The sequence below is a fragment of the Coloeus monedula genome (genome assembly GCF_965178545.1).
Source record: "Coloeus monedula genome assembly, chromosome: 1".
Classification (NCBI taxonomy): domain Eukaryota; kingdom Metazoa; phylum Chordata; class Aves; order Passeriformes; family Corvidae; genus Coloeus; species Coloeus monedula.
In genome coordinates, this window is record NC_138781.1 from 152631519 (window position 1) to 152919876 (window position 288358).

Genomic DNA, 288358 nt, shown 5'->3' on the forward strand with positions numbered 1-288358 from the left:
TCTCTGGACAACAGACTGTGATTAAACTTTAAAATCCATTTCATGACACAATCTTTTATACATTTTGAAGAGAAAACATGGTATTCCACTTAAAATTTAACAACAGAGCAGACCCTATCTTGCCAGTTTGCACAACATGACAAACTTTTTTGGGAGAAGAACAAAAAAGAGAGAGAACTTACATAATTGGAAGGGGTGGCAGGGCGGGGAGAGAAAAACTTTGCTGGTTGTGTTTAGGGTTTTATACAGAGGATTTTAAAAAGGGAGAAAGATCCAAAACATATTTTGGGGAAAAACTGCAGAATCTGTTCAGAACCCAGGTGTGCCACTCCAACCCCGCTCACTTATTAAACAGAGGTAGAAGCAACCAGGCCAGAGTGCTCCATCTTCTGATTAAAAAAAAAAAAGAGGAGAAGAAGGAATAGTTATCACTGTATTTGCAGCACAGCAGGCTGACTTTTTTCTTTTCTTTTTCTCCTAACTTACTTGTACAAGTGCACCATTAATAATTCATGCTGCTTCTAAACGGCAGGGCAGCCGCTGCTGCTTTGTCACCTCTCACAATGGCTGAGTGACAACGTGGCTCTGACTCCAGGCCACTATCTTTGACTATCTGCCGGGAGAGACACATCACTGTCCTTCCTTTGTCATTCAATCCCTGACACGGTTGTGACAAGTGCTGGCCTGGCCTGTCATTCCCTTCACCCTCCGATAACAGAATCTGCCACTTTTCAATACAGGGTCGGCACTCCTTTGCCCCAGAGAAGGAGCTGTATGTTAATGCTGCTGCTGCTGACGTGCTGGCCTGCTTCTGCTGGCTTTTTTTCCTCTGGATACAAATTTGGATTGACCATGCTTCAAAAAGCACGGAGTTTAAATACTGCCCTGGGACCAGCACCCAGCTAAAGCCTATAGGATAATGGTGTCCCCAGGGTAGTGAGAGGAGGAAAAAAAGGCTCTTTTTAGCAAAAAGTGTTAGGTGGCAATGCCAGATTTTAGGGCAGACAAGAGATCACACATGGAAAGAATTATATGTTTCCTATCTGTGCCAAGGAGCTTTTGGGCCTGAGCTAGCAGGGCACAGTGTTACCCTCCCAGAGCCCTCCCAAAACGTGTGCAGGGTAGTGCAGACAGGACGCACCACGTCCCTTCCCACCGTGCTGAAGCAACATAAGCTGCTTTGCAGAGGTTCCTAAAGAAAACAACTCTGCTCCCTTTTTCCGATGCTTGGAAGAGGTGGGGGTATTTGTGAGAGGCACCAGAAAACGTCTTGGGGCTCCCTCTGACTCTGCCAGCAACGTGCAGCCCCCTCCCTACCTGCCAGCAGCAGGGCAGCACACGCTCGATGTGTTCAGCCAAAATCGCTCTGTTCACTTAATGTGCAATATCCCTCACAGAGCAGCCAAGCACCTGTGCGGGTGGCTGACACCAGGAAAGGCTGCGAGCCTTGAAGAGTTTCCAAATTTCCAGCCCTTTGATCTTCCCAGATGCAGGGAGGCAGGCAAGTGCAAAACAAGGATTAAGTCGTCGGAGGCAGAGATGCCAATACCAGTCCTTTGTCTCCACCTACGTGCCCTCGGAGGAGGCTGCAGTGGGGCATTTCCAGCATCCAGCCAACACCCTCAGCGAAGGCTCACTGCTGTTAAAAACACAGGGAACAAGATATTACCCGAACATCCTCTTTCCCATGGAGACGCTCAGTGCTGCTTCCTTTACCCTTCTCTGCTGCAGCGCTGTTACCAATTACTGTCATTAAAGAAGAACAGCTGGCACTTGTTCGAGCAGAGAGCTCTCTCCAAAGCCCACAGAAGCCGATGAAAAAAAAGATATCCTTTCTTTCACTGGATTTTGGATCAGATTCAGAGAGACCTGACGGTTTAGAAAGTAGGAGGTTGTTATTTTTTTTTTCCCCCCATTCCTTTGTTACTTCTCCATCTCATGTTTGTGACTCGGGTCTATTTCTTTTTCCAATCTCTACAGCCAGGAGGTTGGGGCTGCTTGACCCCCTTCCATCCATTTTTAGAGATGTTAATTAAAAAACTGAACAGCAGGGCTGAAACTACTAGAAACTAGAAAGGGAGAAAGAATGAGGCAGAACAGCAAATTGTAGCAGACTTTGAATGTCCTTTGCTCATGATGCTTTTTCCCATTTAAGTACTTTCACGGCTGTTCAATGCACTGCTCAAAGCTCAATTTGTCTTGCACACAGATCTTACTGAAAGGTAATAAGCAAGTCCTAGGTAGAGAGTCAATTAACATGTAATCTTTTGACATTTTGTATCAGCAGCAGCTGCCAAATGAGTTCTTTTCTTTGTACAGAATGAAATCTATTGCATGAGTAAAAATCTGATTTTATGCTACATTTTTCCATATTCATCTAGGATGCTCTCCTCCAGTCCCATGGTGGGGAAGTGCACCAAGTTTTGCCTCCAAAATTATCAACAAAACTCTTCTTGAGCTCAGGGAGTAACAAACTAATCCAACAATGATCGTGTCAGTAGATCAAAGTTTGCTTTCCTTTCACCTTGTCCTTTTGGGGCCAAATTTTCATTTTCACACCTGTAAGGCTCTGACCAGTGAAGAGGTGGCATGTGTAGATGGCCACAGCAGCTGCTGACCCTGCCTTTCATGAAGGGTTCCCTCTCCTGCTGCGCAAACCGCTCATCTGCTCCTGAAACAAGTCCTGAACCCAACCCACAACAGCAGCTTGATCTGAGATTACCTGGTGTTATCAGAATGCAAATCAGGAGAAGTTCAGCTGCTGTTGCTTCACAAGGCAAAAAACACCAGGGGAGTGTAAAAGGCTGGGCAGCTGAGGCTGGTCCTCTCAATCCTCCCTGAGTTGCCAAGACACCAGGCCCCTTATTTGCAGTGCATTAACACCTTGAGCAGCTCTGGCAGAAAACATGACAGGTGAGGGACTTTATTGGACAATGCAGGTACCTCAGAATTCAACTTGCAGACTGGTTGGACAGGGACTGTAATTTCTCAGATAACTGTGAAAGATTCCAACTGCGGTTTCAATTGGTACAGCTACAGAAATATTTAATAATGGTAATTAAATTATTATCACTGCTCTGTAATTTCATAATGTGTAATAAAATGGTGTCTGTTAGTTTAAAATATGCATGCAACTAAATATAGCAATTGCAATAAGCTCCATCTTGCTCACCTGTCTGTGTCACTGTTGAATCCCTACCAGTCACAACATGTCTGAGATTCCACATCGGTTCAAAAAGCTGTAATTATCTGTCTTTGAGAGACTAACAAGTAAGCAGGATTATATAAAAGGATTAAGCACACACATAAAAATAACATACTAAAAACTGTGGGTGGACTAATCTCTGAATCACCCGAGAAGGCTGAAATTTCCCTGTTTTATAGAGCTGCACATTCTCTACATCTTGTTTAGCTCTGTAGAATGACTGAAATAAACTGCCACCTGTGCCCAACAGACAGGCTACAAGAATGTTGTCATGAGAGCTCCAGTTCTGGGCCACTTGCCTGAAACAGTCACAGCTCTGCAAGTGGTCCCGTCCATCTGAAGGTCATGCAAACATGGGTAAGTTTCACATCAAGGGATACCTTTGCTGTTTTCTCTTAATACATGTGAAACGCAGGCAAGATAACAGCAACACTCATGAGAGAGTGATTACCATCATTGTGATGTTCATGGAAGAAAGGCTTCGACTCAATGAGCTCTGACTTGGAAACAAATTTTGCAAAAAAGAAGAAAGGAATGAATGTGAGAAGCTGAAACCCAAATCCTCAAGGAAGACATTTATTGCAGTGCTGTGTGGACTGTGTAATCCTAAAGCAGAGTGGAGTTCAAGCCTGTAAAGAGAGATCTCTGCCACATGAGTATGTTTGGTGCATCACCAGCACGAAGCAGGTGTGCCCACCATACCTGCTGCCCTCCCATCAGTGGAATGGCCCCACCTCAGGTTCACTTCACAAGATGGTCAATTAAATCAAGCTGATGAAGCAGACAAATCCAGCCAAAGGACAAATTAAGCTGCACTGGATGTTCTGTTGCCAAGGCAGAAACGTAACACAGGGAACAGATGCAGAGGGGCGGCTGGACTCCCAGAACGCGGCGCCGGCCAGCGCCAGGAAACGCTACCAGGAATTAATGACAATATGGTCTCCATGGTGAACAGGAAAGCCATGCCATGAGATGCCTGAGCCAAACACTGAGGCTGATAAAAGCAAAAATTACAGAGAGAGAGATATTATTCAAAGAATGATCCAGCAGGTAGGAGTTTAGTAACCTTTTATGAAGAGTAGATCAATAAAAGAATGTTCTCAATGAGAGAAGAAATTAATTGCAGTCAGTGTTGCTGGTGTATGAGCAGAAAGGTCACCGAGGGTCTGGAGCAGGAGCTGAACAGATTGAAGTTTGTATTACACAGTGTTAGACGAAAATGCAGAATAATTGCTTTTGCGAGCTTGCAAAGGATTAAACTGATTTAAATGGGATGAATCTAGCTGCAGCCCACTGCATCAGCTGTGTGACAGTAATTAATATGCAGATTAAAAAAAAAGCCCAAAACCCAGATATTTACTCTGCACTAAGGCAACATCCTTCTTTCAAAACTTCAGTGACATCTCAGGCTTTAGCACAACAGTGGGCAGATGTCTTCCAATGCACAAGGATATTAATATACAGATGAATTAATTTTCCAGGGGTTTTTTTTTAATGCCAAACAACTTAATTTGGGACTATAAACTGAAGCTCTAGTTTCACACTACAAATTTAAAAAGTATTTAGGAAAACAATATTCAGTTTACTTACAAACATATATAATAAAGGTCATAGAATCATAGATTGGTTTGGGTTTGGAAGGGACCTTAAAGATCATCCAGTTCCACCCCCCCCTACCATGGGCAGGGACACCTTCCAGTAGACCAGGCTGCTCAGAGCCCCATCCAGCCTGGCCCTGAACACATCCAGGGATGGGGCAGCCACAGCTTCTCTAGGCAACCTGTGCCAGGGTCTCACCACCCTCACAGGGAAGAACTTTTTCCTATCATCTAATTGAAACTCCCCATCTTTCAGCTCAAGGTCATTCTCCCTTGTCCTATCACCCCGTGCTCTTGTGAAATGTCCCTCTCCAGCTTTCTTGTAGCACCTTTAGGAACATGAACATGCTATAAGGTCTCCACAGAACCTTCTCTTTTCCAGGCTGAACAATCCCAGTTCTCTGAGCCTGTCTTCACAGAAAAGGTGCTCCAGCTCATTGATCATCTTTGTGGACTTGCTCCAACAGGTCCATGAATGACAAAGAAGGATTACAAGAATAACTCAGGATTGTGACTCCATTTGGACTCAGCAGACAACCTTATCATAGAGAGCCTCACGAATTTTGTGTAGCCAGATGTAAGAGAGAGTTACAGCTAGGGAGAAATGCTTTATAAGGAGCTGTGAACTTCTGCTAGGATGAACTACATATTACAGGTGAATGTTTTAAACTGGTAAAAGTTTTACAACACCTGGATATGCCTCTTTTCTCTGGACTGACTTCTTCAATGCTCCCCTCCTGTCTGCAGCACCACAACCCCAAAGGCTCTTGGCTCAGACACACCACAGGAGCCTGGGACCTTTGTGGGCCATTACCTGTCCGGAGAGCTGTTGCAATGCTCTGGTTTATGCAAAAAGACTTGAACTTTGGATGCTGAGAAACAGCGATGCAGCTCTTCAGCAAGTCCTGAGCAACTCTTCTGTGTCTGTTTTCACAGCAGCTTCAGGTCTTGTTCCAGATATTGCAAGATTTCCCCAGCCACCTCTGTGTGAAGAGTGCTCCCCACCCAGCTCCCACCTCCATCCACATGCAGCTGGATGCTCATTTAGTGCCAATGAACTCCCAGCCACTGGCAGAGGAGAATTAGTTCTGTTGTTTGCCTGCTGATGCTTTATAATCTCTACATATGCACAGCTTATTTTGTTTTTAACCATACTTGCTGTTACTCTCAATCTCTAAAACCTCCTGAGAAGTGGTATAATCCCATTGGTTCCCATTCTCATGACACATGCTCCTAAGCACATTCAATTACTGCATGCATAATTGCCAGCTCACATAGGCTCAATTATTGGTTTCTAAATCAGGTATTTAACTAACCCCTCTAAATCACTGGGAGGATAATTTCGACACAAATTCATATACCCTTGTGGTGTCAGACTCAGTGAAATGGTTTGGGTTCACAGTAAATCACACAGTATCCAAGTCTTAGTGCCTTCTGTTTTATAGGCAGGATCTAGAACAAGCAAAATCCTCTAATACACAGAATCCTGTTACATTTCTGAGTATGTGGATAAGGAAAACTGCAGTAGAAAAATGGATCAACCAAAGCATTCAGCATAACAAAGGAGCACCAAGGGATCTGAAAGCAGAGCAAGAGAGGCAAGGCATTCTTCTGAATATAGAGCACAAGGGAATAAGTATGAATGTCCAATTCAGATGGATCTGGGCTCCATTGGGAAATATGCAATTAAACAACAATCTGGCTTCATGCTGAGCTATGATGTGGGACATCCTGACATCCAGCCTAGAAACTTTATTGATGCCTCACAGCACTCAGTGTCCTCAAGTCTTTGTCAACCAGCTTAAGCATAAAGTACAGACTCTAACAGCTGGTGAACAAGAGTGTGGAAAGAGAGAAGAAAGTCAAAACCACAGTTTGTAGCTGTAGCGGGTTGAGTTTGAAACCGGGCAGAAACACCAATTAAATGTAGTGGTTTTGGTTCAAAATATTCATTACTTACTTATTTTCCTTCTGTGAGATAAGAATTAGGAGAAAAGCAAAGCAGGCACAAACCTTAAACAGTTGCAGTACAATGAAAGAGTTTTATTACTAATAGAATTAAAAGTAAAGAGACAATAACAAAACAAAATTAGAGCAAATCCCCCCCCCTCCCCAGCACTTCTCTCCTTTTACCTAGCTCACACAAGGGATAACAGAACATGGGATGTTAGTCAGCGTTCCAGTTCTTGAAAAGTCTCTCTCTTATGCTTAAGGGAAAAAAGGGTTTTTCCTTCAGTTGCACGTGGTTCCCAAACTGCCACTAACAGCAGATCCGCCCGGAAACAAACAATCTGCTGTGTGTAGAACATCTCTCCCATGAAAAATCTCACAGTTCCTTCACACTGCAAAACATGGGCCATCACATGGGGTTATTCATCTTTTTAAGGATAAGTTCTTTTGGCCTGCACACAAAGGCTCTTCTTCGCCACAAGTCTCTAGCAGCCTCTTACTACTATAAAGCCTGGCATCGGCATTCTTCACAATCTTCACAGGCACACGAAGATACTCCATCCCCCCATGTTCTTCAAATGGATTAAAGAGACAAACAGTTTGTGGTATTACAGTTTCTTACCACGGCATGCAAGAAGGTTTCTTTTAAGCTGCGCGCCAGAATCGCGGCACCGCCCTCTTTTCTCCCGCCGCCATTTCCAGCTCCGTCCCACGTGACTCACTTCTCTTTCTCTCTGGCTCTGAAGCCGCCATGCTGAAGAGTGTTCTTGTTCAGGCTTTACGGTGGGGAAAGCCTCGCTCCCTTTGTGCTGCTGGCTGCGTGGTGTCTTCTTCAGTTCAGCACGAAGTGTGCTGGCTGCAGACAGGAGGCTCTGCCGGCTCCCGCTGACTCCGCCGGCTCCGCATGGAGAGGAGAGGGACCCGCCGGTCCCCAGAAGCCGCGCTGGATGGGTTTAGCTGTGAGCAGTCCATGGCTGGTTTTAGCTGCCTGTGGCTCTGAGGCAGTCCCCCCCAGCCACCCAGGGTCCGTGCTGCGGTGTTGGGAAAGGGGGAAAGGGGCAGTGGTCCCGGCCCGGCCCGGCGGGGCCGGGAGGCTCCGGAGCCCCCACCTCCCAGCAAGCGAGCGCCGACCAAAAGGGGAAGTCCCGCCTTTCTGTGCAGTTTAAATATGTAAATTGTGAGAAGCGTAATTGGTCTTAAAGACTGTCCATCAACTCAGAGTCAACCCAATACAGTAGCCTAAGACAAAACACTTTCTGCTTTTAGGTGTGGCCAGGAGGAAAGAAGTCCCAGTGGCTTCCCTATAGAAAATTACAAATTTTGCTACTAAACACATTAATATTGTTAATTCAAGACAGACAGACTTCTGGTTTGCAATACTACCAAATCAGACGTTTCAAGAATATCCCCTGTGCGTGGTTTTGCAAGCTGTGTTTATGATTGCCATGGTGTCACACTGCTCCCTTAGCATCCACTAAGTCTACCATTAGGGGCTGGACAGCAGTTACCTGACAAGATACTCTCATTTTAGGTATCTACAGTTGAAAGCTGGTCCCATGCAGAATCCCATGCTGAAAATACCAACCCAAACCATAACTGCTTGAAAACCAGTGTAACTGAAATCATGCTGCCATCACTCAGCCAGCGTCTGTCCTTTTGTGCTTCCACTCACCTGCCAAGGAAATATCAGTTTCTAGAACTTCTGGAACTTCCTTTTTTTTTTTTTTTTTTCCAAGTGGAAAGACAAAGACAAGGCTACACGGCTTCTCTTGGCTCTGCCACAGATTTACAGCTACCCGCTACTCTAATTCTGCACTTACACACATGAAAATACCCTGTATTTTAAGAACTCATATCAATCCCACCTATTTGGAGGCGAGAGTAAGACCTTTGGGGCAAGGATTTTTGTTGAGATTTTACAGCACCTACTACATCCACTGACTAAATTCTGAATTCTATTAAAAACTAATAGTAAAATAAAAAGGCCTATATTAACTTCAGAATATGACATAGTAAAGTATTTCCTTTTTTATTAATTATTGTCAGAACTTCTGTTACACTTGGCTTTCTTCTGTAACAGTTTTTAAGGTCATGGTTAAAACAACAAACCAAAACAACTAAACAAACAAAAACCCCAAAACAACAAAAAACCAAACCAAGCCAAACCAAACCAACGAAAAACCCCACAAACCCTCAAAATTCTAATAAACTTTACTCCTAGTGCATCCTCCATCCTCCTTAGTATAAAAGACAATTGAATGGATTCCATGCTGAGTTTATGTTTTAAGTAAGACTAAATAAATATTAGGGTCACTCAAAAGTAACAACAACTTTACACAAAAGTCTAAGGTTTACCTGCTTCCCTTGTTTTCCTCACTTCAGACGAAGCTGTGGAGAGGGTCTGTAGTTAAGGGCTTCACATGGAAAGCTGGAAGTTCTGGTGCAGCTTCAGGTAAAGTAAAACAAAAATAACATTAGACTAATCCCCAAAAAGCATAACACAATCATTGTGGCAGTTCCTTTATTTTCTGCTAAATTACATTGAAATTTACATTTACTAGCAGCTTGTTGGTTTGGTTATTTTTTTTCATTCTGACTCAGGAAAATAAAAGCATGAGAGTGGCTAAAGTACACCATCTACAGCTTTGTCCACATTTTCAGTTTAAACACACCTTAGGAGGCATAGGGAGAACTACGGAGAGCTACATTTTCAATGCAGATGCATTATGTTAGCAGGGACCTTTTGCCATAAAAAAAATAATATATTCAGGAAAGTAGGAAAATAATTTATTTTAAATAAATACATTCAAGTAATACAAAATTAAAACAGAGAATCATGATAGTCCCAGCATTAGCCATACCTGTGTAAGGAGTTTTATGCTGTCACCACTGTATTCTTTTCCAAAGCCATAAATTCCATATTGGTTGATATCAGTGAAATCCCCAAAATGCTCATGAGCAGCTGTCTCCTTGAGCTTGCCCAAGAGCTCTGAGAGCAGAAGGCTCAGGTGAAACTCCCCAGCGTGCTTCAAGGGAAGTGTAAGGGGTTAAGTTAATGTTCCAGTTCCCTTGGGGTATAATAAGAAGCTCCTACATGACCTCTTGTTCTGGTTTGATCCTGGCTGGACACCAGGTGCCCCCCAAAGCTGTTCTGTCAGTTCCCTTCCTAGATGGACAGGGGAGAGAAAATATAAAGAAAGGTCATTGAGTTGAAATAAAGGGAGGAAGAGATCACTCACCAGTCACAGGTAGAACAGATCCAGCTTGGGGAAATGAACTGAATTTATTACCAATCAAATCAGAGTAGGGTAATGAGAAGTAAAACAAACCTTAAAAACACCTTTCACACCACCTCACCCTCCTTGCTGGACTGTACCTCCTCAGGTGCAGGGGGACAGGGAATGGGGGTGAGGTCAGTTCATCACACTTTGTTTTGTCTCTGCTGCTGCTTCCTTCTCCAGCCCAGCTCCAGCACAAGGTTCCTCCCACAGGAAAGTCCTCCATGGACTTCTACAACCTGAGTCCCACCAATGGGCTGCAGCTCTGCACAGACTGCTCCAACTTTCCACAGGGACACAGGTCCTGCCAGGACCCTGCTAAGCATGGGCTTCCCATGAGGTCACAGCATCCTTCGCCCATGTCCCTGCTCTGGTGTGGGGTCCTGAAGGAGCTGCAGGTGGATCTCTGTTCCCCCATGGACCACCATGGGCTGCAGGGGCACAGCTGCCTCACCATGGGCTGCACCAGGGGAATCTCAGCTTCGGCTTCTGGAGCACCTTCTCCCCCTCCTTCTTCACTGACCTTGGTGCCTGCAGAGAGGTTGCTCTTACAGATTCTCACTCCTCCTGCCTGCGATTACTTCTGCACAATGACTTTTTTTTTCCTTTATTAAATATGTTACCCCAGAGGAGTTACTGCTGGGCTCAGCCTTGGCCAGTGGCAGGTGTGTCTTGGAGCCAGCTAGCACTAGATTTGGCAGATATGGGGAGAAGTTTCTGGCAGCTTCTCACAGAAGCCAAATTGTAGCCCCACTGCTGCCAAAACTTGGCCATGCAAACCCAACAGCTATTGAGGTGCTCTTCTGCTGGCAAAGCTATTGAGTCAATGCTGGCAAATGGAGAGAGCAGTTCCTGAGGACCACACAGTCCTGATGAACACTCCTGGGTTCAAAACCAGGCATTTCTCTAGCACTTCAGTAAATAATTTTTGTAGCTTCAAGTGTGCTGACCCCACAAAACGGCAATGGCATTATGCCATGAGAACTTGTAAGTACTACAATTGGTAGCAAAAAGCTCTTGTGCTGTGGCATGACCCAGGAGTTCAAGTCAACATCCAGCACACAGGAATCACCTGAACAGAAATGGAAAACATCTCTGCATGAGCAGGACTGCACTCTAAATAGACAAGACTCCACGTGCAATTCATTTAGGGTTTGAAAATGCAACCTGCATAGCTAAACCCAAACTCTAAACAGAATGTCACTGTCTAGGCAAATTCTGTGGCAAGCAAAGGGTGGTTGTTTCTGCTGGAGAAACTGACTGGCTTTTGACCAAGGGGTAAGAGGTATACAAAAAGCAACTCCATAGAGATTTTCTGATTTGGACCTTTTTTATCTTATCTTGGATTTGAACTCTCTCACTCATTCAGTCACCATTAGATGAAAGGAATATCTGACTGTCTGAACATGGATTTGAACAAGCTATCCATCACTAAAAGATTCTGTACTCTACTTTTAATACCAGAGGCCCATTCAGCTTTCAGCTCCCAGAAAGTATTTTCACTCCTAATGGCAGTAGCAAAATAAATGCTATAAAGGCTAATCAAAAAGGGGAACCATTTCCAAAGCAAAGTGTAAAAACATTGACTGGCTCTGTAATCCACTGTGATATTTTGTCCCTTATTTCACTGCTAGCCCATAAAGAGTATTACCAATGTGGAGCTCCTGTGGTCTCATTCTCATATATCTTAATGTGTTCCTGTAAAACACACTTGCACTGTTTTTCATTTGGGTGCACAACACAAAATGATCCCTTATTTTCCAGAAGATAGCATTCCTTGAACTGAAGAAAACCAATAACAAGGCTTGCTCTATAAATTCCCATTGTTTGTTTTCATTCCAGGACAGTGAAGACTTTTGATTCCTTTTAATTTACCTAGGCTGATAGTTATTTCCACTTCTTAGGAAAATTTGCAACATCTCAAAAACAAGGAAGAGCTCTGTGCAACGTATCAACTGTGATTTCTCTCTTTATCCCTCTTTCACAAACAAGCCTGTAGAAATACTTTTATAGTGAATAAAAAGGTCATTTATAGTGTTGTCAGAGACATTTATTTTGTTTTTCTACTCTGCTGGCAGCCACTACTCACTTCAAGCCATGCACTGAACTTTTTATGGAGAATATGTGACATAAGAATATGTAAGTGATGATTTTGCTCTTATTTAACATCCCATCAATGCCCATCCCATCAATTCCTTCAGAGTGAGCTCTGACAAGCATCCTTGTTAGATGTAGTTCTGAATATAAAAAAGGTCTTTTGTCACTTTGTTCTCTTTTGCTGTCATTAAATGCCCAGAAATTTGAGGTGTAAGAGAAACCTTTGAGGTCAGCTGCCCTGTTCTTCCCACCGGGCTCATTCCTAATGTCTGGCTGGATTTTACTCAGTGCAAAACCAGAGCAACTCAAGAGGAGCTTCTGCTGCTTTAGGGGTTGTAGTTGCTAGGTTTAGTTTAGCAGGCTGCAGCTTTCCTGAGAGCTCAGTGGGGCTGCTTAGGGCAGTGTGACCATGGTCGCCCTCCCGTAGTCCATTTCGGACGTTCCCGCGAACTTTCTCTGGTCAGCTATCAGCGTTACAAACAGTGATGGCGAAGGAGGCAGAGAAGGGTCTCCCGTGAGGGTTTGAGAAGACTTTGATCACATCTTATCCCACTGACCCTCAGAGGCAGAGAGACCTCGTGATCCAGGTGTGGGGGGCTTTTCTCAGGGGCTCAGGGGCGGTCCCTGGGTGGGTCTGGGGTACAGGAACCATAGGGAGGACCCGAGGGAGTGGCCAAGGCTAGGAGCAAGGGAAAGCGGGGGTGGGGGAAATATGGGATCAGAAAAGCAGTGGGTGAATAGATCACCATGTCAGGTACTATCTTCTAAGCTAACAGATCTCCCCAACAGGATGTTAATTCTGTTACTTGGCCTAATATTTCTTTTCCTTGATGACAATTTCATCATTCCATGGTTTTGTTTCACACTAAGCTCTAGTCCTTCCCCTCTGGTGAAATCTTTAAACATTGCTGATGAGGGTACACACAGGCACTTCATGGAATCCCAGAATGGGTCAGATTGGAAAGGACTACATTGGGTCACCTGGTCCAATCTCCCTGCTCCAGCAGGGTCATCCCAGAGCACATGGCGTGGAATTCTGTCCAGACAGTGTCCAGACTTGGTATCAGTCACAAACAGAGTATTTTTGTCCATTAGTATTTATCTACAGAGAAACATGCTGGTTTCCTTTCTCTGCTTCAACCATTTTGAAGGTTGACGGGGTGGGGAACACCATGGACTTGAACAGAATATTTTGTTAGGCAGATACGAGAGCTCAGTAATTTGCACTGTCCTTTGAAATGTGTGGCACTCTTTTTAATCACTTAAAGCACAATACAGGCAAGTTGAGAACAGGAACACATGAAAGATCACCTTAATCAATTACCTGACGGAACTATAGCAGGGATGGATATGATACTGCGTATTTATGTCCTAATAGCAAGTCTGATCCTCTCAGGATGAGCCAAAATACATCTCTGTGACTGAGTGAACATGAAAGTCTTCCCAGATTAAAAGTTGCCCTCATTTCAAGGAAGAAAAAAAGATAAATGGAGTAGTGATGCTATTGATGGAAATGATGTCTGCTGTGATGGGAAAGCTGGAAATGCAAATTGAGAAGCTGTCAAACCACATGCAGTTCCACGCAGTAACCTCACTGTCATCGTATTACAAAAGGGAACAGAACATCTGCAGTTCAGCATGTTATGAGTGAAGACTGCAGGACTAGCATTACCTAAACAAGCCACACTTTTGTTAATGATGCCATCTGCAAATGAGCTCATGTTTCTCATGAACTCCCTGTTCAAACTTTCAGATACAGCTCAAACATATCTACAAATAGCAAAAATTGTAATCTGGTGTAAAGAAATCCAACCATAAACCACAAACCCAAATACAAAAATCTATAAACTAGGACTTTGTGCACACCATCTGTTTCACTCAGCTCTGCTCTGTGAGCGCTGATAGCAATCATCCTTATTAAGAGATCAAAAGAATTACAAAATAAGAATCAGTATTATTTTTACTCAATACTAGTAGCAGAGTCCTCAGCTGAACCTCACTGCTCTTACATAAATACAACTCTATGTGTAAGCAAGACAAGACAGGCTTGCAGTCTTTTAGGGCATAAGATGGGTTGATAATTCTACCTCCATGAAAGATTAGGTGGGATTTAGGAAAGAAGTTCTCTGTGAGGGGTCATTCTCAAACATTCAGCATGCTTTTATCCCAAGTTTGATTTTCACAAGGGGCAGGAAAGTAAAACTTCCTCACTGGGTCCATTTTCACATTTATATTGTGTAGTGGTTTGGTTCGATATATCCATTACTTACTTATTTACCTTCTGTGAGGTAAGAATTAGGAGAAAGCCAAGCAGGCACAAAACTTAAAAGAGTATAAAGAAGTTTATTAACAGACCTAAAAGAAAGAAAAAAAACCAGACTAAACCTTCAGAGCACTTCTCCTCCCCCCACCTTTCTCCCTTCTCCCACTGACAATGTAAAAAGACAACCCATGAGATTTTCAGTCTGTTTACCACCTCTATAATAATCTCTTTTTCAGTTCACTTAGGGAGAGGAGTCTCTCTTGCTCATGCTATGGAGACATCTCCACAAGAAACAGTTCTCTCCATGGCTTCAATGTCACAAGACAGCCGCCCGGGTTGGTTCTCTGCTTGCATGTGAGAGTCCCTTCCCCCAATTTAGAGCTTTCCCCACAACTGCTTTCGAGGGTCCAGTCTTGAGCTACTGGGGTACCATTTTAAGGTTGAGCTGTTCAGAAGCAAAGGTTCTCTTCATCCATCTCTGGGAGCATCTTCATCTCTAGGAACAGATGTCTTCTTCTTCTTCCCTGGGAACAAGAGTCTTCATCATTTTCATCTCTCTCTGTTCAAGGTTCTCATCAAATTACAGCTACTTCAAGATCTGCTTATTTCAGCACAGATACTTTTGCTCACAATTGCAGTTTGAACTCTCCATCCCCCCATGCTTTCATGAAATTCCAACGGGTACCCTGATGTATCCTAGGCCATCACCATGGCTTTACAACAGAATTTCAGCTTCTAGGTTTGAAGCATCTCCTCTTTCTCCTCTCTCAGGGCTTCAGCTCCTCCTTCTTCACTGACTTGGGTGTCTTTATGGTGTTTTCTTCACGTGTCTTCACCTTTCCTCTTCCTCTGACTTGGGAGAGGGTTGACGTCTGCAGGCTTCATCTGCTCTGGAGAATCTTACAGCACTAAAAGGGTTAATCTCACCTGGCCCCACAGCTGGAATTCCCTTATCGCTGTTGGTCACATGATCTTTGCGGGGCAGCGGCCTCAGATGAATTTTGGCTGCACTTCGTGAGGGCTGGCCTGGCCGAGCCTCGCAGCTCCGGGGTGTCTGTCTCCCGGCCGGCCCGGCTCGCACGGAGGCGGCTGCGCTGGGTGTCCAGCGAGCAGAAGCGGCTGGAATCTCAGCCAAGCTGCGCCGTGGGCAACGTGGCCCCGCTGGGCTGTGCCGCAGGCCCCCAGTTACCTGTCTGAAAGCCGGCAGCAAGAGAGCTTTCCCGGGCTTTGTTCGTTCTTAAAGGTGGATCACAGAGGCGTGTCAAGCTTCTCAAGTGGCTTAAAAAAGTTGCCAATATTCAAACTGGCCAGTTGATTGGTTCTGTCAGGTCTAGAGGAAGCTGTAAGCACCTCTTGGCAAGAGAATCACTTCATGGCTGATGGAGCCCTCTTTAACTAAAAACCCAAACTATGCTAAACCATGACACACTGACATTTCACTGAAGCTTCTGTGATCACACTCCTCCACAGGCAGGAGCGAAGAGTTCAAGCCAAAAATCAAGTCCTGATCATGCCAGTTGAACATAGCTCTGAAAGATTCCCTCACAGGCCAGATTTTCTGACCACTTGGATCTTAAATCATTTGATTGAGTATCTTGCAATATGATTTCTGCTGCTTTCTTCCTTTCTCTACTAACAGTGCTAACAGTACTGCTCATTCTTGAGATGCAGGGGGTTTTCTTAGGTGTTTTGGGTTTGGCTTGTTTTTTTTTTTTTTTTTAAGTTTGTAAAGCACATGTCCATGTTGTGAGCAAATTTATTGGAATGTGAAACCATTTTCCTTTATTAATATGGAATGGATGCAGTTCATATTCTATACAGCAGTACTAAGATGCTGTGTGGACTAAGAAATTCTTTAGAAGAATTAAAAATATTAAAATGTTTTGAAAATCTGAATTGCATCAATATCACATCTGTAATTTGGTTAGAAAACATGCTATTAGAAGCAGCAACAGTTTCTGTTGTTTAGGTCATGGCAGAGCTGGGAAAAAAAAAAAGACCTGAACTGAAATGTATTTTTAAAATGATAATAAAAAAAAAAAGGAAGCAGAAAATTCACATTAAGTGTTTATGTGTTAATATAGGAAAATGTGATATAACTCATCAATTATAAATCAAGCCTTAAATTACATAGGTATGTAAGGCTGTGATAGACTGGAATTAAACAAAACTCCAAAACTCTTCATCCAAAGACAGCCACAGCTCTTCCAGACAGAAGTACTCAGTCTATCTGAAACAATGTACTTAGGAATTCCTGAGTGATGCATAGAAAAATATTTTTCTGTCCCCTTTTCAGAGAGGTTTTACACTAAGTTCATTACTGCATGGTGAACACATGATCATGAGGCTCTTCCAAATGGCTTTAACAGCAAATGGGCTGTTTCAACAAATTCTAAGTTTTTGAGACTGCTTTCTTCTCTTCTAGATAACAGAAAGGATTGTTCTTGTAAATCAACATTGAATTTCAAGCAGTAATTACAAAAACACAGTTTCTTATGCAGATTAATCATTCTGATACATTTGATGCATCAGTTTCTATCACATTACAAATGTTACTAAACATTTAATGGCTCATTCTTGCCAAGTTTACTGAGGATACAAAGAATCAACCCAGACACTTGTGACCAGCTCCAGTCAGTGACAAAAAATGGCAACAAGGTCTCCACCCTACAAACTCAACATCTCTGGGCTTCTCCTGCACTGTCAAGATGAAACCAGACGAACCAAGCTGCCACCAAAGTCAAACAATTCTCAGTCCTTTTCCATTACCAAATTTAAGTTCCCCATCGCCACAGCTAAGTGAGAAACTGCCACTAAAGGTTTGCACTCTGATTTTATCAACCATCAAGAGAACCCAGCAGACTCAGAGGGGCAGACAACCAACTCTCTACATTACATCCACTTAGTCAAAAGCTTTTTTCCACTTTTTTTATCCAGTACACCGATAAATGAGTTCAATCACACATAATGGTCCACCTGGATTTCATGGTGCTACTTTCTTGATTAGAGACTGCTAACTGGAGGAAGAAGTCGTCAGAGTCAATGCACACCAGCATTTTTTAATTAGCCGTGAAAAGGAAGCCAACACTTAAGAAATTAGAGCACTAGAATAAAACATGACAATTTTGCTATTTATTAATGATTTTTATAGCTCAAATTTAAAAATATTAAACCAGAAACAATTCAAGGTTCATGAAGAAAAATCTGGAACTATATACATGCATAATTAAGAATATCTTGATTCTTGTCAGTATTTACTTAAGCTTTTTGTACAAATCTTTTCACACAGTTGTATTTACAAGCATGTCTGTTTAAAACATATGAACATACATCTCTTATAGCATTTACAAATCTTTTGAATATATATTTTTTTCTTAGAAACAAAAGAGTATTTCCTTGATTCGACAGTTTTGGTTTCACCTTATGATACTGGACAGGTATTTATTTGGAGGGATGGAAAGAGTTAACATTATTCAAATAGCTAAATAACAGTCATCCTACTGATACCCAGAATTATCACATATGGCTTTAAATACCTTCCAAACTCGAAGGATCATCTCACAGGTATAAACTAAAGTCCATCTGTGGTGTGTTTCTAATCAAATCTCAAGCCTTTGTTTGGGTTAGATCCACAACTCAGCAGATAATTTCTAAGCATGTACTCAGAGCTAAGAGGCCCTTTTAGGTATAGAAAAAACAACTCTGCTTCCAGCCAAGTCAAGAGTATATGAAGTATGTATAAAATGGGATGTATGGGCTTTTCCAGACACTCTAGCTATCTTTACAGATGTTTTTTATCATGGGATACCACAGTTTTGAACAGACAATATTTGTGCGGATTTACAGGAATCAAGTGAGAGATCTTCTAAGAAGGGGAAGAATACTTTTTCCTCAAAAGCATTTTCTACAAAACAAAAGTCTGAGAAGGTTTTGCACATAATAAATTTAAGTTACTGATACAATCCAACCAGTTAGATCACTTCAAAAATTAACTGAAAATCCATCAGCTTGCTTGCTTTTGGTTGGGACAAAAAACCCCAAACCTCTGGCTTTGGCAAATCAAGAAGTCACCTCCTTTGAACACTGTTCTCTAGAGCTCCTGCACTGATTCTTCCACAGTTTGCTCCTCCACAGGCTGCACAGCCTCCTGAACATAAACAATGAATTCTGAAGCCTCTCCACCCTGGGTATAGACAGTCACTGTCTCGATGCCTTCCACCTCATCTGAGGACACCACCAGGTGATGCTGCTCCGACAGCTCCACTGAGGCCTGCTGCAGCGTCTCCTGGATCATCAGCGTGTGGTTGGCTGCCTGCTCCTCTTCCTTCACCTGAGGAGACATTGAAGAACTTACAGAAATTCCACCTTTCCAGTAAGTACCTGGTATTGTGATGATTATTGGAAATACAGCACACACAAATTACCAATCAAACAGTTCTGAAAGAAAATTTAAGTTCTACAGAAAACGTGAGCACTTTTGATTAATGAGGGTGTAGCTAGGCAGAATACTGAAAACAGCAACACAGCATCTCAATTCTGTGCACAGAGAGCTGCAAAGTTTCAGGTACACTGGTCTTTGGAGACAGCTTTAATCTCTCAGCAGTCACACATTCAAAACTGCTCTTATTTAAATACATCTGAACTCAAGCAATTCCTCTAGCAGCACTGAGATGAGAATCCATCCAAAACCATGTAAAAAAACACCTACTGTACCCGTGTCTTTCTTTTTTTCCCTAATCAATGACTGCTCATAGAACTGAAAATTTCATTGTAAACCTTAGGGGTTTTATTAGAAAAATGTGAAATATAAATATTACTGAAATAGATTCCTAAGGCCTACTGTTTGTGAGGCAGCAATGTTTACATTATTGAAAGGAGAGTGATAGAAACAAGTGAAAATAAAAGATTTTTTACTGAACAGTTTGCTTCTTGTCAAAATTTAAAAAAGCAACACAATCTGGTGTTGAATTCAAAATTCATACAGGTGCCTGTCAATTATTGAAACACAGTATGTACTAGAATTCAAAACCAAGTCTTAATCCTCTACCAATCCATATAAAATTCCCATGCAAAGTACTCCATGCAAGTATAAATAAATCAGAAAACTGTAAGTCATGTGGAAGAAATGCATTCTCTCAAGTGTTAGTGATAAAATAATCTACTTTTAAGGAGAGAATGGAACAGCAATTTTTCAGTATGCAAGACATATGCAACGGCATTTGTTAGTGGAAGGTGTCCCTGCCCATGGCAGGAAGGTTGGAATGAGATCATCTTTAAGGTCCTTTCCAATCCAAACAATTCTAGGAATCTATGATTCCATTTGCTGGAGCTCAGTGTGCTCTCGCAGCACGGAACTCTTAAGTGATCTTAAAAAGAAGAGGTCAGACAAGGTAGACTCTACGAAGTGTGGAATCTAAATTACAGAAGTTAGAAAGGGCTAATTTTTTTTAGTTAGAAGCTGGCTCAAAAGTAAACAGCATTAACACAATCAAATTCAAGTTAATATAATTAAGATCATAATGTTGTTTAAGACGGGAGTGGGAACAGAAGAGAAAAACTACAGCGAAGATTCCAAGGATCTGTCTGGTCCCTTAGAGACAAGCAAGGAGAAAAATAAGCCCTGTATGTTTGTTTTCCTGATGCTCTTTTCTCATTTAATTTTTTTTCCCTAAGCAAGCATTCCCTTTGTTATACAGTGACTTTGCTTCTGACTTTTTTATTTCATGTTTAAAATATCTGTCAGAAGACTTTAGAGATACACAAGCCCCTTAGGACTTCACAGCACTTTGAACTTTCACTCAATTAATAAGGCTATAGAAAGCTTTTTCTTGAACAATAACAAGTATGTCCAGGTGTTAAATTATTCAGAGGGCCCCAAGTCAGTATGGCTGCAATATACTGATAAAATATATGTGGATTTTATCTGGTGAAAGATTTAACATCTAAAGGGAATGTGGCCATTGTCATTGACTTTAATGCAACAGCACATTCATACCTGCTGATGCTCACTCTGGCTTTGTTGCACAGGATTCAGGTTATAGGGATAAAAATACAGGAATAGAATGAAGTCTTTTCCACATTCTGTTTCTTTTACCACACATATCTGAATGTTTTATCTGAAATATAGTTTAAACATCTCCTGCTGAAGTTCAAGCTCAACACTCTACAAAAGTAGGTGATGCTGGATGTTTTTCTTGACACAGTAAAATTTGCAACCACCCTCAGAAAGAACAATTTATGTTGTCTCAAGATACAAGTATCATAAAATCAAAGAGTCATAGACTCACAGAATGGTTTGGAGATTGACAAGGAACTTGGAGATGATCTAGTTCCAACCCCTCTGCCACGGGCAGGGACATCTTCCACCAGACCCATCCAGCCTGGCCTCAAACACTCCCCCAGGGTTGCGGCATCCACAACTCTTCTGGGCAAGCTGTTCCCACGTCTCACTACCCTCTGAGAAAAGAATTTCTTCCTAACATCTAATCTAAGTCTCTCCTCTTTGAGTTAATAAACAATCCTCCTCATCCTTTTCCCTATCTGATCATGTCACAAGTCACTCTCTTTTTATAAGCCCCTTTCACCAACATACCCCTCACTAATGAAAGCTTGAGCCTCTCTTTGAAAAGCAGGGAGCTAAATAATGAAAAATAACCATAGCACTGTTAACTTGTTTCTCTTGCTGCTCCTAATGCACCCTTTTTTTATTTTTTAATTAATAAAGAAACCCTAAATCCTACTGAGAGCAACAGAGCTTTAGTGAATTCATACACTGAACTCCCTTTTCATAATTGTCCTCTCCTCTCTCCTGAGGGTACCAGCTCCACTGTCAGCACCTGTGGGGAAGTTAAGCACATACACAAGATCCACCAATGAATATTGCTCCAGGCCAGGAAAAGTCTAATCACCAGTGAGTTCAGATAGGAAGCTGCAGTTAAGAATGTTAGATAATTAGAATCTCACAGCTTGTTATGAATCAGCTCACAATTACAGCCCTTGATGCTAGAGATGCTCAAACAAATACAGAAATAGGGGTGTCTAAAATGTGGCCCTATAATTACGCAATATACACTAATCCCTCTTGTTTTAGTGCACTACACATAACCCTAGGACAACATGCCTCAGGCCAGAGAAATTACACTATGTTTGCTAAGAGCTGCAAGAATGCACAACACAGTATGAGATGGATCTCACTGTTGTCACTCTAAATCAAAACCCATAAATAATTTTAAATATAGTTTTGTGAATGTACATAAATAATGAACAGAGGAAAATAAAGCACAGTTGCCACAAAAATGGAATGAAAGCAGAATCTCATTCAATTCAATAGCAGCAATCTAATACTTACTTGGTTTTTATATGCTTTTGAAATGAAAATGGCCAATAAAGAAAGTTAGTTTAACCTCCCTACCTGACTTTATCAGTGTGGGTTTATTACCCTTGTCATGCAGGGTATAAAAAACTAATGCCTTTATTTCTGGTGTTTCTAGCTTCCAAAATCTTTTTTGGACAGCTATCTGTAATCCTTTTAGTTTAGACAAATCAACACATTATCTGGGATATTTACATTTCAAATCAGTTCAATGTTTACATGCTTCTCCTTGGTTCCTATTAGATTGTTCCACAGGGAATAATCTCAAAATGTTAATTTACATCCCTCAAATTGAAGAAACAGTGGGACAGCTGTCATCTGAATGAACGATGTCACTACACTCAATTCTCTTTATTGGCTTCTGAAATCTTTTGAAGAGTAGCACCCAAGACCTCTTTTCTGTTTGAGAGTCAGCTGAAAAGCATCTGTCTGCTTATCCTTCATTAAAGAATGACAGCAAGGAGCTGAAGCCACACACAGCTGGCGCATTACATCAAGTCAGTACCTGCATAAATATTCTTTATTAACTAAATCTGTCTTGCGCAAAAGCCAATGGGACTTTTACCACCATGTTTTCATAAGAAGCTCAACATCTCTAAATTCCAAATGCTCTTAATTTACATATCCGAGAACCATCCAAATACACGGAAGCATTTGTTACAAATGGGTCTCTTAGAGGAATCTATTCCTCTCAAAATAAGAAAGTCTTTAAATTTGAAATAAATGAATTCAAGCCATTAAGGAAAATATAATTCTTCCCTTTCCTGAAAAGGAGTGAAAAAAAAGTAGTTGCGGTAAGATGCTAAAGCCTTTTCCTTACTCTAGAGCTCAACCTGTGAAATACTGAAATATCTCCAATTTTATTTGAAGTCAGCAGGAGCTGCAGGTCCATTGTGTTTAAAACAGTTTTGCTGGGCCTGTCCCCAAATCCTCAGTGGAATCTCTCCCTTGATTTCAGACTGAATGCTGCTTTTCAGTTTACCATGAAGCAGAAAAGTTAATCAGAGAGATCTTTCAGATTTTCAAAACCTTACACTAGGCTGCAGATGCTCTTATTTATATCATAAAATATCAGTAAGAAAATATACAAAATACCTGCCGAAAGGATTAAAATGAAAGCATTTTAGATCACAGAGAGCACCTGGATATGTGATGTGTCAGCTTACATTGGTGCCTACAAGTTTTGTTCAGTATCATTTGAATAATTTCAACTCTTTATCAGTTTTGGTTTACATACAGTTATATTGTGTGAAAAAGACACACAGAAAACACTAATTTGATCATCTGAATCTCCATAATGAGCTACAAAACAAAGACAATCTGGTGCACAATGGTTTGTGGCAATAGTAAGAGGCTTGAGTATGAAAGACTTGTTTTGCATAAAATAAAAACAAAAAGGAGACCAATCTTCATATTGGTGATGCAGATTTTTAAAAAGTTTTAGCAGTTGGCTGGTTGAATACATCCTAACAGAAGGACTGTGATTGGACATGGCACTCATCTGGCAAAATGCTGGATTCACCCCACTTCCTTTTGAGGCAGAATAGCAACACTGCCACTGTTGTAGGAGCTCTAACAGGACAGTGATCTTGACATGAGATTTTATCTGTACGTTACAGAGATAAGAACTCCTCAAAGGCTGAGGAAAGAGGGCCTCAGCGCCATTTAAAACATTCCATTGCTGTTACTGTGACAGGAAGCATCAAATTGCTCCATGTTCTAAAACAAGTACAGAATTGACAATCAACATATTTATAATTTCATATGCTGGCAAATTTTCTAGATTAACATCAGCACCCATCATCACGTCAGGACCAATTCAAGCCAGACTGAAATACAAGGTGTGTTGCTGAAGTACAATGTTCAGCAGCCTCTGATGTGACAGCCATGCTAATGTTAGGTATTTACTTTTGAAGATGTGCTTCGCAATAAAATTCTTTTCTGTGATCTGCTTTGAGCTGATGTATAATCTTTGCTCTGCCTTCCTATTGCTGTCACTTTGAAGAAAGTGACTTACCATGGCAGGATTTTACTGGAGCCTGAAGAGATCACAGAATAAAAGGATGAAAGGAACTAAAATAAAGGGTGAAACACATGGAAATCCAGTGTTTTCTGGTTATCTTCTGATAAAGATCTGTTTAGTTATTTTAACAGTTGATTTACTTATTCTCCAGAACACATTATGTCTAGGTTAAAAATAGGTTACTATGCTTTTGAGGGATAGATTTAACCCTTCACTTCAGCCTACAGAAGTAGTAAAAACATCCGTCCTGTCTCATCTTTCTGAATGGAAGGAAAAGAGAGAGAATTCAGCAGCCAGCTGCTGCTCTTTATTGTTAATATTAATGAAGTGCTTTGGATCAGGACCTGGACTGTATCAGCTATGCTACATGAAACGAGTAGTTCATGCCCCAAAGGCCTTATCATTTCAGTATCATTTCAGTATAAAACAAGAGACACTAAGCAGATACAGAAAAAGGGTGGTGAGAAAGTAAAACACAAATGAAACAGTGGTAGCTCTGTGTGACAGGCATTAGTACCAATATACAACAGTCTATCCACAGATAATTACTGTCATCATATTTTTGACAAGTAATTGAGAGAAAACAGTGAGGTACAAATTGCTCCTCATTAAAAATCCACATAACTAAGCACAATATGGAAGAAGACACTAAGAAACTTGTTTGAAAAAAGTAATGAGCATTTAAATCTTGGTGGACTGAGCAAAGGTAAGAGCCAAAATCTTTACAGCTAATGAGAAATGGGACTCTAAGTTGGAAAGGACTAAAAAAAAAAACCTAGGAAAGGAAAACCAGATTTTTTTTGATGTGGCAAAAAAAGGAACACCAAGTAAACAGGGTAAGAAAGAGGAGAGAAAGCAATCTTGGGGTTTTTTTCTGAAAGAATACAAGAGACAAAACATAAACTGTGAATGTCAGAAAAAAGATTATCAAAGTTAACTATAGCATAAAATAATGATGGCTTGGACAACCACTGTAGCTAAAAGGTTGAAATGGGAAACCATACAGGGGTCATCATTCAGAACAAAGTGGCACCATTTAGGTATTCACCTGCAGGCAAGGCCCAATAATGTTCCTGAGGAGGACATTGGCTCTCTGGCTTGAGGAGACATCCCATAGGGTTGAAAAATAAAGTGGACTACTGATGAACAGTGGTACAGAAAGGCTGATATAATCACCTCAGTGATTAATAATAATGACTAGTGATTAACACAAACTTCTCAGCCATCTTCAGAGTGTGCTCAAAGGGATGGCTCTAGAGCACAAAAACCCAATACAGTATCACAGGCTTAAAAATAGCCAATTACCAGCAAATTTGCTAATCACTATCTAAATGAAAAAAAAAAAAAAACAAACTGAAAAACAGATAACATGCAACCAAATTCAACTGGTTACTGTAGTGCATACCAATGTAAACCTTTGGTTTGGAATCCAAAATTCTACTGCTCTGGTTCAGTAATTTGATGCAAAAAGAAAAACTCATATTTGGACAAAGAACCATACATCAAAGAGATCTGATACAAATAATAAACTGCTTTTATGAAGAATAAATGAATTAAACAAGAAAGTATCTTGCTACCATTACACATTCCTGCTAACAAACACTGGAAATGGAAGAGCAACAACTTAAAGGTAAACACTTCTGATATTCTGGTCAGTGCAGTGAAGGATTCAGGAACTAAGCTTTCAAGGATGTTCTTCATATATTGTGAAACCAAGAATATGCACTTTGAATATTGTTTCCCTGGAGAATAATTTACAACACTACACACTCCAAGAGTCTCCTCTGCAAAAAATAAGGCATCAGGGGGCTCATTTCTGAGGGTAATGTTTCCTCACAAGAAACTCAGTTTAACTTGAAACAAACTTTTTATGGAACAATTAATATCCTTATTTGGTGTACATTCTACCTCAAAGAAACAACTATATATTAAGGCAGTTTCTAGATAAACACCATCTCTGCTCTAGTTAACACATAGATTTGGTGTGAGAAACAAGTCTCTGAACACAGGCCTGCAGATACTCTAAATTGAGGGTGTCTGTGACACTGGTCTGACTGCTCATCCTCCAATCCTGCCTTATGTTTGGCAGGTGAGCCAGGAAAACAGTACACATACACCCTTATAAATAATGTATTGAACAGCCTCTTCTAGCAAAATAAACAAAAAACCAAATGAATCAATCTCCACCCTATGGCACAAGGGCAAAAGTACATCTGTAACAGGACACAGAGAGTTGAATGTGCAGAAAGGAAAGTGTCTTGTTTTACCACCTTCCTGAGTGCTGCTCCCACAAAACTCCTTTCTCCCCAGTCTCTTGCCTGTATTTACCATCTACTATGAAGAGTATTTCATGGCTTTTCTAAGCATTTATTAGCCTCTTTCCTAGTTGTTCTTCAAACTTAGCACTCTTTGCTCTCTCCTTTTCCCCACTTTGTTACTTTTTTGGCGTTTAAGCAGAGCAGAACAACTCAAATGTCATGCCATGAAGAAATATCTTCATTAGCTCTTTTACAAAGAAATCCAGACTGGATCCCTAGAACTGAACAAAGATGGACTTCTCCTGCCATGTTGTGATCAAAGCTTTAAAGGGGATTTTTGCCAGTCTCAGATCATATTGGTAAAACTTCACATTATTAACTGTTTTTTCCTCAGGAATTTGGTGTATATTACATTCCTTAGCAGCTGCATATTTTCAGAGCTCACACAACTGGATTTATCCCAAATCAGAAAAAATTTAACTTTGATAACAGATTAGTATAGTGACTCACAGGAAAGATTAAGATAAAATCATTTCAGGCTCTAGACACAACCTTGGAAAGGTCCCATATATGTGACACTAACTGAGCCAACAATGATTCCTATTTACCAAGCAAAATACAAGCTAAGCAGGGTTAATTTTTGCATTTTTGGGGTTTAAAATCGTAAATTGAATCCCAATTCTGGCTGGAATTGGTTATTGCTATGTTGTCAAAGCCTTTTCTTTATATAATCATTCGTATAAACAAGAAATATGAGGTTTCCTAAGTCAGAACTGATATTTTGCTCTCAACATGCAATTCAGGAGCTGTGAACTGTGAAGAGACAATCTGATCCTCATTTCACCTCTATTATAATGTGTACTTATAATTCAGGATACTTGCACTAAGACTACAAGCAGAACAACAATTTAATAAAAGAACCCCTCAAACATGGTATCCTTTATGTCCTATGACTTAATAGAAAATTTTAGAATTTTATCAGTTATGCCTAATTAATACACCAGGTATCTTCCATGATGCTGAAAAGGACTTATGGATAAAGACAGAGTCTTGTTACTGGAGGTAAAAATTCTTGCATTAACCTGAAGCTCTACAAGCACAGCACACTGAAGGTATGTGAGCACCCAGGGTAGGGAAGCGCAAAGGCATGAGGATGGCAGCATTACTGATAGATACAGCTGGATTCATACATGATTTTAAGGATTAAGTGTAAAAGGCACTTTTATGAGTGAAAAGTAGGGATGAGGACAGCTGTGGGAGAAAGAAATTTCCAGGGAGGAAAGAGAAGACAAAAATAGGAACACTATAGTGTAAAACTTACAGCCAAAAAAAACCCCAACCTTTTTAAAACATACTAGTAATCTAGAATTTAGAAGAAATTTCTCAGTGCAAATAGAGAAATATGAAGGCAGCTTGCAAGGGTTAGCTAAAAACGAGATATGAAAGCAAGAACTGATATAAAAAATGGATAATGCATGTCCTTAGAGAAAAAGAAAAAAACCAAACAGCATAAAAATCAGGACAACTACAATAAATACTGTTAAGGGCAAAAAAAAGGACCCAAGCTGCTAAGCAAGGACTCAGTGAGGCCATTAAAGAAAAGGAGTGGAAATTCAGTGACAGATGATGTCGATATATTGCTGACACCCTGAATGAATTCTTTGTCTCACAATCCACAAGAGAAGCTGAAGGTCACAGAAGAAAGTGTGGAATACATTTTCCAATAGGAAAGTGAAATATAAACATGGCTAAAGGTCACTTCAAGGTTAACAATTAGGAACTTGCGATAATTAAAACTCGACCAAGTCATAGGTACAAATGAGGGATATCCCACCACCACCAACTCAGTATTGAAGAAAAAAAACAACAGTTTCTAATAGTGGATGATTAAAGTCAAATTAATAACATTTAAAGACTTCTTTCCTCAGATTAAAAATGGGAGTGCCTGTAACTCTGAAGCAATTTTCTGGTGAGAAGGCAAGAGCTGGAAAGTAACTACAGCTGTATAACAGACTGGACTACGATAAAACTGATTACTAAAGAAAATTAAAAGAAAAATAAAAGAGAAAAATGAAAAATTTTAGACAGGTAAAAGCTCCTATATAATAAAAGACTCTAAAGGGAGGGGAAAAAGGGGCATAAAAAGAAAAGCAGCAAAGAGATTCTGTGCTCTGAGAATTCAGTATTTCATTTGATACAGGAGTGGGGCTTGTAAGAGTTCGGTATCAGACCAGTGAGAGTCACTGATGTATACAAGCAAAAAGAAGTAACTAAGGCTTAGAAGTCTGCAAACTCAAAAGGCTATAAATATGGATTTAAAAGTGAAAAAGAAAACTAATTTGGAATATAAATATTTACTTAGAAAAAGCTACCAGTAAATTCAGAGGGTCCAACAAGGAAGTGAATGGATTTTATGATGACTCAGTCATTAATCAGAATTTTAACTCCTGTATATTTAAAATTTAACATTCAGATACCAAAACATTTTCTTGGCAGCTCTATTCCAGCAGCCATTTTCTCCTATACCTTTAGTACAACAGCCTCAAAAGATGAATTTCTTTAGGGAAGAACTAATTTCAGTAATATTGACAAACACCAATTGCTAATACTGCATTTGACCCCCAAAGAAGTCACCTCTATAGCACAGCATGCACGTTGGTAGTGGCTATGCTATAAAAGTTGCTTTGAAACTTGCACATAATTGGACCACAATGTCTCTTCTCTTTTATGACTCAATTTAGTTTTCAAATTTGGTATGTTATTCTACCAAAAACCCTGAACTCTTCCATAGTTTCTAGTCAAAATACCTGTTAAGTATTGCAAAAGAACATCTGAAAATGCTCTGTCTTCAAATTCTGCCTTGTCTTTGTGACATTTGGGTAGCAAGCTTAGGAATGATCCAAGTACTTCACAGACCATGAACTTCACACTTCTATGGAGCTCTCATGAACTCAATGTTCAAAACACTACAAAAAATGCTGAACTCAGAAGTTAGTTTTAGCACTCAGAATAATCAGTTTTGGTTCATTTAAATAAAAGGAGTTACTTAAACTCTTTGAAAAGTTAAAACTTCTAATGTACTTTCCTTGCCTCACCTGTCAACCACATTGAGTGCAGACACCCCAGTGAATCAGTGGGGAAAGGGATAAGCAAAGAGCTGTGATGAAACAGAAGAAACAAGCAGAGTCTGGAGAACACTGCAAGGACAATGAGAAATGGCAGCAACAAAGTTAGCAGACACCTGTGAGAAGCAAAAGTCTTCATGTTTGAAGCCAACAGGCACCTCAAATTGAAAATTATTTCCTTTCCTTTACTGCACCAAGGACCACCTGAATCTTTTAGATGAAAATGGCACTAAGTGTCTGCACAGAATACAAGTACGCTATTTTACAGAGCCTGAAAACACCTGCTAGAAAAAGCTGTATTTTCATGTAAATACGTGTATTTATTCATTCATATTCTATGTACATACAAAAATATATGCATTTTTAGATGTATAAAGATATATGTGTACACAAGTATAAACATGTACACGTGTGGGCATGTGAACACACATACACACAACACCCAGTGAAAAATTAGTTAAGGAAAAATTCTATATGTGTCTTGAATGATCATTTAAAATGTGTCCCTTGCAAAGTAACTCCATTTCACAATAAATATATGAAAATTAAATATAGCTGGTTTAGAGAAGAAAAGAGCTCTTACCTGCTTTACCACTGTCACTGTGCCAGGTGCCATGGTAACGACAGAAGCCACTGCAGTGGTATCGTGGGATTCCGAACCCAACTCGATGATCTGCTGCAAGATGTTTACAGCTGTTGGATCCAGTCTTTCACCTTATCAGAAAGACAGCAGCCATAAGATCATCACAGCAGAGCAGTTCTGAGGCTATGTGAATCTAAGTAGCACAGCCCTGACTCACAGCACTGTTGGTACAATTCAAAAGGCTCAACAATGTGACACTTTAATAACAGATCTGTGTCAGGAAAGTATTCACAGAACAAATTTGCCCAGGGAATGCATGAATCAGCAAGTGAAGCCACACGGATCATTTCTATGCCTATTTGAAAGAGATCTAAAAGAATACATTGAATAAAGAAACAGCCACAACTCATAGCAGTAACTGCAAAGTAGGAAGCTGCAAGGCTTTACAAATCCAAATGTGTATTTACTAGACATTCATCTTACACACAACCTACCTGTATACCTATAACCATAACACCCATTTGGTACTTTAGAAACCTGTGTTTACCATCCATCTGGTCCTTTGCAATACCCCTCAACCTAAAAGAAGTAGTTTTATTACTAACATGCTGAAGGGAAAAATTAATTGCTTGGGAAGGCTCATACTTATCATTTTATAAACACTGGATCAGAACGTCTGTCCTTTTTAAAAAATTCTCTGATGTGTGTAGCCCTGCCAGAGTAAAGGGAGGTTTACAAAAAAACAAAAAAACCCCTTTTATAGTTGTACTCTGATTTCTCACAAAGTGTGAAATACCTGAATGCAGAAAAATGTTTTCTGTTATGCAGGAATACAAATTCCCACCAATGGCCCACTATTCCCACATGCCCATTGTCAGCATGAGGGAGATGTCGGACAGAGAAAGAAACTGTTAGGGTCATGTAAAGCTGCCTTATATTTACTTTAATCACTGTGAGAGATAGAAAAGAGACAGCAATAAGAATAAATCTAATTTCTTAACTTAAATTGTTTCAAACTGAGGTTGATACTGTGATAGTAGTCTAGGTCAGATAATATAATTTCAAATAGAAGGTATTTATATTTTGTTATTTACATAAGAAAAATGTGTATCTGAGTACTGAAAAATGTTTGCTTGCTCTTTTTTGGTTTGTTTTTTTTTTTTTACTATAAAACTGCCTTTAGACAAGATATTACCTTTTTCATACTAAGAGGGAATATGCTGGAAGAGTATCTGAAGTTGGATGCTCTAAAAGCAAGATTACTCAGAAAACTATTGCCTCAAGCTGAAAATAAAAACTACTATCTACAGTGCATTCCATGACAATGTTTATTTTAATTTAGATATACAAAAGTTAAAGGGAAGTTCTCAAGAAGTTTTCACTTACTCAGAATTTCCACTCATTAAAATAATATACAGAAATTGGTAGCGATGTAATTAAATTGCAACATGCTTGGAAAATCTGTAAAAAGTGGGAGTTTTTGACATGTATCTGTATTGTGAACTATAAAGACCACAATGGTAAACAATTGTAAAATGTTGTCTTCTGATAACCAGGGCATTTATTTATATGCATTACAAAACACTCATAGGAATATCTACTCTAGTCTCTGTTTTAACACTCTCAGAAATCTGGGCATTTTTCCTTTTCTTCCAGTTTTTGTTATTTCCCACTTAGCAGACATTATCTAATGCTACTCTTTTCCTCCTCAACCTGATACAGAATAGCTCACTTAGTTTCGTGTACCATCAGAATTGAGATTGTTAGTGCTGCCTTGGGAACATGGTAAATGAGCTATTCCACCATGTCGCTCCTGCAGTCCTGCTGACTAAAGCCAGAGAGGGAGAAAAATAACAGCCAGTAGATTGCCATTAGATACACATCATCTACTCTGCCAAGATAGCTAATTTCACACTATATTTAATAATATAGGCAGGAAATTCCACACAGCTAATAATAAAGTACAAAACAGGCAGTGATAATTATTAATGACTTCAGGATATAGAAATTCATAATGAATTATAATTTCTCATTTATACTTGGAGAAAATATAACCCCCCCCAGAACTAAGTTCTGGATGACTAATTTCATAATTTTTAATAGGAGATCACAGGAGATCATATACTGCCCAGTACACTCAAAAGAATAAGGTATTTTGGAAAAAAAAGGTGTATTTCTGTTCCAACCTAGAAAAAGGTAACTTACTGTTCTCAGAAGTGTATCTAAGGTTCTGTAAGGCAGCTACAGCAGCTTGAGTGCCTTGAACATCTTCTCCAGCCTCTGTGATATGGAGATATTGAGTGGATGCTTCTTCAGCAACTTCAGCAGTTAACTTGGAAACAAAACCCAGCCAAGGCATGAACAATCTCATTTCAGTGATTTAAACAACAATAAGGAATGGGTTTGGACAACAAATACTGTAACAAGAGCTATACAATGTGAAACAGAATTCAAGAGTATTACATGGGAGGTGGGATGATCATCCCACGGTGTTCTTCTAGATTCTACTTCAAAAGTTGTTTTAAGGATGTTAAGTTATTGTCTGAATAATAATAATAAGCTGAATTTATTTTTGTTGCACAGTTATTTTAGAACTAACAACAGACTTCTACTACATCAGAGTTGAGAAAAGAACTTTTGAGCAAAATGAATTTATAATGCAGATCTGCTAAACACCTCAGAAGCTTGAAAAAATGGCATTTTGTTTCAGAAAAGTTATCCTTTCCATAAGCTATGTTTTTTTCAAGACAAGCTGTCAATATGTATTCCTGCTCTGATGTGACTTTCTTTACAGCCAGTTCAGCAACAGAGACATTCTTGCATCCAGGATATCCTCTTACTTTTTCAGCTTTGGGCATCTACTGGGAAAGTGTACAGATGATCACTTGGAATATGGATACAAGGCTTTGAAGGGCTACATTTTAAAATGCTTGTCCCACCTTCTTTGAACAGCTGTCCAAATAGAACCTACTCCAGTGTTTTCCAAGGACTTATCCTTCTGTGTGTGGATACTCAATAACTATTAGACAAGACCTGCAGGTCAGCTCTTCCAAATCAGGCATTAGATTTGTGATGGGGGCAGCCTGAAATTTAGCAGAAGAGGTCTGAAACTGTGGAGGTCAGCCAACTGCAGTTGGCTCCTGGCTTTTTCCTCTCATTGGACTTCAAAATCAGCCTGCTCAGGCAATGGAAGACACTCAGCTGGCCAATCATAATTTTTTAATAGAAGTGTCTAAATCTGTAGTTTTCCCATCGATTCTGCATCTGCAGGATTGAAGCTTAAAACACAGAACATATCATAGAAGACTTACTCTGCACAACATTATCATTTTTTCAGCTGATCAATTAAAAAATTCCATTTTCTAGATTCTAGCCTTCTCCAGACCAAGACATATGCTTTTCTCTGCAGCTTTGCTCATCTTACAGTTAACACCATACACTATTCAGTATATTACAAAATGCAGTGAGTTTTTCAATTTCATGGTTTTTGCTAAAGTTTTTACCCTTCCTGCTGCAAATAGAGGACTGGAAGCCTAAAATGCAAAAATAAACATTTACAAGGTTGTTAACCCTATCATATATTAAAATTTAACAGACATAGCAAGGTATGCATTCAAATGAAGATAAGATCCCATGACCTTCTGATCTTATTTATATAAGTCAGAACCACATTTTTGTATGCTTCTTATTTTTATCCTTACTTTTCTCCCCAGAATTTTAAAAAAACTAAGGGTCAAAGCTACTGATATTTTGCTTTACCTCCCATTTGGTCTCCCCATCATTCTCCACTAACTTCATTCCATGCTTGTTTTTAAGATGTCTGTTGAACTCCCATTTTGTACCATACACAAAGCTGCAAACAGGACATTTAATGCCACCTATAAGGAAACACAAATAAATTCCTTGGACTATTTTCATATAATTCTTTTTCAAGGCAGTAACAACCCGTTTAATTTGTCCCCATCTCAATCAAGCCATGTAACTGTATATTGTTTTCCTGTAGCCATTTGTCCAACATGAAGAATGTTAATATTTAACATATACATCAATGGCACGCTTTAATAATTTTTTTAAATGTATCTTCTCTAAGACAGCTGTTCCAGTTTTTTCAAACTTTGTTCTTTTTATTTGTACATTAGCAAAGTAAACTAGGAAGAGTTAACAAAGTAATATCCTCTTCACCCAGATATCTTTGCTCTTGAGTTTTATGTTAACATGCAAACTGTAAATAAAGTTTTCTGTCTACAAAACGACACATAACATGAAGCTAGCACAATGTTTACTGTGTGAGTGTGCAGCATTACAGGTAAAAAACTGAGCATGAAATCATGAGAATCCAATTTTCTACACCAGATTAAACAGCTTTTACTTCTTTTCTTATGAAAATCATTTGGTCAGATGTTAGATCTCAGCTGCTTGTAATTATGCAAATAAGTATTTCTCCTTTTTCCTCTCTATTGACTAAAGAGAACAAGAATAACCTGCCTGTGATAAATGATTGCATTAGGTGACCAGAACCCACTCTAACAAACCTAATGGCTCGGGAAGTGCCTTATGCCACTGCAGGAACTGTGCTACCATGTGGCTGACTCCACATCATTGTGGCCAAAGATGATGCTTACTCATGATGTTCAAATGCTTCAAACAGACTCACAGAAGCTGGTTATTAGCCAAGACCTGGGTGCACAGTCCTTTATGAACAAGATGATTAGAAAAAACAGACCATTTTTCATTAATGGAAACCTACCATATGGTATCCTACCAGGTGAAAAAAAGTAAACATTTTATTTTGATAAAACAGAATATAACTGCACCCAGTCTCTAGGGGATTCACCAACACTTGTTACTACACAAACCTCCCTCTTTGCTCTCTCAGTCTTTACCAAACTTCACTGTTAGAGTAGATGCTCAATATTTCATCTCTAAACAAATCTGAAATAGCTTCACTATTAAGGGAAACTCAAAAAGTTCAGATTAGAACAATGACATTATCAGTTACAGAAAATGAAATTACACATTAATTTCACACCAATCTGCAGCATGAGGAAAAACCCATTGCTGTGAAACAGTGAACACTTTTCTGCATTACTTTGCTATTGAAACTATTACAACAACACACCAGGTAAATTAAATCCGTAACTTTTGTCATTATGACTTCAATTAAATAACAAGCAATAGAAGCACAGAATTAAACTGGTAATATAGAACTCCATATCGGTGACTTGATATGAAAGCTCAGAAAAATTAATTTCTAGATGATTCTTTAAAATAATGGGTAACATACAGAGAAAGCCGATGAATTACATGCCTTTACTACTTTCAATAACAAAACTGATGTTTGTAACAAAATACTGCAGGCAGATCTTATATAGCTCCATAACTTTCTTCCATTGACATGTGCTCTCCAGTTTATTTATTGGCCTAAAATCTCCATAAGATAACTCTTATTTTCTGTCCAAAGAAAGCACGTGATGACAGCTGTATAACAGAACACTGAGGCCACAACTGGATCCTCATGTGTGCACAAGTAGCTGCACAAACACAAATGAAAATCTGTCTCTCAGATACATAAACAAAATATTTATGGATGGGAAGGAGGATTGGTGAGGAGAAAAGAAAAAACTGAGGAAAACTTTATGTGACTTGCCCAGCACAAAGCAAGTGGAACTAAAAAAATAAGTCATCAAATGAGCACACAGGCAGGGCCTTGCAGAAAAACTGGTGGGTAGTGCATAAGTACTCTTGTTGCCTTTGCAGAATACATCAGATTCTTATGGTATTTATTTTCCTTTATTACTTTTTAACACTAAAATAAATGCCAGATCATAGACTTCTACTTAAACAAAGAAGCATGCACAAACCCTGCAAAATCCCAAGCATTTCTCTGATCCTGGGTGATTCCAATTTCTACCACAACCCCAGAAATTAAATACTGCTGTCTATCCTTGGCAATGCAGTTGCTCAAATGAACACATTCCCTCTTCCATGAATCATTCATTTATTTATAAGCTCATTCTAGGAATCTTGAGTACAGTCCAGCAGTCTACATTCATATAAATATTTCCAATTAAGATTATTTGCAGTGCCTGCAAATGCCTCAAAAACCAATTGAGTAGAGGAGATGAGCAAGTGTGAGGCATTCACTCTGGGCTCAGTGGGTAACTTAGAACAAGCAGAATACAATACAAATAGATATAGACAGCTTTTACTGATATTAATCTTTGTTACTTTCCCCTCTCAATTTCTTTCCAAGCCTTTTTTGCCTGCTGATATTCTCTCCTTTTCCTTTTCATCTATAGTCCTTTCATTTCAAAGGGTTTGCTTAATATCAGGTCTGAAAGGTCTTCTTCCTTTATATGAATACATGAATAATTTTCCAAAATTGCTTTTCAGATCTATGAATATAGTAAATTGAAACTAAAGAGAAGCTAGTCAGACAGCAAGGTGCAACTTCTGGCCCAAGCAGCTCAGAAACACAGAGAATCATCAAAAGGTTTGGGTTGGAAGGAACCTTAAAGAGTATCCTGTTCCAAACCCCTTGCCAACTGGCAGGGACACCTTCCACTAGAACAGGTTGCTCAGGGCCCCTGAGCCTCAAGTGGGCTTGAACACTTCCAGGCATGGAGCATCCACAATTTCTATGGGCAACTTGTTTCAGTGCCTCACAGTGAAGAATTTCTATTACCTTGTATGACACTCAGGTGTCATATATGACAAATATGACTTGTCATACTGCATAATCTGTCCACAGCAATCTGCTTGTGTTGTGTGAACCAAATACAAAAGACCTGATTTGCAAATCAGGAAAACTTCTATTAACTTCAGTAGAATTCATGTTTATCACCTCAAAATGCAAATGTCTCTCACAAGGAACAATTCTTCCCTCAGTGAGATACCAAAACACTGAGAAAAATTCAGTGTTTCTATAGCATGATAAAGAATCTCTGGTCTTATTTGGAACCCAGGTGCAAGTTCCATCTGATGCATCACAGAGCAGGAATTTGAGTTGGCAAAGGAAGCTGCATGTGGGAAAATTGCACCTATTAATACAGCTTTCTTCATTACAGAGCCCTGAGAAGAGACACTGACTTCATAGCTCCTACACGGATTTGATGCCCCATTACTGCTCTAAAATGCCTGACTTTTTCACAGACGAATGTGAAAAGGTGTGAATTCCACAGATGAATGTGGAAAACAAACACAGCACTAATGTCAGCACAGGAAATATAAATGCTGTGTAAGGAGGGGAAGAGAAAGAAGGATGCAAAGTGAGAGATGCAAAGAACAGAACAGGCTCTTTCAGTTGGAGGGGATCTACAAGGACCATCTAGTCCAACTGCCTGACCAAATGATGGAGGACCAAAAGTTAAAGCTGTTGTTAAGGGGATTGCCCAAATGCCCCTCAAACACTGACAGCCTTGGAACACTGATCACCTCTCTGGGAAGGCTGTTCCAGTGTTAGGTCAACTTCTCTGTAGAGAAATGTCTCCTAATGCCTAGGCACAGTTTTGAACCATTCCAATGTTTCCTACCACTGCATCCCAGGGAGAAGAGCTCAGCACCTCTCTCTCCCCTTCCGCCCCTCAGGAAGCTGTTAGAGAGCAATGAGGTCACCCCTCAGCCCCCTCTTCTCCAAACGAGACAAAGCCCAGAGCCCTCAGCTGCTCCTCACAGGACATGACTTCCATCCCCGTCACCAGCTTTGTTTCCCTCTGGATACAGTCATGAACCTTCACATCCTGGGACCTGGTGGGTCCCAGCCCTGCACTCAGGGCTCCAACACTGAGCACAGCAGGATAATCCTCATTTTTCCTGGCTGGTCATGCTGCATTCAATGCACCCCAGGATGGGGTTTGCCCTCAGGCGTGCCAGGGCTCACTGCTGGCTCCTGGAGAGCTGCTGCCAACCTGCACTCCTGGATCCCCATCGGCAGGGCTGATCTCCCTACTTAGACCTGTGCCAGGCATTACTCCATCCTAAGGAGAATCTGACACTTGAACTTGTTAAATTTCATCCTGTTAATCACTGTCCAATGTTCAATGTGGTGGAAAAAGGATATCCACCACAGAAAAAGTTAAAGGCTCTTCTCTCGCATCTCACCCTAATGTCTCCATTTTAAGGCTACTCTTGCATCTCAACAAATTTACAGTTGTTTGTTTCAGTGGAAAAGAATTATTTTCAGAAGTGCATTTATCTGGCTCTCAAAGGGAAAGCCTAATCAGCTCATGATTAATTTTATTTGTTCAAGACATTGCAAGTATGATCCCTAATTTATACTAAGAGAATTCATTCTCTGATACCTATTCCTAAGAGTGGCTACAGACAAATAATTCCTTGCAGTGCTCAGATATTTGGGAAGTTAAACAAAGCTCCCTATAATGCACAGCTCTTCCTTCATCTGGGTGACCACAAAATAGAGGCTCTGAATACTGCCCAAGCAAATACTACTTCCTTAAAACAACTGCAGGTTCCCCATGGACTTACACTGTCTGTGAAAATAACTGTAGAATTATACTATATATTCCTACCCTGAAATTTATAGGTATTTACTTTTAAAATTATTTGGTTTTTTGACAAAAAGGAAACAACGAAATGTTATATAAAAACAACACAGACCCATTACTTATTGTAGTTACACTTTTACCCCTTACAGTGCAAGTTTAAAAGGAGAGTCTCAGATTGAGTTATCTTTCTCTGTGTCATGATTTCAGTATTTTAACATGAATTAATGCCTTCAATAGATAAATGTTATGTGTTAGATGAATGGTTTGGAAATCCCATTTAGAAATAATGTAACCTTAGAAGAATTATATTAATTCATTATCTAATACAACAGCATTACTTTGGTCCTGTTCCTCTTCAATGAAATCAGAAACTGAAGATTTCAAAAGATATTATTAAACTGTTCATAGTTTCTATTAAAAAATAGGGAAAACACTTTCTAAAATTATGAGTAACAGAGAAGGAAACTTACTTTTACCAAGAATTAAAGTATTTTCAACACACTTTAATACATAATCTGGCTTTCTCCTCTTCTTGCTCAATATTCCTCACACCAGGCACTAGAACTGAAGGAGCTTGACACCCAAAAATATACCTGACTGCATTATCAGTTGTTTTGCTTTGGTTCATCTACCCAGTGTGTAACAGCAAAGCTACTCATGTGAGTCAGACAAATCTTAAATTAGAATGTTAAGATTACTGTTATACTACTAATAAAGTCTTGGGTTATTTACACAGACATGCTTCCTTTGCCCATAAGCAAGACTGTGAGCACAACAATTCCTAACCTGTTTTACCTGTACTCTCCTTTTACCCCAGATTTTTCTAGTGGGGGAATGATTTGCTGCTATTTACTCTTCAGTCTCTTTCCTTATGTTTGCTCAACCTTACCTCAAGTTCAACCTTGCAGAATTGTCACAGAAATTTATCAGCAGAATGGTAGAAATTTATCATTCATTTCAACAGACAGTGATCCTTTACTTACAGAAAGAGACAAGTGTCAATGATAAATGTATGCAACAACAAATAGCACAGGCAAGGTCAAACAAAACTTTGGTTCACACACCCTTAAAAACCAGGAACAAAGGACTCTGAATGAAGGGTAAAAGGTGGCCATTTCCAAATTACTAAAAAGGAATAACGATTTATCATGAAACATCCAATAAACTGACGAACACATACTGCACAAAAGTTTATCTTCACACCAAGTTTGCTTCAGCAAAAAAAGATAACAAATCTTATATGGTGGAGATGTACCTTGTTGGATAAGGGCTTCAGCTGCAGGCTCCCCAGACCCTGCATTGACATATTCTTCATTAGGATGTTTCCTGTTGTAATGTCTCTTCAGGGAACCAGAGATATTGCAGGAATAGTGGCAGTGTGCACAGCGGAAGGGCTGGGAGCAAAAAGGAAAATGTTGGACTGTATTTCCTCACCTTTAACAGGAGATACAGGTCTAAGCTGCAATGTTTTGATCCCAAGAAACCATGTCCATTGCTGGCTTAGGCATCTTTCAAGGAGACCCTCCGAAGTTCACCATAAATGGAAAGTGTAACTAAACATTGCCTAAATTTGGTACTTTTTATTATGTGCAAGACAACAAGTAGTCTCAATATTGTAAGATTATTACACAGTTTCTGTAATTCAGTAAATTGTGTGCTTTCATAATTGATGATAACAGGTCTGACCATAAGGAGACTGTCTACTATGAAATTACTCAGCTGTTGTGGGCTTTGGACTGAAAGAGGGGAGCAAGACAACTAAAATAACTGAAACGACAACATGGTTGTACAGTCAATCTAATTTAACAGGTTTCCCTTTCTTTTAATTTTTTCTTTCCTTTCCCCTTTCCCTTTTCTTTCACCTTTCCCTGGCATTCGCAATTCTATGATCATTTGGTGAGCTAGTTTTGGCAACTAAATTAATTAATTTTTTAAGAACATGTCTCTCTTCAACTGACAGGGAGACAAATTCCTAAGGAAAAAAAATGAGGAAAACAAACATTTGAGCCTAAAGTTAACCTTTGAGAATAACTTTCTGACTGAGATATATCACAGTTATAGGAAGCTTGACACAACCATTAGGTCCTGGAAAAGCATGCAGACTTTGACCAAAGTCCTCAGGGAAAAGTTAAATACCTGAGAATGGGATGCAAAATGTCTCATGCACAGCAGCCCCACCTAAAGCTGCTCAGCAGAAAATGGTTGGTACAGAAATGTTCATCTAGGAGCTGAATTTAAAGCAGAGAAATATCTGCAGTCAGGGTCCATTAATTAGAACACTCTCCTAAGCTCATTGCTCTTGCTCTTCCTTCAGGCTCCAAACAGCAAAAATAAGGAAGAAAAGTGATGTTCAGACTCCCTTAACCTTACACTTCAGACAGTACTGTAACATTCAGCTACTCAATATTTCAGAGATGGGTACTGTCTTTCTATTGCTGAAACTGTCATTTTTAAAAGACAGTAATCCAGACAGACTGCTGTGTTCTTGTAGCACTCTCTTGTGCAAGTCACACATGTTACCTGCTATTGGACAGCAGGATTGCAAATTCATGGAGCTGGGAAATATGATGGATTAAAGGATAATTAGATCACCTAAGCAGTGACATTTCTCTGAGTCTCATAAGCATGAAAACAACTGTCCTAGAAGGAGGCAAACATTTTTTTAACTCCTTTACACAAATGCTCCTGATTGATCTGATCCAGTGGTCAGTACTCTTGACAATGCCTTAAATTGCCACACTTATGTGCAAGCAGATCCCGAGGTCAGAACCAGCTACATTTCAAGAACTGCACTGTGAGTACATTCACCACTTGAGCCATCAAAAAAGGAAAATTATGTATTTTCATTTACAAAAAATCCTTTAAAAATGTAAGTCTGGAGCAAAACCACATACTTAAGAAAGAAAAATTATTTGTTCAAAATGTATCATCTCTTTCGATGAGTTGTTTTGTCTTCCAAAACTTAAATCATATTGACAAGACTGCTTGCCTTTCTGCTTTATGGCTCTTGTTAAGAATGCCTGCAGTGTACTCTTTATAGAAGTACAATGATCTGTTAGATAATGAAAGATGTTACATATGAAAATAGTATGATGTTTTCAGTAAGAAATATGCTTATTGTCAAGATAAAGCCTCACATTAAAATGAACATTTTCATAAATACAAAATACTTTTTTTCTGGAAAAGAAGCTAGTATAATTCCTATTTACTGAATATAACAATTGACAATACATTAAGAGCTATCATGCTGAGAACCAATGTGAAATCTAGAAATAAAACCGTACTACCATTTATTAAAATAAACTGTATCTCTAATTTCAATACTTCATGGAAGTATTAACAATTTTCAAAACTCTTTCCAATGCATGTTTCAGATAAATGGGCTGTTTTAAAATTATTTCTCTTCAATTTTCTTCAAATATATGAACTCATTTACAGTACAACAGACTGGCAATCTTCAGGGAAAATTAAGGTGGGCAATGAACAGTGATATAGGGAATTTGCTTTCATGCCTCCCTAGGACATTTTAAGGTACATATTAAATCCACTCTCTCAAGGACAGACAATCAAACCCAATAATGCTTGTTTCATATTGCAACACACAGATATTTTTGTCAAGTAAAACTACTAATTACAAATTGGTCATGAACAAAATAACCCTATCTCAAAAGTCTGAATACAAAGTCAAAATTTCTAAAATATTAAAATGTTTATATACTGTTAATTGTCACCAAACAGGAAAATGTGCCAGTTTTAATATTGTTATCTGAAGTTCTCTGTATTTCCTAATAACTTTAAGCACGATTTATATGTTTTCTTACCTTGAAAGAGACGTGTTGTTCCATATGACGTAGGAGCTGTGGCTTCTGGGCAGCTGTATAGTCACACACTGTGCATTTAAACTGCTTTCCTGAAATGGGAATAGGAAATGGAATAACTTTTTCTATTTAAGTTTAGAAAACTACTGATTCTATTTCACCATAAATTCCAAAATGCTAAGAATGAACAATACGAGAAGTCTGGCACTTGCTCTGCAAAACTTTGGTTAAATAGAGCTAAGAGCAGAGTATGGGAGGAAAAAAGGCCCGAGTGCAATCTTTAAATTGTAAGCATTAAACACTCTGGATTCTCCTGGGATAGTCACTTGGGAAAGAAGAAAAAGAATTGTTATAGTGCACCCTAAATGAAAGGAGGAAATCCATTATTTACAGCTGCAGGCACAGCTACTTTGCTATTTGTAAAGCACACTTGGAATAAATAAATACCCATGTTTGATCATGCTCACATGGTTTTATTTATTTCTGTCCATAGCACTGAATTGGTATGATTCAAATACATTTTCCCTTCAAAGCAGTCTCTCTCACTAATTTATTTTTTCCCTTATGATTTAAATGCACACAATTTCCTTCTTTTTATTCTCTGGGTTTCATACTCCCTTTCTCCTTATTTTGCCTCTAAGATTCTATCAGGGCTGCTACCTCCAGCCAAATTACAAGGTGCATTAAATACAGAAGGACTTCATTCCTGAATTAAATAAGCACGGCTGGCAAATTGTATTTGACTGACGTGCAATAAGGATATGCTAGAAACTACTCCAAAAGCAAAAGAAGTAAAGTAGAATAGAGAATATTCTGTATTACCACAAAGAAATGGGGTTTCTTTAGATTCCAGATCCTGATGTAAAAAGTTACAAGCATTTTATACTAAGTGTGAAAGTTTCTATAAAACACGGCTAAGAAGAACCTTCTGGTATCTAAATAAAATAATGAAAACTAGGCTTTTTGGTTTGCTTCTACTCACAAACAGTAATGACCCTGGGCTACAGAATTGCTTTCTATCATGTTGCTCTTGAGAAGTCTGTCTTCTGGAAAAGAATAAATCAGACACAAAACTACTTTATATTCCACTGCTTAAACTGACCTTGCAGGGCTGTGATATTTGAACAAAAATTGCTTGGATTCATAAGTCAGTAAGACAAGACTCATGAACAGTGAGCCATCTTTCAGATTCACTTATTCATGAAATAACTGAAGAACACTAGGTGTGTGCTGGTAAGAACTTTTGCAGTGCTGTCACTACAGGAAGGGACCTTGAACAAAGAGAAGCTGTCGCTCAAGAGGCTGAAAGTCCCCTGACAAACCACATTCCTGGTGACAAATGTTCTCTTCTTCTTTCACAGCGGTTTGAAATGCATGAGAAGTTTGTTGGGGTGGACTTAGTGAGGAATATTACTTAAGACTCCACAGACAGTGAGATCCTGTTTCCACTGGAGCCAATGGCAAAACTCACCCTTCAAATGTATGAGGAATTTCCTGTAACAGTTTTGGAATTGTGAAAAGCAAGGCAAAAGAGCCTAAGTCTTGGATTTATTTGTACCAGCCAAAAAGGGAGCTTCATCAAAAAGGAACACAGTCATAGAATGGTTTGGGTTGGAAGGGACTTTAAAGGTCATCTTGTTCCAACCCCCCTGTGATGGGCTAGGACACCTTCCACTAGAAGTCACCACAGTTATTCCAGAAGATGATGAGTTTGAAGCCAGATAAAGAAGGCTCCTGGTAATAACAATGCCTCAAGAGTCAAGGTTTACAGCCTGACCTAGCAGTCATTTGTAAGAGAACACAGCTCTTCACCTGGATTTCAATATTTAAAGCTAATTTCACACTTTTAAACCCAACCCAGAGACGGCGAGATCCTGCTCAACTATGGCACTATTCTTAACAGTGCCAAAATTCAAAGCAGCCTCAGATGAATTGCAGTAATGACTTACACACACATAGATTTTGTTCAAGAAATGTAACTAACAGGTGAAAAAAATTCAACTTTCATTGCTGAATATTTGATCATGCCAGATGGTGAAAACAAAACAGAAAGGTTTTGAAATTAAACCCCACGTAGTGATTTACTTTACAGGGACATAGAAAGAGACCTTTTTATTTTTCTTTATAGACTAATCATGCTTGAAATTTCCTTTTCATTCAAACACAACAACCTGCCTCCTTCTCCCAGCCAGGAATCAGCTGAGGACTGCATTTGGTAAGTAAAATCTTGATTCTTGCATATGAAGTTTAGATGCATGTGCCACACCTACTTGTTACTGACCAAGTTATTTCAAAATACTGGAAAGTACTTTTTGAGTAACAAGTGATTTACTAACTCACAGTATTTCTGCAGTAACTTTGGTAATAAAACAGTAACTATAATCTTCCTGTAACATAGCATATTGATGCAAAGCGGATTCTCTCTCACTTGAACACACAGACATAAGCATTACTTAATATCTCTGACACAGAAAATGTATATGAATACATTCTAAAAATGTAACAGAGCATTATCTGCTTTCTGTGAAGATGTAATTTGAAGGAAAAAAAAAGAAAGAATGGAAATGAAATGGTCAACAAAAAGTGGAATGAGGTTTCACAGAGTTGCATGAGTAACAAAGATCAAGCTACTAAGTCATAGTGAAGGTCTGTACAACTTATCCTGCTAAATAATTTACTTCAGTTTGATAATCACAGAATAATAAAGTATTGTTGTGCTCTAACTTTTGATATAAAATGGGGTACTTTTCTGGATGTGCATCTTGCTTTTTACAGTTATCATCATAGAAATATTAAAACTGCAGGGCAAATAAGGTGCTGCATGTGAGACTGTAGAGAGTCAGTGCCCAGGTTTGCCACTGGCTGATTAGACATCAGGACAGGGCCTTGTGTCTGATGGGCTGCTGGATTTGCCAGCAAGGATCCTAACAATATTCTCATAGAACAAAACAGTAAGAGACTTAAACATAGAACTATCAGCAATTTCAAACTACCAATTATTTTTGATGTATTGAGATCAACAATTTTCTGTAAGAACAAGGAAGGCATGTAAATTTCAGAAAACACAAAATTTCAGAAAAACCTAGTATTTCAGAGACAGCTGTCTTTCACAGAAATTAGTTTTTGTCATGGATTAGCATAGCTACGGAAGTGATTCTCTTGCAAAGAGGGGCTTACAGCTTCCTCTATGACCTGACAGAACCTATCAACTGGCTAGTTTGAACATTGACAACTTTTTAAGCCACTTTAAAAGCCACTCTTTAGCTTGACACGCCTTTGTGGTCCACATTTAAGAATGGACAAACCCCGGGAAAGCTCTCTCTTGCTTCCGGCCTTGGGACAGGTAACTGGGGGGGGCCCATGCGGCCCAGAGGGGCCAGGCCCTGCTCAGCCCGGGCTGGGCCAGGACACAGCCATCCTGGAGCCGTGTGGCCCTGCTCCATCCACAACCCCTCACAGCCCTGCTCCATCCACGGGCCCCCACAGCCCTGTTCCACCCACGGGCCCCCACAGCCCTGTTCCATCCACGGGCCCCCACAGCCCTGTTCCATCCACGGGCCCCCACAGCCCTGCTCCATCCACAGCCCCCCACAGCCCTGTTCCATCCACGGGCCCCCCACAGCCCTGTTCCACCCACGGGCCCCCACAGCCCTGTTCCACCCACGGGCCCCCACAGCTCTGCTCCATCCACGGGCCCCCACAGCCCTGCTCCATCCACGGGCCCCCACAGCCCTGTTCCATCCACAGCCCCCCACAGCCCTGTTCCATCCAGGCAACCCCTGGTTCGGCGGGGCTCATCTGAGATCGATGCCCCGCTGTCCAGCAAAGATCATGTGACCAACAGTGATAAGCGAATTCCAGCTGCAAGGCCCAGCTGAGATTAACCCTTTTAGTGCTCTAAGTTTCCCCCAGAACAGATGAAGCCTGCAGACATCAATTCTCTCCCGAGTCAATGCCATAAAGACACCAAAGTCAGTGAAGAAGGAAGAGCTGAAACCCTGAGGGAAGAGAAAGAGGAGATGCTTAGAAGCTGAAATTCTGTTGTAAAGCTATGGTGGTGATGGACTATGATATATCAGAGTACCTTTTGTAATTTCATGAAAGCATGGGGGGTGGAGTGTTCAAACTGTAATTGTGAGCAGAAGTACTTGTGCTGAAATAAGCAAATGACAGTAGCTGTAATTTCATGAGGATCCTTTTGCTCCCAGGGAAGGGGGAGGGCCTCTATTCTTAGAGATGAAGATACTCCCAGAGATGGGTGAAGAGAACCTTTGTTCCTGAACAGCTCAACCTTAAAATGGTAGCCCAGTAGCTCAAGAGTGGACCCTCGAAAGCAGCTGTGGGAAAAGCTGCAAGTCGGGGGAAGGGACTCTCACATGATGCGAGCAGAGAACCAACCCGGGCGGCTGTCTTGCTGTGACATTGAAGCCATGAAGAGAACTTCTTGTGGAGATGTCTCCACAGCATGAGCAAGAGAGACTCCTCTCCCTAAGTGAACTGAACAAGGTTATTATAGAAGTGGTAAACTGACTGAACATCTCAAGGGTTATCTTTTTACATTGTCAGTGGGAGAAGGGAGAAAAGTGGGGGGAAGAGAAGTGTTCTGAAGGTTTAGTCTGATTTTTTTTTCTTTCTTTTAGGTCCATTAATAAAGTTCTTTATATTCTTTTAAGTTTTGTGCCTGCTTTGCTTTCTCCTAATTCTTACCTCACAGAAGGTAAATACTGAGTATTTTGGACCAAACCACTACATTCTAATTGGTGTTTCTGCCCAGTTTACGAACTGAACCCGCTGCAGTTTTTCAAAGTTTTGAATTGTTTTCCAAATGGTGTCTCCTGAGAATAAATAAAATCTGTAAATCACACTTAAGTGTTCAACTGTAAAACATTTGTTAATGAGGCCTGTTGTACAGCCAATATTTATTGTCCTAAAATAGATTTAATAAACATGCACTTACCATCAGCAGTATGAAGGAGTTTATGGCTCTTCAAAGTGCCCTTTGATTTGAACTTTTTCCCACACATATCACAAAGGTGCGTTTTCTCCGTGCTGTGACGATTCATGTGGGCTTTCAAGTTGCTCTTGCTGCGAGTGGCATACTCACAGAGGGAACATTTGAAGGGTTTGACACCTAAACATGAAAAATTATACCATGAAACAAGCAGGCTGTGCCTTTCCATGAGAGGCTGGACATTTGCTTGAAAGAAATTTCACATCATGTGAGCAACATGGTCAAAGAGAAACATTTCAAAATTTGGATCTCTACAAATAAAAAATTGCATCTATAGCTTCTGTGTAAATGATGCCAAGCTTGTGACAGCATCACTTAACTGTTAAGAGAAAGGAGGAGTCTTTTAGAATTGAATATTGCTCTACTGAAGCCAGGTACTGAGTTTAGCCAGGCAGTACTGATAATTGGGTCTTGCTATGCCTATCCTTCACTTAGAAGTAAACTCCAGACTGCCTGCAGCGATGCCTAGCTGGTGTAAGTATCTCCCTCTGAATAGCTTCAAATAACTACCATTCTCTGTTTACTACACTGTTTACAACACAGAAGCAACCTGTGGTAAGGAGGACTGCTTCATTAGGTAGTTAAAGCATAAGTTAAATGTGCAAGCTGTGTTTTATTGTTAACTAGTGTCAGATTTGCTAATGGGTCAGTCAGTGGTATTGCCTGGGCTCTCAGTAAGATACAAGCACTTAAAACTTCACTTCCCTCAAACTGTCCAAAGCACGTAGAGAGATATCCAGTGTGTCACATAACAAAAGGTCTGTAAGAACAAAGTAAATCCTTCAAAGAAAAGCTGAATAAATCTGAACTGGCAGAGTAGTTCAACAGTTGCATGAGGGTCTGCACATTTTAGATTGATACTCGTGACCTTAAAACTAGATTTACAAGCATGAGGAATTACAGTCTGCTTTAAGCAGACTTGATTGCACACTTTCATTTGGGAATAAATTTCTGTTCACCTCTTTCTCCTGCTAGTTACATGACATGGGTTCCCAGTTCCAGTCAGAATAAAAGAACTCTGTCTACGGAATACACAAGGAATTGCTCTAACCTGCACTCTGCCTTACCTAAATTCCTTAATGAAGGCCACTGGAGAGGACCCCTGCTATGCTACGCAGGCAGGAAAACTTAGAGCATTTAAACAAATTTGCTGAACTACCTATATGGGAACACTTTGAAAACAAGATACCAGCTTGAGAACACCAAATCCCATTATCCCCTTTATGCAGAGGGATGGCTAAAGAACCCAAAGGCATGGGCAGTCTGTCCCATAGATTATTAACGTGACCAAAGACCATGTAAGCAGTCTTCAACCTTTTATTAAAATACACAGACTTGATAGACACAAGATTTTACTGTCTAAAGATTTAAATTCTAGGCATTTTTAACCCATGTGTTGCCACATTACTGGAATTTCTCCCTTAAAAAGTCATGAATATGATGAGCATTATCTTAGGAGATTTTGATCACTGTCTGTGTCTGTGCAGCTAGCTGCCATGCTCTGCATGATTTAATTAAAATACTCACAGAATTTATATGTATACATCAAAGCAATTGGATTGCAGTTGGTTTACTAACAGATTTCCAGACCAAGGATTTTTGGACAAATGTGAAAGGAGCAGCAGTGACTCATAAGATGCTACAGAAAATTACTTGTTTTAAAATACTGAGCATGTTTTTAATTCACTCCTCCTTACTCCCATAGAATACTTTACAGAAGTTTATGAATGAGTTTTGGAAAAAAATTGCATCCGATTTTTATTAATTTTTATAAAACATTTAAATTGTCTCTTCATATTCTGAGTGTGCAGTTCCATATGTGATCCAGAATCCATTAAACTAATTAATTAATCTCCAATGTAGCTTATAGTTTGTAATTTGGGTATAGAAATAAACTTGAATCTGGTTTTTTTTATGTCAGCAAAGCTCCAGTGGAATATGAGACTCGTTATATGCCCAAAAGTGTAAAACCAGAGTTTTACCTTCATGAGCCCAAATATGACGTTGAAGGTCTGATCCATTCTTCATAAAATAAAAATCACAGTGGGGACATTTCACAGCTCGTTTTCCAATAAGTCCTTTCAGCTGAACTCTTCTGCCAAGAATCTCAGAAATAGTAGTCATTGAAACCTCTGAGAGAAATGCAAAAGACAGTAAGAAACAGAAGGACATGAGGGAATTTATTCTGTAAATAATATTGAAGAGCTAGATCCTGATTCAGTCCAGTTTTTTAAAAGCTCTATTTTCCCTACTCCCACTCAAAACTGACTTGAGCAAAGAGCACAAGGACCTTTTTTTCCTTTAGGCCTTCTAGGATGCTCTGTCCTTTCTCTCCTGATCTGTGAACTCACTGTCCTCACTGCCTGTTTAAAAAATATATATTTTTTAATATAAAAAAAAATTTGATTGTGCCACTGGCACAAAAGATCATTTTCTGACTATAAACATTTCCAATAAGATAAATTGGCACTTTTTTCTTCAATATTTTCAAAAGTTTTTTTCAAGATTTCACCCCAGATTTCGATGTCACGAATCTGACAATTCATTTCACCTACATCTACAATGGTCAGAATGCTGATAATCAGGCACTTTAAAGTCAAAACCAGACTCGTGGAATAAATGTGACTGGAATGGACCTCTGAAGTCACCTACTCCAAGCAGGGTCAACTTAACAGTTCCATTTTCAAAGTTTGATCAAGTTGCTTGAGGTCGTTTCCAGTCCTGTTCTGAACATATCCAAGGATGCAGATTCTACAGCCTCTCTTAGCCCATTCCAGTGTTTGACCACCTTAACAGTCAAAACTGTTTTCCTAGTTCTAATCAGAATCTCCTTGTTTCAACTCACATCCCTTCACTGTACAGCTCTGAAAGAGCTGTAGAGAAAAATCTGCCTCTGCCTTCTTTTTAATTAGATTGCTGAAGACAGCAATTAAGATTCCTCTCCTGGCCTTTTCTTATTCAAGTTAGACACACTCAATTCTGTGTATTTCCTTCATATGAGATAATGTTTTGGTTGTCACAGTGAAAAAAGTTCAAAATAATGAAGTTTAAATTAAAGCGGCCCAGACGCATAATGAAAACATTGCCAGATGCTTTTAAAAATAAATCAAATTGCTCAATGCACATCAGATGAATGAAATGCTATCTCTTGACTTAATGAAAGTAAAACACTCATGCAATCTAAACCTTAAGACATAAAAGCTGGTGATGTTTCATGCCCCACATCTTATAAATTTGAAAGTTCCTGTCTAAACTTAGATTTTTACCAAAATCACTTTGTCTCCTGATCATTGGTCCCAGAATGGAATCACAAAAATCCTGCCTGAACTCATATGCACAGGGAAAACAACCTCAAAAGGGAACTATAAAAGCCCATGAACTGAGCAGAGATAAGTTCTAAAGCACCCAAAAAAGAAAAATACAGCTGTAAGTCTGAACCCTCATCTGCCTTTCCTGGCTTAGATCCTTCAATCCTGACTGCAGGCTAGGATGTCTGCTCAGTGGGGAGCTATGGAAGCTGATGCCTCTCATGTCTCAGAACTATTAAGAAATATCACATTAAATCAGAACAGTGGATGAAAGGTAGATAATTCTAGAGAGCTGGGACCAGAACCCAGGACTCCTCCTTCACTGCTGCGTACTAAAATCATTGGGTAATAAAGCCAAGCTCTCTTATCTCTTTGGTTTGAAATACTGCTCTGCCAAAGCCTACAGAGATTTTTGTCTCACTATCTTCATGGGACCAAAATTCAACTCCTCTGCAAATACAGAAGAGGAAGGAGTACTTTATAATTTCATACTTTCTACTTGATGAAACAGAAGAGACAAGGAAGGAGGGGAATGCTGAATAATACTAAGAAAGGAAGGAGAGGGGGAGTTCTAAAAATAACATTTTAATGATAAATATGAACGTGTTTTTTTGAATTAATTTTTGATATGTCGTTTTAAAATTCAATTCCTCTTAACAGTACTCATTTTTCCTTTCATCTTTATTCATGTTCATTTACATTTTTGAAAATAACTGCACTCATGCCACTGCAGTATTTAATAGCTTACACCATCAGACCCCTCACATTTATTTGGCTCGTAATTAGGTATGGTGTACAAATAAAGGATTTTCTCCTGAATACAAGGAGAAAATTCACAGAAATAAAATAGATTTGTACATTAATTCTCCTCCATATATTAAGACAGGCTTGTTGCGTAACTATTGCACAGGCATATCTTAGATGTATTATTTTTTTTGTACCACAGAGATGTATCTAATAAATCTGCTATTCTGCCTTTAAGCTCTATTCGCCTGTGATACATGAATGAAAAACAAAACCCCAAAATAATAGTGCAGATTTTCTTTTTAAACCTTACATCTATTGTAAGAGCTTAAAAGACCCACTTGGATCAAAAAAAATATTACACTATACTTTTTTTAGAGGGATTCAGATACCAAATAAATTGTTCAGAAGTATTTAAATCCATGAGTTTTGTACTTCAGGGTTCCAGAGTTAACTGATATTTCTGGACCTCAGACACAGCATACACTGATAATTCAGCAGTCAGTGGACCACTTCAGGCTAATGGCAACATGTAAGGGCACAGAACTTAATGTCCTGCCAGTTCACAGAGCCTGCTATTCAGGGAGGTCTCCTGTGCTCCCTGGCTGAGGCAGCATGAAGGCTTTAAGGGCACAGTTCTTGAGATTCAATTTCTATGCTTACTGGTCTTATACCTCCTGACTACAGTATAGCTCAGAAGCCTTTTCTCATCTCAATTTCCTGCATCAGACATGTCCTCTGACGTACGACAAGCCCTCCAACCAGACTGCTCTGGAGTGGTCTGCAAATAAAGAGGTTCAGTAACTAAAGAGCTGAAGTGGGAGTTAAGTATGAAATTAAAGCAAAGGAAATTGTTTAAAACACAGGTCTAGCACTATCTAGTGGCAGTAAGAAGATAAACTACTGCTTTACCTATTATCCTGTACTATGACAAGAAAGACAAGAAAAGTCATTTTAATAGGATTTTTTTTTCCTCAGAATCAGTCTGAGCATGGCCAGTGTTTTCTTTCTTTGTATCCAATTATGTCAGGTGATAAGGAGCACTGTAGCTGAGTTAATGAAAATGTCACCTCTCCCTCCTCCACAGTAGCAGAGGGGCTTTCTATCCAACATAACACAGATCCTGAGGAGGAGGAAATTAGGGACACACCACTGCCGAATTCACATCAGCCAGGTTTAAATCAGCCCCCACACCAGCATTTTGGCATTGAATTCCCAAGATCTGAGAAGAGGTTGTTTACTCAGGCACAGCACACTGACTCACCACATTCATGGTATCTTGTACCTGCACTGATAAATCAGGGCACCAGAATGCAAGGTATAAACAGAACTTGGAGCAGTTTGCTGGATCCAGCCAAGCTTGCCAGCTCCAGATTACTACTGGCCACACCACATCCCAGCTGGTTCTAGCAGGAGCCCTGCTGCAGACTCCAGCTGGCCCTGGGGGTACAGCCCAGCCCTCAGGACCTGGGCACACACAGGGCCAGCTCTGCATTCCCATCAGTCACCTACAGACAAATAATGACCACTAATGCATTCCTGTCAAGTCATGTAAGGCCAGTGAGAATTTTACACCTCCTGGGTTGCTACAGGATGTCTACATGCCTGATCCCAAACCTCCTAATGCTTAATTTGAATTCACCCTTTGCCAGATGAAGACTGATTTCTTAGCACAATTACCTGACACTCCACAACACACGTGCTCAAACAGTAACATTTTTCACTCTAAATTCTAACACCTGCAAAACCAACACAATTCTTACCCTAAACCCGTTGAATTAAAAATAGACTCTTCTCTTTCTTAGGAATATAATCACATTACACTACTCATTCTAAACCCTTATCCATTCACTGCAATAGACTGAGAAATTTTCCTTGATTTTTTTTACCAGGGTGATTTGTCTTGATGTGAGATTTTATAAGTCGATCTTCAGAAAATGACTTCTCACACACAGGACAGGAATAACTCTTTTTATCCTTAAGTGAGAAAGAAAGAAAGAGATTGCATTATCAGTCTACTGGTATAATCACTATAGTCATTATTCAGTAATACATGGTTCTCAACAAAGTTATAATTCAAGGTTTGGTTTTTAAAGAAAAAATGAAGGCATTTATAGTGAAATAAGTGAAGGAGAAATATTAAAAGAATCTAAGCACATCATTAATCCTCATGAATACAGGGCTCCAAGTTACAGCAGATGAGAATATGCACAATAAATGCAAGCATTATCTTCTGACTAACTGTGTAGAAAATCAGGAGTCGAAAAATCAAGTCGCGTAATAGAAGAAAATGTACTTGATGTAAGCACTAATATTTAGGATTTTTCTCTTTTTTTTTTTTTTCCCCTCACAAGTTGACCCTTCTGAAACCTAAGGATCAGATCTTACCCTTCTGAAGACAGCCACCACCATGTGGATTTATAATATGGCCTGAAATTGAGCAGCAGAGTTAACAATGACAGATACCATTACTTATTCAGTGCCTACATTTCTAACTACTTTATAAATATTCAGCATTTTACAAATTACTGATAAAAGTCTTATTCTACCATTTTGATTTAAAGACTTACAGACTACTGTGGAATTTTCTCAGTGTTACTGATGTTATAACAGATTTAACACTATCAATCAAGTTCAACTGGAGAGTTTTGATAAAATTTCTTCCTATATGAAATTTTAGTCTAATTGCAGTTTTCATGCTTTTTACAAATGCATCTGACTCCACATAAAAATGTAGGACTTTTCTCTATTAATTGGTACATTATCCAATTCAAGTTAAACCTTGCCACTTATTATATAAATTGGAGAGGTTGATCTTTCCAGAAGCACCTGCTGACACTGGATGCTCAATCAAATGAGTGGCTCCTAGTCACCTCTGCACTGAGTGGATTAATTTATGAGTAAATTATCAAAACCACAGATGGAGGAAGTCGAGTCAGTCCTGGTGCCCAGGTAACACATTACCTGGTTGGAGAGGTGCAGCTACCCAACTACAGAGAACTCTGAAAAGCTGAGCTGAAGCCACAGAACAGACACTTCAGTACTTATTTCAGGAGGACAGAAATACTTCTTGAAGAGTGTGGAAGGAAGACTACTGATCAAAATGAGACAGAACCCTGTGTTATGAATGAGAAATTTGGAGGCAACAGGAGGCTAAGGGTCCTGGACTCTACCAGTTTCTGACCTTTGACCAAAGAGCACCTCTGAATAGCAAGGAGGACTGTACAAGGGGGTCATTATCGTCCAGATGCTGCTGTTGTGCAGCTGTAAATGGACACCTCCCTTGAAAGGAAAGCAAAAATTGATGGGTTTTCATGGCAGACAGGTTTTAGAATATGATGCAGCATCTGCAGTCAGTATCAGGTACCTCTGAGAAACAAATCCCTACGTTGAAGTATGTACAACTTAAAACCAGCAGTAGCCCTAGAGCTCTTGGGCTGAAATAGAAATAAATACTCCCACGACCGTAGGATATGGAGCTCTCACTGCCATTAATATGGCAGTGGCACAAGAAGGATTCTGCCTGAGCTGACAGGCATTTGCTCCTGCGAGAAAACCTGCACCAGGGACTGAGGATGGCAGCTACGAAAGGATTACCACCCTGAGGACTGGGCCTTGCTATGATGGAGTTGGGGCTGTCAACATTCTAAGCCCTAAGAATCTCAAGTGAAAAAAAATGGAACAACAGAGAATACTAGCCAAGTTTTGGAAGAGATTCAAGGAGCCTACAAAGCTGACAAAACCTTGAAAAAGAGCTGTTAATTTGTGGAATTAGGGTCTCTCAAATGATATAACCTACTACTAAATCTGCTACTGATGATTTTGGATTTCTACCCTAACACATTACTCCAATAAAGATTGGTAGATTAATCATAACAAAGCTCCGTAGCAATGTTTGCACCTTTTCAAAGATGGAGTTGCATTATCACATTCATAATTTGGCACACATAAAAAAAAACAGCACAGTATCATTTAGGGGCTCTTGAGCTAAAATTTGTTGACAGATGTCTGTTCCTCAAATGTGCTATGTATCTGATTTCAAAATATACAATAAATAAAGGAAAAAAAATAGTATAATTTTAATGTACAGTTGGGTGTTGCTGGTCTTTAATACTCACTGAATTAAGTATTTCTCAGTGTGACCAAAACACTGAGACAAATGTTAAATAAGAAAAAAATTCAGCACTCCACTACACACACACCACTTTAACTGAAGTGCTGTTAACTACAACTTTACATTCCTGATAATATTCTTGAGGAAGGAAAGGCTATAAACCTTAGAGGAAAAATCAAAATAATCAGTAAATGCATCAAGAGTTATAGAGCAACATGAATGGATAGGGGCTGAGAACACATCTTTTCACAAGACAATGGTTACAAAATTTTTCAATACCGAAATAACCCCAAGAGCTTTTTTCAAGCAGTTAAAAAGTTATCTACACCAAGTTCTGCAGAAGTCATCTTCAAAAGGGTTATCTTTTGTAGTGTAACAAACAGAGTGTGCCTACAAGCATTGAGTCCCTTCAAAGTGTCTCTGTCAAGCTCCAGAAAACCAAACCTTTCCTTGCTGGGTATCCAGGCCAGTGCCACAGAGCTCATGCTGTTAGCTTGGAATGTTGAAGTGTTCTTCTGTCACTGCCCTGAGAGCTTGTGCGAGTCATTCAGTGTAATCCCATCACTCTCAAAACAGCTTTTAAAAATCCTCTGTTGCAAATGGATATTTCAGAGCACCCAGACCACAACAGAGAGCCCTAGAGAAGGTCTCCTGCACCACAGCTCCACCTCTCAGGGGCCCTGGCCATAGGTGATGACAGAAGCCCTTTGAAGCCTGACGTTGCAGTAATACCTTAATCACATTCTCAGCATGCAAGTTTTCCTCTGGTAATAACGAAAGTCATTTATCCTATGCCTTACTGGAGTGCCTGCCTTTTAAATGCCTTTGAAGATTTTTCTGAAGGACATGAACAGAAGCAAAGCATGGAGAGAGCTGGATCTACCTTTGTTAGAGACCAGCTGCATATTCCAGTCAGCTATTTAAATTTCGAAGTCAATCACTTCCTGATATTTGCTCAACACCCCTATTAGCCAATTCGAGAAAATATAAGAAACTTAAAGTAATTCCTAAATAAAAGTAAGTTTTTGACTGAAAGTGTTGTTTACATTCCATAAAACAGGAATTTAATTAGGTACGTAAGTATCCTTAAACCTAGTGAAAATAAATTAGTCTAAAGCTATCACAAATTTTCTTGTTTATGCTGTTTTGTTATAAAATAAGATCACTTACATAACATCACAATGCATTTCTCTTTATAGAAATGAATTAAAATTGTGCTAAGAAAGCATCAGCTATATTGCATTACTCATTTATAATGCTCTGAAGAGAATTTTATTTCTCTGAGGCATGTGTTTCAAGATAATTCAAGGTGGAGGTGTACAAGTATACAGTCACAAAAAGAAAAATTAAAACCCTCTACTGAATATTGGCACTCACAGAGCATTTCCAGGAAAAGTTCACACAACTCAATTAACATATCTGATTGCATAATTTTGTAGAGGAATAGAGGGCCAAAGCTTACTCCCACATCTACTCAGATCAACAGAAATTTAATTCCTAACACCTATGGGATCAGAATTAGACCCGAGTTACACTTCTGAGGAGTGACCTCCAGAAATCTTCACTGCAGTTGTCATGATGTTCAAATTAAAATTTTCTTAAAAGATTCCTGAATTAAAGTGATTTCCTATTAAAATGCAACTCAGCTAAAAGGATGTGGATGTACCTAGGAGACAGCTGTGCACACGTGTGAGGGAGGCTACAGAAAAATGTGCAAATGCTTAGACAAACTTTTCTGAAGTCTGGCAAGCAGCAGAACTCTCAGCTCACAAAATGACAAGCACCTGCATACACTACTGAAGCATTTTTTCATGACATAATCACTAGTAAAAAGAAATGCCAAGCTGATATTCATTATGGAAGTGAGGACTAAGAGCAAAAACTGTTTTCCAATGGAGTCCCCGCTCATTAGATCAGAGATGTTTTTGTTAATTGCTTCCCTTTGCAGTACCTTGCATTCTTGACTGCACAGCAGCACTGCTCCAGAGGCAAAGGTAACACAGTCAGACCAGTGACCATGTGAAAATTTACTCTCCTCAGGAAGGGCAAACAAGCCATCAGAGCTCAAGCATCTCACATCCTACTGACAGCTACACTATTACCTGAAAGGTCAACAGCATAATGGAACTTCTAAGCATCCTTCCAAAGACAAGAATAATTTACATCCCAAAATGTGCATGAAAGCAGACGTAGGCACCTAATAACGAGTGGTGGTTCTGGGTCTGAACTACAGTTTTATTGAGGCGCTAATGTTGCAGTATCAATTACATACATAGACTTAAAATATTTTCAGAGACAAACCTCTCTGTGATTGTTTATCTGCTCAGCATACTGAGTATGGCAAAAGCCACTGGGGTTTGTAAACAAACTCTGGTACCTACATCAGCATTGTTTAGTTCCACATCCTGTCCTTAATACTACCATGAGCTCATTCATAATGTAAATTGTCCTAAAGCAATTTGAAACTGCCCAGCCACTTCCTAGCTCCCATGTCATTGAAGTGATTGGTCATGTCATGGTTTGAACTTTTGAAGAGCTCAATAAATGCCAATAAATGTCAAAACCCACTATAAAAGCTCTAGGAGCAAAAGATGAGTACTGAAAATCAGAGAATATATATAAAGTTTTGATTTTGAATCAAGCCAAGCCTCAATTCCCAGGCTTCAAAAGTAAAAATCTTCCCTGTAACAACAATGTACAGCAAATAGAGAAGGCAAGAGGCAGACACCCCATCATTATCTGTCAGGGAATAACCAATCCCAAATTCAGTGCAAGACTTGGGTGCTGCATAGAGAGTAAGATGGGTGGATATACAGTGAGTGACAAGGATGAAGGGAAAGCTGCTTTTCAATACCCATCATTTATCTTCTTCACCAAATAATGCAGGGATCCAGCTGAAATGCAGCCAGCAAGGAAGTGATGAAGGATACGCATGCATACAAGGAAATGAACTGAGATTTCAATACTGTCTGTCTCCAGGGAAGTTTTAATTTTAGTATTTATTAAGAACTGATTTTTCAAATTAAAATTAAAGTAGATTTCCACATTTAACTGTGCATAATTATATATCTGAAGAAGTGGCTCTTCTCAGTGACCTATGCATGCAGTAACTATACCATACCAAGCAGTGGTCATAAAGGCCAATATGAGAACTGCCAAATTTAGCTACTCAGTAAATTCTAATATATGAATTTTTGAATCCGTTTAAATAAATATATTTGACAGTAACCATCAGTAAGCATGCTTCTGAAAGATCCTGCTGTCACACTGGTTTTAATTATGACATAATTATGACATGGCATTTTCTCAGTTCTATTTAGTATTATGAAAATGATCCCTCTTGTGGGAGCTGTTGGACATTCATCATACTTGAAAAACAGGTACTTATGGAAGGATATAGGAGAGCTAATTGTAGACTCTTTTTTCTTCAGTGTTCTTAGACACCAATTACACAGATTTTTGCTATCAGATAGGCATTACAAACATCATGGATTCAAATGCATCCAAATAGAATGTCTACTATGTGAATGTTCTGCATATTTCATAACAAAGTCAGATTCTAATTAAAATAGTTACAGAAGGGGAGGACACAAGGAGGAAAAATGTTCCTTTTTGTGCCATCTCTTCTGTTTGGTTTTTGAAGTTCTCCTGAAGTAACTGAATAAGAAAAGTAGGAAGTGAAGTGTTGTTCTCTTCCAAATACCTTTGAAGTAACTTTAACTATTGAAAATAGTGACCAATAGTCTACCAAGACCTGGTTTTAGCACAAGGCACTCTGAGCTGGAGGGCTTTCTGAATAAGACAGGAACCTTTAAAATGTGATCTCTTTTGTCTTTGTAAACACAACAGAAAATGGTAGATGTTCAACTGCAACTAGTTGGAGATACTAGGAGAAAAAAATCCTTTTCAACAACTTAAATATCTTCAGTCTCTAGCAATTAAGAGGAACATATTTTCATTTTACCCACGTCATCTGGGTATGATTATTATGAAGGAAGGGAATTCAGGCTCATAAAATGAAGGAAAGTAACAACAGTACCAACTTTATTCTACTCTCTCAAACCCCAAAGGATCTGGCACTACTGGGAAAACCAAAGAGAAGAAATGGATATAGACGTACTCTCCTGGAAACAGCTGAGAAGGTCCAATTACCCAGTTGCTGTAAATCAAGTATTCCCAGAAGTGTGTAGAGAGCACACAGGCAAGAACCCTTAGCTATGTCTTCAAGTATTACCACACAACTCCAAACACTCTGAAGACACTGAATTCAGGCAAACACGGCATTCGGTTTGTTACTCACCAGATCTGTGTGAACTTTAAGGTGTGCTTGGAGCTTGTATTTATCTGGAGTGGAGTAGTCACAATGTTCTGTGGGACATTTCAGCAAAATATTACTGTGTTTCTGAATGACATGACGCTTAAGGCAGTTCTTGGTGATGGAAGAATAATTGCACTGGGAGCAGTAATATAAATGTTCTCGAGTGTGTGTACGGACGTGCATGTCATAGTGCACCTGGTACCAGAACAACTTGCCTGAAAATTAAATTAGACATGAAGAAAGTGATTCCTAAACAATTGTTAGTGAAAAATTCAAAAAAATAACCAATTTTCTTTCAGGGCAAAAACACCCTGTTTGAATTCCATCCCTTTTGTCTTTAATGAAAACTTGTCTAAAGACCCTTCGCTACTGAAAATATGTTTCCAAAACCAACCTTTGTCTAAAAAGATTATATGTCCTGAAACAGCCTAACAAGGGCAACTTTAATACATATCAATGTATTTATTTTCCTAAATAAAAAGTCCTTTTTATCTGCTCTCCTATGCAAAGAATCTGAATTCAACTGTACATAAAGAGACTGTCAAAATATTTTTTGTTACTTTCTTTCATGTTACTCCTTCTTAAAAGCCTTTGTGGCATAACGGCACCAAAAAGCCCAGAGAAATTCATCTAAAGTACATTGTTATAGTGCTTCAAAAAGTTGTTTTTTCAGACTTTGATTCTTTTCCCTTTTCAAGAATGAAAGCTACAAAATAAATCCCAAATTGCTTCCTTTCCAGTTATGTAAACACAAACATTTTCAGTTACAATAAGTGGGAATGGTGTGTTATTCCCACTTCCATAAATTAAAAAACCCGAACAATTACAATCAGGATAGTCTCGATTTGATACCATGTAATTAAAATTTTCATCTCAAAGAACTTGGTTCAAAACAAGACACAAAGTTATGCCTGTATATATGTACCTATTGTACAGAATGTATATTACCATGCATCCTCCTACACTATATGAAAAAAACTCTGAATTTTATACTAGGCTGATAATGAAGCTCAAGCATTAAAGCATGGGCTGAACTAATGCTGATCACATGCCTAAATCTGCTCTGCTTGGCCCCAGTGAAAGTTATGACTTGGGGAGAGGCATTTGTACAGAAATAATCTATCAAATTTCACATCAATAGAAAATTGAGCCTTGCAAAGCACTGCTTTGCTATATTCCACTAGTGGGGTTTTTTTGAGGAGATTTGACACATTTCACACTATTTGTACAGCAAAAAGCAAATCTCACTGGACCCCAGAATCCATACTGAACTACAAAGTTAATGCTGCTGCAAAGATACACAAATATATCAAACATTGTAAACCAGAGGAGCAGGAAAAAGATGGATCACTGCATAACACTTAAAAAATCCCAAACTCTACTAACTCTAATAACTCTACTGCTTCTTACCACAGTATTCACATTCCAAGTCTCCATAAACCTTTCTTATCCTCTCACGCAACTCTGTGTTCATTTGTCTCTTCTGCAAGCTGTCCAAGATCTGCATGAAGGCGACGGATCCAGTGCCCCCGTTGGCTGTAGCTGTGTTAGAAGAGGCTGCCTGTGGGCTGGTGGCTGCACCAGCTTCTGCTGCTGCCAAAGGGTCCGTGGGTTCTGCCAAATTTTGAATGGGTGGATTGCTTGTTTCTGATTCACTAGGAGGAGCAGACTGGATCCTCTCTTCAGGGACTGGAAGGTTCTCAGTCACTGTGTTGCTCTGACTCGAACTTTTGTCTTCAGACAGTAAAAGATGAATTTCTTCACCCTGCTCATTTACAGAGCTGCACTGATGAACTGCCTCTTCATTTGGAGGAGAACCTTTTAACTCCTCAGGGCCAGCAGTACCATTTTTCAGTAGGAAGCAGTCTGATGCTACACAGGGCTGAATGCCTGCGACTACTATATCTGTTGTCTGACACAGCGTCTCTGCTACATTCTTCACCACAGGATTTTCAAATTCTAAGGAAAGGACTGCATCAATTTTTACATCACCATTCTGTTGACCATTATGGTTTACATCTGCAGCTGCTAATTCACCTTTAGAAGCAGATGGCTGTGGAGTGTTAACAGCATCAGTACTCGTGACAGTCGATTCACCCGCAGTTTGTGTCTGCTGCTCACCAAGGGCTTCTGGCTGGATGTCACCTCCTGGCTCAAGCAGGCAGAAGCTTTGGTTGATAGAGCTGTTAAAAACAGAATCCTCCTGCAGATCTGCATGCACGTCTTTGATGTGAGCACGGAGCCTCACAGAACTGACAAACTTCTTCAGGCACACAGAACACACATATACAAAAGGGTGCTTCCGAACGTGAAGCTCAAGGGCTTGGTATTTAGTGGCTCCATGACCACAGAGTTCACAAGCAAAGGGTCTTTCATCACCATGAACGAGCATGTGACGGTCCCGATCCAGTTCATTTTTGAATTTGCGCTCACAAATATGGCAGTCATACAGAAGTTGTCTTTTGCCCTCCCGTGTCATCAAGCGAAGCTCATCAAAAACATCTTTCACCTTTTTATCTTGAAGGTCATGAGTTTCCTTCATATGCTTGATCAAATTTTTAACATCTGAGTATTTCTTTTTGCAGAAACGACAGTGCTGCTTAATTTTCTTATGAACCCTTTCGATATGGACTTTGAGATGGCCTTTGCTGAGACAAGTGAAGGTACAATAATCGCAGCTGAACTTCTCCCCAGTGTGCTTCCGCAGGTGAACATTCAGGTTGGCTTTGATTGCACTGGCATAACTGCAGTAGGAACACTTGTAAGGTTTCTCATTTGTATGAATCCTCAGATGTGCTTGGAGGGAGTGTTTAAATTTGAACACCTTGTTACAGTATTCACATGTAAAAATCTTCAGTTGAGTTGGACCCAACCTGAAAAAACCCAAACAAACAGTATATTTACAGTAGTGAACCTCGGTAACATAATGTGTCAGAATTTCCCTAGATACTCATAATGGACAGAAATGCTTAGTTTTTAAAAAAATGTATTTTCCAAAGGCATTTTAAATTATACAACTTACAGTTTATTGTTAGCTGTTCCTTTATTTAAAGGGCTCAGAAAAATACCCCAGTTTCATGAAAATGAATGGGGAAGCACTTCATTCATATTCTGCATGAACACAAATATAAGCACTTCAAAATTACCTGCTTGTTTTCATTGCCTGCTCATATGGGGTTTGCTGAATGGCATATTCTTGATATCCTTTTCGTTGTGATGGGTCTTGGACTGTTGTGTCTGGAGTTGTGGCTTCACTTTCATGAGGAGAAGCCTCAAGAGGAACAATTTTTCTGGCTCCTAAAGGAAGAATGATAAAAATGCTCATTAAAAATCACATACTAAAAACATGCATTGTCTATAATATACAAGTGTAAATTAAACAATAAACTCTGTAATCATTAGCTCATCTATTTGAGTTTCTGTTGCTATATTCCTTTGCATAGAATGATGGACACAGTTCCAGAAGCTATCAGTACTTACACCATAGTTCTGCTTAAGTAACATGCCAGGACCGATGGTTTGGAGCATTATTCATGGTGCTTGATGCCTGCTACTAAGAGATCCTACCTCCAAGTATTTCCACCTTTAAAAGATTGTAACTCTTCTAAATAAAACTTAAATTTTTCTGTTTCTGCTTCATCCTTTGAAAAATTACGCCAAGATTACAAATAAGGCTGGGGAAAAAAACAGTTTCACCTAAAAGACAGTTTAGTCTATACTTAAAAATCTGTACATAATTTCCTTAAACTCCTTCTATTTTGGGGCATATTGCCATCCCTCAGAATAAAAGAATATGTTTGGAACAGGCTCCCCAGGGCAGTGGTCACAGCTCCAAGCCTGACAGAGCTCAAAAAGCGTTTGGACAACGTTCTCAGGCACATGGTGTGACTCTTGGGGCTGTCCTATGCTGGGCCAGGAGCTGGACTTGATCTTTGTGGAGCCCTTCCAACTCACGATATTCTGATGCTACATTCCAAGTGCACTTCTCAGTCTCCACTGGGAGCAGAAGGAGATCTACTGAATGCACTAAGACTAGATTCCTGAAGATATAATTTATAAAATACAGGCAGTATTAACATAAAATCTCTGAAACCACAGTGGGGGTTACCCAACAAATGGTAGGAAAGACTTAGGGACATTACATGGAGGAAAGCAGTGCTGTAGACAACAAAGATGTCTACAGATGGAGATTCTGTGGGTCCTTCAGACTGATTTAAAGTGGGAAATTGAGATATTTTGAAAGGAGGCCATTTGGGAGTGTGTAAAGCCATTGAAGCTTTTCCTATCAGACTGGACATCAGCCAACTGTAACTAAACAGGGTAAGTAAACTGTAATAGCTCTGTTGCTCACTAAACTGGTTGCATCTAAACCCAGCTTTTTAGGACTACATTTTATTAAAAATGCTTTCAGTTCTGTGCTGAAGATTCTGCAGGTTCATCAGAACCGATCTTCCGAGTTTTCACCCTAAATGTTACCAGAACATTAAAACTTCTGTTCTTCCCGTTCCTCCCTCTCCCACAAATGTCAGGTTGTCCATAGGATTGCATCTCCCAAATTGCACTGTGGTAGGGCCAGTGAGATGGGACCTTGTCATTACAGCACAGGAGCCATGGTTCAGTGGGTTCAGTATAAAGGTGATAGAATAGACATTACACACCAGACAAGTGTTCCAATATTTCAATACTTAAAATAGAAGCAAATTCTATATTTAGAATGACTCAGTTAAAAGAAAATAGGTCTTAAACTGCTTTATATGCATGGTTGCCTCTTCTAGGCCTCCCATTTCCTGACTGTGAGACAAAGATCCTCATTAAATGCTCCACACTAACTCACCTCTGTGCCCTTCTGCATTTCAGGACGTTTGAGCATTTCCTGAAAGGACTGCTGAACTGTTTTAATAGACCTTCGTACTACCACTATAAAAATTTAATCATCTAAATTGGGTGAACTAAATATATACTCACTAGATAAATACTAACTCACCAGTATTTTGCATACTTTGAGTGGGCAGAATGCTCCAAGGTTATCCTCATGTTATTGCCTCTAAATTATCTATGCAGTTCACAGAGAGACAAATGTCTTTAAAAGCCTAAAGTGGGAGATCTAGATTTTCAGACATGCTGATGAAGCACCTGCTCACAAAAGGCAATCATGTCCCCTAGTGGGAGGTTGCTACTTCCCACCCTTAGAAGAGATAGGGAAGCATTAAGAAACATGAGATATCTCCATCCACTTGGGACGCTGACTGAGGGTACCAATGGACCAGCAGCCACAGCAATCACCACTAGATCACAAACTAATGACTACAGCATATGCCCAGGAAGTGAGAAAACCTCTAGGGCCTACCCAGCCTAGTCCCCACATGTCCCAAATCCCAAAAGAATGTCCTCAATATTCGGGCTAGGGAAATGCATAAGAACAAGGCCAACAAACACAAGGCCTTATTTTTCATTAAAATCATCATATGCCAGTAGGGAAGATAAAGGTTTTCCTAACCGTTTCCCTAGACAATCATTTCAAGAAGTGAAAGCATATAAATACTTGGGGGGGAAGGAAGTTAACTGTACTGATCATTTCTTTCAGAAAAATCCTTCCTCCAGCACTATCACATCTTTGTTTTAAAGGCAGAATCAGCTTTAGTTCACTAGAATTTATTTATGCCTTTTGCTTTCCTCTTTTCAGTCAATATTATCTAAGTAAATCTGCCTTCAGAAGAATAAGATTTGAGTTCCTCATGACATTCTAACAGCAGCTTCTACAGATAAGCATTACCCAGTGAGCCTCATCTCTGGCTCAAACTCAGAGATGCCTTCCAATCTCTCACAGTCTGTCCCTTGGCAAAGCAGCTTGTCCTTCACTACAGAGTTTTCCAATACTTATCAAGAGTCTAAAAGGTAACAGAATTATTAAGAATGGATCAGAGATACACCAGGAAAGAACATCAACCAAATTCCTACTAATTCAACTAAATTCTGCGAACCTCCTGAAGCTTCAAGTACGGATCACAAAAAAGGATAAAGAAGAACCAGAAAACAGTAACAAAGACAAAATCAGAGGTATTTTGTTTGAGAAAGGGATACAGAACTTGGCGGCCTTCAGCTTGGAAAAGACAGAACTGAAAGTGAAATATCAGAAAAACCTCTAAAATTAGCAATACTGTGAAAAAAAGGTGTGAGTAATCATTATCTCACAACCCACAAAAGAACAGTTCAGTAAGAAGTCAGCAGACTTAAAATAAAGAAATATGCCCTTTCATCCCACGTGTAATTAAATTATGGAACAATTACTGCATAATGTCACAGAGAATGAAAATATAAATGCATTCAAGATGGGATTTAGACAAATTAATTGATATATATTAAATATGATCATCTAGATGCAAACACCAGCTCAATAACTGTCAGAATCCATGAGACTTTACACAATAAGTGTCTTATTTCTTTCCTGTATAGATGCTGCAAGCTGACTTTAGAGACAACTGATCCAACTAGACCAACTATTTTTGTTTTAAAAAACGACTTTAGCTGAAGTTTAAAAAAAAAAAAATCTTCACAATGTAGGTACTCTGGTCTGTATAGTCAAAATAATGTGCTATGGGTATAAAGTGAGTATTTGTTTCTTACAATCTCTTTTTGAAGGAATGTATTTTTCCAGCTTCTACAGTATCCTAAGGAATGTGGTCCAAACGTGTAAGATCCATGGTAAGACAGCTCTGAAAGTCAAATCACCAGAAACCAACCCTACCCATAATCCCCAAAGGTCTCCATGTAAACCTATCCCTAACCCCCAAAACAAAGCTCAAAAAAAGCAAAAAGACCATTTAATAGGTTAGGTCACCATGATGTTGAACACATTTTAATTCAGACAAAAAAAAAAAGAAAAACTCAGACCTGTGTATGAGGGGATGAAGATTCCTAACCCCTTCAATAGCTGGACATTAGGTTGGCTGAGCTAAATCAATCTGTAAAACCATGATAACATAAACACCTGCTCACATTCAGAGGGGAAAGGTTTAATTTTCCTAACCTTGCCTAATTCAATATTCAGTCAGCAAAAGGACAGCATCTTTTCTCCAGCCTCCATTCAACTACATGTTGGTGATGCTTGAAAAGTACCAGCACAGGAGATCATGAAGATGAAGAGGATTAGAGAGGGGATCTGCCTAAACTCTAGACCGTATCTCTCCTTCGGCAAATACATTATGAGTTTTCTAGTATGTTTTATGACAAAAGTGCATCAACAAGTTGGCACAACGATCCAAAGGGCAGGAAACGGGTTGGAGAACAGCACTTGCTTGTGACAGCAGTCTGTACTTACTGACCAAGACTTGAAAGACTATGAAAAAGGAAAGTACCAATCCTCCTCCTTGCCCTGAGAGGCTCATTTTGTTTGACATTAAATCCATTCAGATGCGTCATAAACCCACAACCATCATTCCATGAGCTACAGAACAGAAATTATCTTAAACAAAAAAGACTTTTATCAGTTTAAAAGAAAAGACTGCCACCAGTTAAATTAAGTCAGTGCCAAAATAGTAAGCAAAATTACATTCTTCCACTTCTTCCCCACTGCGCAAAAATTTCAATGGAAGAAGGAGCCAAGTGTTCATAGATTACAGATAAAATCCTCTCACACAGTAAAGGGGAACTCAGCTGGACTTTTAAGGACAGTGGAAATCAGGGAGAGAAAAACCTTCACAGTGCTGTATAAAGAATTTGTAGTTGAAAAAAATCCAACTCCTTTAGGAAAGAAAAAAATAATTACCCTCAAGAAATTCAAGACTTCATGCTATTTTTGTATTTCTTGAAAAGAAAAAACAACAAAACCAAAACCAAAAACGGTTGATGAAAAAATGAAGTCTACCACTGGCCATCTTCACAGGCACTTAAAACAACTCTCCTAGTAACAAGCTGAGTCTTTAAAATACTACAGAATTTACATAAAACAATAATTTAAATGTTCAAATCTCTCTTGAATGAAACTAACTGAGCATGAATTATAAACTGGTTTTAAAAACCTCGATAATTTACAGAATTTAAACATGGGAAATAAAATACATTAAAAAAACCCAGAAGATGGAATATTTGGCTGAATTTACTCACTTGTTCTTAAAACCAGACTATGAAAAAAGTGTCTGCCACTCAAAACAATTTTCAGAAGTGCATATTGCATATTGTGATGCTTACAAAATACTGTCCTATGTTTGATCTGATACCTTGGTGTGCTCATGAACTCGGCATTCCTTCTCTTGAAGGTCTCCACATCCCTCCAGTTATAGAACCATGGAATGGTTTGGGTTGGAATGGGCTTTAAAGGTTGTCTAATTCCAACCTGTCTGCTGTGAGCAGAGACACCTTCCAGCAGACCAGGCTGCTCAAAGCCCCATCCAACCTGGCCTCAAACACTTCCAGGGATGGGGCATCCACAAATTCTCTAAGCAAACTCTTCCATGCCTCATCACCCTCACAGTGAAGAAATTCTTCCTACAATCTAATCTAAAACTACCCTTTTTCAGTTTGAAGTTATTTCCCCTTATCCTGGTGCAGGACCCTGCACTTGGCTTTGCACTGCAAAAGCTTTTCCCAGGCTCACCTCTCAAGCCTATCAAGGAACTTCAGCACCTGCAAAGAAAAAAAATCTACAACTTCTATTCAAACTGTATTTACTCTGTGGGTTAATACCAGCTTTCAGACTTCTAAAGCTGTAAATCTATTACCCTTCATATACCTCCCAAGGAAACATTACAGAAGAGGAACACTGGGGAAAAGCAATGTTGCCCAAATGTCCTTTCTGGGAAGCTAAAAACTGACTGATCCTGTTTGTTCAAAGGGATTTTGAAGACATCACTTTAGTCATAATCTACCAAACACATGATATAAAGCATTGTCCCAAACTTCATTAGTGCACAGCAAAATAACAGCAAAGTGTTAATACAATGCTTCTAAAGCATCTTTTATTTAAGAAAGGAAAAACACAGTCTAAGTAGTTCCTTATTACTGGGAATAAAATACAGCTAATTCTTAAAGCCTTCTCTATTTTACTGGGAATAAAATACAGCTAATTCTTAAAGCCTTCTCTATTTTTCTGATTGTCATCTGAAATCTTCAAACAGAATTTTACCATAGGGGACACAAAAAGTGATACTTCTATGCAGTTTTAAAACTGGGTAACAGGTGGGCACAGATTGTTAATGCTAGCAGAGAAATACTAAGTTTAGATAGTGCTTAAGCACCTTTAAACTTTATTTTCAACTTAATTTTACAGATGGTCTAGCACACAGAAAGCAGAAAAGAAGGGAGAATTGTTTTCTCTATTTATATTCGTCTACAGCAGTAACTCATCTCTTCAGCACATGATAAATCTCCAGAAAAATGACTATGAAAGACTGTGAAAGATCTTTATTAAAAATTCCAGACATTAAAGTATTACTGAGAAAGGGGAACTGTCTAAGAATTGCTAGTGACATTAAGATATAGTTAGATCATGGAAATTAATGGGAAAAAAATAGAAGGAAAAGCAATGAAAAATAAATTAAACCATAATTGCATTAAATAAATTATTTTTCTTTTGAATCTTCAGAGTTAACCACTTATATTGTATCTCTAGAATTTCCAAATTCTGAAAAGTTGGGTGACAATTCAAAACTTTTTGAAGAGTACTGACTTTTTTATTACACATAATTTAGCTGGGAACTTGAATGCAATAAGATTAATTGTCAGTCAAATGGATGAGAGGACCTTCAAGAACTCCTGCAGGTTCACACTTGACCATAAATCTTTTTGGTTCATTAAAGCCTTCTGAATGCTTGATGTACTATGCTCAAGTACCTCCAAAGTTGAAGTTGTTTTACTCTTTTGAGTACCTCAAAAAGCATATGTGCAAAGAAAACCCAAAATTTTGGTTGCACAAAGAAAAATTTTACTAGGTAGTACTTAAGGCACCAATTTCCTCTCCTGTATCACATGCTTCCTCCATTTGCTTCATTATCTGTATTTGCTATTATTTCATTTGCCTTTTTTGGCCAGTTTTATAAGGAAATGGATCTTTGATTGCACTATCCACCACGTCTTTCCTTCCCTTCTTGGAAATTCTTCTAGTTCTTGCTAGAAATGTAAAGGCCTAAGACAAAAACTCTCATAAGATGCATAAAATTTAGCACCAGGAGAGGGGAATCCTCAGTTATGGCTCTTTACAAAAGCCCTGAGGAAGAGAGGTTTGTATATATCCATAGTGTAACACCTATAGGAACCCACTTTCCAACATCTCCATGAGCCCCTAAACCAGCATATCACAGATCTCAATATCAAAAGATATTAACAACACAGAAAATCCTGCTAGCTTCCAACCCACAACAACGAAATAAAGACCTTAGAGTTGTTCTGATAGTAACAAGCAAAACAAATACTCAGAAATGTTGACAATAACAAAAAGGAGAACAATAAAACTACACAGCTGAAAATAATGCACAAAACTATTAACTGACAGTCAGAATAGTTAATGGTTTATAAGCAGCTAATGGTTTATAAAAACAGTCAAATGCAAGTCTACTTTTAAATAAATATTTGAAACATGTAATCATTATGTAGAACTTGATTTTCAAATATATATACACTTTTCTGTTCTCTGGTCAGTGTTTTATCATTTTCTTCTTTAAAACTATTCACAGACTAAACATAACTGATGCTAATGCAGCAGCTGATGTTAACTACAGCCAGGTCCAGCATTTCTTGTACCTATGAAGAAATGTGACAAGTTCTAAAATTATGTAGCTGCCAGATGGGGAGGCTCTGTATCAAGACAATCAAATAATGCTAAATATTTTTAACACAATAAATATCCTAAGCAATTTGGTCTTAAAGCAATGAATATTTTATACAGTGTCAGTACAATAAAAAAAATATATATATAATTGGTGATTTTGATTACCTGGAATAGTTTCATGGGCTGTCAAAACCACACTTATAATAGGATTTTTAGCTCCTGAAACCTGCTCAGTCTCCTTAGTTGATGCTGTTTTCTCTGTTTTCTGAACTCTGGGCCTCTTTGGAGTTTTTTCTCGCTCATCTTCCTTCCTGTCAAGGTCAACGTCAGAATCATTACCTAAAGAGCAAACATCAAAAAGAGGGTAACTATGTACAAAAGCAATGCAGGCACACAGTCACTAACACTGCACAAAAAAAAAGGGGGAAAATTAATGCTACTGTAGAAAGAAAGACATGTTATCTAAACAAGATCTGCTGCATGATCCCTAAAGGGGAACTTTTTTCCCCTCTGTTTAATAAAACTGGTATGATACTTAAACATACAAAGAAAATAAGAGAGAAAAAAAAAATCAAAATTTTCAAAATGAACTCACAGAAATGTGTTTCTAAATTCATTCACATTATTGTGGATTTCTGCGAAAATTCTAAAAACTTCGTCAAAGTTCTCATGATTTTGCAATTAATGAACAATTTATTTTTCTCTTTTCCATATTTAATTGTTCTAACAAACTTAGGATTATTTCCTTTAGTACTGGCTTAATTTTCAATCTTATTTAATGGAAAGTCTTTTGACAGTCTCTTTGGATTAGACCTTTTTCCTCTCCTGTTATTGTAAATCAACAGCCAGAAACATAATTATCATTTTAGTGTTGGTTCAAGAAGAATTAGGGTTCAAAACAGGTCTTTGGTTCAACCTAACTCTCAACATGTAACTCCTCATTTTGAAGGCTGCACTTCCAAATTATTCCCTGTTGCTACTCAGAATGTCTTCAGCCTCTTCAACTGGGTAAGTTTTGAACCTGTTAACTAGAAAGCCACACAATAGCTGTATACAAAACACTCTTCTGAAATAAAAGAGCCAGTAATCAGCTGAGTTACTCCTTGAAGCTACTTCTTTCTTAAAGCAAATGAGGAATTCCTTACTGAAATTCTAAAAAATAAAAAGTAAGCTTAAAACCAACCCCAAAGGTCCTTACATATAAGTAATTAGCAGCATAGATAAAAACAGAGAACTCTTAAGTTTATACCAGTCAAACTTCTTATATCAGATGAAGTGGTAGAAAATGCAGACAAGAGAAAACAAAGTCGGCAAATTAAGGCATTATGCAAATGTTCTAGAGGTAATAAACGAGGGAAGAAGAAACTAATGGAAGAAGATTATAAATAAACCCAGTGAATTTTTCTTTTTTTTTCCCTCTCTCAATCTACATCAGTTGATTCTATCTCCACACTAAGTAATTCCAAGTAAATTCAAAGTGTGCTGGAGCTGCTCTACTGAGATAGGGAAACAAAATATAAATAAAAAAACCAGTAAGAGCAAAGCTGTAGTGTGTTCAGACTTGTTTCCCACATGCAAACAGCAGAAGCAGTGAAAAGATACACAACATGGAAATGGCTGTTTTAATTCCAGTAATATTTTGTAAATACTCAGCTGAGACTGAAACAAAGTCTGTCTCTGTGGTCTGACCGTAATGAACAAAGGTTTGAAATGTGCTAGCTGTTCCTTACAAAACTGAAGGACAGAAGCAGAAGTTAAAACAGCAGGGTAGGGCTGATCATGTAACTACCACCTGTATAAACCACAATTTCTTTACTAGACACAGAACCAGAACGAAACAAGGAGTGCAGGAACAAGTTTAGCTTTCTCAGGCATACTGACACACAAACCTGTACACTGATCTAGTGTACAGACACAAATCTCTACAATGATCTAGTTCTGATACTTAAACAGTAAAAATTATTCCCCAATCCGATGCCTGTTGACAGCAGTAGCCCCATTCTACCCCTGTCTGAGAGGAACAAGCATCTTCCAGAAACAATTTGTTGGTAAGGAGCTGGGGTGCACACATTGCCAACACTTTTTGCTACAAACAGAACTATTTCCTAGTCTGTTAACCTAAGACTTAAAAATCCTTCAAACCAACACTACCTATCAAACCACCAAACCAACAAAAACCTTAACTTTCAATGGTAGCTGCTTTGCTCCTGAACTCACTCTACACCAAAAAAAACACCTGAGGTGGAAGGTGTGCTTTAGGAAAGGATTAAAAGGGAGACAAAAACATGTTTTAATGAAAAAGAGCTTCAACTTCGACCACAGGGCTCAAACAGCCTTTTTATAGTATAGGACCATCTCATCAGTATTTAGTTGCCTTCCTGGAAAACAACTCCTTCAGTGTTAGCATCATGGATTAGTGTCAAAATAAATGATTTTTCCATCACAACTAGGACAGTTCTGATGTATAAGAACTACCATGGGTTATAAAGGATCACCCTTGGATGATTTTAAGATTATTTATGAGAAAATGAAGTATATGCCACTTGAATAGCTAAGCTGAGTTTCTCCAGGCAGGAAAGGCCTTGGCTTGCCCCTGAACAGGTTTGTTTGGACAAACTGTCTCACTCTGCACCTCCCTCAGCTCAGCACTTTGTCAGCCGGCACCTGGATCCAACAGACAAAGTGACCTCCCCTCCCCAGTGTCAGGCGCTTCAAATGCCGGTTTGTCTGTGCAAGAAACACAATGCTGAGCTGTGCCTTCTACACAATTAAGAAATGCTCACGTCTGTTGATCAGCAAAGCTGCTGCCAGCTCTGAATTTATCAGTTCTTCCAGAGTCCCACTGAGGTGGATCATTCATCTGTCCCATGATTCTGTTGGAGTCACTGACTGAAGGGACTGCTCTCAACATTTGTAATTGGATGTACGACATTTCGCAGGCATAGCTACACCACCTGAATTGGCGTGTTTTTAAACTACTCTTCATTCAAAGTACTATTTTTTAACCTCTAAAAAGTGGTATTTCATAGCAGGAGGAGAGCAGCTTGGAAAAAAGAAAGTGAACTAGCCATATAAAATTAACACAGGCAATTGTTTCTCCTGCAGAGACTGAAATCCTACTTGCAGGAAGAATTAATTTAAATTAGAATCCAGCTGATGGCAAAACTATTTTAAACGAAGGCCAAAAATGATATCTTTAAGAATTATGCATGCTCCCACTTCAGTAGGATTGAATGGTTCACTCCAGAGAAGGGATGGTAATCTGCCTTCCACCCAAATGCCGTTCCCCAGCCATTAAATGACCTCTCTTGTATTTTGCCAGCCAGATCCAAATCATTAGCCAGAACTTTTAACTTGGTTTAACCAAAAAGAACAAAAATAGGTGTACACACAGTTTAGCTTACAAAACAGCAACTTGCTTTGGCAAACAAGCCCTCTATGAAAAAATATATTTACTAAGCATGTACATGGGGAAATTGGAAGTACAATGGACATTTTTTTAATCCCAAACTGAATTTGCTTTGTGTGGCCAGGTTTTGGTGGCAGGGGGGCTACAGTTTGGCTTCTCTGATGCAGATTTGGGTTTATTCCTCATTATCCTCCTCTGATTTGATTGGTAATAAACTAATTTCTCCAGGTTGTGTCTGTTTTGCCTGTGATGGTAACTGGTGAGTGATCTCTCCCCTCATGCTTTTTGTTATATTTTCTCTTTCCAGTCCATCTGAGGAGCTGCTTTCCAGGCACCCTGGAGCTCAGGCAGGGTCAACCTGCCAGATTTGAAAAAAAAGTCACTTATTTTTGCTGTTTTAGTGAATGGGCCCACAAGGCGAAGGCAATCATGATGCATCAAAGGATCAAATTAGATGCATAGAGGATGTCAGTAACCAGTAAGGCCTGGTGACTCTGGAAAGAGTAGAACTATCAATGAGTCAGTGATCTCAGAGATCAATGCAGGTCACTAATTACAGAAGCTAAGAACTGCAGAGGCCGATTGCATCTAGCAGTTATTCCTCTGACCAACATACGTGCAGTTTCAATAGAGTTTTCTAGTGATTTATTTAAACATCCATTATGTTAGGGATTTCAACACATTTCTTGTCAACATATAAAAGACAGCAAAACATTTCATTACTTGGAAACCTCTATGAATATTTGAGCTCCAGCTCAAAACTTTATTATGTTTTTCTCTATAAAGAATATCACATGGAATAACTATATATATATATATTCATATCTTTTCAATATTTACATGCTTAGCATATTTTAGCAATAGCCAAAACATTATTTTGGTCAAAAATACAAACCACTGCATCATACAAGCTGCGATTAAGAAAGTTAACTCCATTACAGCCAGACACAGTGCAAAGTGAAAACATCTGATTATTAACCAGAGCTCCAGAGTGCAAAGCTTTACAAGAAATTAAAAACATGAGAAAGTGGTAAAAAAAAAAAAGAAAACAACACCCAAACCACCAAACTACAGAAACATCTCAGAAGCATTAGAAAAACAGACAAAAGTAATTTCAAGTTGGAAAAGACATGGATAAAAGGAAAAAAAAACCCAGACTCCATGTACTAGGTGAAATGTCAAAGACTAAGTGAGAAGATCCTATAGCCAAAGCTCCTTGTAAATTTTAGCCATCTATTTTGAACTGTGTCTGAAATTAAGTAGATATTTTATTTCCAGAAGATTCAAAGACCTTCAATAAAATCTTCCATCCAGCTCTAAGAAAATTGGCAACAGAGGATTCAAGAAAAAATAATTGCTGATAAAATTATGGGTTCTAAATTGACTCTCAGAGTACAAAAAAGATCTGCCTGTATTTCTAAATACTTCCCTGAAAACATAAGTTTAATAGTAAGCAGGAGTCAGAAAAATCAACTATAATCTAAAGGAAACATTAAGAAACGAGCAGAACAGAAAAAAAGCCCCTCATGCCATGGCATGAACCAGGAAGGCCCTGCAGAGGGATCCAGACAGGCTGATCAATGGACTGCATGAGGTTCAATAAGGCAAAGTGCCAGGTCCTGCCCTTGGGTCACAACTGTTCCATGCAGTGCTCCAGGCTGGGGACAGAGCCTGGAAAACTGCCTGGCAGAGAAGGATCTGGGGGTGTGGGTCAATAACAGCTGAACATGAAGCCAGCATGTGCCAAGGTGGGCAAGAAGGCCAATGGCACATGGCTTGTATCAAATTAATGCGGCCAGCAGGACCAGGGCAGGGATTATCCCCCTGTGCTGGGCACTGGCAAGGCTGTACCCCAAATCCTCTGCTCAGTTTTGGGCCCTTCACTACAAGAAAGACATTAAGGTGATGGAATGTGTCCAGAGAAGGACAACAGAGCTGGGGAAGAGGCTGGAGCACAAGTCTGATGAGGAGCAGCTGAGGGAGCTGGGGGTGTTCAGCCTGGAGAAAAGGAGGCTCAGGGAGGACCTTATCACTCTCTACAACTCCTTGAGAGGAGGCTGTAACCAGGTGGGGGTCAGCCTCTTCTCCCAAGTAAAAAGTGACAGTATGAGAGGACATGGCTGCAAGTTGTGCCAGGGGAGGTTTAGATCAGATATTAGGAAACATTTCTTCATTGAAAAGGTGGTCAGCCATCAGAACAGGCTGTGCAAGGGAAGTGGTGGACTCAGCATCCCTGGAAGGGTTCACAAGGTCTGTGGATGTGACACTTGGGGGACATGCTTTAGTGGTGACCATGGCAGTGCTGAGTTAACAGTTGGACTCAATGATCTTGGATGTCTTTTCCATACTTAGTGATACTGTGATTATGCAAAAGGTTACAGGGAGTATTATAGAGACCCCTAGACAGAGAACACAACACAGAACATGACAGAGAACTGTTCTTGATCATTCCTCAAAGTTTTGAGCTACTGACTGTATTCACACTTTGAGGACAATAATAATGCACATGCTACTTTCATCTACATATTTAGAAACTGAAAAGTTGTCTCAAAGCAGTTCATATGTTTAAGCCAGAAGTGAAAAGTTTTCCTATGATGGGACAGTAACCAGTAGACAGCTGAAGACTGAGTTTCCCAGATGTATTCCAAGGAAGAATCATGTCTTCAGAACAAAACCAGCCCCCAATACCTTCACAGTTTGCAGTCAAGATAGAAAGCTTCCAAAAAACTGGAACCCCTTGTTATTTGTTTCTTATGATTGACTTTGCTTGATTGTTTTGCTTTTACCAGAGAATAAACAAAAAATGTTTCATCTGCCCAAAGCTGAGGCTATTTTCTTTACAAAGAAGGAAAAGGATGAGCAGTTTAGTTTGGAAAATTTGCCAGGGTGTTTTGCAGAGAAACAAACAAAGATAAGATTTAGGAGCTCTAATGAGCTAACAGGTCAAGAACAGGTAATCTGAGTTTATACTTTGACCTGAGAGTTTATTTTAAGAGGACATTAGAAAAGGTAACATTGCTAAAATAATGCAAATGTTGACACTGGACCTAGCACATACAAACAGCAAAGGGCATGGACACTTGGAATGTCAGAGGTAAGACAGCTGGAGTTACTGTCATTATGTGTAGTTGAAAAGTTGTACCACTGATGACAGTAAAATATAAGCAGGTACTTTATCAAAGCAAGGGTTTCTCTGCTCTGTCATTATATTCTAAGCTTACTTTCATTAAGCTTTGCCACAGAAGTTAAACTCTACATACTAGTGTAAGTAAAACAGTCATACTAATTTGTACAATAATGACAGACTGGACATAAAAGGGTAACAAAAAACTGGGAAAAAAAATCAATGGCAAATTTTGTCTACAAGCAGAATCCACAATATCATACTAAGTGACTGTAGCAAAAGCAAAACCTGAATTTTACCATCAACACAAAACTCACATAAAGCTAAGATAATATGGACTAAGTCATTGCTCTGTATGTTACGTGACATTCACCAGAGAAAAGTTAAATAGATAGGTAGACAAGATGATTACTGTATGTCCCTTCCACTTCTCTCTTCTGAATGAATATTCACTGTTGTCTTTTTAAACAGATTTGGGTTCGATGCCCCAGGCCTGTGAGTGTTTAAGAATCCATTTGGACAATGCCCTTAGCAACAGCTTTAACTGTTGGTCAGCCCTGAATTGGTCAGGCAGTTGGATGAGATGGCTGTTGCAGGTTCCTTACAACTGAAAGTAACTCCATCCTGCTCTGTTCTGTACTAAAAATTTGGGAGGTTGAATATATCCAAATCAATCCTAAAGCTAAATTTAAACACTGAAACCTCTTATGCCAATCATTCACATGAAGCTTTGTTAAAAAGAAGAGGGGAATTTTACATTATTTTTTATACAGTAAAAGAAGCCATCCTGAAAAGCAGACTCAAATCTATCAAAAGAAGAGAACAGAAGTCAGGTTTCCCAAGCCACAGGATAGAAGCACCTGTACAGGACCATCCATCCTCACCATTGTGTGATACTCACCTGCATGGCCTATACCACTTCTCACTGAAAATCTGCAATCCCCTTTATGACAAACAGAACAGTTGCTAATGCAAAACAAGCGTTTCAGGGAGTTTTAAGACAATCATTAGTGTAATAAACATTTTGACCACTTTGAAAGAAGGCTAAATACCTTGTCTAAGTTCAGTTTTGCTTCAACATGCTTTTTGTGCTACAAGAAACAGACAACTCCACTCCATTTAAAACCAGCACTGGGGATTCCGAGTCAGGCCTCACGGTGGGAACACACTGTTCCACAACCTGCTTCAAGTATTTTTGCTGCATGTTTTCTTACCTCCATCTCCTTCTTCTTCTCCTTCATTTAGGACAATAATGCAGATGTGCTTAGTCAGCTGACGCGTGTTGGAGAACTTCCGATTGCATTTCCTGCATTCCAGGCTGCCTGCTGAGACTTCAGGCAGTTCTGGGCCCTCTTCTGTCCCAGCAGGAGTTTCTTTGCTTGGAACGGGGTTATTTTCTGCCATGTCTTCATCCACACAAAACTTCTTAGTGGACCCTTTTGGTCTGCCCCTTTTCCTCTTTGCAATGAGAAGCTCTAGAAAAGAAAATTAAAGTTTACTTTAAACTATAATTAAATTCCACAGCTAATTAGCTAATATTCCCGATATTTGAAAAATAGGTGCCTTAAATGAGGTTTGAGAGGCGTTATCACAAAAGCTTAAAAAAGGTTGGCATCACACAAACTTATTTCAAGCAGTGGTATTTGCTGGCATTTCTGGTGGCTGCAAAGCAATAACATTTGTGTCATTGAGATCAGCAGATGTCCAAGTGCCACAATTTTACATAAATTACACTGCAAGCACTCTTCTAGGCTACTGTATAACTCTATCAGCACACGTATTCTACAAATTGCTCTACTGTGTTTCAACAGTCTACAAAAAGCTTTTTAATTTAAATCATTTTCAAAGAAATTATCCAAGTATTGAGATGTAATCAGAGAAAAGCAACTTATATTTTAGAACCAAAAGCTCATTGTCCTTTTAATATAGTGAACAATTACTCCTTAATATTTTCTGTGGTTCTTGATTGTTAGTACTTTCTAGACAAAAGCTGGCATAAAAGATTGTTGGTAACAAATAAATTGCAGAAGTCATCCAAAAAATGTTTCCTTAATTAAATCAGAAGTCATCCACAACTCCTAATAGGTACAATATAATTTTACATTTCCATATTTCTGTAGAGGAAATATTGATGAAATCCACGAGATGCAGGGCACAAAAATGCCCGACAACATAAACTGTATTTTCTGCTTAAGACTTCTCTCATCACTGCTGTAGGATCACAGACACTGATAAATTGAGATTGACAATGTAGAAGTCTGAAAAAACCACAAAAGAGAGAATATTAAAAAAAAATTCTAAACCACAAAAATTTTTCAAGCACAGGTGCCCAAAAACCTTACTGAATTCGTTATTTAGAGCATATGGAAAAATAAATTACTTAAGGAATCTTAAAGGAAGATGATTAAGAAGAACAGAAGAAGGTAGCATCATGTTATTCATAACCTATTCAGCACTCCCTTAAATATACCAGGCAAACACAACCCACATTCGGAGACCACAGCTTTGAGTTAATCATGTAATTACTATCAAATGAAAAAGAAAGCATTCTGTCTTCTTATAGAAGATAGTGAATACCTGCTTAAATAAATGTAATAAAACTGACAAAAACCTTACTATGAAGAAAAACAATTGTTTCCCATAACTTTTTGCAACCCTCCACCAGCATCCTGAACTTCTTTGCTACTCTAGCAAAAGTAGTCAATCATCAGCCAAAAATAAAGGGGTGATTTCAGTGCTCTCAAAACTTCTCTTTGCTACCATTCATGTTACTTTGATATCCATCCATCTGTGATGGATGTATTTGATGCCTTCAGCTGAAGGAACTAACACACAATTAAAATAAACCCAACAAGAATTATCTTTACATCAAGCCATCAAAAGGTCACAGTTTGCTGAAGTGTCAAACCTGAGGAATACAGATGTGGATGCTGGTCAGACTACTACAAAATAATTAAATCCAAGGGCTGGAAGAGTGAATGCAACCACCATATTCTCTGCATATTATATTCTTTTCATTCCTTTACAAAGCAATCATCACATTGCCCAATAAATGGAAATGAAGAAAAATCAGGTCAAAGAGATGCTTCTTCCTGACTGTTTAATGCAAGCTTAATGAAACCCAGAATAGCATTTTCACATTAAGACAGAAATTGAAACAAAATCTTGCATGCAAGTGGAAATAGGAAAACTGCTCCTTTAGATGGCTGGTGATAGAACCTCTGCTGTGGCTTACAAAAATGCAGTTCTTATCACTGTGACTGCTAATGGTGTGGCAAATACACAAAAAACATGCAAATTTTAGAAATGTTTGTAAATGTGTCCACCAGCAGGAGAATTTAAAGCAGTTCTCAAACATTTTAAAAGGTTTGGTGGCAAGACGCAGGCAGCAACAAACACAAGAACAGGAGTGCCCATGTGGGCAACTGACACATCACCAGAAGTTCTGAGGCTTATGACAGTCATTTCTTGGTTTCCTTTTCCCAGGACAGAACTTATCTCAAGCCACTTTGAGTTAACAGAATTAAATTTTTAATGAGGCACATAACCATAAATTCCAGCTGTCTCTCTACCCAGCTTGCCCCCAGGGAGCTCTTCACACTGCATTATACTAATTCCAGCTCAAAGCACCACCTAAGATCAACAACACACAGTAATTTAATAGTAGAACATTGTCATTCATCTGCCAGTACATAACCAACTTAATCAAACATTGCTTGTTAGAAAAAAGAATCTGTTTAACTGTTAAAAATAAAGTAGTATATTAAATAAAAAATAAAAAAAACCCCACCCTATCACTTATTTCAAGGATGCTTAGTCATAAATAGAAGTTTTAAATTGGTCATTAAGAAGACTTTTAATTAAGATTCTGTTCCCTCAAGAACAACTTAGTTGTTTCTGGGGATTTTGCACTCATTACAGACTGACTGAAACCAATCTTTATGCTGACTGCTACTGGATGAGCAATGGCAATATCCAGAAAAGACATTCTGTGCTATGCTGTATAATTATGTACTCCAAGACATAAAAAAAGATACTTCAAACAGAGAGTAATGAATAAACTATATGTCTATTTTGATACTGTTGCTTCACAAGAATTGTTCACATAAGTTTCTCCAATTCAATCAATTTAATATAAAAAGTTTGTCAGCAGTCACAAAACACTTCTGCAGTGTTCACTTAAACATCCTGACCAAATTTTAACAGGTTGAGGCATTATGCAACATGAATCTTTCCCCAAATGCCAGTACTAAAAGCTTACATTTCATCAGTTACAACAGCACATGGCCATATTCAGAATCTTCTGCACAAGGTGTCACACAAATGCATGCAAATAAATCTCATCCCCAGATGTATTTTGTTACTGTTCTGTGTTTGTATCACAGCACCTGCAACACCTCCTACCCCTCAGGTGTGAATGCAGGCTCTGGCTGCATCCTGTGTTCAGGCAAGGATGAGGCTGATGCACAGGCCATGGTTTTAAGTGACCTGAATAAACTAAAACTCCTTGGAGGAAATTATGATACTCAGACATTCTTCAAGGTTTCAGAACCAACAGTGCCATGTATCACATAATCCAGATATAGCCCAAAACAAACAAGAATCCATCGGGGAGTAACAGTATGAATAGATGAAGACAGGCCCATTGATGCTGCCCCTCAAATCCTCACCAATCTGACTAAGCAAAAGCAAAAGAGAGCTGAGTTTTTGCACTTTGAAGGAAATGGAGATCATTGTGAACAGTCACGAAAGGAAGCCCTAGGCTACACAGGAGTATGAATGATGACAGTTACCAGGTAAATACCTGCCATTTCCCAAACAATGATGTCACACTCCATTGCTGGAGAAAATGTGACCTGTGCATATATGTCCAACAGCAACATCTCCCTGGCATCCTTGGTCCCACTTAATAAAAAAATGTTAACATCATTGTGCCAAAATGTCTAGGACAAATCAACTCTAAATAGGTCATGGCTTAACGATGGGAAAGTGGAGTGGCTAAACAAAATTCAGCAGAAAGCACTGTAAATAAAGTAACATTAGAGTAATATACATGTATTACATGCCTAGCACTTTACTTGTCCCCAGTACTTATAAAATCATTAATTTATTAGTCAGGCAGAATAAAGAGCTCCATTAGCAAGTCAGCATTCACTCCTCTATCCCAACTCTGGGTCAGCTACAGCATTTACCAATACTTGGGAGAGAAATTACACTTTCAAAGGACAAAAATATGTTCATCTATTAGTCACTAAGTACTAAAAGTTGTAATTTCTCAGACTGTCATTCACCAATTACTTCTCCTTTCAGTGACAATACTGAATTACTAACAAAGACTGGTTCACTGACAAATAATTGTATACTATAAACTTTCTAAATTTCATCTGCTGCAGATGCCATAGCAGGAGGGTAAAATTGATGCTTTGAAAGAAGAACTCTTTCCAAATCCTATGTTCATCTGTAGAATGCCCCATTTTTTTTTTTTAAATAGAACACAGAAAATAATTGAATGGGACTTCAGAACCCTCTTCTCCAATCAATCTGTCTGATGGGAAAGGAGAATTGCTAAAGTATGCCTAGATTATGACTTGAAAACTATGCAAAAGTAATTTACCTTGACATTCTTACTGACAGCAGATGGCAAAGGGTTGAGCTACATAACCTGATAAAGGTGGCACCATATGAACACATCAGATGAATAAAATTATTCACCAAGAATAATGAGAAAGATAAATTATGCATATATAATTTAACATAAGAATGTCATGTTTTACATAAGATTTGCAGAGTTATTTTCTTAAAAGCTATTTATGTCTAATTTCTGTTGTTTCAGATCATAATGGTAATTACAAACTATCCTCATAAATGTATAATGCATGCTGAACACATACAATACAGAAAGTGAAGACACTCCTGACAAAAATGCAAAGAGAAGTTTACAGAAGAGCCTTTTTACTAAAACAAATAAGAATATGTTACACAGTACAAGTCTCACTGTGCTCAGAAACATACGTAGTGAAGGGATAACAAGAAAGAATGATTTGACAAAGGAAAATGCATCTTGCATGAGGAATTAATTCTGTGCAATTAAAATAAAATTAGAATGGCATTTTGAAACCTGTTTAGATATTTATTCATCATCTTCTGATACACTGGTAATTTTGAGCATTGTGTAAAATAATAATCTGGTGTGATTTTTCCTCACCAGCCACCTTAGGAGACAGCAGCTCTAGTGAAATACTGTACGACCATTATTAGAAATATCTTCTTACATTGATGAAGTTAGTATAACTACTGAATTACTCTGGTAAATAAGTGAAGAAACATTACATGCATACGTTAACACCAAAAAAATCTTTAAGATATGATATTAGAGTAGGTTTGATCCATAGGCACATAAGTTTTTAAAATCCAGAAGTCATAATGATTGAAAAATCCTAGTATTTGTGTTAAATAATAGGTTTGCCAACAATATAAATCCATTACTCAGTAAGGGCATAAAAGAGGATAAAAAGTCTGAATTATTTTGAACCCATTGCTAATATTCCAAAGGACTGCAATTATAACCAGTTAAAAATGGAATGGAATGAATGTTACTTCTTTCACTGCAGAGTGGAATTTTTATGTGTAACTAATTCAACCTCTGATTGCTTTATTTACCAGCGTCAATAACAAAAACACAGTTATAAATTACAAATCGTGCCACTACCTTTTTGGAATAGAAATACTAACACTACATGAATCACAACAAACAGGTTAGACAACTCAAAAAGGACATCTAAGCCTCAAGACACACTCTCACCCATGGTGTCCTGATTGCTTTCCACTGCTGTTAGACAATCTTCCCACAGCTACTACAGAACTCAAATTAAAGCTGTAGGAAGCAAACTTTGCTATACTTGACACTGAAAATTAATGAGCCAGTGCCACTGTTCCCTAAGACACATTCAGTTTATCCATATCTGTCACATGATCTATTCTGTGCTGAATGAAATTCAGGGTAGCAGTGTACAGTGATTATTATAAAAACAAACTATGTAAACCATTCTATGCACAGTGCAGAGTCACCACCACAGGTTTTATTAAAGAAATACATAACACTGAAAATTACATTCCTCTCAATTTATGAATGTACCTTCTCCATCTTTGCTTGTGTTTGTGGGGACTGTTAGAGGTTGGAGAGGAATAATGATGTCATCCACACTGGTCCCTTCTTCTGTGTGTTTCTCGGAGACATGAGACAAAAGTTCGGACTTATTTGGTGAAAATAAGTTACAAAGCTTACACATGAAGATGGAATTGATCCCTGAAAAGCAAGTTTAGAAACAAGGAGTTAATATAATATTTTCAAATGTAAGTTATTTATATTATCATGAGTTACTGGGAATTTGATTCAGTCAACATAATAACTATAATTTACTTAATACATTTAACAGACAGCAATGAGGTGAAATGACAAATGTTAAATCACTAAATGAACACATTCATAATACATCCCAAAATAAATTAATTTAAGAAATGGGTAAACTCCTAGATAGATCCCCACAGGACAAAAAATTTCTTCTGGCTGAAATATTAGAAATGTTCTAACATGACACAAAAGGAAGCAGAAAAGATTAAGACCTTTCTCCCCATACAGCCTCAAACATCATTATAATTTTATATATTTTCAAACACATGGTAAAATTATATGTAAGACAGGACATCCTCATCAAGTTCAGTTAAATGTTCCTGTTGATTTAAGAAAAACAAACATACAAAAAAAACAAAACAAAGCTAAAAACCTTCAAAGCAGCAGCAAATGAAGAACATCACTAAAACTCCCCGTGGTCAATGCTTTAAACAGAAATTTGACACAACTTTTTAGGCAAAACTTCATGGGTTTTTTTAATTCACAGGTACTTGAAGCATGATGTGAAAGCAAAGCCTCAATAAAGTAAATAACAATAAAGAAGGATTAATATAATCCCACATAAAAAAGCTCAAAAATTTTGGCCAGAGAAATTCAGAAAACTTTGTTTTCTAACACTTCAGTCTTGTGGCTTAATGGTTTGATTTTTCAAGAGTCCCTACACCCTTCAGGATCCAATGAAACCTAAGAACAACCAAGAACCAATTTTAACAGCACACTTGTTCTCCAGCTTCATGTAAAAAGCTCTGGCCCAGAGACCAGTTCCAATTACTACTCTCCCTCCACCTCCCTAAAAAATTAGGGACATACACCCACCTGAAATCAAACTGGAACAAGCAGCACTTTTGAGGTACAAGTCAAACCACAGATCACTGGATAAGTACAGAAATAAAGTGATAGTTTGTGAACTTTGGGATGAACCTGGGAATAAGAGAACAGGGAAGCTGTATTTTGGGACCTATTTTCAAAATAATCCTAAGCACTACCTTACTCAACATTATTCCATTTCCTTCATGACACACTAATTATACAGTTCACCCCACTCAAAAAAATCCTTCTTTAAGGTGTCCTGAAAGTTAAGAACAGCAGAGGTGTCTCTTTTGCAGGCATTTGAAATATAACAGAAGCACAGCTCAAAACTAAAAGGCAGATTATACCTTCATCTCTTTCAAAAGATCTCTGAAAAAACAACTCCAGTACTGCTCCTATTGTTTGAAATTTCCTCAGTATTACACACGAGCAGCTATGTAAGTGTACGGTACAATCAACGTGTTCTTAGGAGCTCGGCTGGGCTCCTTCTCAGGCATTCTACTGTCTTGAGCACACAGATATTTCTGTTTTGATTCCAGTATGTTGAAATGTTCCTTTGAACTAGTTCTGCTCTAGTTAGCATTAATCTTTTTTTTTTTTTTTTTTTTTTTTTTTAAGGGAATGAAGCCTGTTATTGACCCAGTGGATGACAGCTGCTCTCTTTAAATGTAAATGCACCATAAAACCTATGAACATTTATCTAAATGTTTAACTAACTGAAATTCCATGATTTAGCTGACATTTCTGTTTTGAGGTTTTCTTTGTCACTGTTCGTGCTTCCTGTCCTGCTGGCTGTTTTCCCTAGAAGTTCGGGCTCAGTGCTTTGTCTCCTGTCTCCTCCTTCAACAGCTGCAATGGGTACTCACACACCACTTTATCTCTCACTCCTCCCAGCGAGGACTTGAGGAGGGGCAGAAGAGCAAGAAGAATCCCCGGAAGCTTCTGTGGATGTTTAAAGTGTTTGATTACCAACATCACCAAACAGAAGTAAAGCTGGACAAAACCCAGAAATGGACAGCCCAGCAGGCAGAGGACAATGAGTGTCAGTGAAGGTGCAGGAAGCACCAGGAGAACACACAGAAGATGCATGAGCTTCACTCAGAGGTGAGATGGAAACCAAACAGAGTAAAGGAATTATTTTAGGAAGAATGACTTGAAAAGGAGGTCAGAGAGCAGAGAAAAAACTTTGCTGATCACCAGACTAAACAAGTATGGAATAAGCAAACAATAATTGATTACCCAGCTGCTAATTAGGCAGTGTAGCAATAAAGCAATGAATTATAGTCAATTAAGTGTAAAAATCAAATAAGGAGTAAGTTAATTAACTATGCATGGAATCAATGACTAATTAGTGAATAACTAATTATGTAGGAAATCAACAGAGCAATTAATTAGGCAGCAATTAAATATGTGGAGAAAGAAAGGAACAGTAATCAAGTATGCAGGTACACAAACATCAGGAAATTCAGCCAAAACCAATCTGGGACATTCTGTTCACTAAACATGCTTTGTGGTAATTCATTACCTTCAGTTTGCCCCTATAAACTGTGCTAAATATATATTGAAATAAATAATACCAATAATTTTCTTCTTAATTGACTATGTAGAAAATAAAGCTACAACATAAGCAAAGCCTTTTTTTTAATTCTTCCAAAACCCTCAGCATATTGCTTAATTAGTAGGGCTTTTTTTCTTCACACTAAGTATATCTACAGCAAAGGAAGTTTAACAAATGGATTACTAAAAACAAAGAACAAGCTGCAGACTAGGAAGCAGATTCCCTGATTCCCAATGCCCTTCAATAAGCATAAACCAGTATCTGTCCTGTTCTGCTTTAAAGCTGGAGTGGGGAAGAGGGAAGCGGGAAGAAAGAAACACTTATCTTGGAAAGATCACTGAAATTAACAGTACGTAAGTGAATCAAGGAATATATTATTGTCATGTATACTTTTAAACACTGTATGACAAAACCTAGTCCAGAGTCAATTTTAACTAACCAAAACCTTTCATTTTGCATAAAAGGAAGGCTCAGTGTTGGGTATTATTTTATTTTTAATAACTACTTTTACAAGACACACAGAGCAAGGACACAAATCTGTATTTATATGCCCTAAATCCTTCTAATAGATCCAAAACTTTTCTCCCCTCCTTTCAAAGCAGACAACAGTTAACGACTTCTGTAAGTGCCTTTGAAGTTCTGCAGCTGTTAAAAGGAACTAGAACTCCACAATTAAATACAAAATTTAAAAGTCACTGGATATTTGTTGGCCTGTGGAAAAAGTTGATAGGATGCATAACTACACATGTGGTCAACCTTTATAAAATAGACAGCAATGAAATTCAGAATATGAATAATTATTTCTTTCCTTCTAAACTTATTGCAGAGCTGAGACAAACTTTGTTGCCTCACCACCATCAAATTCTTAACAGGAACTTTCTGCAATTAAAAATCTTATTCATCAGACTAGGACTTGGTCTTGGGCTTTTTTTTTCCTCTTTCTGCTGTTTCCGTACAGATACCAAATACAATAAAAAGTGGGCACAACTATTCCAATCAAATTATTTGTTTGTGAAAGAACTTTTCACACACAAATGTTGAGCATGTAAGATATTGAAGTGTCTAAGAACAATAAACAAGACTTTTTCTATTTAGGTAGAAGCATTGAAATATGAGGTAGCAGTTAATATGAAAGCAGCATGCAAAACGCCAATAACTTGTTTAAGACAAGCAATACTATTTCTTAGTAATAAAACAGTTTGAACTGAACATAAAAGAATGGGAAAACACAGTAGAAGGAATTATGATATACTGTACTACTATCAAATACTTAAAAAATATTTTACTTATCAGATCTTACTCCTCTGAGCATGGTAGCGGCTTTTCATCTTCAAAGACATTTCAAACATCCAAAATTTTCCCAAACATATTACAATGCATCTCTGACTTTTATTGCTTCACCTCCAGGACACTTGTTTGTTGGTTTTGCAGTTTTTTGTAGGATTTTTTTGTTGTTGTTGCTGTTGTTTTACTTAAAATCTACTTTTTATGGACCTCATAACATTTTAATCATTATTTTAGTAAAGATGCTGGTATAAACTAATTTTATTTCTCTTCATTAAAGAAAAAGATTTAAAAAACCAATACTGGTTTCTGGCTATTTTCTCTATTTTGATTCATCAAGAAATTAATATCCAGTATTACAGGACATCTCTTGAATCAAAAGCATTATCCTTGGTAAGTGTTAAAAAAAAATAAGTATATGAAGTCTATAAAACAAACTATTTGCTAACCATATCAGAAGTGGCAGGTGGAGAATCAAAAGCTATTTTAGGGCTTCCTTCATCTGAATTTGGGCAATTCTAAACAGTAAGCAACAGTTTCCTAATTCACCAGCACAAAATGACTGCTGAGACAAAAGCAGCAGCGCCGAAAGCATTCAATCAAAGAAAAGGAGCCCCTGACCATGACTGTTCTCACTCTTAGTTGCTCAATCAAAACTCAGCACAATTTAATTATCTTTAGTTAAGTGCCACAACATTTATTTTAACGGAAAGGAAGAATGCTACAGCAATGTTGGTACAGGATGCATTCCTGCAAAAATGAAAAGATAATGGTAAAATCAACACCACTTAATATGGTTTTATGGAAAACCCAGTCATATACATTCACCATTTTTCCTAGCCAGGCCATAAGTGAAGTTTACTCAAACTACATCTGTAGAGGCTCTCAGACATTGCATACAAGACTAAATTACACTGAAGTTTGTGAACGTTCATGATTAAGAAATAATGTATTTTAAAATCCCTACCTTTCCTGTGAGGGTGGTGAGGCACTAGCACAGGCTGTCCAGAGAACTTGTGGATGCCCCGTCCCTGGAAGTGTTCGAGGCCAAGCTGGATGGGGCCCTGAGCAATCTGATCTAGTGGAAGGTGTCTCTGCCCATGGCAGGTGGGTGGAATTGGGTGATCTTTAAGGTCCCTCCCAACACAAACCATTCTGTGATTCTATGATCTAGACAATGCAAATATACCAAGACTGAAAGAAAGAAAGAAAAGTGCACTAGTTAAGGTGCCTGGGATATGAATTCATGATGGTGCTGTTGCAAGCAGAACTAAGTTAGCAGCTCTGTATATATCCAAGAGAAAATTACAATTTGAGAAATAAAAACAGAGGAGCATCAGGCTTTACCCAAGCAAAACTTCAAGGGAGTATGAAAGTGGTTTTAAATCAAGACTGAAGGGTAGGTGACAAGTGCAAAAGACCACAAAGATGAAGGAGATTCACCTTGCAGCAGCAAAAATCAGAGACTACTTTCAAATGAAGGATGATACAGAAATCAGTAAAATTTTTGCAGGAAAGAACAAAACAACTTCTTAGGTTTGTTTTTGTAGTTGCTTTTAAAAAAAAAAATAAACCTACATACTACTACAATAATGCAAGAAGCCTAATACAGTGGCAAAGTTGGAATGCCTGGTTGTAGACAAGGATTACTGACATTCATGCATTCAAATAAGCTTCTGATAAACATTGTTGTAATGCCAGTGGGTCACTACCACTACCAAAATATCGATGACAAAGTAGGATGTATTATTTTAAGGAAATAAGGCCTGTTAAAAGCAGCTTAGGGTCAAATCTGATTAACAGGCTATTTTAACAAGTAACAACTACTGAGAAATTTAAATACAGCGTACAGAAAAGCACAGTGTAAGGACTACACATGAGCAACAATCTGACCACAGGGGTACAAATGACTGTGGCACACTGGAGGGGATAGAAGAGGTTACAAAGACAGAAACAACATATTGTAGGTTTTAATTAGCCTTATGCAGAGTGGTTAAACCTCAGGTCAGGACAGGATGCCAAGGTTAAACGTTTAAATGCCATTACTGACTGTTTAACCCAGCGAGCAGTCAGGGAAACCACAAGAGGAGAAACAGTTCTTGACTTTATCAGAAGTAAAACACAGGACCCTTTTCAAAGTGATATTATTTGAGAGTTACTCTGTAACCATGAGTAAAATACTACTCAAAAGCCCTCTTACGAGAGTGATAAAGAGCCAAAGGTTTGCATTTCACTTCAACAATGCAAACTATATAAAGAAAAAAAGCATCTTTAACAGAACAAACCACAAAAAGGACTAAAAAAGTTCCAAGACAAGTTAAATCCTTGAAATCAGCATGAAGGCTATTTAAAAGCATCAGATTTGATGCTAATCATCAAAGAAGGTTTTAGAAACACGAAGGAAAAATCTAGCACAGCTAAATAGCAGTGAAATGAACTTTCAGTAGAAGAAAACATCTTTATAGAAGTTTTGTAAAATGAGGAAAGCAACGGAAGATTTAAATTGTGTCAAATTTAATGTAAAAACACAGTGAGGCAGGTCATTAAGGGCAATTCTATCAACTTAAAAAAGAAAAAGCAGAATGGAGCAACATTTTAAAAACATCTCAATAGTAACAGGCCTGCCCAAGAGCCTGTGCAATGAAAAGTAATCTGTATAGGAAAAAGACTCTTCAAAGAAAGTGAGCCCGTAGCAAACCAAGTGTTTCAATCTGCTGTCATTTTATAATGGCTTGGAGAGGTTTTCTGTAAAAGATCTCTCAATTATAGCAAACACAGCCTCAAAACAAGGCTAGGAACTGTACTCCTCAGAAACAAAACCTTACAGTTAAAACAGGCAGACCTATAAAACAGATGGTCCTATAATACAAAGACCTATTAAAAAAAAAAAAAAATCCATACTGGGCTTACAACTTTGGCTATTGCTCCTCTACCAGAATAATCATAATCATCATCCTTAAAAAGTGCAGAAATAAGGAAGATCAACAACACAGCATAGTAGGCAGTTAAATAAATTAGATTTTTTTTTGCCTGAGAAGGATGGAATCGAGGACTAGAGAAAAGGCAAAGTGTAAAATGAGGAACTACAAAACCATGTGTCATGAAGGACATGATCCCTCTGAAACTACTACCTGTGTTATAGCTGATCTCTCCCTGCTACTGCAACTCTAAGGCAGGTACACATCCACTTGGTGTCCACAATTCTTAGAAGTTGACCAGGAAGCATCAAGTTGAAAGAGAATGGTCAGGGCTCAGCAAAGCCCATAAGAACGTCTAAGACCATATTCTGGACAAGTATCACTGTGTGCATGCCCTGCTCTTACACTTTTCTATTTAAACATGCATCCTGAGTGGCTGTTAGGCACATGAAATATCAGGAGTGAAACAAAATTAAGATCCAAACCATTCAATACTTTCTGACACTGTATTTTGTACATCACAATAAGAACACTGCCTAACATAAACCTTAATGTAGCTCAGTTATTCCAGCATTCAAACAGGATCCTTTCTATGTTTGAGGTCCCAGAGGTGGACACAGCACTGCAGGTGGGGTCTCACAAGAGCAGAGCAGAGGGGCAGAATCCCCTCCCTCAAGCTGCTTTGGATGCAGCCCAGGACACATTTGGTTTCTAGGCTGCCAGAGCACACTGCTGGGTGATGTCTAGCTTCTCACCCACCAACACCCCAGTCCTTCTCCTCAGGGCTGCTCTCAATCCATTCCCTCCCCAGTCTATGTTTGTGCTTGGGACTGCCCCAAGCCAGGTGTAGGACCTTGCACTTGGCCTTGCTGAGCTCCACAAGGCTCACCCAGCCCTCTCACATTTTCATCTAAACCAAACACATTGTATTTAACCAGTCTGAAACTATTTTTGAAAAGAAACTTGCATTTGAAACTAGGAGTTTAACTGATGATGGTAAATAAAAGCACATGTATTTTTCTGTTTTACACACCCCATCTTTACATATGCTCCTGGAAAAAAGTTAAATAAAGTTCTCTAAAAGAAGACAACTGTCTCTACACATTTATGTTGGCTAAAATATACAAAATTCAGGACTTGGATATAACATGGATTTAATAGGATATTCAAATAACTAGGAAATTAAATTATTTTCAGTTTAGAATAATCGCTTTATCAAACATATAAACAAGACAGCTTTTCCATCATTAAGGGGAAAAAAAAAAGCCAGAGTAAATATGTTGATAGCAAGACATTTTTATTTTCGTGTTCTAAGATCTCCCTCATGTGGCTAAACACAACATTACTGAAGGTTCCACTGAAATACACTAATACACGATATCAAAATGTGTAAGGTGCACTATCAGACACCAAAACCACTCAGAACCCTTCAAAGAATAAGCACAAACTACGTGATCAGCCATCGACTTCAGGACGCACTTCAGGAAACACTCTGAACCTGATTTTTGAAAGCACCCATAATGGAAATGCATCTGAGGTCAGATACGCCTCAGCAGCAATATCAAAAATACTGAACACTCAGGACAGTTATGCATTCAACCACACTCAAAACACTTTTTATTAAGACAAATGTGCTTGAATAAATATGAATTTATTAGTAGTACTAGTAATAAGAGAATTATTTCTCACTGAAAGCTGGATCCCAGAATATAAAGCAGTCCTGGAATGCTTTTACAATAGTCCTTAAGTAACACAGCACCTGTTGGCTATTCTGCTACTCAGTTATTCTCCTGATAGTGCAATTCTCATTGGTATACAATACTGTTTCACAGAATCACAGAATAGATGGGGTTGGAAGGGACCTCTGGAGATCATCTAGTCCAACCCTCCTGCCAAAGCTGGATCACCTAGAGCAGGTGACACAGGAATGCATCCAGGTGGGTACTGAGTATCTCCAGAAAAGGAGACTCCATGACCCCCCTGGGCAGCCTGTTCCACTGCCGTCCTCAACATAAAGAGGTTCTTCTACATGTTGTAGTTGAAATTTCTGAGTTTTAGAATACGTCTGTTGCCCCTTAGTGGTGCTTTGAGTTGTAAACTATCCATCAATACTTTGTAGGACAGGTAGAAATAACGCAGGATTCCAAAAGTTAAGAAGTCAGCTCGGGGAATGACAACCAGAAGCCAAATTTGAATATACAGGGTAATTAGCAGGCATTCAATTATTGCGACATCACTTCACGAACTTGTACTGCAACAGCACATAGGGATTGTGAAATGCAGAAAGCACATACACAGCACTCCTAAGGCTGTTACCTCTGTGACACTTTTTTCACTGCTGGAATGAAACCCAGGCCAATACAAGGCACATAAAGGCATGAGATGACAGTGCACTGAAAACATCTTTAACACATCTTAAACATTTGCCTTCTGCAGATAAACTCTGGGGACCTTGAGCTGTTTACACTATTTACAGCGGCTGCCAGAGGAGCTCACGAGCGTTTCAAACCGAGGTGAGCACAGAACCATGGAATCACGGAATGGAAAGGGATTCGAACGGACCTCAAAGACCATCCAGTCGCAACCCCCCTGCCATGGCCAGGGACACCTCCCACCAGACCAGGCTGCTCAAGGCAACCTGGCCTTTGAACACTGCCAGGGTTGGGGCATCCACAACCTTCCTGGTCAACCTGTTCCAGAGTCTCACCACTCTCACAGTAAGGGATTTCTTCTTAACATCCAGCCTAAATTTCCCCTCTTTCAGTTTGTACCCATTATTCCCTGTCCTGTCACTACAGTTCCTCACGAAGAGAAACCTCTCCGCCTTCTCCGCAGGCCCCCGTCACATCCTGTAAGGTTGTTATGGGGTCTCCACGCATCAAATCGGCACCAGCAGCAGCTCCCAGTGCTTCCCGACTCGCTGCTAAGCGGCAGCCTCGGGACGGGCAGCCGGGGAACAGCAGGACTCCTAGGTTCGGCCTTCCCGAGTCCTCCGTCCGCTTCCCGAAGCCCCCACAGCCCCCCAGGTCCGCCAGCAGCGCCGGGCGACGGATTCTGGGGCGGCCGCCACACTGGGAACTACTTGTCGTGCGGAAGGAGCGTTACCGCAGCCCCGCCGGAACTACTTCTCCGAGCCCGCCGCGCGGGGATCCGTGCGCGCTCCCCCGCCCGCCCGGCCCGGCCCCGCTCACCTGCAGCCGCCGCCTCCATCGCCGCGGGGGCTCAGCGGGACAGCGCGCCGGGAGCCGAGCGCGGCCCGCTTGGAAAACAGAGTGAGGGAAAAGAGGGGAAAAAAAAAACCAACAACGAAAATCGGGTCCCCGTGCGGCGCCTTATGGCGAATCTGCCGCGGCCGACACGGCAGTGGCCGCTCGGCTCGGCTCCGCGGGGCGGAGCGGCGCCTGCGCAGTGGCGGCCGCGCGTGGCCGCGTCCCCTTGAGGCGCCGCCCGCGGGCTGAGGGAGCGGCGGGAGGAGGATGAGGGACGCGGGGACAGCCGCGACACCCCGCCGTCATCTCCCCGTACCCTTCTGAGCACCCGCCGCCCGCCCCAGGACCCTGGGAGGCCGGGGCTGCTCAGCTCAGGTTGACACAGCCCCGGCATACTAAAGGCGTTTTAATTCACCACCTGTGGGTAAAATGTGTTTTTATGAGCCTGGTACTTTAGCACGTACGAGGTAGTCATAGAATGTACTGGCTTTGTAGGGACCTTAAAGACCATGTCGTTCCAACCCTTCTGCTATGGGCAGGGAGACCTTCCACTAAACCAGGTTGTTCCAAGCCACATCCAGCCTGGCCTTGAACACTTCCGAGAGTGGGACATCCACAGCTTCCCTGGGCAATATTGAGTCTGATTGACTCAAGAATCTGCAGAGTCTTGCCATCCTCACAGTAAGGGATTTCTTCTTAATTTAAACCTACCTTCTTAGGTAAGAGCTGTGATCATGGGGACCCAGGGCATGTGTCCCTTGTCCTCTGTGCCACCACAGGTAACTCAGACAGGACTATATGAACAAACACCCTTGGTGTTTATGGGCATGAAAAGGCAAGTGTGAGGAAGCAGGGTCGTTTGTGTGTAAAAGTCGCCTCTCCTCGCTGGTGTCACACTTCTGCTAGCCCTGCACTGAGCTTTGCTCCATACAGGTACAGCATGGCAGGGCCAGGCTGGGTCTTAGCCCCCAGCAGACAGACGGGGCAGCTTTACTTTACCAGTGTTCACCCCATCAGTGCGTCTCTTACTCAGAGTGACTTGCATGAGACAACTCTTACAAAAACATGTTCTTTAGAATTTGTGTCAGAGATCCAACCAGAAGGCAGAAGGGAAAGACCAGACCTCTCCAGAGGCTGTCGTTGCTCCTCTGCAAAATTTGCCTCCTCTGACCAGATGCAAATAACAGAGCAATATTTTAGCAGAGTCATCAGTGGGTGTTCTGACCTCATGAGAAACAACATTGGGAACCTGTTTTAGCCTGCAGCCTTGACCTGCCCTCTTCACTTTCTAGACTCCTTGTGCCCCTTTCTGCCCCTCTTCCTACCCACTGCACATATCTTCTCGAGAATGTTTCATACTTCTAGGAGCAATAAAGATGAAAGCACACTTATGCTCAGGCACACACTGCCCATGAAAGGAAGGGACTGTGCTCTTTTTTGGACATGAATAATATTCATCCTTACCTTGGCATTGAAAGAACATTCTCTGGTCCTTGAGTCACTGAGCCTCACTACAGCAAGTGGGGTGGATTCTCCTGCCAAGAAAAACACTTGTCTTCACATAGAACCACTGGCTGAGCATCAGCATGCCACATGGTTTACTTTTTACATACAGATACTGCATACGGTTCTGCTTTGCACAACCACAAGCCTGTTTAAAAGGCTACATTAATGAAGGCTTGTTCTTTACCTAAGACAGCAAATCAGAGTTAGAATCTCTGAGCTGTACTGCCTGTCCCAGTCAAAATGTTTGGGAGGTCTGTCTGTTGGATGTCAGAGAAGAAAGAGGAAAGCTATCACTGTTGGGGTGCCTGGTCAGGTCACAGAGCCTCATGAAGCAAAGTTTTTGCAGCTCTGAATAAACAGTTTCACAGCTTAAACAAAAATGCCCTCAAGTTCTTCCAAGTGCCATCATATCAGAAGCCACATAACTCATCACCAGCAGAGTTCAGCTGCACCACACACAACACAGATCCAGGCACTGGGATAAGCAGCATCAGGTGTGAGGCCCTCTCAACACAGCAGTGATTCCTTGGGCTGTTCCATGCAGGACCTGGACTTCAATGATCCTTGATGGTCCCTTCCAACTCAGGATATTCTGTGATTCTATGAACAGTTCCTGTCTTAAGGGAGAACCTGATCCCCGTCTGTTCATCTCATTCTGTCACAGTTTCCTTATTGACAAAATTCAAGGCCCACACTTCCCATGCTTTCCCTGTCCCTCCTGCACATTCACTTGCCTGACCTCTTTTGTTGTTTTTCAGGTCCCAGTCCCAGTTTTCATTCACAGGAAAATCTTTCCTGTTTTTCTGAAGTGCTCTTTCCAGATGCTTTCAGCACTTTCTCTCTCACCCCTGATGTCTCTCTAGCCACTTGCAGATAAGCTCCTGCACACACAAGTGTTTATCAAATACAGCTCCTAGTTCCCTCTCTTCAGCCCACTGAGTAGCTCCTTCTCATAGCCTCCATGCTTGGCTGGTATGAGTTGACTTCTCCTGAATCAACTCTTGTAGAATAATAATAATAATAATAATCATCATCATCATCATCTCTGCCAAGTGCTAGAGAATGCAAAGTTCAAATATAGAGCAAGTTCAGTATTGCACAGGGCTTCAGCCTGCGTATGGAGCTGGAATCCATGAACAGAGTGTGGATGGCCTTACTGAGGACATACCAGATGCTGACTTCTCCTTTTCCCAGTTACATGGTTTGGCTTTATTCACAAATAGGAAAAGAACTTGACTGAAGATGTGTATTCCCAAGTGTGAAACGAGAGTGCAGCGTGCTTGGCTGTTCCATAACAGCCCTACAGAATTAAGGTGGTAAAATCAATCAAAAATTAGAATTAGTACTGCTTTGTACAGCTTTCATTTCCATTTGGTTCTGCATAAGCTATTTCTGGGAATCTTTTACATCCCACAGTCATACACTGCATTTGTTCAGAAACTCTGACTCATTCAGCGTTGCTGACGTACCTGACCTAGATATGAATGAGGGCTACACAGCACAGGGGCTCGTCTGTAACACAAGACTCTGCCTCATTTGTTACAGAAGCTGGAAAATGTTGAGAAGTAAACATGAGGTTTTATGAAGGGAAATTAGGAACAGATTTCTCTCACAGAGTTCATTCATTTATGATACAAAACCAGTGTTCATTAAATGCATCTTTCTCCTTTTCTGCTTCTTCACTGTGGCATTTGCAATGTGCTTTGAAAAGCTTTATGTATTTCTATAGTTGAAAATTTTAGCATTGGTGCTTAAATGTGATAATTACTTTTAAACCCCCTTATCCTGGATGACTTACATTGAAAATACCCAGTTAGGGAAACTTTACCCTAAACTTCAGTGCTTCACTTTCCCTTTTTTCCCCCGTGAGCATTTTGAGAAAATAAAGTCATTTCTGTTGAAATAGCAAATCAATAAATGTCCCATAAGCACCCAAAACAAAATGAGACAAAGCTCTGTTGAGGGAAGACACAATAATTGGCTAAATGAAGCAGTTGTCCTGTGAGAGAAAACAGTAAATTATGTGATTGTGACCTAAGGATCTGCAACAAAAAATACCAACAGAGGATAAAAACAGACATATGCTGACAACCTTGATTTAGATGCTTAATGACCTTCCAGTGCTTGAATTTCCAACCTGATTTTTATTACCAATATTTTAAGACAAAAATCCTTTAGCATTTTATGAAGTAGAGTGCATAAAGCATTCTAGCAGGAGAGCAGAACTCATAGATACAACAAGCTAAATATTGTAAGAAACAGTGTAAAATAAAAAATCTTCAACTTTGTGTGCACTTGCTGTAGAATGGAAAAAAACCAAAACATCTGTCTGGGTCTTTTATTAATTACACAGTACACAAACACTCTACTGCATTTCAGTTTCCTGTACTTGCTTGCGAACAATTCCCTGGGCAGCTTGTTCCAAGGCCTAACAACCCTTTCTGTGAATATCCAATAATACCTAACCTAAACTTTGCCTGGTACAACTTGAGGCCATTACCTCCTGTGGCTTGTTACTTGGGAGAAGAGGCCAATTCCCATCTGGATACGCCCTCCTTTCAGGTAGATGTAGAGAGCAATTAAGTGCCCCCTGAGCCTCCTTTTCTCCAGGCTGAACATCCCTGGCTCCCTCAGCTGCTCCTCATCAGACTTGTGCTCCAGACCCTTTCCAGCTCCACTGTTCTTCTCTGGACACACTCCAGCACCTCAATCTCTTTATTGTAGTGAGAGACCCAGAATTGAACACAGCACTTGGGGTGTGTCCTCACCAGTGCCAGGTACAGGGGGACAGTCAGTGCCCTGGTCCTGCTGACCACACTATTGCTGACACAGAAGGCCAGGAGGCCACCAGCCTCCTTGCCTACCTGGGCACATGCTGGCTCATGGTCAGCTGCTGTTGGCCAGCATCCCCAGAGCCTTTCCTGCTGGGAGCTTTCCAGCGCCTCTGCCCCTAGCCTGGAGCACTGCAGGGGGTTGCTGGGATCCAGCAGCAGGACCCAGCACTTGGCCTTACTGAACCTCATACAACTGGTCTGGGTCTGTCAATCCAGCCTGTCCAGAACCTTCCTACCCTCCAGCAGACCAACACTCCCTCTCAGTTTGGTGTCATCTGCAAATTTAACGAGAGTACATTCAATCCCCTCATCCAGGTCATCGATAAAGATCTTAATCAGGGCTGGACAGAGTACTGAGCACTGGGAAATGCCGCTAGTGACCAGCCACCATCTGGATGTGTCACCATTCACCACCACTCTCTGGGCTTGGCCATTCAGCCAGTTTTAAACCCAGCAAAGAGTGCACCTGCCCAAGCCATGGGAAGCGAGTTTCTCCAGGAGAATGCTGTGGGAAAAGGTGTCAAAGGCTTTGGTGAAGTCCAGGTAGACACATCCACAGCCTTCCCTCACCCACTACATTGTCACCTGATAATAAAAGGAGGTCAGGCTGGTCAAGCAGAACCTGCCTTTCATGACCCTGTGCTGGCTGGGACTGATCCCCTGGTTGTTCTGTATCTGGCGACACTCACGATGATTTGCACCATGACTTCCCCTGGCACCATGGTCAGGCTGTCATTCCCCACATCCTCCTTCCAGCCCTTTGTGTAGGTGGATGTTGCATTTGCGAACCTCCGGTCAACTGGGACCTCCCCAGTCAGCCAGGACTGCTGATAAATGATGGAGAGTGGCAGGGTGAGCTCTTCCTCCATTCCTGGGGTGGATCCCATCCGGCCCCATGGATGTGTTGCATTATTTTTAAAAGAAAAGGGACCATTGTTTCGTGAGAGCTAAGACTGAACTTCGCAAAGTAATTAAGCAGTTCTTCCTGGGTTTTGTAAACTCTTTTTCCACTAAGAAAAACTTGAGCCATATTTACAGCTGTGGAGGTAATCACCAGTATCCATTTAAAATACATTCTGGGGGAGGACACAGAAGAGAGCATTCGCAAAAGATACAAATGTTTAAGAGAATTTTTTAAAATTAATTAGCACATATATTTTTGTAACATTTTTATTTTCTCATTGATTTCAAAGGGAAAACAATTTGAGCTTATGGTCTGCACTTTTGAAAGTTCTACTTGAAAATGCAAAGATGAATGCTCAGAAATTATAGGGGGTTGTTTGGCAACCAGCTTTATGCTTAAGGAAGAAAAGTTGCCATTGCTTTACTGTAAATGCTACATTACTTTTTTTCCACATTATCTGTCTGCAGTAACTGTATCTGCTTGTTATTTTTATCTGCTATGTTTAATGTTGAGTTCTTGTTTAGGACTGCGTAATTGCTATTTTCTTGTTACAGAACATTAACTTTATGCTTCCAGTAACAACTTCATAATGAAAATGCTAATAAAAATGGGGCAAACTACAAATGCAAACTACACAGTTACAAATCTCTCCAGAGCTTAGTATGAGGCTTATCATAATTCTTGACATCTCAGGATTGTATAGTCTACTGATACTGATTACACTGCACAGTTAATTTAAAATTTATCTCCTGCAGGCCTGAGAGAAAGGCAACAATTATAAATAACTTCAGAAAAATATATACATACTGAAAATGCTTCTAATAAACAGATTCTGGTTTTCTCAGTGTAGCAATATAGTCACTGCAGGAGTCAGAAATACCCTGTATTAATCACATTTCTGCTTGCAGGTTTATACTGTTTAATCCTATTACAACTGTACAGCATGTTTTTCCTTTGGTAGGTGATGTCGGGCTAGCTGGAGACAGCAGCACAGCTGGAACACTGCAGGTTTAAATGGTGGTTCTCCTTGTTTTTTTAAGTAGTTTTGGATTGGGGATTGTTTTCTTACACAGGGACCTATAAGACAAGAAATTGTATTAGAGAAATGAAAGTTAAGAAATGCTGTTATGTGCTGTTTCTTCAGTCTAGTACAAAACGAACACTGTGCAGCTGGACTGAGATAGAAATGCATGTGAGAAAGCAAACTTTGCCTGAAGCTTTGCAAAATGTAGCACTGTCAAAATAGAAGATTATTTATATTTATGATTATGTATGAAAAGTGCAGCACAATATCCAAACAGCACCCTGATTTCATTCACTTCACTTTTACTGTAATTCAGAGCAAGAAGAAATGTATATACACACCTAATAGAAAAGGTAAATTCATAGTACAAACAGCATATTCTCCACACCACTAAGTGGTACTGAAAAAGGCACAAAGAGAGGTGTAGAAGATAGACATCTTTGTTATCGTATTCCTGCTGGGAAAGTTGCCACTGCTCTCATGGAACAGGGAGCTATTTATAGGATAGTGGAACAGAGAGAAAAAACAGCACCAATCATGCTGGGTTTAATTTATAAAATCTACAGTAGAAATTTGACAACCATGATATGCCCAAACTGTACAAATCTGACAGTTCCTCCATGACTTGTATGATGTTAATTTGATTAGACATTGCATCATATGTTTGACTTCAGCAGATTGCTGTACAATTCTCAATCTTCATCAAGTTTCTGCAAGATTATCATGTTATTAAATACTTAATACCTTAAGCTCCCTCCCAGGAAAATGAGAACCACCACCATTACCTACTGACATAATCTACCTGGACTTATGGAAAGCATGTGAGACAGTCCCACACAACATCCTTGTCTCCAAATTGGAGAGACATGGAAGGATGGATGGATGGATGGACGGACGGACGGACGGACGGACGGACGGATGGATGGATGGATGGATGGATGAAGAACTGGCTGGATGGTGCACATGAAGAGTTGTGGCCAACAGCGAATTGTCCACATGGAAACCAGTGATGAGTGGAGTCAGAGGGTCAGTACTGGGGCTGATGCTGTTCAACAGCTTTGTCAGCGACATGGACGGTGGGACCGAGGCACCCTCAGCAAATTCACTGACCACACCAAGCTGTGTGGTGCAGTCACAGACCGGAGGGAAGGGATGGATCCAGAGGGACCTGGACAGGCTGGAGAGGTGGGGCCAGTCAGACCTCATGAAGTTTGACAGAGCAAAGTGCAAGATCCTGCACCTGGGTCATGGTGATCCCAGACACACCAACAGATTGGGTGGAGAAGTGATTGAGACCAGCCCTGGGAGAAGGAGTTGGGGGTGATGGGTGATGGAAAACTCACCATGAGCTGGCAGTGAGCTCTTGCAGCCCAGAAAGCCAAATAAGTCCTGGGCTGCAGCAAAAGCACCAAGGGCAGCAGGCTTAGGGAGGTGATGCTCCCCCTCTACTCTGCTCTTGTGAGATCCCAAATGCATCCAGTTCTGGTGTCCCCAACATAAAAAGGACATGGAACCATGGAACAAGTCCAGAGGAGGTCATAAAGTTGATAAGAGGACTGGAGTTCCTCCCCCATGAAGACAGGCTGAGAAAGTTGGGGTTGTTCAGCCTTGAGCAGGTTCCAGGGAGAACTCACAGCAACCTTCCAGTATCTGAAGGGGCTACAGGGAAGCCAGAGAGGGACTCTTCATCAGGAACTGTAGTGATAGGACAGAGAGTAATGGGTACAAACTGAAAGAGGGGAAATTTAGGCTGGACATTAAGAAGGTCTTTACTGTGAGGGTGGTGAGACTCTGGACTGGGTTGCCTAGAGATGATGTGGATGCCCCAACCCTGGCAGTGTTCAAAGCCAGGCTGGATAAGGCCTTGAGCAACCTAGTCTAGTGGAAGGTGTCCCCATACATGGCAGTGGGCTTGGAACTATATGACCTTTAATGTCCCTTCTAACCCAAAACATTCTGTGATTCCATGATCTAGGCCTGTCTGCCTATAGCTTCCAGAGGGCCTCAGAAGCATCTAGAATTCCCCAGTGACTACAGAAGGAGATTGATGAGACCACTGTGACCATATAAAAAAGACTCTAAAGGAGCACATACCTACTTATGAAAAAAAAGCTGAGGGATCTAATCTGTGTAGTGTTGATACCATTGATTTGCTCATTAGTCTTTCCATCCTACGTTGCAACTTCCACAATTATCACAGCCCGACACTGCCCTCTTTGACATAATAAAGTGATGATAAATGAAAATCCATTAACAGGGAAAAGCTGTAAATAAGTCCTTTTTCAGAGTAATATTGCTTGACTGACAGAAAGTCTGATCACCACCTATTCGTTCTTTGCTCCTTACACGGAGGAAAACACGTGCACTGCACAGTGTTTGTGGGTATTTTAACCAACCCGTCTCTCTTACAGAGGAATTTTGAAAGTAGTATAGAGATTACACCACAAAATGTTTCAAGGAAAATTTACAGCTTTACAGTTTTCCTAAAAATCACTAATACTGTTCATCTTTTGAATACTCCAGCCACTGAAATGTGATGACACCACCACTGAATTGTACAGTCTACAGGCAGTCTGCGTGAGAACATGACTTCACTTCTCTAAACCTCATTTACTAGGGCTGACAGAGGCTCCAGTTTTACTCCTTAATTGGAATAAGCTGTTTGATTTTCTTTTTTTATTACTCCTCCAGTGTAAGCTCGCATCTTCAGGTTTCATTGGGCAGTATCTCAAACCCAAGCAACTCTGTGCTCTGTCTAGCATTGTTCTCTTGGCCATGCTACAAGGTTTTTCCTCATCCAAGAACAATTTATTATTCCTTTTCTCTTCCTCCTTGATAAAAACATGTTGAGTGTGCCTAATTTGTAACTCTGGTGCTCTATTGAGATAATTGCTCAGATTGGAGAGTAAAAGCAGGTAAGTTTTGTAGCTTGCACACTTGAATATTCTATTTGTGGACCTTTTGTCATTCATTTTCTGTGTTCTTTTAACGAGTGAAAATTTAAGCATTAAAGGTTTAGCTAGACTTCTTTCTGCCTCACTTCTCTTTCTCTGAAAGAACAGCACAGTTGCATAACACGTGCCGTGCAGTCCCTAAAAACCATCTGCTCAGTCTCCTTTCATTAGTACACCATGGCAAGGGTTTGGGTTTGGTTATTTTTGTAACACAGACACCACTACTTAAACATCCAATAAAACTACATGAGTTCTGCTTTTATGCTCATACAGGGAAGCTCTGCTAAGAAATTACTCATCCCTGTCACGGCTCAGCTGTCAATTTTGCAAAACTCATTTATGAATAAACCCAGGTATGTATTGTGGATACTTAATGTGCTTTAGGACTGTTTACATTTGCACATATTTATTATCTCCTGATATATTCTGAACCATAACTGAAGCCTGATTATAATCTCATTCATATTCATGAAAGCCAGAAAAAAACCACCTTAGACATCAGTGGAGTCAGTCAGATGTTATGGAATTTAATGGAGTCAGAATCTGGCCTTCAGTCACAACAACTTCAGATAGATTACATGCTCTTACATCTACTACTCTGCCATAAACACAATCACCAAATATAATTAACAGATGTGAGCTGTCACTGAGATCAAGCTCTTGGAAGTCATTAGTTTAGTGTGACCTTAGTATGACCTCACCTATTTTTCTAGCAGAAATGCTGCAGCTCAAACAAAAATTCATGGAAGTTTGGTACTGTAGGATTTCCCAATATCCCACCTGGACACACTGGAGGACATTCAGCCAAGGACCAGCAGAACCTTCACATCCCCTGTGGCTCCCAAGCATGCAGGCCTTGTCTGCAAGAGCTCCAGAACCGGAGCTGCCAGTGAAAGGTCAGAGCCTGGCACATTACAAACCTCCACAGGGTCACTGTCACACAGCAGCACACATGGATGTTTAATTGAAATGGTATCTACACCAAAAAGGATGTTTTTGATGGAAAGAACTGCAGCCTTCATTGTGCATCCCACAATATTAACTACTGCCTCATCAGTTAAAGCATTAATAAGCAAACATTCTTATCAGTATTGCCCTATGAAAACCTTCATTAGATCTTGACTTTCCTTATATATATATACACACATACACACACCAGTTTTATGGTACAGTACCTTAAATCTGCACTTTAAGCAGTCTAAATAAATAGAAAAAACAGTTTTAAGATGAGCATCTGTATGGAAATTATTTCTGATTGTTCAACATGCAATTGGTTTTTCTAGTATTAAAAAAAAAATTATGAAAAACTGTATCAAAACCTTTACTCTTACTGTGAAACACCATCCAAGATTATTTAAATATTTATTTTTTGCTGCTAAGCATGTGAAATGGCTAAAGTTTCCATTTCCTGAATTCACTGATTAAAAATAGGAAAAACTCTATATAGCAAAAACTCAAAAAAGTTCACAAAGGAACAAAAAATATACAAATATGGGAAATTTGTGCTTCAAAAACCTACAAAACACCTATGAATTTAGTTGACCAAGAAGCATCATAGCATAGATAGAAGAGATTCCTCACAACTTCTTAACTTAGTTTTCACTAAGTTTTCTAATGTGTGGAAGCCTGAGCTAAACATAGATATAAATATATTTACTAGTGGGAGATGGAACATCACTGTTCAAATTCCTGCAGAACAGAAAGAACCAACATACACGCTAGTGCCTCTGAGAATTCTACTAAATTATCTTCCCTCTCCTTTGCCCCTCAAAGATTCCATCTTCTGATAAGATCCAGTTTACTTCTTGCTTTCCTGCCTCTATCCCGTAACACCAACTTTTTTCTAAGACTGATTTAAGCAGGAAGGGGTCAGGGGTATTTCTTTGTTTAGTAGCAGAAGACAGATTTCATTAACACTTCTCTGAAGGTACAAAGTTTGTGTCTCCAGCTGACAGAGCCAGACCAATGTCAACCCCTTGGCGTGGGAGGCATCCAAGAAATGCCTCTGCCTGGAGAACCAGAGTAGCTGTGACAATGGAAATCCTGGGTGTGTTATGTCTCCATTACAGGCAGGAAGCAGCCTACAGTAACTATGGCAGACAGCTCATAGGATGAACGAGACTTTGTGTGTAGTGGGATATCACACGCAGTTAAAAAGCTTCTGTGGACTGTCAACATTGGACTGGAATCCAGGTTAAGAGATTTTCTATCTCATAAATTCCTTAGAGTAACATCTAAACATCTCCAAAAAAAGATTGTTAACAGATCACATTTTCCCCTAGATAGTAGTTAAGTCAATTCAACTAATTCAATAATATGTGGGGAAATGTGTTTATTAAAAAAATGCATTAAGCTATGCACCTAATGTATATGTTTTCAGCATGTTTTCCATAGCCTTAAGTAAACAGAGCTCAGTTCACAAAGCATCTTTCATCCCTGCCTCCCTTTTTCCTGTCAGACAAAGATACGACTTGTGTGAAGCTTGGAAAAATAATTTTTCACTTTATTAAAAAAGCAGGTTTTTGAGATAAAGCCATATTGTTTACAGGAAATTATTTCCCTGCTGAGACAGCGATGTTATCAGACCACAAACAATTCTGACTGACATAAACTGCATTTCCTTCGTTCCGCTTCCACGGCCCATGTACTGTTCCATGGATCAGGCTCTCCTTGCCTGCAGTGGTGGACAAGTGAGGGATCTGCTATTCCTTTACAGAGGAAACCCAAATGCCAAAGGTAAGACCCTCACTACGAATACTCACTGACTATAAAATCATGTTTTAAGCTCAAATTTTAAGCAGTTTTAACTTTGTACTCTCCCCAGACACAGGACCTCTATAAAACGTGAATTAAGCTGGTCAGAACTGGCATAGCTGGTTAAAAGGAAGTGAGCTGAATTTTGGAACAGTCTTAGTGAACACAACAGACAAGTAAACCAAGTATCAGTGACCATCTATTGAAATACTTGTTTTTTTAGCAGAAGACAAACCCAGGAAGAATCAAACATGAGTAAATGTGTATTTTCAAAATTGCTGTGAAAAAAATCCACATTAATGATGCCTCTGTGTTTTTCTAGAGAAATTTAATTTTTGACTAATGTTAAATGATTTACCATTGATGTCATAGCTATAAAAAACTTCCAGACAATCTTATAAATCATTCACACTATCTTTCCCCAAGATACTTATCCCATTTTGTTTTAGGCCATCACTGGCGCCATGGGATTATCACTGTTTATCTAAAAAGCACCAAAAGAATGGAAGAAAAAAGTGAACTACACTATTTAAAATAGATTTTCAAGTTCTGCAGGGTTATTTTATACTTGGAATCCTCAAAGACATATTCTAGAAGTTTAGTTTTAGTTTAACCCAAACCAGAATGCCAAAGATTACCTCAACAAGGAAGAACAGTACCAAAATTGGTCTGTCTGACTCTCAAATGAAGATTTTCACAGAAAGGAAAACAAGTCAGCACTTTCACAACACTCACAAGTGCAGCCAAGCCCATGGAAGGGTGCACACAAGCACAATACTCATTCTCCTACCAAATCCTCACCTAAAAAAACCAAAATCAAACAACCCCTACCCACCCCCCCCCCCCTCCAAATAGTGGTCCTGACGCTCTTCAGTGAATGTGTTTTCTCCCTTAAGAGGAGCCAAACTATTTGAAATCGTTTGACAGAGTATCATTATAACCTATTCTCCTGCCTATTTAACCACAGAGTAGCTAAACAAAACCCCCAAACCTGGAACCACAAAGAACTCAAACTCTTGCAAACCCCAACTATTCAAATACATTAATTAAAGCTTCAATAGGCTCACTGGTTTACTATTTTTACATTTCACTCCTAGTGAGTTTTCAAGAGCTGCATCAAAAGTGGTCAGAACTGTTCTTTCTGTAATAAAACAAGAGCAAGTCTCTAGTTTGATCACACCTGAGTTTCTGCAATATGAATTCTAAATTTCAAATGCATTTAAAAAAAACAAACTGCTGAAACACCAAGTATACCTCCACACCTGATCAGCTCAGATTGTTTACTCACTGTCCATGCTACCAACAAAATCAGCTCCACACAGAGGCACTGGCTAGAAAGATGAATCTTAGATTTTTTTGGTTGGCAGTAAATGTTGATTTGAGGATTCCTTCTTGCCATCAATTTTTTTTTTTTTTTTTTTTTTTTTTTTTTTTTTTTTTTTTGTCACTGCACAATTGCACGGCTCCATCAGCTTGTGGTGCATACAATACACCCAGTGAGGGCATGGATCCAGCCTGTGGAAGGACAGCGAGAGCATGTCACTACTCTCCCCGTGACACGAGAGAGCTGCATTTGTTACACTGTGTGTTCCTTCCCGTGAGCAAGGGCAGAAATCACAGTGGGATGGGTCAAAAGTGTGTGTCAGCATTCACCACCACACAAGTGACAGCAAAGCTGCAAAATGTTACAGCCTCACAGGGAAATCCTTCTGTCTTGGCACTTTCCTCGTGCTTCAGCACAGCTGTCAAAACCTGGCATTCCCTGAGCGTGGCAGCCCACAGCAGGATGGGTGAAGCAAAGACAGCAGAACTTGAGAGAAGTTCTCTCAGGCAGAGTCAGGGGTGCCATGAGGCATCTGATTCTGGGAAATGGAATAGAACAGACAGACATGCAGATTCTTTCTGGAGATAAGCTTTCAATGTTTTTAATTACATCATCTCTCCTGAGGAGAATTCGCATCCCTCATACTTCCCTAGTTCATCCCAACTGGAGAAATGTGTTTTGTACCAGTTAAACAGATGCACTGAATAAAAATCTAAGATAGTTCTGTACATGCAGAAGTGCACACACAGCAAACACATGGTTGCAGTGCAGTGTTCACACACATACTGAGAGATGATCTTCAAATACAGAATTTGATGTGGTCTCTTCCATGCAATAGCCTCTAGTGCCATATATTGCATAGAAACTGCCCATAAGGACTTACATATTAAAAAGACCACCTCCGTTTGTAAGCAAAAGTAAACCACAACAAAAAGCTTAACTATAGCAAAAAGGGGCTCATGTCTGTGAATTTAAATGAGGACAAACCCTCTTGATTATTTTTATAATGTATTTGGCCTTATAAGTAAAAAATGTTACATTTTAGATTCTGAGCCTTTCAAATATTAACAAGGATATCAGATTGTAAAAGTGATCCTCAAGAAGCCAGGTTACGCTTCACAAAGATGATGAATTCCATGTCCCCCATTCTTCTGTTCAAATAAAAAATATGTAAGTTTTTAAATTTCTTGGTACTTAATACTGTCCAAATCCTGAAGCCATACTTCATTTAACAACACATCCATCATCAGTGGGAATGTGATTCCGAGAGATAACACGTGATAGAAGAGGAGCTACTAGGAAAGCAAGAGATGCTTGTCTTCTTTTTTCTCCTATGCAAATTTCCCCTGTCAAAGATATTTCTCATTTTGTAAGATACAAAGGGCAATAGAAATGGTTAAATCTTAGTAGTTTTACTACTTTAATGATCTCTTGGTTTGGGAATTGTTTTTACAGTACCCTGTAAATCTATTCCTCCTTTGACAATGATCAAGTAGATAAGAAGCAATAAATCACTACTGCAACTGAGACCTGAACATTCAATATAAGGTTTTAGATTATTTCTCTGTCATCAGGATATCAGAAGTTGCTTTTCAAGCAAAGATATATTGTCACAGTTTATTAGCAATTAGAAAGATATAGATCCCATCAGTTAAACCCTGCTTCACAATAAACATGTATGCCTTTATACAGCCAGAATCATAATTTGAGTATTAAGAGATTTCTAGAAATACATACTGCTTCAAAAAAATTAGTGCTTACAATGTTATTTTAAATACTACTGAAAAATAGTATTCCCTGCTTGCCAATGTATCACTTGGTCATTGAGGAAAGCTGCCTTTCCAAGTCAGCTGAAGTTAACAACCACGCCCCAGCATCACCACTTGTTATAGCTGAGTGTAGGATGTTTACAGGAACTAAAAATTAGCTTAACTATATAAATACAGCAGTGCCTTTCAAGATATCTAAAAATAAATCTGCACAGACATACTTCAGTGTATTTACACAATTCATAAAGTACATGTGACTCTCATTAACCTTGACTAACATTACAAAGTCAAAATATGTATTTTAACATTTACTCTTCTGAATCTCAGAATACAATGATACCCATGTACAGTCCCTGATGCTGTAGAGATCCAAAAGCAAAAATAAGAAGTTTCTCACAGCCTGTGTAAGATGAGCATTCTATTGCATGTAGCTGCCAAGGCCCTTGATGCTCAGTACAGGCACCTTCTAGAAATCTCAAAATTTTTAAAACTGAAACTCAAGTCTAAAATATATATGGGAGATTAAAGAGGAGGTAGAGACTTGGAGTCCTCAAAAATGTCCATCTCAAATTCTATGCAAAAACAACCCTTTGTTTATATTTCAAGTTTCCTTAGCGTGCTAAATTTTACAACATTTGTTGCAACATTTGTACATCTTATTTTTATGTTCTTAAAATAATTCCAGTTTCTCCTCCAGAACTTTTACAAGGCACTTCTACTATTTCAACTGTTTTCATTCTTATTTTCTCCTCCACTTTCAGCTACTCAGAAATATAAGTCATTATAATAGCAAAAGAGCAGAACACTCTTCAGCATCTTATCTTGTATTTTACAGGTTAGTTTAATTTGATGGCCAGTCTTGAACAAACAGGACCTCAGCAGTGCAGGGAAAGAAAACTTCGATGAACCCAATCAGTCAAGACACTGAGCCTCAGCCTTCTCCAAGCTCTTCCCTGAACAGGTGTTTGCAGCTTTACTGGGTAAAAGAAATCACAGATGCAGATTATTTCATGCATAGAGGAGGCGGGGGGAAGCCCTCCAAATGTTTTAACAGTTGTTCTTTGTATGAAGGAAAACATGAGCTCAGGCATTTCTGCTGAACGCAGCTGCCGAGTTCCGAGCAAGGGAAGACAGAGCTTCACCAGGCCAGTCCAAAGGCACTGAGGACTTTGAGGTATTGCTCAAAAGCAACTCAGAGGAACACCACAGGCAGCCCCCAAACACTGGACTTCACAGACACTCCACTGGCTCAGCAAGGGACAACCTTTGTATTAATCACAAGCTTCCATCACCAAAGGCAGCTGTACCTTGCACCTGCACATATAGCTTATGAGAGCCACCCAAAAGCAATGGCTGTGTGGCCACTTTGTCACTCTGGATCCCCAGACTGGTTTTCATTCAGGTATTTTCCTCTGCTGCAAAACACCAGGAACTGATCCACGTCACACAAGCACTGGTCGCTGGCTTCACGTGAACAAGACGAGGTCATTTGCTTGCCGGCCACCAGGCTGATGTGTCAAATCTGCTTCTGTTCCCAAATTTCACTGCTGTGTTTGTGAGCCTGTCCTGCCACATTCTGCAACAGTTGCTTCAACTCCTCATCCCCAGCACCAGCAGAACTGCACAGACACCATGTCAAATCCCCATCATCCCTTCCCAAATCTCCCATTACCGCAAGCTCACCTGGGATCACGGCATAAATACGCATTTGGACAACACTAAGATGCCCACCTTCTTCAGCTGCAAACAAGAGCCACATTTGAGACATGTTAATACGTTCAGGACTTTGTATTTAATGAATAGAAAAAGCAGATCCCTGCATTTCAAACACTTGAAAAAAAAAACTCAAGCAAAAATACAGTGTGGATCTTTAAACCTATTTATTTCTTGCAGTTTCAAGCCACTTCAAATTATTTTCGTATGCTGATATGTGACAGCTGTGTTGGAGTACATGAATTAGACACCAGTACAATATGAAGGTAGGCACAAGTACAATTCCACAAGACTGGACAGACAAATTGCACGTGAACTAAGCTTATTAAAAAAAAAAAAAAGCAGCAGCACTTATCTGGCATGCGGAATGGCTAAGACAACACTAATCAATATGTCCACTAGATTAATTCTAAGACACTTACTTTGAACAAAGAAGTTTGTTAACGAAAAACATTTCCTTTCTTTTAAGCCCAAATACTATCTAGAACTAGGAAATGCTAAATATTTACAGCAAAGAAAGCTTGGAAAACAACTACCAGCATTTTTTTTAAAAAATCAAGCTCTGTAGTTTCTGCATCAAAGTCTTTTTTTACAAATATACCAACATCATTTTTCAAACCAAATAGAGTTATTTTTTAAAAAGCAATTTTAACTGAGGTTATATTAGGTGTGCAAGTTGCTTTAAAAATCTTTGTAGAGGTGCTAGCAATGAATTAGATCAATAAATAAGTTCACAACCTTCTATCACCACACATGTTCCTATGTCACCGGACAGAACACAGGGTAAGAAACAAAGTGGTTAGAGCAATAGGACCATCACAGAACAATGGCTGTCCTTGGTTCACTTTTGATCATTCCCAGACAGCTTCAATATCATCAGCTTTCCAATGCTTACTAGCTCAGCTTTCCCAAGACTAAGAAATCCTCCTAGTTTCAATTCTGGTAAGTTTAGGAGAAAATATTTCCCTTTTAAAAGTATCTGTATTTTTGGACATAATCATCTTTTGTAGAACCACTATAGTGAAGCTGAACAAATAAATACCTAGGTTTGGTATACTACCACTTTAATTAAACAAAGTCTTTAAGTGTTAGGGAATAAAAAAAAAAAACCCAAACATTTTGGGAGGTGAAAGAATGGAGAGCTAAATTATTGCAAGAATATTTTTTGTATTAACAGCAGTTACTCACAGAGGCCATCCCTTTAAAAATAGAAGACTAAAGTGAAACGAAGAAGGAAAGAAATCCCAGAGAAGATCCAGGCAACCGCATGTGCAGATCCCACTGGAGAAAAGTGGAAAGTGCAGAAGCTTTTCTGCAGATGCTGTTCCTGATGACAAGACTGTTTTAAGTTGTCCAGGAACTAAATCAGTGTAGACTTGCTTCTGAAGGAATACTTTCAAAAGCTGTTATTTCCATGAAAAGCAAACCCTTGCAGGGCCATGGTGGAGGCACCACAAACCAAACACACCACAGACAAGGTGTCATGGGTTAGCAAGCATAGCTCTGGATTTTCCTGCAAAGAGGTGCTTACAGCTTCCTCTGTGACCTAACAGAACCTATCAACTGGCTAGTTTGAATATTGACAATTTTTTAAGCCACTTAGAATTCTGACCACCTCTGTGGTCCACATTTAGGAATGGACAGACCCTGGGAAGCTCTCTCTCTTTCTTGCTTCTGGCCAGGGTACAGGTAACTGGGCTGCGTAGCGGGACCTGCTTGGGCTGGGCCTGGGTTGGGCTACAGCCATCCTGGGGCCAATGGGCCCTGTTCCACCTGTGCCCCCCAGCTCTGTTACGTGCACACGGCGTGGCCCGGCTCCCCCTCTCCAGTGCGGCCGAAGATGCGGCTGAAGATTCAGCTGAAGCTGCCCCGCTGTCCGGCAAAGATTATGTGACCAATAAGCGAAATTCCAGCTGCAAGGCCCAGCTGAGATTAACCCTTTTAGTGCTGTAAGTGCTGCAGATATTAAGTAAAGAAAGAAGAGCTGAAATTCTGAGGGAGGAGAAAGAGGAGATGCATAAAGCTGAAAATCTGTTGTAAAGCTATGGTGGTGATAGACTATGATATATCAGAGTACCTGTTGTAACTTCATGAAAGCATGGGGGGTGGAGGGTTCAACTTGTACTTGTGAGCAAAAGCACCTGTGCTGGAATAAGCAAATGCTGAAGCAGCTGTAATTTGATGAGACGCTTGAATAGGGAGAGATGGAAGCAATGTGGACTCTTGCTCCAAACTGGAAGGAGAAGACCTCAGTTCCTAGAGATGCTCCCAGAGATAGTCCTAGAGATGAAGATGATGAGGACCCTTGTCTCCCAGGAAAAAGGGAGGGCCTCTGTTCTTAGAGATGAAAATGCTCCCAGAGATGGGTGAAGAGAACTTTTGTTCCTGAACAGGTCAACCTTAAAACTGTACCCCAGTAGCTCAAGAGTGGACCCTCGAAAGCAGTTGTGGGAAAAGCTGCAAGTCGGGGGAAGGGACTCTCACATGATGCGAGCAGAGAACCAACCCGGGCAGCTGTCTCATTGTGATACTTGAAGCCATGAGAGAATTTCTTGTGGAGATGAGCAAGAGAGACTCCTCTCCCTAAATGAACTGAACAAGGTTATTATGGAAGTGGTAAACTGACTGAACATCTTAAGGGTTGTCTTTTTTACAGTGGGAGAGGGGGAAAGGTGGGGGGAGGAGAAGTGTTCTGAAGGTGTGGTATGATTTTATTTTTTCTTTCCCTTTTTTAGGTCTATTAATAAACTTCTTTATATTCTTTCAAGTTTTGTGCCTGCTTTGCTTTTCTCCTAATTCTAACAGAAGGTAAACAGTAATGAGTATTTTGGACCAAACCACTACACAAGGGTATATGCTATGCAAAAATACAGCAAAAATACACACTGGGCCATATGTTTTTAACCTTTATTTTGGTCTTGGGTTATGTCCAGCTTACAAACAATTAAGAGCATAACCTACTAACAAGGACACTTGGACTACAGAATTCCAGAAAAAACAACAAAAAGCAAAGCACAGCAGGTAAGGTGCCTGCTAAGTATTTGACAGCATTGATAGTAATTTGTCCTCAGAGCCCTAAGTAACAGAAGCTACTAAAACAGACAATTGATAAAGGAATGAAGGGTTCATGTGCAATTGTAGAAGTTCACCACCACTTGTCATTCCAGGGATGCCTAACCCTGTAGATAATACCACAAAGCAGCAAAGAGCTCAGCTTTGAGTGACCCATGCACCAGCTTTGGATCTCCATTTCAGACTAGATTTCAGGAAATTGCACCTACCAGCCAGGTTAATTCATGGGAAGGCAATTAATCTCTTTCTGTAGAAACACTGTTTGATAAATATAAATGCACATATGTATTCATGACAGCTTCTCCTTCTGCTGTTGTCCAAGCATAGCCAGGTGCAGCAAACATCTGACTGAAAGCTGGCACTGGTACAGCTTCCAGTCGGGGATGTTTACAGCAACAGACTACGATACATCACTGCAAGGGACTTGGTGCAGAGCAGCTGGTCACCTCTAGGAGAGGGAAATAAAAAAAGAAAGGATTTAAGATAAGCTTCTGTAGCATTCCAGCCAATTACTGTGCAGCTAATATCAAAGAAAACATATTTTTTACATTCAGTAGCAAAAGTACAGTTTTAGATTCACACACAACTTACATTAAATTAGTATTTCTAAATGCAACAACTAGATTACAAATTCTCAATTTTAATACACATTTTAAGACCTCTTTGGTTCAAATAGATTAATTCTTATTTCTATATTATTTTATACTTATTTATAAATATTTTCATTTATACATTTATAATAGACATAAAATAATTATTATTTTAAAGATACATTGACTTTACTTCCCTATAGGCTCATTCCTAGAGCGCTCTAAAACAGACTTCCACTTTGAACTTTCCCATGAATTTTGCAAATGGCTATCCTCTCATAAATACTTGTTTTTAGATACAGCTCTATGCAAAATTAAAGACAGAAGCAAAAACAGCCACATTCATAATGAAGAAAATATCAGAAACAGAAACTTGACAGAATTCTGAAAATATTTACCCTCAGTGTCAGAATCCTGCCTGATCAGTTTAAAACTCTATTACAACCAACTGATTAAAAAAACCCAACCCAAACCCACTCTCTTTGGGTAAGCATTAAAGGAGAGGGATGGGGTGAGAGGGAAAACAACAGCAACATCCGGATGGAACCACTTCACTCCCCATCTTCAACAAGTTCCTATCAAAACTCCCAAAAGACTTGCATTCAGTTCTGCAACAATACTTCCTCAAAGTTAAAAGAGCCTTTGTAACATTAAAATTTAGTATTTACACTGTGTAATACTCAAAAAGAAATAGTGTACATTTCCTAAATTTAGGTTTTTACTAGTTTTTAGTAATTTACTAAAAGCATTTCACCAAGTTAGTTGCCACATTTTCTCCTAATGCTCCATTTCACACCGTGGAATTGGGAGCATTCAACCATTCTGGCTTGATAATATTCACATACTTCTTAGAAGCCTGAATTTTGTAGTTTATAGCAGAATGCCTTCCTTTTACAAACAGAGCTGCAAGCAGAATGATATATTCCCCATTTAGCAGTCCTTATCACTTCCAAATGAAAGTAATTTTTCAAGTCACAAGTTTTCCAGTGCCAGATTATACACATACATCAGCAATTTAAGGTTGTTTGTTCTCTGTTTAGACCTCCACAGCAACTCATGCAACTAGAAATTGACAAGGAATTTAAAACTGAAGAAAAACTACAGTATTCAAGATTTCTCAAGTTACAGAAACCCAATCACATCCAGTTTTCAAATAAAGGTTTCCCTCTGCAACATGAGAAGTTCTTACTAGTAAGTGAATTTCGTTTTTACAGCAGCATGCCAAGATTAACAAGGAAGCTGCATGCAGTCACTATGGATACCATGCTGACCTTCATTATTTTTGAGAATAAATAACTAAAAAGCCAGTGGTCATTTGCAACAAAGGCCTCTTCAGGCTGTTCCGAAACTGAAAATTCCTATTTTACATTGGAAAGAAATAGCCTATTTCATGCAGAGGTAGGTACATGGTATTTGACTAATTAGGCTGCTGAGCATTAAGTTGCAATGAGCCATTTCTTACGCTGCTTTCCTTTAACAGTTCTTAAGGAATAATGAAGGTTACTACAATGTCACCTGCCCAAAGAGAACAAACTCTCCACAACCTCATTTTGGTTTACCATGTGCATCATCACAAAATTGCCAATCTACATGACAGTGAAATCTCTTGCTTTATTGGATTCACTATCGACTACAAATACTTACACAACATCTTACAAAGTAATTATATTTGTATAAAAGGAGTGTAAATTTGCATTTCCAAATGTGGTGTTAAAAAAGGCAGAGGCATTACAGGTCACAGTACAACTACATGCTTGAAAGACACCAATTTCTAGAAAAGTTCAATCAAAACTGAAGCCATACATTCATTAAGAACCATCTTCAGCTATTTTCCCAACCACTTTCTTCTTTTCAAACAAAAAAGTAGAGAGCATACTCTAATATTCCTTAATGGCACAGTCCTCTTTTTTTTGTAGACTAAAAGCTCTGAAAACAACCAGGATTTATTCTAACGTCATCACAAGATGAAGAATATTGGCTGCTGGCTTCCGTTAATGCCTTTAACTGATTTTATTGAGAACAGTAATAAAAGATACCATTCTTTCAAGTGTGAAGTCCCCTTCTAACTCCACATGTAGACAACACAAGGAACGATGCAGATCTTTAACACTACATTAAGTCCTTCTGACACTTGAAATCTACCTCTTTGTCATTAACAGTAATGTAAGATCACCTGCCTAGGAACTGTTCTTCAGCTGTCAATACTCCGGAATAACAAAAAAATTAAAATCCTTTTTCAACTACCAGAAAATTTGTGGATGCTGGCTGTTGACTTCCACTGTGATGTTCTTCCTACTGTATTTATATTTGTGTGCAGTTCAAGAATCCCTTTAATAGTTAGGATTTAATGTTTCATTCTCAATTCTCTTCTGGTCAATATGCATGACTTTAAAAAAACCTCATGGTAACAGTCAGGATTTAAAAGAGACACCATTAAAGAGACACCATACTGTTCGTGTTTATTCACCATTTCCAAATCAAAGTCATGCAGATCACCAAGACTTACTGCAATTTTCCTAAGCCTCCATCATTAATTTACCAGTCACTCTGAACTTCTACTGCACCTTTCATGAGCACCTTAAGCAAAAAGTCCAGCAAGACAGGGAGAAAGGAAGAGAGAAGAGAGTAAGGAGCCAAAGAGCTTCTTCCTTCTCTTCCACCACATCTTAATACTTCCTCACTCTACAACCAGCATCACCACTGAAAGTCATTGTATTTGGGGCCTCAGCTGCCACGTAAAAATAGTCAAATGTAAATGGAGCCAAGGAGCCTGTCTGTGTGTGTGTGTGTTTGGAGCCAAGGTCTTGTCAGTCAGTCCATCTGTCTGTCAAGGCAATTTACCCTCAGATTCCTGATGCAAGCACAGAGTGCTGAAAAATTACAAAGGCAGATAGATGCTCATTGTTGCTATGAGGTTTTCTTTACAGTCATGCATACTGACCAGAAGAGAATTGAGAATTAAACATTAAAATCTAATTATTAAAAGGGATCCTCGAACTGTACACAAATTTAAATACAGTAGGAAGACCTTCACAATGGAAATCAAGAGGTTCCACCGTGAACTGCAGCTAACTTCTGACACCAACAGAGAGTTCGCTACAAGTTAACAATACTCATCATGAGGAATTATGGTGAAGTAGGAAGTGTACACAAGTAGTTTTAACACTGCATTTCCTGTGTATTTTCAGAAAAACACACATGCAGCTTCTTTTGATCACTAATACTTACACAGTGCAACTAGCAAATTCAGCACAAGAGGGAGAAAGACCTTTTAAACTGGGACATGAATTCTAACACAATGAAAGAGATTGAATCTAACATTACCAATTGTAAAGAAAGAGGAAAAAAGTATCTTTGTATTTTAAAAATGTCTGGGAAAGCATGAAAGTAGAATGTTACTAGCACATCTCAGATGGAATTGCAGTGAGGGCTGGGTGCATACAGCATACGTAATTATTTTAGTAAAACAAACCACTAGAAGTCTGTGTGGTAATTATTTTTATCTGACAAAAGGAATTCTAAGGAGGACAAACAACTGAAAAAGGATAATGGTGTGAGCCGAAATAAGTTCAGGTTCTGATTCAAGACTGCCCCACATCTTAGTCTGAACAAAGTTAGAAAAAGTAATAAATTTAGTGTGCTCTGCCTAAGAATGATGGCAGCAGTCAGACATCCCTTTCTTTCCCACCAGAGTCTCATATTCCTCTGGCTGAGCAACAGCTCTGCCTAAAGAAACCATATGTTTATTTATAGAACACAATCTTGGCTCTCCATTGGGTGGAGTACTATACCCAAGATGTTATTCAGGCAAATTAAGTCTTTATTTCAGGGAAGTTCTGCAGTAACTGGTAATCTCCAGAGTCACCACAGGAGGTAGGAAGTGGCTAATTCAAGGTCATTTTGCTTTAAAAATGAACTAAAAAAAATTTAAAACTCATCTACCACACTAAGAAGTTATCATAATGAATTACCCTCATAAAGTCCCAACCAGTAGGTTAAGCTGCAATCAAGAACAGAAAAAAGAAGAAACCACCCTTACTTGTATTTCTCTTCCTCAGCATACAGACATCCAGCAGTTTACATTGGAATATAATATACAGCAACATGCACTGTTATTTTCACTTTGTAGATTTTAAACTTTTCTAGCAGGACAGCCTCATCCCAATGAACAAGAGAAACCTGAACAACCAGTACTACAACATTAGGAGAACTACGAATACTATGAATATATTATGCCAGATTTCACATAAAGATTTGATCCTTCCCTCATGTTTCCAATAAAGTATTCCTTCCCCACTGTCAGCAAGAAATTTTGACAACTTCAGTAGGTTTAACATTATAGCTCATTATTGCTGTCCATGGCACAGTTCTAATTTCATAGTTTCAGCTATTTACCTCTTTTGCTCCCTCTTACAGAAAAGGAATTTTTGCCTCATTCCTGGTAAAGACCTACAGGGAAACTAGATTGCTCAATCTGGGGCAGATTCTTGTAGATACTTAAAAACAAACTATTCAAACAAATCTCTAAGTGTTTCCAGCTACCTCTATGGGACATATCTCCATTTTATCCTGAAGACTCTTCCAACTCCTAATTTGGGCCCATAGTCTATCTTTTCTTCTTCCAAGGTAACCAATCTCTCTGATCTAAGATGACAAAGCTGCCTGTAGAAAATGGACTCTTTCATTTTAAAGGCATCTTTAAAGTATAAGATTCAGAAGATCCTCCAATCTGAAAAAAATACAAAGAAAGTTCATACCAGTGATCTGATTGCTCTAAGAGAGCTGAAGACAGAAGCACAAGGGAAAAAAATAACCTTAACACTTGACAAGAAAGAGAAATTAAGAATACACCTAATAGATGTTCATTGCAGTGCCCTCTAAAAATAACCGAAATACCGGGAATGGTAAAGATTGAATTATTTGTAATGAGTTCACTATTGAAGTCCTCCACACCTGCTGACTCAAACATGGCCGAGTATGGATGGAAAAACCTCCCTAAAAAGACTGAAACCAAAAAATCTATATAAGTATGTCATTTGTTAAGTAGGTTGTTGGTTGTTTGGGGGTTCTTTTGAGTGGATATCAATTGAGTCTGGTGTCGCAGACTCCAATCAATGACACATTTAGCACACTCCTTCACTTAATGACTGTTCACTCACATTTGAAATTATAATTCTCTGGTGATATCAGCTGCCAACAACAGCTCTCTGTAACACTGTGAGGGAACAAGTAGAGAATTGCAAGCAGACATTCAAAATCCCTTTGCTTACCTTGCTGAACAAGGGCACATTTGGACAGTCAACTGACGGCAGGGTCCAACAACTAAGTCTGCAGCAATTACTAAATTGCTGCAGAAACTGCTAAGAGCTAGGGCACCAAGCGGTCCAGAGACAATGTTCCCATTTTAAGGATAATCCTCTGTGCATGTATTCCAATCCTTCCAAATGAGTATAGTTGCAAATATGACAAGTCCTGGCATCATCACACTGAATTTTGAAAGCAGAGTCTGCAGCCTGTAGATTCTGCTGAAAGTACAGTGCCACAACCACCTATTTTCCCTGCTGTATAAAGAGGGCTCAACTGCTCCACTGCATTTAAATCCTGAAGAGTATCAGACTGAGAAGCAATCTATACACTGGTATCAATCCTAACCTTGCTCCCAGAGCATATACACTTTTTAAAATTACTTAAAAGAAAATAAGCTCAACCCAGCAAGCATGCAAGTCACAAACATCAAATAAGTGCACAGCACTTGGGTTTACACAGCATCTCTGTCCTTATGCACAAGGTTTTTTTTTAAAGAAAGTCAATTAGTTGTTTTGCAATAATACCCAGGAGATCCATTCTTTTAAGCACACTCATAATCTTGCTTCCACAGAGGAAACAGTGCACGCCAGAACAGCACAGTCATGGCATCCACTTCAGGATCAACAATCTCAAAGACAAAAGCGAAACCATACAGCATGAAGAAATACAAAACTCCTTTCAACTACTTTCAGACTGATTATCTCTATTTAAAATGCAGATTTCACCAAGTCCTTCTCAAAAAATAATTTTCAGGATTTACTGACAGTAATTGGAACCAGACACAGTGCACTGGCCAAGCAGCTCATTTTGAAAACATTAACTCCATATTATAGAATCAATCTTACATCGGATCTGACAAATAGACTTGGAAAATTACTGCTTTCAGAGCCTCTAAACACCATCTCCCCCAGAATCAAGCCATCTCCTTCAATAATTTATAACAAACAAGAATTAAAATGACTTTCCTAGTCTGCAAATTTGTCAGGAGTATAACTGATAAATTTGAGTTATCTGTCCCTACTTGGAACAACATAAGAGTTAAAATTTAGTTACTGGACTACAAGATGAGGCATACAACGTTTTGGAGGAGACAGAAGTAACTTTTAGTAGGAATTTTTTTTTTTTTCTAAATTATGAAAATAATTTTTGATTTTCCTACTGCCTGTTAAAAATTTTGCTTACCAACTTAAATTAGTTGGTTTTTTTCTGTGTTCTACACAGAATTACCCCAAGAATCAATGAATCACAGAATGTGCTGAGTTGGAAGGGGCCCATCTGGATCATGAGGTTCAGCTCCTGGCCCTGCACAGGACACCCCATGAATCACACCATGTGCCTGTGAGTGTTGTCACCTACTTAAGTGTCATGGCATTCACAGGAGGTTCCCACTGTAGTTGGGCCTGAGAACTCAAAAGTATAGAGTCCCATCAGCTTCTGGAAGGAACATGGAACAAATGCTGATGAGATTAGTTTTGATGATCTTAAGGAGTTAACAAATATTTATCAAGGGCAGAGTGTACCCAACTGCTGGGGGGCTCTGATGAAAGATGAATAGCCAAGAGAACATTCTCCGACTTCAGGACAGATCTCCCACCGCAGTCTTACCTGGGAGCCAAAGAGCCCCAAGCTCCATGAACAGAAGGAAAGCTGGCCTGGAAAACAAGCCAGATCTCTGGATCACACAGCTGCAACTTGGCCAGAGAGGACTCCAGGGGCCATCCCAGGGCTCCAAACACTCATCAGCACCCAGAAGACGGGGCAGAGTGCACCCTCAGCAAACTGGCAAGGGGATCGAAAAGAGAAGGGGGGCAGGGAAAAGAGGGCTCACAGAGGGAATGGCAGCACTTCCACAAACATAAACCAACCAGGATAAGCCCGAGGATGGGGCCAAAACAAACCTCATCAGGCTCAGGGCAGGAAAGTAAAGCTGTGCCCCCAGGGCAGAAGAGCCCCATGCCCCTGTACAAGCTGGGGAGGGCTGGCACAGCACCAGCCCTGTGGGACAGGGCCCAGGTGCTGGGGCAGACACCAGAGGGAACAGGAGCCAGCAGGAAGGGGGTGATCCCTGCCTGGCCAGATACTGGCAAAGCCACTCTGCACACACCTGGTGCCCAGGTGGGGACCCACTTCAGCAGGAGACTCAGGAACCAAGGAGGGTCCAGCCATAGGCTACCCAGCTGGTCAAGGGCCTCAGGGGTATCATCCATAGGGAGAGGCAGAGGGGCCTGTTCTCTCTGGCACAGACAAGGCTGGGACCATCTGAGAGCTGTCTACAGCTACACCAAGATGGGAGCTGTAAAGACAGTGTAGACACACTCTGAGCCCTGGCAGACAGGGCAAGGAAGAGCAATGGCCACAAAAGGCAGCATAGAAGATTCAGGTTGGACACAAAGACTATCTTTTTCATTCGGAGGGTGGTGAAGCCCAGGCACAGGTTTCACAGAGAGGTTGTGGATTTGCTGTTCTTGGGGGTTTTCATGGCTTCAGGGGTCAAAGCCATGACTTATCCCACCCAGTGCTAGTTCTACCCCTGCTTTGAATGAGAGACCCCCAGAAGTTTCTTCTGACCATTATACCTGCAGCTCCATAACCTCATTAATTCCTGTGATATGCTTCCAGCAACTAGAGCCTTGTTTATATAATTGTTCTCAGACATAGTGAAGTCAATATTGGATATAGAACTATCCACAGATTACATCAGTACAGTCTTTTCTATAAATAACCAGGTGTTATCAACAGATTCCACTGCCAGCAGGCCCAACAGTTCTGAAATCACAAATATTTGATGTTAAAACTATTTTAATGAGTTGATGCCAAATATTTAAAAAAATAAATTACAGGGAAGAGAAGTTGCATACCTAAGCCTACTGTATTTAAATATGCTGCCAAACACTATCCAATGGTCACCTCTGTAGATGACTCAGTGTTCTTCCAGAAAAAGAACTCTTCAAGATTAGAATTTTATGCCAGTATATTGAAGAACAAGCAATACAAAAGATATTTTTACTAGCTTGTATGCAGGAACTCCCTCAAATTTGAAAAAGGTAGCAGAATGTTTCCTACAATACACTATTTTGAACATGAAAACTTTAAAATGTTACTGTGAAGCAGTACTCAGGGATGCCTAACATTTAAGGATTGACTACTGATTTTCAGTGTCTATTTTTTTCCCAGCAAATCTCATTTTTGTTTTCTCCCAGTACTGAATAAGCTTTTCAAACCATCATAAACTAAACACTGAAGATGGACAGTATGACCCAAACTGTTTTTCAGTCACAAGTGCAGGGCTTCAGTAATAATCAAAATTAAACCATTTACAGTAAACAGATAGTTCAGAAGTAACGTAGAAGGACTGGTTCCTACAACTCACTCCCACAACAATGCAGTTTAAGCAACAATTAAATGCAAGAGTCAAAACAGCCTGGTGAAGGGGAAACCCAGATCATTACCTGACATTAAAACCCTGGGGTTTGGGTACTTCTGATCCAGCAAACCTGGAACTCCCACACTGTCACCAAGTTCCAAACCAACAATGAGAGCAACTCAATTTTATCAAGATTAGTAGCTAAAATGAACTTTCTTCCTTGCGTTGACTGATGCTTTTCACACCTTTTGGTTAACTAACTGAAGTCTTTTGGTTAACTAACTGAAGTATTCCTCTAAAATAAACAAACCCCAGCTCTCTGCCCACATTAGTGGGTAGTGTACTGCAGTGGGAGGAGATCTGCAAAACCTAACAGTTTGCGCTGAAGACAATATTTAAACTACACATATTCCAGGGGATCTCACTTCAAAATAGGCACTAATCCTGCCTAAGGTCCAAATACCCTTAAACCAAACCCATCAATGAAGTCTAGAAGCACATGCTTCAACTCTGTTTCTCCCAAAACATCACTTGCATGTTCAGCAGGATCAGCAACAAAGAATCCCAGTACCCAGCCTACAGTAACAGGCATTCTGGAGACAACAACACACAGTTGTTCTCAAGTTAATCTTGAAGCAATTTTTATTAGCTCTGCAAAATACAGAGTAATACATGAACACAACAACTACATGCAGCTGAATTCCGTGTCGTACCTCAAACAGAAAACAACTGCACAACATCATTTAATGCAACTCAATATAGCTTTATAATTATCTTAATGAGGGAGGCTGTTGCACAATGACTGTTTCAAAGACATGAAAAGAATACTCACACCACAGAGTCTGACTACTGGTATACTTTCAGGATGGTTTAAACTGAACATGGTAAAAGCATTGTGGCAGAAGGGTAGTTGTGTTCTCTGTCTTCCAGCTGAGGGATTCCTGCTTCCTCTACTGCTGCAGGAATTTTTGGACTTCATGATGCAAGTTACTTGGACAACCACTGTATTATCTGCAAACTAAACCTGGGAAAAAAAAGAGAGAAAAAAAGATGAGTTTTCTGCCACAGCAGACAGATGATCTCAATCACTGGAGAGCAGTTCAATCCTCAGCACTGACAGGAAGGTACCACATAGGCCAGGACTGCCTGTTTTGGTGGCAATATAGTGCTAAACCAAGGTAGGTGAATTGTTTAACCACAACAGAACTTTCCCTTCCCCTGCCCCCTAAAAAGACAGAAATACTTAAGACCTCTGGCATCAACCTTTTGAGTGGGGAACAGTAATGTGAGCAAGACGTAGATCTCAAGAGACAGAGTAAACAATAAAAAATTAATTTGGCAAGGCATGCTTCCTTAAAGGTAATATTAACTTTGCAACCATTTAGATGCAGCTTCAATACTTCCCTGCCTTGCAAGAGGAACCTGACATTGGGAGGTGTGGGGGGGGGGGGGAAATCATCAGAGGAACATCAAGTTGCTTTTTACTCTCTGCATTGAAGTTCACCCTCACTGCAAGTCTGAACACTGTCCTTCAGCCTCTTTTGTTAATGCTGCACGTTAACATGGAGCTCTTCCCACAGGCTTCTGTGCCAAACAGTCAGCAGACTCCACCTCCATGGAAATCAGCTGAGCAATCCCACAGCAATCACTTTTCCCAAATGCTGGAAGGAGTTCCAAGTCTGTTTTGTGTTCCCAGTGCTCCACTTGCCAGTACCTGGTACAGTGCAGGTTAGTCCCAAAAGCACCCAGCCCTTGGGGAGGCCAAGGCAAACTAAAAGAACGTAAGAATAAACAAAATCCTTTCTGAGTAGTCAGAAGCATTTAAAGCACCTCAAGCAAAAATTCCCCTGAAGACCTTGCTGGTACAACACATTTCTGAATACTAATATTCCCAAAAAATATCTGTGAAAACCTCTACCCAAGGATGTGGTTCCACCCTCCTTCAGTGACTGGAAATGACACATGTGTGGCTGACACATGAGTATCAGTTACTTCATTAGGTCAAGGATACAGCTCTGCAGAATTTGCATGAGTGATGCAAGCCAAGCCCAAGAGTAGAGCTCCCACACAAAAATGTCATTAAATGTGGAGTTTCTACACTACAGATTTTATGTTATATATAAGAGCCCAAAATAAAAGCTCATTAAAGTTAGGCATCAACCAAAAAAAAAAAGAGAAAAAAAATTAAAGCTGCCCGCCTCATTGCACCACTTTTGCCTAGAAAAATGTGTTTACAAAAACAGAAAAATAAGAAAACATATGGCTCTTCATAGGAATCCTGCCACACTCAGTTCATGAACCAGCTGATGGTCCCCAAGAGGTTTGAAGTGCAAGGATGCTGCAGTCCTTAAGACTTACTTCACCTGCTGAAAGAGCTAAAAAGTTCACTCAGCTTTCCACAACAGTTACCATTTGCTTCAACTGCTTTTTAAAAAGCCAAACAAACAAGAACAGGTAACTGAAGAAAACTCCCAAGGTGTTTGGACACTGACCAAACCCTAATCAGTTGTTTTCCACAGCCTCTTCCATGGTGTTTACCTGCAGGTGCGGGACAAGTTACTGAAAGCAATTTTTAGAGACACCTACTGCTCCTAGTCTTTATCTGAGTGACCAACTGCAAATTCTCAGTCAAGGAGGCTCAAAGTCAGGCTGGATGGGGCTTTGAGCAACCTGGTCTAGTGGAAGATGTCACTGCTCATGGCAAGGAGGTTAGAACAAGATGATCTTTAAGGTCCATTCCAACTCAAACCCTTCTGTGATTCTGTAACTGTAGCAGCTCAAGCAGAGGTCAATGAACATCATATTAGCTCAACAGAAATACTGTAAAAACATCCAAGAAATTACTCTAAGGAATCAATTCAATTAAAAAAAAAAATCAATTTCATGTGCAGTTTGTAATCTTATTTCAATGTGAAGAATTCAAATGTAACTGGTCCTAGAGTAAAAAGCATCAGGAATAGCATTTCTAGAACAAGTATGTTCTGCAAAAATTAAACTTGTACAATGGGACCAACAAAGGTACACTTAAGGAAATGCTGCAAACACAGGCTTCCAGTCATTTGTATACAATAAACTCAAGTACCAAAACTCACCACCCTTGCACAAAGCCACAGTCAGCTGCCTTAGGCTCCACTTAAATGCAAGAAACAGAGTATCATAGTTGGCAATATTTGTCAAGCTCTGTACGCAAGTGAAATCTAATATTTAATCTTGCAAAGACCAATTTAACTACAATACTACTTAAAAGTACAACACCTCGAACTAATTATATTTTACAACTTAAACCAGTAGCTTAAAAGACAGGAAATATCATAGAGTTAGCAATAGCCTGTACACCACAGTGCTTCAGTCTCCCAACGATCTGCAAGCCTCATCTGTGCAAAGATAAACCAGACAGCTAAAATAATTCTACAGAGGGGGAAGAAATGACTGAAGCAAACAGCCACATAGTTCAAGTTACCAGCAGATTATAAACTGTCTAAACTATGAAAAAATAGATTTGTAACATACCAGTAAAATGACAGAAAACTAGTAGTCACCACCTCATTTAAATGAGGCAACTTAAGAAAACATTAACCCTTCTGCCCCCCAAAAAATAAATTAATGATTAACAGTCTTTGAAAATTGCAGCAGAGGTTTGGTTTTACTAGGATGTCTGGTACTCTCAGAAGAAATTTAGAAGTAGTATTACACATTACAGCAATTCAAGCTGTGTAAATAAAGGTCTTGTGTCTTAATTTCTATAAAAGCAAGAAGTCAGGTATCATTAACTACAACAAGGAACTTCACACTGAAGTTTTTGTTGTGTAAGAAAGAGCAACAAATACACCAAACCTCTCCCTGATCTTGCAATATGCAACTTCACATTAACATACAGAAGCACAGTTTCTATCAGTTTGTTAGAACCAAGGAATATTTAAGTACACAGATTCATTAGACTTTGATGAGATTTTACCACTTCTGGTTAATATTTAGCATAACCTGACTCTTGAGTGAACCATCACCTTAGCAGATCCTGATCTAACTAGTGTGTTTATCTAGACAAGTCATTCAGCCACTATATTCAAAAAACTCATAATAAAATTTTAATTAGGTTTCTGAACTCAAAGCAATCATGCAAGCTGAAATCAAATGAAGAATGCAAGACCAAATAATCATGCCTAATCACATAATATCTGTAGCATAACTACTACATTTATTTTGCAATTAATAATATCAAAAGCATTGGATCAGATGTGACAACTCTTTTCAGTTAGAGTAATTGAAAAAAGAATCCAAAGAAAGGAAGAGTCAAAATAGACAGATGAATAGTTTAAGCAAGTATCACAGACTTCCTTGTTTAAGAATCCGTCTTGCAGCACACCTGAGTCAAGTTTGAACACTGGAAGTTGTGTTCAGCTAGAGATATATACACCAATCTTCATAAAGCCCTAGAAGTCACCTTTACCTTCCTTAGCATTTCCTTGAAATACTCCCTTGATATATTCAGAACAGATGAGGGGCAGGTTGCAGAAAAACTGGCTTCCCTGATACCAGAACATTCCCAGTGCTCCAGTGACCTGAAAGTACCTGATCCTGTCAGCAGACAGCTTAGTTATCCCACTGCAACGGGCTGTGTGAAACTTGTCCTTGACCTACAGCGAGATCCAAGGGTCATGCTCACAGAACCACCACCAAGAAAAACATTCCTGAACACTGCCTTTGTTGTACTGGGATAAAGTATACAGCTGTCAAACTAATATTAGAAATTAGTTAGCTGTAGTATTTTGTATCTTAACCTAATTTGATAGGAAAAAATGTGTTTACTTATCCTTCTAGAAGTGAGTGCAATACTGATTGCTCTTAGGTTAAAGTTTTACTGGTTAAGTTTACTGAACAATAACTTAAGCAAAACTCCAAAAGCAGCAGACTAAGGAGAAGATGAGAAAGAATATTTACTTACAAGCATGATCTGCATACAATCAGATCATTTAGTTAAAGTTTATCAGCAGGACTAAAAATATGTCCCATGAGGTCTCTATAAAATGCTCAAGATACTCTCAGGAAACATTGAGTTAACAAAACACACTGCACTAATCATATGAGCATGCTGCAAGCATGTTCATTACAATACTGATGCATATCAAATATGGACCAGTCAACCAGAAAAATGAATATGGATAGAATGAAAAAGCAACACTCTTTCAACACAAAGGTGCCCATCTTCAGTCAGAGCCCCAGTGAGGATGAGGTAAAAGAAACGAAGATGTGATGGAAAACTTAGCAATTTTAACTTTAAATACTTAAAGCTAACACTAATGAGAGACTATTGCTATGAGTAGTGACTCTCCAGGCCCAACAGCAGAGAGCTGCTTTAGAACTCTGGGTATGAACAGCCAGATGTGTCATCATGTGTTAAACCAGAACACAACTTTGCATCTGTTCTGCTTCTACCCTTTTGTTTCCCATTTCTATCTTATAAAACAAGTCTGCTTCCTGTTTTACTATTCTGTTTGCCTGGTATTGAGGATATGGGGAAAGGAGACAGTTTGGTGAAGGTTAAAAAACCTGCTCTGTGCCAGCAGTCCCAAGCAGTCTGTACCCTGGGAGAGATGTTTTGGAAGCTCATGCACTGAGAAATATTTTCTGCCAAGCTGCAGAGGGTCAGCAGGGCATCCTCTGCTGCCAAAAAGTACTTTCCAGAAGGTACAAATGTGAGCCTTTCCTGGGAGTGACCAACAGTACACAACATAGCTCCCCACTCACCCCAAACTGCGAACTCACGCTCTGATTCCTGTATGTAAAAGTGCCCATGAGAGTCAGAGCACGGCCACTCCGAGAGGTGAACTGAGCAGTTTGGATAAGGCAGACGCCAGCTCAGTCTTCAGAACACTGGGAAACACTCTGAACATCTGCAGAATGACAACCCTGCGTTTGGCTGAGCCCTGCTGTATCTGCAGAGAGAACAATGAAATGCATGAATAAAGCCCTCTGAGGCTCAGCTGGCAGTTTGATTTATTATACTCACGTTAAGCCTCCAACATTCATTCTCCGCATAGCTCGGATACAGCAAAAGATTTGGTTTGGATGAACTTCTTTTATTTCTTTATTCTTTACATAAAATGCCCATGTTCTTACAAATTTCACTAATACCACTTTGATATCTAACATGTTGATTCAGTGTGCGACATCGGAATTAAACGGCCTTTTAGCTTTCTCATTCCCACAGGATTCATCACACCCTCAGACATGAAACAGTCTTATCTAGGGCACTTCTTGTGAATATTTTAATCTCTTTCCCTTTATCTTTCTAACCTTCACTTCTGCAGAAATATAGACCAAATTTGCTCTACCTTGTTGTCCTGTTAAACTCTTTACTGCTGTTGTTCAGACTGAGGCATGCTAATACAGTGTACAAGGAGCAAACTGGTATTACTAAAGGATAACTTGAGACATGCAAAATTATCTGTTCTAAATAAATTTTAAACTGCCAAGGTGTGTGCTGCTCCTTTCATTCAGATGCCATCTCAGACAAAGCAAAGCCTCTTTCTTGGAAGTAGGACATTCTCCATTTGGACCAGTTCACTACCGTTTTAGCCTATGGAACTCGCTGAAAAAGAAAAAAGCAGGAATATTTTGAAACAAATATAAACAAGACCAAGTTGCTACAGATCAACTGCATCTCAATACACTCTCTTCCATGTGTATACCTTATTGCTGTTATAAATTGATATTATAACCTTTTTCAAGTAAGAATTGGTAGGGCAGGAGGGGGTTTTTTGTTCCATTTTTGGATTTATTTTTCTCTATAATCCTTAGCATTGTACTAGGGGTTATGGGATCAATCATTCACCAGTGCAGCCATCCCTTTGCTCTTCTTTCCATTCCACACTCCAGGAGTGCATCCAACCAACAATGTGGAAAAGACCACTGAGCCAGGCAATGAACAGTCAGGCCAGACAGATACCCAAGGAGTTTTCCAATAAATTAGACAAACTAAGTTATGTAAACAATTTATCACAAGTAAGTCTTACTACCTTCCAGACCTTTTCAGAGAAAGAAGTAAGTCTATCATCACACAGGTTCAGGCACTAAGATTTTGGATCATTTTAACATTATTCCACGTCATGCACACCAAAGATAGATCTGAATAAACTTGCAGATGAAGTCTATAATAAACTGAACAGATTTTTTTCTAATGTTTTCCAGTCGTGATAGTTCTGAAAGCACTGACCTTTCCCTCATCCCAGAAGTTCCCCTGACAATGGTAGGCATGCCTTCACCCTTATATATGCTTCTAATTTGAAGATTTACCTCTCTGGAGTATCAAACACTGATCAAAACAGAAAAAATCCCCAGCACATTCACCAAACCCAAAACGCAGCAGCATGCAACCAGCATACTGACAGTCTATTCAGCTTGTTCTCAATCTGATTATTCACGTGTTTTGTACTGACTGCCATCTGCCCACTCCTCCTCCTGTCTGTCTCTGACACAGACTTTGTGCCATCTCATATGCTTTTTTAGCACTTTTCTGCACACTTGCTTCAGGACACTGGTACATAGAGGGAATAAACTTCATTGTATGATTGTTTCCTGGGGATTCCCAGGCCTTACATTTCAAATCAACTCCTATTTAGAAAAGGTTTTGCCGTGTAACACCTGAAAAAGCCCTACATACTTATTGTCTGCTTTAAAAACATTTATATATATAAAATATGTATGCAGAAAAATTATACATATTGAATATATGTATAAATATATTTACATACATACTTAACACAGAAAATAGATTCAAGAAAAACTCAGTTACTACTCACACTCTTTTTTCTCCTGATTTGAACTGCAATTTGAGTACTAACCACCTGGAGATACATACCAGAGTAAGCACACAGGTATTTTTATTTTAGGCAAACAATCCACTGCTTCACAGGATGTGACAGTTGTCTCCATTAACTCCACGGCTGTTGTAGCCAAATCTTATCATGCATTGAAAAGGACGCTGGGATTAATTATGTAGCTCCAATCTGGCCCTTTTATTAGTATCAGGAATGTTCATTCCCCAAGTTGTACATGACAGTCCCTTAAAACTCCATCTGGCTTTTATGATTTACACCAAGAACTTCCGTGCTAAGAGTTCATGAATGTATTAACTGCATGGAGGGGTTTTTTTTTTCGCCTCTCTTTAAGAAAAAAAAGTTTGCAACAAACAGCTTAAGTATGAATGAACCTGCAAATGCCTGTTAGCAATTGGAATTTAGGAAGTAAGAAAGATTCTATGCTTCTTTACACAAGGTTTGTTTGAAAAATTTAGAGAAAAATAAATGCTGAAGAGCCTTTGCTTTACTGTGTCTGCTGCTGACCTTTAGACCTGACACCCACTGCATCCTGTGGGAAACTTTTTCCAAGAGCCAGCTTTCTTATAAATATTTTAGCGATTTAAGCATGCAGACTACATTTTATTTGCCCACATCTACTAAAAAAGCTATTGATTCATGATAACATATATGGGAACTTTTATATTCATATAAATATTTGTAATGCAATAAAATATAATTAACAGAATCTTGAATGTGCTAAATGAAGGAGCTTTTGATGTTTGGGATTTTTTTGGGGGGAGTTTGTTCGTTTTTGGTTTGTTTTTTTTTGTTTTTTTTTTTTTTTTTACAATGCTTATTCTTATAGCTGCTACAGGTCTCTAAAATGCACACAACTTCCTTGCTCCCTATTCTCCCGTACGTGGTTTCAAAACAGATTTGCATGTCCTCCATAAATAACAAAAGCACTAGGAAAAGCCCATGCATCCCTACCTTTGGTCAATAAAAGTAGTAGTGATAATTCAAGTTCCTTCTCAAAACAAAAATTTAAGTTTCTCTTATATGTTTTGGCAATAAGTGTCCTTAAACTTCCTAAGAACAGCTCACTTAAAGGCATCTGTTTAGCTTTTCAGAGTCTAAGGACTGCACCTGTTCCTTTTCAGATAATCAGTCCCCTTGTCAAGTCCTGCATTCCTCATTTCTCCACTACAATGAAAAACTGTTTCGTGCAGTATGAAGCAGAAAACTCAGGAAAGTCACAGGACAGACCTGGTTACTTCCACAAGGAACATCAGCACTCCTCTCCAGGTGCACTTCTCCATGTCAACCCTTCTTCCCTCTGTAGGTGGTTCCCTTGCAGAGCTATAAATCTCACAGTCCTGTACACAGCTGTGCCAGATCAGAGCTCCTAAGGAAACTTTCCAGCTGTTCTGAACAAGCCAAGGAGTCACACAAGGACAGCCATGTTCACCAAGACAGGTAATCAGGAATTTGGCTCCCTCACACTGCTACAGCACTAACAAAAGAGACTGAAGTATGAAACATCAGACACTATTTAAAGAAGGTGGTCCATTTACTTAGAACTAGATTATGTGCATTGAGTTACTGAAGGATTTTATGCCAGCAAGCTTCAGCTAGATTTAGCTGAAAAGAAAAGCAGAAGGAATGTTTGGGTTTGAGAGCTTATAATGGAGGGTTTGTTTCAATTTCACTCATCAAGTGGCAGTACTTTCATTACGCATGACTAAATGCTAACTGCAAGGACAAGTTTGAAGGATCAGTATCTGAAGACACAATTAATTCCTCCCAAACACCTTGTAACAGTGTGCAGTGACAACATAATAAAAGCCTTTATTTTCCAGTCTTAATATTATCGAGGGAAACTTAAGTCCTTTGAGTTTTATGGCTGTTTTATCACCAGCCATCAAAACTGCATTAGTGGCCCATCTACATATGATACAGATCAAGGCTTCAGTCCCCTAAAATCTCTGTCACAGCCACATGACTTCACAGTGGTTACAGCTCCATTACCAAAAGGAGCAGGGGACAAGCTGTGTCTCACTCCAAGTTATTCCTCAGATGTCTCCTAGGACACTGTTGTGCTCCTGGCTCATAGGAAACTTGCATGCAGACATTTGAGACAAGCAGCAGCTCTCAAACCCTCCCGTAAGATAACGCCAGTGAATTATCATGCATGAGAACAGCCGGACAGGATGTACAGTGTAGGCTTACATAAGACACAAGGCACTGCTGGGAACCAGCACAAGTGAACAGCATAAATGGCTCAGGAAAATGCTGATGTCACTCGTGTACATTCGGCTTGCGCTGGCCAAGTTTCTCTGAAACCAACACTGGCCTTTCTGGCTGTTTGTAAAACCTTGCAGTCTGCTCTGCTACAGCCACATCTTGAAAAGGAACTTGTTTTCAAAAACCAATGTTTCTTCCTAACGAGAGCTTTCTTTAAGATGAGCAAGAATCTAAAGAAAAAACAGAAATTTAATGGAGAACTGGAAAAAACATGTAATTGTGTACACAAATACATGCGCCTAATACTTACTGAGAAAATAGTTCAAGCACAACTTACCCACTTGAAAATATGACCTCTGCAAACCTACTAAGGTCAATGAGACTTATAGTAGTTACTCAGTGAGCCCTGCTTGCATAAATTAAAGATGCCTAAGGGTAGCTATGAAACTGGGTATTTGATTTTTCCAGGGCACCTACATATTATGAATTAACAATGAATTGCCATTCTACCAGAGCAGCTTTCAGGTTCATTAAAAAAAAACAAAACAAAACAAAACACAAAACCCAAACCCAACTGGGTTGTGCTTACCTCCTCCTCAACACAAAAGCTTTCCTATTTAACGTTAATCTGATTATGGAAGTTTCACATTAAATTGAATAGGTAAGTGAGAAACTATAGATCAAATTATTTTCAGAAAATCCCCAAGATATGAGGCAAACAGTGCTTCTTCCTGGTGTATCCTTCTACAATATATTTTAAAAAATTAGAAAAAAAGATGAGTAATCAAGCTACACAAGTTAGTATAAAGCAAAACTGTAAAGAGGGAAAACTTATTTCTCTCAGGTCAGGATTTGCAGCAGCAGCTCCCAGCTCTGTGCTTGGCTGCTTCCATCTGTTATTGCAGTGGCTGCACTTCAGAGCAGTGTGTGAACCACAACAGTCAACTCCTTCAGCTTCAGAACTCCTGTATTTAGGTTTTTGCCTATGAAATCCTTTAAAGTATTCTGATTTTACATAGAGAGCATCCTATAAGGTGAGGGGAAAAATACCGCTCCTAAAACTAAGTTTGCCTTTCATTACAGGTATAATGAACAATTTGTCACTCCCTTTAGTATTTCCTTGCAAAAACACCACGTAGCTCAGAGATTTCAACTATCGGGGATCATCTGCCACATTAGAAATTCACAAGGTTTCATTAGCAGTAGAAGAGGATACCACACCAGCTTTGTTCTAGGCTAACAGAAGGGGGGGAAAAAAAAAATCCATAAAGTATTTGCAGTGTGGAATGGCAGCTCTTTGAAAGCACACACTACATCAAAATATGAAATGCAAGATGACCACAGTGCAAATCATGCAATATCACAGGTTATTAAATGTCTTTTCAAGCAAGCTCCTATTTCCATCAAAGTGTGGCTACTACAGCTCACATCCTGGCTAGAGCCTCTCTGCTTCTATAATAGAAATACCACCACTATCTACCCATTATTACTACAGCAGATAAGCATTTCACAGTCATCGGTATGTTTATCCACAGGACATTTTTGGAAAGCACCGCTACTCCCGATTCATAAGCAAACAGAGGACTGATGGGTGCAGAAAAGACCGATCCAAGGTCACAGAGTAAGTCCGTGGTAAAGTAAGAAACTTCACCTGGTTTTGCCTTCCTGCAACTAATACTTTCTATTAATGAGTCACTGCTGCTCCTCTAAATTATTCTTTCAGCAGGAAGAGACAACAGACTGCTTGTGGCATTCAAACTCTACATGCTAATAGCAGCTCTGCTCCAGGGTTTGCTAAAAAATCACACCCAAGGGCCTTGTTCTGTACTGTCACAGAATCCTGCTTGTGCAACGGGCTGCTGTGGGGGGAAAAAAGGAATATACATATATATTATTAGGTAGCCTGCCTCATTTGTGACCCAGCTCTTTCCCTAGAGAAACAAAACCCAGTCCTTGAATAGTTTTACTCCCTCACGCCACAGACCACCGGGCAAGGGCGAAGTGCAGGGAGGAAGGGACAGTCAACTGGGAGTCAAGTTATGCAAAGCTGGGGGCCGGGCAGGGGACAGAACTCCCTGAGGCCCACAGAGAAAAAAAAAAAAAAAGCCCAACTTCTGTTCAAGGGTCATGGGGGTCACAGTGCCGGGGTCACAACCGCAGGGAAAAGGACCCCCGGCACGGGGGGTGGGGAGGGGGCACCGGGAAGGTGCAGGGCTCCCGTCCCACCCCGCACAGCGCAGGGAGCCCCCTCCCAGCTCCCCCACCGCCGGGAATGGCCGGCCGCGACCCCTCACACGAGGTCCTCCACAGGCGCTCCCCAACCCGGCCCCGACCCCCTCCTCGCCGCCTGTCCCCCAACCCAAGCCCGGCCCCGGAGCGCCGCTCCTCCCGTACCTGCGCGGGGAGGCGGCGGGAACCAAGGAGCTGCCCCGCCCGGCCGGTGCGTGCCGCGGAGCCTCCCGGAGCAGCCGTGCCGCCCGTGCCGCCCGTGCCGCCGCCGCGGCCCCACCGCGCTCGCTGCCCTCGCCTCCAGTTTGACCTTTCCGTGTCTCCGCCGCTCGTCCCCGGCACCCTCTGACGTCACCGCCATGGCAACCAATCCCCGCCCTCTCCCGGCCCCGCCCTCCAACCCCGCGCGCGCGCGCACGCGCTGCCGGCGGGAGGGGGCGGTGCCTCCAGCCCCCCCGCCAATGAGCGCGCGGCGGGGGCGGGCTCGCCCCGCCCCCCGGAGTCACCCTCAGGGAGCAGAGCCGATAATAAATATATAGTATTGATATTATGTGTATTTCTGTTATAGATGTGTGTATGTGTGTGTGTGTGTGTGCATATATACATGTGTGTATATATAGTATATTCCTTCTTTCCCCCCATGGCAGCCCATTGCACAAGCAGGATTCTGTGACAGTACACAACAAGGCCCTTGGTGATTGTTTTTAGCAAACCCTGGGGCAGAGCTGCTGTCGGCTATAGGGTTTGAATGCCAGGGCAGTCTGGTATGCCTCTGGGTGTGCCTTGGGAGTGTGAGATGTGCGAGCACGTGCGCAAAGGCCTTCATGGAGTCAGTCCTTCCATCCTCTCTATCAGGAGAGAGGCAATGTTGGGATCCTGGCTTATGGCAAGTTGAACATGAGTGCCCTGGCAGCCAGGAGGGACATCCTTGTCCTGGGGCATCTGGGGCAGCATTGCCAGCCAAGCAAGGGGATTGTCCCACTCTGCTCTGCACTGGGGGCCTCCCCTCGACTCGGGGGGGCAGTTGTGGGCACCACAATATAAAGACATTAAGCCGTTATAGAGTGTCCAAAGAAGAGCCATAAGGGTGGTGAAGGGTCTGGAGGGGAAGCCATATGAGGTGTGGCCAAGGTCACTTGCTCTGTTCAGCCTGGAGGAAACTGAAAGGAGACCTTATTGTGGTCTGCAGCTTCTTCACAAGGAGTAGCATCAATCTCTCCTCTCTGGTGACCAGTCACAGGTCCCAAAGGAATGACCTGATGCTGTGTCAGTGAAGGTTTAGGTTGGATATCAGGAAAGGTTCTTCCCCCAGGAGGTGTTTGGGCACTGGAACAGGGTCCCCAAGGAAGCAGTCATAGCACCAGCCTGACAGAGTTCAAGAAGAGTTTGGACAATACTCTCAGGCACATGGTATGATTCTTGGTGATCATGCTGTGCAGGGCCAGGAGTTGGGCTCAATGATCCTTCCACTGGAAGTGGTCATTTCCAGCTCAGGATGTTCTCTTTGATTCTATCCTGTTCTGTTCTGTGAATTTAAATACTGCCTTTTCTATGCACACATTTGCACAAGCTCAGCTTGTGCCGTCACAGTTTGCCTGCTCCTTTCCATCTCTAGTGTTCTTCCATATCCCATGACACTTAAATATTCCCTGAGGATCAAGCTGCTTTTCCAGTCCCACAACTTACAGCACGATCCTATTGTTTAGAGAGCATATGGGTAATTGCTTTTTCTTTTCCCAAAATACTTGGCATAGATATCATATATGTAATATGTATAGCATATGGAAGGCTGCATATTTCAATGCCTCAGTGCACAATGTGTGCATAAATGTTTTATGTGTAAATGCTTTGCTTCAAACACTTGTCAGCTGCGAGCACATGCAGCTTGCAACATGTGTAAGGTCAGCGTGTTTGACTCAGGGTTTGTACTTTGTTTCATGAAAGGTGTGTGCATGTTACATATTTCAGGCTTTATGTCAAGATAAGTATGCAGGCATGGTATTTAAATACACTATCAATTAGCAATTACACTGTCTTTCAGCTGCCCGACATGCAGAACACACTGAATACTTTATGTGTGCCACTTGCTGTCATTTTTGGAGCTGTGACAAATTTCAAACGATTTTAATCAAAATATTAATTCAGAAATACAATCCAATATTCGTCAAAAATGCAAGCTATGTTCAGCAAACCTTTCCTGAAGGTGGATAAAAGGGCATGGATACAGTTTTCCTGCCTTTGAAATGCACCATACCTTTATTCCAGAGTATTAACAAACCAGTTCAAATCCTATCACAGCAAGACCAGGATCTGCAGTGTGAATTCATGCATGGTTTGTGTCTTGTTCATTTGAAGGTAGAGATTTAATAAGGAAATAATTTTAAAGAGACATTTTTAGCTATCACTGACTTTGTGACATAGTTTATTTCTTATCAGCCCAAGTAGATTTAGTGTTGTGTTACTGACTGATAATGCCATGGTTGTGGGTTTGATACCTGTGCAGGCCATTCACTGAAGAGCTGGACTCAATGATCCTTGTGGGTCCCTTCCAACTCAGAATATTCTGTGATTCTGTGAAAATGCTGCAACTGGATGCTATTCAGAGAAGGAGTGTTTGGGTGGAAGGCAACTCTTGCATGGTGGGTGGTGAGGGTGACACCAGCCTGCATCGGCAGGCCATGTGTGGATCTGCTGGCTTTGCACAGTGGTTCTGGTAGGTGCCAGCTCTGCTGGAATTTCCTTTTTCATGGGTTCCTTTAATTCCAGTCTCCAAGCCATGAGTCTGACTGTGGCCAGCTCACAGGGCTGTGAAGGGGATGAGTTTGGCCAGTCAGGAGCAGCCAGGAGTGACCTTATTCTAAGGTACCAGAGAACCATCTGGGCTGGATGTGACTGTCAGCCAGGATAAACTGTGTATCAAGACACCAGGACTTGGACCTTCATATTTGTAACGCTGAAAAAGTGTGGTGTCCGTGTTACCAATCCCCACAAAAACTCTGTTGAGTCAAATCAGGAGGAATACTTTGAAAAGCAAACTCTAAGGAAGGGCATAAATAAATGAGCCAGCAGGAATATATCAGTATGAACTCAGTGTGTCTGCAGGGAAGTCATTTCCTTTCTGCACATCTCCTGTTGCTCCCCAGTTTAGCGAGGAGAGTCCTTTCTTTTCTCCCGGGGGTCAGGTGATGTAATCAGTGTTAGTTGGGGACATAAATACAGTCCTCAGCATGAGTAAATTCAAACCAAATACACTTCTTTGGCATTTTTATCCATGAAATCTTAAAAAAAGCCAAGATAAGCCCATAATGACTAATTGGACGTGATGAAAGGAGATGGCACAACAATGTAGGTGAGGGAGGAGATGGAGAAATCAGTCCTGAGGAAAGATCTGGCACCCACAAGGCATGAGAGAGCCAGAGCTCATCAGTTCAAATATAATCTTCCAGAAAGGGAGGGGGCAAAAAAACCAACCCACCAACGTCTCTCATTCTTGCACAGACAATGCCAAGCTCCTGCACCTGATTTCCATGAGAAAGGCCATTTCTGGCATTGACATTCTGCTGCATCGAGTCCTGCCACAGACCTCCTCCTCAATGCAAGGCTCAAAGAGGAGGGGAGGAATAAACTCTGCTTTCCGAAAGGGCTGGAGCTGCCAAAGAGGCCCATGGAAAGCGAATTGTGCAATGAGGGAAAACAGGGAGGGAGGATCCCTGCTCATAGACACAGTGAAACGCCTGTCGAAAATAAGTGGGAGAAGGGGTAAGAGGCATTTTGGTGAATTTATACAGATGTCAAGTGAGCGCTGGTTTAAAGCAAAGTCGTTGACGAGGACACTGATGTGGGGTTGATTTTGAATGCTGCAGCACTGCACTCAAGTCTTCCCTTCATATGCATAACATCCATAAGTGCTGCTTATTTCAAATCCCAGCTCACACAGAGGTTTTATGAGCACTTCTTATTCGTAGATCCTGGAGCGCTTTACAAAGACAGAGCTATAAATAAGATGGATGGGAAAGCGAGGAATTGAGTGGGGCTTTTAAAGGACACTGGATTGTTTCTTTAAGGGTTTCTGTGGATAAGAACTAGATAAGAACTGTCATTTTACTGAATATAAAATATTTTGCAATGGCACACTGTGTCAAATTACTTGTGCATAGATATTTATATTATTAAGGCAAAGTTTTGTCCTGCTGTGTCCAAATTGTCTCTAGCTAAGCTTTTGGAAAGTACAAAAAGAAAAGCACTTACTGTTAGATTTTAACATAGTGTATGGATGTTTTAGGCACTTTTAAATCGAACAGATCAAAGCCTTTTATTCCTAAATGCCAGAAATCCAGTGATATTTGTGTAATTATGTAATTTGCCCTGCCTGTTTTACATGTTCCCAAAGGTTTATTATAGGCAGCTTTCAAATTAAGTGGGCTGGAACGTTTGATGCTCTCTTCCCTGTTTTCAAAGCCTGTGCAGAACCCATACTGTGTGAGTGACACTGCTGTTAAAGGGGTAGCATTTTGGTTTTATCACAAGGTATGCGGAGAGGGAAAGGAGAGCACCCTGGTCCTGATTCCGGCTCTATGCTCCAAGGTAGCCATTTAATTTCTGCTTTCTTCATCTTCCCTCTCCCCGGAGCTGGGTACAATAGTTCCTTATGCTCCAAAGTGGCACAAAGCTTAATTAACCTTGAGAGAAGGAATGGGTTAATGGCCAACAACAGGGAGAGGGTGGGGAAAGCCCCAGCACTGTAAGCATGTCTGTGTTCATACTCACCTGTGTGGGACTGTTTTACCACTGATGTTCCACTGCACCACAAACTTGGCAATTTTGGGAAACCCCTCATCACTTCCAGTGCATTTGAAACAACATTATTATATAACCAGGAGGCAGCCACAGACTGATGGCTCAGCAATGTTTTATGCAGCAATCCTTTTACCCAAGGGTGACCTTGTAACTGAATAATCAAAGCCATATTCTACTCACAACTGCACCTGTGCTGCCACTATTTACATTGCATTAGCACCTGAAGGCCCCATTGTATAAGGCACAGCAAACCTGCTGCTGTTTGGAAGAGACTGGAAGTGGGAGGGGAAGCAATAACAGAAGCAAAATATTTGTCTCAAGGTCATATATCAGAAAAGTATCTCTGACGGGAGAAAAGATCAGGTCTCCCAAGTGCTATGTCCCATGAACAAGTGCTTTTAGGGATAAAAGCACTTTCTGGGGATATAAATATAAAATGCAAGAAGATCAAAATGTCTGCAGCAGGATTTGTTCTTTGTTTATTCTTCTTGCTGTCTGTAGAAGTCCTTGTTTGGTGATTTTGGGGTTTGGCTTTTTTTCTTAGACACTTTAATATTTAGGCAAATATTAAATTGTAATTTAATTGTCAATGCCCTTATGAGAAGTGTGATATTATATGAAGTACATTATGATTTTCCTAGTAACAGACCCAAAAGATCAACACTTTCATTTCAGATTTTTGTTGTTGTTGTTGTTGGAAAAGTTAATTGTTGCTGAAGTGATGCTGCTTTTGTAGTGCTCTTTTGTAGAGCATGAAACAATGAATCTTCAAGTCACAGCACCCCACTTTCTACCCAGTGTTTCTCTGTCACTATCAGCTCTACTTTGGTTTGATCTAACCAGATGGTATCTCACAAGATGCTAGACATGAATATTTCATATGGTTTAGAAACTGTTTTTCCTCACTCTTCAATGGTAAAATGTGTTGATTTAAGACTTTTCACAACTTGAGATACTTTCTGGCCTGCCGCCACAACTCAGGCCAAAGACAGCTGAGCATTGTTGTCATCTCACAATGTGGGAAGCAGAGGATGTTTTGGACTGCTGGAAAAATGGAGCTGAAATTTTCCATTAAAAGAAAAAAAAAAACATTGTTCAGACAGCAATCTTCCAGTTGAGCTGTACAAGTTACATTTTTTTGGACATAAGTGGAAAGTCAGAGGCATTAGATCAATGCAATTTTTGATCTATTGAATCAGCAGCCAAGTTAATTTCAAATCTCTGAGGCAGCAAACACTTTGTTTTCATTCAAAGTTGGTTTTATTTCAGTTTAGGCCATTTCTAAGGCTGCTTTCTTATTTACAGTATCAAAGTCTTCAGCCACTGTATCCTGTGATATTACTAAGTTAACAGTCTCCTGCCTTTCCCTCAGACTTTGCTTTTGCACCTCTTTGGAGATTTGAGTGATTCCTTTTGATTTAGGTCGGTGTTGGTTTTATTGGATGATCGATATCAAGTTGCAAGTGTTGCACTGAAGCTCTGGAGCTTGCAAAACCAGTTTTTTGGTTTCTTCAGCTGCACATGGAAATTTTTATTTTATCTTTCCAGCCACAATTCAGCTCCAGATTAACACACACAGCTTGATTCAGTTGCCCACACATAAAACTTCTGTGCCATTTAAGATATTGTAGATAACTGCAGCTCCTGCTTCAGAAGGTCACAAGTCCACTGTAGATCCTGTGTAATTTCTGACAGTCACATAAATACATCTGAGATACCCTGGCGCATCTCCAGTGACTCTTGGCACTTGCATTTCAACTGGTTAAATGTAACTGGGCTGTGTGCAGGCATTTCCCTCTGAGCTGGGTATCTATATTCCCACCAGAGCCAACAGAGACCCAGCCAGCAGAGCCTAGAGAGCACCCAGCTGACCAGGCCTCTAGTGTCCACTCTGGGGCGTGGGATCATCATGCTTTTCTGCTGGACATTCAGTTGACACATTTTTCTGAGCGGGCGGTGTTCTGCTCTTTCGTGTGCATGCTGGAATCTAATTTAAACAGTCTCTGCACACCAGACAGAGTACCACATAGGAGGAGCCAAGTTTCAAGGGACTGAGAATCCAGGACTTTCTTTTCAGCTAGAAGGCAGACACCGAAAAAAGGCAGGCAAATTCCCAAGCAAAAAATCCTCCTTAACCCAGCTGTGGTGCTTCTCTGTCCCACAACACAAGCCTTGCAATCTCCTGGTGGTGGATGGCCCATTCATAGAAATGAGCAGTTGTACTCCCTCAAGCCACACTTTATGTCAACGTACATCTGCTCTGGTTTACTTTATGTTCTACATCCTATGATACTGCTGTTAGGCACACATTCCACATGGAACATGTGAGGTGTAGATTCTGATGTATTATCAGTTGGAAGTAAGAAGTACAAATATCAACCCCACTTCAGGAAGATGTGGGATGCAAGCGGTGACAGTGGTGGAAGAAGAGCTGGGAATTGACATCAGAGATTCAGGATGATACAGAAGATCAAGCAGATGTAGCAAAGGGTAGAAGAAAAGAAATCAGGAGGAAGAATCAGATGGATTGGAGAACATCAAGTTAAAGGAGAAGAGGGAATGCATGCTAATTGAGAGGCAGTGTCAGACAATGCTGGAAAAAACAGAAGATAAAGCACAGAAGAAGGCGTTGGTCCTTTGGCTGGACTACAGTATCTCCCCGGGACACCAGCAGAACAAAGTGTTGAGATTCACAAGAAATCTGTGAAAGCAAAGGAAAACATTTAGGCTGCATTTACCAAAGCACTTTAAAGAGCAGTGTAATTCTGCCCTGATGGCAGAACAGCATGGAGATCACAGGATCTCTGCCCTCTGACACACCAGCCCTGCAGGGCCAGAGGCAGAACAACTCCTGAGTGACTGAGTCCCACTGTCTGCTACTACAAACAGCCTCATGAGCAGGTTCAAACCTGCCAAATTTTGTCACAAAAGTAGTTTGGATGCCCCCCACTCTCAACACATTGCAGCTATTAGACATTCCTGTTTGGTTGGTTACAAATCTGCACTAATTTTTTTCTGAGACAATTTATACCACCTGTTTCTGCACCAGAATTGGCTTTTCACTTAAATAGTTTTCCACAGTGTTTCCCTCCTTGTTGTATTTTTAGAAAGCAGTCATGTTCTCTTGCAGCCACTCTTCTGCCAGACTAAACAAGACTTCTTATGAAACAGGACTTTATAAAATAGGCCCTCCATTCCCATGGTCCTTCAAAAAGCCCTTCCTTTTACCTAGTCCACACTGAATTTGTCTTTTCTGAACTCATTCAGTCAGATGTGGGCAGAGTTTTTCAGAGAGGCCGGAGGGACAGCAGTGTTTACTTGTGATCACAGCTGCATTCCAAGTCCTGCATTCAGCCTTGCCAGTCATTCCATGTGTACAGGATCCATAGCGTCTCTCAGTCATGGTCCCTACAGGCCATTTCTATCCCTCCCAGTGGAGTACTTGAGGCAGCATGGTTTTCCAGGCTTAACCATTCCCCTCAACAGGGGAAGCATCCTTCAGATCCTCTGGCTGCAGTTAACTTGCCTCCAGGAAGGCTGTGATTCCCCCTTCTCATTCCCAGTAGTGCAGAAACCCTTTGCATAAGATGAGTTGGGTTCTTACCTGTATGTGAGATGGCAGCTCTCATCTTCAGCTTAGTTTTGGATCCTCCACCTGTGTCCAAGCCCAAATGCTTGTAATACAAGGGGGAGAGCTTCTGCCCCACAACACTTCTGCAGCTCTGGGAGGGATCCCAGTTCCACCAGCCCTCCAGTAAATGCAGGAACACAGCAATGGTTGCCCAGCTGTACTTTTCCTGCAAGGAGCATTGCCTGCTATGCTTCCCTTAAAAAGACAGCACAACACATTTTTTTTTCCCCCTAAAAATCAGAACAAAGCAAAATAAGTGTTGAAAATAAAGTGTTATTCCCCAAGGTCATCTATCTTTATGATCTCACCAACTTTCTTTATACTACCTTTATCTTTATTGCAGTTTTTCCCCAGGAGGATTTAACCTTCAGACTCCTTATTCTAAGTATGGGAGTTCTTTTGCAGTGGCTGCAAATATTCTTCCTGGGTTATATTACTTTCCTTACTTTTCAAAACTAGTCCACCACACTTTTGTTTTACAGCTGTTATAATCACAGTCATTGAAGTGCTGGTCCAAAGAGACTTCTGGAGGTCTCTGGTCCAACCACTCACTGAAAGCAGGTATTGTACTAGCAACTGCTGGGATAAGCCATGTCTTTGACATTTAAAAATCCCCAGGAACAGCAGATCCACAGCCTCGCTGTGGAAACCTGTGCCTGGACTTCATCACCCTTGAGTGAAAAAGATTGTCATTGTGTCCCACCTGAATTTTCCATGCTGCCTTTTGTGGCCATTGCTCTTCCTTACCCTGTCTGCCAGGACTGAGAGTGTTTGTCTGCGCTGTCTTTACAGCTCCCATCTTGGTGTAGCTGTAGACAGCTCTCAGATGATCCCAGACTTCTCTCTGCCAGAGAAAACAGGCCCCAAGAGTTGCAGTGGGTGGGAATGGGGGTTATGGTCACAGAATCATAGAATATCTCAAGTTGAAAAGGATCTTGGAGTCCAACTCCCTGCTCTGTGCAGGACATCCTACCACTGAACTTGATGAATAAGAGCATCATCTGGACACCCCTGCTTGGTTGAGGGGCTCAGATGTGCCCTGTGGTGGGGCCATTGGAGCCAACTGGGATCAGCTGTGTCCAGCACGGGGAGCCCCTACCTCTCTACCCTGCAGCCCCATGACCTGCCCCAGGCCAAACCCTGCCAAAGCACCAGGCTGACCAGTCCAGCTCCCATCAGACTTTCCCCTTGGCTCCTTGCTGAGGTGGCTGGAGCAAGATCTGCCCTTGAAAAGTTTTCACGGACTCTCATAAGTGGAGGGCATATGGAGGGAAACCTCCTTACAAAAACTTCAGTACTGAAGTCTCTCACCCAGAACATCCAATTTTCTGTATTTTAGAAATTGATTGTTCTAATTTGTCTTCTAATAAAAACAAACCCTTCCTCATCAACTCTTTTTTTGTGGCCTGGTGTGCTCACTCTGAGGACCATTCACAAGTGGGTTGGTTCTAAGGCTTTGTCTCTGCTCTGGTCCCATCACAGGGTGTCAAGCCTGTCATCACATCTCGCCCTTGTCACACCTTGGCTGTCCTACCAGAAGGACTTGGCTGGAGATGATTATGGTCTCTGCTCACTTCTGAGTCCCCTCCACAATACAGGGTAATCTGTCTCACTGAAAACTGTGGAAAAAAAGTTCTTTCTTGCTTCAGACTGTAATTAGATTATCTTTAGTTATTACTCCACTCTCTCTGCTGAATAGATATGCTTTTACCCTCTTCTCTTTTTAATTATATGGCTGGAAATCTTTTACTGTGATGTATCTTTTGCCTTGCTGTGTTAACTATTCTCTCTAATGTTTCCCTAGACCAGAACAACATCTGTGTACACCATGGAGGCCACGGTTCCCATCAGGTTTTGATGAATGGACCTCCACCAACCTTCAGTGTTCCTCGCAGAACGCCATGCACTGCTATTACCTAAAAATTAATTGGAAACATTATTGGAAACCTTGCTTAATGTAGCTCCAGAGACTGGCCGGGAATTAATGGCTAAAGCAAGCTCTACTCCATCCAAAATTTCTTCTGAAAAACGTCAAGTACTAAGGACAAACTGGATGGAGAGTGGAGGGAGTGATTCAACCCCAGCAACTAAGCTGCAGTCCTGAAGGGTGATGTGTGATACCCTCTTTTATTGTGTCAGACAACTGCTGATGGGAACATTTTAAACAGACAAAAGTTTTTGGCATCAGCCATTTTGCCAAAGTCCCTTTGTTTTGTAGGAAGTGGATCATATTCCTTCATTTACCTACTTGGTTAATTATTTCAGATATCTGAAATTATTCTGAAAATTGTGGGTTTTTTCTGCAGTGATTAGTGAGACAAAATTTCAAAAATAAACAAAATTGGAAAAATCTACAAAGTAAGCAACAGTGGGGCCCTTATTTTGCTCTGGACTGACTGACATAGCTGGCTATGGCTGTATTTTTAAATTTCTACCATTCGAAACAGGATGGGCTCATGCAGACAGCTCTTGCATGGTGTGCAGGAATTCTTTGGGAAGACACTAACTGGCTGAAATAACATCTCCTCTCACAGTGTAAGATAGGGAGAATTCAGTCCCAGTGCCCAGGAACTTTCCCTGCATTTTTCCATCTGTTCGTGTGGGTGTAACCTGCATGACAGCTCTGGTAATATATATTAAAATAAATTATGTACTTAAAAAACAGGGGAAGGGAGGATCCACAATTCTAAATCAAACATTGCAGTTCTGATATTTGTAAAGATACTGAAATGAATTATTTGCTCCATCCCTATGAGAAACTGCCAACATTGAGTTTTTAAGAATAAAGCATATCCCATGAAGCCAGTGTAGTTCTTAGCCCAGTGGGTAAAGGCAAAGCAGCTTTGCCTCAGCTGTAATAAAAATCTTGCCATATCCCTGTGGAAATGTCCTCTCTGACAGGCAAAGAGAGCTGATCTAGATGGGCACTGCTTAACCCAGGTGATACCCCACATCAGCACGTCAGATCCCCAAGGCCACTTTCTGTGAGGAGACATGAGGAACTGAATGGAGGAAGGCAGAGCTAAAATTTCTGACAAGGAGGAATATCCTCCTCCAGAGGACATTGCTATAAGGTGGAGAGTGCAACTGCCTGAAAAAGTCATGCTTTTCAAGAGAAATTATAAATTACTCACTTTACACCAGCAAGGTCATTTGGGGCTGACAGGTCTGCCCCAGCTCCAGAATGGTTGGATGTTCTTGTTGCCAAGTTTCCTGGTGATATAGAGCTCTCTCAGATATAATTTCCGTAAGATAATGTTCTGGGAAAAGATGCAAGTGTTTGGAAGAGTGTTAGAATTCAAGTAGTCGTGATAACTTTGAGAAATAGCCCAGAACTGATAAAGCAAAATTCAATAAAAGCAAGTGCAAAATGTTCTGCCTTTGAAAGAAAAACAAAATCAATAAAAATCCAAATTGGTCAATATTAGTCTATGCCCCAGTATGTTAAAAAAAGAATACAGAGCTGTATTAGACCAGGGGCTGAATATAAGCCAGCAGATAAGATGCTGTTGAGCCATTCTCGTGTATGTGACATGTAAGAGATAAAGGCTGTTATTCCACTCTATTTAGCAGGGGCAAGACCTTTCCTGGGATGTGTGTCCTGTTTTGGGCACACATACTTTAGGAAGTAGGGGATGTGCATGTGCACACAGACACCTCTGTGCACAGGGGAGGCTCAGCAAGAGCCACAGCAGAGCTCAGAGATTTGGACAGTGTGACCCTATCTAGAAAAGGTGACCAAAGCAGGGTTGTTGGTTTAATAAAAACAGCATAAAATGTGGATGTGGAAACAGGATTCCTACAGGGAGCAGTGCTGCAAAGGGAATAATAATGTTTGTTCCCAAGACCAGGACTAAAGAGGCACTTGTTGCACACTAAGAGCAACCTTACTTGGACATTAGGAAACAATTAGCAGTGAGGAGGGTGTGGATGTGTTTCTGGGAAGTGTGTGAAAGCCCAGGATGGGGGCAGCAGGCATCTTTGGAGGTCATCGGTACCTATCAGTCACCTTTGAGTGAGGAGATGGTGTGGTTTGAGTTCCCCTCTTGCACAGTGGTTCCTGAGAAAGGAGCCTGCCCATTTTCCTGCTTTCTTTCACCTCCAGAGCAGGGCAGGAGACAAATCCAGTGGCAACAAACAGGAGGTGGTTCTGCTTATTCTGTTGTCAGCTCTCTGTTCGTATCCCTTAGGATATTCTTAAACTTTCCATTGAATTCACATTGATAATGTTTTTGAAGCAAGAATTTTTACATTCTTTCACTTAGTACTATTAGAAAGTGTGGATATTTACAATATCACTTTTGAGAGAATATTCTGTCATTTCCAAGAGTTGGGAGAAATTGTGACTTCATGGTTGCACTGTGTTGCCCTTTAGTATCAGACACCAGCATCACAGTAGTTCCTTGCTGGTGCCCAGTGTAACAGTGTATCTTTGTCTTCCAAAGTCCTTCTGCTTTCCCTTATCACCCTATTCGCTCTCTGGAAGCTGGCCAGATCTACGTCCTCTGGCCAAGGGGATCAGACAGGGTGAGAGAACAGAAAAACAGTGTTCTCTTTGTAGTCCTACGCTCTCAGGCAGGAGCTGCCAGGTCAGCAGCAGTTTCTCTGAGGAAGGCTCACAATCACAAAACAACTTGTCAAGGCAGAGACGGGGCTGGAGAAGCAGGAAAAGGCCTGAAGGACAAATGCAGCTCACACCATTTCCCCATTCCAAAGAAAAGTCAGTAAGAAGTGAATGCACAGCCTCTCTCTCACTAGTTCTAGACCTCTTCTGGTAGATACATTATATTTTCAGGGTTTGCCTATTTCTGTGTTATATTTCTGAACATCTTTCATCGATAAGTGTGAAGAACATATGAGAGTTGTAGAAGCATAGAAAAGCTTGGGTTGGGAGGGACCTTAAAGATCACCTAATTCCAAGCCCCTCACCATGGTCAGGGACACCTTCCACTAGACCAGATTGCTCAAAGCCTCATCCAACCTGGCCTTGAGCACTTCCAGGGATGGGGCATCCACAGCTTCTCTGGGCAGCCTGTTCTAGTGCCTCACCACCATCATAGGAAACAATTTCCTTCTGACATCTAATCTAAATCTCTCCTCTTTTAGTTTAAAACCATCCCCTACCTCATCCTATCACTATCTGCCCATGTAAAATGTCACATGAGAACAAGAAAGCAATCACAACAATATACAGAAGGAAAGGCAGCAATTTCTTCCTTCAGAACATTCTTTCTTAAGATCTCTCAGCTCCTCCACCCTCCTACTTTGATGAGCTGTTCTCCCCCACCCCTGAAACTGCATTAATTTGCTGGCACGCTTTGGGCATGGTGAGTGTTGAAACTATGGTTTTAAAGCCGAGGAAAATCCTACCAAGTCATGCCCAGGAAGTCAGGTGTTGTCAAAACAAACTGCTGTTTTCTGAACTGCCTCAATTTGCACTTTCCTATGTTTGTTTTCTCCTTGCCCTGCAGGAGAGTAGACCTGTTCAGCAGGCACAAGACCTTCCCAACATGAGCTTTGTTTAACCCTGAGGGGAGGGGAATGTGACCTTTTCTAGTCATTTGTGGCACCTTGCAGTTGGCTTTAAGCTGTGCATTGGTTGTCCCCGTCCCAGTTTGTTCAGTCACAGCATGTTGTGCACTCTGGGCATGTGTGTGAGTGGCGTGTGTGCCAGTGCTGCTCCAGGAGTGCTGAGACAGAACACAAGCAGGCACAGATGCATCACACTGGCAGATTTCAGAGATATATTTTCATTGTGCCAGGGATCGAAAAGCCAGTCATCATCTCAGCCAGTACAAAACTCTTGCTGATGACAATGCACCCAAGATTTGTCTCATCTAAAAACCTTATGACAATTATTTCACCTGTGTTTTCCTTCCCATATAGATGTGGACCAGCTGTATTGTATTGCATTGTGCTCTTCTCTTGCAGCAAAGCTACTTTGTACACTTTATCTTATTAACGACTGGAGCTCATCAGGAGCAGAGAGGGAGGAATTCACACTCTTTGAGGCAATTATCCGAAACCTCTATGAGATATCTTAAGCTTTGTGCAATTCAGAAGCTAAGGGGGAGCCCTTGTGCATATTCCAAATTGGGAAATTTTCAACTCTAATGATTTTTTAAAATTATTTTTAAAAGTCAGCATATCTATGTCTTAGCAAAAGAGCTCATAAACTTTCTGGGAATGCCTGCAAAGGATCAGGCAGTACAGAAAGGGGTACTGAAGCTTGGAGGAGCCGGGGATGCTCATGCCAGGAATGTTCATAGAAACAATGTCATGGAGGATTCAGAAGTTTGACCACCTGGCACACGGGTTTGGATGTGGTGCCCATCTTGCTGACAGGTGGTTTTCTTCCTGAGCATTAGCTCTGTCAGCAGAAACCCATTAATCAGTTTTAAATAAATGTCACTGTAAGTACAGAACCTGGCCTGACTCCGACAAAGTGCTGAGAACCTCCATCCCTTTTTCCATGAAGCTGGAGTAGCAGGTGGTCTGTCCTTTCAAGAATTTGCTGCTGTTTGTGAAGAAGTAGAAAGAAAGTGTAAAAGGTTGTAAAAAGGCCCATGTATTCCCTAAAGAATATCTGACCTCATGAAAGAAAAGGTACAGTTTCTCTTCTCTTTTTTATCAGTGTTATAGAAGTGGTATTTAAATAGTATTTCCCCCCTCACAATTTGGGGGAAATAGCAAAACTTAAATGGTGCATATAAAAGAACCCCCATTTTCTCATAACCTCTGCTTCTCTGAAAAATCCCCAAACAAACTAACTGGATGAAAAACACAAACTAAGAAAACCAGGGCTGGTGGCTCATTGAATTAACAGTAAAAAAAATCAGACATACCAAGAAATTTCTTGTTATTTTCAGTGCTGCTCCATATGTCATTTTTGTGGGGCACTATGTTCTGGTGATGCCCTGCTGATGTGGTAACAGGAATGATCTATAAGTCCTGCCATTATAAACCTCATTTTTATAACCTGGATGTGCACATTTGCTGTTACTTGGTATCTGTTATAAAAAAATTCAATTTTCTTTTTAATGACTTGATAATTTTTCAAGTAGAAAAATATGAAAGGTTCCAAAAAGCAAAAAAGAGGCAGTTTTAAAAAAGAGAGGAGAATCAACAAATGATAGGTTTATTAATTATTTTTAGTAGTAATAGCTGTAAGTTGTATTTGTATTGCAGTGGTGCCTGTATACTCTGTAGAATTAGGTGCTGTACAAACACTTGGGGTTTTTTTAATGGATCAAGTGGTGGCAGAAAACATTGTACTGAAAGCCTTATGAATTCTTATTTATTGTTTTTTTGTCTTTGATAGTGCCCTAGTATCTGTCTGAGATTTGTCTTTTATTGTGATAGATGCTGTACATGTACTCAATTATCTCTGTGGTGAGAAGCACTTTAATGCATGCTCACTTTTAAGAGGGAGCTGAAACACCCTCTGTGGAAAAGAGCATATCTGTGGGGCAGGGAACAAGCCTCATCACATAAAGCACATAAAGCACATATTTCTTGCAAAGCTGCACTGTAGAGGTGCAACAGAGGTATCTCAGCAGCCTCTGCTGAATGTGCTGCTCTGTTTACATGGTGCTGAAGACCTGGGCTGTTGGCTGGGGTGCTGGAATTAGGGAGGCTGTGTTGGTGCAAAGGTCTTTCCACACTAATCCATAGGTATTCCACACTAATCCATTGCTTGACCTCCAAACTGGTGAAACCACAGAGCTGCCAGGGCCCACCTCAGTGAGGCCCTGAATGTCTCTGTCTCTCACAGGGAGGATGTACTCCTCTCTGTAACTACCTGAGAGGAGGCTGTGGAGAGGTCGAGGGTTACTCTCTTCTGCCAAGTCACAAGTGATAGGACGAGAGGAAGTGACCAGGGTGGTGTGAGGACTTAAAGAAGGCAGTTACATGTCTCAAAATACTGTGCCCATAAGATAAGCCACCACAATGGAACCTGAGATGAGCACAGATGGCAGAGAAGGAAGGAGCTAATTCTGAGCCTAACGGAGGTAGAGGTTTGGTTAGCATCCAGACAAAAATTCCCACCGTGGCAAACTGTGGGAAAGGAAGCAAGTGCTTATTCAGATGCCATCTCAAGTAATGGGAATGGCATCTACACCCAGGAATTGGATGGTATAAAAGTGGTCTCTCCAGAAGAAGGACTCTGGGACCTCTACCACCAAAGATGAGGGTGAAGAAGGACCACTGGGACGCTGCGGGGATCCACATGGTGGTGATATCTTTTGCTTAACCTCTCTGTCTCTCTCTCTCTTGTCATCCCCTTCCTATTATTTCTATCTCTCTACCTTAAATTTACTGTTAAATAAAATCCGTGCTATTGACTTGGCATATGGTCTCATTTTCACCTTAACTCAGGCAGAGGCATCTCTTATAATTGAATCATAACAGGTGGTTTAGATTAAATATTAGGAAAAAATTTTTCACTGAAAGGGTGGTTCAGGCTCTGAAGCAGGCTACAGAGGGAAGTGATGGAATCACCATCCCTGGAAAGTGTCTGAAAGGCATGTGGATGTGGCACTTGGGGATGTTTAGCCTTGAACACGGTGGTGCTGTGTTAAGGGATGGACTCAATGATCCTAGAGGTCTTTTCCAACCTTAATGATTCTATGAATTCCTACATATTGGGCTGCTACACCTGTGCAAAGCCCTCATGGAATTTACCATCTCTGTGCTGCCTAATGGAGGAGCAGGTGCCCAACTGATCATCCAAAAAAAGGCAGAAGGAAAAGGTAAAGAGGACTTTGCTCTCTATTTTTTGGAGACCGTAATTTGGGTATTGGTACCCCACTAAGTGACATGCCCAGAATCACAGAGGGTTATGGGACACAGACACAGCTGGATCCCAGGATCATACAGACAACCATGTTTCTGACACAGTTAGTAGATGATCCCAGACTCCTTCCTTTGTAATCCAGTGTCTTGCACAGGATTTGATTTGCCCAGAATCCCCCTTGGATGGGTGGCTTAATGCAGTGTAATTGCTTTTTCCTGCTCTCAACTAGGCTTGTCAGAAGAGTCAGCCTAGGTTGTGGTTGAACACAAAAGCAAAGGAATTGAGGCACTTCTAATTTTGGTAATATACAGTTTATCCCCTTCTCACTATCTAGTCTTGAGCACCATGATCTCAACTTTGCTTTAGTTTTTACTTCAGTTTTCTTAGATTAACCATTATGTTTCAGACCACATTTAATCAGACACATACTAACTTTTTGGTTGGGTGCAGAATGCCCAGACACAGCATATTGCACTCCTTTCTCATGGCAAGTCACACACACTGCTCAGGAAGATTCACATTTAAGCCTCCCTGTCTCATGATGCATTGTGCTGCCTCCAAAGACTAAGTGAGCAGTAACTTTCATTAAAAAAAAAAATCATAAATATATTTTACTGCTTGGACTTAGTGCAAATGCACAACTGACTCATTGGCTCGATAGATGTAATTGCTCTCAAGGAGCCTTTATGGTCTATTGTTTCAATTATAAGTGAATTACATAGTCCCCAAGTACTTACTCACTCTGCTTTCAAGGAGAGTGAAAAGACCAAGTCAAAGCAGGAAATTAGACAAAAAGGACATAATTTTATGGAAACTTTTCACGTTCTGAGTGAGGAAGGCAAACACATCAAGCACAGTCCAAGCCATTCCTGAATGACATATTTTATCTGCCTGAAACCATTACAAGCCCTAAATTGTATAAATTCAGATGCCGAGAGAGGAAAGCAAAAATCGAAGGTAATATACGCATGGAAAAGACAAAGTTCATGAGGGATGAGACAAGGACTAGAATGAAACAGTCTTCCTTCCAGTGATAAGTGATCAGGTAAAGGGAAAAGGAACAAAAAAAAAAGGATTGGAATTAGGTCTCTGAAAAGCTGAACTGTACTTTGAAGGACATCCTGCCCTTTTTCCTGAGTAGAAAACACTTCTGGGATCTGCAACTTCCAGTATCACATGCTTGCCATTGGAAATCACAACATTCTTCAAGAAACTGTGGAAAATGCTAAAATCAGGCAGGAGAATCACAGAACTGATAGTACTTTGTAAAATAAGACCTTTAGGTAACAGTCCTCACAAAACAAAGGGCAACATATGGCAATGCTTTAGTGACAACGTGGAATGAATTTATCGTAAATAAGGGAATGGAAATAGACCACAGGACCAGAACAATGCATGAGGAATAAGCAAAGATATTCTGCATATTTTCTCTATGAAGACTCTGAGAAGGGACAGCATTATAGTTGTTCCACAGTATTTCTACACAAAAAAATTATTGATGTTTTAACCTATATTTCATCAAGAACGTTTATAAGCAGGAATGTGAATGCTTAGGTGAATCCCTTAGGATTTTGGATTAAAAGATCTTCTCATGTTTCATTTTCTAGGAGAGTGTCATGTACAAAACCCTCTGAGAAACATTAGATTCAGCTGGGATTGAGAAGATAATGACAGTGGAACCAGTGTTCAAATATGGCAGAGCTGTGTAACAGTATCCCACAACCAATAAACAGAAAAAAAATATCAGGGTGATTTGGGGTGTTAATAAAAGGACATCCATAACTCCTGGAAAGGGGAAGGAAGTATTGGTTTTCCTGTAATTTGGTTGTGATTTGTGTCTGTATGCTTGAGATGTGGACATGATTCTTGAGGAAGTTCCTGGCAGAGGTTTTCTTTGCCCAGAGAGAGGACTGAGAGAACTCATGAAAAATATGACTGAAAAGCAAGTGGAGAAAACACTAGGTCCAGAGATGGATTCAAGACTCTACAGACAACTCAGAGTTTGCAGACTTCTGCTGAACAGTAGAGTCAGGAGTGCAGAGGTGCTCTGGACGACCAGCTACACAAGCTTTAAGTTCAGTCAGACACACCCAAGCAGGAAAACATGGATAGACAAACAGGCTTGGTGCCTGACATGTTGAAAAGAAGGAAATTGAACGGCAGGGAAGCACACCGTGCCCTGCCAAAAAAGAAAGAATATAATCTTTAATCAGACACTGAGACCTAGATTGGGACGGAAGGAAGGAAGGAAGGAAGGAAGGAAGGAAGGAAGGAAGGAAGGAAGGAAGGAAGGAAGGAAGGAAGGAAGGAAGGAAGGAAGGAAGGAAGGAAGGAAGGAAGGAAGGGAGGAAGGGAGGAAGGGAGGAAGGGAGGAAGGGAGGAAGGGAGGAAGGGAGGAAGGGAGGAAGGGAGGAAGGGAGGAAGGGAGGAAGGGAGGAAGGGAGGGAAAGCTACTGATCAGGCAACCATAAAATTATCCAACTGAGTTTGCTTTTGCTCACAACTGGTCAGCAGGAGAATGCTTAGGATAGGACAAGGCTTGCAAGGAAGCATCTCGATGGAGCTGGGTGCCACAGGGGTGGTCTTTCTCCTGTTTTTGAGGTCCCTTCTCTGTCACCCAGAGAATATGCAGGCAAGAGATCCTCTGGCAACATGTACTGGATTGCATCTGAGAGAAAATAGGTGAAAGAGGAATGTGTCCTTCTGGAAGGGTGCTCTGCTAAACCATACTGGGTCTGAGGAAGTTTTTGGCAGTATGGTAGTGTCACTGCAGCCTCCTGAAGTTTGGTAAAGTCAAACGGCAAGGCCTACCCAGCAGATTTAGTCATCTTTGGCACCTGGTTGTAACTCAGTAGGACTACTGGGAACCACACTATTCATTTCTCCAGCTGCTGGGTCACTGCCTGGGACTTTCTCATGCATAATGGCCAGCTGAGACTCTCTTTGCTAGCACCATACCACAACCTAGAGGTGATACTTCCAGAGTTACAGTGCCATGGGGACTTCGGGCTACATCTTGTGAAACCAACGCTGCTTGCAATCATCAGCACCTAGAACCCAGAGTGGTGCTGAGCTTTGCCTTTGCCTGTGTCTCTCTCCATGAATCCTTAAATCCCAAGGGACTTTGTTAGTGAGGTGCACCTTTGGTTTTTTGCTGGTCAAAACGCCTGCATATTACATTTATTTATCTCTGGGGCTGTACACAAATTTAAAAGTACTAAATACAACTCTGAGTTTGAGTCTTCTTTTTTTCTTTATAGCTGTATTAGTAATGATTATTTAATCCCATTCTTTGCTACCCATGGGACTAACAACGATGGAAACTAGATTTGATATATTTAAACCACACACGGTGCTAAAATTCAGAGACTTGTGATGTGCAGGACTTGGCCATGTCAGTTATACCTGGTTTAACAAACTGACTCAGTGTGCAAGGTCACCTCTTATCTGTAACATCTTCTGGTAGAATTAATTTAGGGAATTATCTAGGACCATGGATTGTTTCCTCTAGTCAATAGAAATCTGTGTTGCTGGGGACCTATGCTTGCTACAATACCAACACAGGCTCTTTGACCCGACTCTGCGGCAAGTGGCATCCCTCAAAGCCTTTGTTCATTGCTTTTCATTTGCCACTTCTGTGTCAGGTTTTTTGTCTTCTTTGAGCACTACATGATCTTTTTTCCTTTCAAAAGTTTTCTGTGGCCATAGCGGTTCCCATTCCTTCCCTCCTGTGAGAAATGAGACAACTCTTAAAATTAATTTATTGAAAACAGAAAAATTGAAAAATTACAGAAATGAGAAAAATAGAAAAATTTGGGATCCTATGGCTCAGTAGATGGTATGCCCCAGGAGCGCAGGGATGTGAGATCTTCTGGCTGAGACAGCACTGGACCTCAGGTAGAGAAAAAGAACTTGCAGTGCTGGGCTGACTTTTAAAAAGATTACTAAAAGCCCCTTAAAAGGGGTAAGGCTTTGAATGCCCCAGCACCGACGTCTCCCACAGCTGGTCTGGAGAGAGCAAGAGGGGAAAAGAGGCCCCGCCTCTCGGCTTCGTCCTTTTTATAGTTTTTGCTCCGCCCCCAGTCCGCCCACAGCCCGCCCCTTCGGTCCAAGGCGATTGGTGCTTTCCCTTTGATGGATCATCTCTGTCCACCAATGGCTCATCGTTGTCAAGGGGGGGGTGGTATCAGTTAGAGATAAGGGAATACAATGCCTTCATTAAAATTCAGGTATTCAGGTTGCCATGGAACTTGCCTGCAGAGTAATGGCTCTGTAGCTAAAAAAAGCTGCTGGCTATTAAGACTGGGTGGGGTTTTGGCCTTGGAATCAAAATGCAAGTGAAAACACCAAAAAAAGTATTAAAATACATCCAACACATCTCAAAACACTTGTAAAAGTATACAGTAAACACGGGAAAGGTAACTCTTATGGTGTATAGGTGGTTTGTAGTTTGAGAAGGGGCAAGTTTGTGATTTTTAACAGGGAAAATTTTAACTGAGAAGGGTGCAACTCTCTTAATAAACTACTTTAAACAAATGAAAACACTGATAATGGAACTGGATTTTTGTACCTGGGCTGATGGGTTAATTTTAAGATTCAATTTAAAAATATTTAACTCAAAATTAATTAATTAAAGCACTTAATATGCAAAGACCAAGCACAAATAGGGATTTCATGTATGACACCTCCCAGCTGGTGTATCCATAGTCCAGATCTGGACTCTATGCAGGTTTTGTGATAAGCTGTGCTGCCTGTGGAGGGATGGGGTCATTACTTCATCCCAGGAGAAAGAGCAATACTTCCTAAATTAAGGTATTTCTGTTTAATTATGGGAGGCATACTAAGGCACAGCACTTTCCATTTTATTTCCTGGTGATTTGGACAGGTATTTGTCTTACCCATGTATTAACATGCACGAGCTCCTTTCTCAGGTGTCCAACAGCCCCGTTTGGACCCTTCTCTCATGGCCCAGCCAGGCAACGATTATGAGGCACTAGAGAGCCTTTCCATGGCCTGTGTCTCAGGGCATCCTTAAACACATCCCATCTTCCTAATGGGATGAGAAACAGGCACACAACATCCTCCCAGCCCACCACCCCTCCTGCCTTGCCGAGATGAAAATGCTGCTACGAGGTCCCTCCCCAACCCTGACACAACCCCAGTTTCAGCCCAGACCCTGGCTGGTGCCCATGCAGCCACAACATCCCACTCCTTTCCTCTAGTCCGAGGCTAATTTGGGGATTTTGGTGTATTTTTTGTCCGACACCAACTATTTTACTACAACAAATAGGTGCACGTAGGCCAGTGTCAGTAGATTTCAGATGACTGCTTGGATATATGCAAAATATACATGAAAATAAAAGCAGATCCAAGCAAGGACAAAGAATAATTCTTTGAAACAATACAATTATAATAATAACATAATTTAGAGCATGAATTATTCTAAACAAAATTATTATTCTAAATACAGTTTTCAATAAGTGTCTTAAAGAATTTTACATAAAATGACATGAGTGAGACAATGTGCTTTGTAGCCAGCATAGCTGAAAGCACTTTTTCAGAATGATTTTGAATAAATAAAGGGGATTAGAATAAAGAATTGACTTCTATCTAACCCTAGAATAATTTCCCACTTTCACATTTCCCTGACTTTTTGATAAAATACATTAAATTGCCCAGATCAATAGATCCCTAAGTGGTGGTTTATTCCTTCACAAGCCACTGGGCTGTGCTATTACTCTACATTTTAATGTTTCATCTCTCATAGAACAGCTTCCAACGCATTGTTCAGAAGAATGACTACTGCTTGTGGCAGACGTAAATTGTTCAGAAACTGAAGAATCTGGTCAATAATTAATGCCACAATAGCAAATAATGAGCTGAATTTTAGCTCAGTCACAATTTTTGTTTTCTTTGTGTACCTGTAAATGTGTACAATAAACCAATTGCTCTTGGATCAAAATAGTTTCCAGGCACATTAGAAGTATCTAGTGATGCAGATTAGTTGTAATTGAATGCTGCAGTCCAGCTACCAGCTTCTTTGCAACCAGATGCTCTGTTCTAGATTGGCAAATGGAAAATTTAATCCAAAGTAAGGGAAAAAAAAAAAAAAAAAAGAATAAAAGGGAAGACTTAGCTTCAGTGCAGATTTTTGTCTATTTTTACAGGGCTGTCTTTTGCAGTTGATCTCAACCAGCCATCATCCAGCTTCATCTCTGTATTGCACAGCTTGGTTTTTAAAGGTGTTGCTCCAGAAAAGTAAGAAGGAGTCAATTGCTAAAATATTAATAATATTTTAGCCAGAGCAAAGATATCAAGCAGGTGGAAGTATCCCACTCTTCTCTGGCAGCCTGCTTGGTCCTTTTGATGCTCAAGGTTGCACTGTGTATTGCTTTTTCCTTTTTTTTTTTCCATTTTTTAAAATTTTATTTTTAGCCATCAAACTGCAGCTCAAGGTGATAAAGATTCCCTGTGTGCACTCACTGGGCTGTAACCTTTGTCAGCCACTCAGCCCTCAGATTCTGTCCCAGGATAAATTCCTGGAAATGCTATCTGTGATTTACATTAAAGTATGCTTTATTTATCAATATACTTTTTCTCTTTCTCAGGTTACCCACAATTTTAAAATACTCATGAAAACTTCTTATTAGACCTATGTAACACACCAAATCTGCTTGACTGTGGGAGCATTAAATCAGGAAACAAATTTCACACTCCTGAAATACAGCTTTGAGGACCAGAATGCCCATGCTGTTATTCTGTGTGTTTTATATTGTGGCAAGGCTAATCATGGACTGAGATCCCATCATGCACAAACTGTAAAACACAAAACCAGACAGCAATGGCCAAAACCTGCCAATATCTAAGTAGCTTACCCAGGCAATTTGTGTTGTGGTTAGTACATCTTCTATATGGTCTTCAGGTCAAGGAATTCAAGGAATGACCCATCCTAGGCAGCATTTCTATCTAGTCCCTCCATGACGTTCAAATAATGTTTGAAAACTTGTGTTTTGCACTGATCAAGCCGCAGAGGTTACACAGCCGCTTGAGGTTCCAAGACTGTTCAATCTAACATCTCTTGGGAACATTACATTTGCTGTAATATCTTGCAAATGGCTTTAATTTTAATGCACAGCTTGATCTATAATTAGTTAACAAGTCTCTCTTGAGCCAGCTATGACAATTGTTACTAATTTTTAGCAGCACATTTATAGAACTGGTCACTAAGATATATGCAGTCCCTCATCCTTTTACTGCTGTCCTGGAGCATGTAGTTATTTCATTGGCTCTAGGGACATAGCTGAAAATAACTCTCTAAATGCATTATTAATAACACAGTCACCATTTAAATAAATTTTAAAAATAACTCATTTACCTTTTTTCCATTAGGAACTTTTATTCAGTTTATATTACACAAGCTCTGAAGAGTGGAGTGTGATATTTGGAGCTTTCTTTATAGTTGCTTTCATATTTGGGTTCTCCAGGAGTATTACATTCATGCTGCAAACACACTTTTTAGAAGCAGACAAATGACTGCTCTCACTATGCTTTGGACTTTTCCCTGATATTGCTTAAGATTTTTACATAGGCCCGATTTTGATCCTTGGTGCCAAATGTGGCTGATAAAGTAGTGATTTGATGTCTTTTAGACACACGTGTTTTGACACATCTTTGGAGTTCTGGAAGAGAGAAGTTGCCTCTGGGAGCAGGTGAGGTGGACACAGTGGAGCATCTTTCTCCTGAGGGTGGAAGAATCCTAGAGCAAGACAGTTTGTGAAACATCTCTCCCTGCAGGGCCAGCTCCCTGCCCTCTGAAGGAGGCTTTAGTATCCTTCACTCACAGACATTCGATTTCACACTCTTAACAGGATTTTCAGAGGGTCAGCCACACTCGCCAAGGGTGTTGTCCCGAGGGACAGGGCTCTCGGAAGTACATCACCCCGAGCTGCCGACAGGAAAGCAGCTTATTATCAAACTGCCTCTCTCTCCCAGAAAAGCAAAAAGCCTGATTTCTTGCTTTTAATCCCTTTTTCACCCTTCCCTGAAAATAAATTAGATATTTCAGTTGCCACAGGGTCTTCCATCAAGCCCTGATCCTGCCACCAGAAGGACACTATCTACTTCTAGCCTTTGTTCCCCTTCCTTTCTGAACCAGGACACACACCCAGATGTGGCCTTGCCCTCCAGAAGGCATCTGTTCCCTCTATGATACCACATGGTGACATCCCAAATATCTCAGACAATTGACATTCCAGGTGATTACTAATTTCCTGGGAATAAATATCCTGGTCAATGGTGTAGCAGATGATCAAATAAACTTCTCTCGGATGCTGATTTCATGGATGACCTGAAACATTGCAGTGAGAGGCAAGAAAGGAGTTTCCAGGAACTTTTTTATGCAACACAGTCAGAGGTGTGCTACTTGCCTGCAACTTTTATCTCCAGTAAGTGCTTTCCAATGCCCTTGCCCAAGTGGAAACTTCTCCCCTCCTCATCTATCCACCTCCTCATAAAACATGAATTCTAACTTGGAAACAAGCTTGAGTAACTCTCATAAACAGAGCCTGTGACAGTGTATTTTGTGAAGAATACACAGTGTGAGTCAGACAAAGCTGGGAAAACAGGGGGTTTGCAGGAGGACCAAGTACGGGCATAGATGTTGGATGCTTGAAAGAGGACATCACTGTCAGAGATTCTCCACTTTAGAGTGCAGTTATCATCTGGAAAGTGTAAAAGTGACATCCTTGTATGCCACATTTATTCCTCCTCCGCAATTTCTATTCCAAATTCACTCAGTCTTCAAGTCAATACCATGTTTTTTGCTCTGACTGCCAGCACAGCTAGCTCAGCCTGTTACCTGAGAATCAAGCTGTGCTCTTTCTGCTTATTAAAACATTGCCAACTGCAAAGCTTCTGGAATCAGACATTAGCTGGCACTGCAGTGGGAGAGGCAGGACATCCGAGCACAAGATGATTAGCAAATCCCAGCTACAGGAGTGAGAGAGGAAGAAAAAACCCAATCGATCCTTAAACTCGGCACACATGCCTCAGGAGGCCCACAGAAAACACCTACTTACAGCACCTAGGTGCCATTTTTATGCAATTACTCATCTGACTATCACTACATTTCATGGTGGAGCAGCTAAACAGGGAGCCAAATAGCCCCTTACTCGAGTGCCAGCTGTGCCAGATTTCCAAAGGATTCACTATAGAGAAAAAAGGTGAAAAAAACATGCAGCCAGGATTTATTTACTATTGACTTGTCATCTCTAAACTGCCACACCTCCTGCAGTATGTAAACCTGGCCAAGGTGTGCTCACTCCTTTTTGTACATGGTTTAGTTGCCAAGAGATTTAAACAGTCTCTTAACAAAGGAATGAAGATTTATTTAAAAGGAGGAAATGAGAAATGACAAGTGAACAAAAGCCTTAAATAGCTCAGAACTTGTGCTGGATTCAGAAGTGCATCACTAAGTCCACGTGCTTATCTGGAGCTCAGCTGACATCTATGAAGTCCCAGGTCTGCAAAGCGGCAGGAGCTCTCAGGAGGGCTCTCCAGCACCAGTGCTGCTCCTCCCATCTGGAAACACTGCAGGCTGGAGTCATCACTGCTTTGCACCCTGTGCAACCACTTATCTCTGCAAAGACTGAAAGCAGAGAAGGTGCAAAATGCTGGAGGATTACAACATGTCAGCACCTTCTTTCACACACAGGCACAGAAATGGGTAATGAACTGTTGAGAGCTGCTCAGCCTGGTCCTCATCCCAGAAGCTTTACGGATGTCTAGAAAACACCTGCTTTCCTCAGGGGCAATATGGCTGCTGAAGGCAGCAGATGAGCTGCCTGAGAAAACTTCCTTGGGTTAAGCTTAAAATATATTGGACTAGTGAGTCTTTTGGGATCTTAATTTCTCCCAGCTGAAGACTGCTCAGCTAAAACAGGTCCAGTGCCTGGAAGATTGTAGTCTGATGATCCAATAGCTGTAAATTACCTGCTCTTCTGGTGGTCTCCAAGGGAAGGTCAGTTTGCACACAGAGGATGTGATCTCTGGCTGCTCATTGAGAGCCCATGAGCTGTGGCATCACACAGACTGTATCAGTCAGTTACTGGGGTGGCTGGTGCCTGAATCACAGACTCACAGAAGGGCTGAGCCTGGACAGGACCTCTGGAGGTTGTATGGTCTGACTCCTGAGCTCAAGCAGAGCCACTCAGAGCCACTTGCCCAAGACCATGACCAGGTGGCTTTTGAATATCTCCAAGGTTAGAGACTCCACAACCTCCCTGGGTAACCTGTGACAGTTCTCAGTCTCAGTAAAAAGTGTTTCCTGATGTTCAGAGGGAGCCTGATGCATTTTATTTTGTGCCCAGTGCCTCTGGTCCTGTCAATTACAGAGACTGCATGTAGCAGCCTGCAGTGAACCAAGCAGAATGGAACTAATTCCTGAATTTCACTCTAGGGTCCAGCTGAATATGTAGCACAGGACAGTCTCTGGCTAAATTCTCTGGTTTGTTTCAGGGAAAGAAAGATGTGAGCCTTGCAGTTCATGCTGATCTGTGCTCAGCACCATAAGCCACTTGTGGATGCATCATTTTGCACTGGACATGTCTTTAATTCTAAAAGTGTGAAATGTTGCCTTCAGTCAACTTGACAAGCATTTTTCAAGAATTTAGTCTTCAAACCCACAAATCTCAGCAGCAAGTACCACACAATTCTTTACACTTGGGCAGTGAGTAGGACTTGCTGCTTTTATTTTTTTTTTAACATTTTCCAAGGTCCTGTTCTTTAAATAGCTGCTGCAGCTACCTAATTTTCCACTGCAATATTGCCAGAGGTTGTTTATCTATTTTAATTAATTTATTTATGTATTTTTATTATTTAAGTGTTTCTTCTCGGCTGAATGGTGGATGATAATAGCCATGTCACAGTGATGCAGTGCTAATTCCAGGCACCAGCCCTGGTGATGTGTCACAGCAGGCAGAACATTGTCAGTGGCCATCTCCCAGAGTGTGTTGGTGATGGCCCCAGCCTATACCCTGTTTTGTTCTTACAGTTGCCTTCAATCTTACAGGGAGCTGGGAGCCCCCTCCAGCCATGGCAAACCCGCACATGTTTTTTCTCCAGGTAGACAGCCCTGGTGATGTGTCAGAGCAGGAAGAACATTGGCAGTGGCCATCTCTGGTGGTGGCCTTCATTACAGTGGGGTTGGTGACATGGTTGGGCTCGGACATTTTCTGTCCATCAGGGAGACATGGGTTGGACAGCCTTGACCTGAGGCTGGGAGAGCCCCAGTCATGGAGGCAGGGCTGCTGGGGGTTGCTGCATTCTTTGATATTCCTGTCTTTGACAGCTAAATCCCTGGACAGGAGCATGGCTGGTGCAAGGCACACACCCACCCTTTCCTTCCTCTACCACCCAGAGAATATGAAACTTTCTACAAGGAACTTCCTACAAGAACACTGACCTAAAGATAAGGAAACACACTTACCCCTGGTCTCTACCCCAGAATGGTCCTACAGGCTTCTGGAAGCTCTCTACAGCTGTGAACATAGGGAACTCCACGCCACCCACTGCCCCATCATGATCCTACAGGCAGCTGGAAGCCCTTCATAGCCATGGGCGAAGGGATCTCCACACTACCCACCATCCTTGTACCCCATCATGGTCCTACAGGCAGAGGGACACTCCCCATAGCCATGGAGAAAGGGAGCTCTGCACCACCCACCATCTCTGTGTTAGACTTACCTCAAAATAAATGTTGAGATTGATGAACTCATTGGCTGGTTCTTCTGGTTTGTGCTGTCATTTTAGGGAAATAATTGGGGACTCTTCCTTTTGCACAAGTGAACTTCAATATCTTGGGAAAAGAGTGCCCATGGACAGGCTTTTCCAGACAGACCACCTCTCTGACAGCAAGGACTCTGTTGTAGCTCTTGGCACATGTCCCCTTTCATTTTTTGGAAATACACTCCAATCTTTCACCCTTGTTCCAATCCTCCTTTTGGGTAGCAGCTTTTGTTACCTCATAGCAAAACTGCTTTTCCGCACATAAGGCCAGCGTCCCTGCCCTGCCTTTCCAACTAAACAAAATCACAACACAAAAGGGAATGGTAAAAGAGCATCACAGAAGCCACATCTCTCCATCTCCCCCAACTCCTTCCCCTTCAGCTGCAGAAGGACAACAGAGCATGTTGTTCTGCACCAGAAATGCTGGAAAAAAAGGCAGGCTGGTTTGCCTGTGATGAAAAGATCAGCCTTGAAATCCCAAATAGCCAGTGGGGATGAGATATGCTTTTGAGGACACTTGGCAGCTCAGCATGGAGGCTTTGAGTGTGCTGTTCCATCCCAGGCACTCGGGGCATACAGCACACTCCTGTTTGCACAAATCTCTCACTACTGTAGTTTTCTCAAAAATTCATAAAAAATACAGAGAAAAAGCAACACAGCAGCAAGACCCTTTGGGAGAGCAGCCTCTTGGATTTGCTCTGTGGGGTTAGACCCAGGTATGAGGCAGTTTGGTGCAGGAGGGCCATCAGTAAGCAGGTAGGCTGAGGCACTCAGCAGTTTGGGGCTGCTTTGGACACAGCAGCCACCTGACTGTGGCAATGTGCTTGTTTGTCCCATGGTGTGCTGCATTCCTGGCCAGAAAGCCCCTAGGCCCATCCTCTTCCTATAATCTTTGAGAAGTCTGCCTGGAAACAGAAAGTGAGCAGGCTGTTTTGTTCTTCTTGCACAAATGCAGACCAGAAATTACTTTCTTGCATGAGCAAGCTCTGGAGTGGAACTGGAGCAACATATCCAGGGGACAACTGTTCACTGCTACCAGCTTGCAGAGTTTCCAAAGGCAGCAAATTCCCACTTTCCACCACACTGGGCTAGACGGTGCATCTCAATGCACAGGAGGTCAAGAAGTATTTGTTTCCTAAACGAGTCAGGAAAGGAGAAAATGAATGGAAAAATAATTGCAGGGCTCAGTTACTCGTTGAATAGGTCAGGAGTAAAAGATGCAGAAGCAAACACGAGCAAACAGAAGGACAAGGCTCGAGACATGGATGTCCTGGTGTGGATCACAGCAGAATCAGCCTCTGGGGATGACTGGAAGTGGTGTGTGGAAGTTTAAGTACTGCCTGTATTTCCCGGGCTCTTCACAGGATGGAATACCACACAAGGAGGACTCTGAGCATCCAAGCAGCCCTTTCCAGAACCCAGCCTTTCCACTGAAGGCTTAACAGAAAGGACTCAAACAGACAGAATAACACAGCACAAAATGCTGGCACCATCCCAACTTCTGTTACACTCCCTTGCAATGTAGGTGACGGAGCACGATATTCACACCAAATCTGCATATCAGGGTCCTCTGCCCCCAAAGCCATGCCCCTGAGCACCTAACCCAAATCCAAGTGCTGCCTCTGAGAAGCCAAGTCACTAGGAGAAAGCAGGCCTTGATGGGCCTGCTGAGTAAGGAGGGCTTGAAGAGTAAGGCCCTTCTGACTCTCCACAAAATGGTAAATTATGCAAAGTTTGGTGTTGTGGTTATGCAGGTGTTGAGGACCCCAGTGGATCCTTCCCAGCCCTGGCACTGTTGGTGTTTGCAAAGGAGGACCAGTGAGATGGAAAGAGGTAGAGAAGTACATTTGATGATTGAAATGGTGTTGCTCTGGTACAGTTGAGGGTCTGGCCTAACCCTTGTAATGAACAGAGTTACTTGAAAATCAAATTCTTTACTTTGTGGTCTTTTTTATCCTCTGTTTCAGGCGCTCCATATATAAAGGTGTCTGTCTTCCCATGAAAGAAAGTGAAAAGATTAATTTGTTAAGTCAAATATTCATGACTCCCAGAGATAGGAGAGGAAGTCACCTGAAGATCATTTATTATGGGTAAGTAGCTGAGGTTCCTCTGGAGGAAGGTATAACTGCAAATCTGTGACACAGAGGATTTTTGACAAGGGATGAGTCATCTCCTGTCCTCCCTGTCACACACCTGGAATTAAGATCATGGGCAGGTGACAACCCTGTCACACAAAGGCTCATTTTCCATTGATTTCAATGGCTGCTGTCACAAATCTTGGAGTCAGATTATCCAGAGAAAATCCCAGAGCATCCCTATAATGTCTGTGATAAGGCATTGTGATAAGATAGGTGATTAAATGACCTCATGTCCTTCTGGGGAAACCCAGGCAACTTTGCAAAGTCAAAAGGACTTTGCTGATCCACACTGGCCCAACAGCCACCTTAAGAGTGCTGTACAGGGGGATTTTCCATTTGGCTTAAACTGGAAAAGTAAACTAATTATGTGAATGAATGTTTCCGGCTGCGACAGTATCAACCATCGGAATGCGTGTGGCCAGTGAACTATTAAGTACAGTATATTTTAGCATCCCAGGGGACAATAACTTACCTTGCGTGGCAGCTAATCATTGCTACCTCAGCTCTGCCCGCTCAGTCCCTTTGAGTGGAGCTCCAGACACTCATAATCAGGCCATTCATGCTCAGCCACGCATGCAGCCTTCTCCAAACAGACACAGTGCCTCTAATCACCACCTCTGCTCTCATTTAGGCTGCCATGTGGAGTATGATGCAATACTAAAATGGATCTCGGCAACACAAGGAGCCTGTCTCATACTGCCTCTCATTTTACGTGGCAGTCCCCTGCTCTGATCATTCATCTGGGGCAGAGTGACCCTGTCACTGCACGTGCTGTTTGCTGTGGCCTGGGCTGGCTGCTGTGCAGCTGCACAGGACCACTCTGGAAAAATACGAAGCACAGAGGGTGTAGGGTTTTGCAGGCATTGAAGTGTCTTGTGAAAGCAGGTTCCACATGTAGAAATAGACAGTTTTCAAAGATTCACCTTGAATTCTGATTTTCATAGGTGACACTTTGGGATTGTCTGGCAGATTGGCTCTTGGCTCAGAGCTGGTCCTGCAGAGCCAGGGCTGATGCCAAGCAAAGTCACCTGTATGCCTCCACATCCCAGATGTTTGAGCTTCAGCCTGCTGCATGGTATTCCCTGTACCAGTGCCTGAAACAGCTGTGATACTTCCAGGGCAAAGAAGACCAGGCCACCTCCAACAGCATTTTACCAATATCCTGGCTCAGGAGGGAGGAACAATGCAGATATTGTCACCAGAGCTTTAAATAAAATTTCCTTCTTCTTTCACATATTCAGGAACCTCTCTTCTTCCCTCTCCACAGCCCATAGCCTGAGTCCTGTTTTTATTTTGAGGGCTAGGAGGCATTTTCTTAACTTTTCATCTTTTATTTTAGGCTGGAATAGAGTTTTTGTGCAGGACTGGCCATCCTGTCTCTAAAGAGCAACTGTAGCTCAGCACCAAGGATGTTTTTGTCAGTCCTTGGACCTTGATGGTGTTACCTGCAATTCCCAAATCTTGTTGGTGACAAGGATAGTAATGTCCTGGAGGGGCTAGCGCAATATTTTGATTTTTCTCAAGGTTTCTCTTAGGTGTTTCTATTTCAGTGGTCTTCATTTTCCTTGGGCATGTCTATATAGGGAAAATCAGGAAAGTTGATTTAAATTAACTAAAAGCAGGAGTTTAAAGTGAATTAAGTAAATTGCATTAAACGTCTCGTTTCACAAGTAAAGTGGCTTTAATATGACTTAGCCTTGGAAGAGAAGTAAACCAAATCAAATCAAAGACACTTTAATTCTGACAGTTCCCACAAAGGGCTTTAATTAATGCAGTTTTACTAATCCACTTAAAAATTCAGATCAACTTTTCTGAGCAGGTTTGTGTAAACAAGCTCTTACAACTGCTCTGCCTGAAATGATTTAGCTTGGTTGGATAATTTTCCCTCAGAAAGTGAATCCATGCAAGACTGACTCTCGTGGAAGTCCCACTACAGGGGCTTGCACTTGGGTAACTCCATCAACTGGAAAAGTTGGATAAATATAAATCTGGGGTAGCTTAGCTCTTTGTAATGCCTAGAAAGTCCAAGGTACTGTGCTTCCCTATCACACACACAGAAATGAGGCTGCCTCCTCAGTTTAGGAAAGAGAAGATGACGGCACACGGCTCCACGTCTCCTCCTTGGTTAGCATGGGGGTTGGAACATTGGCACAGATCACACTGAGCTCCAACAAATCCTTACACTGCAGCCAGGCAGGCTGCAACCCAGCTAGGATTTCTTTTTGGTGCATTGAGACCTACATTAACACAAAACTCATTTCCTTTCATGGGCCTTAGAATGGTAGAAATTAGGGCATGTAGTGATTCTTTTTTTTTTTTCTTAACTTTTTTAAGCACACCTTTTATTTGGCCAGGTTTGGTTCTGGCTGGGTCACAGCAAGAGGCATGACTTACAAACAACAAAAATCCCAGATAGCATTGGCCAAGGGGAAAAGAAAAAAGGGCTATTTCAGCCAAAACAAACATTTAGTCAATTTGAAGTATATCTCATCAGTGTGCACATCAATCTACCCCATTAAATACTGCATCCTTTAATTCCCTCCTTTAATTCCTTCTGCCTTTATGAACAATTCCCTTTGTAGCTGAAATGCCCGATGAAGGTAGTGCAGCCTCTTTTTCAGCAGGAATATGTATGTTTGACTTTCTCAATTAGCTGAAAGTCCTTCAGCAGGGGGTTCCCTGAGGCACATAGCATTCCTTGGCTGGTGACCCTCATTCCCTGTGCTGCTTTACCTTGGCAGGAAGAGCAAAGCGCAGACTTTCCACCAGGGTTTCTTCACTTTTCCCAAAACTTGCCAATCTGACAGCTTGAAACATCATCTGCTTTTTTGGGGGGGAATAATCTGGATATTCCAAAGTGCTGTTCTCACTGCACAGAGCCCCAGAGCAGTCTGTGCTGTGCCTCCCCCCCCCCCCCACGACTCTCCTGGATTGTGTTTGATGGTCCCTGCATGCTGACAAGCTGCAATACCTTGGTCTGGACCAGGGCAGACACCCTGACATCAGTTATCAGAGCTCTCACTTTTCATCATATTTATTAGGCTGCATCTTTATGAAAGAGTTCCTCCAAAATAACTCAGGCAACTGCGATGCTCCAGCAGCACTGTACACAAAATATTCACTGTGAAAAAAGTGTCAGCATCACCTTCACTGGATCAAAAGTCATGTCAGAGAACATATCAAAGCATGAAAATCTGCTTGCATAAAAAAGCCAAAAGCCTGAAGCCATCCCAAGCACCTTCAAACGATCCGGGAGTTGCACACAGAGCTGCTGCGCAGTGCGGATGGATCAAGGGGGAGCACAGTTTCCAGCCAAACTCCTTCAGCTGCTGCCATCTTCTCCTGGAGTTATTTTCAAACTGTGCAAACTTTAACTTTTTTTTGGGAGAAAGCCATTGCACAGTGTTGGAAATCCTGCTTGATTCCAAGTCTCAGTGCCTGTCAGGTGTACGTTCCTTTATAGCAGCAAATCAGGAGTCATTCATCCCATCTGAGTCAGAGATAAAACCTATGAGGGAACTTTTTCTGCACAGATTTTACAGGTGTGGGAGCAGCTGGCTCTGGGGATGGGTAATGGGGACACAGGCCTCCAGCTCAACATTGTAGCTCAGATGACACCTGGGCAGGAGGAACCTGCAAGTCACTCAGTCTGATGGGGCTCTCATTTATTCACAGAAACACCTGTCACACACCAAACCCTGAAAAAGCAGGGTTTTTCTCATTTTTCCCCCTAAAGAATTTGTGGTCTAACAGACAAGTTGCACTTCAGGTTTCTTTAAAAAAACAACTTTCCCATGGAACCAATTTGATTCACTTCATGTGACATAGCACTGAAGGCCAGTGAGTCCAGCAGTGAGACAGCCTCTCTCACCCTTCCTCCTGGAGTCTCTGCCCTCATGGAATAGACCTGAAGGGCTGTGGATGAAGTGAGAACCAGTTTGCTACACAGTCCTGCACATAATGACCAGCTTGAAAAAAAAAAAGTCAATAAAACAAAATTCTGTTGTTTGCATTTTTGCAGTTGAATATTTGCATTCTGTCATTTTTCTTCCTTGGATATTAATGCAGGAGGATAATTTGTAGGAAAACTCAGGGGATCCTGATTACACAGTCACTCCAGATGTTTTGTGCACAGAGCACAGTGCTTGTGCAGAAGTCTTCCAGCAGCTGGAGCAAAAAGCATCTTCTGCTGCTCCATAATAAGGAGAACATCCTGTGTCTCCTCCTTGCTCTGTTTATCTGGTCCCTGTAGGACTGTGAAGTAGCAGCCCTGTGCAAACACAAAGACAGAGAGAGGGGAGACAACTAACTCGTGCCACTTATGAGGGAGACAGCTGTCACCAGTCCTGCCCATCTGTTATTCCCACTAAATCTTCTTCACCCACTAAGGCATTGAATGTGTTTCGCTCCAAGAAAACCCCAGTGTTTCCAGTTCCGGAGATTAGAACGAAAAAGCTAAATCTAATATTTCTACAAATTTGATTCTTCAATGCTGCTGGAAGGCAAATTCATCACTGATATTTCATATGATTCATGTTGGTGCATCATTTCTTGGGGATGTAGGTGCCTCCATCACTGTCATGCACTATTTCAGTCCCTTCCTATTGTCCTCTGCACCTCCACAAACCTCGACAGCTGCTTCTCTCACTTTTGCAAAGTACACAGATAAAGTAGCTTATGTGCTTCTGAAATGGGGACTCAGCGTGTTTTTTCACAGTTTATCTTGGAACCTGAAGGGCTCTATCTCTTTGCACTTGCTGTTGGTTTTCCTGCCTCACTATGCCTTTGATATCTCTCTGATACCTTTTGTATCTCTCCGATACCTTTTGTATCTCTCCAAGCTTATCTGTCTGTGCTGAGATCTCCATTCTCTATTGTATCAGTTTATTTCCCTCTGTGTAAGCATTCATTATAGTCTAATTTCCTCTTATTACTTTAAATTGCCCATCTCTCTGTACCATGTTTTCAACATATTTTCTCTGCAGTATCAATCTACTACCATTCCTGTTGTCATACATGAAATCCCTATTTGTGCTTGGTCTTTGCATATTAAGTGCTTTAATTAATTAATTTTGAGTTAAATATTTTTAAATTGAATCTTAAAATTAACCCATCAGCCCAGGTACAAAAATCCAGTTCCACTATCAGTGTTTTCAATTGTTCGAAGTAGTTTATTAAGAGAGTTGCACCCTTCTCAGTTAAAAATTCCCCAGTTAAAAATCACCAACTTGCTCCCTTTTCAAACTTCAAACACCATAAGAGTTATCTTTCCTGTGTTTACTGTATACTTTTACAAGTGTTTTTAAGATGTGTTGGATGTATTTTAATACTTTTTTTAGGTGTTTTTACTTGCTCTCTCTCTCTCTCTCTCTGCAAGCTAGCTGTGGTGGACGCCAGTGGTGGGCATTAAAAGCCTTACGGCTTTCAAGGAGCCTTTAGTAATTTTGTTTGCTTTTGGACCAGCCAAAAGCCAGCCCAGCACTGCAAGTTCTTTTTCTCTACCTGAGGTCTAGTGCTGTCACAGCCAGAAAACCTCACATCCCTGCACTCCTGGGGCATACCATCTACCAAGCCATAGGATCCCAAATTTTTCTATTTTTCTAATTTCTGTGATTCTTCAATTTTTCCGTTTTCAATAAATTAATTTTTTTAAGAGTTGTCTCATTTCTCACACTGTTATACCTGAGACCCTCTGAAAATTTCTTCAAATTTGTAAACTGAGGTTTTGCTTAGCTCTGCCATCATTTTGCAATAGGGTTTTCTTAAAAAAGAAACCAAGCTGATAAGTCATAATGTTATATTTGATAAATCTCATCTAAAAGAATGTGGTTTTTTCTATGTGCCAATAATAGGAACAGTATGCCTGATAATCCCACTGCTGATATCCTATCTCCTATCCAGCATTGCTAGTCAACAGGCAAAGACAAACTGCTGAGAAGAGTCACACTGTTGGAAAGCCTAATTTTGGATTTCAGACCCTGAAGTCTAAATTCTATTTGATATTATTTATGAGATCTTATTATGTGCCTTACAAATATACAGATTATGGCTGATCATTAAAGAAAACCAAACCTTTACTTAATCCATGGGTAGTTGGCTGAATGGTGATATCTGGATTTTGGGGCATTTAATATTTATTATTTTTCCATATGAATAAAGATGTTCCAGCAGGCCAATCTCAGACTGAGAACAGCATAAAATAACGCTGTCATGAATAAAGCAAATATAAGCAGTTCCCAAACAGCCTTGAATTTGGGCTTACTCACTGAAAATTTTTGATAAGTGTGATTATGTTCAGAAATTTTTATGTCTGAACATATGCACTTTCACAATTCATGCACACACATTTAACTTACTATTGTTTTTTAAAAGAACTTAATAAAAACATTTTCAGTGAGTAATCCTAAAAAAAACCCCCTCCTTATGGAAGTCTATGTAGAGAAAAAAAAATTCATTGAATAAAAATTTGGGAAGATGGGGCGAAGTCATGTTTGCACAATCAGAAATCGTACTGTCTGGTTCCAGAGCGTAGGTATTGTGGGGAAAAATCTTGACAGGATCTTTGTATTGACCTGATTAGGCAGTGTATTTTGGGCCAACCTAAAAGAAGCTGTTATCTTCTGTCTGTGTTTTCAAAAGCTTTCATTTAGATTTGAATAGTGTTTTGTTCAACCTGAAACAGATCATTTTGCTTGGAGGCCTTTTTTTTTTAAAAGAAAAAAGAAACCTAGAGCTATAAAAGCAAGAAGGTAGGAACAGCCTACACTTGAGGTGATCTGAGACAGCTGCCTTCAGATATCTGCTTGATCAGAGAAATTTAAAACCAGCTCCAAATCTGGATTATGGAGGACATAATGCGAGTCAACTCACTTTGGTGAGTGGCTTCCTCATTGGGTAAAGTTTCACCTGCTGGCTGTCTTGCAGTGGGTACTGAAGTCAGGAGCTGAGATGCAGAGAGCTGCAGCCAGGTGTGAGGGAGTCCTCTGGGAGTGGGAAAATGGGGATGCAGAGCTCTGTTCTGGCTGAGGTCAGGAGGTCAGACAGATAGAGGGGAGAGCATCAATGATCCCACAGCAACTTGCACTGATTTTGCATAGTCTGTTGTGGGGACAGTCAAAATACTCAGGAAATCTGAAATAAAATATCACTGCTCCAGGTGAAACTCCCTCAGGTTTTGACTTGCTCTTTTGGCTTGCTCACTGTATTAAACTAAAATTTCTAAATGCTTTTGCATCAAATCAGAACCTGCAGAATCGCAAAATGCATGTCCACCTTCGAACTTGTCTTTGCCACTCCTGATCCCTCTCCCTCCATTCTGTGGTTATGTCTGGCTGTTTCCATGTTCTGTTTTGGCACTGTCCTATTGATACTTTTTTCAGCAGCCTCAAAAGATAAAGGAGATAAAGATGGAGCCCAGTGGAGACGCCCACTCTAATCCATGGCCAAAGCAGGGCTTCCTGTGTGTAGCCCAGCCAAATGGCTGAGTTACCATTTCTTTGTGAGCTTCAGTCAGACCCCATCCTCCCCTAGATGGCAGGATGTGAACAAAAGGCTTGGATGCTGCTCAAGCAAGTGGGAGAGGATATTTCCCTCCAATTCTCCAAACTGTGGGATAACTGGGAGCCAGGAGCCTGAGCCTTGTGCTCTAAAACACAAGCACCACAGGCATACTGGAACCTTATAACACAACACCTGGGGGTGGCAGCTGCTCCACGGGCAGCACCTGCTGTGCTTCAGAGAAGGAGGTGGGAGATCAGTACCAACCACCTGGAAGGGCAGTGCCTATTTCTTCTTCCCTTGAGTCCAGTCAAATATTGTCCCCATGTCCCTTGGCTTTAGTCACTCTAAAGGGAGAGCCCCGATCCTCCTGGTGGGTGATTTGCCACCGCCCCTTCCCACATCTATTTGAAGAATGATAGGAGGGGGATCACTCTGCACCTCAAGTTGAGTCTCTGCAGGCCAGTAGAGTGGGCGTGAAATTCTGTGAGGAGGTTTTTTTTTTCCCCTTCAGTTCCCTCAGATCTGGGTAACTCTGCATAATGAATGCAGCATTTACAAGCTGGTGGAATTAAGCAGCATTCAGCTTAATTAGGGGGTTGATTATTCAGGGAAGAAATCAGCATGTCAATCAGGTATGTGGTCCAAAGTGTTCTGTGGGAGAAGGTGGGCAAAGGCCTACCTGCAGACAGCAAGGCAAGTATCCATGTGCCTCTTTAGGCAGCCTGACCTGCCCACAGCCAGGCAGAGCTTTCCCCTGTGCTTTCATACACCTCTGAAGTGGCTTTTTACAGCACCGTTTATCAGCATTCAGGAGCTTCCTGCTTGGTCCCAAGTTAAGATTTACTATTCATATTACAAGATCACTTAAGCATCCTGCACTGGCTGAGCTGGGAGTCAGCTGAGCCATAAAATTATCCCAGAGTAAACTTAGTAAAGTAAACTGAAAAGGTTAGGGTGAGTTTATCTCTTTCTTGTGTGCATTAAGGAAACGAGGCTGTGGTATTTATCATCTTCCAGCTGAGCAGTTGTGACCTGGGAGGCATTTCAGGTTGACAGGAACAGGAAAATTCCATTTCCTGCATGAGTCTGAATGGCAAGAAAAGCCCCAAAAGCTTACTGCCAAACATATATAGATTTTTTCCATATTTATGGATATTCAGGTCTTATTTCCTAGTGATTGAGTGTGTGATAAGGCCTTAGGTAAGTTCTTTCTCTTTCCTGCACCTTACTTCTCTAGAAGGTAAATTGCTGATAATAATGGAATTTGTAGAATGATTAATCAGCTACAGACGAATGGAAATATTAAGTATGAAAATCTGAGGTGTAAGCTTTCAGGGAGGTAGAGGCTCAGCTTCTCTGTGTTAAACACCTGTATGATGGGACCCTGAGGCAGGACTAAATACTGGAGTATTTGAAAGGATTTTACTGTTTTTCTCAACATCACAAGTTCTCTTTTGTCCTCCTCAAGCTCTTGTGCCTTTTGATTTTCCTTAATGGTTTTGTATGAGCTTTCAGCTTGCTAACAATCTGTTGTTTTTAGCCTCAGAGGTCAGTTTTTAGTCACTGGCACATGCTTAAATTTTTGAATATTTAAACCTTATGAGAGCAGCACCAGTGCCACTGGTAGAAATACTCAAGTCCCCAAGTAAGGCATAAATTTAAGAGCCTTGTTGAATAGATTTAGATCTGGTATAATGCTACAAAAGTAGGACAAGTTGTCTGGATTTATACCAGGTGTTTGGAAGCAGAATCATGACTTAGTCTTATTTTATTTCAGTAGAAGCACCTCTAACACCTTAATAGACAGATACTCTATTGCATAAATGCGGTTAATGAGGATTATCTGAAATGTTCTATATACTGTATTTTTGAAGGTTTGCTGTCAGATATTGCAGTTGTAGCAAGAATAGCAGAAAACACCATGTCCCCATGGTACATTACATGCAGCACTTCCCAGTGGCAGTAAATGTTCTGGCTTAATCAAAAAGATCACATTTCTTTCTATTACTACCTGCCCAGAGAAGCTAGAATAACTTTTGGCCAAGGAATACATTAGTTTAAATCTTAGATTTCAAAATGAAATTACATGAAGTCTTGCAGATATGATTCATATGTCCCCCATTATTTCCAATCTTCTCCTTTTTCTCTTCTAACTTGAATTTGTGTGAGAACTGCAGTGCTGTCGGTAGTGGTGGCACTGGCCGGGGGCTCGGCAGGGGCAGGCACGACATCCAGGCATCCCTCCTCCAGACCCACCCCTCTTCCCCTCACAGATCGTTTAGCTCAACCATTCCTGTGAATTGTCTGCTCGGCCAGAGCTACTCTCGCACTTCCTGCAAATGATCCTCAAGCAGCCACAACTTTCGATGTAAATCACAATGCTCTGCTCTTTGCAAGGCTCGTGGAGAGAGTTCTGTGGGCAGTTCAGGCTCTCCCCAGCCCAGTGGCTGCAGGAGGATCTTTTGTCAGTTTTGCCTCTCCCTGCTGGGATGTGTGAGTGTCCCAGTTTGGAGAAGTGGGAAAACACTGGCACCCACCCACTGCACGTGCCTGTCATGAAGATTTATGAAGTGATATTTTCAAGGAGTAAAACATTATTTAAGCCAGGTGCTGTGATCTATTGATAACAAATGGGATGAACATTGGGTAGTTAAATATTTAAAGCACAATCTTTGGAATTGGGACATCTGTGACCTTTTCCAGCTCTGCTAATGGCTTCTTGCCTGTCCCTGGACAAGACACATCCCCACTGCTGCCACTCCTCTCCCCCCAGATTTTATATAATGCATCTGTTTATCTGTGAACTCTTCTGGTGAACAGTGCTCTGACAGGTGCTGGTGGAAAGGCAGGTGCAGCAGGTTCTGGGTGCTCATGAGACCCTCAGGATCCTCTTTGGATGGAAGATTTTATACCAGTCTGAAGCTAGGGATGGGAAAGTTGCTCTTCCACCAGCCACCTTCAATTTCATTTCAACTTTAAGCTTTCTTGTTGTTATCTGTTCCCAGCATCACATCCTCTGTGTAGCTTGGGTGTCAGAGGGCTTTAGGGTGTCATTGTGTCACGGCTCTAGGAAACGTCTGACTACAGGCAGTGGAAGTTGTGTAAGTGCAGTGGCCTGAGACAGAAGACGGCTGGGAATAGATAATTTATGCATCCTTTCTGCCTTTAAACTCTGATTTGATGATCAGAAAACAAACACAGATTCCTGTAGCTTTGTTGATAAAACTTTTCACTTTTTAAGAGAAACCTGATGTTCACTTTTCTTCCTGTTTGGCACATTTCAGCTTATTTCAGAGCTGAAGTATACATATAAATATAGCAAGGTTCCTGACCCTTTTGTATCATAACAAAATATTCATAGAAAAAAATTGCTGCAGATGCACCCCAGAATGGTTTATCCAACAGAGTAGTGTACATGGATCCAGTCAAACTGGGCAATAGCCCCAACATCAACTACGAGAGTTCACGACTGACTCTCATGGTTTATATGATTTCTGGTTACAGATCTTGATATCTGTCACATCTTTAGTGCAACCTCCTATTTGTCCATGTAAAATGTCCTCTTTCAGTTATTTGCTCATGGAAGTATTTCCATTGTCCTGAGAGTACATCTTAGTCTGGTGTGCACTTATTTGGCTGTGATCCAGTGGAATACTCAGCACAGACATCTTTTATGAATCACATCCAATGTACTCCCATGTATTCTTTGAAGGACCACAACACTGAGTACACTTTGTCCCTGGATTCTTGGTACCAGCTTCTGACTCAACTGCAATGTGCATATTTTGTGATGGAGGACCTTTTTCTGCAGTACTTTATGTTCAGTGAAAGTTTAATCAAGAAACATGAGTAATTGGCATTAACATTCACTTCTGAGCAGGAGAACAGCTTTGATAGCATCTATGCTCATTAGACATTTCGTTCCAAACACTGTTCATTACAGTCAGCTCTTTTTGTATTGGCTTCTACTTTGTAAATACAGCACAGATTCTGCTCAGCACAGAAGCAGGCCTTGAACAAACACTCTGTGGTTACACAGAAGGAAGAAGTTTTAACTGTCAAAAAGAAACAAGTGGAACAATACAGTTACTCTAAGAAAATTTCTAAGCAGTGTGCGACACAACAGAAAGATCTGCAATGACAGAACACAAGGTTTATTCACTGGCTGCCTAAATGGGATGAGTAGGATTGATTTTGCTCACATTCTAAAATGAACCCCTGGAAAAGCTCGAGCTTCAACTTGGGAGGCCTGGTGAAAGTTTGTTGGGTTGCACTTATGGGACCAGAACCGCTGTATGCAGTGAAGGGGCATGAGCCATGCCAGGAGTGAGATGGGAGGGAGCCACACAGGTCCCTGTGCTTTGCACTTCTGTCTGCTTATGTAAAAATCTTGAACAGCAAATGGATACTGATCCCCAAAAATGGCTATACCAGCATGTCTGCACCACACCCCTTGTCCTGCTGCCACCAGAATTAGTACAGGTGAGAGACATTTAGGCACCTTACAGCCTCTGTTTCCTTTTTAAGTGCATCTTAAATACAGAAATATCAATAAGCATTAATGAATGAGATTTCCTGTGTCCACTGTGGAAATGAAGAACACAGAGTGTTATGGTTACAATGCCAGGGGGTGGAGTTTTGGTGTTGAATATTCTATACCATACACTTCCACGCTGGGGGATGTGGTTTCAGCAGGAAAGACTCGGGGTTGGAAGTGAGAAAGGGGCCATCCTGCCTGGCTCTCTTAGGGAATAAGACATTGGGAGCAGCCAAGCTTAGTTTCCCTGTTGGTTGTCAAAACCAGCACAACAGAGTAATGCTGACTTTCAGGTAGCTTATAAAATAACAATGTTGTGTTACCGCGGCATCTAAAATGGCCCTAAGGCAGCAGTTAGGAAATGTGTTCTGTGTCGATTCACCCCTACACTCTGATTAAATTTGCACCCAAATCAAGTAGTACAAAGTCTCAAATTGTTTAATGAGTTGACTTGACAAATAGATGATCTTGGTTTTTAGCAGTTACCCTGAAAATGTGAGGCAGCAGGAGCCCTGACTTTTGTAGGTCAGTAGAGACAGTCTGGGGATCTTGTTCTACTGTTCTATGATACTTTACACTTTCACAGCTTTAAAGCACTTCTGAGAGAATGTGCCACCTATTATTTCAAGTAATGCTAACTAAGCTCATGTTGAATGAAGCACAAAAACATCAATTTCTTTATGCCAGTGTTCAAGAATAATGTGCCAATGCAAGGACTCTTGGATCCCAGTTGCCTGCTGTGACCATTTGACCTGAATTTTTACTCAGTGCTGCATCCTGCAGGGTGATCTGCAGTAGCCAAATCATTTCAAAGAGCTTTAGGCCCATGGGTATGGCATAGCCAAGAGCTAGAAAATACTAGCAACCACTGCCCATTTAAGGAACCTCCATTTGAGAACTGCCACCCTAGATATTATCTAACACTAACTAGTCCTATCATATAGGACTACTCTGGTTAGGCTTGTTCATCTGGCACGTAGCACTGCAATCCATGAAACTTGGCTTTGCTTGGTTTTCGCCAAAATCTTGTTGCTCTGGGCTAAACATAAAATTTGTCGGGATGAGGAATATAGTAGTGGAGTGCCCTGGGACAACAGATTCCCAGTCATCTTTCCCTAGATAGAATGTTTTTGTTCTAAAAGGCCTGACATTCTACATGCTTGTATCCCAGTAAAATCAATCCGTCTTTCTCCTTGTGTGGGCTCAAGGCTGCTCTGGGAGCCTGGCTCAGCCTGAGAGAGCCCTTCCCCCTGCCACCTACAGATGAATGTGCTGGTAAATCTCACCTCTGACTCTTGTTTTCTGCCATCTCATACCACCTCGGGTGCCATAAGGCATTTGTGGGATAACACTGGCAGTACAGACCCTCTTGATGCTGTTTTCCTGTTGCCCAGTAGCAGCCCTGAAGGAATTACAGCCCATTGACAGGGATTTATAGATGTTGGTGGCCACCGTCTCCTTTCCTTTGACATGTTCCAAACATCACTTTTCTTCTTAAAAAGTAGTAAGAGCTTAGCACTGTTACTACTGTTGCTGTCACTTCCTAGTAGCAGCAACAAAACATGGTTTGTTCCAGCCACTCAACTTCCATTTCTCATCTCCTCTTTCCTTCATTTTCTCTATTACTCCTGTGCTTGGTTTTCTTCTTTCTTAGAGTTCAGTGGGAACTTACGCTGGAGTAACAAGTGCTCCTCAGATGTACTCCAAGACTGTAGATCTGGTTCATGCAGAACATGGAGGGAGAAGTCTGTCAAGGAGATAGAAAGTGAGGGAATTGAGCAATAACAGGAGGGTGATACAGCCCTGATGGACCAGAAGAAAGAATGAGCTCAAGGAAAGAGTGTGAAGGCAGAACAAGGGGGAAACAATAGAGATAAGAGCATAAATATGGGCAGGAAGAGTCAACACAAGGCCTTAAAGACAGAATTAGAGATACAATGAAAAGACTTAAGGACTGTCAGTAAATAGATACACAATCTGTATGGTAATGGATCAGGAGCCTTAGCTGAAGCACTGGGAATGTTAAGGAGAGAAGGAAAACAGGCAGCAGAGAGTTTGCATCAATCCAGTTAGCCAGAAGGGACCTTGACTCAGCTTTTTCGACCTCAGAAGCTCACAGGAACAAGGTGGGATGATCATGAGAACACGCTTTCTTGGGGAATTCATGAGATTTTCCAGATGGAAATAGCATAGACAAACCTTTGCACGGCAGATTTATGTCACTGCTGGCTTTGCTTCTAGCTGGAAATGCAAGGCAGAGTGAAAGCAAGTATTTATTTTCCTTCAGCAATCCTCAATCATTGAAATATTGAGTGAGTCTGTGAGTTTGGTTTAATCAATGCTGCTCTGGTCAAACTTGTCACTTATAGACAAAAATGCAAGTATGCCAAAGAGAAAACAAGACCACAAAAAAATAACATTATTGACAATGACCTTTGAGCAAAAGTGGATTTTGTTTCTGTTACACTTGTATCTCTTAAATCTCCTATACCCAAGTTCACAGCAGCAGAGTTCACAGTAAGGAGTTTGAATACATGACTTGATTTGTCAGAATTTCAGAGCACTGACTTCCAATGAAAGCAGTGGAAACATCAATAATCAAGTTTCTTCCAAGACAAGTTAATTAGCTGTAACACTTTTTCTGATCCCATGTCTTTGACATGTCTCCTGTGACATCTTGGACCTTTTGGCTTGGTTTCCTGGTAGAGAAACAGTCTGTGAACACAAGTCTGGTGTGCCCCAAGTGTTTTGTCACAGGATCTGGGAAAAAAATGGCTCAAAACCATGCAGGATTTTCTTCTTTTTATATGCTGAGGGGAATAACCTTAAGAAAAAAGAAATCCTCTGTTTATTCATGGAGCTTATTCTAAACAGAAAAAGCAGTGCAGAATATCTGGTGTAGCTGAAACTAATTACAATACAGTGCATCTTTCCAAGATTAAACAGTGGCTCATACTAAAAAAAAGATAGTCTTGAGTATTTTGTGAAACCATACTGTCTGCTGATACTTTCCCTGAGTTCCGTGGTGGATATTGAACTCTGGGCATGTGACTGTGAAGTCACATGCCCAGAGTCAGAACAGGCTTTTTTGTTGGTGGTGGTGGTGGTGGTTTTTTTATGTTGAATAGCTCAATTTTGGCTAAAAGAACCAAATTTGAGATGGGGAAATACTGCTTACCAGCACGATAACCTTGTGTGGCAGCAGACTCATGATAAATACGCTATAGATCTAGAAGTTCAGTCTGATACATAGTCTGGACCAAAGGGTTCTCTCACAGTGTGATGATCTATTGTATTGCCCAGCCAACTGGAGTGGCATTAAAATGAATTATACCAAGTGCCTGGTTTGGAAATTGTCTAGTCCATTATGTTTTAAGTACAGGCTTCTTAAAGGGCAGGAGAAACCTTGGAGAGAGAAAATGAGTTGGAAACAAATTGTAACCATGACATTCTGCCTCCTCTCCTCTCCTCTCCTCTCCTCTCCTCTCCTCTCCTCTCCTCTCCTCTCCTCTCCTCTCCTCTCCTCTCCTCTCCTCTCCTCTCCTCTCCTCTCCTCTCCTCTCCTCTCCTCTCCTCTCCTCTCCTCTCCTCTCCTCTCCTCTCCTCTCCTCTCCTCTCCTCTCCTCTCCTCTCCTCTCCTCTCCTCTCCTCTCCTCTCCTCTCCTCTCCTCTCCTCTCCTCTCCTCTCCTCTCCTCTCCTCTCCTCTCCTCTCCTCTCCTCTCCTCTCCTCTCCTCTCCTCTCCTCTCCTCTCCTCTCCTCTCCTCTCCTCTCCTCTCCTCTCCTCTCCTCTCCTCTCCTCTCCTCTCCTCTCCTCTCCTCTCCTCGCCATTTTTGGCAACCAGGGCATTATTTCCTCTTTCCTGTCACATACTGTTAGGGTTCAAAAAAGGCTTTTCAGTCATTTACCTTGTTGTGATTTGCAGAAAGAGAATAAAAGAGTTGTTTATCCTTTCATGCCTTCACAGCTATGTCTGTGCTTCCTTTTTCCTGATACACGTCCTTTGCTTGTTTTCTGATGAGGTTTCATAAAGTCAGCATCAGAGATGCACCAGTGGGTTGCCTGGGCTCAATCCTTGGTATTTTACAACTCTTTCATGATGCCACCAACCACAACGTGCTGTATTGTTCAACCAGGCTCTATGTTCACACATTTCTCTTTATTCACATTTCTGCATGTTCTTGTTCTTCCAACTGACTCATGTGAGAAGGTCTCCAAGTTGTCAAATTCATTCTCAGGTTACTAGGCAAAGTAATTTTCTTTTATTTTCTCTTATTTTCTTTTAATCTACGCTAATTCTAAATACCCTATTGATTATCTTGTGCACTGTCAATTATGTAGCTACCACAGCTTCTGTATTTCTGCTGCAACTAGAAAAGTTTTCAGCCCCAGCATAAACATTCAAGGTGCATTCTCTGGTAATAGCTCATGCTTTCATGATAGGATGACTCCTAGAAAGACAGACTGATTTTTGCTATCCAAGATAACCACTAAGACAAGGAAATTTTGATCCCTTGCAGCCTATATAACTCTGCAAACCCTGATCATTCAGACACAGAGCACACGTACAGGTCTGCATGGCACTGTGTGAGTTCAGCAATTCACAGCATTGTGTGGTTGCCATCAATCTCCTCATCTGCCCCTCACCTTCATTTGGGAACTGAACTCTTATGAGCACTTACTTTGCATTTTGATCTCTCTGGCCTTCAGTAAAGTGTGCAATGCAGTCTGATACCCAGATAGATCATGTGCTAGTCAAGGGTGAGTCACCCTCAATCTTGGATGTGCAAAATTGCTTATTAAGTCTAAAGGTGGAGGAGAATCACATCTGTTTCACCTGAATTCCTATACAGCTGGCTTTGGATGCACTAATCAGATATCCAGGAAGGATGCTGAGGTCACCATGGCTATGATTTTGCACGAAGTCCTTAAAACTGCATTCCTAATTTTGGATTGTGATGGCTTAGTCACCTGCAAAAAATTAGATTTTATATGATCATAGCTTGGTTGCTTATTTTGACAGATGCCAAAAATATTGGTACAAGTACCCTTTTCTAATAGCTCATATTGCAGTTTGCACCATTGGCTCTGGTTCTCACATGCTTTATGTAAACTTTTCAGTGTGCAATCCCTATGAAGAGATGATCAATTTGTGTAATTTAATAATTACAAATAAAACCGTACTTCAGATTTTTCCAGTGTCATGAGCAGCTGCTGATGGATGTAAAAGCATAGAGTATCTGTCCATGCCCTCCCAAGGCTCTCTTGGAACTGCTCAGTGATGTTAAGCACTTAAACAGCAGGGATTTTTTGGGAACAGTCCAGCTTGCTCTGGTATTAGGAACCATTTAGCAAATGGTGATAACTAATTTAATTAGGATCAGACGCTGATGCCATTTGTGGAGATGATGCCGTATGGACACAACCCACTGTTCTTTGGCTCTGAAGCATCCTTCTCTGATTTTTGGACTGCCATGAGATACAAACACTAACACACTGACAGCAATGCACAGTAAATGGTTGGAGTATTGGGATATTTGTCATTCAACCAAGGTATTTTATCTACTCACTTGTCAGATGCCATCAAGAGCAGCAGTTTTATATTTCTTGAAAGAATTCATTCCTCAAATGACTGTCTCAAAGTAATCAATGTTCTGAAATTCTTGTCACTTACTGTGCAATTTACACGTTGTGTCTAATTTACACACTTTGAGAGCTCAGAAGATTGGTCTTCAGTGATAGTATGTCTACTTCTTGTCAGTCAGCAGAGGGGTTCTGACTAATTGCTGGTGTTTTTCTGCTGTTGTGGATTATGCCTACATGTTCTATGGAGCATGACTTCCATCTTCTGTCAGTTCAGGAAAAATATCCTCACTCAATAAGTTGCTTTACAGGTCAAGAAAATCCTGTTTGTATTTCTTACCTCCTACAGTTTGCACAGTTTCCAGTTAAGCTGTGGAACTCCCTGCCACGGGATAATGCAGATAGTAAATTTTCTGTGGTCTTTAGAAGATATTATACAAGTTCCTGGGATCTATTGTATTACCTTCTCTCCATCTAGCAATGGTGCTGATGACAGAGGCCTGATACAGATTGTTGTACTTATTTTTGTCAGTCCTGGCTGAAGACATTTTGGATCACGGACTAAATCCAAAGTATGCATATGACCATATTTCTATCACTTCCACACATCATGGCTTGTGTTGAAGCACCAGTTGAATCAGTAGCTGTTAAGTTTACTGCCAGTGACTCACATTTGACCACAATCAAAACTGACCATTCTGTGTGGTGGCATATAGAGAGAAGTAACAGGAATGCTGCTGACACCTCTAGGTAGACTCCTAATGTCCCCTATTGATAATGACAACAGGATGAAGATTAACTATAACCCTACTATTTTTCTCACGTTTTTTTCTCTGGTCAGGTTTATTCTTAGTGACCTGGCTGTTTTTCCTCTTACATTTTGTTTGTGGACGTAGCACCTGTATTTGCACTTATCACACAGCTGGATGATGATTTCTTGTTTGACAGCTGAGGGGCCTTCAGCATTTGCAGATATTATTGTCAGTGCTGGTCCTGATAAGAGGCCTTTTATAGATAACTAACAGCTTGCACATCTAGGCACATCTTTAGCTGTGATATTAGATATTTAGCAGGATTTGTGGATTCAGAGAATCTGACAGGGATAACAATGCAAGCATTTCTGCTGGTGTCCTGTTATATACGAATATCTATGAGGAATATTCCATTTTCTATTCTCTACATGGCTGCTACAGATAACTCTAGAGTGAGAAAAGGGGCAGAGTTCTAAATTTTGCCTTGTCGCTGCACCTCTGCTTTAAAATATTCTTGTTGATATACTGTAAATTTGAAATCCCATGAAGTCTTGTCATCTCTGTTTGTAATGGAGGAAGAACTAAGAGAATCTGTGCATAAGACTGAAACAGATCTGACTCCCTGCAAATAGTTTTTTAACCAAGAATTCTTTCTTATTTTATTAACCAACTGAGAGTATATCTATTGTGTGACTGAGTCAATGCCCCGTTATTTCAAATTTGTAAATGCCCAACTCTGGTCCTCCATGGAATTCCCCAGCAAAGTTATGAGAGACAGTTTCACAAGCTCTACTTCCATGGCACATTTTTTCCAATGTTTTTCTCCTCAAGAAGCAAAAGAAAGAGAACAAAAATACCTTTAATCTGCTGATCTCTCAAACATTCCCCCACAGTTCTGTGAATACAGAGGGAGAAATCCTTCTAGAGGTGCAGGAGTTGAAGCAATTCATCGTGCTTCTCAGGACAGTTGCTTTTTTGATTGTTATGCACACACACACAGAGCACTCATAGTCTCTAAGTCTTGGGCAGAGACTCCTCATTATTTTGTTTCTGAGATCCTTTAGAAGAGGGGACAGGTTTCTGCCATATGTCACTTGCTGCTGAAGAACTGATGGAAGCTGGTGGCATTTAGCTCTGGCTCTGAGATTTTGCTAGATGGGTTTTACTCTCTGAACAGGAACTCTCCCTCCACATTTAAATGTTTATTTGAGTAAGGTTTGCTATTATAAAATCGGTACACTACAAGTACGATCAAGATCCAAAAAACAGAGCAGCTTAGACAAGAGCCATCAATGAGCAGAAATCCATCTTCATTCACAGAACATGTAAATACTGTGAGAGCATAACATGGCTCAAATGGATTGGGGAGAAACTGAGGCAATAAAGTATTAGATAAGAGTACGGGTCTACAAAACATATTCCATAAAATCCCATATCCCCATTTCTAGAATCATTCTCCTTTTCCAATCAGAGTTTCCAGGCTCACTAATATTCTCAACATGTGGTTTAACAACAAAGCCCAGTGTTATCTGTATTTTGGGTTTTTTTTTTGCTTTTGTTTGTTTGTTTGGTTGGTTTTTTTTTTGCTTTTTGTTTGTTTCATTTGTTTGTTTGTTTTTAATTTGGTTTGTTTTTTAATAAGCAACCTACAAGGGTTTTTTAATAATAAAACCAGTGCTTAGCCTCAGTCAGAGAGCAAAGCTCTCACTGTGTGGTAAGTTGCTCAAATCTACAGGAAAATGAACTCCTGCCTGAAGCAGCAGAAGGGGGAAGGGTTGGTTGCAGGGCAGGAACAAATGATGTGAAGACAGCAAAGGGATGCTTTGATTTTTAAAATAAATCTGGGATTAAGTTTTTTCAGGTGAATAGCACTACCCCAGAAGCAGAAAAGTGCAGTGCTTAGCCCTGGAAGATGAGAGATGTACAAACCAAACCTGTGATGTCCACAGCAAGCAAGAAATGGCAGTAAGTTCCTAGCTACAAGTCTAGGATGCTGCTGTCAAAAGCACTGATGACATTTGATGCAGCAAATGAGACTGGAAGTAAAATTCAGAGTCAACATTTGCCCTGGGGTTTCTGACAAGTAGATGTAAACGGATGGCCATCAGGATCCTCTGCCAGTGGAAGAACATGTCTTAGGACATGTTGAAATCGAGTTATCATTGGCTAAATTGAATTGCAAGAAATCTGTGTGTGTGCAGTCCTTTGAACTGAAAGAGCAGATACCCTGATGCAGGGAGTAATGAAAACCTGTGGTGTGTTTCTGGGCAGGCAGTGCCTGGTGTTTGGGAACTGGGACCTATGATTTTCCTTACCAAACTGAAGAGCTAAAAAAAAAAAAACAAACCATGATCTAGTGAAAAAAGCAAAACATGATCTAGTGAACACAGAGAGACATGAATACTTAAGTAAATTTCTGAGTGCTGTGAATAGAAGCCTTAGGAAGGAACTGCCTCAACTTGCCCAAGTATTTGTTCCTGCTCCAAAACAGAGTTCTGTAAGAATTCCTGTGAATTAGAATAACAGGCAGCTGTGGCACTTCTCTTACAGAGCAGCCACTCAAAGTTCTCCGGACTCCAAACTGTACAAACTATTTTATTTCTATTTCTAAAAAAGCATATTTAATCTTTGTTTTTATAAAGCTTTCAAATCTTGTTTTGGAGCTTTGTTAAACTGGGATTTCTTGGTGATACAACATCAGGAAACTTGCAAAGCTCCTTTATTTTTCTGAACAACTGTTTAAGGGTAAAAGGCAAGTATCATTATTTTTACAAAAAAATATTTACTTGCAAAGGCAAGTATCATTATTTTTGTGTCACTGTCTGTACATGGAATAGAAATTTTAGTCATATTTTGATCCCATATATATATATACACACGCATATATTTATATATTTATTTATTTAAAATTTATATTTCTATCATGTGAAGACCTCTTCCTCTACCTGATGAATTTTGCATTTACAGAAATAGATTTAGAACTGAATGAAAAAATATTACCTTGATTTTTCTGTTCATTTAGAGGAACACAACTGATTTCAGTAGAAGTTGCCTCTGATTAAAGCTAGTGAGTGTACCAGAACAGTCTTTATATATCAGGGTATAGAACAGCAAGCTGAAATCACCCAAACAAGTTTACTGTTCAAGCTAGGATTTAAAAGTCCTGAAAATCCTGTTTATGTAATTTTTATTTCCCTTTAACCCCTTGGCAATAGCTGGTAGGACTCCTGCCATAAGCACTAATGAATTTTGCATTGAATTCTGACTCTTGGCATTTAGGGCTTAATAAAATCTTCTTTTCCTTTATCTGAAAGATTCCTTTTCTGCTAATTGGTGTCAACATCAATCAAGATCAGAAGTGTAAAAACAATAGTTTAAAGGCCTTTTGCTCATCTGCTTTATACCCCAAGTAATATGGAGCTGTAGTCAGCTTACAAATAAAAGTGGCAATAAATGTCCTTTCACTGTAAAATGCACAAAATTCTTGGAAACTTTGAAAAATGGTCCTGTTGCTGTAAATTAAAAGCTTTTTTCAGAGCTCTGTCAGTTACTCAAATGGCATTTTGAGTGAGTGGGGCTGTGCTAAATGCTTTGTGTAGCCTTAGAAGAGCTTCCTCCAGACCTCCAAAACTGTGGATGACACTGTGGAGATTTCCTTTAGAGGAAGATCCTCTGGAAGATGAGGGATGGGTCACAGATTCATGAATGTGCATGCCTAATATCATAAGCATCTTTCATTGTTTATGTGGGTTGAACACATCATTAAAACCTGTGGCCAGGGTAGGGATGGAATTATGGTTGCTAATGGGCAGCACCTTGCTTCCATGAGAGGTGACTGCCCCTTGCTCTGTGCAAGGCTGGAGACCTTGGGTCCTACTGAATTTGGGGTTTTCCCAGGTCAGAAGCAAGATCCAGGCAATCAAGGACTCAGTATAAGTCCCTGGAGAGGGTGTTTGGTGATGCACAAAGTGTTGTGTATGCTGGTGAGACAGTGGCTGCTGGGACAGTCATCTCCCCCCATCCCTGCAGGAATGGGAGAAGGGTGCAGCAGCCCATCAAATTCAGTCCTAGGGTTGCAATGACTTCTCCTCCTGTCTCTTGAGAGATTTGGAATACTGTTATTTGTATAGACAAGCCATGAAAGGATGATGTCTGAGATAAAACCAGCACACAGCAGGGCTGCCCATTACACAGACTCCTCCTGAGCTCTGATCCTGTCCTGTCTGTCCTGCAACAAGCAACACAGAATCTAATCCTTACAGTGGCAAGGGACCACAGCCTCTATCCCCAACAGTAACAAGGGGTAGATATGTGTGAGCACAAAGACCAAGCCAAGGACTGGAGGAATGCCTGGGGAAGGTGGTTTGTGAGGAATGGCCTTTAGTAATGACCAAAACTTGTCTGGCAACCCCAGCTCAGGGTTCCCCACCTCCATCACTCTTAGTGAGAATATGGAGTTGAGATGTCATGTGGACATCCCAGTGCCTCTGTAGGGCCAGCACAGAAAGCTCCATTGATGAGTCAGGTTCTGTCCTCTGAGAGACAATGTATTTATTAGTAAAATATAAGTGAAGAAAAAGATTTTTCTACACCGAGAATTCAAAGCCACATAGTAAAAAGTGTAGTTATTTTCCTCAAAGCAAAGGTAAATGACATGCAGGATATTTCCTGCCTTTCCATGGCTGAGCTGGGGAAAAGTACTTTTACACACAGAAGCAGTATGAGACTGAAGTCATTGCTGACAGAGGATAAGGGACAACAAACAGCAATTTCCAGTCATCCCATGATACCTTGTGGCTCACATTGCTCCACAGTTCGTTGAGCTGCAACATTAGGGTAGCTTCGTCTTGTTGCCCAGTGAAGCCTAAAATAAAACGTGGGGAGGTTCATGGTACTTTCTTTGTTAGGTGCTACAGTGCCCATAAAGGAAGAATACACAAGGGAAGGACAAGCATGTACATGGAATCATAGGATCACTTATGTTGGAAAAGATCCTTAAGGTCATTGAGTCCAGCTGTTAAGCCAGCACTGCCAAGTCCACCACTAAATCCTGCCCCCAAGTGCCACATCGATACATATTTTAAATATCTCCAGGGATGGTGACTACAGGCCTTCCCTGAGTAGCCTATTCAAGTGCTTGATGACCTATGGTGAAGAAATGTTTCCTAATATACAATCTAAACCACCCATGGCACAACTTGAGGCCATTTCCTTCTGGCCTGTCATTTCTTACTTGGTGAAAAAAGAGGCTGATCCCACCTGGCCACTCTCCTGTCAGGGAGTTGTAGAGAGTGATAAGGTCTCCCTGAAGCATCCTTTTCTTCAGGCTAAACAGCCCCAACTCCCTCCACTGACCCTCATAAGTCTTGTGGTCCAGACCCTTCCCCAGCTTCATTGTCCTTCTTTGGGCCTGCTCCAGCCCCTCAATGTCCTTCCTGAGCTGAGGGTCCCAAAACTGGACACAGCACTTGAGGTGTGGCCTCACCAGTGCCCAGCACAGAGGGACAATCACTGCCTTGGTCCTGCTGGCCACACTATTGCTGGCCATGATGCCGTGGGGCTTCTTGGCCCTCTTGCCCCACCTGGGCACATGCTGGCTCATGTTCAGTGACAGTCAGCCAGCACCCCCAGGGCCTTTCCTGCTGGGCAGCTTTCCAGCCACTCTGCCCCCAGCCTGGAGCACTGCAGGGCCTTGTTGGGACACAAGGGCAGGACCCAGCACTTGGCCTTATTGAACCTCATACAATTGGTCTCGTTCCATCAATTCAATCTCTCCAGAACCCTCTGCAGAGCCCTCAGCCTCTAGCAGATCGACATTCCCACCCAATTTGCTGTTGTCTGCAAATTTACAGAGAGTACATTTGTTCCCATCACCTAGATCATCAATGAAGATATTGAACAGGACTGGGCCCACTACTGATCCCTGGGGGACACCAATGACCAACTGGATGCAGCACCATCACTCTCTGGGCCCAGCCATCCAGGCAGTTCTTGCCTCAGCAAAGAGTGCACCTGTCCAAGCTGTGGCTTTCTGACTTTTCCAGGAGAATGGCCTGGAATGCTATTTTGACACTACTTCATCACACAGTGCAGTACAAGGCTGTGTCTGGTCAATAGAGCAATGGCAAATCTCTTGGTGTCCCGCAGGCCATTGTGCATTTTGAGTAATAGCTGCCTGGGGAGCAGGTTAATGCCAGGCACAGGCTCTGTTTGCTGTAACTCACGTGAATAGCTATGAACAGAAAGGCTGAACGTTGCGATGACAACACATCAATAAGCAAAGCCACTTTCTGCACCTTTTGACATGAATTACCTGTCTTGGATACTGCACTATAATCAGCACTTGCATCACCAGGAGGAAAATAAAGGCCAGTATGACCTTCTGGAGCAATAGGACCTGTTTTCCTGGACTGATGAGAGAGTCATTAGTCTGAAAAGTTACTTGGACTGTCAGTAACCTTCTCACTGTGTGATGCAGTGCCTTAGCTGAGCCACACCTCCGTGTTTAATTTACCCTTCTGCACAGGGTGAGTTCTTTAGGGACTGTTAGAGTAAATGTTTCTGCAGGCATGATGGCTGGGCAGCCTGCAGCACTACAAGGACAGCACACGGACTTTGTGCAGAATCAAACATGAGCCCTTTAGGGTGGATCACTGGGGCACAGAAGGAGAGAATTGGGAGGAGTAGTTTTGCTGGGATTTCCAGCAACCCTCCTGACCCACCTGGCTGTGTGTGCCCCTGGTACCGGGGAAGGAAGCAGCTACAAAAGCAGTGGGACTGATTGTGCATTAGAGGGGCTCTCCTATCAACAACAAAACAGACTGTTTTGTCTCCATTCACCTTCTAGGCAGATCAGGGCAGTCCTTAATGCTGGTCTTAGCTATTTCTCTCTTCGTTTCACACATATTTCAAGCAAACAGGGATGACAAAAGCATGCAATTTATTGCAACACACAGTGCTGGTAATTTTGCAGGATCTGAGGCCAGCTGAACAATATGCTGCTGACCTTAAATTGCTCATTCTCCTCTGCTGTTAAGTAAAAGAATAAATCAATGGGTAATTCCTTTCTCTCACCATACCTCCTCTCCCTCCTCCATTTTTAAAGCCAGACATCAGTCCTTTTTATTTAGCCATGACAATGCAACGAGTGCAAAGAAAATCTTAGTACGCAACCAATATGTTTAGTTTCTTTTATAGTGTTAATTAGGTGTGCTTAGTGCCTTTCTGAGGAAGACAGGATGCTAACCTTAGAAACTCAGATAATCCTATTGTCAAATATATTTGTTTATTAAAATAGGTGTTTCCTTTTTCTTAGGAAGACTTAGCTTAGAGGATTTTGCTTCTCTAAAACCCAGACTAACCAGGGGATTGCTGGATGCTGGGGTATGTTGCAGGCCAATGACTGCAGAATTACCTGCTGCTGTATCTTGTCTGAGCAATGTGTGCAGCTGCAGCATAGCACAGCTGTTTGAGGAGCTGGGAGAGATGTAAAACTGTTTTAATCCTTTGTAGTTCTTACCTGAAGTTATTGAATAGCATTTTATTAGCACAAAATGGGGAAGGCTCTTTTTTAACACTTGCAAAATACGAACAAGGTGCTCCTGCTGTTGTTGAACACGTTCTTTGGTTAAGAGCAACTTAATTTAGAACTGGACGTAGCTCAGAGCAACTAGATCCTTGTTTCATTGATACACATATAGTTTCCGAATTGGAGAGTCTGGATTGAAGTACACCTTCAGTGCTTCAAAGAAATGAAATGGCACACAGGGAGAGGGACTGGCTAACAGCAAAAGGCCGCATCATATAAGTCTGAAGTTTCCCATGAGCTAACGGATGCAATATTCTTTGTGACTATGTGTAGGCATGTCTATTTAGATATGCTTTTTTTTTACAGCATCATGACCACACTGAGCCTGGCAGCACCTGTGAAGTGGGAGCCTGAAGTGTGTTTGTTTCCTTCCCTCTCCTGCCCACGGTAGTGAGGCTGTTCTGTGTCCTGCCCGACTTGCTGTGCACAGGAAGGAGCATAGGCAGGCAGGAACTTTGTCTGAGCTGTACATATGGGAGCAGAATTAGGATTTCCTACCAGCACAGAAAACCATTCTAATAGTAAGAAATAAGCCATAGGAATTAAATCATAAATATATATGCTGCCCTTAGGGGATATCAGTTTGTATCACAGGGTATCAATAACCATTCCCTTTTGTGCTGTTAGGCAGGGGAGGCCAGTTAAGCTGCTCTGTGGCAAATGAACTGTTAATATCTGAAGCACCCTCTAAGAGAAAGAGGCATGAGGGCACTATGTCAATTTCTTGTACTGAGATGAAATATGAACTGCAGCAAAAATAGGAAAAAAAATCTGTTTCAATGAACAATCACATTTTGGAATTTTCTTTTCTCCATGGTAGAAATTTAATAAAACAACTGGAAGTAATCAGGAAATAAATTATTTTCTGACCAAGGAAAAAGTTTTTAGGCTTGTTCAGAAAAGGTGGATATCATTCTCATCTCTGTTTCAGATGAGCCATGTCACAGAGGCCAGCCATGATTTGGTTTCTCAACAGGCTGTTTCCTTCAGGGCTTGTTAGGCCTTTGATTTCACTTGATATGGAAGTACCTGTGGTCTTCTGAGCCTGTTATCTTGCAAGATGAACAATCAACAATAAAAATGAATAAAAAACCAAATATGTGCCAACAGACCAGTTTTGTGAATCACAGAGCCACACGGTCAGTTGTCCTTGATAGACAGTTGGCTATGAATTACCACTGCTAATTAATGCAAAGCTGGGACAATGTTTTCTGTCCCAGAATCATAGAATGACTTGGGTTAGAAGGTACTTTAAAGATCAGCTGATTCCAATGCCTCTGCCATGGACAGGGACAACCTTTCATTTGGCCAGGTTACTCAAAGCCCCATCCAGCTTGGCCTTGAACTTCCAGGCGTAGGGAGTTCACAACTTCCTTGGGCAACCTGTGCCAGTGCCTCAGCCACCTTCACAGGAAAGAATTTCTGCCTAATATCTGTCACTTCATTCTCCTACATGATGTTCTGAAGAAATTAATTTTACAGAACCAACATCCAGCATTTTATTTGTTTTAAATTTATCTGCCATGAAGTTCCCCTTCACTCCTCTCTTTAGCGGTTTCCCCCTCCTACTAAGAGACAGAGTGAGTAATAAAAAAACATTCAGCTTTTGCTGGTTTAAGATTTGTCATCCTGTGCTTTATGACTTAGAATTGATCTTGCTAGGAAAAGAAGCCACTGGGAACGGAGACTTATTCTCTGTTCAGACTGACAGCAGGATAGACAGGTGTCATCTCATGATGACATTTAAAGGTGGACGAGCCCCATGAGGGAGGGTGTTCAGTCTGGTGTAATCAGTGTCAACCCTTATGAAGACTGTTTTTGTCAACTTTATTTATTCCTTTGAGACATTGCTTTATAATTACAGGAAGACTGTAATTTAAATGGTTATGTGGTGTGGGTGGTTGAATTATTCATTCTTTACAAAAGGCAGACTCTCCATCGAAATCCTAAAGTGGCTGACCTGCAATATCCTCTCTCTTCCCTTCCCACCTGCTGTGCCCTGAAACACGAAAAGAATACTATGGCTCCTTCAATTAATCTGCAGGGATGGAAAATAAGCATATTTTCCTTTTATTTAAGGAAGATGCTTCACCCCTGAGACTTTCGCAGAGACACCTTAATTGGTCATCTTTCCAAGCTTTCATTTTATTAAGAAACAATGAGCAGCATTTTGCAGCTAGCCTATGTAAAAAATGCTGAAGTTTATTGTAACGTGGATCTCTAAACCACTGGAATAAAGACTAGTGTGGGCAATTTGCAATAGCTTCCACTATTTAAATGCAAATGTGCATACAGAGCTTTGTTCTAGGTATCAGTCATTTGATACACCTTGGGTTTTGTCCCTGCCCTTAAATACCTGAGATTCTTTCTGAGATGCACATTCTTAAAAAAACCCAAACAAACAAAAACAAAACAACAAAAAACCACCAAAAGCAACAAAAACCATGACTGAAAAACCCCAAGAACCAATCCACCAACCTGCTCCCCAGGTTGCAGGCTGTATATCTAATGTCAATATTCGCCATGCAGCATCTGTAAAAATGTGTTTCATCCAGGCTTGTTGAGCTTTTGATGGGGTACCCTTCCTTCTCGGACGAGGGTAAGAGAGCAGAGGAGGCTGCTGTTCTGCTAAGTTCTTTATTTCATAGTTTCACAGCTTTCTTGAAGGCAGAGTTCAAAGGGGGTTCATGATAAAGGCAAGCAGCAACAGCAACAGCAGGCAAAACCAGCTTCTTCTTCTTCTATATGCTCTATATGCTCCATAAACTTTTTCTTACAGAAGTGTGGATTATAGTTGTTAATTGACCAATAAGATTAACACACGATTCTAGTTTTTCTTTTCTTAACCTATCCTGGTCTAATTCTAACAATCATAAATCTCACACAAGTGTTACATAGGTACTACACAGATTTACATGTACAGTTTCTATCAGCTCTTATTGTTTATGTGAACACTCTGTCTAAAAAATGTGAACAGTATAATTCTATCTATATTTTGTCTAAAGTAAAGAATTCTGTGAAAAGGTAACACTACTGTAGCAACAACTGTGTTTAAGGTCTCTGCTACAGCTTTTTAATGTTTAAAGCACTTAGCATACATTTCTACTAAAAGTTAAAAAATCTATATTTCTATTTCACTTTGGTGTGGCTTCATGTATCTCAGCTTGTACAAAGGTTTTAATTCAACCCCTGTGCTTTGGTTTCCCTCTGGGCCTGAGTCCAGAGGAGCTTTCACTCCAGCAGTCCCTCACCTTATCCAAATGGCCCTTAGGCCACCAGCTGCTGCTGGAGCAGAGAGGAACATACAGGGGGGTATACTGGCCATGGCATGCCAAATGCATTTGCCACAGCAGCAGCCCTCTTTATTTCTCTGTCTCTTCCTCTAGAAATCTTGAATATGTTTAAATATTAAAGCTGGACACATCTCAGTACATCCCCTGTGGAGTCTTTCATTGAAAATATCCAAAATCCAATAAAATCAGCTGGTCCTTTTGATGTTTGTAAAGTGGTTGCTCTCTGAGGTGGCTGGGCTGGGAGTCTCATATCAGTCTCCCATAAAGATATCTACAGAATATTTCCAATAGTGCTCATAATTGTACTCTGCTTCCTGGGTATTCCATTCTGCTCACTAGCATATCCTTTATTAAAAAAAAAAAAAAAAAGGATATTTAAGAGGATTTGTCTGCTTTATTTCTACCTCAATGTAGCATTGATTTTCTTTGTGTCTTAGAGAAATCCTTTAACCAAAAAATACCTTGAGGTTACAGAAATCTATTCATTTCCTAGGCAAAACTGTTGATAGTACTGTCTAAATCAGAATTGTTTCATCTGTACTAAGAAGGGAAAGTGGCTGCTGTGTCAACTGAGGGTGAAAACTCAGTAATTCTAGCATTTAGGGGGTTTTTGCCTTAATAATGATGCTCCACTTGTATCCCCCTACAAAAACAAATGGAAAAGGACAACAGACTTCCAGGTACTTTTCATGATCACAGACCCAGCACAGCTGGGAATAACAGCAACTTCCAAGCCCTTTAGGATTAAGTTACCATGCAAAATAAGCTTATGTGCTTTGCTTTACAAAGCAAACCCTTTCCATGCTCTCAAATCAAGACTGGTGAAATACGAGGACAAACGCCCAGCTCCCGCAGAAGTATTTATACTTCCATTTAATTTTCACATCAGACACCAATACTATTCACGAAGATTAAAAATGGGAGTCTGAAGACAATAGAGGTTCTCAGCCAAATTAGTATTGTCTGTCAGAAAGAACAGACTCTTTCAGCAGCTGCCACATTAACCATTGGCCTCAGTCAGTTTTCCATTGAGTAGCAGGCGCTTATCCAATTTTCTAATACATACTATTGCCTTGGCAAGGGGTAAGTGGGATCTTGTGCCAGGACACTTGTATCTAGAGCATACTTTGACTCCTTGCTGTGTTTGCAGAAATTCCAGGTACACATCATTAATCACAAAGCCTGTCCGATTCTTGAATTATTTAATACAATATTGGAGAACTTTTGAATTATTTAAAGCAATATGCAAAAGGTTCTCTGTGATATACATGCAGAGATTATTAAGAACCTTGCTAAACAGACTTAAATTGCCAGAACCTAGTATCAGCTCCCCATGTTCCATAGCCCTAACTCGAGGAGGGAAAGAAACAAAATACTGCTGCCCAATAGCCTCCTGCTTTACCCTAAAATTTACTGCAACTGTTATAAATAAGTGCAACGGTTTTAATCTACCTCATTTGAAACTGCTCAAAACACGACAGGGAAAAATGGCCAGCATATTGTAATTTGGTATTAGTGGAGCATGGGAAAGCCAGGAAGTTTATCTGATCCTCCTGATCCTGTGAACAGGCAGATATAACAGGGAAACAGGTTGTCTTCCAAAGTGCCTTGATCTTTCTTTTTTTTTTTTTTCCTGGAGAGACCAGGAATGAAAGAGCAACTTCTATAATGAATCTGGTAGTTCTTCAAGATGCATTAAGAGTGAAAAACATTACTTGGGTCTACTTGAGAAGTTCATTCAGCTCCTTAGTCACACCCAGAACAAGTGGACCACAGCCAGATCAGTACAAAGGGTGCCCCAGGAACCAAACAGCAGAGCTGGACATCAAAATGCGACTTCAGCTTAGCCTCATAAGCAGTTTAGCCCACATTTAAACAAAGGATTTGCAGCCATGAGCTTGTTTTGGAGTTATGGTTATGCTTTCCCACTGAAATGGTCCTCACACTCATTATAAAGATAGGCTGGGAGAAACATCCTGAACCCTAAAGAAGGGAGAAGTGGCAGCTGAGTAATTCTCATTGTCAAGAGAATCAGTTCCTGCATCCTTCCTCCTCCTCTTCTTCTCTTACATAGCCATTTGCTAGGGAAGATGGGGACCAGCTCCTTAAAGTCCCTTGAGGACAGATGTGATAGAATTAGGACCCTACAGAAGTGAACATGCCAGGTGACCCTAATCTGAGCTGCTGTCTCGGTCTGACTATGCCTGCAGGCACATCAGCAGATACACTCTGGTTATTTCCTTGAAACTTTTCATCCCAGCCAAGCAGGTGAACTGAAATTTCCTACACAGTTTTTTCCCTTTAGCTTGACACAGAGAAGCTGAGATTCTCCTCCAGTCACACCACTGCAGAGCTGCAGCTCTTTGTGCAAGTGTGCCCATACATCCTTTAACTTGGCCCATGGACATTAGGGAGTCATTTTCAATAGAGTATTATTTTCTCTCTGTTTCTAAGTAATTTATCTCTGAAAAAAAGCCCAGTCAGTTTTCCCTGAAAAGTACATAGCATTTTCCCATTTTTAACCTTAAAATACTGCAATTAAATGGTGAAGAAGGGTAGAAGAAGAATTACTGACATGTATTTTTTTAGCCAAGTAATCACAATGGAAGCATTCACTTTTCCACTTATTTTGAGATGGCCATGAACTTATTATATAGCCAACTCTAACACACCAGGATAATATATGACAGTGAATCATCCTGGTTTATCCATTCAGCTTGCCCTGTGAGTTTACAAGGGCTGAAAATCTATTTGCTTTTCACCTTGTTTAGCCTTGATTTAAAGGTATGACAGGAAATGAGTGGATGCCATACTTCAGTGTCTCTCTATGGGGAGTAAAGCCTGTCACACATTGTTGCTGATGCTTCTGCCGAGGTATGGACATGGGGGTATGACCCCCTGTGCATAAGGGACAAATACACAGCTCTGCCCTGACAACAAGCCAGGCACAAAACATCCAGGGTTTTTCCCACTCCTTATCCAATGGTTTGATTATTGGAGAGAAGAAAGGCAGTCCCACTGCACCTCCACACCGAGTGCTCCTGGGACTGTGCAAGGCATCAGGAGGCCCTGACTCACCAGGAACTCAAATTTCTACATCTGTGAAAGGTATAGAATTATTCTGGGAGAGATCTGGGGGGCAGCTCTTCTGCCTGGTGTATCATGCTTCCACTGGTGTAAAGCATGCCTAGTTTTGTGATTTGTTTCATAATGTCATGTAGAGTAAGGTGCTCTCTTTCCCTTCCCTCCCCACAACTCCCGAGACTTTGCTGACACTGTACCAGGTGGATTTTGCCCTTTTTTGTACACTTTTTGGTCATTCATTCAGCACCACATTCTCTTTACTTCATGTACATCCAAAACTACAACATAAAAGTTGACCAACCAGTGCCTTGTCTATGCTAAAGGCAATATAATCACACCACAGGTATAGCTGGCTTCTATTTCTTTCTTTCCTTTTTCAGCTTTTCCCATAATCTTTAGTTTAAGCAATTTTAAAACCAGGTGGCAAGTCCAGTTGTTGTCACTCTGTGTCATGACTGGTGAAAAAGGCCTTTATGAATACATTATTTTTGTTTCATGGACATCCATTCTCATCACTTGATTCCTTTGAAATCAATTTTGTGTTTGTAGAATTTAAGAGCTGTGTACTTAATCTCAACATCCTTACAAAGATTTTCAATCAGACATTTATGGTAATCCAGAGCCTACAATATACACCATAAAATTGTTTTAAGCATAATGTAGACTTTCAAAGGCAAAATATTTTTAGTTCATATTTTCCTTAACTTCTGGATAATTTTAATTGTCTGCTTTGTTGAAAGAAAAGTGTTTGGTTTTTTATGCAACATTATTTTTCCCACTGAGCATTCTTTGATGTACACAAAACCAATAATACAGAGATAACCATCTTGTGCCATTATCGTGGCACTTCAAGACTTCTTTGAATTACTTGTGGTGCTGTAAGGATTAGAAGACTCTCAGATTGTATATGAGCATCTTTCATTTCATTCAGACAGAACTAGTTCTGTTTATTAAGCACTTTCAATAGGAGGGCACCATCACAAAGAAGCAAAAGGCTTCTCAGATTTTATTGTAACTGCAAATTTTACATCCTGCTGCAGCTCAGGGAGTGTTTTCTTCTGCAGCATGGCTTCCTTTGTAAAGTGAAATATTTAGGGTGAAATTCCGACATCTTATTCACATTCTGCAATAACAACTCCTTCCACTGAAATCAGTAAGACTACTCAAAAGATGAAGACTTACATAATATGTTAAAGGTGGATAGAATCTGATCCCTCAGAATTTAGCTGCATTTCTTTTCCTTTTAGCCTGCTTGACCAAGCTGGATGAGAACAGCCATAAACCAGCGCTTCCGCCCATGTGAAAATGCTGCTGGTACCCAGAGAGCAGGATTCAAAACCAAACTACAGCTCCTGTAAAGTGAAAGATGGAGAAATAGAAAGGGAAATAATTACAGTAAAAAGCCAATTTAGTTATCAAAAATCTGCAAAATCCAAATGAAGCAATTATTTGTTGAAAAGCAAGGAAGCAAATTGCACTGCAATCAACTGCACAGTGTCATTGAAAATGGAAAAAAGTTAGGGTGAGAAGTCTGAAAAAGTTATGGTGACCTGCAGCGTTTACTTGATTGTTTATTAATAATAGAAGTATTTTAGGATAGATATCTTAACAGGCACATTTACCTGCCTCAACTGATGAGTTACTATTATGGTTTTGCCCAAAGCAAATGTGCTGAGAAAAGAGACTACACACTGAACTCGTAGAGATCCTGGCAGTGCTGATGTCCCTCAGGAATCTTTCTTTAACTTTTACAATTTTTTTCTCTGCTCTTATGCCTGAATGATTTTCTCAAAAAAATCACAGCACTTCCTCCACAAGGTATTGTATCCTGAATCCAGTCAGCCTCGCAGACCACGTCCCAGAGACCAGAAATCCACAGCAGAGTGGCAGATTTCCCACAGGCCACTTCCAGTGTATCAGTTCACAGACAATTGCAGGAATGTTTCATCCTCCTGTTCTTTTCTCAGATGAGCTGGAAGGATGAAAAAAGTGGTTAAGACACCTGAACAGAAAGGAGGTAGTGACAGACCAGCCTGGGGAGCCAGGGATTCTCTTCACTTGGAGATGAGCTGAAAGAAATAAGCCATGGCTCCCTTCATTTAAATTTATTTATTTATATTTTTATTATTATTTAATGGGGACATGTCACATTATTAATGCAGTGGGAGAGAAAATTTGCAAGCTCCAGCAGACAACTGAGTATAGGGTTGCATGGTATTGTTCTTGGTTTTGCAAGATGGATGTGACAGATGGAAGAGCCACTGTAGTCCTCATGTGTATTCCTTTGGTAGAAAGAACAGGAATGTTTGAAACATTCGTAGGCACATAACATTTAGCCATCTCTCCTAACATTAATCACGCTGGGTTCAGTCTGCAGGAGGGGATTGGAGGAGTTCTGATCCCTTTTGACCAGGCTGATTGCCCTGATAAACTCATACTTCCCACTTAACTGCCTGTTTATCTCAGTGGTCTCATCTTAACACCTGGATTTAGAAGTTTTGTTTTCTGGTAGTAAAGCCCCTGATACAGCTGTGGTTGATGACTTTGTCTGTTAAGCCAGGTTACAATATAAATAAATAATGCTGAGCTGTAAAATTGTGGCTGACACCAAGAAAGCTGACAAAATGGGAATATTTTTGTCTTTAGGAATTAGCATAAGAAAGTTGGGGATGTGCATCAAGCTGATGTTGCTAAACTTCCACAAACATCTTGAGTTCCATGTGGCAGGATCCTGAGGATTGTAATTAAGATCAATGACTTGTCATTTTAATGAATATGGATCCAAATCACACTGGGAAATTTAGCTTGTTGTGTCTCAGTGCTCCAGTTTCCTTTAAAGAAAGCAGGGAAGGTAAAACTTCCTTTTTCCAATTCTTCGTTTCTTCTTTTGCAGTGAGCATGTCAGGCAGGAGTGTGTTTGTTCAGGACCTACATCAGTAATGACCTGGACTCAGACCTGGATACAGAGTTTAGATGAAGTTGCAAGGAGAGTCTTGACAACAGACTTGCTTTTCAGTTTCTCAGTAAAGTATTGGTACAAATTTAATACAACCCAGCTGTGCTATAGAAGTGGGGCTTCTGGTTTAGATCAGAATCCAGAAACACAGAGTTGTGATAAGAAGTTAATAACAAAGGACAGATTAATTGTACTGTAGACATGTTTTGACTAGCACTTGTTCAGATTCTGAGCAAGTGTTTTGTCAGTACTTTCTTAACCTGGACTAATTCATCCATCCCTTTCTGGAAAATTCAATGTATTGTGTCATTCAGCATAAGGGAACAGAAGTGTTTTCCATGATCCATGTAATAACCATCAGCGTTTTCACCAGATTATCTTGCCTTTCACACAGCAAAAATGTGCATTCCCAAGGTGCCAGATGTTTACACCACTGAGTAGGTGAAATGTAGTAGAAAAGGATGTCATTTTGATGACTCTCTTTATAGCATATTCCTACCAGTGCTCATTTGAGAATCTGGGATGACAGAAGTAAATAATGCTTAGTACTCCTATAGCACAGAACATGTTCAAAATTAAATTTTAGTAGGAGTATGTTTAGAGATCTCTGAAAAAGTAAACATGTACCAAAGGGAGAAAGTTAAACCTTGAGTATGATAAAACCATGTCAAACCAAGAAGTGTTCCCTGGGGAGTGACTCTTTCTCATCTAGAAAAAAAAAACAAAAAATGTTTCCATGCGTAGGTAAAATAAGATGCCTAAATGGACTCCAGGGAAATTATTGTGAGGGAGAAAGTAATTGTTTATTTCTCACTACAGATCAAACTTAACTTCTAACTTGGATAAGTATTGAAATTCAAGAGAGACCTTGGAAAAATTTAATAGTTATTATACTTATCTGTGAAAACTAAGGTACTTGCAATCCAACCTGACATTACAGAGATGTTGAGATACTACAGAGAGGTGGAAGTAGTTATTTCCTCCTGATATTTCAGAACAGACTGAGATTTCAGATTAGAGGTAGCTTGGTCTGAAGGCCAGATTCGTAAGAGCTCTAGCATTGCAGTTTTGAGGAAATACAGACAGTATTTGAGCCAAAGTTGTATGTCACTTAAAGTAAAAAATCAAGAAAAAAACCCATGCCATCAATATTTTGGCTGTTTAAATGTGTTAATATTGTACCACAGTAAAGTTAATTTACTTGTGTTCCCCAACCTACTCCTCCTGGCATAAGATATTGGATGCCAGACACAAAGCTTTTGTCCCCACGCCATGCAGAGCAAAACTCCAGTGTATGACCTACCAACATAGAGAAAAATGAGTTGTAAAGGAGTGGAATTAAACACAACATGTTAAATATACATTTTGGAACATAAGGGATAAAAAGATAAATATTAGAAGTCATCCCAATAATAGCAATACATAAAATATCTGATGATTCTCTGAGTATTTTTAGAAAGCAGTGCATTGCTGCGGTATGCAACTGAAATATCACCCAGTGAGACTTCAGCATAATTAAGCAATGATTAATCAATACTTAACTAAAGAAATTAAGCTCAGGAGAAACAATTAATTGAAGTTAAGTGAACTCTGACAGCTCATATTAAACTAAGGCTCTAATTAACAAAAGCATTGTGCATCCTCTAAATGGAGGGATGAGCAGGCTTCAGGTGCTAAGGATGGGGTGAGTGTTACTCTGCAGATTTCTCGATGATGAGGAGTCACTGATGGAGAGCTTCATTTCAAGGCTTTGAAAAGCGAAGGTGACTTTTCTTTGGGTGCCCACAATGCTGCTTGGTGACTTGACTCTGTTCTGGCAGTTCAGGTGGCTCTCTGGAGGAACAAATGTAGTCTCCTGCTAGGGTTTGCAGCGTAGCCCCATGTCCTGCTTATAATTTAAGACCAAGCTGCTGGACGAGGTGGGGGGGAACTGCTGTAATGTCTGTGACATTGCCAAACTCCACAGAGCCATGGGGCTTTGGCCCTTCACATCACTTGGAGCTCCACAGCACAATTTCCTGCAGGAGTTGTGGCTGTGGAAAACCGCAGCAGGAGCAGCTGTCCCCAAAGGGCTGCAGCCCAGGGAAGGGCTGGGACAGGGAGATGGGGGAGGAACAGTCTGGGGGACCTGGGAGAGCCCAACTGTGACAGAATTTTCTCCTTCTCATGTCTCTCTCCTCTCTGTCCTTGTGTTTTTATATTCCCCCCCAAAGTAACTTTCACTTCTAGTGTTGGTGAATGCCATCATCTACGGACACATTTTATAAACTCTTGTGCATGTGAGAGTGTCTCAGTATCTTTTCTGCAAAGCTTTCTCATGAAACCACAGAGTCAGGATATCTGATCTAATGCTTTTGAAAAGATTGATTTATTACCTGGAGAACAAGCCTGGTGGAGGGAAGGAGAAGAATACAGGGAAGAGGTCTAAATTACCATTGTTGGCTCTCAGGAAAGGAAATGGACACTGGTTCTATTTACAGTAGCCAAGCCATGTCCAACAAACCCAGACTGATGATGCGTAAGGGTCAAGAATGGGGGTTAGAGCCTAATCTCAGCCCCAGCCCACCTGAGGGAACTATCCCTCTAGAGAGCAGGGCCTTTCCTTGCTTGTTTTTAGAGGCACTGGAGAATGGCACAAGTATGAGATGAGGGGGGGAAAAAAAGAGATATGATTGGATAGTGGCTTAATTGCTCTGTTAATTGCTTTTCCTCTGGTGCTCCCATCCCTGCAGAGAAAGTGCCTGAGGGTTATCTCAGCTGTGTGAGTTCCCCTCAGTGATGAGCAATTATCTCCCAGGCAGAGACTACCAAATGTGGCTGTCACAAGATAGCTCCATTCAAAATGATGGATGGGCACAAACGAAGACAAACTTCATTCCCAGAACTCAAATCAGGAGCTGGCATAGCCTCATCTGTGTGGGTTTGGCCTGACTTTGCAACAGCATGAATGTCAAGACATACCTCACCAAAGGTTCAGGTCCTGAGTCCAACTCCACTGCTGGAGCCCATCTGAAAACCCTTGTTGGACATTTACAGGTCTGATTTTCCTTTTGTTGAGGCCTCTAAAGGATTGGTGTGGCCATGGAAGTGTTCTGGGTGCTCTGTGTGGAGGAGGCAGCATTGACCAAACCTGGGCTAATCTGATCCAGTGAATCCCATGCTCCAGGGGGATGAAGGAGCATTTGGAGTCAGGATACACAGGGCTGATGGAGGTAAGGTAGTGTTCTGCTGCTTTGAAGCCACAAAGGTGAAAGAGCAAGCTGAGAATTTGCACTGGTTCTTCTCTTTAAGCAGCTCTACAGCAATACCACAGAGCTCCAGGTGTGCCACAGTCCCCATTTGTGGGGGGACCTGTGCTGTGGAGGAAGGAAGAGATTTACTCTGCAGGAAATTCCAAATCCTAATGGGACAGAGAAAGAAAGCAAAGAAAAACAACACACACCCCCAAAAATGCAAAAGCAAAGTGACCTGCCTGTGGCCACTCAGTAAGGCAGCAGCAGTGTGAGGCAGTACAGCCTGTGCTGTTCCCATTAAAGCCTTTCCAGTAAGAGTGCCTGACCTGGCACTCGTGTGGGTGAGTGTTCCCAAGCAGCTCTATAAAAGTGCATTATTGCTGTGTTCCTGCCTGCCATATTTCCTCTTCTTTATTCACCAAGTGGTGGGAGCTGTCTCTGGCTCATCAATTAAACCCAAGAGTGATGATTTCCAAAGGTATTGCTACTTAGCGAAAGAAATTCATCCTTAGGCTAAAGGACAAAGTGCAAGGCCTAAGTGTTATTTAAATGGCCCATAAAATATGTGCTGGCTCTTTAGCTGGAATGAAAATCACCCTTAGCTAACATAGGAAATATCCTGCTTTCCTCTGCCTTCCCCAGTCTTTTCATGATGATGAATCTCTTTCCTCTTGCTCCCCATTATTTCTGTAAATGAGAATATGCTGTAACATTGCTGAGGTTGGGCTAATTAAATCATCTCTTTCTTATCTCATTGATCTGCATTTTAAAGCTGAGCTGATTAAGGATGAGAGACTATATTTGATTAGAAATATGTTTTTGCCAGTTAGTTACATCAAAGGGTAGATTAGAGGAGAGCAGAGGAGCTGAACTCACATGGCTACTGTTTCTCCTGGATGTTGAAAGGAAAGAGAAATAACACGAAATAAAAAACAAACCCCAAGATGCATTTCTTACCCATATTTTTTTTCCACAGCAAATGATAATACCTTTGTTTTATTGTCTGGAAAAAAATTAATAATAGATAAGTGAAATTATGATACAGAGAAAATATTTCTATAAGCTGTGCAATGCTACGGATGGTGCCTTACCAAACATCCAGCAGAAATCTCACTAAAACTGCAATCCCCTCCTGATTTTATGGTGGCATCAGCAGAGTCATTCAGCACCCAGGACCAAATGTTTACCTGGGCTGGCAGCCAGAGCGAAGGCTCAGAGCAGGGCCCCTGGTTGGTCCTCTGCCTGGGCAAACTGCACAGCTCCTGTGCAGTTTTTGTGGCATCCCCAACCACCTTGTCTGTATATATTATTAAAGAAAATATGTGTGGTGTGGCTACTAGACAAAGTCTGGTTTTAGGTCCTTCAGTAAGCAAAAATTTTTGATGGCTCCAAGGATGCCTCATCCTCAGAAAGGGCTTTCTCAGGGAAGGGGGAGTTAGGAAAAAGGATAGGAGGCAGAAGTTTAATTTTCCTTTCTCTTTGAATTTTCCAAGAAGACTCAGTGCCATATTTAGCACCACAAATTTGAAGATGGCAAGGAAACCAGCTCATGTGGCCTCCTCTATTGGGCCACCATGCAGCCATCAGAACAGCTTCTAATTTCCCCTCAGTCGGGTTGGGACTGACACAGTGACTTTATTCTTGTGTGCCATTGCTGAACCATACAAGGAAATGCAGCAGAGCCTCTTCGACCTCCCTCTTCCAGAGGACTCCAGATGGGGCTGTGCTGCTCTTCTCAGGGTGACTGCAGGGAGGATGCTCCTCTCTGTCACCTTGGTGCCTGTACAGAGTCACCCACACTGCTCAGCTGCTCCTCTTCACTCCTTCATCCCAGGCTTCCCCCATGGTCCCAGCCTGAACTGCAATGGTAACCAGTGCAAAAAGCACTTTGCTGCATTCATTGCCCACAGCCATCCTGCTGATGGCCCACACTGTCAGGGGCGTAAACAGCTCTTGTGGAAGAGCCCGCTGTAAGTGGGTGTAAGGCCACAACATTCATCACTTGGCTCTGGGGTCAAGCAATCAGGAGTTAGAGACAGCAGAGAGAATCCCAGAGATCTGGCACATTCACTTGGAAAGGCAGCACAGCTGCAACAAAGCATGGGCTAGGAGAAGGGAAACAGGAGTTTTACCCCTGGAGTGACACTGTGCAATATTATGCTTTATTAGTGACATGTAAGAGATAAGTAGGAAGGAGCAGAAGATGAAAGAAAATTTTAATTTCCTTTTCTTAAAGAAAGAGTGCATAGTTAGTAATAAGACACAGACAACAACAGTTACCATTGTCCCTATATCAGCCCAGTGGACTTTTCTGAATACCAGCACCACCAGAAATGAGTTCCTCTCTCTAGCTGCACTCCTTTCCTCTGCCTTTTCGCTTGAAATGCTCTTTTGAGGGGATTGCATGTAGGAACTCAAGCAAATTTCATACTTTCTACTCAAATGCAGTAATAGGTGAGGATGACAGGCTACTTGCAGGAAGGTATTTATTAAAAAACACATCCCAGACATCAAGGCCTGAATGTACAGAAACAGCTTTAGATCTCATCCTTAAAATGTGATCAGAAGCCATCAAAAATTAATCTGTACATAAATTTAACAACCAAACAAAAATACAGAGTGAGAAGAATGGTCAGCTCATCTAGCATGGGATTTCTGAAATGTCTGAACTGTAGAGGAACAAAACTAACTGTTATCAATTCATGGCTTATTTTTAATTTGTGTCACAAGTGAGGTGGTGCAAAAGCTTATTTATTTATTACAAAGAAATACAGATATTTATCCTTAAATGAGAATTAAGGAAACTTCCTGCAAAAGATTAATCACAGCATGCCACAATGAGATTTAATAAACATGAGATGCATGTAGGAATTATTTTTCTATTTTTGTAGTGGCTGTATTTGCTTGTATTACTGCTCAGAGAGATAATAGCAGCTCTAGTGGCATTACTATTGAAATCCATGAAATTTCCCTTGAATTAAAAGAATCCTTTAAGGAACAGCAAGGATGAGGAAGGTGACTCCAAAGCTAGTGAGTCTTCTTCCAGAAGATTGATTACTGTAAATGGGAGTTTAAGTTAAAAGGGACTGAATATGCCTAGTCCTTCAAACAGTTGGACTTCATGCATTTCATTTTAGTTTTATGTGTTAGGCAATGGGATTTACAAGGAAAGTGGTCAGGATGCAGGTTTCAGAATTTACCCTTAAATGTGAATTTACCTGCTTCATGTGCAGTGACCAAGACTGCATTTCTGGAGAGCCATCCACCACTGGAGGTTCATCAGTTAAAGTATTTATTAAAATCCCAATTCATATTTGAATACAATTTCTGGTCACCTTGTTATGTGCCAATTCCCCACAAAATTTAATTGATAATTAAATAATTATTCACTCCCATTACTATGTGACAGCAGAATTGATCCTGTTTAATATCTCCATAAATTTCTCTTAAATAGATGAATGCAGAAGCCCAAAACAATGGCCTCCATTAAACCCAAATTAAAGGCTTATTTATGATATTCAGTTTTTCTATTTTTCCAAACAGGAACTTAATTTCTAGTACCTTCTGAGCTAATTTTTCTTTTAAAAGATCTGTTTCAAGAACATTCATACTTCAATTCATTACTTTCCTCTATGAGGCAATAAGAAGATGCCTGTGTAAGAGACACTGCAATGATAAAAATAACAATGTCTGAGTAATACTGGGGGTGGTGTTGCCAGTGTGTATAGAGGAGGCATTTGAATAAAACTGTCTTGCCAAGTTTGCAGGTTTTTTATTACAGTGATTAATAGAAATAGTTGTTCTCCTGAATTCAATGTTGTTATTTTGTCTAGGTTTACAAAGCCTGTTCAACAGGAGCTGTGTACACACATTTGTGTGTAAGTGAGGAGGCTACTGGCTGATTCCTGTTCTTAAATGTGACTGAACAAAGTGTAGAATTTCTAAGGAACTTTTGTTTTTTTCTATCTCATCTATAAGAAAGCTCAAAAGTATCAATTGTTTTAAAAATATCAAGCAATTGTATTAGAGAGGCCAATACTGTCCTTCTGTGTGTAATATGGGATTCCTGTCCCAAGTCTCCCCTCTAGCTAGATGACACGCAGAAACAGCATGGGAAACTCACAACAGATTGAGCCCTTTTCAGCCCAAAACTGTCTACAGAATAGAGCTCAGCAGCAGCAATTTGTTTATTTGAAGGCAGGTCCCTTCCAGAAGCATGGGCTCGAGCAGAGTGGATTTTTTTCTCTTAGAGCCTTTCCTTGGGTCTTGGTTTCACCACATCATGCAATCCAGAGGGGTGATTGTGTCTTTGACAAGGTCTGTGCAGAGACAAGTATTCCACAGAGAAGCTGAGACTTCATATCATCCCTGGCTGCTGGGCAGACACGTCCATGTGCCCACACGTCTGTGTTTGCAGCAAATTTCACCTGGATGAATGCAATCATCTTCAGGATGGAGATGTCAGTCAAAAGCTTGGGAAATGGAGGCAACGCTGCCCTGGCTCCAAAAGTCTCACTGATCAATGTGAAAGGGATCTAACTTGGGGAACTTGTAATCTTTGCCTTGAATAAGGCTCTTGTTAGAAGAATTGCTCATACTTGGGTGAGCTGATTGAGCTGGTCTGAGACAGAAAGTAAAGAGTGATATCTCAGAGCCTCCCTCGAGGCTACAGAATGAACGAGCTGTGGTAGCCAGCAAAGAAGAAACTGTCACGCATGTTCCCCTAATCTGAAACCCCTCCTGAATGTTCACCTCAGGGAAAACATCTGTAAGGAACAGCTGGTAGTGGCAAAGGATTATGGGAAGCTGGAACTTGCAGTTCAATCCTTTAGCATATCTAATTGTTAAATTGATTTCAAAAGAGAAGGAATGTTTAATATGTCTAATTGAAGCAGGAGAAGGTGTTTTCAGTTTAGAAGAGCTTTCTTAAAGGGTTCATGAAGTCTAAAATTAATAATCATCTTTTTAAATGTATGGTCTCATTACTACCAACCCTTCCATAGCTGAAAAATCACACATTTTACGTTTTCTGGGATAACATACAGCACAACATTTTGTGGCTGCTTTAACTAGCTTAGAAACTCATATTGCAAAAAAAAAACCCCAAAACAAACCTTGTCTGCAGACCGGATAAAATAAGCCATAAATCCAGAGTGAAAACATTTAAATGGCAGGCAAAGCCCACTGTAAAAAACCTCCATGGGAATAAAAGAAAAGTCTTTGAACTCCTGTGAGTGATAACAGGTTTAAAATCTTAATGCCAATACCCTGCCTAGTAGAGCAACAGACTTTGAAAGCATAGGTCAGTGTTCCAGCTGTCTGACATTGTGTGTCCAGCCAATTCTTGTCCTTTATTTCCCTGGTGCTATAAAGATGATGAGGGACAGAAGCTGATTGAAGACTGTAGCGCCCAATTTTTCAAAGCCCAGGTGTTATTTAATGTTTAGCTGGAAATCTGTATGTGGATTTAAGTCTGGGCCAACACTTTAATAATTACTCTGGCTGTTATGTTTCTCCAGAAAGAAGTCAATCCAAGGGTTGTGTTAGACTCTGAAGGCACTTAGGGTAGCTTCAGAACAGATTTTGTTTATCATTGTAGTTATAACAAGTGTTTTTGGGTTTTTTTCCCCAGTCTGTTGGGCTATCTAAAGTGTGACAAGGGATATTATTTAACAACAGCTGGAGGCCTTTGAGGAAGCAAAGACTGACTGATTAGGCTTAACTTGTCATTTTCTGATGAATTCTTTTGAACAAAAAGTAACTCAGGCATGTGGTTAATGATAGTTTTGAAGGACACAAAGAGAAACTATGAGTAAAGCTAGAAATTTATTAGCATTATAGATTAAAAAAATAGGAGATTGGAAATCAGCTGGAAAAGCAAGTAGAGGGTGCTTTAAAAATAATGCAAATGCTATAAAATAAACCATAGTTGCTTTGCTTTTTATAAGGCATCTTTAGATGTACTGTTGTGAAAAAACCTGCTTCAGCTTGTTTAGAAAGTAGTAAAATCAGGTGTGAAATGAGTTTTGTAGTCTATGAAAATCTGAGGTTCCAACAATTGACCTTTGCTAAGACAAAATTAGCAAAGTGTAAAATTTCAAACAAAAAATACAGGGAAAAAAACAGACCAAAATAGAATTTTCATCTGACTTAGGAAGTCTAGGTTACAAATACCAGCTTTATTTTTAGGAGAAGGACTGGGACTCCCCAGATCAGAGCAATTACTTCTACTATATTCCTGAATGAAACTTGAATGTTACCATCACAGGCTTTTGTTTTTGACTAATTGTCATTTTCCAGTGAAACACAGTTTTGGCTGTTGCCTGTGTTGAGTCTGAGGGTGGCAGGGGTTACTGTGAGTGATGGTGACACTCCATGCCCACAGTAACCCCTGTGAGGATGCTGCCAGAGGGTTGTACTGCTGTGGTTTGAACCTACCACATGTACAAACTAATTAACATCTGGTCACACAGGGGTGGCAGGTGTGATCAGTTCAAAGCAGGTGGAAATACCACACAGAGAAATCTAAATGACCGTAAGTGTTGGAGAAGCAGCAGTGGGATGAAGTTCAACCATTCAAAATGTAAACTCACCTAATAAGGAATTCTGCAATGGCTGGGAACATGACTTGATGGGAGAAAGAGGACATAGACAGGGCAGCTGATGACAGAAAAATCATGAAGCAAACATAAGCCTGTATTGTGTCAGGGAAGACATTGTCATTAGGGGAGAGTGAAGAATTTAATAGCCCAATACTAGACACTTTGAAAACTCACCTGGAATACTGACTGCCATGCTAGTTAAAGTTCTGCAAGAGTAATGCACTCAGACTGGGGGAGATTCAGTAAAAAACTATTAGTTATGATAAGGAAAGCCATAAAGAATCAGACTAAAGGCATTTGCAGTGCAATAGAGTGTTTCTGATGGTGACCAAGAGTTAAAGTTAACAAAGAGTGCAAGATAGTATAAGCATGTGTAATAGTTCCTCAAGACACTGTCAGTCTTCAGCAAATTTCAATTTAAAAGCTTCCTGAGCAAGAGGCATTATCTTTGCTTTTACTTTCTTCCAACAACTCTTTCCTCTGCTGCATTTCCTCCCATACCTTTTCTACCCACTTTGCTTTCAGCTTGCTTTCAGCATGTCTGCAGCAGCAGGGGATTTCTGCAGACACAAGATGTAAGAGAAACATCAGCTTTTGCTTCTTTGGAAACGGATCCTTTTTAATTCCTCTAACATTGCTAATTCTTATTTTTAAGAAGACAATAAGCAATCATTTCTTGTTCACTGCTTTCTCCCTAAAAGTGATCTGGGAAATGGAAGTGCCTGTCTTACACCAAGACAGCTTGGCTTATTAATTTTAACACAATTAAGGATGAGGGAGCACGACTGAGATCCATAAACGGGCACTGGGCTACACAGCAGTGAAGAGCAAGAGCAGTTTCAGCTGAAGAAAAATTTTGTCCAAAGAACAAAAGAATATTGGGAATGAATAAATTCAAGTTGAAAAGTAGAAGAAGGTTTTAGCCATGAAGATAGTGAGACTCTGGGATAGTCTACTGGTCATGGGTTGGCTTTGACTGAGCTATATTTGTACAAATAGATCTATTAATTTAAAAGAAAACACCCTCATTTTTTCCTTGAAGCTTAGGAGATCAGTTGCATCAGGCATGTTAAATTTTCACAAATGGAAATGGTTTGGTTAGCATCGCTTCAGGTTGCCTTTGAGTCTCTTGTCTGAATAGTCATGACCCATTTAGAGAAGGATGAAGCATGGCCTTCTAGTCATGTTTGCAGAGGTACTTGCATGAATGACCCAGATGCTTTAATCACTCAGACATCCCCCTTCTTGGAGGGGATGGAGAGAATCCTGAGTGATTTAAAGATAGAGCATACATTTAATTAATGAAAAATGTCATATAGCACAGTGGCAGAGGAGCCCACCTGATGAGTTGGGAAGGCTTTTCCCATTTTCTGCCCTATTTTTGGGAATGAATAGTTTTAAGAACCTGCTCAACTCTTGTCACTGCAGGACCATAACACTACACCTCCCTTCATAATGTTTTATCCCCTCCAAAACCTCCTCTGATGGAGCTTTGTTCCAACACTTCCCCCAGAGGACTTTGCTCTCCTGTCTAATGAATTTCACAGTTAGGAAGCTTTCTCTGATGCTTTGTCCCTCACAGCCAGATAAGAATGGATAAAGAGCTGCCTTCAGACGTCAGAGATGAAGAGTTCTTATGTGCACGGGAACAGTCCCAAAAGGAGTGAGACGAAGGACTACTGCAAATATCAGCAGCGTGGTTACCTTTGCTCACCTTATATAGCAGGGATCTAGCAGGAAATGCAAAGGTGTGAATTTCAGCACTTGTGAAAATGCCAGATTTACAGCCTTAAATAGCAAAGTCTTCTGCCTCTCCACAAAACAAATATAGCAGGATGTCCACTGTGAGAGTTTTCTCACAAGTAGGCGTCAGCCCAAGGGTGAGAAATGGTAAATAGGCACCCAAGGTGGGGAAGAAGTGGTCTTTCGTCCTCTGAGTGACAGAAATTGAAGCAGGGCCACCGGTTTTTGCACTGTTGACGTTTGACACGGATCAAATGAAAACACTTGCTTGTTATGAATATGGGTTCATTTTAACTTGGCAACGGAAGATTTCTTTTCCAACAACCAGCCACTGAAATCGCCCTGTGACCTGCCAGTGGATTTAAAAACAATGTCATGGAAGGTGATTTGGGCTGAGATGTCATCTATAAAATATTTATTATAATGAGATATATGGGTTTCAGTCACCTAGTACATCCTGCAGTAGCTGCTAGATGGGTTAAAGACCAAATTACTCAATCTTAATGTCATACACAGCTCTTGCACAGTATTTTTATTGCTAATTACTTGGTGGCATTATATTCACATAAAATAAGACCAATACGGACATGGCTGTTTGGGCAGCCAGGTTGGACCTTTCCTGTGTAGCTCTTTACCTTGTCAGTGGAGGTGAATCACTAGTTGAAGCAAGATCCAAAATGAAGCTGGAGTGCTTAATTACCCTTGAAAAATAGAAAGGTCAAAATTGGACAGGAATGACAAAGCCAATTGAGCATCTGGACAGCGTCCAAGCTTCAGTCCTCACTGTCATCTCCTTGTTCCTTTTTTTTGGAGGAGTCTACATTTAAGTGAAGTTGTAAAAAGATATTTATGCTGTATTCTCTATCTCTTTCTCTCTTTTTCTCCTTTTTCCCCTTTCTTTTCCTTCTCCCCCTCTTCCTGCTTTCTTCTGCCTTCTCCCTCTTCTCCTTCCTCCCCTCTCTTGCTGTCTTCTTTCTTACATGGGGGTGGGGGATAAGGATCAGGCCCAGTGAGGGGATCCAGGATGACACACAGCCTGAGATATCCACGGGCTAGCACTGAGCTTGTCCCTGGACCCGGCAGCCAGACCCCCAGTGTGTTGGGGCTCTTGTGGCCCTGGCACATATTCCTCACACAGATTTTCTCTGTGGACACACACACGTAGGATCTGTACATCAAAACACTTTGCATATGCGCATCTGGTGCATAAATATGCAGACAGAGGCACACTGATAGAATCAATTAAAAGCTCTCTCTGCAGCACTCAAGTTTTGCTGATCGTTAATCACAGATGTCTGCTATCTTTTTATCTCAAGTCAAAGATTCTCTGTCTCCTTTACAGCAATCAATACACTGGGGTCGCCTCAAAAAGTCCACGGATTTTTGTTTGAAAGACCTGACAGGACAATAACCATATGATCCTGACCCATGTAAGAGGCTCTGGGTGATGCACATGTAAGATTGCTTGTATTATATCTATAATTCATTTGCAGCTCGGTCTCTTGGGGGAGCGGGGGAATCATGGCAGCTGTTTAACAACCCACAGTCACAACTGAAAGTCAGAGGAGCCACAATTCAGCCAAAACATTATGTAAAGATTGTGCTCACTGGGCCAGGGAACCTGAACTAACATGTCTATTTGTGTGAGGAGTTTTGGGGGATTTTTTAATGACTGTAAGATCCTTGATTTTATGGCTCAGTCAGAAATACAATAGCCATAATTACATATTGTAGTGATAGTATTCTTACAACTACAAAGTTTTAAGGATGTGTGAAAGGAAAAGTTACTGTAAAGAAGTAATACCATTTATTAGACCAACAGAGAGTGAGTGTCCATGCACATAGTCCTTTCTACATTTCTCAAGCAGAGAAAATAGATGAGAAACTAGGTAGGGCAAGGTGTAACTGCTCTCAGTTTAGCAGTATCACATTAATTGTTTCAGACAAAATGGCTGATGAAAATGAGGCCCCATGGGACAGAGACAGATGGATTATTACTGCCCCAGTGATCATGTGGGAAGCAGGATAAGGTACACGTGGAAAATGACAGTGCTGGACCAAGTCTAGCACGTCACAGCATCACGGAACGGTTTGTGTTGGAAGGGACCTTAAAGATTGTTCCAAGCCCTCTGATATGGGCAGGGACACCTTCCACTAGACCAGGTTGTTTCGACCCCATCCAAGCCGGCCTTGAGCAATTCAAGGGATGCGGCAGCCACAGCTTCTCTGGGCAGTCAATGGGCATAGCTGACCGTGCCTGGACTGCAAAGAAAACTGCTTTGGCAGTGGTATAAACCTCTGCATTTCACCTTTTTGTTGGTCTGGTTCTGCACATAGCTGATGCACCAAAACCCACTGAAAACCTGCAAAGCAGATTAAATGCCTCTATTCAAAGAGGGAGAAAATGAAACACTTAAGCTCAGCCCCCTGTAGCAGCCATGAAGATGTGGGAAAGAACAGAGAGCAACACAGAGCACGTTTCTAAGCAGCTGCAGAAGTACCACAAGCTCGCAGATCTCAGATGCTGTATTTGGATTTTTTTATTCTCACGGAGCAAGTAGTAAACCTAAAAAATATAACACATGTGAATTAAGTTGTGAAAGAGCTTTCACAGGGGAAGAGATGACCCAGGCCATCAATCACCATCTTGGGAAAGAGGTGTTTGCAGGGGTGGTGAGAGAGAAGATGAATGGGGATGGGTGGGCTAGATGGACCTCTGACCTTGGGCACCAGGGCTGTTTGGATGGTCTTACTGACCACACTGAACACTGCTCTACTCTGGTTCTTTCTGGTTCATAGCCATGAACCCCAGAGCAGAATCAGGGCATCTCTGCTTCCTGGTACTTGTCTGAGCTCTGCCTTGAGTCCTTTATAAGTTTTCCACCTGCCTTTGCTCGACTCCAGGGAAACCAATTGCTCTCTGCCAGCTTTTGTCAACAGCATGTGCAAGGACAATGTTTGCAAGACAAAATAACTGGCGTTAAGATTTCTCTGTAAAGAAAAAGAGGTTGCTTTATTAAAAGGTCAGTTCTGCATCTAAGAGGTTAATAAGTATTCGCTGAGACTCATCAATGTCAAGACTAAAACCAAACAGGAAAATGGCAATCTCTTTCTCTTTTGTAAAGGAACTTGTTGAAATAACTGCCTAAGTCTGCCCTCTGTTTACTAAAACAGCTTCGGAAATCTCTAAATCCATTTATCCTGAGGATTATCATCATCTGGTTTCCAGACAACATTCTTATTTCCTCCAGTGAGGTTTTCTGATACCTTAGGCCATTAGCTGTGGTATTGATCTTTCCTTAATACGTGAGAATTCCTACAGCAAAGGCAGCTCTGCATCTAAAAAACCCCAAGCCAAACCTGTTTTTATCTGAATAGCCAGAACATTTTGTGAGAGACAAAATTTAACATTCTGTAGCTTTTGTTTATAATAAATGTATCAGGGCAGGCACTAACTACATCCTTCACAGAATAGACTGAGCCTGTTATCAGCCACTTGGGGAAATTCAGTTCCAGAAACAAAAGCCTGTTACATGCCAGTCCTTCAGCTCCTAGTCCTATGGCTCAGCCCTGGGGAAAGAGGTAACAGGCAGTGCTTGGGAGTGCAGCCTCTGAGATTTTGCCTGGCTCTTCCTACCCCCAAATCCACCCCCCCCCCCGACAAATACTATGCATCATTCCATAGAAAAGTAGTAACCAAGACCCTTATTACTCATCCTAAATCATCTGACAGGGATTGTCAGGATGGTGCCTCTGTAATAGAAATGGAGGGAAGAAACCTTAAGCAAAAGTCTGACAAAAGAAATCACCGCACCTTTACTTATTTTTTTTCTGCTTTAGAGGCCTGTTTCCCTCTTTGTCTCCCACTTACTAGCAATATTGAAATCTTACAGTTACTCCTCTATTTAAGGAAGACAATCCAGTAACCTTGGGAAGAGGGAGATGAAGGCAGCTGGGAAAGGAGGTGAGAGCATTTGGACCATTTGGACAGGAGGGAATCTATTGCTACTTCTAAACAAATGGGAGCTTGTTGAAAAGCTTAAGTTACTCAGAAAAAGTTTTCTCTGTAGCTGTAATCCATAAGGCAGAGAACATAAATTCATTCACCTTAACTATTAGGACAAACTTGTTTTCCCAATAGTACAGCCAGAATCTCCGTATAGACAACTCTTGTGCCCCCCACCTCCAGTACCATGACTTCCAGCAAGTCTCTCTCTCTGTTAAACACAGGAGTCACGCAGCCCTATACAGAGTTCACAGGAGGAGAGAGGTTCCCCCAAACACTACAAAAAAAGATTGACTAAAAATGCCTGACATGGAATAGGAAAAAGATTGCTAGAATTTGCTTCTTGTCACTTTGGACTTCTTTTGGTGCTTGAAGCATAATTTTCAACAGTTACAGAGAAGTGTGATTTAAAATTTCTTCTTCAGAAGAGCCCTTCAATGTATGAAAGTCTTCATTAACACCTAGGAGCAGTCATTATGGTCAAAAAATTCAAATTCGGGTGCCTTAAGTAAGAGTAAGTATATACTTTATCAATTTTTCAGTATGTCTGAGCACCTGCAGATAACATTCAAGACGAGTTAATTACAGGATCCTAAATATGGATTAAAGGATTAGTTTTAGACATCAAATTGTGAAAAGTTTAGCTTATGCAACTTACCAGGGCCACTTGGAAAGTTGTTGGATTTAGATGTAGAATCACAAATCTTCTTAAACAGGAGGAAGGATGCAGCAAAGGATCCAGGTTTGTCTTCCTTGTTTGCCACAAACTGCTTCTTCCCCAAACCCAACAGGGAATTAAAAACCATAGGACTTCGGGTTCTTTTTCTGAAGTTTCTTTCTTAATTGTATTAGCAGATAGAAGTGATCCTGCAGTATAACAAAACAAACCAAAACTCCAACCAACCAACAAACAAATCCTCAAACAAAACTGTCATTTTAGGCCATAGACAGATGCTCAGTGTGCAGCCACCTCTGCCAGCTGAGGATATTATCATGTTCGGCGGCTATTTTGCAGCTCTGAATTTGTATCTCTTTCCCTTTTCCCTTTCTGCAAGCATTTCAGCTCTTCTGGCAAAATGAGTCCTGGGAACACTCCCTAACTCAAACAGTAAAAATAGGTGATTAGAGTTATTTCAGCTAGTTGTGGTTGAAGAGGATAGATATAACAGTGCTGAAATGGGGGTGGAGAACAAGTAATTTTTGGCTACAAACAGTAACAGCTTCAACATAAAGAAGAGAAAATTTGGAAAAGGACACTAGTTTTACAAGCTGAACATACTGAGTTCAACCTCACAGCCCTCAAACTAATTACCCTGAGATAAAACAAGTGGATTTTAGCTTTTCTTTAAATAGTGAGGATAATCTGGTAGTGATATAACAGTAAATGTCACAGCAAACGGATTCAGGACTAGAGCTCAGCAAAACAAGCAATGTTCTTTTCCATGCAGTGTTTTTAAACAAATACCTGTGCTTTTCTTTATTAAAAGTTTCTTTTTGTCTTGCCTCTTCTTCTCCCAAATCCTGCCAGTAAAAACTCTGCATTTTCAGAAGTGTATCTAGTTATATGCAATATCAGTCAGGGTCAAAGATCTTCCTTTGCTGTTATTTCGAGCCCGGTTGCCAAACAGGAGCTGCACAAAATGTCAGCCCACTCGTGGCCTGGGAGGGCTGTGCTCGAGCAGCACTTCAAAGAGGCAGCTCAGGGGGAAATTCATTCTCAGCTCACTGTGGGGGCCCGTGTGATTCACAGAGCTCCCGCTGGCGCTGGCGACAGCGGCGTGGCCAGAGCTGTGCATGGCTCTGTGTGGGGAATAAGGCTCTAGGATTTCACACAAATTAAACCTTCCTACTTCAAGCAAAGTTTGGATACCTGCTTGAAATCAAAGCGGCTTGTATCCCCCCTGTTAAGCAAATAACACAATGAGGACGCTGGAGTGGCAAATGTGGTCAGTAACGCATTCCCCATCGTACTTACCTGCAGCTGACATTAAGTCATGAAAATGTCACAGCAAAACCCCACAAAGTTCTTATAGTAGCCCGGAACAAACATCTTTACACTAGTGCAGTGAAAATCAGAAGACATGGGGTAGAACCATGTTCCTTTTGAAATACATGATTCCATTAAGATAAAATATTTCTAGAAATTAGGTCAGCTAATGAGGATTTCATTTTGGAGAAAACTCATAAAATGCTGGTCATATCAGGGCACATTTTTCTCTCTTTTTGGAACAAAAATTTCTGAAAGAGAAAGTTTATGAAACAATGAAAAGTGAATTAAAATCATTCACGGCACATAATAAAGATGTTGCAAACAAAATGTTGATCTTCTGTCTCAAATGGAGTTTTTGGATCACCCCATATCAAGGTATTTTGGGGGTGAAAGGAAAATTTACTTTCAGTGAGAGTATCTACATTATATTGTATCAATCTGAAATAAATTTTATAATTGAATTCCCTCAAAGAGGAGAAATATTCCCATAACACAGACCTCTGGTACATGGACATGTGCAGCAGTGCTGTGTCAGCTGCAAAGGAAAGGTTATTTCTGCTGAAGAAATTCTGCATTTCCTTTGGTGCTCCGCTGTGTTTAGGGACCCTGAGCGACGAGAGAAGGTGACTTATCTTGAGAAGCTGATGAGGTTATCACTGCCAGTTCCCTTGCCCCCCAGTCTGCCCTACTTTACCCTCATCCCACTCACCAATACCTAAACTACTTTTCAAACAGCACCAGGACTACAGGGCAGAATTTTAAGGAAAGCAGAGTTGGCGGTGAGTTTCCATAAAATGTAATGCTGATGGCTGCAGTGATGAGGAGCCTAATGGATGAGCAGCTCAGATATCTTACTGTGAAGGGCAAAGCGGCTGCCAGAGGCAGGACTTTGTTGGCATCTTAATTGCCAGACTTCAGAACCTCACATAAAAATGCAAACCCTGATGCTGTCCCTGGCAGTGTCTTGGAGTTGGTCTGATTCACACCAGCCCAGGACACAGTGAAGAAAAGCTTTGAAGAGCAGGGAATGATGGTCTTGTAGGGAACAGGATCAAAATTAGGAACAAGATCTATGAATTAACTGTAATTTTCAGTAGCTACAGTAAAAAAGATGAAGCAATAAAAGCAAGTGGCAGCCAAGGAGTTGACTGTGGATCCCACACAACTTCATTAAGAGCAGACTAGGGCTGAAGTTTGCTCAGATGGCAAGAGAGGCAATGTAGAGAATGGCACTGAGGGCAGTGAATGGAAATTCCCATCTTTTTTAGTAACTTTACACTGCGAACATGTACATCACAAACTTCTCCACACATGGGTTTTCCTGACTATGAAATAGGCAGCAAATCTGAGCCAAGAGTGGCTGCAGCCTTACAGCAGGACCTGAGGCAGGACCTTGCACACATCAGGGAGTAGGGGCTGCCCAAGGTTTGGAGTAGCACAGCGTTTGGAAACCCAGCGTTGGAAGGCAAGGCCAGCTTGTAGACTGCAACTTGCTTAAGGTCATCAACTAGAAAATGTTTCTTGACTATTTCTGTAGCTTCCAGGAGCTGAAAAAAACACCAAAACCAAAAGGATTTCCGCAGCTATACCAGATGCAAGACTAGGTGAGCTTTTGGAAGCAGAAGTTGTCCAGAGAGGGTGTGCATTCTGCATCCCTGGAGGTTTTTAACATTTGACTCAATAAAGCCCCAAACAATCTCTCCTGATTCCAGAGCTGACCCTGCTTTGAGTAGGAAGCTGGGTTACGGAACTCCTTAGGTTTTTTCTAGGCTGAATTATCTTTTGATCCTCTTTTTATTTTCTAGTACCAATGAAAGCAAAAAAGTACCAAATTATGAGCAAGAGAATTTATGCAGTTACTTACTCCCTTGGTATTGCGAATGAGTGCAGAAACATAAAAGATCCCTCACCCCCCAGAGGATCTTGGAGATGGATCTAAGGAGAGGATGGCTGATATGCAGGGCATGATTCTTCAGGGGTTTAGCAGCATCAGTCCCCACTCAGTGCACCAAAGACCCAAGGCTTTCTGCTGTGCTTTTCACACCCACCCTACACACTCCCTTCTGCCACTGTAACTTTTGCTGTGAGATGCAGTAAAGTCCTCCTTTCACCTCCCTGTCAATATTTATTGTGCATGTGTAATTTGAATATTTTAAGATAATGAAATAAAATTCCTGTCTGCATTCATCAAGCCCAATGTATCTGCAGCATAAAATCTGAATAGAGAACAACTTAAAACTACCAGAGGAGACAGTGAAATAGATGAACCTCTGTGTAATTGAATGAACGACTTCTTAGTCACAGCAGTGATGCCAGTGGGGAAAAGGGATTGTGACCTGCCAGGTGCCTCAGAAATACCCTTTTCTGGCAATCACACAGCTTTAGGGTTGGCAAACGCCAAAGACTGATCAGCAAGCATCTTTGTTTTCACACTACTACATCGAACATCTGGAAACACACTTGTGAAAAGTGTCCTTTTAAAGGAACAGTTTTATAAGTGAAGATCATTTTAGGTTCAAGGATTAGAAATGGCCTGCTAGGCTTGAGCTCCAGGAAGTGACTTATGGTTACTGCCTGGAAAATGCAGTTCACCTGAAAATGATTATCTTAAGATTGCTTAAGTATCACTGGCTAATGTGAACAGTCTTGATTAAGGCAGTTTTTAAGAGGTGCATTGCAGGACATAGAGATTTTAAAGAAAACTGTTTTCCCAGAGCTGTCCACATATCTTGCACGATCAGTCAGGCCCTCCTTCTCCCTCCAATATTATTTTGATACTGATGAATTCATTTACATAAATTATTAGATATTGAGTGGGGAGACAGAGCGTGAGAAAGAAAGGAAGGGAAGTGTCTCAGGAAATTCCTCTGGGATCACTGGGGGATGCTACCAGGAGGGAGTTGAAAACTGGGACAATTTAAATTCGTCATTGGCAACTGAGACAGTATAACAATACTCAAGATACACAAAGAAATGTGGAGGGAAATGAAAAGAAATCTCTGGGTGCAGATACAAAGATGTTCCTGGGCCCACATTAGCAGAGAATTCTCAAGTCCATAAAAGCTCAAAGCACGTAGCAAAATTAAAGAAAAAGAGAAACAAGAGTGAAAGTTTTATTATTATTTTCTTGTAATAGCCAAAACAGGGAAAGGTATCTCACCCACCACAGATCAGAATAAATGAACTCCTATGGGGACGAAGGGAACCATTTTAAACCATTCAATTTGATTGCAGATGTCAACATCTCAAGCGAATTTGTAGTCTAGAGGCTGGAATCTTACTCATGCTCTACAGAAGTGGGAGAGAAGCCAAACACATCAGTGTCACATTGAAACCAGGGCCTTGGGGAAGCAATCCCTCCCAAGAAACTCCCACTGGGTGCTGTACTGTGAATCATGTGTGATTTATACTTGTGCTTTGAGTACAGCTAGTTGGGAATTATTTTTAGCTTTCCATTCAGAAATTAAAATTCATCAGAAATGCCTTTTTGTTTGTTTGGTTGGTTTTTTTTCTGCTCCCCTAGAACTTAGATGCTTGAGTGGAGCAGATCCTCAGGTAATATTTCTGAGCAAAACCAGAGAAACACAGAAAGGTCCAGAAAAACAGACAGTAATGACACCAACTGGAAACTAAGTTTAGAGGTCGATCTCAGTTCAGCACTGTAAGCAAGTGAAAATCTGAACCAAGATCCCTTCTACACCCAGTTTGGCCTGTTGGTTATTCTGGTTAATGCAATATTCTTTTGTGAGGATCTCTGTGGGCAGCTGGCTGATTCTCATGAGGTCATGAAGGGCTCTGAAGGACTTGCAGTGTTGTACACCATCACTTATCCAGAGAGTCTCTTCTAGCCATTTCTCAGCTGGAATCTCTTGTTTTGCTTATATCTGTTTTTGTTCAGTGTTTGACTTCAAAAAATGACACATATCCTTCCAAAAATAAAAATAATAAAAATAAAATTTAAAAAAAAAGAAAAAAAAAGAAAGAAGGAGATACTTGGGTAATCTAAGTCAACACAGTCTCAGTAATTCATGGATTTATAGTTTCTCCCTCCAGCAATTCTTTTCTGAACACCCAAGAGGACATGAGAATTACAAAGTGCCTACAGTCCCTTCCTTGTATTTAGAATCCCTCTAGCAAGGCTCTACATTTGCATTTTTTATCCCCTTCTGTCTGTTGTCTGATTGTGGTTGTAAAAGCGAAGACTGAGGGCTTGTGTTTGACTTCTAACTTCACCTCTGCAGTGTAATCAGAAGTGTTTTTCAGGCAGAAAGAACACAGGTAAAGTCTCATGTTTGCCTTTTGTTCCACGTGAAAGAACAGCACACATCCTGTTGTTCATCAGCCCTCGTGGCTGTCTGCTTGCTTCTCCCATTACTTGTGCCTCAAACTCTACCTTATTCACTTTCCTGGACTTTAATGTGCCCCTGGTTTCTTTCCCTGCTTAACCCAGGATTGCCAAGGTGGCGATGAGGAGAGTTAGTGGTGGGCATGGTGCTTTCCAGTGATCCTGACTTCTGACCACTTCTATCCTACCTGATTTTGGCATAACAGAAATGTCACATCTGTACACACATATTCTTAGTTTAGCCCATGAAATATTAAGGGGTTATACAAGAATTAAAATTTATTCTCTGACACAGAAGGTGAGACCAAGACATAAAAGCGGAGTCAGCAACTGTGATCTTGGCAGTGCCATTCTCCTGTGCCCACGCTGGTTTGGCACTGCAGGAGGGCACCATGAGAACTTTGTTTCAGGAAAGAATATGGTTTTGAAGTACAGGTTTGTTCCAAGTCAGAATGAAACCCAACAAAAATATTGATAAGTTCCACGAATGAAAAGTTCAGCAAGAAATTAAATATTTTTTTCAGAACACAACATCTTAGATCAGACTTTCCGTTTTTAATACACTGCAATTTTTTTCTTTTGGTCAGGACTAAGCACAGAATAGGAAATGAAAATCCCTTGTTTTCAATGTCAGAAATGGGACAGACTGACACTGCTGTCACACCTCTCCCCTTCTACACCTCCTCATCCCTTCACAGATCATCCACATGAAATTTTGGCAAAAATAGATGAGATTTTCCATATGTGAAGTAAGTGACAAAAGCACCCACGCCAGGTTCTGATGAAATCCACTGTCATCCCAATCTGACATGACATTGCCAAGCAAGGTGATTGATCTGTAGGGTCTATCTTACAGTGACAACTACAAAATTGTGAGATCTGGCTACCAACCAGAAAATGTACTGGTAGACTTAAAGCAGTGTGTCAGCAAGTCCTAAAGTTCTGCTTAGACCTGACAGCCTGTTATCAACTAAATCTTTGTATCATTGCTGCTTTGCTTCACGGGGATGGTGTCAGGGTGTGTCTGCGCTGGAGTTTGATGTTTTAGAAAGTTCATGGGCAGAACCACCAGAGTAGCAATTGTGCTGATGGAATGGGTTGCTGTTCCACAGCCAAGCATCATTTGGGAAAACTGCCACAGTTCTGCACTGCAGAGGTCTGAGTTTGAATATCTGAAGACTCAAAGCCTTTATTTTCTATTACTTTATATGTCCACAAGCACTTTTTAACGCAAAGCATTATCAAAACAACTCTCTATGTGCTTGGTCTTGACACAGGACTGCCATTTTCCCACCAGGGTTTGTCAGAAGTGAGCGTACACAGGCTGTGGAGTGTACGGGCAGCCAGCCCATCTGCTGCATCCTGGAAGGGTCAGCCTGTAGTGCAAATGCCCAAGACTGCCACACTTACTCTTGGGATTTCCTGGATGGAAATCTGTGCAAACACAGTTTGGGTGCCCTGCAAACACATATGGAGCGAAAGCTGGCCCCTGCAGGAGGCATTTGTCATGCTAGGCACACTCTGTAGGGGTGTTCAGCACATACCCTGAGTTTATACTCACTCTGCTCCGTGTCTACCCAGACAAGCAGCACCTTTCCTGATAGAGTGACCAGATACAGAGCCTTGCAGATGTCCTTCAGTTAGTGCCTGGCGAGCTGGGCTGCTGGGTGACTTGCATCAGCCAAGGTGAAGGAAACACAAACAGGGATGGAACACGAAGAGCAGTGCAGAGACACATGAGTGCAGGAGGGCTGAAGCTCATGAGCTGTGGTACAACAAACCAGTGGGTTCCCTTTTGTTAAATTCTCCTCTGAGATCTCCAGTATTGCATCTCTGCCATTATCTGCTATTCCTGTGATTGCTTGCCTATCCCATCCTCTTCTCCTGGATTTTTTCTCCCTCCCATCATACTGTCCCTTCATGTGTGCCTTTGTTTGTCCCTTCTTACATCTTTTGTGCCTGCTGTCTCTTCCTTTCCTGTGCTGGAAACCAGGCAGCGCAACTGATTTCTGCCAGATAACCCCATCCAGAACAGCTTTGGGCACTCAAGATCCAGGAATATGTTGCAAGGCCACCTTGGAGGTCTGTGTCTCATTGAGCTTTCTCTCAGTAAGAAGTACCTTGTTTGTTAGAAAACGCTGTTCTGCAGCATTATATTTGAGTTAGATTATCCGTGAGGGGCAGTCTGTGTCCCTCTCTGTTGGGGGAATCATTTTGAGAATGGACTGTCTCCCTGTCCAATGCGAGCTCATCTTGCTGTCCCCTGAGTCCTTGCTGAAGTCAGCAGCTGTTTGCTGGTGGGAACAGTTTCTTCATGGACATTTTAGGAGACAGTGGTTGAGAAAAATGGTCTGCTGATCTGTTCCACTGGACACTTGTGAAGGTCCTGGAAGACAAACTTGTCTTTCAAAGGAGAAAGTCTAATCTTACACAAAGCTGTTCTCAAAGCCTTTCAGAAAGGGTTTTTCCCATTGAATTATAGCAGGAACCAGGGGCAGATCTGCCATTGAACTGCCACTTGCTCAGCACTGTACTAACAATCCATGGAGTTTCTCCACACTTGTGTCCATGAAACACTTGCTTTTCTCCCTTGCTTTCATGGCTGTGTGCACTGACACCTCTTTGAATTACGTGTTTCAAGGGGCATTGCTTAACAATTGCAAGGACATCTATTTTCCAGGGGAAAAAGTAGAACTGCCCTAAATGTTTGCTGTGACCTTTTGGCTTCTGACAAATGTGTCAGTCATCTGTCTAGAGGGTAAATTGCTTCAGCATCCTTTTCATCTTTTGTTCAGAAGTAACTTTTTGAAAGCATTGCTGCGTAGTATGTGAACATTTACATCCTCAGTGCCAGATGATGGAATTTCCAGAACTTCCTCTATTACTTCCATAATAAGAAAAAAAAAATACACAGTGGAAAATGTGACTTTTAAAATTTTTTTAAGAATATTGGTCTCTCCCAAGGAGTTTGGGTTGGGTTCTCTGATGATGGATGGCAAGTCTCAGTTTCTACACCTACAGTCAGAAAAAATTAGGATAAACCAGTTTACCAAAGGGTGGTTGGTATGAACTTGAGGAAAGAAAAAAACCACACATGAAGGCCATGGAGACAAACCACAATAGTTCATTGGACAACTTCGGTAGAGGTTTTTCATGTGGTGGGGCACAGGAAAAGAAAATGGGATTCTGGAATTCTGACTTCCAGAAAATCACAGTGAGATGCTAGGAGAAAAATTTCAACTCAATTGCAAAAGAGCTGTGTCTCATATAGTTTTTTTTTTTCCTGTGTTTTTCTTCCAAGCAACTGTTACTGTGATGTACTAACATGACTGCTGCATTCAGTGTGACTCCAGCTCCAACAGCTTCTCTTGTGAGTAAGCATGAGTAAGAGCAATGTTTAATTTCTCTGTGACCATGCAACATTTAACAACCTTCTAGCACACTGAGCAGGAAGAGTGAGCTGTACTTGGTACAGGTAGGTTGAGAGTGTGCAACCTTTCTAAGAATTTAGCTGTTGAATTAAAAAAACCCCCACCCATTACAAATAGCAGGGAGGCACTGTAATGTCAGATTCTCATAATTTCTAGTACCTGTCACTGTTAATTGAATGGTAAAAGTTACTTCAAGAGTCCTAGCAGCCAGTGGAGCCTATCCCTCCTTCTCTATCCATCCATTCCTCTCACCCCCTCCTCCTCCATTTGCAATGCAAAGAAGAAAGTAGAAGAAAGAAGAGCTGGTATGAAGGTAGGGTGGGACTGGCAGCTCTCAGTAGTGAAGTACCTCCATCAGTAGGGAATATGGGAGAGTGGGGACAGCAGGAAAGGGAAAGATGAAGTGATCCTATTTATAAATGTATTCCCCCACTCCCTGTCTGTACTATGCAGATATCTCAGCAGCGCAGATGGATCTGCATACTGATGAAGACATGGGGCATCTATGAAAAATGCTGGATCTGGCTGAGCTCCCTGCAGGCACAGGGTCTGCCTTCTCTTCTGTTAGAGCCCAACACACTTGTATTTTTCACAGCTTGGAGATGCATGCCAGGATTTGGTGCTGCTTTGTGACTTTGCTTCTGCCTAAGAGCAAGGCCCAGTTTCCACTTCAGCAATCAGACAAAAGAGTGCAAAGCAACTGAACAAGAGACTGAACCTATGAGCAAAATGTAACTTCAAATCAGCTCATCAGCAGGCAATGTGAATAGTGAAAAATGAGTACCACTACAAAAAGGCCATGTAAATCACTAGCCAGGATGCCTGGAGAAAGCCAGCTCTGTCAAATAGAAGAGATCAGCTTGCTGAGGTGCCTGGAGAGTTGTAGAGAAAAATCTGGGCAATTCCTCAAAGCCAAGGCTTTGTGCTACACCAGCACTGAGAGGAACATAGTGGGGTTACTGTGGGTTCTTTCACAGTGTCTACATCTGACATATGAATACCAGTGAAGTGGCACAATACCCCAGAGGTAGGTGTGAGAAATCATATTTTCATTACAGACATCAAAGAATCCAGACGGTCAAGAATTTTTGGTTCCAAGGTACCAAATAATACTTTCTCCAGAGCCAGCAGGAGATGTGGGTGTCCAGCTTCCCCTAATACCAGGCACTCAGTAACTGGCCCGAGATCACACCACAAACCAGTGACAGATCTGTTCAGGGCTCAGGACTTGTGACTCTCAGACCACCTGCTCTTCCTGTAAGATAATCCTACCCTGTAGTCTTGTGCCAAAGTATTTGGAGAAGGAAAATGACCTGGAAGGGTAAGGTCTGTGCCACTTGAAGTTTTGAGGGACTGGGATGATAAATATTAGCATCTGAAAACGCATCAAGGGTCCCTCTTCAATATGCTAGCACAGACGGAGTGATCTCCTAGAGGCCAGGGCAACTGTGATCCTTGATGAGCTCCTTGGACATTTAAGCTTCCCTTAATTCCTTCTTATCCATGACAGACTTAGCACCCTTTCCAAAATGGATCTTATGCCAACTCCTGGTAAACAAATTGCTGTGCTGCAAGAAACATTGTCACAGCTGACTGCAGAGAGCCAAAGACCTGAAGACCCAGAAACCTCTTAGGAGATCTTGCTGGAAAGGAGGAAAATTTGCACCACAGTAAGCCCAAGCAGAAGCACTGGGTCAGCCTGGCTTTGCACCTGGCAGGGCTGCAAAGCAGTTTTCAGCTCCCCATGTGAGGGAGGACCCCTGCCAGAGCAGGGGAGCACCACGAACCCAGGGTCCCTCCTTTCCACCCCTGACGCTAGCTTGCTCCAAGTCACCCTCTCAGAGCAGACACATGGCTAACACAGCAGCATTCCTGCCTTGAGCAGTGCCCAAGAACCACAAGAGCAAATCTACCTTTGTTTGCAGAGCAAGCCACTTGAAATAACATCCAGGGAGATCTCGAGAAAGGTTTTGATCTTTCCTTCCTGGCATGGACCATCATTGCTGCCAGTACAGACTGTTCAGCCCTATCAGCATGATAGATGCTCCTACAAGGAACACAGTTTTAGCTGTTTTAGTACATATCTGCTATCACCATCTGCTATTTGTTGGCATGAATGTGTACTATAAGGAAACTAGGTTCAAGGATGAAAAAAAAAAAAAAAGGCCACACCGACCTTTCAGAGTTTTAAGTTCATTCAAAGGTTTGGATTTTGGGTTTTTTCAAACATCGGATAGGCTCACACAAAGCACAGTATGTCTTCTGTTCTTGTGTTCTTATGATCTCTTCTTTCTTTTTTTGTTGAGCATTGTTATTGCTAGAGATCTTCAGACAAGGGTTCTGTCCTTACAATAATAACTAGGAACTCAGTTAACTTGGTAGGATAGTCCTTACAAGATGTAGGAGACCTTCTGAAGATGAGCACGAGATTTTCCAGATGGTGTGCTTGAAAGAGTCTCACTGTATTCTTGACCAGAATTTTAGTCTTTCTTCTTCTCTCACTGGGGTTTTCTGTCCCAGTTAACCCGAGGCAGCTAAAGCAGGCCCTGAACAGAAAACCATCCACAGGAGTATGAGAGACATCAAATAGACTCATCCCTCCCTGGAAGTAATAACACAGAAGTTTTGTGGGCAGCATTAGTGAGCAGTATTTGTAGAGTGCTTTGAAGTTAGAAAGCACTATATAAATGCTAAGTATTATTAACTACATGAATCAGTCATCTTCAGAGAAATATAACACTGCTAAAGATGGGAGAGACGTCTCTTCCTTTCTTAATGATAACCAACCCCCAAAGTTATTCATAAAAATTACATTTAAAAATAGATCAAATGATTTCCCCATCCCGTGATAATCCCTCTGATTGCCCCCATGTTTCAGTTCACTGTATCATCTCAGAGATCAAAGGATGTGTCTGAGGCTGGCAAACCAATCCCACAAAGAAGAAAACATTCTGCTGTAGATAAACAAAATACAATTTCCAGATAACATCATGGCGCTGATCAAAATAGCTGCTTTTCCAATTAGATTTCAAAGAATTCTTAATTGTTATTGATTTAATCTGGAGATGTGCAGATTTTTCCACTTAGGAACCTGTTTCACAGGGAGCTTATTACCCTGGGGATTTCAGTTACAGACAGGTTTTAGTAAGCAGCAACAGCCTGGCTGTCAGGCAGGTGACAATAAAAAGGGAATCTGTCCAGATCCAGGAGACAGTGCTATTTGTGCTTCTGTTTCCTGCAGTAATTTAGAGCACATAGCCTTATCCATTCTGAAATGGCAGCAGACCTCACATCTGCATAAAGGCACTTGCCTTTAAGCTGTGATAGGCAGAGCTCTTAAATAAAAACTACCTTATCTATCTACCTAGTCATCACCTCAGTGTTTCCTTCTGCTTTTATACTTATTAATTGAAACCATGGAGGTCTGCCCTGAAACATCTTCTTTCTATTCCCACATCAGATGCCCATTTTCAGTATATATGTACATATATATATATTTATATATTTTTACATTTTGCTGTGCAGAAAAGTAAATAAATAAATAGAGAATTCTATAATGTCTGCTGGGCTGCCATTTTAAAGGCAGGCAAAACAGCAGGGTGTGGGAAGAAGGGAGGCAAATTAGGACAGGTGACATTTTGGAGCAGAATAACAGGAGATGGCTTCCTGTCAAGCAGCAATAAGAGGCAGAAGAATGAAAAATAGCCCCCCAAAGAAAATTGTTCTGTCCCGGGCAAATGACGGTGGAAGGATCTGGTAAAGTGACAATGGGGGACTTAATGCTGTCAGGCAGGTACCACAGCGTCAGGAAGACTGACTCAGGAAAGGTGAGTCAGAGCCAGCTGCCATCGGGAAAATACGTTCCCGAGCCATGAGCAAGATCTGTCACTTGGTGCCTTCTTGCAAGGTAGCTGTGCCACAGTTTGACTTCAAAGCCCAGCTCCCTGTGCACACCACGTCCTGCACGGACCATGACGGGATGTGTTACCAGGTGGGGACGCTGCTCTTAAGAGGAACGGAGACGGCTTGGGTGAGAATCACCAGCAGACCAGGATAAAAGGTTAAGACTGGTGCCATCAGGAGAAAAAATGAAGAAGGGCTTGCAAAAGTCTGGAAAGCAATGAATGTTGTGGAGAGTGATGAGAAATGCACCTTTGTCCAGTTCCACTATAAAAGGGGAAGCCGGGAAGGATTCTTTTGACAGATTTTTCTGACGAAAAATCAAGCACGAGCATGGCAATATTATATCTGAAAACCATTTATTGAAACAAAACAAACAAAAAACCTTAAGCGTCCTTATTTAAAAAAAAAAAAAAAAAAAGGGAGTGGAGAGAGAGAGGGGGAAGGAAACAGAAGGCAGAGGACAGCGTTACCACAGAACCCTGGCTGTTTGTCAGCATCGGTTTGGCAGACGGAGCGTGCGTGTTGCGATCCGCGGAGCGTTCGCGAAGCTGCAGTGGCAGGCTGGGCGCGATTTTTAAAGAGCAGCGGGCTGCGCGTCCCTGCCGCCGGCGGGGAGCAGCTGCTGTGGCTGCAGGCGCGCTCCCGGAGCAGCTGCGGCCTCTCAGCGTCGGGGCGCGGCGGCTGCAGGCTGGGTGCCGCGGGGCTGTGCTCCGGGCTAGCTGCCGCGGGCAACACGGGCAGCACGGCGGCGGTCACGGCGAGATGCAGGCGGCGGCTGCAGGTTGGGTGCGGGCAGCGGCGGCCCCGAGCTGGGTGCGAGCGGCGGCTGCGGGCACGAGGTCCTCACGGCGACAAGCTAGCTCCCGGAATGGGCACAGCAGGGCGAAGCAGGCACAGGCAAGGAGACAGGACCGCAAGGGAGAGGGCGCGAAGGTGGGAGTAGAAGGACGAAGCAGACCCTCCAATCGACCCAAAGCAAAAAGACGAGACAGCCCTCGTGGTGGGCTGGCTGCTTTTATGTGTCCCCAGACTCCTCCCCCAACTCGGCTTCGCGGGCCCGTTTATAGCGGGCATTTTTGGCGGGCATTTTTGGCGGGCATCCGGGTACTCGCTTTCACCAAGTACCGCCAGCGTGTGGGGGGCGGGAGGCCGGCGGGGTCTGCTCGCAGTCTAATTGTGGAAGCCTTCCTTCTCTGCCCTGACTGCCGGGTGAAGCTTCTCTGGGCACAGGGAAACACAGGGGGTTTTTAATAGGAATTTTCTTCACCTCATTTGTGACATATGTTGAGGCATATATATTGGTCCCTCTCAACCTTCCTTGTTTTAAAGCCCTGCACTGGGCTCAGCACACCAGGGTTGCTCTCTGACACCATGGGGGCAAGGAGCTGATCAGTTCATCCTAAACCAAAAGATTGAAAGGAATAAAAAATCTTCTCCATCGGGGCAAAAGCCAAACTTTAACTTTATTAGTTATTTCCTGCGATTTCTAGGACCCACACAGGAAAACGTGTCTGGATATCTATACTCTAAAATAGCATGAAAGGTGAGTTTATGTATGGACTGATATGAAAATCTTGGAGGAAGGGAGAGTCTCATTTTTCTAAGAGGCCGAAGGCACCAGAAACACCCAGGAGATCCTTTCCATTTTGGAATTCGATTTCCCAGAGGCTCTGAGAAGCACCAGAACATTTGGATGCCTGTGAGCAGGACCTATTTGTTCCAGATGCTGGACATTCAGGCTGATTTTGCTCACAAAAAAAGAGATGGTTATGAACTAATTCCCAGCTCTGATCTCCAAGGAACTTCATCTAACCACAGCAAGCTTTTTCTCAAAAAAAAAAAAAAAAAAAAAAACAAAAAAAAAAAAAAACCCAAAAAAAAGTTTCCTAAAAGTCTTGGTAAACATCAGCTATTTGATGATGTAGAAAATAACTGCCTTTTGTAGGGAGCCAAGCCAAAAACACATCTGTTAATGTCATTATTACATTTAGGTTAAATTTAGCCTAATCTCAAAACAATGGTTTTTTTCCTCCATTGTCCTACACAGTAATGGTGTTTTATTAATAAAAGACATTAAAGGACATTTCCATTAGATGATACCATTAGGGGGCAGTCCTCAGCTAGCAGCCAGTCCTATGAGTTCATTGAACAGCTGTGTTTATATGGGGTTGTTTGCAAAATTTATGTTTGAGTTTGTTTTAACCTTACTTTATTGCTACTGGAGAAACAATAGATCTTTTCCATTACAAGTCATTGAGTGCCACATTAAAATACAGCAGGAGGGGTGAAACTTTCTGTGCCCCTTCTCCCCATAAATCTCTAGCTATATATATATGTATATTTTTCTTATAAACAGGAAAGTCCTGCACGGTCTGAGACGCCGCCTTCTCAATGAGGTGCCAGAACGGTATTGCATCCATACAGGTTCTTATTTTGCTTTTTCCCTGGGACTGCATGCCTGAACTTTTCACAGAAGATGCGATGTCCCGTTTCTCAGTTCTCTCGGCAGGTCAGGCACATCATGACCCATTTGTAGCAGGCAAACAAAATCCACACAAGTGTCTGTAGGGTGGGCCCCTTGGGCCCCCCTGTATCCTTTCAGTGGGTAGGTAGGCCAAAGACATTATTTCAAGCACCTCCTTCCTCATCTGGTTTTTGTCTCACCCCAATCCACCCTTGTATGAATTCTTATTTCTGACTTCCTGCAAGGGAACGTCACCTCCTCCTCTACCTTTTGTTTATCTGCCTCACTCCTGAGTCCACTGCAGAAACCAAATCTGTAGTTCAGGAGGAGAGCCTTTTGTGACTATTCCCAGTCTGTTTTGGAAGCTTAACATCTTTTCCTTCTGAGACTCTACTCCAGCTCTTCCAAATTCTCCCAGTTATCCAAGCCTTTCTTTCCTTGATCATCTTATTCTTGCCAGAGATATCTGTTGCAGCAACCAGGTTGCTGGGTATGGTACTGAGGGAGTGGCGCCCTGTCCTCCACATGAACTCAGTGCTCTGAGTTCCCCTGGAGCCCAGGTCATCAACAGCCATCACAGCTGTGCCTCAGCATCCCCAGCATTACCCCCCTGGTATGCCTAGATTTCATGCTGTGGTGTTCCATGTGCATCCTACCATGAGAATCAGGAGTCCCAGCACAATTCAGATGCCCTGGACTGCTATCAGCAGCTTCACTGGTACCACATCATCTCCTGAATCGATACCCTCCTAAGAAATACAGCCATTCTTGGCATCGTCTCCTACAGGCTGAATGCCAATGTATAAATAACACTTTCAGTCCTGCCACTGTGTCATTTTTGCTTCTCCCTGGCCCTGTCCTGCAGCTCTGGAGAACAGTCATCTTCATGGATGCACTCCATGTGCCCTTTCTTTGGATCCTGCTGGTTTCCCTCTGAATACCACCATCCCAAATTGAGATTCCTTAGTTCTACTTGCCTGCTTGTTATTCCTTGAGCCAGTTCACAAAATATTGCTGATGAAAAAGGGGAGAAAAAGCCCACAGAAATGGCCTGTTTTCCCTTGCCTCATGGTAAGATGACATGTTGTAACCATGGTCCAATTTGTGTCTGTTTATATTTGCTAGTCCATTTACACATGGGCAGGAATTTTCATTTACAAACAGAGAAACAGAGGCCAAAAATCTGACTTGATTTACCAAATGTCCAAAGCAGGTGTGGAAATAGGAGCAGTTCTCCAAATACCCTGTCTGGTCCATCTACACTCTATCTTGGAGCTGGCCACTTTAATGAGTAGCTGTGCAGATTTGCAGCCACTGATGCCAGCTATTTCCACACACAGAGTGCAATCAGCCTGCATCTGCCATGAGAGGTCAGAGAGTCAGGCGCCAGAGATGGATTTTAAACACAATTCTGAATAAAGCTGCTGGCCCCAAACCAGCTGTGGTTATGCTAAAGTTGCCTCAAGCCTCTGGATGTGAATGCAGCAGCAATGGGCTGAGGAAAAGCCATCCTGTCCCTCCTCAGCATTGATTCCTGCAGCTATTTAGTGCCGTGGGAAGGACACCAGGCATGATGGACTGAAGCTGGAAGCCTTTACAGCAAATTCTGTCTCCCAAATGCTTCCTCAGCTCGTTGCATCTCTGTGACCATGGCAGGTACATTGATCTAGCTGACAGACTAAGGTCCTATAGCTCAGTTTTATATAGATAAACCGTAATTTTAGTAATAGGATGTTTAAATAATATTGTGTCACTTTTACATTTCACCTCCCTTTCCCTCAAATGAAAGTGCCTGTCTCCTTTTGACAGGTGGACATTTTTTTTCACTTCCCTTTCCCCACAAAGACTTTGCCTGAAGGACAGCAGGAGTCATAATAATGGTTGATGCTTTCATGAGATCCTTACAGATTATGGCTAAATGGAATGGTACTGTAATGTGATTGCCTCCCCATTCTTACTCCTGCTGTGCCACGTAATGGCATGGTGGGGCTCTCCGCCGGGACTAAAGCCAGTCAGACTGAAAATTGACTTGCCTTGGGGGCCATCAAGCAAATTTAAATGGCTGCTTCAAGATTCTGCCTGCCAGTGAGCCACTTCTCCAGCGGATTAGCAAAATGAATGAAATGTGGAGACAGTAGGGCAGTACAAACAGTGCCATTAGGCCTACATGCTCTTTCTCCTTCTTCCTGATTTTATTCTAAGTACTTATTCTAGTTCCTTGTAATTTCTCTCTGTGTTCTGCCTCATCCATGAAACGGGAAGAGAGCTCAAAACAGAAAGAAAAGCTGTGACCTACCCTTGCCTGGGCTTTAGGTAGGATGAGGACAGGGAGGAGGGGAAGAGGACTTGTCCTTCTCTTTCATGCTTTTTTCCTGAGGATAGAGGCCCTTCCAGAGAGAATTCAGAATATATAAACTTGTTTTCTGCTTAGAATAACCCTCAAGGGTAATTCCTCCTGCAAGGCTAAAGCAGAGTGGTAGAAAGGAAAGAGTGTCCCCCATTGCTCTCGTGATCAGTCCTCTCTCTGCTGTCACAGCCACAGGCAACATCTGCTCCCTCCCTCCTGTCCTTACATTGTGCTGGGATGGGGGCTGTGTTCCCTTTGCTCTGTTACCTCCTGCTGATCATGAGAAAGTCTCAACTGTATGGTCACAGCCTGGGTAGGAACAGGTAGTCTGGCTCTACAAGCATACATTTGAGGTGAAGGCTCATTGTAGCAGATACTCACCAGTCCTCCTGTATTGGGAAAAATATTGGTGCCTGAGGATAATTCACATCTACTCCCTTGTCATCCAATGCCTTTCAATAGCTCCAGCTCTACTTAAATTCTTTGGCTTTTCAGATCATGTGAATGGGATTTAAGCATGTTTAGCTATGCCTGTGAATAGAAATGTTTTTCCATCTCAGCCCCCAAGAATGCTGAGTTAGGAATAGTGTGTTCTTAGCCTTTTTAGAGAAAGGCATTCATGAAATGTGACTTTGAATACCACAGTGACACTGCCACTTTCCTTGGCATCACAGTCATGTCTTTTTTTTCAGCTATTTTCTCTAATATTCTGTCTGAAATTTTCCCTGATGCAGCTGAAGTTTAATTACTTCTTTCTCTATCATTGCTGACTAATGATAATAATTGCTTCCTGTCCTCTGGTGCAACATTCTTTTCTCTTTCTGCAGATAGTTATTGTACCTCTCCTTGGTATTATTTCCTCTACTTTGAAATTGCCCTCAAGCACACTCCCATTTTGTGTCTAGCTGCTAAATAAAACCCAGAAATACAGCAGTGAGAGTGGAACCTGGGTGGTGGCAGGGGACAGGCAGGTGGGATGACCCAGGAAACTGGCACTGGCAGAGAGTTTTGCTCTGCAGTAGGTCACCTTGACAGCTTTTTGACAGCTTACAAAAAAGGAACTGATGGTCTCAGCTCAGGTACTAATGGTCTAAATTCTACTTTACAGGTACTGGAAGTTATTACAGGTGGTTTTATAACAGAAGTTCAGGCCTGAGTGGCCATGGAGATTGATATACCATTTTTCCTCTAGAAAGCTTCTTTCCAGAGAAGGAAGGAGGGACACACTGGTTCCATTTTCAGAGGTGCAAAACCAAGAGATGCAGTGATTTGCCTGAGGTCATGGAGTCAGGAGGAAGAAATACATCTGATTCCCAAGTCCCAGGCAGCATTCCTAAATCATGTTGCTTAAGTATTCTCAATTTCCTTCAGCATAATAAAACTCTAATTATCTTCAGAAGCGCAGGATGACGACTCCAAGGCTTAGAGAAGACTGTTCACATGATTAAAGCTCCAAATGTGGTTTTAAGCATTTTACTGGCTTCAGGTAAATTTTTTTTTCAGGTAAATCTGCAGTCAAAACCGGCACCCACAGAGAAACTCAGCCAATGTGTTACTCTTCAGTCACTGAAAAAAACTACACATTCTATTTTCCCCATGTCATTATTATGAACCAACTTTTTCTCAAGTTTAAAGGGTTTTCCTGCTTCAGAGAGAAAAAAAAAAAAAATACATCTCCATGGGAAGAAAGAGACAAGATTTGTTACCTGCTAGTAGAGTTCATGGGACTTCTTGAAAATATTTGTAAATAGGTCTTCATTTAGCTGGCAAGACTGACTATAAATAGAACTCTTCAAAAATTCTTTCTTATTTTCATGTAGGAGAAACACCTGACATTTCAATGCCTCTCAAGCAGAGTTCTCCATTCTGGTGACTTCTGTAGAAATAGCTTCCAAATCCTATCTCCAGACAACGGAGACTTTTGTAAAAGAAGTGTGAAAACTGGCATCTTTTGGGAAGGCAGAGGTTACCTCATGGCTCAAAGCAGAGGCAGCATGGATCAGTGAGTAAGGCAGTGAACTGAGACTGCAGAGCTTCTGCAGGGTGACTTGCTGTGTTCACCTTTCTCCTGTTGTGTACTTAGATTAAAATTGCATTGAGGCACAGGCTTTTCCTTAGTAAGCACTTCTATATTACCTAATACAACACTGTTCCCCATCTTAACAGACACTTCTGCATGCACTAAAAATAAAATACAATAAAACAAGTAAATAAAAGAGAGCAAGTCATGGCTCCCCTAACTACCTTTTTTTTGTAATTTTTCTGCCATTTTCAGCTCTTTGTACTGTGTACCTTGTCTGCAGGTAAATATCAGATAAAGACAGACCTTGTCCAAAACAGCTGAGATACAAACTTGAAATGAAACAGGCAGAAAGAAAACAGGAAAGGAAACAGACACAAACATGGTTGTTTTACTGGGTCTGGCTGGGATGGCAACCTGTGCTTCGATTTGTGACCAAAACAGTGTTGGCAACACAGGGATGTTTTCATTACTGCTCAACAGAGCTCACACAGAGCCAGGGCCTTTTCTGCTCCTCACCCCACCCCACCAACGAGAAGGCTAGGGGGGAGCAAGGAGTGGGGAAGAGACACAGCCAGGACAGCTGACCCTGGCTGATCCAAGGGATATTCCAGACAATATAGCATCATGATCAGCATTAAAGCTGGCAGAAATAAGAAGGAAGATGGGAACATTCATGGTTATGACATTTGTCTTCCCAAGTATCCATCATGTGATAAAGCCCTGCTTTCTAGTAAGTGGCTGGACATCTGCCACTCCATGGGAAGTAATGAATGCTTTGCTTGTTTTGCTTTGCTTGTTTTGCTTTGCTTGAGCACAGCTCTGTTTAACTTATCAAACTTTCCGATTCCTTAAGTTTTCAGCTTTTGTACTTCAGATCCTCTCCCTTATGTCCTGATGGAGGCAAAGGAAGTGAGTGAGTGACTAGATTGCTCGCTAAGTTCAGCTGACCACAGTAGCAAACACCAGACATCCCACCAGTTAACTATCAAATGTTTTAAAGACCTCATGGCAAATGATTTCCACCACCACTTAATCACCAGCTCAAGATGATGCAGCTCCTGTGGATTTTTGCAAGGCTAAAAGCAGAAGACAGCAAGAATAGCAGGGCTACCCTTGTGATTTTGTTCACCAACCATGAAGGGCAATCAGTTGGTGAGCCAGAGTGCAGTTTCGTCTGCATAGGATGGGGTAGGGGAAAGAAACACAAAAAAGGAAAATCAGTTTCTGCTCAATGCACAAATCCAAGTTGTTTCATCACCGAACAGCAGGCAAGTTGCAGCTCATTATTGCTGTGAGGATAGAGGTGGTTGCACAAATGAATGGGATGAGACAGCAGCAACTTACTCAGGCTAAAATTATGAAGTCACAGCCTTTGGGAAGAGAAAGTCTATCTAGCAGGTGTCCTTGTCTGAATTGTGGATAAAAGAAAAACAGCCCAACAAATCCATCACCACCAAATATAAGGTGGAGGGTTTTTGTTTGGTGGGTTTTTTTGGTTTTTTTTTTTGTGTGAACGATTGCAGTGAATTTCAGCCAAGGTTAACTCACCTCCATCTTTTGTATTATATAAAAATGACACGTATTTTGATTTTTCCGGTTTTTGTCCTTTATCTCTCCTTCGGAAGTTTATCTCCCCTACTTCTCTAAAGACAAACCAAAGGATCAACCACCTTAGAAGAGTGGAGACACTGACCTTGGAAATACTGAGATGGCTTGGCTAAGCACATAGGTGCAATGAGGCAGCACTAATTCTTGTCCAGGTGTCTGGGAGACAAAATAGAATATAATTCAATAGAACGAAGCCGTGGGAGGTGTGGTGGGGGGAGAAAGGAGAGCATTTTCACAATGCTCTGTGTTTAGCTGAATGATGATGGGGGCACCACCACTTCCACAGAACTCTACTGTCCTGTGTGTCTGTGCTGTTCTTCTGTGTGTCTGTTCTGTCACCTGTCTCTAGTCCATGAGGGGTGCTCAAGTGCAGTTTTGCTTCAGCTAGGTTTGCTGTTTATAATAATTTTGGAGATAAGGGGTAATTTAAAAAAAACCACATAGACAAATTTCCTTCCAGGGAATCAGACCCACTGCTTTAAGTAGCCTTTTAATAAGCCTTTTAATTAACTGTGCCTCTTCATGTTTCAGGTGGTATCATTTTATGCTGCTGTTGTTAGATCAGTACAGTATGGATGCTGGGAGCACATGAGACTGTACCCATGTACAGCTCTTTTTAATTATGTCTGTAACCCCAGTGTAGGTGTCTATTCTGATTTAACAATGTCTTACTTCAATAAAGTTTGAATCTGTTCCATGCTAAATCAACCTAAACCAAAATAAACCCTTTCCTAAGCCACAAAAAGACTGCTCATTATTTTATAATTAACTTCACTAAAGATACCTTGTTGTAAATTAAAAATGATTAAGGGGGTTTGGGAAAAAATCTTTACAACCAAGCAGTTAATGGAAAGCATATTGAACTGTAGCCAGGGCTGAGCTGAAAGCATTTCCATATGTTTATATTTAACGTGTTTCTGAAATCTAAGACAGATCCAAAGCTAGCTGTTAGAATTTGTCTTTCACATGCTGCCTTCTACCCTATTACTGTCTTCACGTGCACAAACCCAGTGTTTATGCTTGACTCTATAGGAGCCGTCTTTTCCCTATGCCTGTTTAGGATCCAGCAAAGGAGCAGATGCAATCTCATCTGTTATTGAGATTACAGTAGAAAGGCTCGTTACTCCAATTGCTCCCTCATCCATCCTCTTTCCTTTTTCTCCTCCTGGGCTTGATTGATATTCAGAGGGCAAAATAACCCTGGAATTTTTTTTTAGGAGCAAATTGCAAGCAATGCTGTAGTAGAAGTTCATCTATCACTCTGCATATACTGTATTCTGACTTTTAAAATTACGAGTTTATCTCAGCATTGCAGGGAACACAAATTTTGATCACATGCATCCACAAAAATGAAACTCAGATTAATTTTCCATTGTTTGGAGATACTGAGGTAAATCAAAATAAAAATGTTTTTACTTTACATAGTCTGTGTTTACACAACAGTCTTGGGTTATAACCTTCACTGCTGTGGCACTTGAGGGACAGTTCTGGATGGTTTCCCAAACTAAACTCAGAAAAGGAATGCCAAGGAATGGCACTTCAGTCTACAGCTGGCAGGGAGGAGTTTCTGCATCATCTCTGCATGTTATTTACAAGAGGCTGGCATGGAGCCCCATCAGCCTGTGACTGCATTGGGTGGAGGTGGGGTATTCAGCTGTCCTTGTGTGGGGAAGGAGGTTGTTCTGATCCAGAGTAAGAGGCATTGGAGAGATCAAATACCGGGCAAACTTGTTCACAAGGATCACATCTGGGCTCACAGTCCCCTTTATTTCCTTTAATGCTAGATACAGTGTGTGGAAACATCTGTGTGTGTCTTTCTTAGGCAAGGATTGATACATTCCCCAACTTGGCTGTTAGTTTGATAAGCACCTGTACTAAAACACTGGCCATGCCATGAGATGTGTAGAGAGTCACTGACACATCAGTCATAACACTCTGAATGTGGGAGTTCTCATTTTTTGGTGGTATTATGTCCAGAGACAGATTATTTCTTGGAGGTCTTCCTGGCAGACGTTTTCCTGACTTTCGATCACGAGTGAGTATAAGCTGCAAGACAAATGGGTAAATTGCTAGGGATGCCACTGGAGCAGAATGAGCAAAATGAAGCTTGTTGATGGTGACTTACAGAGGTGGAACACCTGGGGTGTTTGCAAATGAGCTGTTGGGAAAAAGTGCTGCAATTAGGACCTATTAAAAGGAGATGCTTCCAATTCATTACACACAGTTAACACAGTTGTGGGTGCTGAATCCCTCCACCACTGTCAGTGTGCAATACATCCTTCCTTTAGAGGAACTTGATTTACTTCCCAAATGGTTTGTCCAATTTCAGGTGAAAATTGTGTTTCAGACAACAGCACAGCAGTGTCTCCGGGATGAGAGTTGTTCTCTTCTGTGTAGAAAATTAATGGCTTGTTTTGTTCAAACACTCTCTGTCTTCTCCCTGTGATGATAATCTATTTTGAATTATATTTAATGGCAAAAACCTGCAGCAGCTGAAGCCAAGATCAAGGTGAACTATCTTCCCATTTAGAAAATGGAACAGCTGTCTTTCAATTGAGATACAAAATGAGAGGTCCTGACCAGTTGTGGTTGTTTGAAGACTGGCTTGCAGATCTACCTAGAAAACAATGGTCCATTTCTTGCCTTTGGCCTGAAATTCCTGTTGCAGTTACAAACTGGTAAAGCTCTTTTCTTCTTTTCCAGAGCTTTTGTGTACTGTTTGTAGCCTTGTTAAAACAGCTGCTGAATGCTGCAAAGACAACTGCATTTTGATAGTGGATGGAAATGAACCCAGAATGAGAAGATGCAGAAAGACAGTGTGGTCAGGGAGGGACCCTGTGTCATTGTTTTACCATATGTCAGAAACATTAAACATTAAACCAGTAACATGGTACCAAAATCTTCCAGCTGGAGAAATAGGGAGACATTTGAATTGTTCAAGGAACAAGACAAATCTCCAGGAGAGGACACCTTTTCTAGCTACAGAGGAAAACTAGGTTTTATAGCTTTGGAGATCTCATACATGCTATTACCCTGATCATTTGGAAAGCTGAGTGTAGCGGGTTCAGTTCATAAACCGGGCGGAAACACCAATTAAGTGTAGTGGTTTGGTTCAAAATATGTATTACTTACTCATTTCCCCTCTGGGAGATAAGAATTAGGAGAAAGCAAAGCAGGCACAAAACTTAAACAGTTGCAGTGCAAAGAAAAGAGTTTTATTACTAATAGAATTAAAAGTAAAGAAAAATAACAAGAAATTAAAGCAAACCCCCTCCCCTTTTCCAGCACTTTCCTCATTTTACCCAACTCACACAAAGGATAACAGAACATGGGATTTTAGTCCGTGTTGCAGTTCTTCATAAGTCTCTTTCATATGTGTAAGAGAAAAAAGGGTTTTCTTCAGCTGCACATGGTTCCCAAACTGCCACCAACAGCAGACCCGCCCGGAAAGAAACAATCTGCTCTGGTGTAAAACATCTCTTCCATGAAAATCTCACAGTTCCTTCACACTGCCAACATAGGCTATCACACGGAGTTATTAATCTTTTTAAGGATGAGTTATTTTGGCCCAAACACAAAGGCTTTCTTCGCCACAAGTCTCTAAAAAGCCTCTCAATGCTTCTACATAGCCTGGCATAGGCACTCTTCACAATTTTCACAGGCTACATGTGAATTCTCCATCCCCCCCCATGTACTTCAAATGGATTAAAGAGACAAACAGTTTGTGATATTACAGTTTCTTACCACGGCATGCAAGAAGTTTTTTAAGCTACGCACGAGAATCGCGGCACCGCCCTCTTTTCTGCCATCGCCGTGTTCAGCTCCGTCTCACATGGCTCACTTTCTCTCTGACTCTGAAGCCACCATGAAGAGTGTTCTTGTTCAGGCTTTACGGTGGAGAAAGCCTCGCTCCCTTTGTGCTGCTGGCTGCGTGGTGTCCTCCTCAGCTCAGCATGGAATGTGCTGGCTGCAGACAGGAGGCCACGCCGGCTCCCGCTGACTCCGCCGGCTCCGCGTGGAGAGGAGAGGGACCCGCCGGTCCCAGGAGGCCGTGCCAGATGGATTTATCTGTGTGGCAGTCCATGGCTGGTTTTAGCTGCCTGCGGCTCTGGGATAGTTCTCCCCCTAGAAGCCCAGGGACTGTGCCACAGTGTTGGGAAAAGGGGATGGGGGTAGGGGCCCCGGCCCGGCCCGGCCCGGCCCGGCCTGGAGGATCCTGGAGGCTCCAAGGCCCTCCCCCCCCCCACCTTCCGGCAGGCAAGTCAGGACAAAAGGCAATTCCCGCCTTTCCATGCAGTTTAAATATGTAAATTGTGAGAAGCGTCATTAGTCTAAAAGACTGTCTATCAACTCAGGTTCAACCCACTACACTGAAGAAGGCACAAATCATTATATGGACTTCTGAAGCATCCCATCTTCAAAACAACACCTATCAAAATCAGATTTGCAGAACTCCTCCTTTTTAGCTATTTTAAAAAGTGGGTAGATTTCCAGGGAAACTGGAACTCTACATGAGCTGAACACTCTTGAACATGTATGCTAAGCACCTTTGAAAACTAGTCCAAAATACCAACTATGTCTTTTAAAAATACTGTATTACTGGGGGAGACAAATAACTGGGCAAATAAAGAGCTCAAGGTATTTCAATTCTCTTTGTGCATGAGGCTATCCATTCCTCCCTGAGGAATGGGAGGGAGGGACTAAACGTGAACTCAACCATCTCTGAGGTACTTGAGATAATTGTGGTACAACTGGTTTGATTTGGTAATGGAATTCGAGTGTTCTTTTTTGCTCTTCTAATTAATCAGGGTTGAATGTCTGTATTTGCAGCTCCTTCAATTAGTTCTCTAATTGTAATAATTAGATCGACCCCCACCCAATGTATTAAATACTGAGATTTGTGTTTGGAGTGAAAGAGCTCTACAAAAGCTCTCAGCTAAATTACTTCTCTCAGAAGTTACATTTCAGGAGTTGAGGAAAGCAAAACACAAAACTTGCCAGAGTTTCATAATTGCAGTCCAACCGTTCCCTTCCCCTCTTCAAACCAAACCATGCAAGGAGTCAAGCAAGCCATACACTGTCTGCATTGTTTTCTGGTTGACATTCAAGTTCTCTTTTTTGTTGGCAACAAGGATGACCAAAGGCAGTTTACAGCAGAATTTTAAATAGGCAAAGCCTAAGGAGTATACAATGATAAATAAAACCAACAGCAAAACTAAACTGAAAAAGATCCAAACCTTTCTCCCAGCTGTTCAAGTAGTAAGATACGCACTTCTGAGACAGTGTAAACTAAGACCAAGTCCAGTCCAGAAAAGTTTGAAAGAAGTCTGTGGAAAGAAACTTTTTTTAAAGAAGCAAGAAAAGCAGGTGCTGAAGACAGAGCCCTTGGTAAGATGGTGTGGAATGAAACATGCTCAGTCCAGTCAGAGCTATGGGCACACAGCTGGATGCAAGGATAGCGGTGTCTCCACTTGCCCCTGTGCATCAGCAATTTCTATTCCATGCAGCCCAGCTCTCGATGGCCAGGATCCTCACAGACAGCTCACAAAGTGTAGCAGGTTGACCTACTCATGCTTTTTGGTGGCAATATTATTCTCAAAGTCTGCCCTTTCTTCCTCCTTTTCTCTTAATGAAAAATTTTGGATCATTTAAGTGAAGAATTTGAAAATGGTTATACATCTGACAAACCAGCTATGAAGCCTGGGCTAGGGAAACTAGTTGTTAAAGCTATTACTGCTCATTTTGACCAGCTTTTTCTGATGCAGGACTATTGTTTAAAGTACCCACGAGCATTTATCTATTTATGTACATCCTTAGTACTGGCAGTAAGAGGAGATATTTATAGGAATGGATGAGTCTTTCCAGTCTCCAGGCAATATTTCACAGTGGAGACCTTGGAACAAAAGTTTATGAACTTTCTGACTCACACTGCTCTCTTTCAGCTTTAGGATGCCAACTTTTCATATATTTTGAAACTTGTGACTCAAGTTTTGAAGTTGTTTCGTTGGAAGAACTTCCTCTTATGCTTTCAGAAAGCCTCTGGTAACTTAGAGAGACTTGAAGACAAAAGGATGTATTCTTGTTAAACCTGAGAGTTAAGAAAGAACAAGGTTTGACCAGTGAGAGGGTTCTGGAGACTTCACTTTTTAACATGACCTGATTGCCAAAATCCATGTTCCTTATGCATCACAATGCTGTATTTTCCTGAGGATGTCATGACAGAAAGCTGTTCTAGCACTGGCACCCCAGGCAAATTGCAAGGCTTGTAAAGGACTGAGGAAGATTTCTGCTTGTCACTGCACATATGATAATGCTTCCCTTTCAATGATACTCAAAGTGAGTACACTCGGATGAGTGTGTATCACATCCTTTCCCCTTGGCTAAGCAAAAAACTTCAATAGCCCATATGCATGAAACTGCTGTAGAAAGTGACACAGCTCTGAGAAACTCAGTGCTGGTCCTGTTTGGAGTCAGGGAGTTGTGATATGAGTTGTTGAAAGGCACGAGAGAAGAGAGGAAGCAAAATGGAAATGCCTTTTTCTTTTACCATCCTTCAAAACTAATCTGAAGTGGAAAACTGAACAACGTGCCCAACACAAACACAAAAAGTTCTGTCTTATCAGAGATACTTCTCAGTCATCATTTACTTGAGTCTTCTGGCTGCTTTGAGGTGCAGTTTGTAGTTTTCTAAGTTTAGTTACCATGGAAGAGTCTATAAACTTGAAAGCTTCCTGGGATTTTTAATTTAGGGTGTTTATTTTCCAAGGAGGTGTTCTTCGTGATCAGCAGGAAATGTACTGCGCAAACAGCTTTTCATTAAGGATGCTTGACCGCAGCCCTGAGCCACAATGGATGTTCAAAGAATTGAATGGAATGAGTTTCCCAGCACATCTGTGAGCTTTAAGGGTGGCGTACGTTGGCTTTCATGCTGAAGTTTCTGATTAAAGCAAACTATGCAAAGATGAAATGCAGCCTCCTTTTGTGGAGAGCAATTCCAGGCACTGTTGGGTAAATTGCTGGGTCTGTGCTTACTACAGGGACAGAAGTGGCAAGAGAAGAGACACACGAGGACTGCAGCAAAAATGAAGAAGCTTCTTGAAGGTTACCAGTGAATAAAGAAACATTACAAATACCAGATATGTTTGTGAAGTTCCCATTGATCATCAGGAGCCTTAATCAAGGTGTTATCTGATGTGTTCCTGCCCCTCTTTGCCATGCTTAGTGAACAGAAGTGAGGTGAAGGGAATTGATAGACGGTTGAGAGTAGAGGAAACTTTAATTGCAAAAATACAGCCGGACGTAGTCATAAGGGTGATCTTTCCAAGGGTCCAAGGTTTTTATGTCCAGGTCAGAAAATGTTCTGGGAAAACAAAGGGCCTTTGCTATCACATCAGATTTATCTAACAGCCATAGATACAGCTTAAATACTCTTCTCTGGTGTCCCAGGAACTGCTCTGCCCCTCTCAGGAAGGTGAAGTGTGTTCAGTGAATGCCTTGAAGCTCTTTCCAGGAGAAACCTCCACCTTTTTCAAATCAGACAAAGGAGATGGCAGATGCAGGCCTAATTGTGATAAAACAGGGGAGGGAAGACTGAGGGAGACATATGGGACCTTTGATAATTTTCTTATTTTAAATCAGTAATTTCATGGCCCTTATCCCATCATCCTGCCTCAGAAGAGATTGCTAGGGAGGCATCAGTCTGGGGAAAGTAGCAGGCTCTCAACAGAAGGATAATAATAAGTGAGAGAAGGACAAAAATATATGCATATGTTTGGCTTGATTCCCTGGTCTTCATCAGCTTCTGAAGGAACCCTTATTAGCAAGTAAAATCTCTGTGACCCACAGTGCAGGCAGAGGGTATAAGGCTCACCCAGAGCTTTGCCTCTCCCAACATCCAGTGGGAATTATCTGGCACTGAGGTCAATGTCTGAGCTTAGTTTTGATCATGTAGATTGTTATTCCCTGTTTCAGAGACTTGCAACATTACAGCTATTTAGATAATTGCCATTAAGGCAATGAAAAAGGGTTTCTGGGGAAATTAAATGGCTCACAAAGTTGACATGAGTAAAAAGTGCTTCTATAAATGCCATTTTTACATCAGTTTCACAGGCCTTGTATGGGGAACAAAGACAACAGACCCCCTTGTATGTCCAAAGAAGATCACTTTATTGACAAAACATCGCCCCCTCTTTATACCCTCACCTGAACACAACTGAAACCGGACTGAACAGCGAAGGGCCCCCATTGGCTGGCACAGCTGCAGTGCTGCCGTCCACACTCCCTATCATCCAATCAGCTTCCCGCTCACGTGCTGGCCATGCGTTCCTCCAGCCAATCACAATCTCACTGCCGGCTGTCACTCCGCTGACTCTCTCCTCGCTGGCGGCTGCCCCTCACCCCTCGCCCGCATCCAACCGTCCCGCCCGCAGCGGGGCCTTTCACACGGGGCCTTTCACACGGGGCCTTCTGGTGAGCGTGAGCCTCAGCCATTTTAACAAATAGAGCCCCATATTCCACACTTGTACACTCCCTTCTCCTGAGAGGCACCAGGGCACTTCGCTGCACATTGCGAAACGATTTCTTCAGTGAGAGTACATTTTCCTCTTTCCTTTGTGTGTGGAATCCACAGTAAGAAACAAGACTGGCGCTTACTGGCAAATTAGTTTTGCTGCCCTACTACTGCATTTTCACACACGTAACAATCACTTTCATAAATAAGATCTATGTGATTCTGTTCCTTTGGGCAGAAGAAGGGGTTTTCTGCTCAAGAAGGGATTTTCCCCTCAAAAAATGCCCCACTGGCTTCTCTGCTTTTCTGATTAGTGAGAGGAATGGTTTTCTTTTGAAACTGACACGGTGAACTTCAAGAAGGTTTATGATCACCAGATGGAGGCAGAAATGATGAAGAAATAGGGGTGAGGAAAAAATAATAATTTGAATTATTGCCTTAGGAATAGTGAGAGGATGGCTTCCAAGTGTCCTCAAAGTATTGAGGCAGCTCATGGTCCTCAGCACATGAGAAAATTCCTGCCCCACAGGGTTAACTAGATGCATGTGTGTGTGGAAGATTTGATGTGCCAGATTTGGTGCATTTTCCACGTTCTTCTCCGTGAAGAGCTCTATCTTGCCGACATAAACAAGCAGACACTATATGTATATGAAAGCAGGATGTTAAAAAGAATCATGTCATAATGAGACTTTTCTGATTTACAGTAGTATTAAGAGTGTGGTCCTCACTCTGACTTTTAAGCAGGACTGAAGGGTTTTATTTTGAATTGGTGAATGTTGTTCCAAGGGTGGTGTGCTATTTTTGTTCTTTGAAATTTCATACTTGCTATATCTGAGAGTAGAACATGTGAATGGGATGAATATTCCTTACTCTTAGAAAATGCTAAAATAGGTTTTGCCTGTTCTGACCAATAATTACCAGACAGATGAAAGATATTTGCTTTATCTCTTCCTCCTCCATCTTCCTTCAAAAAACTCCTAAACAAAAATTAAGTTTGTGTGAAGAAATCAGTTAATCCCTGGTGCGATTAGAAAAAAATAAGCAATTCCATTTACAGCTTTTCTATAGTTCAGAAATTTTTTAAACATGAAATGTTGTCATTTTACCCATGGCACCTTCCCAGATTTCACTTTCTCATAAATGAGACCAGATATGGGAAAAAATACTTCCAACTACAGCCTTAATTTTCCCAAACTTCAGGTGGACTCTGCGTGGGAAGGTTTCACTGTGTCATGTTCACACACAGGCAGGTGGGAATAAGTTCTGGCAGACTTTCAAACAGCTTGGGCTGAAGCTCACTCTGGGATGGAGGCTGTGAGTTGTGTTGGTGGCAGAAACTTAGCAAAGATGGTTACCTTGGGTACAACGCTGAGCTAACATACTTTGTGGGCTGGATTTATATCACATATGATTCTTCTTTCTGCTCTCACACAGGGTAATTGTCCAGACCTAAACAGAAAAAGAAGAGGTCCTCTGATGTGTTCCCTGCTAATATGAGTCACAACATCTTACTGTCTTTCCAGAAGAGAAATGTGTGCTGCAAGGGAGACTTGAAGGTTGCGAGGCACCTCCTCTGTTGGTTTTTTCCAAAGCTTGTCTGACACTGGAAGTGCTGTATATCCAAACAGGGGTACACTGGAAAACATGAACTCTTTGGGCTGTGGTAAGAGGGGCAAGTGGCAGTGAGCTTGCCTCAAGTGTGTCAGGCTCTGGAAGACTACTTTGTCATGTGCTGTGGAGAAGTCACTGGGCGTCACTGGAATTGCCTCCCTCTGGCATAGACACTTGCTGGAGAATTTTTTTCAGGTATATAAATTGATTTGATTTAATTTATAGCCCACAAGATGCCTTGTGTCTTCCTTGGGTGGTAGAGCCTTTTATTTCTGGTACCATTGCTTCCTGAGTCTCTGAGCAATGCTGCCTTCCTCCTTTAAGGAAGGGAAATAGAGGAAACACTCCCTCTCAGTTCCTGGGACAACAGCCTTAATGAGAGAGTATTTTCAGGTCAAGAATCACATCTCATTCTGGTTTTTTATTGCCCTTTGTGACTTCTTTGCACTCTTTTAGAGGTAGAGGCCACCAGCATTTCTAGACTTTGTTCTGTTCCTCATCAAAATTATCCCCACTGTAACTGTTACATAAGCCTGTCACTCCAAACCCCCATTCCCCCACCCTGGTAAATGGTTCTAGCTTTTCTATAGGTCTTGCCATACTCAGAGGCTCATCAAGCACATTTCCAAACTTACACCCACCTCCTGAGCTGCATGCCAGAGTTCTACAGCTCATTTATCTTCCTTGCCTGGCTTTGCTATTGCCTGCAGTCAGGTGTACTCTCTGGGAAAAAAAGGATGAGATGAGGAGTGGGCTGGGGCTTTCTGTAAAATCTTGTTTTCTCTTGCTGTTTCAGGTATTTGGCAGCACCTTTTTTCTAACCTGAGCATTGATGGTAAGAGCAGTCACCTCTTTTGCCAGCGCCTGGTCTCAAACCTGGTTTAATACCAGTTTGTGAGACTCTTGGGCTTTGATTTAAGAAGTAATTGGAAGTGTACACTCACTGTGCCACATAGGAGGGGACAGAGCTGTCAACTCCTTGTTACTTCCAGGAACTGAGGTGCAATCCAGCAACACTAAGATCACCACTCTCTTTTCCTGGAATTGAAGTAACATCCCTCCCATGCAGCAGAAGCCACTTCTCATCTTTCTTAGAGCCAGGAGATGGAGTGATGAAATCACAGGCACAACGGTATTGGATTGGCATGTTACACAGGAATCCATGTTCCCTGGGATCTGCACCACCATATCAAAAAACAAAGTGTCAATCAATACCTGAATTTTATAGCAAAACACTGTGAACTGCATTTCTCAGTCTTTACCTTGCACACTGTTGATCAAGGCCATCTTGCCAGGAACAGGGCTCCAGCCAGGCAGGCTGGCAGGACTGGCACTGCAGCAGCTGGATTTCAGATCTCATTCTTATGCAGCCTATGTACTGCAGTCGCTTTCATCCTTGCCCTTAACTTCTGTTTGCTCAATGAAAGCAGCACGTAGGCAAATAACATTTTGCATTTTAAAAGAGTTTTAATTTGTATCTGTTTTCAAAGTACACACCAAGGCTAATGAATTGTCACTCCATTCTCTAGGATACACAGGAACAACTGACTAAAATTAGCATTAATTAGCTGAATTACTGTGCCATCAAGAAGCTTCAGTTGAGCTTGGGGTCTTGCTGCAATAGGTTTAGGATGAGCAAGTTGTGTGAAGCTGGTATGGGTTGGTGTAGTTGCCATTATCACTTTGAGGAGAGGTGATCAAAGAGTGACTTCCTTCTCGAGGTGCCACAGCTAAAGCTTCAGACCCAATGGAGAGCCATAGTGAGCAGTGGAACCTCATTGTTCTTGAGTTCACTTTGCTTCCTATTTGGATGTTGCTACAATTCCACGTCTCACTTACTAATTTGATTTTACTCATTTCACTGCTCCCACTTAGTGTATGGTCCCATGAATGCTTGCAAAAGCTGACCAGAGGAGCTGGAATACCACACTGAAAAAGGGAAGGACTGGAAGTAATTGAGAGCCAGTGGGAACCTCTTTATCAGGAGATGCGTTTAAATATGATCCCTTTCTTAAGAAGAGCAGCCTATTCTGTCAAGGGCAAGGGTGATTTGGTTCAGTTAGATAATTCAAGGGATCAACTAGAGAGAAGGGATGGACAATCTTGCTCTAGAGCACTCTCATCTCTGAAAGTGGAAGGTATTTCAAATCTCTTGTATTCTGCCCTCCAACATTATGGCAGTGACCTGATAAGGTCCTATCTGAGGGCCAGGTCCTACGTGATGGCAGGAAGTCTAGAAAATGGGTACTTGGAGCCCTATCTCTGTTCCAGGCAGTTTTAACACTCCTCTGTGAAGAGGAATTACCATGAGAAATTTGCAATAGGCAGCACAAAAATTTTGGTAAAAGCTCCTCACTGTCCACAAGGTTCCCTTTCTGTTTCCACTGGCATCACATACATGTTGATAAACATTTAATGTGTCTTGAGCATGAACGAAATGTACCAGATATGTAGTTCTGAAGTTGTGCCCTGATCTCCTTGACCTGAAGTTCACTGAGACTATTCTCCATTGTCTCGGTTTTGAAAGACAGGTGTCTGCTAAGGAAGGCAGAAGCCCCCCTTGAAGTGGCAGATATAACCCCTTTTCCCTCCAAGTTATTATATTTTGAAATCAAGGGCCTTTAGGCAAAGATGTGGGAAATAGGAATAACAGTTCTTTACTATATATATATATATATATATATATATATGTATATAACCAGTCAAACAAAACAACAACAACTATGACAGTAACAGCACACACAAACCCAGTCCCAGCCTTCTCGGCTGTCGGGCCCTTTCCCCTCGGGTGCAGTTCCGCTCGCAGCCGGCAGGGGCGCTGGCGGCTCCCGGTGAGCAGGGCAGGTGCGATGGTTCCCCCGCGGCTGCAGGGGGCGCTCCGGAGCGAGCTCGGGGAGCACGCGGCCCTGGCGGCCTGGGATCCCGGGAAGGGATGGGACAAAGGCCTCACAAACCGCTGGGCAGCCGATCCCGGACTCTCAGGAACAGCGGGCTGGAACGGCAGGCAGGAGCGGCAGGATAGAACGGCAGGCTGGAACAGCAGGGACGAACGCAAATCCCGGGTGGCAGGCGAGATGTATCCAGATGGGAGAACCCCACGGATGTCCAGGCAGGCAGGGCGAGCACGGCTACAGCGTAGCGAAAACTCGAAGCAGCAGCAGCGGGGCAGGGCAGCCACAGCTCGGCCTCCAGCAGGGCAGGGAAAGCGGCTTTTGGGGTCCCGGCGTTGTTTCCAGCAGGAAGAGAAGAACGGCCAAAAAGAAAGAAGCAGCAGCTCCTTTCTCTGCAGCTTCTCTCTCCGGACGCTCAGAGCGAACTGCCCCCACACCCAGGTGTAGACAAAGGAGTAGCCAGGCCTGCCCCACTCCCTTTTTTGTCTTTCTTAAGTACAGCTATTTGTCCCCTAGCAACATGCATATGGGAGAAAATTCCTTTAACAGAAAAAAAACTAAGACTAAACTAAAACCCCAACATCCATGTAGGCTTGTTTTTCAAACCTGTTACAGAAAACAGGGGAAAAAAAGACCCACCTAATTTTCCTTCTGGCCTATCTGCTATACCTTTTACTCAGGGACAGTTTCTCCTGGATTAGATGGTTGCTTTCATGCCTTGGCAGCAGTCTACTTAAAATTTGATGGATAAAACCAACTAATTTCACCCAGTCCCTCTCACTATTGATGGATGATTATTAAAGTGGTGGAAAAATCAGGCTGGGATTGTGCTGCAGAAACCACATTGTCTTTTTGGCTTAGTTTAATGATGCAGGAGTATTGAACATTGCTTCTTTCCAACTTCCCTGTGCTTCCTGTCCTTCCCAAAATGAAGCAATGGTGCCTTTGACCTGAGACAGACCATTGGCGACCTCGCAAAATTGGATTAAAGAGTAAGAGAACCAGAGTTTCAGAAGCAGGTGCAAAGCTACAATTAAAAAAGCTGCACAAGATGACAACTGCTAAAACAGATGGAAACTACTGATTTTTGGAAGGTGGAAGTTTAAACCAGTTCAAATTAGTGGCTGTTTTAAGAAATTCCACTCTTTACTGTCCTCCAGTACTGTCCTCTAGCAGGTTCATTGCTGTCTGTATTGACATCCCTGGAGATTAATCCATTATGAGATGTTTCTCTACAGCACATTACAAGCAAAGGCCAGGACACTCTGTGCTGGGACATCAGTGAGCTGTGTGCCCTGACAACCAGACACTGGCCCTGAATCAGTGCATCCAGCCTTCACAAGCTTTCTGGCCTCTCAGCAAAGCAGAATAAACTTATTTTGCCATTACACAGCTTCTGCAGTGGAACTGATTCATCTTTTCCATGCATCTGCCCACAATATACCACACAGTCAACTTCTGACATCTTAAGGGCATCTCAGTGTCCCACACTTTCAGAGCAACCACACAGTAAATTTAATCTCTCCTCCACTCTGTCTGGAAGAATTAGGAGGGAGGAGGCGTATCCAGCCCACTTCACATCTCCTAGGCCATGAGGGGATTCTCAAGATTTTCTTCTGAAAGAACAGTGCTCACAGTCTTACCCCCCACCTTCTTTGCAATGAATGCTGCGTTTCAAGTTTCCCTCAAGTAAGGAGACTCATTTCTCCTTAAATCCCCTATAAAAGGCCAAGAAATCCCTACAAAAGGCAAAGCCAAGGGATAACCTCTTTTCCCCCTTTGCCCTGTGTTTGTTCATGAATGTTTCTTGGGAAGATTTGGCAGATGAGCCTTTGATGTGCCGGCTCTGGCAGCCCAGCCTGGCCCAGCCCCTCTCAGATCCTCAGTAACCCCTCCCACGCATGGCATGGGTTGTGCCAGCTGCTGAAGCCTGGTCTGCGAGACACAGAAACAGAGGAATTAACTGAGATTAATAAAATATGAGTAGATGGAGAGGGGATAAATTTTAGTCCTCTAAGTGGGTTAAACCTGCAGGGCTGTTTCAGATTCAGGTTTTATTTCTTTGGTTGCTTCTAAACTCTGGGGGGAGGATCTTGTAGGGAAAGGGCTGTTTCAGATATGTTAAAGGTGTAAGTGGTAGAAGCATTAAGAAGAAGCAGTAGAAAGAAGGGGAGGATGGAGATACTTCCTTCTCCTTTGGAGATGTTGTTGCTGCTGTCTTGCATTCCCTGTAGGGATTCAGGGAAATGTTGGGAGTTCCTTACTTGTTTTCTGGAAGCAGACAGGAATTTATATGGTGGAACACTCAGTATTTGATTTTAATCCATGCTCCATTATACTTGAAATGGGCTGTCTTAGTATTTCCTGCATTAGAAAGTATTATTATGTCAGTCAGCAGAAGAGGACAAAAAAAGCTCTGATTGCATGGATAGCCTCTAGCAAATAACATTGCTTTGCTAAGTGTAGGAAGAGGTGTCCTCTTTTTCTCCTTAGGTGAACATTTCTTTTTTGGAAAGATGAAACACCTGACTCCTAAGCTAGCAGAAATGTCCAGCTACAGATCAGAACATTATGATACTTCTGTGGACTAAAAGACCTTGTGGTCTGGTAGAAAGTGCTGCCTTTCTCTGTGGCCTGAGGTCAGCTACTTCATAATCATCAGAGAGTAATGACTTGCTCAGGGCTTGTAATTTCCTATTATATTGAAAAAAGGTAAGCAAGTGGATGGTATTCAGGGAGTCAGGCTGTAACATTAATTTCATAATCACATAAAACACACACCTTTGTGCATTCATACTCTTATAGATTAGGATTTTGAGCAGGAAATTAAGAGAATGGAAGAACTGTTAGCTTGCTGATTAACCTTTTCCCAACACAAGACAGTGTGTTCCTGTTTTTAAATATTTCCATGTAAAAGGGAGGAAAAGGTTCATCTCTTCTACTGGGATAGTCTTCATCTTTTCAATGATCTCAGGCAGATTTATAATCTTTAAGAATGTCACCCTTAGGTTATAAAGTTAATTTATTTTTGTTCCCTAATTACATATGAGATGTGTTCAGTTTACAAGTTAAAACCTGAGGTGGTTTTCTTTGTTGTTGCTTTTAATTTTTTTTACGATACTGGCTTTGCAAACTCTTCCTGGAACTAGACAATAAACAGATTTTCTGCTTCCAATGCTACTTCTAGCTATATCAGTTACCCCGGGTGTGAGATGAAGGTTTGTGAGAGGAAGGTTATATCATTGGCAAAATGGGAAGCGGGATAAACTCCTGTTTATGTCTGTTCAGTTGCAGTGCATTTGTACAGTGAGCTAGAGAAAAACTACATCATAAGACTGATCCTATGAAGGTTGAAACTACTATAATTTATGCCAGCTGTCCAGAGACACTTGCTGTTATCATGTTATACTAACAAACATTAAAGTCCTGAAATACAGAACAGCATAACTCTGTCATTCGGAGAGACCTTACTTTGCTGTAGCTGAGCATCTGGCCCTGTGAGCTGATTTCATGTTTCCAGTTGGAGTCATTATCTCTTTGGCTGTGGGAACACACATCCCATGCTTATGCTTGAATCCAGAGTGTTGGACTCAGTGGTAATATATATAAACCCTGAGAACTACTGAACATCTTTGTGCTTCATAAATATTCTGATAGACCTGAGCAAACTCCCAAAGTCCTGGCCTAGTATTCACTGCAATTTAATTTATGGCATGTATTTCCCCCACTATTTCCAGCAGCTTAGCTGAGGAATCTGGAGGAAGCATTGCCAGGATATATGAATTTTCAGAAATTCACATCTGGGGATGGACATGCCAGATTAACATTAATAAATGGCATGGAACACTGACTGGTGAGTGTGACAAAGCCAGCTATTTTCCTCACCTTTCTAAAAGTTCACTTTAGTCAGTATGCTCAGTCTGCCAGGTGAGATGAGAAAACAAAAAATTTAAATCTAATTGGAATTGAGGCTTGATTCTGACATCTGTGGACATACAAAATACCTATTTTTCTGTCAATACTGATTTTGTCAGCAGAGCTGGGTCATGAATGGAAGAGTCACAGGTTGCTTTTAGGAGCTGAGCCGTTGTTTGCCATCTAAAAAAAGTTGGTAAATCCTTGTACTAGTTTGAAAGCAAACCAGTGAGAGACTCAAACTCAGAACTACAATTTAATAGGAAAATTAAAAATAAATGCAGCAGTGCAGAAACACTGACAGAGTCAGGATACAATCTGACACTCTGTCAGGCATGGAGGTGGTAGCAGTCTGATTAAATGGTGGCTGCAGTCCTTCTGAAGGGATAGATGTGGTTCTGTTGAAGCAGTGATCCTGTAGAAGGGTCTGATCTTCCTCTGAGGGTCCAGTAGTGGTTATGTAGCTCTTGTCCTCTGGAAACCCAGTAGGTAAGGAGTGAGTGTGGTATTCCAAACCTCAGATTATATCCAGATAGGAATGCTTGGTTCCTCCTCTTGGGCAGAGCATCTCACAATGGGATGATGTAATTTTATTAGTCATGCAGTGAGGTTAGATGGCCTATTAATAGAAGATATCCCTCTGGAGAGAGTTATCAGGTATGTGTCACAGAAGATATACAGAACATTGCCCCAACTGGTTTCAACAGATGGTGATAGAATACATACTTTTGGTTACATCTTACATTGTAACCTAAGACAGTCCTTTACAAAGAAAATGTTGTAATTAAGGGTATTTTATTTGCCCCACCTGAAATTCATAGTCCAGACTGATCTCAGGAAATCCAAATAGTCTGTTTGAAGTTTAGAGCTTTAGGAGAGACGGGGGCATCAGGTACACAGTGGTATTTTCACAAAGCTCCTCCCTTTATATCCGAAAAAAGGAATTTACTGCTTTGCTTGCATTTATGGCTGCTTGATGGCTGTTTTACAAACTGAATTGATATGCCTGCAGAAAGCTTGTGACAGAGGGGCCACTGCATGGCTCCTACATTGCTACTCCATCCCAGGCACGGTGCTTTTATTTGGAATAAATATATGTCTGTTTAAACTAATGACTTGCAAAGACATGTGGCCAGGTGCCCTGTTTTTGGATGGGATAGACTTAATTTTGTTCATAGTAGCTGGGATGGGCTATGTTTTAGATTTGTGACCAAAACATTGCTGGGATGTTTTTGTTATTGCTGAGTGAAGCCAAAGGCTTTCCTGCTCCTCACCCCACCCCAGCAGAGAGGAGGCTGGGAGTGCACTAGGAGCTGGGAGGGGACACAGCTGGGACAGCTGACCCTGACTGACCCAAGGGACATCCCACACCATATGGTGTCATGCTCAGCATACAAACCTGTGACCAAATGTCCTTAATTTTGCCCGTGACTCATTTGCTTTGGCAGCATCTGGAGCAGCATACTGGTCCATGGACACTTGAAGTGATTGATCTGAATTGCAGAAGAGGCATGGCAGGGAGGTAGAAGGAGTCAAGCCCTGAGCCTGTCCTGATTTACAGCTGTGAAGCCAGTGCCCTCTGCAGCAGAAAGTGGAAAGATGGAGATCTACAAGCACCTTGTTATCACCCAGGAGTGAGGAGAGGCGGATCACATTTTATTATAGCTGGCAGAGGTACAGAAAAAGTCTCCTCCCTCTCATCCTGCCTTGCTTTGCATTTGACTGCAGTGATGGACCGGAGAATGCAGATGATGAGGTCTGGTGGTCTTATCCCCAAGGATGCAGATTCTGCATGATGTAGGTGCCCCATTTTAAAAAAAGATTGCAGTGCATAGCATAAAGAGAAATAATAACCTATATAAAGACAAAACTGAGCATATTGTGAATGTTGTCACAGCAATCTCCATCTTCCTCATACCTGGGGAATTAATGTCTGACCTGTCCTGGCTTCTGTGAAAGCAGAGTGGATCAGTTTTACCTTAGGGTAATTTTTTGCAGCAAAGACTGAGATGTCTGCTTTTTTTTTTTTTTTTTTTCAATCTTACATCTAATGCATTTAGGGGTTTTGAGACCCAAAGAAGGCCATTTCTGAGGAAAGGAATTTACCTCCTTTCACATGCAGGTAAGTGGTTTTATTACTAGAAGAAAAACCTCATGAAATGTGAAGCTTACAGTTCAGCTTTTTTGATTTTATTTTTACATCTATCAATATTTGTGTGAAATCTGTAAAACCTTAGAAATGCTGCAACTTTGATCACAGTTACAAGCTAGATTGCAACTGCTCCACTCACAGCTCATCAAGGAACTGAGTGCTGCAAGAATGGCTCAGAAGTGACCAGCAAGAGCTGGAACAGGGAAATCATCTGCTGGCATGAAATCCTAATTGTACCATTACTAAGGCAGTGGCCTGTCCAAACAGGGAGGGTGGCTAAGGAGTGTCATGAAAGTAAAAAAAAAAAAAAAAAAAAAAAAAATCAGTCTTCATTTGCAAATTCCTGCAGAAGATGGGCAGAAGCCTGTGTGCAGTGGCAGCTGGTGGGAAGAGAGCAGTGTATGCACATGCATTGATTGTGTATGTGTGCAAGTGTAGGGGCTCAGATGGAACCACAGATGGATCCATAGAATATCCTGAATTAGAGTGGTCCTACAGGGACCATCAAACACAACCATTCTCCTGGCTCTGCACAGGACAACCCCAAAAATCACACCATGTGTGTGAGAGCATAGTGGAAAACTTCTTGAGCTCTGTCAGGCAGCTGCTATGGAGCATCCTTGTGGTTGCTGCCTTTGGGAAGAGACCTTGTCACAGGTCTCCTGTGAGTCTGGAGCTATTATACAAGTGACATACTATCCTTATGGAGGGGTCTATGCAAAAAGAACCTCTTCTCATTAACCACAGTAGTGGTTATGCATGGTAGTAGGGCAACGAGCTTCATAAAATCTGCGCAGGTAATTATCCCATGAGACTGAAACCAGTCAGGGTAATTTTAGGGAGATGAGAGAGTAAAGCCAGGAGGAAATACATTTATTTAGTTTTAACAGAGTAGTTTTCCAATCACTTATATCTCGTCAGGCTGTAAAGGAGAAAAACAATAGTATTAAGGCACTACATGGATCTGCTGTATTAAATTGACCCAAATTCTATATCATTATAAAGCTGCAACAAATGGGAGCTCCAACAAGGAATACATTCCTTCATGTCTTCTTTTCTTTTTTGCTTGTAAGTGTGGCTCATTCAACAGCCAGTGAGGTAGTTATTGTTAACACAGAGGAGAGCTGGAGTAGTTTACTGAAAATGCTGTCTTACAGCAAATGCAAAGCAAAGGTTTAGGTGAATCAATTTGCTGTTATTATGGTGTCCTCACATGGTCTCCAATAGAAAGCTCTGTTGAATTTACAGCTACATTTTATCATTTTGAAGTATTAACTACTTAATTCTACTGGTTCTGCTGCTGCTGATAAACCAGATGTTTTATCACGGGCAGCAGTGTGGATTCTTACAGGTACTTATGTGCCAGCTCCTATTCATTCTGCAGGAGCTGAGTTTATCTGCTCAGCTGTATCCGGAAAATGTGTATGCAGCACTCTGAGCTCAAACTGCTGCCAATTTTTTGTTCATTTTAACCTGCATCTTGCATGAGGGGATATTTTCCCTTTAAAAGATTTACACCTTCAACTCCTGGGATTATTAAAAAAACCAAAATAAATAATTCATTGCTTCCCTCACTTTTTAAAGTTTTCTTTAAATAACAAGAGCCAAAGGTAGAACTACCTTCACAGAATCATCATCATGCTTTTTTCCACCGACTTCTGTGGAACATAAAACTAGCTGAGGACCTAAAAATCTAAAAACATGACCTGAGGATACATTAAGAGACAAAATTCCCAAAGATTGCATTCTAGACTGGCGCAACACCTTGGGTCTTGCTTTCATTATGAAACTTGTTAATGGACATTATTAATTAGAAATTAAGGTTTTATTTAACTTAAAACATTGGTATTGAGCTCTTTTCAATGTTTGGCTTTCATTAAAGAATTTTCATTAGAAAAGTCACAACAATACTATAAATTAAACTTTCTATCTTTTCCATTTTTGAAATATTTTTTGCATAAAACATTCCTGTTGTATTCAAAATAGTCCTCTATTGGCCTTTCAGCCAGATTTTAGTAGATTTATTTTCAAATATTATACTAGATATCAACAATGGTCCCTTAGCTCAAGTTTTAAAAAAGAACTGTGAGAACTCATTGGCTTGGGGAAAGGGGATTTTTTTTAATATGTCTTATGGTGAATGTATATAAATTTGGGGCTGGGGTACAGAGTAGATGGCAAAACCTTTTCCTGCTTGCTTTTCCCAGAATGAACATTCCCACAGACTGCACAGACAGGAGGAAAAAGTCAGTATGTCAAAAGGAGAAAGAACCTATGGGACTCAGGAGATTTGTAATGGACAATGCTCATGTGATTTATAACCCTTCTGAACTTCTGGTGCTTCTGGTTTCCAGGTCAGATCCTGCTTCAAAACTGGCCACACTTTGCACAAGAGTTTGGAACAGATGGAACTGGTGAATTCAGGGGCTGGAACTAGATGATCTTGAACATCCCTTCCAACCAGAGCAATTCTATGAATTCTAAATGTCCCTTTACACCTAAATTATTTTTGTGGTTCTACAGTTTTGTATCAAAGGCAGTGAGCAAGTCTTTTTCCAGGAGGAAAAGTATGTGAAACTTACAGTGTACTTGTGAGACATAGAAGGTTGGAGGAAAGAAAAATGCTGCTTTAAAATCAACTTTTCCCCCATCTCATGGGTCCAAAAGCACTGACAGTTTTGATTTTGGGGCTTAAATTATATCACAGTGGCTGTTGGAAACTGCAGACTGAAATGTCAGTGTCGCTGGAATATAATAGTACAGCGCCAGTAAATATCCCTGGATTTAGCTCTCACTTATTCTTTTTTTTATTTAGTATTCCATCAATAACTTTGTTGTACATGCTTTCACACAGACAGTTAATTTCTTTCAAGGTGGTTTAACTGCCTAGCAACCTTATAAAAATAAATTTTGGTGTTCTTTAGTAGTGGCTGAAAACAGTGGAGCTTACATTAATGCAACTGTGGTGTTTTGAGAGGTAGTGACTGAAATGCCCTGACCTTTTTTTTTTTTTTTTTGGTAAGAATTAATTCTTAAAGGAAAAATGTTTTTAAGGATTTAATGAAGCTGATTGGTAAAGAATCAAGTAAAATATGGCTATTAAGTAAATCATCGTACTTAAATGGTGACTTTCAAAGATGTCAATGAGAGATGTGCGTCCACACATTTTTTATGCCTTTGAAAATGCTCTTTTCTTCCCAGGAGAAATAGTAAATTGAAGCCTTCTGGAAAAGAACAAAACCAACCATAAACTGCTTTGCATTTATATCACTCAGCCCCCGGAGACGTAGATGTCTGTTCTAGTGTGAATGACATATTCAATCTTACAAAGATTTAAGTGTGAAACTGCAAACACTTATTACCAATTTCAGAGCTTACTTCTCTGAGTAGTTCCACCCAGTAGTATTGTATTTATTATTTACAAGCAGAAATTATGTGCGAAGTAGTTTCTAGAAGATCATGCTTGGGCGAACATTTTGTCTTGCAGAGGTGACTGTAGAGTGTATAGGAAGATAACTCTTAAATGGTAGATTAACAGAAGTATCTAAGCATTTGTCAGCATGAAACAAGGCCAAATGAACTTCACATTCAACATACAATTTTCAGAATTTTATTCTAAACTTTCTGATACTGAAGGCCTCCCCAGTGCCCAGCACAGAGGGACAATCATCGCCCTGGTCCTGCTGGCCACACTATTGCTGACACAGAAGGCCAGGATGCCACTGGCCTTCTTGCCCACCTGGGTGCATGGTGGCTTCTATTTGCTTTCCAGCCACTCTGCCCCCAGCCTGGAGCACTACAGGGGCTTGTCATGACCCAAGGGCAGGACCCAGTCCTTGGTCTTCTTGAACCTCATCCCACTGGCCTCACACCATCGATCCAGTCTGTCCACATCCCCCGGCAGAGCCTTCCTACCCTCCAGCATGTTGGTACTCCCACCCACCTTGGTGCCATCTGTGAACTCTCTGAGAGTGTGCCAAATCACCTAATCTGAATAAACAATGATATTAATCACGACTGGACCCAATACTGAGCCCTGGGCCCCAGTAGTGGTTGTCTGTCTTCTGGATTTAATTCCATTCATCACCACTCTCTGGCTCAGCCATCCAGTAATTTTTTAGCCTGATAAAGAGTGCATCCATTGAAGCCATCAGAAGCCAGCTTCTCTAGGAAAACTCTTTGGGAAATGGTGTCAAAGGCTTTACTAAACTCCACGCAGACACTTCCACAACCTTTGCCTCATCCACCTAAGCAGGTCACCTTGTAATAGGAGGAGATCATGTTTGTTCAGGCAGGACTTGCCTTTCATGAACTGATGCTTGCTGATCCCCTTGTTGTCCTGTATGTGCTGCAGGATCACACTGAGGATGATCTGCTCCATGACCTTCCCTGACACTGAGGTCTGGCTGGCAGGCCTGGAGTTCCCCAGAGCCTCCTTCCAGCCAAGGCAGTCTGTGACACACAAACCTATGTGCACCAGGAATTGAGTACTTGGGACTATGTCTGTGCCAGCAAATTAAACGGAACCAGGAACTGTCCTTCAGTGCTGAAACTCAATTGCATACCTTTTTAAATTGTTGGCATTGTTCCTGGTGTTCTTTTAGCCAACCAGCGCTGTCCCAAACTGTTCCTTTCACAGCTCAGTAATTAGCACAGGCAAGAAACCATTCCCAATAAGCAGTTTCCATGCAGCTACACTTTACTGGAGGGTGAGAGAGTGAGGCAGTTTGGACATTTTAGAGTAGTCCTTTCCATGCCAAGGTGTTCCAGTGACAGTGAAGAGCTCTAAACAAGCATAATTTGTTCGTATAAATTGAGTTTATGCATCCTGAGTCTTAGACGTTTACCCTAAGCAAAATATCATCTGAATTTTCTGTTCGAAGATTGGCTGCTGCTGTCCAAAAACACCCCAGGAAGCATAGATCAAAGACCAAAAGGACTTAATTGATGAGATGAACCCTGATTTTAAAAGCAGGAGTTTTGCCTGCAAAAACAAAGTGCAAACTCATGAGTGGGAAGAACATACTGATGACTTACTGGGTGTTCTTTCATCAATGCAGCTTTTATTTTCAAATTACTTTTTTTGCATTGTTTCCAAAGGAAGGTGCTGCTCATATTAGAGCTCTGCCCTGGTATTAGCAGCTGGCTACCATCAGTTCATTAAACTGCACCACTTCAAAATACCAGTAAAGCAGCAATGACTGAAGCCACTACAGCTGGGATGATGTGATTCTGCAATGGGGGCAGCTGTAAACTTTGTACCAGCAGGAGTTGTGCCACCAGCCTGTGCTGGTGGTTTGTATTGGGGCAGCTGTGCCAGGGTTTGTAATGTGGGAAAACCAGCAGCAGAATGGAACCTCAGATATGTCGTTCTTACCTGACTGTTGTTCATTCTGCCCTGATGCCAGAACTGGCTCAGAGCTCAATATTCATCTCTCACTCTTGATGTGAGCTCATAATATCAGTTTCCCATGTAGATATGCAGCATGTATGGAAGAACTAGAAAAATGAACTGTTAACTTTATCCTGGTCCAGGCATCAATGGGATCCTTTGGAAACCCTTACACTTCAAGGGCATTTTTGCTAGGTGGTACCTCCAATTTTGTTTCCAGTGCAGAATTATTTTCTTCAGTTTTTCACAAAACCTGAAGCACTAAGATGAAGGACATCAAGCCTCTGATCCTTTCAAGTCTTCTTCAGAATTATGTATTTCGTCCTTTACAGAGCTTATGTGTTATCCCAGCCGTTCTATTTCCTAGTGAGGTCTTTTCTTAGATGTCTGATATCCATAGAAGTATTTGAAAGCATTAATCTCAGAGACTGGATTCCTTGTATGAGTAGAGTATTCAGAAACTGCAGATCTCCCTTCTGAATTAACTTAGGTGGCAACAAATTTTACTGTTTCCTTTCTCCACCTGCTCTTTCTAAGTGCAGTAAGTCCACACTCACAGACTTGCTTGGAACATGTCCTGCTTAAATGCCACAGCCAATAATAAATCAAAATGAAAACGCTACATAAATAGGCCAGAATAAAGCTGGCTTTGCATGCTGCCAGCCTACCTGAGGGAGGTCTGGTTGTCCTTAACAATAACATTAATTTTAACTTATAATAATTTAACAAGCTTACATATTAAGAAGAGAGATATACAAGTATGCAAACATCAAAAGAGATCAGAAAAAGCTTGATGATAACTTTTTCTGTCAGAACACACTGTGACTTGAAATGCTTTGCAGATCAGGTTTTACAGGTTCTTTTTCAGGAATTCTCTTTTAGAAGAAAACCCAGGAGGAAATTTCTGACCTTTTCACTTTTTTCAGAATCAAATATTTAAATTTACTATCAATGCATCATTTTGATATATGTTCTCAGCAGAGTGGATGCTGTGGTGCTAAGCATCATAGCCTTAATCTCCTGCCATTGCACCTTCTGACCACAGTGTCTCTTTGAAAGACAGGCTGCAAAACAAAACTGGTGCTCCTCCAGAGAGCGAAGAAGTGCTTCACAGAGGTGAAGGGTAAGTCACAGACCTCTGTGATGATTACCAAAGTTCCGTGTGCAGGATCTTTCCTTTCATCAATGTAGAGGTCTGGCAGCAGGTGGCTTCTCCAGCCATAAACCCACAGCAAGGTCAGCTGAGCACCTTCACAGTCCTCCACATTTCCTGCACCTGGTCAAAGACACAACTCCATTATCTCTTTTACCTCCTGTTTCTGGTGGATCAGTGTGGACATACCTTCATCTCTGCTGATGGACTAAGGGTCCTTAATGTTTCTAGTGGAGCATTAAGGGGAACTCAAATAATGCCCCAGGAAGGTTAGGCTGCAAGCCTGCTAGTTAGATGATTCATCTGACCTAACATTAGGTGTCTGCCACTTGCCTGGGCTTCTATTACATTCAGTGGTGACCTGATCAGTATAGTCCATGGAGATTAGTGCATGATTCATCCTAACAAATGCAGCTCTTTCACTGAGGGTGAGATGAATCATGCCACAAACTACAGTAACTCTACAGACTAACTCTTTGCTGACTGCAAAGACAGACTAGAGTGACTTGCTTAGAAATAAAAGTCTAACTCTATAAATATTCACATTTAGCTAAAAAAATTCCACTTCATATGTCTTAGGGGCTCTCAACACTTCTGAAATTAGTTTTGACACCTGCATTTGAACACCTGAATTAGAAACGTCCGTGTTTGAGTAATCATACTTGAGAATCCTGCTAAAATTGTGGTGTCCCTACTGATGCTTAATTACTTTGTTAGGAGGACACAAACAGTGGCTCTTCCTGATGCACTGCACTGAGGTGTGTTGTAATACTTTCCAAGGGGTGTGAGAGATTTTTGTCTTAAGGAAGCGTCAAAGGTATTATGGAAAGAATTCAAACAATTCAGCTTGAATACACACAGCAGATAAGTAGATCTAGGTGATTCACTTCCTCTCTGGTGTGTTCTAAGCACCTGGGAGTGAAAAACTTACTTGGTTGAGGTATTTTTCACAGAGGAGAACAAAGGAGTTCAGGCAACTTCATCTTGTCTCCTGCTGCACTGTTCTGTGGATTGACACTGTCTTTCTGACAAACTCAGAGTGAGTTGACTTCAGTTAAGCCCAGATTTTATCCCAGAAAGATAAAGCTGAAAAACTTACACAGCTTTGAGCTGTGATTACAAAATCCATTATATTAGTACTTGGAGTTTTCAGTTGGGATCTAACTTTTGGGATCAAATTAAACTACATATAATAGATATATGACAAATGAAGAATAATCTGTCCAGCTAAATAACAATACTTCCCACATATTCCCTTTTCTAAACTGTAGTAAGGAGAGTCAACATAGTTTCTCACAGAGTTAATCATGCCTTGGGCATCATATCATCAGAAGACTGTGGATGGAATAAAATTTTACTAAAGCTAATTATTTATTTGAAGCATAACAGTACCAGTAGAAGTAATCAGGACATTATGAATAAAGGAATAATGAGAGTTTGAAAACAAAATAAAATTGAAATAAATAAAAATTCTATCTTGAATAAGAAAGACTCTGGAAAATCATAGAATTGTATAATGATTTGGGTTGGAAGGGACCTTCAAGACCATCTAGTTCCTAGCCCTCTGCCATGGGCAGAGACACCTTCACTAGACTCAGAGCCCCATTCAATCCAGGGCTGGGGACTTTTTAATAATGCCTGAAATCATTAACAATGCCTCAGAGTAAGGAAAACCATCTCCCTTGTTTATGTTCTGGATGTGGCCTCTAGATGTTACTGAACTCAAAACACTAAGAAATTTTGAGAAGGTGCTTATGTCAGGGCTTGAAAGAGTACCCTGGAAGATGCAGGTTGCATTGTGTCATAGTTCTCCTTTCTGGTACCTCTTAAAGAAACATCTTCAATGCCCCCCTGGCACTGCAGATTTAATGCTAACACAGTACAATTGAATCATATGCTGTAGCAGGTGTTTAGCAGACTACTCAGGATATTAGCAGAGAATAAGGCCAGAGCTGTTGTCTGGGGGAATGAGCAATGTGATGTGAGAAGCTGTTCAGTAGTTCCCAGCAATGGTATCAGTTCCTTGATACCCTCCATACATGCACATAGAGCTGCAAGAATATAATGAGGCATTCTGGAAGGACACATCTGGGAGTCCCTGAAGAAATCTAAAAGTGTTTCTTTTGCCTTTGTAATGTCCTGTCCTCTCACAGTGACCTAGAAAAAGTCTTCTAGGACACAAGTCACCACTATCATTGTTACCTTACCTTTCCTTATTTTCCTTTTTGGAAAGTAACCTATTATCTTGCACATAAAAATATTCCAGAAAGGTTTTATGAGAAATTAACCCTAATTATGCTTTTCATTCTCTTTTAGGGAATAACCCAGAAGCTTGAAAGCCATTTCATTATATAGCTGTAAATGAGCGACTCTAGGCTGTACAGAGGTCATGCATATATTATATTTATCTATCTATCTATCTACTTATCTATCTATACTTGAATTGTTTTTGTTTATTAAATATTCCTACTGTCATGAAAAGAAGTGTATAAACTTTTTTTTTTTTCCATAGTGTGGATTTGCCAGGGAAAGAATGCTACCAAAGTATGGTACAGTACATATATGCCAGAGTACATCCATCATAGAAATCAGCACTAGCAAAGAGTAATCCAAAAGGGAAGTGATTTCATGTTTATAACTGAAAGAGACTGAGCATTTTTTAATCCCTTCCTTATATTAATTACCATCTTTGAAAATAAGGGTAGAGATTTTGTTTCCTGTATTTCACCATCTTTATTTCACCTAGATGGAGCCATCTGTGGAGCTATTAACTGCACATGGAGACAGCCAAATCCTTTATTTCTGTCCAGACCTTCCCTAATGGATGCATTTTCTGCTACCGATGCCTGGAAGACTCAATGAGATGACTACAATTAGGTGAACTGAGCCTTATTCACAGTTCTTTGCTGGTGAATATCTAATTTCTACAGCACAGGATGGGTCACTTCTGTAACACATCAGAAGTGAAGTTGCTCCACTGAGAGGAGCAAAGAAGTTGTTCTACTGATTAGCCTAAAGTCAGCTGATTAGAGATGGAGATATGGATTCAGAACACTGGGCTTAATTTGCCAGACCATGATTTTGCATTTGGGCTTAGTTTAATAAACCTATTTTGTGGGGGAAAATACTTTCTGAAATATAAATAACTCTGGGTACCTCAGGAACACCTCATATTAAACCATCTCTCAAGAACATGCAAGGAATGGAGGTCAGGTTTAAAATGTGAGCAAAACTGCTCTCTGAAGCAACACACACCCACAACATAGAGGAACCTGAAAGGAATTGTCACAGGATGCTTATTGTCCTAAAAGATAAGGGACTGCTGTGCAGCATTGGGATGTTTCATTTCAGGAAAGCTTTTCTCCATTCCTTTAGACCCCATTTCTTTAGAACCCATTCCTTTAGTCCCCATTCCTTTAAAACTAAAACTCATGATTTTGTTGCACCTGGACCTTGCAAGATACTCTTTTTCCCTTATCAAATAACAAAGCAGCACTTTTTTTTGCTTATCCAGAAGTTTTGAAGAACTACCTTCTTATAATGAAAAATACATGTTTTAGAGTAAAGGATTGGTGATTTCTCTCAGTTCTACCTAGGAATTGTTATTAAGGTGCATTGGCAGTGCTGGGAAGGAGGAACTTAAGCAGCTCCAGTCCAGCCTTTGTGTGACAGGTAACTGAAGCTGCTCTGTGATTTATAGACCTAGTAAGGATTTTCTTAGCAGTCCCAGAATTAGGATGAGACAGATTGCTTCATCTGAAAATGTAATGTATGATGTTGCATTAAAGCTGTTACCTACTGAATCTTAAACTTGGTATAATTTCTATAGAAGTGTAGCTGCTTACTGAAGGCAAATAAGTTATTAACAAGCAAAATAATTTCTTTAGAGAATATTTGCTTCTGAACACAATATGGAGCACTGAACCTTTGGATTAACTCCAAGTTGTCAGTAGTAGAGTTGAGCGAATGATTCAGAACAAGCAATGTGACTGTTGAATTTTTCTTTCTGCTTAAAAAGTATCTTCAGACACGTCAGTATTTCCTGAGACTAATTTGTCTCCAATCAAATTTTGGAAAGGGAAAAAAACCACCACAGAACAAAAAAAAATCCTTAAGTCTATAGCTTGATCTTGAGAAATCCCCTTGAGAATACACATTACTCCACCCCCGTAGCCTAGTGCAAGAGGAGAATTTTTTTAATTGAAGGAAACAAAAACTAGAGGTTTCATCTAAACAGGAAGCTGCTGTGAGGAGGATTGGTGGTGTTTATCAGGGTGTATGGCAGAAAAAATTCTGTTTGGTCTGTCTTTACTTATTAAGAGACGCTGGGTTAAAATCTGTGTAGGAAGGTGATGTGAGTACTACTGATGAAAAATTGCATTTGTAGATTATTTTTGAGGGTTTTTTACTCTGTCTGCAGTGATGGAGCAGTTATCACTCTGAAGGAGATCTTTAAGACTGGTGAAACAGCAAGGTTCTGTGGAGATCCACACTGAGGGACCTCTAAGTATTTGGATCCTTTGATCTTTAGTCATTGGCACTTGGGGACATGGTTCAGTGTGGCCGTGGTGGTGCTGAGTTAATGTTCGTACTCAATGGCCTTAGAGGTCTTTTCCAACCTATACAATTCTATGGTTCTATCCATAAAATACCAGATCAGGAAGACAAAATCAAGGAGTTTTGCAAAGGATACTCTGAGAGGGTTGAGTTTGGCTACAACTCCTCTGGAAAACCAGAGATGTTCAGATGAACATCTCAAGTTTCAGATCATATTTCCTGATATGATCTTCTTAGATATGGGACATTTATCACCATTCTTCACTAGCTGTGGTGAGGACAGAACTAGTTCCCATACAGAGATAACCCCCTGCACTCAGGATTTTCCTGTCTATGGATTGATGGAAAAAGACGTAATAGATGACCTTGGTGATGGGCAGTAATGCAGTGGGATATACCAGCAAGCCCCTAGAAGATTTGCTGTCTCTCTTATGCTTTTCTGATCTACTTTTCCCTTTCTCCTCTCACACCTTGTCAGTTCAGAGTGCAAACTGGCTGAAGGATGGCTTAGCTCTGTGCATGCAAGATTCCCATTTAAATGGATATTCTGGCTTCCCACAAGGCCTCCAAGTATCTGCACCCCAGGAGTAATACAGGCATAAATTCTGATGAGCTATCTCCATACTACTGTCCATGGATTTCTGCCAGATTTGTGGCTCGTTATTCAATGCTTCATGTACTGGCTCAAAAATAGAAGGAATGTTTTGGGTTATAGGAGTGATCTATAGTGGTTTGGGAAATCCCTTTTCCTTAAGAGCCCAAGAAGAAAACAACTGTGGAGACACAAAATGGATTTTTCTTTAATGGTAGAAGCACTGCTGTCAGTATGCTGAAGGAAGAACTAACCTCTTACTAAGCTGATTTTTTTTCCCCCATCAATTTGTGTTTAGTTAACAGTGTTTAAACTGCATCATTATAATCCTTTCCTCTAATAAATGCTTTAGCCTTTCAACTAAAGCAAGGTGGTTTATGTTTGTGTACACTGCAAAGCCAATCTGCAGTGCCTTGTGGCAGTGTTTGCAGAGGATGTAACAGGAGTTTAGTGCCATCTCTGGGGAATTGGACCACTATTATTTACAGTCATGTGAGTGTAAGTCCTTGCATATAATTTCTGAAATGTCACCCTGATGCAGTACATATCAAAGTGTGAAATTCTATGCATGTTTGTGCCACCAGATATTGGCATGGATTTGGAATTTGAAGAGTAGAAACTGGTCCCACTAAATAATACGAACCTTGTGGAATCATGCCAGCTGCTTCTTGCTAATGTGACCTTTTCTTCCATGTTTCTCTTTCCCTGTCTGGCTGATGGATAGGATGATTTTAAGAGACTTTAGTACATGATAGGGCTGCCAGGTTTGGATCCACATCCAATTATTTCCAAAGGTCAGAGACACTTGCACTGGGCATTCATGTTTGCATTCCTTCTCTTAATTTCCAGGAATACTGGTGACAAAAAAAAAGGCAGAGGATAATTCTACTGATTATATGAACCCTTGCTAGATATCACTGCTATCTTTCTTATTATAACTTATATTTTAAAAGAAACCAACTTATTCCTTACCTGCCTGGTTGTAGGTCTTTTTGTACCTTCCTATTCCAACACCGGGCTTCCCTGGAGACAGAACTGAATTAGAGAGATTGCTGGATTGATTCAGTCTGGCAGCCCCTGTGTTAATATTGGTCTTAACTTCAGGAGTTGTCAAACAATAAATAAATGAATGACAAACCAAAACATGCCAGGTTTTTTATTTTCAACACTGTCTTGGCAGAAGAAAGAAAAACGAACTGAAACAGCTTAGGTCTCCTATTTTGTTCTATCTATCCTGAGATAGAAAGAAACCCACTTAAATTTTTCAAGATCAATATCCATGAAAAACTTACGACTAAATAAATCAAAATGAGAAAATCATTGACTAAAGTCATATTCTGGATATCTAGACATTGAAATCTAGGTTTACATTTTGTCAGCCACTGTTCTTTTGAGCCCTATATGCTTCAAATTTAAAGATTCTTTAGCTTCTTTGAATTACTTTTGCATTTATCTTTCTGTGGATCCAGATCTTTGTTTTTGGTTAGAAGGAAGAAAATTCCAATGTTTCAGATTCTGTGCAAGCTGTAAAGTTCCCCTGAAACCACTTTCATTAATTTTGCAGAAGTTGCAGCCTTTAGGCTTTAAAAAGTGCTAAGCAATCAGCAGCCACTCATTTGGGAGCCTAATTATGGAGTTGGGAAACAAATATGTCTTGGTCTATCACTTGCCTTGCATAATATGTGTTCTGGGATTTAACCCCACACATACTCATACAGATGTGTAAATTCTTGAGACTGCTGGGTACCAACACAGAGACCTCTTTCCAAGTATGCCACTGAGTGACATGGGAAAGCATCTGCATCCTTCAGCCCATGAAGCAGAGTCTCCTGGTGGCTGAAATTGATATTTGATGATTTCAGATATCATCTGAAGTATGTGAAGTGTCTCTGAGTAGCAGAATAATAACCTCTAGTCATATCTAATGACTTGATACATATTCTCACATACATTGTGCTGGAAAAGTGCAAACATTGTCCTTTCAGATGTGGAATAAACAGAATTAAGCAAATATATGCTATTTTCTGAACGGTTTCTTTTTAAGGAACATTTTCAACATCTATGCCAAACCAACTCATCTCAATTTTAGCAAATTTTTTTTCTTCCATATTTTATTGACAATGGCAATAGACACTGGCTTTTGAAGGTAAAGCAAAATTACCTGGAATGGACCGGCACTGTTTGTCTGACAGAGGGTTTGGAAGAGGAGCTGAGCTCTCCTAGGTGGACCAGGCAAGCCTTTGAACTCATTTGCTTCTCCTTCCATTTGCACATCCCTAAACTGAATCCCTGCCCCCTCAATTCTTCTTTTCCCTGTTTTAATAGCCTGAGGTGATGCTTACTGCATAGTTTGAGACTTTGAGGCTTTTGGAGGAATGTAAATCAACCTTTTTCTTTTAAGTACAGATGACACTGGTGGGAAAGTGCTGCCCAAGGGCCAAGCTCCTGTCCAGTTGCTGTCTCACTCCTTCCTGCTCAAGTGGAAATAATAGGATGGAAAATCGCTTTGTTTAAGACAAAGATAGGGAAATCACTTTCCAGTTGCCACCATGGGCAAAACAGACTTGTCTTGGGGAAAAGTGGCTCAATATATTATCAGTTATATTAAATCAGGTAATCAGAAACAAAGACAAAAGTTAAAACACCTCCCTTCCACCCCCTTTCCCAAACCCAGCTTTCCCCCTTCACTCCCAATTCCTCTCCCCTGAGGGTGCAGGGATGGGGCTGTGGTTGGCCCCTCACAGCCCCAGCATGGTCTGGGCTGTTTCCCTGCCTACAGTCCTTCAGAGACAGCTGTTCCCAGTGGGGGTCTCCCCATCTGTCTCCACATTCTGTGGCTCCAAGGGTTTGCTGCCTCCAGCCTCCTCCTTTCCCACTGGAGTGTAACTGCTCTTCTCCAGGACAGTCACTGAGGTACATGACAGAGCTCTTCTTCCATATTCCTTTTAGATACTGAGTTCCTCTTTGCTTTCATGCCTCATAACTCCATCCAGTGTGAAAAACCCCCCAAATGCCTCCTGCCAGTCTCTCTTCCCACACATATCCATCCCCAACCCTTTCCTCTCAATGGGACTGAAGAGTCAACTGTGAATGCCATATTCCCAAAAATGGTGCAACGCTTTCTGAATGACTCAAGCAGTGGCTTCCTCTGAGGCTGCTGGACACATGTCCCTTGGAATTCTTGCTAAGAATTGTAAAGAAGGACAAAGACCAAGGGTGTGAGTTTAGGTAAACTGTCCTTTACAGTTGTGGAGCAAATGGAATTGGTCCCCATTTTATATGGTCAGAAACTGGGAATAAAGGCACTGGAATAAAATCACCAGGTGGTGTTAAAAGGGTAGGAATCATGGATTCCAGAGTGGTCAAGCAAATAATACAATGAACTTGATGGAATAGGAACATGGAAAGAGAAACAATCAAATTATGTTGACAAAAATGCTAAATCTGATCTGGGTGCATTGAGAGAAAACTCATCCCAAATATCCTCTCGTTGACAGAAAGGAAAAGACTGAGAAAAATCTAAGCTGAACCTAAAAATCTACAAAAAGCTCCACAGGCAAGGAGATTTTCCTGGTACTCCCAACCTTGCTAATCTGGGAATTTGAGAGGGGATGTGTTTGCCTGGGAGGTGACGAGGAAGGATGGGGTAAATGGAGAATGCCTCTGCCTCCAGCATCTTCAAGTGCTGTGTGCACACACTCATCTTCCACTCAATGCAATTTCATTGAGATTGTTGTCCCACCTCTCCATGACACAGGAGTTGTGTTTCCCCTGGAGAGACTCTCCCAAGTGACTCCCTGCTATATTTCCCATATTATAAGGGTCAAGCAATAATTATAAAGACATATCAGGAGAGGCACTGACTTAGAGAAACTGCAAGGAAAAGCTGTGATTCTTCCGGCAATGAAATTGTGAAGAACAGCTCAAAGAGGAAGATGAAAAAATAGATACCAAAACAGGAAATGTCAGCTTTGAAAAAGGAGTCAGAGCTGCTAAAGCTGTTTTTAGAAGAAAACAGTTTATAGAACAGATTCTTCTCTGAACACAACTGATACTTGCAATTAGAGCTGGTCAGAAGATAAGGCAGTTTAGCTTTTTAAAAAACAAAAACCTTACAAAGAATTGATCTGAAATGTTATTCAGGGTCAGATCCATCATCCCCCTTCTCTGCTGCTTTATATCTGGGGCTTCCAGGCCTCTAGGCACCAAGGAAGACAACTTCACCTCAGCCAGAATCACATCACATAGTTGGTTTTTCTCCTGATATCTGACATGAACTAACATCCCCACTAGAAATTGCCAGTTTAAATCATCAATTGCTAATGATTAAATTAGCCTAGGCCTAGTTGTCTATCTAAACATTCAATCCCTTTTGGAATTATGTTTGTGATCTGTCTGATTATGAAAGCATAGGAAAATGCCCTGCATCATTTCATGATGATGAGAAAAACTAAGTGTTTGAGAAAAACAAAAAAGCTTTTCACTTTGCAGAGATGAAACAAAAAAGTCTGTGTTGAGGAGAGGTTTCTTTTATTTTTGTTTGAGAGAGCATGATGAAATAAAACCCAAACAAATCAAAACATCAACAGGGCTAGAATATTTGGGGGGAAAAAATGAAAGGCTATTTTTTTTAATTGACAAGCAATGTGAATGAAAAATGGTCGTACTATTCAAACTGTTCAAAACCAGTTCTATTTATAACTGGGCAGAGGCAAAAAAGATGCATTTAAATGTGGATGCAGGAAGTGTTCTTATTTCTGCAGTTTGTGAAGGCTCTGCCTGATTTCTCTAAAATGAAACATTAGGCAAGCGGGTAGGGTCTAATTCTTTACTAACATAACCATTTTAGCAACACTGAAGTCACTGGACCTATGACAATTTATGCCAGTCGAGATTTGCTTCACAATACTCCAAAGCTCCTAACCTTTGGTGTGTAGCAGGAAGTACTTGAGCAAACAGTCCAGCTGCTTTGCTTTGCAAAAGGACTGTTGGGCAGTCCTTTTGTTATGTCCATTCTTTAGCATTGTTGAGTGTACACAAGTCAATTATAAAGTCCCCTCTCCTTGCTTGCAGCTCAGTTCCATTCAGCTTTCATCCAGAAATGCAGTTTCTTTTATTCTTTGCTCTCAGGATATGCAATCATTTTAATGTCAGAGAAGCTTACAGATAAGCATACCTATTCATATGTTTGGCTGGATTAAGCATTATTCTGGCACTAAATACAAGACGCTAAGTTACAGGATTTGAGCCTGCTGTGGTTTGTATTGTTTTTTCTTGAGGATAATTTCACAGCTCCATGCATGTAAGAGGAGGTAGGCGTAGATAAACAATATTTGACTGCAGAAAAATGTGAAGTTGAGCTTTCAACTGAATTATTCTTTTAAATTAGATTTCAGTGATACCTTCCATGGAATACTCCAGGTACTTTACCTTGTTTTTGATTTCAATGTGCAATCCATTCCCTAACAGATGATACTGTATCCACACTGGAAAACTGTGTCAGACATCCACCAAAGACACAGGAGCACATGCCACTTCGTATGGCCTCATTTTGTGGTGTGACATCATCTGATAATTCTTAGTCTCCCCTGTTAACAAGGCCTACATCAGGTGCTAAGCTCCTGTATTTCACTTAGAATCAATCATTCACTCCACAGAACAGCTTTTACTGACAAGTAATTGATTACTTTGTTGGATCAGCCACTAATCTGTCTGACAACATTTGGGCCAGAACCATACCTTGAAGTAACTAAGCACAGCTAAAACTGCTTCCAACTTGGTTTTGACTTAACCTTTCCCCTAGTCTAGTCTGCCTTCCCCAGCTATGATTCTTGAAACACCCAAAGCTGCTACTGAAGTGAGTAGATGAAATCCTGGCTTCCAGCTGCCAAGCTCTTACTGACCTCAGTCACAAAAGAAAGGATTTTACCTACTGGCAGTCATTCAGCACCTTTGAAAATCAGTGACTTAATGACTGGCCAAAGGTCAGACCAGAAATCAATGCCAGAGAAAGGACTAGACCTCTGTAGGGTCTAACTCCCAGTGTGGCCCTGGAAGCACAAGGTGCTTTCTTGCCATGTACCATGCCACAGATTTTTCTGTCATTTCTAAGCCTTTTTTCCCTAGTACATGTTGGACTGGGGAAGAAGCCTGACAATATCCTGATTAAGTTTCAAACATGCATCAGCTCCTTTACCCTGCAGTACAAGGGAATTTAAACATTCTGAGAAGAAAAATGTCTCCAGGCAGGAGGCAGAAAAAAAAGAATAAGTTTTCAGAAACTCCAGCTGTAAAAGAAAAGTGAAAAACACAAGATCTTACAAGTATGAAAGGTTCAAGAGGGTAGGAGCACCGATGCCTTGAGATTTAAAGAAGGGCTGTGTTGGCTTAATAGAAACTTACCGCAGCTTTTTTCCTACTTTGAGAGAGGGGAGCATTACCTACAAAAGGAAAGAAAGGAGAAGTCTGGGTGCTTTGAAGGCTATTAAGTGTGCTTACCTACTGGGGAATGAGGGAAAAGGGAGAGCCAGCTCATGAGAGCAGTCAGTGCATCCAAAAGTGAACTGCTGTTGGCTCTGGGAGGCCAGCAAGATTTTCTTGATCTAGTTTAACAAGTCATTTAGCTAATCCAAGGGTTATATCCTTGGTTTTTTGGCAAATATTAGGCTGCAGAAACTGTTCCTTGGGTTTTGGGGGGAAGGTTGTTAATGCAGCAGCACAGAGAAGTAATCTTTGATTAGCAGGAGGAAAAAGATGGAAAGCTGTAGAGAAAGCATGCCTAATCCAGATCCTGTTCCTATCAGTATAAACACTGGTTTAGTTCAGATTAACACTGGCATGAACAGCTTCACTCTTGATATTATTCACTACCTTCTGTCCACCAAGTGTTTGTGTTCTCTCTCTCCTCACTGAGCACCCAAACAAAAGTGCAGTTCATACTTGCATTTGAGCACTCAGTGCCCAAAGCCATCTTGAAGAATTGTGGTGCCTTATAGGACTTTTGTCCTCTGAGGAACTGTTGGGTCATGAAATTCCCCACTACTTTCCATGAAAAAAGTATATGGTAAGAGTATAGCAGGTTGGTATTCAAGGTACTCCAACATAAGGACTACTGGAAGGATTACAGGAAGATTCAATTTACTATGCAATCCATCCTTCATCACTTCAAACCCTACAGTAGTGAAATATGATAAAAAGTGAGCTCCTAAAAACTGAGCTCCTATAAATTTTATGCTTTGAATGCAAGTCCTCTCAGATAAGCATCATGTTCTGCAGCCCCCACTCGTGCTGTGGGGTTCCTCCTGTGGACACCTGAGGCACATGTGGAATCAGACAAATGTGACTGTGATTAGGACTTGAGCTACCAGCACTATACAGGTATGAACTGGCCCATCAGAGAGACATCATGATGCTTTCACCATTTCCATGACCCTGAAGAGTGGTGTTACCTTAGCATAAATAGAAAATAATGAATTCTGTAAGGTCTACTTATAAATTTGTAACTCCTGAAACAGAAATCAGGTCTTGTTCTCTCCTGACAGGCTGAATATGTGCCGGTTACCTGTGTTTGAGTCTATACTTAGTCATGATTTAATTCACACATGGTGAGAAAGAGTTTTTGGCATTTTCTCTGTGGGTTGGCAGACTGTCAAGTAACTCTAGAATTCACTGAGTCTAGAAGACGCTCAGGGCTGGCCTGCCACAAGTAAATGATGTTGTTTTCCTTAATCAGTCCACCAGAGCTGGCATCTTGAGTATCCTTCATCTAATTTTCTTGAATGCTGGAATCTGACAAATATAATAATGGTGTTTTTCACTCATTTGCAATAGTGTTTTTCTTTCAATGGTATTAAAATTCCCCTCAAATGCCAAACTTCTTTGTGAAAATATTCACATATCAGTTTTAGTAAAAAAACTAAATATTTAGTTATAGCTGTCTATCTCCCAGGGGTTTTGTGAAGCTTGTTTAATTGAGGTTTGAACTGTCATTATTTGTGAGATCAGATTATCTATCATTCATGAGCTTTCAACTGAATACCAGTTTGTTTGGAAGAGAGAACACTGGCAAATCCTAAAAGTTTCATGATTTTCAGCACAAATAATTATTACTCCAAATATTCACTCTGTATATTTTGTTGTTTATTACTTGCTGTTCATTCTCCATAGTTTGTCATTTTTTATATTCCTGTCTAAAAAACTCAGTCACCCAGTCAGGTACCAGAAGTAACAGTATGTGACTTCTATGACCATTCACCCACCATAAGTAACATACACAGGAACTTGCACAATCGAAGCAAACCGAGCATGAATAATGTGCAGACAAAATTTGCTTACATGAGCTATTCCGTAAGTATTTATGAACTAGAAACACATTTGTAGAAATTAGGATCAGAGTGCAAGGAGAAAAGCAGAGCCAAATTTGCTGGAATTCAATTTCTACACAATTTATTACTATGCTGGAGTTACAGATGGGTAAACTCTTAAGTTCAGGTGAGTCACACAGAGTCCTGCAGCAAATCAGTGGGACCAGGAGAGAAATGGCGATGTGGTGACACTTCAACCCTGCGTGGCAATGCCTTCCCTGCCTCCCAGCAGCCTGCTGTGCTGTGACCCCTGCTAGGATGAATTGCAGATGTGCAGCCATCACCAACCTGTCATTAGATTCACCTACATTCTGCACTAGCAGTTTCCTCCGAGTTTCCCATCACAGCGTGGGAGATGCTCCTCATGCACCAAAGGCAGGATGACTGTGAGAGGAATCCATGCTATAGACTGCAGGAACTCCAAATCTGTCTCAGGATCAAGAAAGCCTTGTGGCTCAAATACCATCTGTGTTTCCAGCTAGCAGAGGTCCAGTCTGTTGTAAAATATCCACTGATTCATCCAACATGTCTGTTATAATTTCCCAGAGAATGCAAATGGATGCAAGTGAAAGTGGAGTTTCCCTCATTGCCTTTTTTTTTTTTTTTTTTTTTTTAATGTTGTCAGGGTTTAACCCCAGCTGGCAACTAAGTACTATGCAGCACCTTGCTCACTCCCCTCCACCTGCAGTGGGATTGGGAGGAAAATTGGAAAAAAAAAAAAAGATAAAACTCGTGGGTTGAGATAAGAACAGTTTAATAATTGAAATAAAGGAAGAAGAAAGAAGAAAGAAGAAAGAAGAAAGAAGAAAGAAGAAAAGAAGGAGAAGGAGAAGAGAAGGAGAAGGAGAAGAAGGAGAGAGAGGAATAAAACCCAAGAGAGACAAGTGATGCACAATAAAAATTGTTCAGCAGACATTGACCGCTGCCTAGCCTGTCCACCAGCAGCAATTGTCCCCTCATGGCCAGTTCATATACTGGGCATGACATTCTATGGTGTGGAATATCCCTTTGACCACTTCAGGTCACTTGTCCTGGCCTTGCTCCCTCTGGGCTTCTGGTGCACCTGCTCCCTGGCAGAGCATGAGACAGTGCAAAGTCCTTAATTTAGAGTGGAACTACAGAGCAACAACCAAAACATCGGTTTATTATCAACATTCTTATATTAAATCCAAAACATGGCACTGTACCACATAATAACAGTATTACTAACTCTAGCCCAGTGAAATGAGAACAGTTGACACAAAGTGGGGTTTTTTTTGAAACATATACAAAAGTACAGCTTTGGATTTACAGATTTCCTATGCATTTTTACAAAGCCAGAGGATCACAGGGGAATAAAGTTGGTCTTTATTATTTCCTAGTAGAAAAGGCATATTCTTACCCACAAAATTGAGCAGGGACTTAGATTAAAGGCAGACAAGAGCCTGAGAGCATAAGCAAAGAATTAAAATCCCCTTTTGTCTTTCATCTGGCAATAAAATCCTGCCTCCTGTTTAAAAACGCAAATGTTGCATATTTAAAAGCAAAGATTGTATGTGTTACACCGACCAGCTGCATAAATCCTAGTGGCCTTGGAAAATTAATGTTTTGTTTTAAGCAAAGCTGAAGTTACTCATGTTATTTCACTCTATCAATAGCGAGTACGTTAACATTATCTAGTGTCTGCAAGCACACTTAGTTTACCTTATACTGTCCCAATAGAGGAAAAAGAATTGTTCAAGGCAATGAGGCGTATCCACTTCCACTCCTTGGGACTCCTTACCTCCAAATAATCAATATTAATGTGGTGAAGTGAGGGCAGAGAGGAAAAGGATTCTTTGACTGATTTATTAGCTAAAGCCACATCACAGTGGAATGAGAGTCTGAAGATTCTTTACTAGAATGAATAGACACTAAATGGTTTATCAAGGGTGGAGTCACTGTCACAGTGTCCACCTGAAGTCAGGATTAATATGACATTTGCTAGCCAGAAGGCTGACAGATGTAACTTTCCATTTCTAAAATGATACTTTCTTGATTGTAGAAAAAAATCCAATATGTTCTTGAAAATACTTGTTTGCTCCAGTATCACCTTTTTTTTTTCCCATTAAGGAAAATGTTTTCTTACAGAAAAGCATGTTGTTTTCTCTGATGAGAACTTCTTTTCACCTACAGGTCAGATGAACAGTACAACACACAGTTCTTAACAATATCTGAGGCAACTCCCTGGCAAAGTACAATTGGCAAGAAGTGAAAAAAAGAAATATTGGGGGTGGGAATTTTTAAGTAACATGATCTGAATATTTCTTTTTAAATGATGGGAAAAGTAACTGCCATAGAAAGACCTTTTCTCCTTTTGACCTTCAGCAAGCAGCAAGTTACTTTTAAAATTCCATTATGGTAGCAAATGCTGTAATCTATACATAGGCTGAAGTCAGAGAGGGATGGCAAACACACTACAGCAATACTGAAACATTTGGTTCTGGCTGTCCACAATAACACATGCTTCCACTTGAAGATATAGATAACAGTCACAAAAAAAGCTCAGCTAGAGGGAAAAAATATGACTCAAACAGTGTCACAAAAAACAATTTATTTTCCCCATTTTGCTAACAAGAGTACAATACAGGTCTGAGTACTTAACTCCCCGCTGTAAGATAGGAAACATGGGTGCTTAACTTTCTTCCTTTCTTTACTAATTATCGTATCAAATTAATATGAAAGAATGCCTAAACTCATGCCTGTACACATACACTTATATGGGAAAGCACCACTGAGTGTTCATCAAACCTGCAGTTGGGGCTTTATAAAGAAGGGTGCCCCAAAGATAGACCAGGCAAGTTGTTCATATTGTCCCTTGAATACTGTGGCCCAGGGAATACATGGAGTTCACAGGAAAAGTAACAGGGGGACACTTTCAGGCTGGAATTAGAACACAAAGCAACTGGTAGAATGATGACACAACTATGAAATGATGGGGGGTGACAATCCAGGCTATGCAGTGGTGACAATGGGGAGGGATGAGGTGCGGTTGACCTTTTCTCTGTGCTCTGCTTTTCTCAGTGCTGGAGAGGATTCAACCCCTGAGACAGCTGACATTTATTTGTATGATTTGTTGCAGTGACCTGAAGTGAAATACGTATCACAGAATCATAGAAGGGTTTGTGTTGGAAGGAACCTTAAACATCATCTTGTTCCAACACCCCTGCCATGGGCAGGGACATCTTCCACTAGACCAGGTTGCTCCATGTCCCATCCAGCCTGCCATGAACACATTCATAGCATCCATAGCTTCTCCAGGCAAACTGTGCTAGGCCTCACCACCCTCACTGTAAAAAAATTTCTTCCTAATATCTAATCTAAACCTGGCTTCTTTCAGTTAAACTGAAACTTCCTCCTTGTCCTGTATCACCTTGGTTTAAGTATCTGTAGTGTGGACTTTTACATAACTTACCAACTTTCTTCAGATGTGTATTTTGGGATCAGAGGAACTGCACCCAAGGCTCAGTTCATTACACCACCTGTAGCCAATCTGTTAAGGTTTATCCTTTACTTCTTTTCACAACCTGAAATGAGGACACTGTCCACTGCAAAGTGTGTGCTGTGCTTTTTGTGTGTTGGTTAACACAACATGAATCTGCCTCTAAATGTATGGCAGGTTTATGCAGCCAAAATGTGAGGATTTAAAAAAGTGAATCAAGGGGCCATAACTAAGAGTAATGGGATGATATTAAGTGAGACAAGTGGTACAGTGAGTGTCGAGAAATGCTCCTGGGCAGTGCAGGCACTTGGACTGTGGAGGATGCTCTTGGGGGATGGACACTACATAATGTGCACTTAATGATATCTAAAAGGAACAACACTGCACTCACTGGTGCCCAGACTAAATGATTTTGCAGGGGTTTACTGCCCTTTATTCTAGGCACTAGGCTCTAAATCATTGTTTAAAACCTACATAACCTAATTCTTCTCTGGGGTAACTTATCTGAAGTTCTCAAGGGTGAAAATGAGCCCTCACAAGTAGGAGAGAGTACTGCAACACCTGGAGGCAACACTAAGAAACAACTGAGATTTTCGTACCAGATAAATTCAGTTTAGTTTGAGACAGGAAATAATTCCATTTCTCCCTAGTTTCATGGAAATTACACCCTAGAAAACTCCCCTGAAGGATATCCAGTTGCAAATACTCTGTAAACAGAAAAGAATATCATGTGCTGAGGGCTTATATCAAACTCTTCCCACCTGAGTCTAAGGATAAAGAAAACAGGAAAGGCAGAAATCTCAATTAATATATCTTAAATTAAACATATATTAAAAATATGTGAGTTTAGTATGTTTGTTTGGAAAAGAATATCTGTTTACAACAGCTGCTGGAATCAACTTTTTATTTCTTTATATATTCCTATCACTTCTAATTGTTTTAGTCTTTAGGAAGATTGATTATATTTTCAGATCCCGCTTTCTTCATGTGCCTTCCACTTATACTGAGGAGAACTCAGCCTTAATTGTCAAAGACTGTCTGAGACCGATGGGTACACCCAGTCTATGTTTAAGAACTTACATCGTCAGCACTCACCAGGTGAATGACCCTGAGATGTGCTCATAACACCCAGGTTTGTGGATTTAATCCTCCTATGGGCCATTCACTTAAGAGCTGGACTTGATGATCCTTGTGTGTCCCTTTGTATTCAGAATATCCTGTGACCTGGGGTGGGGGAGAAGGGTCAGTGTTGCTTGGAAAAAAGCAGGAAAAAGCAAAAGAGTTAGTTAAATAGCGGTGACTCACTAAAGTGTTAGAACAATTTCACCTAATATACCAATATTCTGGTTTTCAGTCCTGCTTTCTGGGGAGTTCTGAAGAAGACATCAGCCAATATGTAATTTTGTTTTCACGTTCCTGTTTGGAAACACAAAACCAAGACAAGAATAGCAACCTACTCATTACCTTCCCATCCTGAGAGGAGATTGTGAAATCCTAAGTGAAAATCATGTGAGATTTCCAGGGACATTTACTACAGTGGGGATTACTGTAACACGCATATCAAACAACGAGGCCCATGGAAAAGAAATATATATGGACTGATTCTTGATGTTTCAGAGATGTTTATTTCTCCAGCCACATGGCCGGGCTCTGCCGAGGAACTGCGGCAATCATGGGACCCGAGGGTCCTTGCCCACGCAGGGGAACACAAAACAACCAATGGGGAACGAGGCTGAGCAGGGGCAGGGAAACGCCGTGTCTGTGCCCTCAGGGCCCCTCTGCCAGGACCACATGGCAGGGGGGAGACGACCCTGACAGACATTTTTTATCTTTGGAACACTCAGGAATTCCAGAGATGCTCCTAAAAGATGTGTGATACTTGATGAAGTGCACTGAGATGATGTGTGAAGATAACTATGGGCACTGGTTCCTCAGCTCTGCAAGAGCCAACAGCAACAGGATCAAGTTCTATCTGACTAGGTAGAACAATTTCTTGTCAGTATAGTTTTGTGAATCTTAGTTGGCCAGTACTGAGAATAATCTTTTACCTTTGCATGAACAATAATTTGAGATGTACTAGAATGTACTTAGCATAAACATGGAAGACAGGACAAAAAAAGAGATGGTTTGGTTGCCCTGCTTGAAGGAAACATCCAAATGTTGCCTTCTGTTTATGGATGTGCATGCTTTGGACCTAACCAAGAACCACCCTACGCTCCTCTCCTGAACATGAACTGCAGCACTTCCCTACAGAGCTGGTGCTGTGACTGCATCTCCAGATCTACAAATTGACTTTTCTCTTCCACCTTCTGCTCTTGGAGACTTTAGCATTGCCTTTGCTCTAAAAGAGCTGGTACTTAATTAATTACTTGACCACAGTTCAGCAGAGAACAGGAGAGATTTCTTCAGCAGGAGCACAAGAAAGGAAGGTCCCATAATCTTCCCACTTCCTTCCTGCATTTGCAAGGCCAAAAGAGAAGACAAAGCAAGTAGCCCCCTGCCCTTAGTGCAGCAGCCACTGTCTCATTAGCCCAAGTATGTTCCATCCCTCTTCTTTAAGTACAGATCTGCACTCTCAACCTCCTCACTGTTTCTTACCTCCTATTCACATTTATTATTAATATCACCTATCAATAATGCTTTCTGCTGCTTCAAGAGTTTGGCCTGTCTGCCAGATCCCAACTTTCAGGTGCTCTTTGTTTCACCTCACTATATTTTTAATGACCTATGCTTTTCTTCTCTTTTTTCCATCCTCTGCCTGTCCCCTTCCTTGCAGAGTGAGAAAGATGTTGGCTGAGTAAGTGGCAAAGGGAGCAATGTTGGTGCTTTAAGCAGTTGCTCCCACACTGCCCCTCAGCTTACTAACCAGTTTAGCAGCCTCTGAAAAGGTAGCAAATGCACTTGTTTAAAACCCTATTCAAGCATGGATGCTTGCTCCGAACCACCACACAAGTGAGAGTAAAACCTACTTATTTCCTGCAATTTTGCTGCAAATAGCTGTACTTGATCTTTGAAAAGACAGTTGTCTTCATCAGGTTTCCCAGCTTTATAAATTGCAATCTTCAGCTTATTTTATCTTCTTTTTGTTTTCAAAACCAGCTCATTTTATAATAGCTAAGGTAACATCCTGTTACTCAGAAGACACAGCACCAGAACAGGACTACAGCATTGAACCAGACAGACAATGCCAAACAGAGACAGGATTAGTAAATTAGTCTAATATTTAATTTGACAGCCTTGTATAACTGAGGAACCTGATCACAAAGGATTTGCCAATGATATCAGAATAATACCAGCATACATATTTTGAGGCCATAGAGGAAGTTACTTGGCCCTTAAACTTTTAACAACTCTGTCCTGACTCCAGTCTAATACAGCATGCTGTCTCTTGTTGCCATTTCCGCTGTCTGCTGGCTCTGTGAGTCTGTTTGGGTCAAAAGACACATGTGTTATGTTTCCAGAAACCAAATCAACCAATTATGTCATTTCCCATTATTATAGTTATTTAATTGAAAAAGAGTAACAACAGAAGAAATGCAACAGGCAGACAAGATCCAACTTTCTTGCTGAGTGGAGTGAGCCTGCCATGCTGCTTCTGCCCATCTCAGCCTGTTCAGGATCTTGGTGTGATGGTCAAACTTTCCGAGCTTTGCCAGCCCATGGAAGGTAGAAATATTACAGCCACCTGTAGTCACTGGTCCTCCGAGCTCTATAAACCATATTGTGACTTCATCCACAAATGTGATTTTCAAAGTATTTATAGAAGGGTCATAATGGGATTTTAAGTGGGTGCAAGAATTAATTAGACGGGGCAGAAGTCAGAAGGAACAGGAAGGTGTTGTGAAGACACTGTAAGTATCTGAACAGAGGAGACAGAGTGTCAAGTGTTCTTATGCTGCCTGAAAGACATGCACACGTAATACAATTAAGCAGACATGCCTCAGCTGGGAAACAGTGCAGTTTGCTGGCAGGGTATCAGCAATGTGTTTATCTTTCCACTGCACATCAAGGAGCATTCCAGTTGCAATTAGAGATGTGCAAGATGCTCAGGAACAGCTGAGCTCTCTGTGAGATCCATCTTGTTCATAGTCCCTTCAGCACAGTCTGTACCTGGATCTGGAAAGGAAATACTGCAGTGCACACCATTTAATGGCTGCAGTACTGCAAAAGGATGGCTCTGCATGCTGTCTACACACTGGCTTGCCACCAGAAGCATCTGTAGGATTCAGGAAGGATAAGGTGTCCATTTTGCCATAGGAGAGCTGCAACACAGCTGACCCTTTGTTAACCTCCAATAAAGGGGCAGATAATTTATAGTCTGGTCTTGGTATGGCTTCAGGACACAGAATTATCCTGATCTCTTACTCACATGGGTAAGGCACAGCATGAGTGTGACTCGAATTGGTACCTCTGGGTGTATTATAGAATTTATAGATATGGGAACACAACATACAAGGATTTCTGTCTTATCAGATTGATGTCCTCTATGCTCATACCTTTGGAAGAGCTGTGATAATTGAGATAATCCTCATCCCTTAAAGCAGCTTTTTAAGCTGTGATTATTTTGGCAGCACAGCTCAAGTTTTATCACTCACAGAATGCAGAGGAGGAAAAGGAAAAAACACTTCTTTTTGTTCAGCTTTAACCCAAATAAGCCCAGACCACTGAAAAGAAGAAGAAACACCGCTCTGTACTCATCTCTCCTCTGATTACTGTCCAGGCATTCACATTTGCCAGAAAGTACCTCTAGAATTATTTTATCACTTTGACAAACTCTGAATATTCTTAGCAACAAAAGGATTTCTAAAATGCAGAGTCTTTTGCTCTGCATAAGCAGCGGTCTCTAATTGTGAAGATCTAAGTCCAGAGCAAGAGCAGAACATGAGAACTTCAAAACCAAATCCAGGACGAGTAAGTTTTCAGAACAAGAAATTTTTCCCTAGCCTTCTTTTAGATAAATCATAATAACTGAGCTTCATCTTCCTGCATTAAGTCACCTTGCTAACAAAAATATATGTGGTATCTAAGACTTGCTACTTTCTTTGAATTTCCTATTTGCTATTTTAAAATCTTTTCTGTCTGTATTTACTGCTTTTGAGATGTATTCTCTGCCTGACAATGTGTGGGAATTCTGAGGGTCTGACTCAAGGCTGCAAATTTTCTTAGGCACACTTATGTCAGATCTTCCCGACTCCAGCCTCAAACTACTCCTGTCGTCTTTAAAATAAATGTTCAATTCTGCCTACTCTGTGAGAAGAAGCACACAGTGGATTTCCAAGTATCAATGTGGGGCACAAATGTGGGACACAAACCCTAAAGTAAAGGACTAAAGTGACAAATTTAGGCACTATAATAACCAGACATATTAGAGAACTTAACAGCCTTAATGTCAATGCCAGTGCACAGTGAATTCAAGATCCAAAGCCAGTATTCACAAAAATCAATGATCCAGGCAAGGGGGTGTTGTAAATTATACCTTTTTTCTTGTAGCTCTTGAACTGTGGAGTACAGAACTCCTTGAGAAACTGTAAGTCAAACTGCAGCTTGTCATGCAGCTTGCCCCTTCTTGGTATTCCACTTCATATGACACTCTTAGTGGATGAAAACCCTGGCCATGAAAGTCACATTAGAACTAGATGGTCCTTTAAGGTTCTTTCCAACCCAAACACTTCTATTATTCTTATCTCTGTTGTGGTGAAGAGTGTGAAATCTTCTTTGTGGAGCACATAGATCAGCGCTGGACCCCAGAGGCTTCTTCTTTAGGTACTTTCCAGGGATTCTTGATAAAAGAGTATTACATGTCACAACCATTTCCAGGCACATGAGGGACAAAGGTAATTGGGAAGAGAGTCTGAATAAATCATGTGTAATAAATCGGGGTAAATTTTCCCTGACCAAAATGATTTTTTTCCAAGTTGAAACAGCAGTGTCTGTGAGCATGGGTAGGGTGGGATTTAAATAATTTAAATCAGCTTTAGGAAAGCTTGCAGTTTCTTTAGTATCCTTGCAGCCATAATGAGGATATATGTACTGGACGAGTGCACTGTTTGGTGAGTATTAAATTTACTGGATTGTCATGCTCAAAGGTGCGGCTGTGATTCTGGATCCCATTATCAACAAAGAATGGCTTAGGAAATGAGGTTTCTTTAGCCTGAAAAAGAGAAGGCTAGGAGGAGACCCGTTTGCT

General features: G+C 41.0%; 1 protein-coding gene and 1 long non-coding RNA gene across 4 annotated transcripts; both read right to left on the reverse strand.

Moving 5' to 3' along the window:
- Positions 1–17606: 17606 nt before the first annotated feature.
- Positions 17607–94201, reverse strand: ZFAT (zinc finger and AT-hook domain containing). Of its 3 annotated transcripts, none has more exons than XM_082293940.1 (17): positions 94037–94201; positions 85092–85196; positions 84000–84170; positions 78079–78339; positions 70497–70670; positions 62716–62866; positions 60980–62442; positions 59552–59784; positions 53027–53114; positions 49068–49217; positions 47032–47205; positions 42078–42166; positions 39512–39650; positions 33512–33630; positions 31958–32084; positions 29753–29883; positions 17607–18721 (listed from the first exon to the last, which is right to left on the reverse strand). In XM_082293940.1, exons 1-17 carry the CDS (start codon positions 94053–94055, stop codon positions 18482–18484), a joined length of 3834 nt encoding a protein of 1277 aa, XP_082150066.1. In that variant the 5' UTR covers positions 94056–94201; the 3' UTR covers positions 17607–18481. The 3 variants fall into 3 exon arrangements, with proteins under 3 accessions (XP_082150066.1, XP_082150068.1, XP_082150067.1); XM_082293942.1 differs by lacking the exon at positions 94037–94201 and adding an exon at positions 85952–86025; XM_082293941.1 differs by lacking the exon at positions 85092–85196.
- A 5658-nt stretch (positions 94202–99859) lies between these two features.
- LOC309582324 lies at positions 99860–135744 on the reverse strand. Its single transcript, XR_014227099.1, has 3 exons — positions 135607–135744; positions 124002–124193; positions 99860–100375 (listed from the first exon to the last, which is right to left on the reverse strand). It is a non-coding gene; the product is annotated as an uncharacterized lncRNA (long non-coding RNA).
- Positions 135745–288358: the final 152614 nt, after the last annotated feature.

Excerpts from the sequence above, each read along its gene's own strand:
- ZFAT (XM_082293940.1), bottom strand. Across the intron at positions 33,631-39,511 it reads TGAAGCCCTTATCCAACAAG|GTGGCATTAAATGTCCTGTT; the intron begins GTACATCTCCAC and ends GTTTCCTTATAG. Across the intron at positions 32,085-33,511 it reads ATGGGGAGACCAAATGGGAG|TTAACTGCTGAAGTTGCTGA; the intron begins GTAAAGCAAAAT and ends TTTGTTTCCAAG.